This window comes from Channa argus, chromosome 10, assembly GCF_033026475.1.
Source record: "Channa argus isolate prfri chromosome 10, Channa argus male v1.0, whole genome shotgun sequence".
NCBI classification, from domain to species: Eukaryota; Metazoa; Chordata; class Actinopteri; order Anabantiformes; family Channidae; genus Channa; species Channa argus.
The window spans coordinates 2,723,137-3,009,474 of NC_090206.1; the positions used below are offsets into that span (position 1 = coordinate 2,723,137).

A 286,338-nucleotide genomic window follows, 5' to 3' on the forward strand; every position below is an offset into this window, starting at 1 on the left:
GTCTTTAAAGCTGCTATTACTGTCAAATTTATAATACTGATTTTATCTTGTATTGACTGACTGATGTGTCTTATTTGGAAGATTGTAAAGGCCAAATATAAATCAAAAAAATATCGGACAAAAATAATGTGGTACTTTGTGTGTGATTACAATTAATATAAAAATGATTGGTAAAGCTCTTGATCAAGATTAGACTGTTGGTTTAAGTGTTTTCTTTTTTTCTTCAAGAGTCTCTTCATTTGACCTTCTTCTCTGATTACTCTGTCTCTGCTAATGAACCTTTAAGGCTGCAAGTCAGCAAAAGCAATGTCGCGTGGAGCTGTAGCCGTGAAGCGTGTTAACTGAAAGCTTTTGCTTTCAGCATATAAAGCTGCATCATCTGCATAAAAATACACATTAGCTTTTGATAGCTTTTTGAAAAGAGTCAGAAGGATGAATCCCTGTGTTTCAGATAGTAACGTGGCATGTTTCAGCACCAAGTGGTGGGTTTTAATGTTCGGGCAGCCTGCCTCTACACAGCAACAGACACAGCAAGCTGCGATGCACTGGGTGTTGGGGCTGGTTATCAGAGCCAGCATCCCAACATTAAACCACCAGGTGGTATTAATGTTGTGGCAGATCAAGGTAAAAACATTCAATAGTGGGTAAATGTTCGTCTTTTCATCTTAGCTAGTTTTAACAATAGGAGGCACTTCGAAATATTCCAAAAACCTAACACTTAGATTAATGTTCCACTCAGAGAAGAAAATATACTGTAGCTTGATTCACCGACAAAGTCTGAGATCAAACATCTAACAACAAGCACTTAAATGGAGGTTTAAAAAAAGTGGATTGTATATCACAGCAGTTAAGAAAAACAATTTTCTTAACAGGCCAATGTTACCAGATTTTCCTTATGACACTTCTGGTGTTAAATTTGAATTCATAGCTTTATGTTCAGCATACTGTGTTCTTACTGTTGGTTTCCACAACTACATATACCATTTCTGATCTTTTTCGGGATGTTAATAAATAAATTAAGCACAATACACACCGGTGGCATCAAGAGTGTTGCTGTAGCAATGATGAATGTGGATGGATTACTGAGAGGGCCCACTGGGTACAGGCCAAGCTGCTCGAGAGCTCAGGAGGGCCCTGGGCCAGAGCTCAGTTAAAAGATGCAAAATGACCATGAAAAGAGAAAGCTACTAAACACATACACAAACGGACCAAACAGCCTAACAAATTATCAATGATTGACACAAAAATTGACAAGTACCAATATGGCAGCTTCATTTGTAGCTGTTTTGCATTTTTTTCCAGTCTGGGGGTCCTAAGAGAGGCTTTGAGGATGGAATGAATTATATAAAGATCGGGGGCAAATGGAAATGGTTAAAAGTTTGTCTCTAGTTTAGAACATAATAAATTATAATCGTATTATATTTGCAGAGATGTTCTGTGCCAGCAGGAAAGCCAGGCAAGTGCTTGGGGCCCCAGGCCAGCCAACCGTTTTCTTTCAGTTCTAGTTTGGGCAGCACGTGGACCTAAATGCCAATAAGCTCACGTTTAACTTGGCTATATTAAAATATCTCTCTACTTCTAGCTGAACAATGCCTCCAGATGACATCACTTGGAGGAAGCTTCAGTTCAGATTAACTCAACACACTGTTGCTGTAGATTAAAAAAATGGTGGCACAAATGTAACATTTTATTGCGTCAGGTAACACAAAGGTATTGGTGGATCAATGCATTTCAAGTTGGTCTTAATGTTCAGATTTTAGATTTTTTTAACCTACAAATTTTGCACTTATTTTTCGCCTTTTCCAATCTTGATTCCAGTAATGATGGAGCTACATTTACCTAAAAATGGCCAAAAATTATTTTTTCCCCTGTTTTTTTTGTTTGTTTGTTGTTGTTGTTGTTTTTCTTTTCTGTCACACAATAGGAGCAAAAGCACATTGTGTGGCTTGACGTTTTTGTAATTTTCCAGTTGTGTGTCACAAACTAAAAATCAGATTTGCTGGTTTATAGTAAGGAGGGGATGGGAGACAGCAGGAATAAAACAACAGGAACTAACAGCTGTAAAAGCTGTACGAATCCTATTTTGCTCATTTACCGTATGTCAATATAAAAGAATCAACCCAACCCCTGAAAAAATGTACTGCTGATGTCAGAATTTGTTGCAATAGGAAACACAACTGCAAACAGCAAGTTGCACTTCTGATGTTAGATATGACACAGAGGCTCTGAAATGTGTGTTGGATACTGTACATATAGGAGTTTCCGCTGAATCTTGTCTGTTTCCGGAAACAGAACAAATCAGACCTCAGCGTTGGAAACTCTTCAGTTCTCTCAATCAGGCAGGAGAATCTCACTCTGTTTAAAACATATTAAATGAAACTTTAACTAGTTTTCCATCCAATTTTCTCTTGATTTTATCACTGCTTACTTTTTTCAGATGGTACAATGTGAAACGAAACCAAAGTTGTTGTTTTTTTTTTTCATTTTATTTCAATCAAACCTTTAATAAATCACAGTCTTTCTCTAACCTTAACCAAAGTGCTTATGTCGCCTAAACTTAACCACACGAGTGAAGTCAAATCCGGTTCTCTGGTGTGACAGCTTCTTTATGCCCACCATAGACCTCAACCACTTCCTTTCCACTCAGTTTGCAGTGATTAGTGCGGCGCTAAATTCATTCAAAAAATACTAGGTCCATTCATTCACTAACGCTGTGATCACAGCTGCAATTTAACAAGTATAACAAGTACAGCACAAGCTATGTCAGTGTATGATCAGGTCAGTGAAAAGCTTTAAAGCAGTTGGAGTATGGCTGACAGTGTCGGTGTGGTGGTCGACCTCAGACCAGAATATCTAACAGCTACTATCTATCTGGTGCAGTGCCATGTAAACCTTAGTGATCCATGGTGGTAGGTGTAGGCCCCATGGCCTCAGTCCTCTTGAGTAAATAATGCTAGAATGTGTAACAGATGATTGCGAAAACGAGCCAACATACTGGACAAATTGTAGTAATTTTATTGACCAAGTCTTTTACAATGCATAAAAAATACAAAAATAAAAAAACACAGGATGGACATGAATAAACAAATGTGAACAAATACATGAATTGCATTTGATTTAAACATTTAAATTACACTTTTGTTTTTTTTTTTTTATTTAGAGGCATATAGCATTTTCAGTTATTATGTATTTTTGAACACAGTGATAAATAAATAATAAATAATAAAAAAAATAAATAATAGGCAAAAACAATACATTTGCAAACATGCCTTGTGCTGATATTGTCATGTGCAGACTTGAGTGCTTCTGTCTTACATCTGTGTGTCGGACATAATGGTTGAGCTAAGCTTTTTGTTCAGCACGGAAGAAATTCGATGAATTCATATTGATTGGTAAAAAAAAAAAACTATTCAGATAAAACTTCTTCCTCGCCTGGGATGAGAGTTTAGATTTTTGTGGTAAATTTAAAGGCAGTCAACCGTCCAGGAAATGGTTCCAAGAAAATTTCATTTAGCTATAAAAAAAAGCTACGTAAAGCTGTGAAAACCATTTTTCTGATTTAAAATTGAAATCGTCGTCTGCCTTTAATTTGTCAAAAGTCGCACTCCTGTCGCTGAAAAACCTGCTAAACATTTGAGCATTGCCAAGTTGTATCCATAATGTTTTAGACTTCACTTTGAGAACTTTTTTTTAAATGTGGATGTAACCAGCTAAACTGGAAAAAAAAAAAAAAAAGAGAGACAAATATATTGTATAGTATTAAGTTATCACACTGACGGCTGCTGAAGTCACCGAGGCACCGGATCGTTCTTGGCCTATTCCTGAGTATCATTTGTAGATCGTTGTGTGTTTACGTCATCGTTGTGTTATTGAAGAACTTCACAGTCCACTGTTGGTAATGACTGTTGAGCTATGATGTAAGGATCACTGTTCATCTGCTGCTTCAGGAATTCCAGTTTTCTATGGAGGCATTTTGGTGACACGAGGGCTTTGGTCTTCACAGACGATGAACAGAAACTAACACTTTTCTGAGGAGAAAGAAATAGAGGAACTGCGTCAATGGAGCTGCACATTTCCATGAATCATATGTGAAGAGTATGGTCTGTAGCATGTAGCATGTAGCATGTAACATCCGTCATGCTCACTAACCTGAAATGACAGTTCCATTTCCCCAAGCATGAAAATAAGATCATTGATCGTATTCTGCTTTTTCGACTCCAACACTTTGGGGCGCAGGAAGTTCAGGCCGTCGATGAAATAACTGGGAAAACTGCATTTCTTTAAGGAGGACAGAAAATGAAACATTAGTACACACTGGTTACAATAAAGTGTTTGAGGTTGAGACGTTTTAAAATTTGTTGTCAGCATGACTTTTCTGTACGTTGAACTGAAAAGGAGGCTTGTAATAAGCTGGGTTAAACATGCCCAATGACGTGTATCAGTATTGAATGTTGAGAAATCAAAACAAAATCTGACTTTTGGTAGGTTTTTCCAAAGTGTCGAGAAAGTTAACCCTTTGCGGAAAATCTCTAAATCTCTGTGTCGTCAGTAAATTTCCATCCCTGAAATTCTTATTAATGAATACTTCAACTTTCAATATGATACTTTCTCTCGCTACTACTCACACACACAAAAACACACAGCACTTACCTCTTGTGACACGCTGACATTGAAACACTGGCAACGTTGGTTCTGTAGAGATAACATGAAAAGATGATGTGAAAATGTGATATGATATTAAAGTGTGTTTAGTTCCCACCCCACACGTCTGCTTTGTTAAACTCAATCCCTTCCACATTTAAAACTCCAACTGATTTGTTACATACTACAAAACTCTAAAATGAGATGGGACAAATGTTATTGTATTAGCAGTGAAAGCAATGCCAAAAATAAAAATAAAAAATGAAGAAATTGTTGTAGAGGAGATAATAGAAAGAAGGAAGTGGTAAAGATGTCGTGGTGCTGAAGTCTTTTTCTGCATTTGTCAAGTTTCAGCTTGTTAGCTAATTCTTTTATATGGTCCCTCCCTGTGTAAAAACCAACATTTTTTGTGGTTTTATGAGGAAACACGTACATCTGTGAAACTATCTGGGCCTGGTTTCCCCTTCTGTCCCTCCCATTATGTGACATCTACAACATCCTGGCATGGAGCGGAAATTTAAAAGAAGTTTGGAAAAACAGTTGGTCTGATGATCAACTGATGAAATAATGATATATTAACTAAATGTAGCGAATAGAAATGGCTGATGCAGAGCACTGCACAAAGCAAGAGCTGCAGCTGCAGCGGCAGGAGAATGGAAAATGAAGAACAGACTTACAGTCCTGTGATCCGCGCTGCAGTTCTCGGGACAGTTCTGTTAATCAAAACAAGAAACAAAAGTTGAAGACATCACACCAGCAGCTTGTGAAGACCAGCGAAAAGCACTGAAAGCTAACAGGCATTTCATTATCTGTACTACTACACGTGATCCAACAAGCAACAAAGATAGGATATTTGTGCTAGAATTGAAACCGCTTAAACAAGATTAGCCTTCAGATTCACACATCATTTCTGAGAGAAAGATTATTTTTAAATCCTCAATCATCTGAAAAAATGTCTAAAAGAAAAATATCAATTTCAATTTTGGTTTTCAAAGTAGAAATAAAAATGCCTCAGAGCGCACAGAAGTCAGCCTCCTTACCTCCACAATCTCCCCCAACTTGTTGACTTTGATGTTGAACTCATGCAACGGCGGAACTGTGGGAACAGATGATGACTGATGAAAACAGATGAGAAGATGCAGCAGCAGACTCAGCATCCATGCAGAGCAGGAGACACACATCGCAGTCATGGCTACTTGCTACTTTCTCTTTACTACACAAGTCCTAGCTCACACTGAGAATCCAGCAATTGCTTTGCGCAAATGAATCCCTCAAATTTGTATTTAATTTTCTCGTTCACACTAGGTCAGAGTGTACAAGCCCAGTCGATCACTAATGCTTGTGCCTGTATTACTGCAGCTTTCTGAATCTCATAGACAGTTGTCTCTGATATATGTCTGAAGCTTCTCCTACAGCTTGTCAGTGTTTGCTGCTTTTAAAACACCAGGATGTGACATTCTGAACGACTGGGGAATCCCTGCACTTTTATCCATGGTTTGATGTCAAAATGCTCCTACACTGTCCTTACTCACAAGGACCCAAGAGTGGCAAGAGTGATACAGCATGATTCTACTGTTGCTAGCCACATATCAGTGAGATCTGATAACTTATGACTGTCTCGGTATTTCCTCATCTGGCCGTAGCTACACAAAGGAAAGCAACTCAGATCTTCTTATGCAGTTTCTGAGGCTATGGACTGAAGTAGTGCTCCGGTCTGAACAGTGTGTCCTTGGCTGGGCATCAATTTAAGCATCAAAGTTTGCCTCAGTGCTACATGGGCTTGATAGGAATAATCTCAAGCCCCATAGTTGCTACATTTGGGTCCAATGTGTGAAATTCTAATGTTAACTATCATGTCATACACAGACTTTCAGCTTCCTAAAAGTTTCCTGTGGACAGAATGAAATCAGACCATTAGGTCCTTTAAAATCATTACTGGTGTAGGCACCAGCTGAGAGATGCTTTAATTTGAGGAATCAGCTACATAGAGCTACAGTACAGATAGATTATAAGGCAGCAGATATGTGAAAGGACCCCCACAAGCCTGTTTCCGAGTGAAAACATGCAAAAGGTTTTTCTTTTAGTTTATTTTGCATTTCTTCTGGCAATATTATATGTCTCACAATACAGAGGTTACAATTAGATCTTCTGCAGACGTTTGCAACACAGTAAACCATGCAATTTATTGAGATTTAGTTAACATTCAATTTTAGGAACATTCTATAAAGAATGCACAACCACGTGCATGAAATCTGTGTAAATAAAACCGTCCTTTATGTGCAATTAGAGCAACAGAAGATCCGAGCCTCCATCTAGTCATGTGAAGTTAACACACGCTAAAAAAAACCAAATCAAGCACTGTCTCCCACAAAATTCTTTTTGGAAACTATGCCCTTCCTGACGCAACCCTCCCCAATTTCTCCCGGCTCGGACCGGCACCGCGCAGCTGGGGAGGGGAACAACTGTGAACCTGCTTTAATGTCCCATTAAGGCGCATGAAGGGAACAGCACCTTTCATGTCTGCGTACAAATGATTCACTGCTGTGATGCTGCTGTTTGCAGGGATACAGGTGGACTAGATTCAAGGTTCGAATAACGTTGTTGCAAGTTGTCACGTCTGCTTTCGACGTTAAAGGCGAAAAAAGGAAAAAAACGTCAAGTACAAGTACAAACTACTGATCAGTAAGTAAGAAAAAAGGAAGAAGGAGTAAACTTAAATTAAATAATAACAATACCTTCACTACTATAACAATACTACTACTGTCCATTTAGAACATTTAGTCCCTCTCCTTATTACAGAAGGGGGTAAGTTGTACAGTTTAATGTTTCTCCTGTGCTGTTCTGTGACGTATTTGACTGGAATCAGTCTCTGGCTGAAAGTGCTCCTCTGTGCAGCCATCACGAAGTGGAGTTGGTGTCAGGGATTGTCCAGGAACGAGAGGAGTTTGGACAACAGTCTCCTCTGTAGCTGCAGAGCTAAGTCCTAACATAACTAGTCCTTGAACTGTGCAAATGTTCACAGTCAGATTCCCCAAACTCTCTAAACTGTGCACACTTGTAAATTGCTAGTTTCAGACTGATGAACTGTACTGACAACAACTGATGCCTCAGCTCTGAGAGCGACGAAGAGAAAAAAGCCCAGATTAAGTCTCGGGTAGAGTTTGTGAGAATGTGGGACATTCTGAGGTCCACCGGATGAAGGTTTGATGGTCTGATCAGATCACACACGAGCTTTTAGAAACTCTACACATAACAAAAAACACACCATCCCCACCGTGAGGTGGTAGCAGCAGCATGGTGCTGAATGCTGGTCTGCAGCAGGTCCTGGATTTGGAGGTTTAAATGAATGTGACTAAACATGCAAAATCCTGAAAACTGTGAGACTGAAGCTTTGTTTTTGAGCAAGTCAACGAGACCAATTTTACAAGCACAGCTACACAGAAACAAGGTTAATGTTGTGAAGTGGCCAAATCGGTGCGCGGATCTCAATCCCAGCCTCCTCAAACTGAGTCAGTCGCTGGATGTGAGAAGGTCTGATTACTCATAATCCCTGTCCGAAGGGTTCTGAAGTGAAGAATATCTTGAGTTGGTTAACAAATATGACGACTATCATCTAAAACAAAATGTAACTGTGGGTGAAAGTGTAGGTTTGAAGCTCATATTCCACTGATATATAAAATTAGCTACTTTCCACTGGAAACTTTGTGCATCGACACAAAATCGAAAAATGAAATTACAAAACAGATTTTCCTCTCAAGTTGTGCACATTTGCTTTGTGACTAAAAGAACAAGAAGAAAACTCCAAAGGTCACTTCATTTATCACGCAGATAATATTACTGACCAAAACAGCAACACTTACTAGTTTCCAAATCAGACAATATTAATAGAGCTTTCCCCAGACGGTGTTACAGTGGGTAACAAAACCCAGCGTTGATCGCTGGTATCAGTGGGATGCTGAGAAAGTGACGACAGTGATGCAATAGATGAGCGACTGCAGTGGATTTCTTAGAAAGTAAAACCACCTAACCACATGTGAGACTTGTTGCAGTGGCAGTGGACACGGTGGGGAAGAGTTATTTTCAGTATCAAAGCATTTGTTTTAGTGAAACAGCAACTTGCATCTCCAAATGCACACAGTTCTCACGGCTCCGTGTATAAAACGAGCTGTTTGGATTTTAACTAAGTTTAGCAAAGATTGTATAGGACCGTGATAAGAAAATTTCCCTCTTCTTCAGTCAAGTGTTACTAGATCTTGGGAGAATTGTAGACAGAACTCAGCGTGGTGAAGCGTCTCAGTTTCATACAGGGAGAAGAACACGTGGATGTTGGCGTCTTCTGACTTGTGTCCCTCAAACCCCTTTTATTTAAGCTCAAACCCAAGAAAGAAACCACCCTCACAAAACATGAATGAAGAAACCAGGTAATCGTTCTTGTCCCTTTTTATCGCACAATGTCAGTTCTGAAACAATAAAACCCTTTTATTGCACCCTCTTGTAGATCGTGTGACCTCATGACCCACTATCTCCTAACATTGCTTCGGGCCTCGTAACAACAAAGTGCGTCCTGTGATCTTAAGCAGTCCTCCAAACATGGCAGCCTGTGACTTCTTGTCCTCTCTGTGACCTCTTCAATAAGCCCATCTTGTTTGACTGTTTGCTAATTTTTCTAACCCGATGACTAAATTTACTCTATTCCCCCAAACTATGAAAAGTGAAAACTAAGTTGAGCTGATTCCATTCAAACTGTGTCACAGTGCTGTTTGCATTGTCAATTTAATGGCTAGAAGACGTCAGTTGGTCATGTAAAATAAAGGCAGCTGATTTTGCTTTACCTTATACTGTATATTCATTTATGCCCATTTTTCAACAATTTTTTAAAAGCCCTGTTTGTGATATACGAGACCAAGCTGGAGGATTATTCAGCACAGCTGGATTCATTTCTACTCTCTTCTTGTGCAGCACTTCAAGCACTACAAATCCAAATCAGTATGCATTCAAATTTAATGCACTGAGCAACTACAATTGTGGGGTCTCAGGTGGTAAAGGCAGTCGTCCATGAACCACAGGGTCAGTGGTTCGATCCCCGCTCCCGGCTACATGTCGAAGTGTCCTTGGGCAAGACACTGAACCCCAAGTTGCTCCTGGTGGGTCAGGTGAGCACCTTGCATTGCAGCTACCTCCTGTGTGTGTGTGTGTGTGTGTGTGTGTGTGTGTGTGTGTGTGTGTGTGTGTGTGTGTGTGTGTGAATCAACATTGTAAAGCACTTTGGCTAAAAGCGCTATTTAAGTGGCCATTTACCAATTTGTCAATGAGCTTCATGAAAAGTGCCCTGAGTATTTAAAAAATATATAGAGTACGTTGTCACCACCTGTCTGATCTCAGATGGACTCTGATGTGGATCAGAGCTTTAACATGTGAGGTAACGTTATACTTACATTTACATACAGTTTGTGCTGTATATGCACAATGTGCACTGTTTCTGTATCTGTAACAGATGAAACCAGATATGGAAACAGATTACAAATATACAGAAAGTATTGGATTACTGTGGATTATGAAAAGTCACTGAAGATTTGAGGGGTAAGCGTTTACATTTAAGATACTCTAAGTATATTCCTTAATAAGTAAAATGCAGGTATTTCAGGTAAAGAAAGAGCAAATATATTTTTTAGTACTTAAATAACAGTTTAAATAAGGCACTTTAATTCTAACAGAGAATTTCACTTTGCTAGTTTTAGTTTCAGTAGTTTAAACTTTTAGAGAAGTTAATTTTTTTGAGAATTATCAGTAGTGGCATTCAATATTTGTCAACTCATTGAGGTTAACTTCTGGTTCCAGCAAACAACAAAATACTATTACTGAATAAATTCAACAGAATATGAAATGAGTAATTAAGATAAAAGTATTCTCTGTTCTGACACTTGGGGACAAACGCTTTTTTGGCTTGTGGGCCACAGTCAGAAGATAAGATCATAGTCATTCTCATCTCTGTACGTCCAGAAGAGCAGTGTCAGTCCCACGTGTTCTTGGGAAACCAGTTCATGAGGTTACCCCCGTTGGGGATGAACCACACACTGAAGTGAAGTCGCTTTAATCAAAAAACTTTGAGTCAGTAATCCAGGCTTTTGTAACCACGTGGCTGGATTCCTACAAGTCCCTTTATTTTGGTGTCTTTCACTCGTCCCTGTCCCCTCGTCAGCTGCACGTTTGTTAACCCGGGACATGGAAGAGAGAACATTACCCCGTGTTTTAGCCCTCGCTACACTGGCTGCCTGTCCAGGTTTTTTATTCGTTGGTAAATCCTCTCTGAGCTGCTGCATGTTCACTCCCCCCGAGGTCACTCAGGTCAACTGACCAGTGGCTCGTGGACGTGCCGAAGTCCTTTGCAAGTTAGACAGGCCTCTTCACTGTCTTTTTTTAAAGCTCCATTTTTTTTGAGTAGTATGACTAATTAATTGTACCATTTTTATTGTATTTTAATCACTTAATACATTTATACTCTTTATTTCTGGGCATTGTTATTTTAATTGTTAAGTATTTTGGTCCTTCTTTGCTGTTTGGTAAAGTGCTTTATAAATAAAGTTGGCTTGGCTTGAAGATGAACACGTCATTATTTATTTTTTTTAAATGTTTTGGCAACTGTTTAAGACAATACGATTTAGTTATAGCTCACCCCAACCGTGATTACTGTTAATAAAATGTGTTATTATCAATGTATTAATTGAATATTGAATTGAACTGAACAGGTCTGACACTAACTGACGCTAACTTGTGATGAGCAGGTACAGTAGCTGACACTTTCATATTTATCATGAAGTTAAAATAGTGCGTTAATATACATACATACTGTACTGGGAACTTGCACTACGCTGAGGTATCACTCAAAGTTCAGTGTCCTGCTGGGAAACGATGACTCAAGCAGAAATGAGTAATGTTGAAACATTTTTTGTAGGAAGGTTGGAGAAACTCTCCCTACACTTTAGACCTGGCTATGGAATCATCTGTGGCTCATCCCAAACTCGGTGGGACCCTGTTATTTAACACTGTCAAATGTGAACTATGGCTCTGTCAGAGCAATGAGGGGCCCAAAAAGGATTTACACTCTCTGTAAATGTTGGAGCCACTGAGCCACTAATGGTTGACATTCTCCCCAAATACTTGCCTGAAGAGGATGAGGAGGAGACAGGTGTTGACAGGTGGGTCTCCAGGTGCTCCAGTTTCCCCCCCAGTCCAAAAGCCTGCATGTTCACTGGTGACTCTCGATTGCCCGTAGGTGTGAGCGTGTCTGTTTGTCTGTCTGTGCATGTCTCTCTTTGGCCCTGATTTGGACCTGTACTGAACCCCCTGCCCCTCGCCCAGAGGAAGCTGGGATCAGCTCCAGCCCCCCACAGGATAAGTAGCTACAGATAATGGATGAAGGGATGGATCATGTAGAGTCGATTTTTGGAAGGAGGGTTTGAGTGCAATAGGGACGTGTTCCAATTATCTGTTCTACACACAAAGGTGTTGCTTATCAAATTTTTCTTACGAAAAATTAAGACGTATAACACACAAGTGATCACATGCAAAGAAACGGTGAGCTGGCTTAAATCTTACAGAGACAACTGTCAAACAGTAACATTTATAGAGGGATGTTTTTTCTCCAACATCCACTTTTAGAAAAGGAGGAACTCGGGTTATTGTTGATCATTTGAGAAAGGTGGGCCTGAGCCTGCTGCTGGTGCACTTCAGACTTTGGCTTGTGAGTTTCTGTAACCTCCAGCCGTTCAGTTCAAGGGGACTTTGCGTGCACGGTGCAAACATCTGATTTAGCGAAGTGATAATTATGATAATAAGAAAGAAAGAAGATAATTCTTATGGGCTGTTTTAACTTGTGCAGCTGCACAAGTCGAAACCCCCACCCCCCCACCCTCCAACCCCCTCAGCAATCTGCAGAATGAGTGAGGACTCGGTTAATATAGATCACAGAGTGAGATAGTGAGAAAATCTGGTTAAAGCAGCGCTACCCCTCAGTTCAGCAGACGGGCTGTGGTTTATTTTGACAGTTCATTTCTGTAGTGTCTATTAGGGTCAGTGTCTGAGAAGGGTCACAATTTTAAAAATTAAGAGGATCAGAGGAAGCTAGATTCTTAAATAATAAATTATATATTTGATTACACAAAAAGGTTAATATAGTATCATTTTATTATACGCAACAAAACACTACAATAAAGGATTTAGGTTCAATAAGAACTGGAATCAGATTTATTACAATGGAACTAAATCCTGTCCCCAGACTGTCGGACTATATGTTGGGGGAGTAAAAGAAAATAAGCAAAGTAACTGGTAATATAATAGTATAATATACTGTATTACTACTAATATGAATTTAATGTCAATTGTATTTGTCTGCTTTTGGCTGGTCTCTTCTAGGGTCCCCACAGTGGAACGTGTTCGCTGTAGCCCCTTCCTGCCGCAGCCCTCCCATTTTATCCAGGCTCGGGACAGTCACCAGGGTCGCCCTTGATGCCTGGACGGGGCCACACTTGATGTGGAGGGATTCTGTCTTCTGCGTCCCAACCCAATGCTCCAACCCACTGATTCACAAGGCCCCCCACACATGTGCTGTGTAACAAATGTGATTCATAATTATTCATTATAGAGGACTGTGGCAAATGACAATCCCAACTGAGCTGTCGGAGACGGAGTTCTCTTTCTTTTGCCGCCTAGAGTTATTACCAGGGCTTGGCCCTGTTCATCCATGGACCACCTGGAATATTTGAATGGAAGAAGCTAAAGCATTGAAGCCTAATCCCTTCATTTATCACTCTAAGAACTTTTCCACATAAGGTTGCTGCAGCCTGCATTGTTTTCTCTGTAAGAAATCACATTAACTGTGTCATGCAGGAGCAGAACGTCCTTTAATTGCACCATCTGAGAATAGATCCAATAGTGTTTCACAAGGAAGTGGTTTATCCTGACACAGTGCTGATCAGATAACAACACTGTCATGTGCTGCTTTGATTTGATGCCTGGGTGGGGGAGTCCTTAACTTACGCATGGTGATTCATAGAATCAAATGGTTCATCAACTTACCAATAATGCTTTCCAACGAAAAACTGCATAGAATTTGTGGATGTCATCAACTGCTGTATGTAACATTATTAAATAATTTAGGGAATCTGCTGAAATCGCATGTTGAAAGTTTTATACGCTGCTCTTTTGTCCTTTCAGTCAATGGAGAAAAAGCTTTTTGGGCCACAGGAGCGACCACTGGGACAGATCGGCTGATGAACTGAGAGGCACTGACATGTCCAGTTTTTATAATCCAGCCCTGCTTCAGCATAAAGAATCTGTAGATCTAACTGCAACTTTGTACCAAAGTACAGCACAGTACAAAGACAGCATCTGAAACGGTTCCCACAAAGATTGTTAGATAATTTGTCTTGGCAAAAATGACCATATCTGGTCTTAGACACCTCAAGTCTAATCAGCAAAGAAGCTTCAACATCCATTATGAGACAAAGTTTGAACAACATTTCAAAAGTACACTGAGTTCAAGTTGTCATTATAACTAGGTAAAATGCTAAGAGTCAAATTCAACCATTTAATCAGACTTGTTTTTCCATCACATAATGTCAAGGAGTCGGCACATTCTTATTATTCTTGTGAAATGAAACAATGTGAAATGCACTAAAAATACACAAAGTTCCTTTCATGTTTCAAGCTACAGAAACAAGAGTCTGAGGAGCTTTAAGTCTCAAACAATTAATGCTGTGGAATTCTACTAATGCAATTAATAATGGTTGTTAATTTAAAAAAAAAACTAAGTCAAAAGATTTCAAGACAGATCAACTTACATTAATAAATGCTAAAAGTACAGACTAATAATAGTAGCTCAAAACTATAAAATTAAAAATATTTATGATGATAAGAAAATATTAGTTGATTCCACAAAATTCCATCATAATTGTCTTTTCTACTCCACGTTCTACATGCAAATTTCATTCACAAACAGGCCGAAATTTTGGGTCTCCACACCCGTAACGTAACAAAACTGTTTCCAAGTTTGGTCAGTCAGAATAGCGTGGCTTTGGAGGGAGGGGGCCTTATTAACCATTATAATAATAAAAAAAAAGAAATAATCAGTTTCTCGATTTGTAAATTATCTAAAAACTGGATGATTTCAGACCCCTAGAGAAAAAAAAACATAAACCCCAAATTATTTATACCCTAGCTTCTTTAAAAAAGATTCCCAGGGAATAAGGCTTTTTCCCCCAAGAGGCCCAATATCAAAGGAATATTAAATCATTCACACTTCAGCACTTTTTGTACAAGGTTACGCAATCCACAGTGCTTTACAGACAAGTCATTTCTTAATTCAGACAGATGTGATTATGTGTGCATGTCTATGTTCATTCAAGTTTATTCTCTCCATGGCTGCATGACAACTAAACACTGTAGCTTGTTTTATCTTTTATGTTTTTCTCCAGAGAATCATCAATCGCCTAGACAGTCAATCTGAAAATTGAAAAAAGATCTTTATTTCTCCGCTCTGAAAAGCTGAGTAATCTAAAAGGATTCATGTGGTGTGCAACAATATGATGGCTGAGATAGGGAAAGAGAAGCGGCCTGCACGTCTTATCTCTGTGTTGTGAGAAAGAGGTCTTAATATAGCACGGTTTTCCCTTTCACAAACAGTCTCACTGTGAAAGGGAAAATTCACAGCGTTCCTCCAACCTTCCACTGTTCACTCAAATCTATTTATGAGAATGGTTCCTAAAGTAGCGTGATTGTTAAGATCTTGGGTGCATCTTCTAGGAAGATCTCAAACCCTAAACTGACATTTTTCATCCAATTAGTTGTCGATTTATTGGGCAAGAACACGTCGCGCGTGGAGATCGATTCACATTTTTCCTTCGTTGTATCTAAAAGTGCTGAAGAGAGTTAACGTGACTGTGAAGGGATGCGGCTTATCTTACTACTGGTGTTTCTATGAGTGTAATGGGGCAACCACAGTCAGCTCTTTGCTATGCTTTGCAGTAAACCACGTTTATGAAGTGAAACCTGAGGATTCCCCTTTTTTAGTGCTAAAGTAACCCATCTTGGGGAGTTCCAGTGAGGGAGGCTATCGATAAAATAAATATTGCAGCTTCAATTATTGTATCGTTTGAATACATTTCAGTTTTTAGAGATTCTATTTTCTCCAGTTTTGCTTTATCGGCCTCGGACTATGATGGCTACACTACGATAACGCTCTCATGATGCGATGAGTTGACTTGCAAAGACACTTGGAAATATGATACTGTAGTGGTGACTCTTAATTAGCTGAGACACATCAAGCACTGCCTGTAATGTGCAGATCCCTACTTATTGCCAACCAGCTGTGGTTGGATGGTTTACTGCAGAAAAATATATTTAAAACGTGTGTTTTACAATATCTGGCTAATTGGAGTATTTTTTCCCCATTTTTACAGCTGTACAGCACTTTGTTTGATATGTGCTTTAAATAAATCAATCTATTACTTAAAAGGTCCATAATAATAGTAAAACAGAACAGGTGTGAAGATTCTCAGTGATGCAGGTCATGGTTATCCCAAAAGTGCTGTTCAGTGCCAACTGGACTTGTTTGACGTTCTTGAGGATGTTCTCTCATCTGAAAGGTTTCTTGGTGTTACAGGTTTTCACCCTGAGGTGTTGAGACCACCTGGGCTGTTGTTCCACTTGGTCATCAGGTGTGTTGTTGTAAGTGGATGATTAAATGGCATTTGTGGACTCTGTGAAAGGAAAATTATGGCCATTTTCTAAAATAAATCATATTATCCACAATCAGTAAAACCAACACAGAATCCTCTGTACTCACACTTGGTCTGTCTGCAGCCTGGATTAGTTTGCCGCGTCTTTGTGATTCTACTTTACATGTCCCACAAAGGCGGCGGACAGCCGGAGAACAGGACATTGCGGTTCAGAGCACGTGAGGCAATGTTGGGTAAAAAAAAAAAAAATAATTGTAGTGTAAATTTTTAAATATAGAAATATGTCACCCAGTGGAGTGGACTCTGATCTCTCACATCCACTCTGTCCTTTTTGGATTGTTTGCTCGTTCCCTCTCCGTCTCAGCTTCTCGCTATTTCTCTTCCTCGTTTCCCGTCCTGATTTATCTGATTGTTTTCCACCACTCTTACATTCACTTAACTGTTTCTTGTCTATTCATGAAGAACCCAGCTAGATTTATACCTGCCCCTGTATAACTGCATTTGGGTTCCTTGTTTTCTAACATAACTAAATATAATATTCTATGTCATTATTTTTACTGTGTTACTTATTTACACCAACAGCCACAACATTAATTATCTCACTGCAGTGGCACCTGTCAAGGGGTGGAATACAGTTATGTGCAAATGATGGTACACCTCTAATGTTCTTTGGGTGAAAACAAAAAATCATCTGATTGCAGAGGGTATAAGGCAAATACAACCTCAGATGAACATCGTTTTTGTCACTGTGCCATTATCTAACAAAAATGAAGCATAAACCGAAAATAAAAATGTGGATAAACCCCCCTTACTAATTCCATATGAATGAATCTACAACAAAGTGAGACAACGATAAAATCATACAAGAAACAATTACCTGAAGTCATTGCATCTGAGGGACTTTAATAAAGACTGAACTGTGACGGCTAGAATCAGAACAGCTGGTATGTTGTGGTCAGTAGCTGCCAAAAAACAGACAACCGATCAACGAGTGACAGGGTTATGCGTTTCAAAGATAGTCCATCTAGTCTGATCCCATACAGGAGCTACTGTAGCATAAACCGTTTAAAAATATAATGGCGATTGTGATCAACAGCTGTCAGAACTGTGTATGTGGCTGTGTAGCTTTAAACCGGTCAGGGTCCCAATATTGACCCATCCACCACTGAACACACCAACATAAGCATTAATGATCGTGGAGCGACGGATTAATGTGGCTGAAGTTGAATGAATTGCATTTTCTTTCACATCACGTCTGTTGAGTTTATTACTTAACACTGGAAGCCAACAGTGGTGTGTTATGTTGAAAATGAGATGTGCTGCTGCATTTTGAGTCATCTGGAGAGTTTTGATTGTGCACGCTGGTATTTGTGTCAGCAGGATATCGCACTGGATGCTGCATGATGCTGATGGGCTCTGTGGGGTGTGCTGAAACAAATCATCTGCTGCCAGGTACTAGTCTTAGTGGATTTCATGTATCAACATACATCCCACCCTGGCGTTAAGTGCTGCCACATGTGTGATCATTAAACAGTCCCATTACAGTGGTTTAGGGGTCACATGACCCGTGTAGCTCGCGCGATGTGTAACGGTGGTTTGAAAAGCAGTAAGTACGAGCTGTTACCTGTGCTAAATGTGAATGAGTTGAATAGTGAAGTGGTGCTAAATAAATTCATTCGGATGCAGTTGCCATCCATCACCAACTGAATGCTGTGTATTTCCAGTAACAGTGGTGAAAGAAGGGGGACATGGACAATGGTCCACCTTCGTCCTAATTCAGATCAGTTTTCAGATCATTTACTAGAGGGGAGGAGAAAAACCACACTGGCTGGAACTTTAGGTCTTGGTTAACCAAGTAGCTACTTGTTGGTAAACCTGAAGGATGCTCGAAGTCACAGTCTGAGGAAAACCTGCCAGACAGTCCAGACCGGTGCCAGTGTGAACCTCTGACACACTGTGGGTTACACTGTTTCAGACCCCTTAAGGTTTCGATCTAGAGACCCACAATCCCCATTTTGACTGGGAATTTGTGTCTTCATGTCTCCTAGAATGTCTTTCTGTTCCTAACACTGCTCTCCAAGTTTCTCCAAGGAAAATCAAAAGGTCTTTTTAAAACTACGCTGCTTTAGTCCAGTTAACAGAGCAGTCAGAACTGGCTGTGGACCAAAAAAACTGAAGTGAGATGCTTTGCTTAGCATGTTTCAGTCAAACAGATAGTTCACAACTCTTCTTTACATGTGGTGTTGTACTTTTTTCTATTCAGCATTTAGTATCTGCTGCAACATTTTGCTTGGTTCATTGAACAGATAACCACAGTTATGATTATATGTCAGATGTGAAGTTGTTTCAGGTTTAATAAGAATTTATCACTTATTAACAGCATCTACTTTCTGTGTGTACTTTCATACCACATTTTCTTCACCGCAGGTCTATTTAAGTAATGACAAGACAATTCTTGTTTTTACCAGGGACACACTGATAAAAACAGGTAAAAAAAACACAAAAAAAACTTTCAGGTTTTTACACTTTCTTTAAGCTTCTCTTACATACATTTACTGGCACATCCGTCTTCTCCTGCCTAAACCTCCTTGGTTGGTTTTCCCGTCCTTTCATCTAGCCCTGCCTGCTCTCACCTGGAGTTCATTTGGTTCAGTGTTCAATGTTCCTGTCACATTGTGGTGGTGATGGAGAGATGAAGCTGTGCCGATGCACCAAAGCATTCCAGCTATCCAAAGCAAAAAATGGTTGGGTCCACACTCGTCCTAAACCATGACATTATCTTAGGCCACAAGTTGGGACACAGTGGAAATGGAGTGATCAGTGTGTGTAGATCTTTCTTCAGCCTGTTGCTCCCTCAATTTAACTCTTTTTGGCTGGAAAATGATTTTATCAGTCCATATTGTTGTGTAGCCTAATTCCGTGTGAAATCTGAAGCCAGAGATATGTTCAGCATGAGGATTTTATATATGTCTGCTATTGTTGCTAATGGTTGTTAGTGATAAAAAGATAATATATGTTTCAGTGCAAACTGACAGTAAAGTCATATCAAAATAGCTATTTGCTATTGCTGTATTAGTGAGCAGACTCTCAGTTTCTTTTCTTTCTCTGCTCAAACTGATTATTAATGTGGATCTACTCAACCTAAAGCATCCGATTCTGACAGTCGATGTGTAGCCATTTAGTTTTTAAATGCAGGCTGATAGTGTTCTGATCAGTGGTGTATGTTTATTAATATTCTTGTTCAACTATTATGCACATGTAGCACCAGCAGATGAAGATAACCGGGAAGTTTACAATGTACATAGTTTACAAGAATTTTTGTTTTTCCATGAAACTAATTTATAAATACATTATTTACAAATCAATTTCATTTATAAATTACAATTTATTTATTAATCAGAATTTAATCCATCAGAATGAATCTGTTTTCTGGGTTTTTTTCATATCAGTTCAGAATAAGTGCTGCCTGGTCTCTCTGATTCAGTCTCTTTGCTTATTTCCGATTACAGCCGGGTTTAACTTTGACGTGGTCATAGGTCTAATCAGCAGTCTAATCAGTCAATCCGGAGTAAAAACACCTAAACTGATGTACAGGTTCCCTCTCTTTTTAATTAATAACACATTTAGAATGTCATTTGATGGCGTTTTGATATTTTCTCAGCGGCTGTTTGTGAGAAGCTATTATGGTAGAAAACAACTGTGGCGACAACTGAAAGAAATAATCTAACTTCTACATTAGTGCTGCTACTGAACACAGCCTAGATTATCTTAAGTGTTGTGTGTATAACTTTTTTAAAACCACATTTTCATTATAAACGGAAAGATATCTTAGCAGCAACTCAGTGTCTTTTTCATGTTTTCCACATGCGATGACTCCACTAACAATCAGCTGATCAGTTTCTCACGCCGGCTTTCAAACATTGGCTCACGCTTACGTCACAGCTCACGCCTACATCTGGGTCTGACAGTTGACTATCAATTAAACAATCAGGTCACAAACAGGACTGTGACAGTGTGCACGTACGTGCCCGAGCACATGTCCAGGAGGGACACAAATGTGACTCAACATGCCGCTTACGCTACGCTTCCCGTGCAGACACAGTGTAAGAGAAACAGACCTAAAACACAGCTGACACTGAGGACGCTTCCAGCTAATAGCCACTGGTTACGCGAAGGACTGAGGTGAAGACAGTTAATTCTCTGAGACGTTGCCTGCTGGATGTATTAATTGGTGTCATCTGTCATGAGTGGATGATTTCTGATGGGGTGGACATACACTCTGCTGGGCCCAGTGACTTTCATAGGAATGTTCACCCAACTTTTTATTTGTGTACTGATTATTGACAATGGACGTTACATTTTACATGCGTTTTATTTGCAAGCTCAAAGGTCAAACCGCTAAGTCAAAGCACATCTGAATTAGTTATGTAGTTATTATTATAGAGACCATTGGTTATTAACTATAATTGTTCAAAACAATATCAACCTTGAAAAATAGCAAATATTTTGAACGATGTCCTAGACAGGGTGAACATACTCTGAGTGGATGAGTATGTCACAGCACCAACTCCTGACTTTTCTTGCCTTGTAAAGCATTAAACAGCCAACAGTGTCCATGTGCCCAGCAGCAAGGCAGCAGTAAAAGACACTGTCCTGTAACCCTGTGCTCCGTTTTGACAAGTGCACTGTGTCCAAGTGTGGGAATCTCTGTCCTGTTTATTTTGATGGCTGTCCCTTCCATGGCCCCTCATTCTTATTTCTGCTTCCTCCTCCTTCCCCCCCACATTTTTCCATCTCTCCCTGAGCTCCTGCCTCCCTTCAGGCCGAGACAGAGACAAGGAGAGGTCGCCCACACCAGCTGAGGAGGAGGATGAGTCAGGGCAGTCCAGCCAGTCGTCAGCTGAGGACCGTGGGTACCCATTCTCAGGTGAGGAGCCTGGAAACATGAACTTCCAGTAGGAGTCACCTTTGAAGAGAGAGACTGAGCCTGGAGAAGAAAGAGGGACCAACAACATACATGGTTTTAAATACCTCTGTTACTTCACTCCAATCTCCTTCTTAAGTACAGCAGACATTTTGCAGCCTGGTTTATCCAGGACACTTTGTCGCTTTAAAGCATTAATACATCTGCACAGTTTGTGTCCCTACCATCATTGTCTGTGATGATCCCACTGACTCCCTCTCTGAGCAGCTGAGTCCACGTGTCTTCGTGCTTCACTTCCTCTGTGCCCCCAATATTCCCCCATACAGGACCCTCCTCTGGGTCCCAGACCAGGCCCTGGCGTACTGCTGCTGCTGCTGCTGCCTTCTCCTCCTCCCCCTCATCATCTGCTACATCCAAATTCACCCCCATCCTGAGGCTAGAGAGGGGCTGAGGGTAGCCTTCCTGCAGGGACAGGTCCCTGAACAGCCAGAACTGGGAGCCTGCAACAGCACACAAGCTGAAATTAATTCAAATCTATAAACTGTTTCTCCCTTCTGACTCAATTTGGTGAATGATTCATTTATTTATTTATTGCTTTAATTATTAAAGCAATAAAAAAAAAGACAGGTGACTTTAAAATGAGGTTACACTGACATCACATTACTTTAATATACCACTGATAAAGATGATGGCATGATCTGACTGTCTCTCCAGTACAGCATGAAGATAGGGGAGATCAGGAGGCAGACCCCCCCACAGCCTGCCTACTGAAGCGCCACGACCCGACACCAACCCTGCACCATTAACTCGCCACATCGTCAGTCCTGAAGGAACAAGGAATGGGACGGTATGAAATAGAAGCGAGGGAATGGGTTAGAAGATCAGCCAGATAGACTCCATCTTGCTAAACTAGTCATAAATGTTTTCTAATTTCACATCGCAAAGGCTCATGCGCTGTCTAAAACAATCAGTATGTGCATACGGTCACAGTCCTGTTTATGCCCTGATTGTTATTGATAATCAGCTGTCAGACTCGTGGGCGTGGGCTGTGACGTAAGAGTGAGCTAATGTTTGAAAGTCGGCATGAGAAACTGATCAGATGATTGTTAGTGGAGTCATAGCACACGGAAAACATGAAAAAGACACAGAGTTTTTGCAGAGAGACAACAGGAATATTCCGTGCTTAAGTGAAAGAGTTTGAGTTGTATGTATCTGTTCAATTAAAGGAACTGAGTGGCCCTAATGCTGCAGTGATGGTTGCCCTTCTGTCTCATCTCCACTATAGTTCTTTGGAGCTCAGTCACAGTGATCATTGCATTCTTGGTCAGCTTTTTTACTAAAGGCCTACTCCCCCAACTCTTCCCCAGATGCGTGCATTGCAATAATCCTGTCTCTGAGCTCTGCAGGCCGTTTCTTAGACTTCATGGCTTTTGCTCTGAAACTGTCTGCATTGTCAGCTGTGAGGCCTTCTATATAGAGGAATGTGTGTACCCCCCCCCCGCAGTTTTATATGTATTCAAACCTTTAAAGAAAAATGTCTCTCCTCGAATTCTTGCCACCGCATCGAAGCTGGTGTTACAGCGATCTATGAAAGAGCTGACGAAAGAAAAACAAAGGGAGACGTTTTCTTATCATTACATTCTACCATATTTTTGAGATGTAAACAAACCTACATAATGTTCTCGAGCTTTAAACAAATTATAAGTGTGGGGAAAATACTAAAATAAAAGATTTAATAAGTCACAGTCTGTTTATTATTGAGGGCATAGTGAGTGCATTAAATTAAGAGATGCTTCTAATGCTTTGACTCCCCTCATTCAATTTTAATAGGTTGGCCAAAACATTAGAATCCCCGTGCAGTAGAACTCCACCGACCACTTTGGCCCCAATAATAAACAGAAAGTAGAATTATCACCTTTTTGGAAATTTGAACTTAAACACCGAGAAATTGTAACATCGTAAAAGTAGAATTCATGAGAGAGCCACTCTATTGCATTGTATTTGATTGACTAAGTGTACCTAATAAAGTGGCCAGTGAGTGTATAGTCATACTCATACCTTTGGTGGTGGCGGTGGTGGTGGTGATGGGACCTGTGATGTATCTGGGGCTCCGGGGAAAGTTGAGGAGCATCGGTAGCCGGCAGCTGTTTCCTTTTACCTAAATCAAAAGCCAAAAACATTCAAATCTTGACGACAATGAGGAAACTAAAGCTCAGCTTCCTCACAGGCCAGACCTGCAGTTGATGACCAAAAAAAACACCATTTCCTAAATTCTTCATGCTGCACATGATCTCACCGTAAAGTTGTGTGATTTGCTCCTGATCTTGTGGTCCCAGGCGATAATGGAGTGGGTCTCCAGCAGGTCCCTGGTAGTACGGCCTCATCACTGAGTGGCGTGATGAGGAGTGAGGCAGGCCGAGCGCGTGGCCAAACTCGTGTACTAGTACTGTGAACAGGTCAGTACCCTCGGAGGCTGTTGGAGGGGGAGGAAACGGTGCAAAGCTTGTGAAACGTGTGCTTTAAATGTGTACCTGCAGGGATCAGTCTTAAATTTCACTTTTGATAGGAAGTCACTGAGTGGGGGAAACGGCTGGTTTGGCCCAAACACACCCTACACACCAGAGGGTGTAATGTTCATTACACACCACAAGATGAAGCTGTTGTACAGAGAATGGACCAACTTCCCTGACAATGGTGCTGTTCTTAGTTCAGCACACTGCAGCATTTGAGTTGAATTTATATCTGCCACTGAATATCAAAGTGAAATAATCATCAGTCGTTAGTGTTTGGAATTGACTGTGTGATAACATGAGAGGGTGAACACTGTGACACCTGGCTGCCTAAAGGCCCACTGCTCCTCTGCGTCCAAATGGACTCCTCCTGCCCGAGCAGGGTCTGAGGGGAAAAAAGCATGTCCAACTGCGCCGCCTGCCCCATCGAACGGATAGCCATCTCCATGGTAACCATGCAGGAAGTCAACCTGCAAGTCAGCTGCCTCTGGACCGCTCACCTGACGTCGGAGGGGATGAGAGTGGAGTCAGTTAACGTGCAGATATAAAGTACAGTAAGTCTCAGCAGTTTGACGTAGATGGTTCATCTACCATCTTTCCATCAGGCCATTACTGTAGCATCAGTCACACACACTGACCTCATGGAACTCCAGGGGTGTTGGCTCTGACCACACTCTTAAAGCATAGAAGACCAGCGAGCGAACCATCTCCCGGGACAGATGGGAAGAGGAGGGATATGAATGCAGCCTATAAAGAGAAAACAATAAAAAACTAAAAAGTTTGTGTGTGTGTTGGTGTAAAAGATAGAGACAGACGGAGAGATCCATCCTAATTACATGCATCTGTAAAACAGCTGTAAGAACTTTGTTGTTTGGATCATTTACCACATTACCTGATCATAATCTGTAATAAGGAAGCTAAAGCAGCACTTTCTCACCTCCAGTTAATGTTCCTGCGTGTCCACATGGAAATAGCCATCCTCCTCCTCCTCTTCATGTTTCTCCCTCGTTGATTGGCCAGTGATGTGGACGGTTCCTCCTGGTCAGGTAAGGAGCAGCGTGGACTGTTCATCAACGCCACTGTATCCTCGTCTGAACAACGAACAATCAGAGTTTCCACGTGTCACATACACAGCATGAGATTTAGGAGCCTTAAACATCAGCAAAGAAAGCAGATTTGAATCGTCACCTGCAACTCCAGTGTCTTTGAGGCCTGCAAACCTCTGCATGGCCCTGACGGCATTAGTGACGGCTGTCCAGGCCTGCAGCTGTCCAGTGGATGGGTCTGAGGGCGGGAGGTAGCCATATTTCATCAGCCAGTCCTAAGAGGAAGACACATAATCACCAGTGTTCTTCATTCATGAACAGTTCAGTTGATTGTGTCTCCTCCAGGATTTAGGCCAATAGAAAACTACAACTGGTGTCACATGTCAATTCATTTTGTTTAGTTTTGTTTTTGTGCACCACGTTGTGAAGATCCACCTGCCTTTATGTTGGTATCACCACCAAAGTCTAGGTTCCGTCTCCATCTCCATTAAATCTGAATGATTTAGAACAACAATTCTAGCCTTTGTCGCAGGCTGAGTGCTCATCTCACAAGATGGCTCCAAACATTTAAAGCCGAGTGATAAAACTTCACATTGTCTTCACACTGCCTAAATTCAATTAATTCAATTCCTTATTATTCAAATTATTAACATATTAAATTCTCCTCATTTGGGTTGTTTCAATCATTTTATTTGTTTTATATTCTATAATATACAGTAGTATTTGGTTTGTGGTCTTTAATCTGTTTATTTAGCCTGTTTTCTTGTTGTTCTTTCTTTTTGATTTTGTTTTTTATGTCACTGTAGCTTCTTATCTTGACAGTTTTTCTTTTTATCTCATCTTTGTCTTCTTTTTTATTATTAAACTTTTTCTTGAATTTTTACATTTGACTATTTATCTTGACTTTTATTTCATCATCTTACATGTTTTCTTTCAACTTCATCATGTCTTTTCATCTTATCAGTTTGATTTTGACTTTGGCTTCTGTTAATGTGGATTTAGTGCGAGTCAGAACCAGGGTTGTTCATCTATTAACTACAGAGTGGCAGGAAAAATGTAACTTGTAATAATTCTTTTTGAAAACCTTTCTCCACATATAAGGTTTATGTTTTGTATTTTACCACCAGTTGGATGCTCTCATCTTCAGTTGGTGTCACTGGTGCAGAAGAAAGGGTTGGGGTCACACCAGCATTAGATGATGTTTGCATCCATCCATAGCTTAGGCAGAGGAATATAATCCACATCTTCATCTTGGCTGCATGTTTTTGTACGAAGAAGTCAGTTAGGGGAGATCTTCAGCGCCTTCAGTGCAGGAGAGAAATCACTAGAGTTTAAGAAACAGATAAATAGTAATGATAAATTAAATTCATAGCTTAATGATAAATTGGGCATGATAACCTCACTTGGACACCTAACGTCACGCAGCTGGTCAAGAAGGACCAACAGCGGCTGTATTTCCTGAGGAGGCTGAGGAAGTTTGGCATGTCGCCTAAGATCCTCAGCAACTTCTACAGCTGCGTCATCGTGAGTGTCCTGACCAACTGCATCACTGTGTGGTACGGCAGCACTACTGTCATGGACCTCAAACGCCTGCAGAGAGTGGTGAAGACTGCACAGAAGATCACCAGGACTCCACTGTCCATCCTCAAAGACCCCTCCCTCCCCCAGCACGGACTGTTCACACTTCTACCCTCAGGACGGAGGTACAGAAGTGTGAAATGCAGAACCTCAAGACTGAAGAAGTCTTTCTTCCCCACTGCCATCAGAATCCTAAACAGCTGATAGGAGTTTGCAACCATGGACAGAACTGTCTACATTGATTTACATTTTTGCTTTTGCACATTCATTATTTCAGTAATGAAATTAAATTGGGTCTTTATGCAGTATGTCTTCTACAGCTTTGCATGAAATAGTTTGTTTTAGTTCCTGTTTCTTTTAGGTCCTTTAACTTTAAAGACATTCTTGTCAATGATTACTCATGTCCTCTTCCTCTCTTTGACCTTTTGTTAATAAATATGCACCTTTATACAAGCGTCTTATCCCCAGCGTCTTCAGTAACTTTACAAGAGAAGCAAAGCACTAACACGTCTAATAAATCTGCTTTTGGTTTCTGTTCTCACACCATTCGACAGGTACTGAACAGTTCCTCATTTTCTCATTGCAGAATCAGGAAAAACTCCTCGACGTACAGTGTCACGGTACCATGAATGAGTTAAGGCACTCAGTGAAAGCAGTGGATGGTAATTCCCACCAGGGAGACAATCCAGCAGATCCAATCAGAAGATGGAAGGATATTACCATAAAGTGCAGAGGGGAGGGTGTCACAGACGGCTGTACATGACACCGGTGAGTGGGCGGGTTTGTGTCAGCAAGAAGATGCTTCATTTAATTAAGTTAGAGGGTATACCATTTCAGTTAAAGCAGGCGGGCCGGGGGGGGGGGGGGGTGCACGGGGACACAGACGAAGGGATGAAAAGGGAGGGAGGCTGATTGGAGGAAGAGGACAGTGCTAATAAGATGAAAGAGAGGGCAAAAGCACAAGGGACAGACTTTTACAATCAGCAAACAGGCTCCCTAGTATCTGAAATCATGTTAAGCTGTGATATATAAAACCTCCATACTTTGTTGTCCTAATATAAATCATAAATAGATAAATGTCCCCACATGGTCCAACTGTGAGAACTGAACTGTGGAACAGTGCCTTGCACCAAACTGACCTCCAAACAGACCTGAGCTGGTCTGACACTACATGCATTTATTGTTTATTTGTCAGGATACACACACTGGCTGTGATCAGCTGCTGTTGCCAGGCTTTAATATCCTTTAATATTATGTGATTTAAATTAAAAAAAAAAGTTACAGTCTGGTGAGCTTGGGGTGTTTTCAAGGTTTACTGTTAAATCTATGTGCATCTTCTGTCTGTCAATGTCGGGGATTTGCTCTAAGGTTTTAATATCGCTGGGTCTTAAGTTCATCTTGGTATATTTCATGGTCGTATATTTACTTTGTTGTAATTTAATCATGTCTTGACACTTTTGTGAAAGGGATGTTTAATCCCAATGAGGTTTTCCTGGTTTAAAAAATAGGTTAAATATAATAATAATGAAAACAAAAGGTTTTAATGCCCGAATATTTTTTTTGTCTTGTTACAGATGCTCTTTGCTCAGGCAGCACCAAGCATAACTTCGACATCTGTTAGAATAAAAAAGACTAAAAATGAATAAGTGAGATGTAGAATAAGAAACAGAGGTGGTATGTAATGATTCTATGGAATGATGAATATGAGGGTCCAGAGTTTTGAAGTAAGGATGTGGTCATGTTTTTTTACTCAATACATTTAAATTTGACTAGTTTTAGGACAAAACAGAAATTAAGTTTATCTATTTTGCACAAATAAAACACAACAACATGCAGAATGTACAGCTTCCCTCTGTCTTTGAGTTGGAGTCTGTGTTTTGACTTTCTGTGCTACCACAGTGGATCAGAACTGCTGTTTTGCCTTTGACCCATCTCCCTAAAATGTGATCTATTTAAACAACTTTTCAACCAAACAGAGCAGGAGTTATGAAGTTAACCCACTGCAGCCACAGCAGTAGGCTGAACACATCTCTCAGAAGATGGCAACCCCGTCTCCAACACAGGATGAAGTAACTTTACATTCCCTAAACAATCATAAGGATGAAATACATGTGCAGGGAGGGGAGGGAAGCTCTCATTGGCTTATTAGTTACCTCTACCTGATGGGAAAAAATACTTAAATATAAATAAAACAAAGTTACACCGTCAAACAAAATAATCAGTAGTCAAGTACGAAACTCACAATGGTCTTTCTAGAGGATTTTAAAAAGGAACCACTTTGGGAATTGTGTTCTTCTCTTATTGTCTTGATAAAGAGAGAATCTGAGAGTTGGCTTCAACATGTACTGTACCTGTAATGATGCTGGAATTGAAATATGTTTATGAAGAGTAAATAAATCTTTGAGTTTCTGATGAGAATGAAGTTTATGTGAAGGGAAAGTGGAAAAACATTGTTTCAAGGGTTTTGAGGAAATGTTCATCCCTCAGTTTGTTAAAGAAATGAACCGTAGTTAGAACATGTTGTTATCCTTGAGGGAGAACTTCAATTATTTTTTACAATGTTATTTTTTATCATAATCATCATCATCGTCATCATCATCATCATCATTATTATTATTATTATTATTATTGCTGTTATTGATACAAAAATATAAGATTTTGTAATCTCAAGAAATTAGTTTGATCTTGATATTTTAGAGTAAAGATTACAGTCAACAAACCTGTGAAGTACATAATTGAAACACATTTCCAGACTTATTTGTGGTTCATTTGTAGCTTAGGTCGGGGGGACTTCCACTCATCAAAATGTATAAAACCCTGCCAGTGACCCTGCACGAATTCTAAAAGTCCCTTGTGACTAAATAATGTGGCTGTACAGTAACAGTGACTGGTCCTGACATGCAACATTGCAACTGACAGTGTGAGACAGTGAGGACGCACAATGTTTTGTGGCTACAAATGCACATATCAAATGAAATGAAAGCAGAAATGAGACAATCCCCAAACAGCAGCAAACAAGCAGCACTAGTAAGTTAAGAATTGAAGTCCTGCTTACCCTCCTGCTCTCTCTTACGTCCGTCCTTCCTCTCTCTCGCTCACTCCCTTTTTATCTGCCACTATAAGAACAGATGGGTCCTTTCTCCTCTCTTGCATCTTCCCTCAAATCCTCGCTTGTAACCCCCACCCTCTACCCCACCCACTCCCACACTGCCATGACAAATGTAGGCCTTCATGTTTGCAGAAATTCCTGTTTGCCTTCCACTTCTCCAGGTTTTGATCCCTGCATCCAGGTTTACAACAAATGTTCAACATATATGTTTTTTATTCAGATTTATCTGTTCTAAAATGAAAACAATTAGTCCCAGTCCAGCATTTGTTGAACCTGGAATCCCGCGATTGACCCAGGAAGGATTAGCAAGTGAGATGGGTTCAGAGACTGTGTGGAAGTGCATCTTTACATGTGTCCAACATCTGCATGGCCATGAGTATCTTCTCTCATGATGTCATTAACGTTTTACCCACAATCCTCTTAAAGTGAGCATTAAAAAAAACACTAAAATGAAGATGAGCAGATTTGTGCCTCCCATTCTCTGTGTGTGTGTTTCCTTCTTTACTTGTGGTTTCTCTGTTTTAAGCCTTTGAGACAGTTGTTACAGGGTCAACATAGCGGCACATCAACCTCTTTCTCTGAGTGCAGGTTATATCCTTTTACTGAAGTCATGCCAAGAAAATGTACATTAAAAACAAGAGGATATCATTTTAAGCATAAGTTGTGTCATGTAGCTTTAGGCTGATTCATGTCAATACTAATATTATTTCTGTCTTAGCTGCTCCAACGTCTCACTGGGATCATTAAACTCCATCTAATCTGCTCTTTGTCTACTGAAGGACAATGGAGCATAGCACAAACATGTGTAACGCTGATGGGGGTGTTTTTGCAGGAAACCCGAGTCCTCTGATGTGTTTGTGTGGCAGAATAGGCTGCTCCAGTGACTGACTGCTGATCTTTACCAAGCCCCCACTCTGAGCTGCGGTATGTTTACTCATGACATTCATTTCTCATGCTGTGGTCTAACATGATCAATGTGATCTACCATGACATAACCAAATCCAAGAAATTTGGTGGAATTTTCCACATACTTTTCCTGTTCAATGGAATCATTGGGGTCAGTGGGTTTGGTGACAGCAGTGTGGTTTTGTTTCTTTTTTAACCAGATGGTTAAAAGCTGTATTTGTCAGGTAGCGACTGCTGATTACCTGAATCATGTGTGTTCACCAAGTCAGAAGAGGAATGGCAAAGCAACTGGGTAACTACCCAGCTGACCACACAGGTAATCAGAGATGGGTAGGGCACCATTTGGGCAGAGAAGGGGTCTTTAAGGGCCGCAGTTGACGACCACTGGTTTAAACTATCATGAGCAGCAGAGTGGGAAAAGTAACATTTATATCAACCTCCCAGTTGTAATTTTGAGGCACAGATCTTAAAACAATATCTCTTCCACAAAAATCAACTGTGGAAGAGGCAACATAACTAAATAATAGGTTAGTTAATAAATAAATAAGTTACAAAACGGCTTCAAAGCTACTCTCCCTGAAAATGAAAGATGGCAAAAATCTGTTTTATGACCAATAAAATTATTATAAATAAAAACTATATGCATTACTTAAACATATGTGTATATTGCAACAACCAGAGAAATGCAAGTTTATAGCAAACACATCGATCAAAAATTTATTTATACAGCATGCTGCAATGTAATTCCTTACATTAATTTACTCTAACATAAAATTAAATATTTTCTAGGTTAAACAGAGTTTAAATGTTTCCTGTGTCACCGTGACAACAGGTTACTTCCTCACAAATGCAGCTGCAGGGACAGGTCAAAGGTTACCGTTGAGTAATGGGTGATGGATGCTAGCTGGTTAGTGGGGGTGGGGATTTTGGGGGTAAATATGTGAATGGAACTATGTGTCTGGGACTGTGCTCATCTTGCTGTTGCCCATAGCAACAAAAAAATGCTCTTTATGGAGTGCATGGTGCCTCTGTTAACTTGTGAATGGGCCTCTCTGAAGTCCTGCACATATGGGATCCCTCTGCTCAGATATGCATATGATCTGACTGCTAAGGGGCATTTCAGACATGTTCCCAGATGTTGAGGTTCAACATTTTATTCCATGCCAAAGATTTACCAAACCATGTGACCAACCTGATTGGGTAGAGAATAAAAGAGGTCGAGGTCTTAGATCGACAAAGACATCAGTGTAAAACTGTGATTATTACACATTACTATTATGTGGACATCAGGGCTGAGAGACCTGCCCCTGCAATGTAGAGCTATGGTTGCATTTATAATGTGACTCAATCTTTAGATAAGTTGCTGAAGATGGATTCAAAGGAAGAGGTCGCCTCTGCAGTCACAAGTGGAAATAACAGTACTCCAGCACATTAAATTAGTTTGGGCTCTAAATCCGGATGCCGAAGGGAACTGGAGCAGAGCAGATGTCTACATGCAGAAACTGCAGCTGTGACAGAGGATGTGCAGCTGATTGGTCTGATCTTACACTTTATTGCCACTGTTTTCTAACGAGACAAATAATAGATTCAACTCCGAAGTCGTATAATACAGGTGACAGCTTTGGTCTTTTTTCACATTTTAAGTCCAATGAAAACATCGCATCTGGAATAAATATCAGTTGTTATCAGGTAAAGAAAATCTCTGTGTATCAGATAAAACTATTTAAAACGATATCACCCATGAATGTTGCAGTTTCTGGAGTCATTGCTTTCCACCAAATGCATAACCTAAGGGGGAAATGATGCCATGTTAAGGAGCTAATTTGTTTAGATGCAGGCTCAGTTAGATGGTGGTTTAAATGAATTTGTCATTGTTTAAAGGCATCTTGATATTTGTGGTTGATTGTGAAATAGTTCTAGTTTCTTGGACTTAACATGTGAGTGATTCTCTGAAAAGTAAGCAGGGTAAAATGCTGAGTAGGTACAATGGAAGTTGTTTTTAGAAATCCCACAATGCAATGCTTCTCCTTTTAGAGATGAGATAATTACTGGTGTGCGTCTCAACTAGCTGCTATGGTTAAAACAGACACATGTTTTGTAGGCTTGAGCTATTATGATTAAGTTATGGTGTTATATTTTTCACCCCTGCAAAAAAAAAGTAAAGGTAAATTCTGATGTGAATGAAAGAAATACGTTTCTGCCCTGAATTACCCAAACACGACCTGTATATCTTTCGGTTCGTTTGTTCAAGGTCTAAAAGTGTTTTAAAAAACTGATGAGACATTGCGAGTTCTGATAATAGAAAGTCGGTTTGGTCGTTGGTCTAAAAGCAAAATGTGGAGATGCCGGGGATTGAACCCGGGGCCTCATACATGCAAAGCATGCGCTCTACCACTGAGCTACATCCCCAGCTGTTTTTTTATCGGAGCATCTTGATATAAGAAACATCACATGTTAGTTTTTTATATATATATACATATATGTATATATATATATGTGTGTGTGTGTGTGTGTGTGTGTGTGTGTGTGTGTCTGTGTTTGTGTATATTAGCTATAATTTGCAACTTGCCCTACTTAATCTACGGCTTTACAATTTATCAGTGTGTTTGAGACACAAAAGCAGCCTAATACATTTATGGTGAAATCAATGGAATAAAATCTGAGCTCATAACACTTGATTCGTATTTCAGTTTAATTCGAAGAGTCCTTACTGTGTGTAAGTTGTCATTAGTATTTAAGCAATTAAGAGAATGTAAGAGAATTTCATACGAGAATTCCCCGTTTCCAAACTAAAATAATGTTAAATATGCGCCGCTAATTTTTTGTGGGTTATTGTAGCCTGAGCGTGAGAAAAATGACGTAACCATTAAATCAGGATACAGAAGAAGAAGTGTTAGAAGGAGGCGAAGAAGCAGAAGAAAATGGCGCTTGTCATGCTTTGTGTTCAGTTCCAGGTGTCGCTGTCGCTCGCACCTGGACGTAGCCGCCTGCGGTAGGACGCTCAAACGAGCGGTCAGACTGTGACAGCGTTTCCCTTGCACAGGCGGAAACCTGTGACGCCAGGTATGAGTTGCGTAGGGGGGCGGACAATCCTAACTCCTCCCGTGTCTAATAGCGTTTTCTGCGCTTGGTTCGCTCACATCCACCTGCTGACAAGTGGGCAAATAAAGACGGAAGGACCGTCGGTGAGAGATGAGATGAGGTTGTACCCCTTTAGATGTGGATGTCTGCTGGCTGCCGCGTGTTTTCTGTTAATCACTTTGAATAAATCGCTTCCCCGTAATGAAGGTAAGTTGTCTGTGTACCTGTCGCTAGTTAGGACTTAAAGTACACTTGGCGTCAGGTTACTTAGAAGTTGGACATAACTGTGTAATCTGATGAAAGCAGTCAGAAAGTTGGACTTAGTATTTCCAGTGTTTGTGGAACTGTCATTTGAAAGTTTATTTATCCTTATCTGTATTAGCCAACGGGAGTTTTTCTGTGGTTGTTCTACTTTCTTTTGTTTTCTATAGTCACTGGGTCTTGATGACATCATCAGTGACATCAAACGGCGGCCTTTACAGTTAACCCTACCAATTGGCAAGAAAACGATGTTTTTTGGGGGGCATTTGCTAGAGCAACAATTTGAGTGACTCGTTAACCGCTGTACGCGATTATAGCCGGCGCTGTGCACGCGCGCTGCACGCAGCTGGACGTGAACACGCCGCACCTGTTGCGCGCAGCTCAGCACCTGCTGCAGCACCGAGGGCAGTTTTCGCTTTACTGTGAGACTGCGTGTGTGTGTGTGTGTGTGTGTGTGGGGGGGGGGGGGGGGGGGGGGGGGTAGAAAAATTACTTTTATTCATACTGGCTGAAGATGATTCCCTGTGTACATTTACATTTACATCATTTAGCAGACGCTTTTATCCAAAGCGACTTACAAGTGAGGTACAAGGCAGCAGGAATCTAAGTCAAGGAGAAAACATCAAAGCAAAGCAAATGTGTAATTGATGGATGCAAATCTAATTACCTGGAAACAAATAATAAGGCGTCAACCTCCCACATTAAAAGGATGTGTTACAAGGTTTGAGCTATTTGAGTACAACATCCCAACTTTGTTATTTTCTTCCCAATGCAACTAAACGGGGAAACACACACACACACACACACACACACACACACACACACACACACACACACACACACACACACACACTGGACTGTGGATTCTATTGTTAGTGCTTTAGGAAGCACTAACAATAGGAGGAGGAATGATTACAGACCACCAAGGTGAACTGGGATTCCATCGCTCAACAACTTGCCATTGTTGTCTGCATGCTTCCATGGTTGTTATGGAAGCCCTAATGCATTCTCATGCACCCTTGACAAGGACCTTACAGGAACAAATGTCAGTGCAGGATGTAGTTGTCTTGGTGAGAGCGTGTGAGTGCTAAAAGGAAAGAAAAACAGCTGCAATAGACCTTTTTCACAAGAACTGGAAGTACTTAGTGAATGGGAAACTCTATTTCCACTTTACAGCGTGCATCGCAGCGTGTGACTGCAGTAGTGTTCTCAATTTCTTTGCTGTATTTCAACAACATGTCAGAATATTTTCCTGTGATGTGTTTGACAAAAATAATTATGCCTGAATCCATCACTGTAAAGACTACCACCACTTTTATCTCCTGTACACTGATTGCATCTCAGACAGAGATGTTTCAGTGATGTTACTTGGTACCTTGCACATGTAAATCATTATTACTGTTATGAGCAATAGCTTGTGTAGAAGTATGTGAAGCTTACTAGCTTTAACTTACAAGCTAAGTTTGTGTAGCTTTGAACTAGATTTGAAAATGAAAGGGTTAAATTTCCGACATAAAAGCCACTTATATTACATTACAGCTCAACATAACTGTGGTCTAGTCGAGGCGCGTCAGTGGCAGCTTCCGCATTTACACCAGGCAAAGAGCAGACCAGTTCTTCCGCAGCTAAATGTTTACTTTATCCTTCATAGACGAGTTGCTCCAGGAAAAGTGGCTTGCGACAACTCCGCTGCTTTAGTATAATGATCCAGCGTGACGTGCTGACTACAAACACATATGTGCTACCTCTTTGCACCTTAAAGCTTAGTTCGTCTCAACTCGTCACCTGCAACCTGCACCACTCTTTTTTTTTTTTTTTTTTTTTGGCATCAAGTCAGGAACTTTTGGAAACAAGCGAAAGAACAATTTTGCCAGTTTCTTTCAGGTTCAGGTTGAAGTTCTTTTATTTGCACCTGTAGGTAGATGTTTGTTTTAGAGTTTTGAGAGATACACATCCAGCTATACAACCAAAAGATCACACAGTATAAAATACTTTAACAACTAAAACTTACTAAGAATAGAAACAATTTAATTGCCCCAATGTTAAACAAATAAAAAAAAGTATGAAATAAATAAAAGTGTACTGTAGGATAAAAGAAATAAACATCATAACCCAGTAAGCGCAATTTAAGAAGTACTAATTTAAATGAGCAAAACTCTTAAACTTAAAGAAATAAAAGAAAAAAATGAACAGAAATTACCGCTTGTTCAACAATGTAATAGTGGCAGGAACAAAGCTGTTCTTAAAATGTCTGGTTTGACTCCTTGGTACTAAAAACCCGTTGAAGCTCTTGAGTTAAATGGTTCCGTGTATCTTTAAAAATACTCTGTGACATCTGCTGCAACTGTCATACAGGGAGTCTAGGCTGTTCTGAGGTTGACCAAAGAGTTTACTTCCCATTTCCCAATTTCATCAGTCGACTTAGGGAGTTCTTGTTTTTAACAGAAATACCCCCAAACAATGAGACTGAAGAAAAGGATTAAACAGATGAGATCAAAGCATGTGATAAGATTGACATGATTGTCTTGCCAATGTGAAAGAATGAGCAGCGGCACAGTTTTCTTCAAATTGTAGTTTTCAATAGGTGACGGTTCTACTGTGTCTCTTCCTGTGAGTCTGTTTGGTGTCGTTACCTTCCTCGTTTTTGTCCTGATTTGTTTCACCTTGTTTCACCTTTAATACCCTGCTCTCCTGTGGTTTGGTTCTCCTTCGTTACGTTTACCCTCTTACCAGTGTGTTTGTATTAGTTATGGTCTTGTCTGGTCCCTGGTTGTACCCTACTTTGTGTCTGTCTTGTATGTGTGCACCTCGTTTGTTTGAGTAGCTGTACTGTCTGTCGTTTGTTACCTTTTGTTCTGTAAGTTATTACCCTCCTCGTGGATTGTTAACCCCTCCTGTTTCTTTATAAATAAATACCCTTTTCTTTCCTCTTGCCGTCTCCTTACTTGGGTCCTTGCAGAATTACTTATACTAACAGTAACACCCGGTTGACAAGATGAGCTGATCAGAAAGAACTTTTACTCTCTGGCTTCTCTTAGTTAAAAAGTCAAGGATACAAGATAAAGATCAAGGTTAAAATGTTCCCAAAGCCAATTTGCAACACGTTCCAAACTAGTGGAAAGTGTCGTACCTGCAAAGACATGTTAAAAACATCCTGAAATATGGAAGCTGTTTTGCACAATGCTTAAGCAGATGGCCACAAATGTTTTTAGGGCCTTGACTTTTGTTTAATCTTGTTGAAAGAAAAACACTTTCAACATGGTTCTTTTACTTTTAGTTGACGTTCCAGAACCTTATTAGTAAAATCAGCAGTCTCAAAGCGAGTGTAAGAGCAATTCAGAACATTTGCCAACTCCGATTGCCAATGTCCGATTTAAAACCCTTTGAAGAAAGATGCCTATCATAACCTTCAGGATTTCAATTTGTAGCCTCTTGCTTAGCTTTCAGGAGTTCGGATACTGATCCCTGCTTAAAGAAAGGCTTTTTGTGTGTAACTTCACAGACTTGTTCACCCAGGGTTTATTATTTGGAAACAGTTTAACCTGCTTGGATGGGATAATCATTTCCCTGCAGAAAACAACATAAGAACACACGTCAGTCAGTGCTACGGACTGTGCATCCCTGACTGACTCTATTTAATGCAAGTCATCAGAGTAAGGTCATGACAAAAAATGTACAGAGTTGTATTGTGCAATAGGGTTCATGTAGTAATGCAAGTTACACCAACATATATTGTACATACAGAGAATTCTCAATATATCCATAAATAAATATGTTTTGTATTTTTATAGTAGATCATTTTTTATAAGTAGCTCACAAGCCAAAAAAAGTGTGGGCACCCCTGATCTGGATCATTTCCACAGGAGTCTTCAAACATTTCCCAATCGGTGCAATCATAACACTCCTGGAGGCTTAATATTGATTCCTCAGTCCAAGTCTTAATTTCTTTTTTCCTAATTCTTCTGAAGAACAGTCTTGTATGAGGGCAGAATGGGTGAATAAGAAGCAGTGTAAAGTCCTTTGAGGGCCCATAGGAGTCTTGTAGGACAAGTTTTGTGCTGGTAAAAATTCACAAGTCTTTTTAAGGCAAAATCTCCCAGTATGAAGTTTGGTGCATCTGGTGAGATTGACGGTTTTTGCACTACATCAAAATAACTCTTGCAGCGACAGCAGCGTTTGCTTTCGGACGTGAAAAAGAGCTGTGGAAATCGGTTAGTAAAAAGGGCGTTTTGATACGGACAAAAGCTCCATGTCTGGTTTACAGACTGGTTCGTGTTACAGTAGTGTTTATTATAACATAAACAGACCCCGCCCCTTTGTTTCTTCCTGGTCACTTTGGTTTCTCGGTCCAGGCCAAAGCCGTCAATCAAAAGGTCACTGTCCAGGTCGCGGTCGGAAAGCCACGACTCGCAGCAGTGTCTAGAGTCCTTCTGGAAGCAAACACTCCTGACTCCAAATGTATGCACTATTTTACACATGACATTGTCCTGTATGTGAGAACGCAGCCCTTAAAGCGTGATGCTATTAAAATGAGGTCTTATGAGACAAATGAAATGACAGCTTTCAAACACAATGTTTCTGTTTCTGTTGCACTTCTTCATTGTGGCTTCCTAATATGAAGAATGTAATGCTAAGGACACAGATTTCAGATTTCTTTGCAGAAACAATGCAGATCTTCATAACAAAATTGTGGCTCAAATTCAGTAGTAGAGTGAGTTGTTCACTTCCAATACCACTTACCACTCACATTAGTTGTTGTTGCACATGCACCAGAACCTTATGTAGACATTACCAGGAGGAACTGTGTGTGTGCGCGATTGCAAATGTCAGATTTCCCAAACATCACCTGGATGTTTCACTACCAGTTCACTAGTATGGTGCAAACAAAAAAGAGACTTTTTCTCTTCACTATTCTATTGTTACTATTCTACTGTCTTGACTTCATTCTGTAAAGTCCCTTCAGATTACTTTTCTTGCGAATTGGCGCTATGTAATAAAAGTTGAATTCAATTGCTTTACTGAAAGCTGGTTTGAGTTAGATAAAGGACGTAGTCCCTGAGAAAACAAGAGGGAGAGTCACTTCAACATTTTCTGTATTTTTCGCTCAGTGCCTCCAGGTCCCAGAGAGCTACCAGAAATGCAGACCTTGTTTGAGCGTCTGTTGGTGGCTGAGAAGTTGGGAGGCAAGGTCAGCAGGGATCTCATCAGCATCGTAGATCGCCTGAGGAACATGTCCAGAGCTGTCAACTTCACCCATCCCACCAGCAACAACACTGCCACCATCTCCTTCGGTACAGTCAGGTCTATAGGTGTTTAACCAGTCACATAGTTTTTGATTGAACATGTGTATTTAAAAAATAAAATAAAAGAATTGCTAATAATATTATATTTGAAACATACACATTGTAAAACTGTAAAAAACCAAAAGAGTCAACAGCAAAGAGTGACAGTTCAAATAAATGATGAGAATTTTATTCCACATAAAATAATTAATAGTGCCGACATTAATCAATGGGTGTCACTATGACTGTTCTACTGTCCTCTTCTCACTCTCTCATGTGATTTATTTATTTATTTATTTTGATGGGCAGGTAGCTACTCCAGGCAGATAAAGAGGGAAATTGGGGATTATTGGCTGCTGTCATTCAAAGTCTACCGGAATTTGCCCGGCTACAAAGCTTTGTAGTTCTCCTTCTTCTTTTCCTTTGGGCTGTTCCCTTTCAGGGGTCACCACAGCGAATCATGTGCCTCCATCTAACCCTGTCCTCTGCATCGTCTTCTCTCACACCAACTAACTTCATGTCCTCTCTCACTACATCCATCAATCTCACTCAGCCTGTCCATCACCAGAGCAAACAAGAAGGGGCTCAAAGCCGATCCTTGATGCAGACCCACCTCCACCTTGAACTCCTCTGTCACACCTACAGCACCTCACCACTGTCTTACAGCTCTCATACATGTCCTGCACCACTCTAACATACTTCTCTGTCATTCCAGACGTCCTCATACAATACCACAGCTCCTCTCTCGGCACCCTGTCATACGCTTTTTCTAAATCTACGAAGACACAATGCAACTCCCTATGACCCTCTCTGTACTTCTCCATCAGCGTCCTCAAAGCAAATACTGCATCTGTTGTACTCTTTCTAGGCATGAAACCATATTGCTGCTCACAAATGTTCACCTCTGTCCTTAGCTGAGCTTCCACTACTCTTTCCAACAACTTCATTGTTTGGCTCATCAGCTTTATTCCTCTGTAGCTGCCACAGCTCTGCTCATCTCCCTTGTTCTTAAAAATGGGGACCAGTACACTTCTCCTCCAGTCCTCAGCATCCTCTCACTCTCCAAGATCTTGTTAAACAAACTAGTCAAAAACTCTACTGCCACCTCTCCTAGACACTTCCATACCTCCACAGGTTTGTCATCAGGACCAACTGCCTTTCCACTCTTCATCCTCTTCAACGTCCTCCTCACTTCACTCTTTCTAATCTTTGCTACTTCCTGCTCCACACCAGTCACCTCTTCTACTCTTCTTTCATTTTCCTCATTCATCAACTCTTCAAAGTTCTCCTTCCATCTTCGCATCACACTCCTGGCACCTGTCAATTTCCATCCTTATCTTTAATCCCACTAACCTGCTGCACATCCTTCCCATCTCTATCTCTTTGTCTGACCAACCTGTACAAATCCACTTCTCCCTCTTTAGTGTCCAACCTAACATACAAGTCCTCATATGCTCTTTGTTTGGCCTTTGCCACCTCTACCTTCACCTTACGCTGCAATGGGATTTAAAAGAAATATTTAGGTTAGCCAACTACAACTGTTAACCTGTGCAAAAGTTAAGGAATACAAAAAAACAGAGTATGCATGTGTAACTGCAGACTGGTCAGAATGTCCATGCTAAGCCCTGACCGTCACCAAAAGCCCTATAACAGCCATGTGAGCATCAGAACTAGACCATGGAGCAACGGAAGAAGTTGGCTTGGTATGATAGATCATATTTTATTGTGCATCATCATCATCATGGGTATGGCCGGGTGTATGTATGTTGTTTTTCATGTAAACGAGAGGGCAACTGTATGCATTATGGGAGGAAGCTGTTAGAGGAAGTTTGACTCAGCTCGAAGATCTTGGGCGTTGACATTGACTTATGTGGATGTTACTTTGACACATACCACTTACATTACCTAAACATTGTAGCAGAACAACTACAGTAGATACCTTCATGCCAACAGTTTCAAAGAAACTTTTTCTTTGGTGAATACAATGTTTCGCAATACTTTTCACACAGAAAAACCCAAGCATACCAACACGCATCACTTCAACACTCATTGGTGAAACGGATGTTGACTTGTGGAAGTGTTAAAACTCTGTTAAAACTGCCATTGAACTGCTGTGAAACTGTAGACATAAATATCTTTCTAATATTCTAACGTTTGTATATTTATGAGACCCCTAAGTCATAATTACGATCCACATAGCTCGCAGTTCTATAACTAATAAGATCTCAAATGTCTTTTTTTCCTTGGTGACTGCGCTGCACCGCCATAGTAAGGAAACCGATTAAGAAACTGATTCAGACCAGAAAAAATAAACTACAGATTTGAAAATGGTCATAAATTTTTTGTACTATGAGGAGCAGAGAGTCAAATTGAATTAAATTCCTTTATTGTCATTATATGTGATGCAAAGTAAATGACAAATAATAGTAAAACAGAAAAACAAAAGTGTGTGAGCAGTCGAGTACCAGCATAGAGGAAATATCTCTGTAACAGTGCATATGTTTCTGTCTCTTAATCAAGGGGACTGTGTTCTGACTGATCTGTAGCTCATTTTGGAGATAAACAGTTCAAACAAGTGGTGGCCACTTCATCCTATCTCAGTGGCTTGAGATATTACGATAAATTGTGATGTGGCAATTTGTTTCCCTCTGCTATCACCAGTGTTTGCAGCACCTTTTTGTCTGCTGCAGAACAGCCTGTAGACCACACTGAGATATGGGATGTTGGGATGGACTCAACAGCTGCTAAGTAGGAGACAATGAACAGGCTCCTCTATGTTGTTAGCGTCTCTGATTTGTCCTCTTTTACACCAAGGACTTTAAAAGACTGCACTTATTATGTGAAATTCCAAATTTCGGAGACACTCTTTCTTTATGTAGTGCAGTATCATTTCTTTGCTCTTAGTTCTGTTCAAAATCACGTTGTTCATCAAGCAATTTGGTTCTTAACACAACCAAGATCTAACAAAGCACTATCTTTTCATATAATCACCTAAAATAATCAGCAACAATACAATTAATACGCAAACATTAAATACACACTATGTCCTGAATCTAACTGTGGAGTCTGTTATTTGCTATGGACTGTCCTAAAATAACGGACTTTTTGGGGAGACTGTGCACTGCTGCAGTCGAGCTCTTGATCTCTGTGTATCTCTTCGTCATCACCACAATGACGAAAATCTCCTCTCCTCCTCCGGACAGAAACAACAAGGCAGTTGATAGGGGATCGGGGCCCGCAGACAATCCTCCAGCCTAACATTTACCTCTACATGCCCCACCTCATACAACATCCAGATGGCCTCATACCTAATGTAGTTCTGGGCCAGGGACGCCGTGGAGGTATGGGGGCACTCACACATTAACACATCCCTGATAACACCCACCCACCACCTTTACTGTCATTTAAATCCCTTATTGTTGTGTGTTTCAAAGTTCCACATGGCCGTTTAAACCCAAAACAACTAACAATTTAACTTTAGAAGTCTTATTAATGGGACATACAATAATGAAATGTCGGTGTAAAAACAAGCCTTATGTCCTCTGTCCACTGATGACCTGTTGTCTTTCTCATTACGTGTGTGTGTGTGTGTGTGTGCCCTCCTTCAGTATCCATGGTACTTGGCATTCCTACAGTGAAGCGTATGAAGCAGAGCTACCTGGTCAACACTGTCAGCTCTCTGCTCTATGGCCTGACTTCTCCACAAAGCCGAGACCTCCTCATTATCATCTTTGTTGCTGAGGTTGCTGTTTCACTCTTTGTTATCGTATCTTAGTCTGTACAATGCTGATTAGTGAGCTTTAGGGGCTGCGTAGGCCTCGTACCTTAGAATGGGATTTGCCTTTAAAGAGAACACTTCTTAACATTTGCATTTCCCAGCTTTCTATCAAGAAAAGCAGACAACAAGAAGTCAGCACTTATTTTATTTAGCTCCAGCAAAATAACTATTCCTTCACAGAAACACACACACACACACCAGCATATACAAAGACAGCACACATGCTCGTGCACATACGCGTTGAAGACAAAGCTGTTCAAGATGTCAGGTAACTTTACCTGACCTTTCTACTGAGATGGTTTTGAATGCATCTCACATTAGTCTACTTCACTGAGGCAAATGGGGACATAGTTGTTGTGTGATCACGGAATGTGATATAGAGCAAATAACCTAAAACCACTGAGCGTAATCAAACGCAACTCAATCTGTGAACAGTCTGACCACTGTTTTAAAATCAAAATATCCATTCTGTAAGTATGTGTGGGGGAGGGGGGTATAATGCTTGTGAGGCCAACATCCTCAGTTGAGTAAATAGGATGTTAAGGTGAAATGGTTGGAAGCTCCCCCCCCTTTCATAAATCACGTGAAACTTGTTTGTCCCCAGAGGGATGAGGCCAGTCCTCCTATGACACGAACAATGAAGCTGTCTGATTCCATGAGAAAATCAATACCCTGTTCATTGTTGCTAGACCATAGAGGACTGTGTATTTCGGTATTAACTAACCATGTATTACTGACTTTCTCTTTTTCTCTCCTTGTCAGACCGACGCCGCCTATGTGAACAGCACAGCTGAGACCATCAGAAAGAAGTGAGTGCCTCCAGATAACCTTGTTTGGGTCTGTTTTATCACCGTTGCAGCTTCCTTTGATTTCTTATCTTGTGTTGCCTGTGGGAGCTCAGCTTCCTATATCGCTGATTTAAGCAGACACTGTGAAAGCTTTTAAAAAAGAAAAGTACCTTGCTGATTACATTCGCTACAGTTTAAAGCAGCATGTTTGTTCTGTACTTTTTTGTTCTGTCACTTTAAGCGAGATTCACACAGACACTTGCTGTATTGGTTGGGGTGTGTAGTTTTATAATCCAGTAGGACAATGAAATATGACCAAGGAAGTAACAATAGTAATTTATAACACACATAGACATGATTGTACAACTCTGGAAAACTATTCTTGTAGCTGAAGCTGAACCTGTTTAAAGTTTGGCTCTGGTGATCCAAGGTGAACAGCAGAAATATTGTGTTCACCTTACGAAGTAATCCAACCTTATAATGATCACTGGTACGTTTTTGATTGACTAACACAGTGCCTCGCATTATTCCAGAACCAATGTTTTATCCACTTGAGGCTGTGTCAGTTTGGTCACCTGTGCTGATTTTCAGTGCGTCGGTGTTTGAATGCGGCCTTTGTCTAAGAGCAGGTTCAAAGCAGGAAAGCTTTGTGAAAAACAATACTCTCAGTATGGTAAATGACACTAAGGTCTCCCCTCATCTTTATTGCGTGCCGGTCTTTGACCTGGACCACCTTATTAATGTAGACCTCTAAGTACTGTCCAAAAAACTATTAGAAACGCATCAGTTAGACACATTGCCCCAATGGCTGATATTTCATCATTCGAAAAGAGTCTGTGTGGGGTTTGATAAATGGCGAAAATTAGAAAATGACCAATCCCTTATCCTTTATAAGCAAACGTCCAAGCAAGGACTCGGTCCTTTTGAGCTAAAACTGAAAGGCCAATGAAAATGCAGGACACTGAGTCTCCAATCAGACTCCATTGCCACCAGGTAATAGTATGTGATCTGTGTCTGCATATGTTGGAAAATAGATAAGGGCATTAATACACATACACAAATACGCATACTAATGCTAATGCAAGGCAGGTGAACATGGGAGGAAGAGTAGGAAATGATTTGCCTTTATTTAAATGGTGGTAACTGGAAACAATGGGGGAGTTAACAAATGTGCCACAAATATCTTTGGGCAGACTAGTGTGAGCTTTCCCATGAACTCTTTTGCTGGACTCATCGGCAGCATATTAAACGTTAAACTCGTTCCAGGAAGCCACACGGTAGAACTGTTTTGTTTCTTAAGAAGTTTCCCTGTACTGTCTAAATGTACATCATCACAATAGTAGCCAGACCACCTTCACATGTGCTCACACTGATCCCTTTACATTCGGGGGGGCAGGGAACACTCTATGTTCATGTACAGCTTGCACAACTATTAGTTTTTCTGATCTAGAGTATATAAGATATAAGTTTATTCATCTAATGTTGCTTCAAAGTGTGCATATTTTGTCTGTAAGAAATTCCTTTACAATAGTTGGAAAGAGAGGAATGTCTGTTAAGAAGAGGACATTACGTGTAATAATGTTAATTTTGTTTTGCAGATTGCAGAATAATTGTTTTATATCAAAATAATTTGTTTTTGTTGTAAGAACCAGGTGTGCAGATTCAAACAGGTGCCCTTAGCTACAATGTGGCCCAAAATATTTCACTAATGCTTCAGAGCCACGTATTGCATAATCCTATGTGTACTGCAGGCAAAAGCATGTGAAGACTTCTTGTTCCTGATTATGGTGCTTCATGATTTTACCTAAAAGCTGAAATCAGCAGCTTGGAGGTTTTCACATGGTCAGACTTATCTGAAGCAGTCGATATAGCGTGACAAATGTATCAACATGACACGGCAGGAAAAGATAAAAACAATTCATTTTGGCCGTAAACAGAGGATAAACCCTGTATGTAAAGCTGAATTTTAGAGTTAAATCAGGACAGTGATCATAAAAAAAGTAAAGATTTACAAAGATCCCGTTTTGAATGAAATGTTTTTCACGTTTGACTGCGGCTTTTATCTTAAAGTTGTGAGAAGGGGATCTCCAACATCAGTACAATAGGCCTGTGTTATTTAATTAGTTGTCATGGTTACCGCTGTACTTTGGAGTTACATAAGCTTGTTAGTTAAATGGGTGATGGTTTAGGGCATAAGTACACACGACGCCATACATAGTCACAAACTGACTGACAGTGTGTGGTGTCTGGTTCGGTCACCATGCTGCCTTCATGTGGTCCCTTTGGTCTGCTGCTCTGTGTCACCACAGCAGGGAGTCCTTTTTATTCTAGTCCACAGTCCTGCGTTTGGCTTCAGGCCAGCTTCAGTTTTACAGAATTTGATTTAGTTTTACGGAAACACACGACCCAAACCAAAAGTCTTTCACTGGAGGTCGTGTTTCCATCGCATTGCTGCTCAGCACCTGTGATGCCATCACTTGCTGTAACTCTCCTTCCACACCAACGGGATGATCCTTCCAAACAATGGTTAATGCCGTCAGCACAGCTCACAATCATTATTCAAATAATCCGGTCATAGATGCAACCGTGACACGTGTTAAAAGCTGTGTAGAGAGATATGTTCAACAAGAAACATCAATAGAAATGGATAATGGAAAACGTAGTTCTGTGGTTGACAAGTTGTTTCCTCTTAGTTTTCCTAAGGATGTGGAATCGGGATTACTGGAAGTTGTCTCTCCTTCACAGTATTACTACCCCAACTTCACCACTCTCAGAGAGACCTTTGGAGACTCCAAGGAGCGAGTCAAGTACATACTCTTTATTTAAAATATTACCATTGTCTGCTGGGTTAAGTTTAACAAATTGTGTGCTATGATTTTATTTCTTGTATCTACTGAATGCACTGAGAATATTTATATTTAACTATATAATCTTCAATAAAGAAAAGAACTAAAGTTACTATATGCTATACAATATACTATACAAATAGATTATTCAGAAAATGAGCAATGAATATGAATTTTGTTTCAAAAACACAAGTATACATGCATTTATGTGGACACTGTATTTGTTCTTAGATGGCGAACTAAGCAGAATCTGGACTATAGCTTTCTCATGCTGTATGCTCAGGACAAAGGAACCTTTTATGTTCAGGTAGGGTTTTTTTGACACCTTTAGCCATTGACATTAGTATTCTCCCATATCCTGAATGCATAGAATGTACAATTTACATTCACATGACATGTAGAAATACGGGCCAAAGAGCTCTCTGGGTGATGCTTATTCTGCTGACATATCTGGTTGGTCCAGCACTACAAGTATACACACATCATTTAGTTCTGCATGCACATTCAGTTTCAAAGGAAATAACTGAAAGTACTTTAAAGTTTCAGTATGAGCAGGATTATCTCGAGATACAAACAACTATGTTTGAGATTCAGCCCCTTTAACATCTAATTACCAAAGGGTTTCACAAGATATAGAGTATGAAAGGTTTTTGGTTACTTGGCGGCACTTTGTGTTAGTGATCCAGACTAAAGTTCTGGATAATGTGTTGACTGGTGAAACAAAAATCAACTTCTAAAAATGTAGTGGAAAGAGGAATGTTTCTGAGGAATAAACAGCTCCTGAGTCAAAGCATAGTGTCAAACATGGAGCCGTATCGTTATGACGTGGACATAAAGATCAAACTCCTGTTATCTGATGATTTCACTAACTAGAGAAGCACCAGGGAAAATACAGAGGTATAAAGGAACCACTTTGTTCTCAGTGGATGGAAACCCAGCGGATGACATGTTATCATTCAGTAGGACAATGATCTTGATCTACAGCGAAGGTAAAACAATGGGTTTTTTCAAGGTGGAATGTCCTTAACTGTCAGTCAGCCCCGTAAATTCAATCAAACTAAGCTGTGCTCCACCTGTTGAAAAGCAGACTGAAGACAGAGAGCACACAAAAAGTAAGAGCTGAAGATGTCTGAGATATCATCACCACAAAAGTGTCTGCTGACGTCTGTGGGTTAAATACGTCAGGCAGCCACTGACTGCATTTCCACAACTTGTTAAATATGATGATTTTGACTTACTGTTCGTTTGGGGAAACCTTTAATGCAGCAGCGCTAAGCCCAAAACACATTTACGTAAGGGGCCGAGTATTCATATCCATCTTATCTTCTCTTTCAGTATCTACTCCAATGTAACCACAGAGTTCACACTTACACTTCAGTTGGCATATGTTGTATTTCAAATAGAATGTTCTGTACCAGAGAGCTTGAAAAACACGTCACATTCTATTGTTAGTTTCTGTAATCTTTCACCCAAAGAGGCTCTGACCCTCTGGCCAGACTAGTTATTCAGGCTACTCCCACTCTGTGAGAGTAATTTGCCCTGGGGACCAAGTTTTTGTTGTTTAGTAGTAATTTAAACAAATCACATATTTACTTAATCAAATATTAATGAAAATGTGTTTTTGTTGTGTGTGTTCTCCAGTTAGAGGATGATGTTGTTGCAAAGACCAATTACTTTACCGACATGAAGACCTATGCCGTACAGGAAGCTTCGAAGCCATGGTTCTACCTGGAGTTTTCTCAGCTCGGATTTATAGGTGCGTTTCTCTGTGTGTGTACTGTATGTATGCAATCACAAGAACAAATTCCAAAGAACTTTTGGAGTCACCTGCAGTATACCTGTAATATTGCTGTTCACGTGAAGCATTTGCAAGAAGCATGTTTTAATAAATAATACTGCTGTTAGTGGGTTTGTATAGTGAGTTACACAGAAATCATAAAAAAATGAGTCCACAGACACATAGGAATGATTTAAAGGCCATCCAGCTAAAATGACGCCAGAAAAGGTTCAAAACAAGCCTGGAGTAATCGCTAAAGGCTTAACATCGTAGTTTGTGACTTTTCTCTTAGCTGCAAACATTGTGTTCACTTATTTAAGCTTTGAAGAGACAAACTATGCTTCACTATATGCCAGAGAGTAATCAAACCCTAATCAAACAACTATTGACTGAAAATAAGATGAACATGTCTCTGTGCAATCGTCCAGGCAAGATGTTTCGTACTCGTGACCTGCCCATGATCGCTGAGTTCTTCCTGATGTTCCATAGAGACAAACCCATCGACTGGCTGTTAGATCACATTCTGTGGGTGAAAGTTTGCAACCCAGAGAAGGACGAGGTGAGTCTAGTGGTGCAAGTGGGTGAAAAAACACAAGGGCAACTGATTTGTGTGTTGTGGATGATGAATTGAAAAGCAGCAGATAAAATCACATACATGACATTCTTTACGTGTAGTTGTCCAACTCAAGCTATAATATGCAGCATAATAGGAATCAAGGTAGCTGCAGCTTTAGGAATGAGTCAGTTTATCAGATCGGGAAAAACCTGTGGCATTTGTGACACTGTCCTGTGACACACAGGGTTTGATCTTTTAATGAGCGCACAAAAACTTTTCGAAGATCTGTGAACTGCTGTCAACAGCACCTATGCACAATATGATAAGATATGAAGCAAACTCTACATAAAAAAAAAATATTAGAAAAGGAATTACATACTTTAGCTTTAAAGTCACCACCACCTTTTACTAGACATGAATCATGGGGCTTCTTCATGGGCTCTTAGTAAACTCTTCCTTTATTTGTTGCACAATGTGGTGAGTTTGAAAATGTGTGGAAGAGGTTCTTTGCACTTCCCTGTAACCATGACCCAGCTTCCAAAAAAACCTCAGCTGAGACGCTTCAGAAACAAGTACCTACATGGTTTATTTCACCCACAAACAAAGAGGTGATTAGAAATAAACTCGGAAACCATTAGTTCAATTAGTTCTGACATATCCTGCAGAGGTTTTTTTTGTTAACAGAGCTGGAATGTGTTGCCTGTCTTTGAGGAATGTCTAACTGGTTGTTGACTCAGACTTATGTTGTGAGAACACCCTCTAAAAGTCTTTTGTGTGCTGTGTAGTGATCTAGATGCCTATTTGCTGTGTTGTGCAGACAGACTGTAACCATCAAAAGGCATCGCTCAAACAGAGGTACAAGCCGTCCCTCTTCCAGCATGTAGGCCTCCACTCGTCGCTACCCGGAAAACTCCAGCAACTGAAGGTAACTGATTCACAATACTTTTATATGGAAACTCCTTCAGAATTTATGGTCGTCCCTGCTCCCACCTTCACTATGTAATTACCATATACTCACTTGAACGCACTGTTGTTTTGCAAGTCAGAAAGTCCCAATTCCTAATTGTCTTTTTGCATGTCCAGGATAAGGACTTTGGGAAGCAGACTCTGTACCAAGCCCATAATAACCCGGTTGCAGAGCTAAGCAGCAGCATGAAACACTACCAGCAGCACAGTTTGCAGAGAGCTTACAAAGGAGAGGACTTCTTCTGGGCGTTAACACCCATGCAGGGCGACTACGTTCTCTTCAGCTTCCCCAAGCCAATCCACATATCCAGGTCAGTTTGAACACATGAACATCACGGTGACAACACAGATCATTTTCTAAAACTGTGCACAGGGTTTGGATGAGGTTGAATCATTTGGTTTGATTTAGATCCTGTAAGGTCTCTGTCTCCAACTGTGTAAGAAAATGTACAATATACATGGAGGTGACAGATGGGCAAAGCATCTGTTTGTCAGTGTTTCTGTCAGTGTTTCTGTCAGTGCCAAGCTTTTAACTCTTGACTTTTTGTATTGGATGTATCAAATTCTCTTTATTGACAGTGAAAGGTGGCTTCTTGTCGCCCAGAGCCTAAAGAGACGTGTGTTTATTCACACAGATTGACAGTATATCAATCTGTACACACGCACACACACACACACACACATACACATAGTACACACGCAGTGTAAATACCCTGAAATTAACAACATTGCAGTTCTATTGTTATTTCCATTGTGTGTGTGTAAATACTGAACCAGCACTCGTTTTTTAACAACCCGCTTGGCAGCTCACAGAACAGGTGACGTTACAGGCCGACAGAAACTATACTGACATGGATTCATATTTTATTCATGTGAGAAGGAAATTACTAATCAGAAATCTGTATTGTAACGTAAAAACATCACAAACACAGCAAAGTTGTACTTAATTTATTACACTGAAAATCAGTAGGTCTGATGTAAACATTGGAGCCAGTACTATAAAGTTTTGCTTTGTGTTTTGCATCAGCTATCAGCCTGTGAAGGTTTTACTATGAAAATGGAAATGAGAAAAGTGAAGTGGGCAGAGAGACGGATTTTATTGTGGCGCTGACCTCATACTCAAATGTCTTCATGTCTTCAAACACAAATGACCCGGCCTTAGCTGTTTCAGTACTTCTGCAGGAGGTTTTACTTGTTGAAGTGTGTGTGTGAGGAAGCAGCTTTGTGTGCTTCCTGTATAAACCCTGTGTGTACCCCCTGCTGCAGCCCCCTCTGTCCTTTGACAGTCAAGGGTTGTTCTCCCATACTGAGCCTGTGTCTAACATTTACACAGCTTTTTGATCACTTGTCCTTGGATCACTATTCTCCGCTCAGTCCAAGTCTTTGTAGTTTTGTGTTAGCGATGCCACTTAACTATTTATTTATTCATTTTTTTAATTTTTTGTCCTTTCGGCTTATCCCGTGAGTTCAGGCACAGCTGGGCACGGGAAAGGTCTTACTCAGATACACTTCGACATATAGCCGGGACCGGGGATCAAACCCCTGACCCGTTGGTAGTGGACTGCCTTACCAACTGAGCTACAGCCAACACCCAGTACCCCTTGTAGCTAATTTTATGTCTAATTAATGCCACTAAACTATTAATTGGACTTAAAATATGATTGAAACATTGTCACACATACACTCACTGGCCATTTTATTAGGAACACCTGTACAATCTAATGAAATCCAATACAGCAACTGAGCCATGAATCCTACTTTTACAATGTCCTCATTTCTGAGTTGAAACTAGTTCCACATTATAAGAACACGTAGCTGTAATGTTTTGGCCCTATTTAAAATGAATGAGGGGGCCTCTTCTCCCTCTTCGAGCTCAATACTAAACAGAGTAGAACTGTCACTTTTCTGACAGTTTCAACATAAAAACTGAGAAATTATAACATTGTAAAAGTAGAATTCAAGGCAGAGCTGCTGTACTGGATTGTATTAGATTGTACACGTGTACCTAATAAAGTGGCAGGGTGAGGGTCTAAGGGTAGTTTAACATTTAGACAGGACGAAGCACTGAGAATAACTGGATAAATACCAACTGAACCATAACCAATACATTCTACTTTTGATATAGCACAGTATCAATCCTGCCTTTGTCTCATCTCTGTACATTTCTATATACATGTTGACTGTATTGTCTTTAACAGCCAATGTTGTTGCACAGAAAATGAATTAAATATTGTCACATTGCCGTAACATTGGTGATCAGCTGAGTAGTTTAAATCCAAGTTACTGAGATGATCTTTTTGGGGTTTGATGGGCTGAACTTTTAAGGAGCTTCTAGATACAAAGCATATTGCTCTGGGCTGGTTCAGGGTTTACACATACGGGTTTTACAAAAAAATATCCAGCTGATAGCTGATAACCACAGTGCCAACTTACTGGCTTCACAGCTCAGCAGGCAGTGCAGCCTTGCTGTAGTGTGACCTATTGGAATGGATGGATTTTAGTCCAGTTAGTCTTTAAGACAGTGACTTAAATTGCATTCTAAAACATTTGTTGTCCTTTAGGAATAAAAATAACTTTTTAAAACTTTTTAACATAACATTTCTGGTATGTACTTCTGGTATTAATGTGATGCAGTAGGATGTTATCAATCCTGTGCTGTCTTCTTTACTCTAGCTACCTGTTCCGTAGTGGGAATATTGAGATCATTGGAGATAAATTCTACAACACGACAGTTGAAGTGCTGCCCAGCATTGTGAGTAACCTGCGTCTGTGTGTGTGTGTGAGTGTGTTTTGATCTTTTGTTCCATTACGTTCATGCAGTGGGTTTTGGTTTTCATCTCAGGTGTTGATTCCTTAGGAAACGGTGGCACAGCAGCAGGAAACCTCCACTACAACAAGCTATCTGCTGTCAATCAGCTTTGTGTGTGTGTGTGTGTGTGTGTGTGCGTCTGTGAGTTGACACGGGGAAAAGTGGCCAAGCTGTAGACGACCTTTGAGTTGAGTTATAGACGGACATGAAATAGCTGGGTTGAAAATAAGTGAAGGGGCTTCACGTCGCAGGTGAAACAGTAACAGAACAAAGTCGGCCATGAACGACACTCTTTTGATGAGAAAACAGAATAATAATCAGTATCAGCGACAGACTTAAGTGTTAAGTCCTTTCAGATTGTTGATCATCTCTAGATATTCTAAGATCAAACCGAAGGTTTCCGCACCAAATTAAGATTTATTTTTTTTATTTGGTTCAGACTTTCTCACATCAACACAGATGTTTCAGATCTGCCGCCTCCTGTGTGTCACAGTCCTGCAGTTTAGACGCCTTTCAACTTTTTACTATCATTGAGTGTCAACCAGCTTACAAATAGAAGATTCTTTGAATGTGTTGTAGCTGCTCAACAGTAATTTTATATGTTTGTTATCTACAGTATTAGTCAAAGTGTATTGTTCTGGGCAGGGTTCCTGTGCTGATAACATTTCCAGATAAGTGTTGATAAAAAAAGAAATTCCACACCCAGTACAGTAGGGCTTAGTCAAAATGTGTGAGGTGGCCAGATACAGGGTGATCTAGTGTCTAATTAATTATTAATATTTATAATTCTATGATTAATAATTATTAATTCATATTCCAAAGATTTTTAGCTAATGTTGGAAACATTTCTGGTCTAGATGTTTTAACAATCAGCCCCTCCAAGAATTTGCGATGTTGCTAACTCAGCAATAGATAAAACCAATCACCTATGAATTCTGCAGGACATTGCGTTTTAAAACATCATAAAAACATCAGAACATGCATCAATTAAAAAAACACAAAACTGGCGTAAACACTGGCATTTTAGGCCACAGAAAGAAAAAGGAACTACAATGTTTGCTGAATGAATGAGTAATGAAGTGTTTTGATTTTAGAAAGATATGTAACGTTTCTTTCAATGCACCTACAGGCTGAGAACAGTTTAATACTATGCAACATGGGGCTGACGATAACAGTTTCTGTGGAAATTTGCGGTCTTATCTCAACCTAGCCTGCCAGGTTTGATAGCTAAAAGGAGGAGAGACTATAAAGTACCTACTGCTGAAACGTCCTAACCAGTGTCCACACCAGTGTTGCTGTTTCAAACTGAAGCACAACCAGCTAGATTCTCAAATCCCACTGACGCTAGAACCGATTTTCTGTGTGGTGACGAACAATGCTAACTTGCTGGATGTGGCTGCCCGGGTAACCACATGTCTGTGTCAACCCAACCATCCTCAGCCGATAGTATTAGTAGTTCAGACACATAAGCATGGAGAGAGCTGATAAAACAGACAACAGCGTAGAGTTTCATAACTTCAGGGGATAATAAAGAATTAGTGCACGTGCCTCACACCGTACACCTCTTGTTAAGACATTGAACCTCAGTTCAGATGTAAACACTATATTAAATACAGTACATGTTGTTTGTTTACGACTAATTTCACAGGTATGTATTCTATAACAATCATAAATAGACAGTTAGTGCAATTGTAACCTAGTTTAATGAGCTAGTTGGCAGCAACAGTGGGGGAGCAGGCACATAACACCATGAACGCTGCTGAGTTGTTGTTCTCTGGGAACTACTGTATTACAATTCTTCTCTTTCTGCCAACCTGACACGAACACAGCAATAGCAGTGTATTAAACTGGTTTTTCCAGGGAAGTCACAGTGTTGATGAAAATGTCAGCCAAAAGTGATTCTTTGATATGTTTGTGTCTCTTCTTTCAGGCACCAGTTTGGGACAAACTAGTCACTAACTCATCTTCTCACCTCAAGGATTCGGATAACGGCTTTATCGTTATTGGTAAGTACATCAAGCCAAATAATTACCATGTAACAGCACAAATCATCACGTTATCCCTGTGTGACTTTACCGTGAGTCACCAGGTAGAGATATTTTTAGTTGTAACATAACTGTAGAGGCAAGTGATGATGGGTGTTTATGGTAAACACCATAGTTCCAAAACAGTTCAAATTTGTCTGCTCTGTCGCAAGAATTTTTCAGATATTCCCACAAGCGTTTTCTGAATACTCCCAAGATGTAGTTAGGGGCCTCACATCCCATCCACAACATACACAGTCACACCCACCTGCTCATTTATTACACCCATAGCTCACATCTCACATCACAAAAGTGGTTTTGGAATTTTAATTCCAAAAGTATTTCATTTGGATTTTTTTTTTTTTTTTTTTATTAAGTGTGTGCGTGTGTGTGTGTGTACAGAACAAAAGAAGCAAACTTTGAAGGGTACAATTTACATATCATATCTTCATCTACATCTATTTTTACCAGCACATGCCAGCATGAGCACATGCCATACCTACCATACCTAAAACACATGGCCAGGGTTCTGGAGACACACACCAATCCAATACATTTAGTAGTTTTTGTATGTACTTGAACCGAAATGATGATGGCGACCCAAAGGATGCAATCATCAAGCACCCAGCTCACGCACAGTACATTTGTCCCAGGTTTGAGGGGTTATTTATTTGCGTGTGTGCATCACTGTGTTTCAGGTGCATTTGAGAACGGAGTAGCTGAGGGTAAGATTGAAGAAGCCCTGCAGCCCATCACGGCCCTCCGCCTGCTAGTTCACTCCAACTCGGACGTGTGGGCTGCGCTGAGTGAGGTCAGAAAGCTTGTTTGTCTTGTGTGTGTGTAAAAGTGTGTGTGATGTGTGCGTGCAGTTGAACACACCATACAACAAACAGCACCATGATACAAGTTCTTATAAACACCATACTTTTAGAAGCTACATTAGCAGTGTATTCATATTCAAGTGGAATATTTAGACCAAATGTAGCCAAGGCAAAGAGGAGGAAATGAGAAATGCAGTTCCTGTCTGTGATGAGGATCACGTTTATGAACTACAACGCAAGGAAACACTAAGATTTTGTTCAAATCAGGGGTTAAAGGAAAACCTGGGTCATTTTCTACAGCAACTGTATTTTCAACAATCCCCCGTTCAGGCAATAAAAGCAACACTACATTGCCACTACTCAGCGTTTTAGTGTGTGTTGGGGCCTTTTCAGACACGATGTGCTTTACAGTAAGTTTAGATAATACACCGTACTGCCTGTTCACACTGGAAACCCCAAGTCAGGCCGAACACTTTTTAGCTTGGCCTGTAAACTCCGACAGTCTTCTACTGGTGTAGCCACACAATGTATGACATGGAAACAGAGACAGTAGTTTGTCGGGCAGATCTGATCACATTCTGGATCATTGTTTTTGCTGATTAAATGTCTTTTCAGGGCTAAAGTACAATAAAGACGAGGGTTAGACGTTTAGGAGGGGTGATGTTACCCAGGGTAATGGGCTATGGAATGTATTATTTCAAACAAGGTCCTTTTGACTTTGACGTGTGTGTGTGTGTGTGTGTGTGTGTGTGTGTGTTTGCATACCAGGCTTGATTAACATGTCCCTCGCTCTTCTGTTGCTGTTGTTACATGTTACACTAGGACGACTTGCACTTTCATTACTGTCACTGGCTGCTCGCCATCTGGCTGTGCCCCTGTGCCACACTGTGCTTTACATAAGGTGTAGGTGGTACATCAGCCAGGGCTCTTTATCCAATAATCATCAGAAAAAGAATGGTTTTCTTCCAGCGTGACTGAGCCAGTCTGCTGGGCGGGGGATCCGATTTTAGCACAACCCAGACAGGGACTGGGTCAGTCGAGCGGTTGAGGTTTGATAAACTATGTAGCTCGAGCAGATCGTTCTCTGATCCACCTGTATCAAACTATCATGTGGTCCTTTAAATGTGTCAAAGTATCAACAGGCTCTCAAACATCCTTTGTCCTTTGCATAGCTGAGACTGAGTACAGTGGCTACAAGCTAAACTGATCTTGTAGCAGCTGATGTTGGCTTCACTCTCACTCTGTTTCCTTTTGTGACAGATACTCATTAAAGTTTGACAACCTCACCAAAAAGGAAACCTCGGGTTGCCATCCAGTCCAGTGCATCATCACCTGAGCAGTGTGTGAAGTGCTCCCCCTGCTGCACAAGGATGTTTACTGAAAACTGTTTTTTACTTTTTTTTTTTTTTTTTATTTGTCCTTTCGGCTTAACCCGTGAGTTCAGGGTCGCCCGTCCTGACGCACCGGCACTGCACAGCTGGGGACGGGAAAGGGCTGTTTCGAGATGCAGTGTCTTACTCAGAGACACTTCGACATATAGCCAGGACCGGGGATCAAACCCCTGACCCATTGGTAGTGGACTGCCACACTGAGTTCACCTACTTTTACTTTAAACTGCATTTTGGTATTACATTTGGACCCAGGACATTTGAAGGGAACCCAATAACGCTGACTCAGGGTAGCTGTTTAAATGACACTACACTTGTCAGAGTTCATTGTTACTACAGACAATACTCAGTAATTTATTACATTTACATTTTAAGAAATAAAGAAAATATATCCTTTACAATTCTGTCTCTGGGGTATTTTATTTCAGCTAGTTTAAAGCTGCACAAAACAAATAATCCTTGTCATGTGGACTGTACAGGTAAGTTTCAGTGTTCATTGTTCCACCGATGTGAGTAACCACCAAACAAACCAGTTTTAGATTGAGTTTCATTTATTTGAGACCCAAACACACTACAAAGCTGTGAGCTGTTATCCACAGACATGTAAGGCTGCTGACATTGTTTCAATTACAACATCCCATGTAGAGACCCAACGGCAATGTGTATCTGAAACCTATTGTGTCAGGGCTCTTTAATCTGAGTGTTATGATGTGCTAGTTTAAATTCAACTTTTGTTCATTTTAGATTTTTTTTTTTTTTTGTAGGACTAGTGTTTAGACAGGACTTTAACCTCTGGCTTGTTTTGTTACTATTCATTTGCATGTACTCCCTAAACAGGAACCACGCGAAACAAGTTGGTGGAATTGATGAAGCCACTTTACCGTTGAAATATGAACCAGATGATTGGTTCACATCAAAAAGAAATCGCTTTATTAAACAGGTCATTTCAAATGAGCAACAACACAAAGAGTCATATGTTAACAATATACAAATGCAACAGGATTAAAGATATTTTAAGTTTCATTTCTGTATAAAATACATTATGCATATTTGACATAACCAATTGAGAGGCATGACTTGGCATTGCCAGTTCAAAAAACAAGCAAATACACAAATTGACACATCGTGGTCTTGGCTATGAAGTAACAGTGACACTGTTTAAGTAGTGTCATTTAGTCAAAACTTGCACGAAGCAGCAACAAAATGGCAACAGAGTCACATTGTACTGAGATGAGAGACGCTAGCAGTTTGTGAAAAAGCTCTTTACAGAAACATTTAAAGTATATAAAAACACAAGCAATAATTCTGAAATCTACTGTACTAACAGGAACAGCAGCAACACTGAATAATAAATAAGAGGGGGGGGGGGGGGGGGTTAGTCAGGCAGTCGTCAAAGGCTGTGTGTTGTCTGCCTCCATAAAGTCATCCGGACTAACATAAATCTCAGCTGGAATAACAAAGGTATGATCCCTCACTAGCCTCCCACCTGTCACTGAAACACTGAGAACCGTGTTGGACCAAGGAAGGAGAAGTTTAATGTAAACAGTTTACCTCCAACTTTTTAGGATTTTCTGGGCTGAGTTATTCTTGCGACACTAACTGCAAATGACAAAATAACGTGTGGAAAATGTGAAATATTTTAAGAAGGTGCTCCGTAGCCCACGACGCCCTTTGTTATAATTCTGTAAACATGCATCTCATTCCTCACTAACTACAGGACAAACACTGTGTAGCCTGGTTAGCATCTGTAATGCTACTGCTGCACTTCTATGTGTCACAGATGCTGATTTAAAAAAAATTTTACTTTTTACATTTTACTGAAATGACAAAGACTGAGTAGGTCCTGTGACCAGGGTGTCACAGGAGCGTAACTGACGTATTCTGTGTGTACATAAAATATTTGTGTGGCCCTCGTGCATCTACATAACCAGTGTAGAGTATTAAACAACCCTTACACACTCAACATTAGTAATAAGTAATTTCTTACTGTAGGAATAAGAGAGGGATTTTGAACACAAGCACTGTTGCTATCATCCGTCGTTATCACCATTTAATCACCCTTATGTAAGATGCTGAGGAGAAGCAGTAACAAGTACTAGTGGACATTAAGGAAATGGAAGGACAAGTGCAGAGTTCAATTGTACCTTTAAATAGTAATTGTGCTGGTTTTCAAAAACAAAAACTTTGATTTCTAAATCCTGTGAATATCCTTGAATGAGTTTTCTACTTCCTGCTGTGTGTGCATCATTAGCTGTTGTTCCTTTCTTCATTTTTCAACACTGTGCTGTGTTTACCGTATTTAGCTGTGATGACTGTGACAGATCCAATAGCTTGAATGGAGAAGTTCTACGAGCAGCCGTTTGGAGTTGGCCCTGTTTTCAGCCATCACGGTCCTGAATTTCAGCTGACTACAGCTAAAACATCCTGAAAAGCTGCGTATCTTCAGCACTGTTTGCACTGAGTTTTAGTGTTATGACAGTGTTTTTAACCCCATGCATTTCAAAAACTCCTGTATTTCTACTGACTACGCTTCTAAATGATTTGTTTTTCAGGTTCATTTTCCTGAAAAAAAAAAAAAAAAGGTTTTGATTAGAGCTTTTTTTTTTTTGAATTCTTCTGTGCATTTTCATCGGTTAAAACGCTGCACACACTGAGGACACGGGGAATAATCCCATCTAAGAACTTAGACATGTTTAAGCTTAGTTAATGGTTATTAAAGGGCACATGATGTTAAGAATTAGCGTCCGGTCTTTCAGACTGGGACTGTGAGGAGGAGCTTCTCAGACATTCTCCTTACTTTCGTTTGCTCTTGGTGTCTGTGTTCTGGAAGACACTGGAGGCAGACATGAGGTTCTCAATGTACTGACCAAGAACCTGGTTCTCCGATTTCAGTTTCAGGTTCTCCTCTTTGACAGCGTCCACCCGGGCAGACAGGTCTGAGCACACAAACAGGTACATTTCACAACAAGTATGCAACACTTTCCTGCAGCCTTAAACTTCATCTGTAAGCATTGTCACAGATTCGCCTTTTATTCATCACGTGCTTTGAAAACCAGTTCCTGGAAGTCAGTTTCAATGGAACCTGAATGACACTGCAAATAATCCAGATCCTCTATTGTTGATTTATGCTATGAATGTGTTTTGCTGCTTTTTTATATGTGCTTTAAACAGATGTTAGCAAAGTCTTGGGGAGTTTGCTTCAAGTTTAACTGCATTTCCCAGAGACGTTTGGACAACTACACAGAATGTTGCACACAATATGCAAATAAATATATAAATAAATGTTGAAATGAAAGAATAAAATATATACTGAAATAAACATGGCAATACATTTACATTTATTTGTTTCTGCTTTTGAATTTTTTTTTAAACACCTTAAGGTTTATTTATGGCTTTCTGTATCTGTAGTGCATTGCTGTTTACTCACGATTCTCCGCAACAAATGTGTTTGTGGCCTCTGGGATATGAATGCAGAAACTTTTAATGTTAACTCTTTATTTATTATTCGTCTTATTCAGTTGTGATGTGATGGAGGTTTGATCCTTTCAACTATATCAGTGAAGAACAAAATGGCAAAGCATTTCTGCAAAGTTCCAGAAACAGTTATATGCAGAAAGAACTTAACTGAAAAACATCTCTACCACTGAATAGTGACTCCGATAAAATGTGCCCACTGTGCCAGAAGCATTACTGTTTAACTGTCAGAGGACATTTATGGCTGGCAACACAGATAATGAGGAAGCAGTTGTTAACCCGGTGGTCTATAATGCATCTGTGAATGATTTACCAGTTCCCTTTCTGTAACAATTAATATGTATATTGAGTGTATGAATATTCATGACAGAATGAGAAACTGACCGGGTTTAAATGCACTTAAATAACCCAAATACACTAAACGCTTTCCAGTAGGTAATTTCCTATCTGCTATGTAAACGAAACCTGTTTTTTGCAATTTGGGAGGAGGATAAAGAAAGATTTGCTCAGGTAGATTTATCCTGGAGAACACTGATTCCTCTACCATGTATCTTTGTAACCAAGTTTCTAACCAGCTCTTTTAGAAGAGCATGTATGCAGAAAAAAAAACACAGACAAAGTAGTGAAGCGGTGTAACTGAATGAAAGGGGTCAGAGATCATCACACTGATGCCTTTTCATATGTAAACGTGAAACAAATAGAAAGTGGCCTGTAGGAGTCTGCATGTCAGGTAAGACTTGGGTTTAGCCTCGTTATCTTCACTCCTGCTTCAACAACCATCTTAAAGATGGAGCTGCCCAGTGGATGAGGGACAGCTATGTTGTCCTTCCCCCGTCAGTCTTTGGATACAGCCTTAAAGACCCCGGCTGACATCCTCTCACTGTTTAGATTTACTAGATTGACAGTTTGACAGCTCGTCTTTGTAGACTGCAACCCAACATGTGTGTGTGTTTGTGTTCCGTACCCTCTAAAGTGTGTTGGAGCTCCAGCACCTGGTTGATGAGCCTGGTCTTCTCTTCCAGCTCAACCTGGTTCTCCAAGTCACCTGCAGTCAAAACCACCACACGAATTGACTGACTGACTGTCGTGTACGCAGTCTCAAATAAGTGTGAACGTGTCTGATGTCTCACCATCGTCTGAGCTCATGGTGAAATACTCGTCTTCCTTTTTGGAATGCAGGGCTGCGGCTCTCGGGGACACTGGGAAGTTTAGGACATATGTATCAGGCTATGAGCAGGCAGATTCAGAATAATATTTGCAAGTGCGAGTAGGAGCTAATCAGATCGCCAAGAAATAAATAAAGTCATCCACCACTTGTATGTGTGTGTAATAAAAATATAATTTAAGACCGTCCCACGCTTACGACATAGAAGTGATGCATCGTTAACGTTATACCGTCATTCCAATATAAAACACAATGGGACCTAATCAGGAAGAGCAAGGACAACAAGAGCGAGGTCAAAGAGCATAGATATAAAAAGGTTTTTATGTCTTTTACTGGTGAACGAGTACTGGCAGGTTAGAAAAGACCAGCTATCCGTCAAGCCGGGCGAGGCCTGCGGCTAGCGCTAATAAGCTAGCTGTTAGCATGCTAACACAGATACCCAAATCACACGTACAGTCAGGGAACAGACAGTTAGCAAGTTGCGACACGTACCTTCCAACGCGAAAAACTACAGCACTGCACTAAGGTTTAATGTAGGATGTCAACGGGATTTTTTTTGTTGCTTGTATGTTTATGTTCCACAGCTACAACGTTACACCAGCTGTGTTCAGGGCGACGTAACGTTCCAGACGCTGGTGACTGGTGACGTCATCTTCTTCCACGTTATTTGGCCACACAACACGGGTGATGTGTACAAAGACTGAGACGCAGGCTCCTCTGTGTGACATGTGCCAGGATTGTGATGGGAAGACGGGGGGAGGACTATGAAGAGCTGATGAATGAGGTAGATAAAAAAAAAAAGAACGAAGAAGAAGAAGAGGTAACTGGTGTCGAACAGGAAGTAGCAAAGATTAGTGAAGAGTTTAGTGAGAAGGGCATTGAAGAGGATGAAGAGTGGAAAAGCAGTTGGCATAGTAAGAAGATGCTGAGGACTGGAGGAGAAGTGTACTGGTGCTGATTTGTAAGAACAAGGGAGATGTGCAGAGCTGTGGCAACTACAGAGGAATAAAGTTGTGGGAAAGAGTAGTGGAAGCTCAGCTAAGGGCAGAGGTGAACATTTGTGAACAGCAATATGGTTTCATGCCTAGAAAGAGTACAACAGATGCAGTATTTGCTTTGAGGAAGCTGATGACGGTGTCTGTAGATGACATTGTGATTTGTAGTGAGAGCAGGGAGCAGTTGGAGGAAAATCTAGAGAGGTGGAGGTCTGCTCTGGAAAACAGAGGAATGAAGCTTAGCCGCAGTAAGACAGAATACATGTGTGTGAATGAGAGGGACCCAGGTGGAACAGTGAGGTTACAGGGAGCAGAGGTGAAGAAGGTGCAGGACTTTAAGTACTTAGGGTCAACGGTTCAGAGCAACTGAGAGTGTGGAAAAGAGGTGAAGAGGTGAGTGCAGGCAGGTTGGAACGGGTGGAGAAAAGTGTCAGGTGTGTTGTGTGATAAAAGAGTTTCAGCAAGAATGAAAGGAAAGGTGTTCAAGACGTTGATGAGACCAGAGATGTTGTTCGGCTTAGAGACAGTGGCACTGAAGAAAAGACAGGAGGCAGAGCTGGAGGTAGCAGAGCTTGAGATGTTGAGGTTCTCTTTGGGAGAGACGAGGATGGACAGGATCAGGAATGAGGACATCAGAGGAACAGCTCATGTTAGATGTGTTGGAGATAAAGTCAGAGAGGCCAGATTGAGGTGGTTTGGACATGTTCAGAGGAGAAACTGTGAATATATCGGTAGAAGGATGCTGAGGTTGGAGCTGCCAGGCAGGAGGTCTAGAGGAAGAACAAAGAGGAGATTTATGGATGTAGTGAGGGAGGACATGAAGTTAATTGGTGTGAGAGAAGAGGATGGAGAGGACAGAGTTAGATGGAGGCACATGATTCGCTGTGGTGACCCCTGAAAGGGAACAGCCGAAAGGAAAAGAAGAAAAGTAGCCTGTTTCGTTACAGAATCAATAATTTCTTGCAATCTGGTATTTTAAAGGTGGGGGAGATGAGTATTGAGCCAGAAGTTGTTTGTTTTTTTTTAATATCAATATCTTTAACGCCTCCTTCTACCCTCCTCAATTACCTATATGACTAAGTAAAGCATGTTTTCACTAATTGTTTAAAACTGAAATCTCTCAATGACTAAGTGTTAACATATCTCAAGGACACAAACTGAAGTTGTACATCCAAAGGTCTGAATACTTCAGCGCAGCCACTCTGAGCCTCCTGCAGCTACACATTGAACTGTGATACACTGTGTACAGAGGTGGTATAAGTATACAAACACTCAAGTTAATGTTCAAGTATTGTCCTAAATGAATTCTCCACTACGAGGACCATGTTAAATTACTGGGGAGATTACGTACTTTTTACTTTAGGCCACAGCCACCTGGGGCACGAACCTGCAACCTTCTAGCTGTGAGGCGGCAGCGCAAACCAGTATCATGCTACTAATAAATGATTTTGAATTGTTTTTTACACATCCTCTCAAGTTCAGGTGGTTCTGAACTGCACAGTTCATGTGCTGTTCCTTGGACATTTGTCATCATCTGAAACTGTGGATTCATCACAACAGAATACAAAGAAGCATTTCATGACAAAAATGATTCTGATGCAAGGAAACAAGTTGCTCCTTTGTTCCATTGAAAGTCATTGTCAGTGCTCTGACATATGATAACTGATAATATGACTTGGGTCTTACCAACCATAACCACAACCCTCTGACAATGGTCCAACCACATGTTCACCTATCAGCCATAACATTAATACTACCAACTGGTTCTAATATAAAAATGTTTTTATTCAAAAATTAACCAAATTAATAAATGCTGATGTGTCATTATCGATGAATCACCTGTCAGCATATAAAGTGTTTTTTCCCTTCATTTTTAATTCATTACTGTACGTGTTTTACCATAATCTTCACTGTAATTGTCTTAGTCGAGTACTTTTACTTACTGTAGATAATCTGCTTAGTACTTATACCTGAGTTAAAGATTTGAAGTGGTTCTTGTAGTGGAGACATTTTTTACACTAATCCTTGCACATTTCCTTGAGTAGTGAGTTTGTGTACTTGTACCACCTCTGTATGGGGCTGTGTAGCTGCAGACTGCTCAGAGTGACCTTGCTGACCCTGGTCCTCCGTGACTTTATTGAGACCACCAGTACTAATGTTGTAGCTGATCAGTGTAGATGGTTCCTACTGTCCTACTTTTCTAATAGTCAGCTGTTTTCAGTCAGTAATACATGAAGTAATACATGAAGTTTCAGAACCAGTTGATGGAAGATTGTCAGTAGACCCTCCTATAATAGTTAATACTCATCTAAATTTATATAAAGATATAAAAATCTTAAAGCTTAAAAAGAAAATTCTTAAATGATAAAAACAAATTAAAGAGCTTAAACTTATCTACAGTAGTAAAACCTTTAAAATGAAAGTATTCAATCTTATCTATTTATTTAAAAGAATTAAAGAGAAAGACTTATCTAAATAGAAAAATGAATGAATGTTTTTTTTTCTTTTTTGAATAAAGAGAAAAGTATTAAAACTCTATATATTAAGAGAAGTAAAACAACTCAAACTAAAATAGGTACAAGTAGGTAAAACTTTACACCTACACATTTTATATATTTATTTTATGTTTTGGAAAACAAACCAGAAGAAAGAAGAAAGGAAAGTTTTGGAATTTGTGTGTATGTGTGTTGTGTCAGCAGGCAACCACGACATAAAGATCTCCGCCACATCGTCAACTACTGAGCCTGGGAGACCACCAGAATGGGGACTATAGGGTCTGGGCCACAGGGGCAGGGGCATGACATAATCTGCCATGGGCTCATGAAGCTCCCATCTCTGGTCCTCCTGCTGACTCTCTTCTTCCTGGAAGAGGAGGAGAAGAAGAAGGTCAGACAGGCTCAGCTGCAGCCTGTAGACAGATGTGGTTGTACAACAGAAATGTGTGTGTGACCACGGAGCTCGGAGAGAACAGCTGAGGAGCAGCACTGACCTCCTGCTGGACACCATCCAGCCTGGCCTGTGGAGCAGAGGGGTTGGGCTGGGGGCTGGAGCTCCGCTCTAAGAGGATGTCAGCGTCCTCATGGTGACGTCTCTGTGGAGCCTCATCGAGGTCTCTGGTGCTGCTGACCTGCTCCCCCTGTCTCTTCCTGCTCTCAGCTGCCTGTTAGAGACATGGACACAGGGAGAAAGTCAAGGAGCAGCTCACAAATCTCCTTTAACTACAACGTCCACTTGAAGTGATTCTAGATTTAGGAAACTGCTGTATGGTTTTGTTTGGAAATACACAGCACTTGATTGGACAAAGACTGGGGTCTGGTTTTATCCAGCAGCAGGCTTTTGGGTCTTTTGGGTTGTTTCAACTAGTCCTAAACTAGTCCTAAACTAGTCCTAAACTGCATCCTTGTTTGTTCTGGAGGGATTTTTTTAGAGTCCCAGCAGATTTGCTGAGCATCAACACTGTGTCACACTCACATCAAGCAGACGTCATCACAAACAAACATCTCTCTGATAACCTGAGGATTTTCTGCAGCTTCAACGCTGCCACTTGTTAAGTCCTGCTTGTCCCAGGAAGTATTTACAACTAAATAGGTACAATTACCACAGGTGCTAATAACCATGTACCTGCTGTACTAAGTGGAGAGGAGCCTCTTACTTTTTACTCCACTAAATGTACTGTGAAAGTATTTCAGTTACTAGCTACTTGTGCACAGGTGCAGATTGTTGCAAGCAAATTGAATGAACTAATAAATGATGATGGATTATTAGGGAGGAAGAAGCTGTCATTACATGAAGTGATTCAAATCAGCTGTTTGCACATGAATTCATCAATACTGCAGTATGATAGTATCCTTTTACATCATGATTACTTTTTCTTTTGCTTTATTGAAGTATTTGTCTGTGCTAATACTTTGTACTTTTCCTGAACTTAATTTCTGAGCCACATGTGGAACGACTGCTGACCTGACTTCATGTTATTAACATCAATTTTAATAGTTTTTAAAATACTTTGTATAACTGACTCAGTCAGGTGCACAGAGACATGTATTTCTTGGTGGAGTACTTGTACTTTATAACTGAAGTACATTTTAGAGCATGTACTTAGTACTTTAACTCGAGTAAAGAATTTGAAGTTGTACTTCAAACTTCAAAATCACAAACATTAAATGTGACACAAGCTCATGAGGGTTGAGGTTTCTGCCATCCTACATTACATTTGAAGAGTTGGAGTCATTTCAACTGGTCACAAGCTGAACAAATGGAGGAGGAACCAGACTTTGACTGTGTGCATCCCAGACAGCTCCAGAAAGGCTCTGACCTTGTTGCTGCTGGTGACCTCCTGGCTCCTGCTGGACTCCCTCCTCCAGTAGATGTGGTCATGGAGGTGAGACGGCACATCACACATCTGAAAGGATTCACACACACGCACACACCCAGTTCAAGTTGTTGACTGAAGAGCAGCAGTTTAAAAAAAATGTCCACACTCCTCTTTTTCAGATTTCCACCCAAGATTCACAAATTACAGACTTCAATTTTTTTTTCTGTTACTGATTAAAATCTAATGACAATTTCAACTCCTCAAAGCTTCAAGTTAGTTGAAGCTTCGAGTAAAAGGCCTTGACAAACTGTCTTTGTAGGACTTCAACCTGCTTTTATTCTCACATTGTCCATGATGAAACGCTGACTGATGATCTATTGTCGGCGGGGTCTTTGTTCACTTTCAAATACTTCACAACTTTGTCAGAAAGCGTCGAAAGTCTCTCTTAAAAGTCGCACAGTAAAACGGCGAATGTTCATCTGTTTTTCTTCAATTTGTGGGTTCCCATAGCAACCAGAAATGTCTGCCATCCCAACGCAAACAGCGTCGTACGTCAGAACGTCGACAAGCAGCTTGACTGATTGATATCAGATATGATCAATAACATTGGACTTGATTCACCAGGGGATGAATTTACAGTCAGACTTGAACACGTTTACAGTAAGACACAGTTAGAATATAAAGGAAAGTCAATAATAATAATAGTTCTGGATCACAGTCCTGTCTCCATCCTTCTCTCCGTCACTGATGCTCCGGTCACAGTTGAGTCGTCAGGAGACTTTTGCAGGTGACAGAGAGAAGAATCGGAGTTGAGGTCCGACGGTGGACTGGGATGTGGATTTGCTGCACCAGCAGGATCGTCACCAATATGAAGGCGACAGTGGGCAGAATCCAGAAGCAACAAAGAGGAGTGTAGTCAAACCAGACCGACAGGCAAGTTACAGACTTGGGGCTGGAAGAAATCAGGACACTTGAAGCACACGAGCTTTTAAAGCTGAAGTATCACAGCAAGATGTTTCAAAGTCTCACTTCACCGTGGAAATAAAAAATAATCACGTCACCACTTCAATTAAAGCTTCATAACAACCGACTCATATCAGAGGTGTCACATTGATTTTGAAAATCACACTTTCTGCTCATTGAAAGGTGCAGAGTCTATTTCAAAATGATCTGATTTCATAGTACAGACCTTAATGAACAGACTTAATCATAATAATAACAGGTATAGGCAAACAAATAAGACAAATAATCTTGTATTCTGATTACGTGTTTCATCATTTATTTTGCTCATTCACGTTTTACCAATGATGTCACATTTCTAATTGTCAAATGCTTCAAAACACTGAACCATTTTCAAACCAACAGCTTCTAGTTCAGGCTCCCTGGTACATTCAGGTTTTCAGGCTGGTAAACTAGACGTGGCACGGTCTACAGGGCTTATCAGATGTTTTCCCCTCATAGTTTCCTTCGCCTCGATCTGTAGATAGTTCAGAACAACTTCACTTTCTTATATGTCGATCCACTGCAGGCACAAGATATAGATAATCTAATATGACCCAATAAGATGTTACACTTTTGTTTTGTTTTCTCTGACACACTTCAAATAATCTTTTTGACACCTGAGCCACCTCTCACTAAATACACAACCTCCACACTTTTTATTAATGTTATGAAAAATGATGTAACAGACGATTGTACACATTTCGACATTTAACATTACATTGTGTTTTTCTGGCAGCTCCACAAACAGTGATCCTCGGATAGGACTGGACATTTGGCCACGACAGTCTCGTTTTAAGACTCTGGGATTTGAAAAAGAAGAAGTGTTTGATTACAAGTGTTCTTTTTAATTCATAACTGTATCAATTCCTTCATTATTTTCAGCCTTAAATCCCACGAGTCCTCTGCAGGTGCAGTCGCCTGCATATGTTTGATGCCCAACACTACAAAGTCACTGTAAATAGAGTGAAATAGTTAGTCGATTTCCAAAGGAATGGCCAGAAAGAGACGACTGACGGAATTTTATTGTCATTGTCATTCAGTAATTAATTAAAAATATATATTTAAAAGAATGGATTTGTCAGTGTTATGTCAGCTTTTCATTGTCTCAAGATTCAAGACTCTGTGGACATGATCGAATGATTGAAACATTGGGGGGAAACGATATTTGCTGAAAATGCTGGGTTAAAACTGAAAACTGCTGTGCACAAATGGATTTGGGTGAAACAGTGCGCTGTAGATCTTGAACACAGTTATTAGCCACGATATTGACACTACACGCGATAAATTGCGCACTGTCGCCTTCATCTTGGTGACCCAAATACCGATCCTGCTGGTGCAGCAAATCCACATCCCAGTCCACCGTCGGACCTCAACTCCGATTCTTCTCTCTGTCACCTGCAAAAGTCTCCTGACGACTCAACTGTGACCGGAGCATCAGTGACGGAGAGAAGGATGGAGACAGGACTGTGATCCAGAACTATTATTATTATTGACTTTCCTTTATATTCTAACTGTGTCTTACTGTAAACGTGTTCAAGTCTGACTGTAAATTCATCCCCTGGTGAATCAAGTCCAATGTTATTGATCATATCTGATATCAATCAGTCAAGCTGCTTGTCGACGTTCTGACGTACGACGCTGTTTGCGTTGGGATGGCAGACATTTCTGGTTGCTATGGGAACCCACAAATTGAAGAAAAACAGATGAACATTCGCCGTTTTACTGTGCGACTTTTAAGAGAGACTTTCGACGCTTTCTGACAAAGTTGTGAAGTATTTGAAAGTGAACAAAGACCCCGCCGACAATAGATCATCAGTCAGCGTTTCATCATGGACAATGTGAGAATAAAAGCAGGTTGAAGTCCTACAAAGACAGTTTGTCAAGGCCTTTTACTCGAAGCTTCAACTAACTTGAAGCTTTGAGGAGTTGAAATTGTCATTAGATTTTAATCAGTAACAGAAAAAAAAATTGAAGTCTGTAATTTGTGAATCTTGGGTGGAAATCTGAAAAAGAGGAGTGTGGACATTTTTTTTAAACTGCTGCTCTTCAGTCAACAACTTGAACTGGGTGTGTGCGTGTGTGTGAATCCTTTCAGATGTGTGATGTGCCGTCTCACCTCCATGACCACATCTACTGGAGGAGGGAGTCCAGCAGGAGCCAGGAGGTCACCAGCAGCAACAAGGTCAGAGCCTTTCTGGAGCTGTCTGGGATGCACACAGTCAAAGTCTGGTTCCTCCTCCATTTGTTCAGCTTGTGACCAGTTGAAATGACTCCAACTCTTCAAATGTAATGTAGGATGGCAGAAACCTCAACCCTCATGAGCTTGTGTCACATTTAATGTTTGTGATTTTGAAGTTTGAAGTACAACTTCAAATTCTTTACTCGAGTTAAAGTACTAAGTACATGCTCTCAAATGTACTTCAGTTATAAAGTACAAGTACTCCACCAAGAAATACATGTCTCTGTGCACCTGACTGAGTCAGTTATACAAAGTATTTTAAAAACTATTAAAATTGATGTTAATAACATGAAGTCAGGTCAGCAGTCGTTCCACATGTGGCTCAGAAATTAAGTTCAGGAAAAGTACAAAGTATTAGCACAGACAAATACTTCAATAAAGCAAAAGAAAAAGTAATCATGATGTAAAAGGATACTATCATACTGCAGTATTGATGAATTCATGTGCAAACAGCTGATTTGAATCACTTCATGTAATGACAGCTTCTTCCTCCCTAATAATCCATCATCATTTATTAGTTCATTCAATTTGCTTGCAACAATCTGCACCTGTGCACAAGTAGCTAGTAACTGAAATACTTTCACAGTACATTTAGTGGAGTAAAAAGTAAGAGGCTCCTCTCCACTTAGTACAGCAGGTACATGGTTATTAGCACCTGTGGTAATTGTACCTATTTAGTTGTAAATACTTCCTGGGACAAGCAGGACTTAACAAGTGGCAGCGTTGAAGCTGCAGAAAATCCTCAGGTTGTCAGAGAGATGTTTGTTTGTGATGACGTCTGCTTGATGTGAGTGTGACACAGTGTTGATGCTCAGCAAATCTGCTGGGACTCTAAAAAAATCCCTCCAGAACAAACAAGGATGCAGTTTAGGACTAGTTTAGGACTAGTTTAGGACTAGTTGAAACAACCCAAAAGACCCAAAAGCCTGCTGCTGGATAAAACCAGACCCCAGTCTTTGTCCAATCAAGTGCTGTGTATTTCCAAACAAAACCATACAGCAGTTTCCTAAATCTAGAATCACTTCAAGTGGACGTTGTAGTTAAAGGAGATTTGTGAGCTGCTCCTTGACTTTCTCCCTGTGTCCATGTCTCTAACAGGCAGCTGAGAGCAGGAAGAGACAGGGGGAGCAGGTCAGCAGCACCAGAGACCTCGATGAGGCTCCACAGAGACGTCACCATGAGGACGCTGACATCCTCTTAGAGCGGAGCTCCAGCCCCCAGCCCAACCCCTCTGCTCCACAGGCCAGGCTGGATGGTGTCCAGCAGGAGGTCAGTGCTGCTCCTCAGCTGTTCTCTCCGAGCTCCGTGGTCACACACACATTTCTGTTGTACAACCACATCTGTCTACAGGCTGCAGCTGAGCCTGTCTGACCTTCTTCTTCTCCTCCTCTTCCAGGAAGAAGAGAGTCAGCAGGAGGACCAGAGATGGGAGCTTCATGAGCCCATGGCAGATTATGTCATGCCCCTGCCCCTGTGGCCCAGACCCTATAGTCCCCATTCTGGTGCTCTCCCCCACTCAGTCGTTGACACTGTGGTGGAGATCTTTATGTCGTGGATGACTGATACTCCATACAACCCAGAAATGTGAAACTGCTGCAGGACACCACACACATTCACACACACAGGGCGACTGTGGTGCAGGAAGGTAGAGCGGTTGTCCACCAATCTCACAGTTGTTGGTTCAATCCCCGGCTCCTCTGGTCACATGTTGAAGTGTCCTTGAGCAAGACACTGAACCCAGACTTAGTTGCTCCCGGTGAGTGTTGGCCAGCTGCATAGCAGCTCCGTGTGTGTGTCAGTGTGAGTGTGAATAGGTGAATAAGAAGCAGTGTAAAGCGCTTTGAGTCCCAATAGGTAGAAAAGTGCTATATAAGTGCAGGACATTTACCATTTACACAAATTCCCAAACTTTTCTTTCTCCATTTCTTTAGTTTATGTCTTACCCCCGAAAAAAGAAAACTAAATAAAGTAAATATTTTTCTTAAGTGTAAAATTTTACCTACTTGCATCTTCTAAGTTTGATTAGCTTCAGTTGTTTTAATTCTTTCAGTACATAGATATGGTTTAATACTTTGTTTAAAAAAGAAAAAACAAACAATTCCTTTTTCCATTTAGTTTTTTTCTCCTTAATTCTTTTTAGTAGATATATATAGTTTAATACTTTAATTTGTAAGGTTTTACTACTTCAAATCTTTTAAGTATGTCAAAAGGTTTCAGCTCTTGTAGATATATTTTAATACTTTCATGCTTGTAATTCAGTTTAGGTTTTACGAATTTTAGTTGTTTTTTTTTTTGTTTCTAGTAGTTTCTCTTTAAATTAATGGTGAAGAGCTTTAGGAGGGTCTACTGACATCTTCCATGCACTGGCTCTGAAACTTCATGTGTAACTTTAATGACTGAAAACAGCTGACTGTTAGAAAAGTAGGACAGTAGGAACCATCTACACTGATCAGCTACAACATTAGTACTGGTGGTCTCAATAAAGTCACGGAGGACCAGGGTCAGCAAGGTCACTCTGAGCAGTCTGCAGCTACACAGCCCCACACAGATGTGGTACAAGTACACAAACTCACAACTCAAGGAAACGTGCAAGGATTAGTGTAAAAAATGTCTCCACTACAAGAACCACTTCAAATCTTTAACTCAGGTATAAGTACTAAGCAGATTATCTACAGTAAGTAAAAGTACTCCACTAAGACAATTGCAGTAAAACGTGTAATGAATTAAAAATGAAGGGTCAAAGGTCACTGCTGCCAAAGGTGAAGCTGATTTGAACTCTTTCTGTGCTGACAGGTGGTTAACACAATGATACAGCATTTACTAGTTTATCATAGTTGAATAAAAACTGATTATTTTCATATTAGAAGCAGTTGGTAGTATTAATGTTGTAATGTTGTAAGGGTAAGACCCTTCTAAAGACATATTCTACTCTCCAGTGTTGAGGACAGGTGAACTTGTTCCAACACAATCATTTGAGAACTAGATAAGAGTTTTCCTTCTGACACAGTCTGAGCTGTAGATATGTTTAAAGTCCAACAAAGTTGCTGACTTCCTGTGTTTGTATCCAGACTGAAAAAACAGTAGGTACCTTTGCAAACAAACACAGCATCATTTGATAGATAAGTATTATATTTGGCATTGGATGTCTTGAGGTTTGTTGGGTTGTGTCCTGTTGTTACTTTGTCTCTGCAGTCTTCCTCTGCAGTACAATCCGGCAAGAGCTCAAGAAACGCTCCCACCATCTTACCTGCATCACGTCCATCTCCCGTCCTCTGGTCCCGTCCTACCACTGCTTACCTGCAGAGGTCAGCGTCCTTCTTCATAACCACCAGTAAGTCCTGTGCTTTATGTCTTCCAACATTCTTCTCTGTTTTGGTCCAATACTCACCTGTCTTACTGTTTTAGCGCCTCTGTGCTGTCCTCCAGGACGTCCATCACATTAAAGGCAGCCTGGAGCGAGTCCGAACCTTCAAGTCACTTTCTATCCCACGGCCATTGCCAACAACCACAGGTTTAATGCTTCATCTGCACTATGCTAGAATATTTGTGCAATGCCGTGTGTAATTTTGCACTTTATCTTTTAGGGTATTTTAAACTATTGTGTCATGTGTTTAAAACACAATTCATATAAGTTAATTACAGCCCATTTGGAAGAAGAAACACACTGAAGTTGATGTTGCAAAGCTTCAAACGAGTCAGCAGAGAGGTGATAACATTGCATCACAGAGCTTTCAAGACTCTGTAGCCACATAACTGGCTTCCAGGGCAGTAATGGACATATACATTTGGTAGCATGTGTTAGTGTGTGTGTTCACAGCAATAAGTAGATGAAAAGTCCTTTTTTTTCTATTCGTGCCAAGTTAAAAAAAAACTTGTGGGCGACACTACTACATCCAATAGTTTGTAGCAGCAATAACATGAAGTAATCATTTCCTGTATAAGTCTGTCAGTCTCTCACTTTTCCCTAAATTTCATCGGAAAATCGAATATGCTTATGTTTTGTGACTAGTGTATGTTGTTGTGTGTCTGAGGTTGTATTTGCTAAATACTAAAACCCACCACGATCAGATCATTTACTTTCTATACAAACATGGTTTCAAAAAACTGCTGAAAACAGAACTCTTTCACATTTTCGTATGCACTTAAATAAAAAAACGTGCTTTCTGTTCTTATCTTGCACACATCTCCTGAAATGTAAACACTTTTCTGATAGGACTCTGTTTTGATATTTTCTCCTTGATTTAGATTCTTGCTGCCTTGTACCTCAGTTGTAAAAGTCGCTTTGGATAAAAGCATCTGCTAAATGAATAAACTTAAACGGAAACACAAAAAAAAAACTAGAATTAAAAGTGGGGGAACTAACTTTTGCAGATGACTGAACATAGTTAACCCCATTTTAGAACCAGTTTGCAGCAGATTTATCCAAATGCTCATCACTAGTGTTACACTTTGATTTCAGATCCAGTGCGGCCAGTGTCATTGATGATACCATGTTTGCAGCCTGGGTATGATGGAAGAACATTTAAAAAAAAACATGGAATCCTAAGATGAAATATGGTTTTGTGTTAGTAAAAGAACAATTTTGGTTGTTAAAGTTAGAAATTGCCATGTACATTTGCTTTTGCTCAGCTGTTTATGCAAAGGCAACTAAATACCTGTTCAAACTGCAAAATATCTCCAAAAAAGTTGTTGATTGGAACCACAGTGCATGATTTAGTTTAAAGAAATGTCTGTGAGGAGACAAAAACTGAAAACTAAAAAATGTTGAGCAGCTTAAGAGGAGTGATGGGTTTACAGTGAGCATTAAAACGGCCGTCACTCACACTGTGTGGGGGGCAAACAGATGCTGTGAAAGGATGCAGAGGATGAACTCACTGAAAGAAAGGGAAGAAGGAGAAACATGGAAACATGGAAATGACATGTAATTGTGGAAATTTCCACAACTACATGTAAATTCCACAAATTTCCACAAGTACCTTCCAAATCTCCAGTCTCCCATCACTAACTGAATCATAAAGTGATTTCACTGCCTTCTAACATTATCACGAAAACGGATGTTGGAGAAAGTGTGCGACGGAGCGAAAATGGGGTTTTCCGGTTAAAGCGCTGTGGGTTCGTCTCTGGACCCAGACGCTGGCATCTGGTATCGGATGACGCCCCGTGGGTGACAGCAGGAGAAGCGGTGCGAGCTGCATCATGGACAGCGACGATGAAAATGTTGAAGAAGTTGTGGAGGGTGAGCAGCAGACGTTTCCTCTTTCCCAGTCGGTTTTAAACGACCAAAGCTGCGGTGGGTACGACATTTGTCCGCTGCTTGGAGACTCCGGAGTCCGTCCTCCGTCGGTCTGTAGGCCCCGCTTTGTAGCTCGCGGCGCCGCGGGTTTGGTTTCAGCACGAACGCCGCTTGCGAGTCGAGCGAGCACGGCCCGGCTGATTTGCGTGCACCGCTGCCCGGGCGATGATGCTGGAAGCGTGTGATCAGGCAGGAAAAAATGTGGCGCAAACACGAGCAATGACAGCTTGTCTGTCACAGTCTGACACACACGTGCTCGTTTTTTCCCCCCTAATTACTTCCAGCAGCACCGGGGACACGTTTCTTAGCGAGGCGCAGTGTGTTAGTGTAACAACAGGCTACTTCGTACTGTAGCTGCTGCTAAGCTAATGCTTCACCTGGGAAAGTCAAGAACTGAATTAATAAAAGTGACTATAAACGTTTTTGTACATAAGCTCAGACAGTTTCCTGTGTTGTGTGGCTGACTTGGATTTTGAACGGGAGACCTGGAACTGAACTGAGAGCAGCCTGAGACAATTTTGTATTTTTATGTAACTATGGATCAAATGACACATCAAATGTCATTTGTAAACGTACAGAACATTGTTGTCCATCTATTTTGAAATATAGGTTTGATCGATGTTTCCAGTATTACAATCACCCAAATCCTTAATATACGTAGATTTACTATATTAACTTTTTCTCAAAACGTAGTTTCGATGTAGCAAAGGTTCTACCTTTTTCTATAAAGTAAAACTTGTTATTAAAACTTCTTTAACTTTCAATTTTCCCCAAACAAGGACCTAACACTCTTGTAGAAAGAAATACACAATATGTAACATCTATAATATTTTAAGATAATTTTGAACTTAGGATATGAGCTACAGTATGTACTTTTTTTTTTTTTTTTTTTATTTTTTACTTTTTTGTTGAAATATGCCCCATGTGTTATTGTGGAGAAGCTTTTTTTCGTTACAGTCTAAAACATGCATGCATACTTTTTTATTAGCAACACAGGAACACATTTATAGACCAGCTATTATTATTATTATTATTATTATTATTATTATTATTATTATTATTACAAGCTACTATTATTTAGTTTTTGCACAACCCAATGCTCACTGTTTGGTTTAGTGAGATATTTCCTCGGGAGTCGGTGCAGCTCAAACCAGAGTTGAAAACAAAGTGAATATTGCACCGAAATGTTTGGAGGTGTGAAAAACAGCCCTCGAATTCCGAGCCTAGAGATGGGAACTCAATTTAAAGTACACCATCTTCACTGATTCAGTGTTAAATTACTACAACTCTTAAAATGACATATGTTTACTGTGAATATTTTAGTAAATGAGAAATTACCGTGTCTTTAATTCTGACTAAATTGATGTAAGCGATTAGAAAAAATGTTGTTTCACATAATGTACACTCACTGCGAACTCCTGTACAATCTAATGTAAACCAATACAGCAGCTCTGCCATGAATTCTGTTATGTTATAATTTCTCAGTTTTTAATTTGAAACTGTCAGAAAAGTGATGATTCTACTCTTTGTTTAGTATTAAGGTCATAGTGGGTGGTGGAGTTGTGTATATGAGTTCATTATATTAAGAGATGGTTCGAATCTTTTGGCCATAGTATAGTTTATCGTTCTGTATTTGCCTGACGCACAGAAGCTCTGCTGACGTTGCAGGTATTAAATGGTGTTTGTCATGCATCAGCAGAGTTACACACACACACACACACACACACACAATATGTCTGGTATGTGCTCATAACTTTTTTGCTGAAATAAAGTGGCCTAAATCAGTAAAGGCAACTTTCGCTTTTCCAGACTTTTCTCTGTCTTGTCTTGTATATTAATTGACCGATGTTCCACATAATACTGCTTTCATTTAAAAAAACATATGTAATCTCATCAGAGTGTTCTTGTACAAGTGTCACGAGGCAACTGTATGAAACCAAGACTTCAGTCATGTAAAAAAAAAAACAGACTCAGCTCTGCTCTGTGTGTGTGTGTTCAGGTCCACTGGATGATGATGGTCAGCCCCATGGTTCCTGCACAGTGACCTACTCGTCCAGTGATCGCTTTGAAGGACATTTCACCCATGGAGAGAAGAATGGCAAGGGCAAGTTCTTCTTCTTTGATGGCAGGTACTGTAAAGATGCGGATACAAACTGCATTAGAGTAAAAGTCATGTCCACGTTCATATTACATGCGAGCATGTCCTACAAAGTAGTAGCTGCACAGTATACTGCATGGACTTTCGGTTTCAATGATTTCTGCTAGACTTGTTCATTCTGGAGCATTTATAATAATTACACTACTTAAAGTGCTGGCAAAAGCGAGGTGGAGCACATAAGCAGAGTGGATTGACTTCCAGTCTCACGCCGGCTTAAAATGTGCATTGTAGCTTTAGGCACTTAAACGTAGTTAGGGCTCATTAGTGCCAAGTCTGTTTGTAAGACTGAACACTGACTCATGTAATTACGTTTAAACTCATCGAGTTCATTAATTTACTTCGATTTGATTTGTTTGGATCCTTTATGGTTCAGGTACATGACATAAATACCATCGTTCCCAAATGTATTCTCCAATTCTCCAAGTATATAAAACTCAATGAAGAACTAAACTAAATTGAAAGTCTATCACTATATTATCTATAGTGTTTGTGTTGAGGCATCAGCCTCAGGGGCAGTGCCTCCCGGCACCCGCACTGGGGTGGTCAGGATGGGGGCCGGCCCCTTTCGGCACAGTCCCAAGCGCAACGAGTCCGTGCGGGATGGAGCTCAGATGGTTAGGCAGTCATCCACTGTCAAAGTGTCTCTGGGCAAGACACTGAACCCCCAACAGCCCATTCCCCTCCCCAGCTGTGCAGTGCCGGTCCAAGCCCGGTAGAAATTAGTTTGTGTTGAGGCATCACCTTGATATTTGCAGACAGCTGTCGCCCGCATTTAGTTCACACAACAAAGCAGGGTTTTGAAACACAAATGTTAGAAGCTCGTTGTCCCATCCATTGAATTGAAACCAGATTTTGTTCCTTCCCTTCTCCCCAGTACCCTGGAGGGTTTCTATGTCGATGACGCTCTGCAGGGCCAGGGAGTGTATACGTACGAAGATGGCGGTGCCCTCTATGGGACATATGTGGATGGCGAGCTCAATGGCCCCGCCCAGGAGTTCGATGGAGAGGGCCGCCTGGTGTTTAAGGGCCAGTACAAAGATAACAGCCGCTGTGGGGAATGCTGGGTGTACTACCCTGTGAGTCAGCTCAGTGCTCACTACAACACACCCCCTACAGTTACATGGCTTATATAAGTTCTAGTCCTAGGACTTTCTTGTATGGCACTAAATGTCGTTGAAATCTTTGTCTTAGGCAAAAACTCAAATTGGTCTTGGCATCTTTACAGAACACAGCATAAGCAAACAGGGTTTGTTAACCGCGTGTTCTGCATGTTGGTGTGTACTGTGGTGCGTCTAGGATGGGGGCTGTGTGTTTGGGCTGGTGAATGAGGATGGGGAGTTGACTGGTGACTCTGTAGCGTACATCTACCCAGATGGGCGCACAGCACTGTTGGGAAGCTTTGTGGATGGGGAGCTAATTGAGGCTCGCCTCGCCACCCTGGTCTCCGAGAGAGGGAGGCCACGCTTCGAAATCACAGCCAACAGTAAGTATAAGCCTCCAGTCAGTGTTGGTTTCAGGAGATTGTTTTGTTTCCTGCTGACTGCAGATTTTTGTGAGTTTATAGTGTTAATTAAATCATGTAAAAAACATGACTAAATCAGTACATGGTGCCCTCACATACCCCCAACCTGTTTGGAACCTCTTCTATATTTTATTCTGTTTACACAAAACATGTTTAAGATCTCCCCACATTTTCAGGACAGTTCAGGTGCCATTTCCTCTTTAGCTTTAGCTTGTGTTTCTTGAGTGAATCCTAAGCTGTTTAGGATCATTGTACATGCTGATGCTTATGCTTTGTGAGGTTTTAAACATGGTAGTGATCCCACTCACTAATTTTTCTCCAAAAAATGGAATAGAAAATGCCAAGTTGACATCACACTGTGTGAACTGTTCTTCTTCTTCTTCTGGTCTGTTTATGTGACCAGATAGCGTAGTTAGAGAATAACGCTGCCTTTCTGCTTGTGAGTTGAAGGCCATGTTTTGAGTTTCGGTCAAGATTCTGAAAAGCATCACAGAGTAGATCAGTGCTGCTCCCACACGTGCTGCCTTATTTTTGTGAGTACGACTGCACTTGAATCAGTAATCAGCAGATCTTGCAAATTTGCACAATTTTAAAAAACATTTTAGCCAAACAGAAGATATACAGGAAACTCATTCTAACCACTGTGGCAATCAGTTCTCCAACATGACATAATGACATGACTTTACATTCTCTAAATTTCTTGTGTCCATTAAAACTCATTTGCATCATTTTATAAGTAAAGTTTAGCAGAACATCTCTCCGCGGATTTGTGGAAGACTGCTATTACCCATGTCCAGGATCCAAACTGTCATCTAAAATAATAACAAAAAAAGTGTAAAATCGTAAAAAAAAAATATAAAAGTATAGAACCTCATAAATCCAGAGTGCACTTGTTTCAGTTGGTCCTAATTCTTTAGTTACACGTTATTGACATTGGTATTTTTGAAGTCAATTGACTTCAGTCGTCTTGAGCTTTACAGACAAGAATTGGTAGTGAACATTTTAATGCTTTTGACCCATGGTGTTTAATTTTTTTAATAATGCGGCGTACTGTATTTTTAAGGCCCTTTGTACTGCTATGACAAATCCACATCCAGCTGTATTGCCACTCATGCACTGCTTCCCGACCCATATGAGAGCCAGAGGTGAGTCCGCATTACAAATGTCGCTCCTCTCATTTAGCATGGAGATCAGAACAATACCGGAGCCACTGTAGGGTCGTTGTTCATATTGTCACTATATTGTGTGGGCCAGGGTGTTTGTGGCAGACTCTTTGATTAAAGGAGCAGGACAGGGCCTGTTTGCCAGGACAGACGCTGAAAAGGACACAGTGGTGGCTTTTTACAATGGAGTTCGCATCACGCACTCTGAGGTACGGAACAAGAAAGGGATAATCGGATCTTAGAGTAATTCAGGAACTTTGTTACAGCATTTACGAATTTTCACGGTTTACTAATTCATACATTTTGATGTATTTTTTTTTTTACTATGACCACGTGGACCACTCAGGTGGACAGCAGGGACTGGGCACTGAATGGAAACACAATCTCACTGGATGAGGACACTGTGATTGACGTGCCTCAGCCATTTGACCAGCTCGAGAGATACTGTGCCTCTCTGGGTCACAAAGCAAACCACTCCTTCACCCCCAACTGCAAATACGACCCGTGAGTACAAAGTGGCAAGAGGGAAAAAGGTCATACACTTTGACATAGGAGTTCAACTTTGGCATGGAAACTCTTGAATTTCGATGAATAAATTGAATTTTTTTTTTCCAATTGTTTTTTTTTTTTTTTTTGGTCCCAAGCACATGTTGCTATGAAAGTTTGTTTTATTTACAAACAAAAATGGGTTTTAATTTTTATTTCACATTATTTGGATAGTATTTGAATATTTTCTACGGACCATTTTTCCAGCTTTTGTGGAAATAGAGTTTGTGTAATCTGCATTGTGGTTTGTGCAGGTTCGTCCATCCTCGTTTTGGGCCAATCAAGTGCATCCGGACTTTGAGGGCGGTGCAGAGAGACGAGGAATTAACAGTTGCTTATGGCTACGATCACGAGCCGACAGGGGAGAATGCCCCAGAGGCCCCTGACTGGTACAAGCAGGAACTGGAGGTGTTCCAGCAGAGACAGGTGGCTCAGTGAGAGTGCTGACGAATACTAAAGGACAATAAAACACCCCTCTACGTATGCTACCAGCTTACAAGACTACTGCAACCTTATAGCACTTCGTATCCCCCTGCAGCTGCAACCCTCGCCATAGATATTTGACAAGTTGCTATGCTTTGTATGATATTCAAGTGGAATATTGCTTAAGCAATTCAGCGTGATTGAAGGCCTTGCAGACCCAGGGCCAGAGCAACATAGGAACTATGCAAGAAACCAAGTGTTTTTAAAGGAGGGATGTCAGTAGCTGAAGGTGCTGTTCTGTCAGATTTAGCTGATGCCCTCGTCATCATATATTACTCATATGGGAAGGATTTAATACATGCTCATGGTTGGTGCTTATAAATTTACAGTATGAACACAAATTACTGTCCATATCTTCAGTAAGCTGTAGTTAAACACAGTAGTTCTAGTTTTCTTAACTGAGCTCCTCCTGAGGTGTTGAGTCTAACAGCACTCTTTGTACTGTACAGTATTCGTGGTTTAGGTTTAAAACTATTCAACTCGCACCTCATTCAAACTCAGCTGGCCCTATTCATTAGCACCGTGCAAAAAGTGTAAGCGCGTGTTCAAACGGTCCTTCTTCACCAGTACCGTCAAAAAGGTGTCTTGTCAGTCCCATATTCATTCTACAACAATCTTCAGAAACCAGAAGAACAAGAAGTCCTGCAATAGATGGTGTGATCACCATAGAGCCCTGATCTCATTATTACAGTCGGTTGGGGATTACATCAAGAGACAGGAGACATTGGTAGAATCAATCAAAGTGCCTTGAAAATCTGATCAAGTGTATTGTAAGTACTAAGGAGAACCGTCATTGCTTTAATGACAAAGGGTGGTAATAGTGAATATCGATAGAAGGTTCTTGTCTTTACTGTGCTTTGGGTAAAGTCGACTGATGAATTAAAGCCTTTGAAAGCATTCTCACTTTACATTTAGAGCCAAATGACGATTGCACAGTACTTAACGTTAAAAAAGGTAATTTCAGGGTAAATCAATGAGGTTGCATTATATATATTAAGTATTATATTTCCTGGGCTTTATTGATGTGATTCGTAACTTATGGAGAAAATAATGGTGTTTGGATGGTTTACTACTACAAGAAAGACCTGTGAACCTGTTCCACTTTTCTAACTGAAGTACCTGTTCAGATGCTACACAATAAAGACAAAGATAAAGAAAATCCAACCAGATGCCTTGTTTATCATTTAATGAGGTTAGTTTGAGACAAGACCAACTGAAATACTACCACTGTAGTTCTACACTTGGTGTGAATTGGACTTTTTTAGATAGATAGGTGATAATTTATTAATCCCTGGAGGGAAATTTTTGTGTTGCAAAAGCTGTTACATATAATAATAATAATAATAATAATAATAATAATAATAATAATAATACAGTATACATACAAAGTAATATATCAAGTAAAAATAACATTACTATTAATACACTGTACATTGTGCAGTTTAGTGAGGTGAACAGTCTTAAAAGCCAGAGATATGTTCTCTTATTGTCCATTGAAATGCCTTAGTGTAGTACTGTTTGTACTCGTACATGTACTGAAACAGTGGCTGTATGTTACAGTTATTGTAGTTATGATGTGATGAATTGTTGAAGCTCTGTCTCCTGACACCACAGAGAATGAGTCTCTGTGGTGTCAGGAGACAGAGCTGACAACAGACTGTTGGCTGAAATGACCTCCTGTACCGTTCTTGGTCGTTCCTTGTCTTTGATTTGAAGAAGCCTCTTATTGAAGCTGCTCCGCTGTTTGACCAGCAGCTTGTGAAGAGGATGTGAGCTGTTCTCCATGATGTTTAACACCCTCCACTTCACTACCGACTCCAGAGTTTCCTCAGTGGTCCCCAGGACAGAGCCAGCTTTCCTAATAAGTTTATTCAGTTTATTAGTGTCACTGGCTCTGATGCTGCTGCCCAGCAGGTGGCAGTAGAAACAGACTGCACTGGCCACAACAGACTAGTAAAACACCTGCAGCATCTGGTTGAATTCATTAAATCACCTGAGCTTCCTCAGGAAGTAGAGTCTGGTCTGAGCCTTTCTGTATACAGCTGCTTTGTTGCATGTCCAGTCCAGTCTGTTGTTGAGGTGAATATATTTGTACCCCTCCACCGCCACCTCCACAATCAGAAAGGAGATGGTGTCGGCTCTGTTCCTAATCCTCCTGAAGTCCACGACCATCTGTTTTAGCTTTTAGTTTTAGCCACATTCAAGATGAAGTGATTGTTTCCTCACCAGTCCACAGAGCTGTCCACTAAGCCTCTGTACTGTGCCTCCTCAACACCACTGATGGACCCTATTACTGCAGAACTTCTGCCAGTGACAGGAGTACGAGTTGTACTGAAAATCAAAGTTGTAGAGGGTGAAGACGAAGGGTGAGAGGACTGTCCCCTGAGGTGCTCCTATGTTACCCGCTCTGACACACATCCCCGCAGCCACACAAGCTGTGGTCTGCTGTTCAAGAAGTCATCAACCCTTGATGTGATGAAGTAGTTGACCTGCATCTTCAGCAGCTTCTCTCTCTGAGCTGACAAAAAATGCATAATTTATAAAACTAAATCCTTGTGTGTCTTTTAAGAGTTAATTTACTAGAAGGATGTTGCTGTACGAGTACAAGACCTCTGATCGTTTCTACAGGCTAGTAGAAATGTTCAACAGATTAAAGGAACAAGCAACAACATCCTTGGCTTCCAAGACTCTGGGATTATACTGGGGGAGAGTTCTTCCAAAAGATATTCCCTCATTTTGACGGCAGGGCTGGAAGCTGTTGTCCAACACATTGCTCCAAAATCAACTACAGGTTTTCAGTTAGGTTGAGATCTAGTGACTAAGAAGGCCACAGCATGTGATGCACATTTTCTACAGTCATCAAACTATTCAGTGACTTCTTGTGGTGTGAACTATTTTCTATTAAATGTAAGTAGACCTTTATTAAAATTTTTTAACCCCCTTTACAAATGAGTTAATTTAATTACAGTTTATAAGAGAGAGTTGTTTTGAAAGTTCGGCGCTTCCTACAGACTAGTCTAAGCCTGATTCGCTGATGGGGGCGGAGCTTGCATCCTGACAGGTCACACTCTGGGCAGCAGAGTCAACATTACCATCTACCTGCGGCCCCAGGTTAATGGATAAACTTCCCACCTCGCGGAGCAACAGTGAGCAGCCCGGAAGCACTCACACCGCAGCAGAGGCCCATTGTGTGTGTTTTGTGGAGGGAAAACAAGTTTAATTTAGTGAGCTGTTATCAGGGACACATGTCGCGGTTGTCAGTGCAGAGACTGTGATGTTTCTGACCCCGAAAACCCCCCAAACCCGACACCGAGCACTCGGCTAACCTGACAGTTGGCTAGCGGTAACGCACCAGCTACACTTCAACTGTGACCGGTGCGGACTCGGAGCACTGTGGGACTTTGTTGTGGGTTCAGACTCGGAATGGACCGATACAGGTATTTTATTTTTAATCAGAAGACTGTGTTGGTCCTCGGCATCCTCCAAGTGGCTTTTGCCGGTCTCTGCGTGGTCTGTGGCTTTTTGGACGCTGTTTTCCGGAAGGACACCCCGCTGAGTAGCACCCGGACGCCGGTGTGGGGAGGACTGGTGAGATACTTAGGCTCTATCAGAAATACTTTAAGGTCCATGTACTGGACCTGTGAAGGAGACACACACTTATTCCTTATTATTTTCAGTAACCTGAACCACGTGAGTAGAATGTGTAAAAAGAACGTCCACGTTGACGTTTTCCATAATACGAGAACAAGCCTTTATGGGCTGATGACAGATGTGTTATACTCTGACCTCTGACCTCTGACCCGCTGCCCGTTTTCATTTTCATTCTCTTCATTTCTTTTAAGATCATGGCCACTCCAGGTGTTTTGGCGCTGTTTGCCTCCCAAAGGAAAAACTCAGTACTGGTAAGTTTTCACCTACTTGAGTGAGATTGTTATGGAACGTTAATACCCAACACTGATGATGCCACAAAAAAAAAAAAAAAAAAAAAAAAATGTTTGATTTGCTTTCTATAACCATTTTTTTCGATTTTTGTCTTGTTGACTGGCCTTTGTTTTTGGGGTTTTTTGTACACTTATTTGGTCATTTGGCCCTTTATTCAAAGCCACTTACAACTGAGGTAAGCAAAAAATCAGAATCAATAAAGCAAGGTGCTATAAAAGAAAATGTTACAGTTTGAGGAGACTTGAGCAAAATTGGATAGATTGTAATGAAGACAGCTGAACAGCTGTATTGCTTTATAGTCCAGAACAGCTGATCGGGCTGCAGCAGACAGGCACCGTGGATTGAAGTTTCGTTCGGGCTTTAAACGTGGACATAATAAGAAGGAAAACACAGTGAGGTCAAAGAGCTGGTAAAAAGCGAAGGGGTGGAAAAGAAAACAGGCGAGCGAGGGTGAAAAGAGTCAAGCCACATTTCCCATCTCTGATTTTGGGCAACGTGAGGTCTCTGGAGAACAAGGTGGACGGCTGACTGCACTGGTGAGGACGGAGACACGGCTGCAGGACAGTATGCCCGACACATGCATCAGTATTGTAGGCTTGAGCACATCCCGATGCCCTCTTTATGATCTCAGGTGACTTTAGTCATGCCAACCTCCCCAAGACCCCCCCCACCTTCACACAGTATTAGGATTGTCACACCAGGGGGGAGATGACACTGGACCTGATGTACTCAGATGTTACAGAGGCCTACAGCTCCTCTGCCACCTGATCAGTCAAGTGCTCCACAGAACGACACAGGAGATCCTCTCTCCTCATGTCCAAATGGATAATTAGTATTGTTTTCATTTCATTTCTTATTTTTATTTCATTTATTTTTACTGTAGCTGAGTTTTTGTTTGTATTTGTTTAAGGTCTTCTTTTGCTGGATGTTCTTTACCTTTCCTTCTACTTTTAAGTGGAGAGCAGCTGTAACAAGGCAACACAATTTCTCTATGGGATCAATAAAGTCATTGAATCTTGAATAAATATATATAATAATGTGCAGACAATGATCCACTGTGGCGATAATTTGTCTTAATAATATAATTAATAAGACAATTGTCCTATTAATAATAATTAACAATTGACTTTTCATATTTGTTCTGAATCATAGTTTATGACAACAGTAAGATTCACAAAGGAGAATGTAGATCTTATGTCTATATTTGTAAATAAATCTAAAACATACACATTTTAGCATTCTTTAAACTGCATTGAATATTAAGGAATAAAACACACATGCTCTCTTTCGCTCTAACACACACGCGTAGACTCTCGTTACTGTTTCCGTGGCTGAACTTGTTCTCCTGTCACTGCAGGTGAGTGTGATGGTGGCAGCAGCAGTGGTTTCCTGTGCTGCTGTGCTGTTTACATCAGGTTATGCCTGCCTGACGCTCACCTACGGGGAGGAAGATAAGGAAGTCTTCCACCATCATGACAGTCCTCAAGTGGTAAGCAGCCCCTGACACACACACACACACACACAATTAATTGTTTTCATTCCCAAGTCACTGAATAGCTGTTTGAGTACAGTTAAATCCATTATTAAAAAAGTATGAATGTATTGAACATGTATAAATCAGCCTAGACCAGAAGGTCCTCAAAAACCGAATAACTATGCAAGAAGGAAACTAGTAAGGGAAGCCACCGAGACACCTATGACTCCTCTGATAAAACTGCCGAGATAAGAAAGTCTGTCCAGACAACAGCTGGTACAAGTTTGTCAGAAGGTCAAAGCACAACATGCAGTGCAGTGTAATCAGCCTCACACTCTTGACAGAATTTAGTACAATTTGCATTTTACTGTTTGGTTCAGAGACATAATTCGTGTATGAAGGGGTGGAGTGACAATCTTTGTGTCTCTGCTCAGACGTTTGTGCTTCATCGGATGGTGAAGGGGGCCAACGCCACCATACTGCTGACCTGCACCATCAGCCTGGCGCTCTCCTCTCTCATTGCTCACGTGGGCTGTCGCAGTCTGCCCTGCTGTGGCTGCTATGACTCCAGAACCGGGCTGGTAGGAAAGAATCAAGTATAAAACAAATGACACTAAAAACAGTGTATTGACCAGGCTGCACTGTGGTGCACTAACACATAAGGAAAATACATGTGAATCCAATCTAAATGACCCAAATTTCAATAAAATGCAACACCGTTTTATTTTAATCTTGATAAATGTGGATGGAGTTTTGCCAAACTGACCTTTCTCCCTGATTTCTGTATGTTGAAGGAAACACTGGTTCCTCAGTGTGACCCTGGGGACACAGAGATGGTGTGTACCTGGCAAGGTAATTTGGATTTGTCATTTTTGGGATGTGTTGCTTTGCTCGCAGCTGTCAGCCCTGATATAGTTTCCCTCTGTTTCCAGCAGGAGGGGACATCAGGCTTTTTAACTCTCCAGCTCAGTCTACACACCAAGGTGCCCCTGAGGAAGAGGATGGGCCCGGTAAACTGCCTCCGTACAGTAGACTAACCTGAGATACGGCCGCAGCAGAGAGCAAGGTCTTTAACGTTTAAGTTTGTTTGTGCCGACACATTTCTTTCTGTGTGTGGATGGACTGAGTCGAGCCTCAGCTGAAGTCTTTTAAATTGGAACACAAAGAGATCTGTCAGAGACATGTTCCGAGCCAGGAGGTTGCTCTGGATTAGACAAAGCCAAATTTACTGTTGCCAAACTCATTTGAGTGTGTGAATGTGTGTGTGTGTGTGTGTGTCTCGGTCTGTGGGAGAGAGAGAGAGAGAGAGAGAGGGGCTTGGCTTAACTGAAATTTAAATTCATAAATCAAAGATGTTTTAAGTGTATTTAATAAATAAATCCTGACTGAACCGCTCAGGCTTGTTCTTAGAGTAACTTGCTCTTAAGAAATGACTCCGGTGTGAAACATTGAGTTGTTTATTGCAAGGTTACACATGGCAAAACCAATGCAAGCGTCTCTCGTCTTCACTTGTCCCTCATAGATTCATTCATTAGTCACTGAATTAATAGCATTCTTTAACTTCCTTTCGTTTTTTTTTTTTATGCATCTGAGTTAAGAGAAACAGTAGCTGTGTTTGTCATGGCTGTAGTGATCAAAATAAGGCAAAGGAAATAATAGGAGCCAGTGTGAAGGCGGACGGGGAGTTTTCATCAAGTACACGTCTTCCACTGCTGTATTGTTGCTAACAGCCCACAATCCACAGGACCAGCTGTGGCCTGAACTCATTTCCAAAACCACTAAACCCGGATGTAAACTACTGTGACAGCAGACTGTGGTGCATCATGACTGCTTTTACCATACAGCTGTGTTTGGGAGACATACAGAATATACATGTAAATACAAGCTTACATACAATAAAGGTAGTGGGTATAGACAACCATGTATAAGTCAAGGTGCACACTACACAGCCTTCCCCATCATGAGACGTACGTCTTTAACTGTCTCGCCAGTCCTTTTCTTTAACAAAGACTCAAATGTCTTTTTTTCCAAACCTCCTTCTTACGGGTTCTTCTACATTCCCTCCGGTTAACAGGCTGACACAGAGGACATGTTTGGCAGATTTGGGGAGCTTAACTGTTAAGGAGGCAATAGCACATGCTGTCAGTACTATGTAGCGTGCTCACACTCTGTGCATGCTAAACAACAGGACTGTCACAAAACCTCATTATTTAAATCTGCATTAAGTTTTTTTTTCTTCTGTCCACTTAGGGGCAGCAAAAACAGAAAATATCACCTTTCAAGTTTATATATTGACCTAGTGATGAAGTAGCATGTGGCTGTATCTGTCGGGAGCTGATGCTCCGCTCAAGGGGCATTTAGACACTGTACAATATGCAGGTAACCTCTTGTTTCTTAAACAGTGAAGGTTATTTTACACAAAACAATAAGTGTCTGAATACCAAATTTAAAAACCAAATGAGTACAGAATGAATTCATATCAGAATCGTTGAATGTTTGGGTCCAGCCCTTGTGATCAGTTGCTTATTTCCACATCCAGCTGTTATAAAAGCCCCTTTGAGACGTCCACTCCTCCTGACACAGCATCTGAACATGTCTGAATAACCACCCTGATCACTGTTCAGTTGAACGTCCAACAGCAATCTTATTGTACTAGGCAGGATCGACTAACACTTGTCCCTTTTAACGCACCACAGATTGGCCTACATAGGATTAGGACATACTGACATGTAAGGTTAGAACATAGCGGGCCTACCAATCACAACTATTTAGGAAGTGATTTAAAAGCTGCAGCGTAATCTTTGGGAGATGCTCAGTTCATTAAAAATCATACCTATTTTGGGACTTTGCAGTCTTGTTTATATGGCCACAGTCATTCATGTCTAAATGAAGCAATGAGGCACATTAATGGGAAAGACACCAATGTCTGAAAGACAGAGCCATCACTTTAACAGATTGTTGAAGGCAGCGATGTTAAAAAATGGCTATAGTAAATAGTAAATAAGAAATATAACTTCATCCTTTAACCTGTGTTTAAGTTTTCACCAATATTTGTCTCCAATGCTGCTAACTGCTCACCAGCTAGTCTGTGTCTGCGGCTAAGCAGGCAGCTGCTTCCTGCTGCTTCCTGCTGCAGCTGAAAATACTGTAAGACCAACACCAAAATCGTGGGTCATACAACTGCTATAAAGCTCTGGGAAGTTAAGGGCAGTTGCACATTCAGCTGATTATTCAGGGTCATCACCACCACAGATTCCTTTCCCAGTTCTTGAAAATACAGATTGTAACCACTTGAAGCCTGTATTGTGTTCAGCACAATGAACAGTTAACATTTAGACATGCAGTTGTTGTGGCATTAAAGACAGAGTCAGTGACTTGTCAAGCTGATTTCTAAAAACTGGGGATCACTGCAGATGGCTCATCCATTTAAAAAAAAAAAAAAAAAAAAAAAAAAAGCAAATCATTTACCAATCAAACTATGCTCGTCCATTTATCGTCATTATCAAGGTAATTTGTTATCACAGTAAATACTGTGATCATTTTTAATCACCAATCCATATTCTTTCCCAGTCCTGGAAGCCAGAATTACGTTCCACAATGTATCTTATTGTGTAGAGGTGCATTGGAAACCTCAGTTAAGTGTAAAGAGCAAAGCAAAGCTGTGTCAGAGAAGAGAGAGAGAGAGAGAGAGAGCTGGGCAGAGCAGAGACATAGTAGCACTAGGATAAGCTGCAAACTGTAGCTTCAACTAATTTGTCTGAAAGGGCTTTAAGTTAAGGTCAAAATCTGCTTTTGCAACCTAAAGCAACAGAATCCTATAATACATTTGCATTAGTAAGGTGAGACCAAGTCGTGTTTTATTCTACTGCTCTTAGATTTAGAGTATATTACATTGAATACACTGCTTTCTAACCATAGGAAGATGCTAATTTGATCACTTCACTGAATGCTGTATAGTTTTTTCATAAATCACTTGGATGCATTATGCCTTTTTTTTCCCCTCAATCAACTGCAAAATTCAGACTAACTTGATCTTTAACAAACACAACATTCATATGAAACAATTTTTTTTAAAAAGACTATGATGCAGCCAGTTCTACAGTACCACAAATTGATGCCTAAACATGCGACTGTATTATATTAAAATGTGCTGTGTCCTGTTTTCAACATGGAGGTGACACTGTGGTCGGGCTGTTTTGTACCTGGACCTGTAATGCTGATCAATGGCTGGTCACACATTACATGTGAAGGCTGCTGCTAGAGGCCAAAGCTCAGATTAAACATTTAACCAACTGCTGTTAAAGATCCCATTACCGTCTCCAGAACCCGTTTTTATGGACGTCACTGCATTTGCTGTTCCCTGTTGCTACAGAACATGTGACGAGAACTGCCTTGACACTTCAGCGATGTATGGTTGGGGCAGAAATTACGTGAGAACTGATCTGCAACCAGTTTTTTTGACTCTTGTTCAGGATCATCTTCATAAACCAAAGTAAATTTTAAGATTCGACCAATGTCAACAATGACTTGATGCAATGTGTTCTTTCTGGACCTCCAATGTTTCCTCAGCTCTCTGCACCTTCACTCTCCTCGGCCATGTGCAGCCTCAGGCTGATGTTGCCTCCCTCAGTCCCTCCTTTTTCAGCAGCTGCAGCCCCAGCCCCTGCTCCCATCGCCCCCATCATTTATTCCCCTGCTCAGGTTAATGGTGGCCCCTGAGGCACCGGGAGGCTGGCTCAACACCAGAGGCTTTTGAGACTTCAGCTTGTGGGCCACCGTCATAAAAATAGCCTCGACATGGTCACTGTTTCCACCGGCATACCCTCCGTCTACTTGGCTATTTGGGTTTTTCGCCGAGGTCTCAAACAGCGGCATGGAGTGAGCGTCGGCAAACTGTTGTGCCACATCTGTGCCCACTTGGATGGAGTCCTGGAGGTCACACTTGTTTCCAACAAGGATCCTGGGCACCTCAGTGCCCAGAGCGTACTGCTTGCACTCCTCTATCCAGGCAGGGAGGCTGCGGAAGCTAGTGGCATTAGTTACATCATAGACGAAGACAACAGCATGCACATTGCGATAGTAGTGTTGCACCATGGATTTCCTGAAGCGCTCCTGCCCCGCAGTGTCCCACAGCTGGATCTGAGGAAGACACACGCAAACTAGCAAGTTAATAATTCTACAACACACTTGTGGTTTTGGTCTATTTTCTGGGATTTGAGGCCAAGAAGAAAAAAAAACAAAAAAAACAAAACTAAGGAAGGTACAATGTTTATCAGTGTGCAGACATGCATCCCTGATGTTAGCATAGCAAATAGACTCACTTCTTATACTGTTCACTTTATCATGATCAGGATTATTACACACAGCATGTCGAAAGTTGAACAAGGTGTGTGTGTGTGTGTGTGTGTGTGTGTGTGTGTGTGGCACTGGATACACTCTATTAGTTTTAGTTATCTTTGAGAGCACATTAAGACTAAATGTCTGGAGGCTTGAGCTGTGAGGATGGTGTTGAAATGATCCCATGCTCACTGTGTAGTGTGTTTGCTATATTGTAGTAGTGTCCAATATCAAGTGTGTAAATCTATCCACGGTATATTGCACTCAGAGTATCCCACAATGCAACACTAGCTGCTACAACTGGGATGGACACAGCTATGGTGTTTGAAGGATGGCAGCATTTGTTCACATGCAATTTGGAAATGATCAAAGCTTAAAGAAGCCTTCACGGATTTTGAACTTGCTTCTTCTGATTTGAGTACTACATGTAAATGAATGCCGTTAAACTCCAGATGACATCACTTGGAGGAATCTTAAGTCCAAATTATGTGGTCTTGTTGCACACTAGTTTGTAATCATTCTCAACCTGCGTTTCCAGAGCTCCCACAGATGACATCATCTGAACCTCCTCATGACGAAAAACTCCTCCAGGTGATGTCGTCTGGAGGAGTTTTTCAGCTAGCAGCAGAGAAGTATTTTAATATGGGGAAGTCAGAGGGAGGTTTAAAAGCAATGCACATTTGCAATCTAAACCAAAACCATAGAAAGCAAGTTGCTCTTTAACCCATACTAAGTTTGTCCCCCCCCCCTCTAATAAGATGTGGTAGCTCGTTTTTACCCACTGCTATTCTAAAGAATCTTACTGTATGGTTGTGACTGGACCAGAAGGAAAGTATGGAATGGATTTGCCCTTGAGCAAAGCAACTCTACTTATAGGCTCACAGGTTTGTGAAACCACAGCTGGCATTTAAGGGGCAGTTTCACCATTTTTTTTAACTTGCATCCTGTGCGTCCAGTTGGGGAAATGCGTGTATATGAACAGTGCTGCCTCTGTGTTAAAAGGTCCCGATGCTACTTGCTGAAACAATCTGGAGGAGTTTTTCATTTCTGATTATGTCATCTGGTTGCTCATGCTACAGAAGTGGTGCTGTTGATGATGTCATCCAGAGAAAAAAAAAAACTCTTCCAGTAGAGAAATTGTTTAATCTTTCAGATGGATTTTTAATACACCTGTCTTATAGTGAGACCTAACATCTGCTCCTGCACCTTCCCCCTATATGATCTTGTAGCCTGAATGCAGCGTAGCTAAACTGGAATTCTACACGATTACGTCGTCCACATGTGAACAGGTACCACACATCTGCATCTTGACTGGGACGTATTTAACTGCGGTGCACACCTTGATTTTCTCGCCGTCAATCTCGACCAGCCTCTCCCTGAAGTCCACTCCGATCGTGGCCTCGGTCTTCTCTGGGAACTTGCCGGCACAGAAGCGGTAGGTGAGGCACGTCTTTCCGACCCCCGAGTCTCCGATCACGATGATTTTGAAGATGCGGGTCCTCGGCGGTGGAAGAGTCGAGCTCGTCATAGAGCCTGAGAATTCAGATGACAACCCGCTCTCCGCCATAGCAGACCGACGTTGGGCTGGACGATGAGCGGGGGAAGCTTCCTTCAGCCGCGGTTCCTACTGCCGCTGTATGACGTCGGTGGAGCGTCGGCACTGTCCGTTTCCTGCTCCTCGATAAACGTCAGACCCACATGTAAAGAACAGAACATTTATTCTGAAAGTTCCTCTGTGAACAAGTGCATCCCAGTAAACACTCCCAATGATCAGCTGTGAAGCCACGTACAATGTTGTCCAAGGAAGGCACTTCTCGCGAGATGCATTTAATGTGGCGTTCACTATCCCGTGGGAAACAAGGGAAAGTCAAGCTTCAAAAAAGAATGTGTGTGCGACTGTGTCAGAAGTTTAAAAGCATTATTGTATATTTACACCCTAAACTAAAGCCGCAATAGCAATGAACAAATGAAAATATGGTCATTTATATATAGAGAGAATTAACTCCCCCCACTTTTCCCTAAAAGTTGGGATGCTGTGTAAAATGTAAATAAAACATAAAGTATTCCCAAATCATTTAAAATGTGTCAATTGCTGCAACTGAGAACTGTCATTTTCATAATTAGATATTAGCAACACGTTCCCCCCCCAAAAAAACAAAACTCCTCCATAGACCTTTTTGCACAGATATTGAATGAGAAAGCCCCATGAGACTCATGTGCTTAGTTTTTCAGATGCTTTGGACCAAACTGAACTGATGTGTTTGATTTAGGACTATAAACCATAAAAGATTCTCCACATTCTCCAAAAAAAAGATACCTCATATACACCACTATACATCCACCCTGAGATGATTAATACTAAGCTGGACTGCAGAGACAGTTCAACTGGCCTAAAAAAAAAAAAGGACGGAGTCAAATCTACACCTACTGCAGAAGGCTCAGATCTATTGTGCGCGTGCAGGACACTCCTCCTCCTCGTCCTTTCTATGCAGTGGTTGGCTGGGGCACATGCCGCAGACAGGAAAAGACAGGACAAAATCATATGGAATGTCGGCTCTGTCCTGTCGTGCTCTCTGGACTCAGGAAGGAGGAAGGAGGAAGGGGGGAGGGGGGTCAAACACCCGATTCAGGTCCGTACGAGTGCATGTGGGTGGCAGCAACATGCTGCTCCACCCACAGCAACTACACACATGCTTTTTCACATTATTACCTCTCAGCCATCTCTGTCTGGACTTTTATCTTGCACATAGAATATTACACACACACAATCACACACTTTTTTCTATCTGTATAATTAATGTTGTGCACATGTTTATTATTATTCTACTTATGTATTCTGAATTTTATTCTAGGTGTTTATTGCTTTGACTTTGCCCCAATTGCTTATTGTCTGATCCTGCAGCATCTTGTACTTCAGAGTGATTGACAGTATGGAAATTCTGTGTATTAATAACCACACATGGATTCACGTCTTGCAGTGCATTTTAATGACATGTCCCAGAGACATCCCTTATTGTTGTGCTTCTTTGGTTTCCTTGTCATTACTCTTCTCAGGACACAACTCTGCAAAAGAAAAAGAAGAGGTCATCGGTTAACAAGTTAACAAGTTAAAAGCACTACTTTTCTGTAAAATACTAGTTTTCTGTAAGTAAAAAAACTTTGAGTGTGTCAAACGGTCTTAACTGCCTCTCTTTAGGCTGCAAGGAGACAGATTTTAGGAAGGTCACTGTAACTGTGATCTCTATAACCTAACTAGTCACTTATTCCAACAGTGCTCACTGGTGACATAAAATGCTATTCCTCTGTGTTCAGAGATAGACAAACCTGCTTGGTTATAGGTGAAGTCTGGGGGATGCAGGAAGCCCAGACACCTGGCCTGACGCTTGTCCATCTCCTGGCCTGTCTGAGGCAGCATTGCTGCCTTTCCTTCAAAATAGACACAGTGAGGGAAAAGGGACATCCTCTGTCTCAGTCTGTTTAAGCAGTTATTTCAAGCATATTTTTACTAGAATCCCCCCTCTGCCAGAGGGGATGGGGGAAAAACAAGCATTAATGTGTAGAAGTGACGTTAAAACCCTCATCGGTTCTATGATAATACCAGTTTCACAGTTGAATGTTTGTTTCATCATATATAACCCTCCTCTTATGTTAACTTTCTGGTACTTGATTCTTTCTTCTTGGTAATCTTGTAAAGCTTCCTTATCCATGAAAAGATTGGTTGTAAGATTTTTGGTGTGGCCCCCTTTCAACAGCATACCTCTTATTTTCAATCAATTTTTAAAAAAATAAATAAAACTAGAACACACAGGGTTGGCTGTCAGTGTGTTTATGTTTTCAGTGTTGGCACTAATTATTTGTTTTACAATCTGATATTATAACTGGGTTGAACTGACCCTTACAACACAAAGGTCATAAATTTTAACACAGCATTTTATAATTTATTTAAATAGATTTTTGTTTAAGTCAAAAAGCCTTGATGCATTAAACAAATTTATATGGTTCTTTTATGCATTTAAAACTGAAAATGGGTCGGTGCCGAGCCTAACACAAGAGGGAGGTTAAGTCAAAAAGCCTTGATGCAATAAACTAATTTATGTGTGCTTTAAAAAATAAAAACAGGCTTCTGAAAGGCAGAAACTCAGACTCAATGCTACTGATGGTTATTTTAACACTGCACTAAGATTTTTTTTGTTTTGGGACAATTGAACCACTTTGTACTGATTTTATGGCCTAAATGACAAGTTGAGTCTTCGCTTCTTATTCAGCTCCTATTACTGGTCTGTTAAATATGAAATAAATACAGTTCTTTCTCAAGTTCTTTGAAACTTTTAACTATTTAACGATTTTTGAGTTTTATAACATTTTATACATACTGTGGTGTATTTGGGTAAAAAGTTTTGCTCCACATCATATATTCATATATAATGGAAATACCTTAACAATGTGTGTTTAAATATAAGAATTGTTTATTAAAATGTATGTTTAAAAAAAAAAAGAGTATTATCTTTGTTTGAGGTTTAGTTTTTTACAACCCCACTGAAAAAAAAAACAAACGCTCAAAAATAAAAAACGTGAGATGTGTTGCTTCTTACTATAGAAAAGTAGATAAATGTCCTTATTTCCATCACTTCGGTCAAAGGTGTAGTGCATCAACAGACAGCCATCACAGGTCTCCAGGAAGTGAGATTCATATGTGGAATTAACTGAGAAAATCAAACGCAGACAAGACAGCAGGGACAAAGTCAGGTATACTTCATGGAGGCAGTGTATTCTAATACTAATTACTGCTTTTTAGGCTCAAATCACATCGCTGAAGTTTGTGCATCATATTGTAAAATTCCTGACCTCCCAGACCACTGACATAGTACCATCAAGGCCTGGTCAAATCAGGATTTACGCCAGCAGAATTTCAAAAAAAACATCACTGGGACATATGTGATGTTTCAAACGTTTTATGAGCAAAAATCATTGTTTCATTTTCTGATGTGTTTGCCAAACTCAGACACACTGCTACTTGGTGCATCAGCAGTTACCTCATTGGCTGCTGTACAGTGGTGATCCTCGACTTTATTGGGGCCAGAGGCAAACAAGCCCCCTGAGGCCCCTTAGTAGCGTGAAGGGGCCTCACTTACAGGGTCAGTGCACTAGATAGTGTGTTTATGGGAGGTTTAAGGGGGTTAATTAGAATTGTCAGAGCAAAATGTGCGAGTATGAGCGGCCATCAGGTTCCCTGTTCCATCATTTTTTGGGGGGCACCTAAACATCTTCTGGTGGATCGCGTCTGCTAGCTCCTAGAACGTGCTGCTTTGTGAACATGCATTGAGTCCATTTTTTGTGCCACTTTACCGCTGTGACCAGGTCTTTGCTGGACTTCACAGCGATCTTCAGCTTTTGCTTTTCACTTAAGTGAATCTCATACTGTACGAACATCCTGACTGCTACCTGCCGTATCTTCGGCACAAAGTAACACAACGATCTTTGGTCTTTAAAAATGTGATGATTAAATATGCCAACTTCATGTTGTTGGGATTTGATTGACTTACTGGTAGGTGAGTGTTGGATTTTATTTCCAACTACAGTAAAGTTGACTGAATAGCGGGTGCACGTCTCATCCCTAGAAATTAAACATAAAATAAACACAGTTTGTCAGAAACTTTAACCACAGAAATATAATTATAACTCTGACACATCCTCTATGTTAAAGCAGCACTTTTATAGAAAGACTGCAAGATTCAAAATCTACTTTTAAGACAAGAACTGCTGTATACTTATATATCATACTGTCATAATGTGCTATTTTGCAATTGCATATTTTCTATTTAAGTGATTAACACAGGAAACCTATAAGCAAATCATGTTACTTCATCATAAGAGAATCAAAAAGCTACAACAAATCATTATTTTCATTACCAATGCCTGTCAATCATTTTCTTTGATAACTGATTCTGTTTTAAACTGTCAGAAAATATTAAAGCAATATATAACATAACTACATTGCCTGTTTAGGTGAGAATTGTTTTTAATTGTATTTTCAATCAATCACATAATCATTTAAGCGTTCAGTAATTTTGGCTGGATGTCCTGGGAAATAACGAAACAAACAATACTTTACTACCAGACTGACACCCATTACTCTTGGAAGGATTCCATATCTATTTCTCAGGCCTCAGACTCCACCGTTAGAGGCAACATGTACAGATGGAGAAGGCTTGGAACAATACTGAAGCTTCCCAGGAGTGGTCGACCTTCCTAAAGCTCATCAGGGAAGTCACAAATGATCAGAGGAAAACATCCAAGAAACTGAAAGTCCTCTCTTACCTGATTAAAGGTCAATTGTTATGACTCTATCCAAAACCACAGGGTTTAAATTGCACCCCCTGTTCCCACAGGTACACCCAACAAGTCTAAATTCTAAAACAACACATTTAGATGATCATCAAACCCTGAAGGAGAATCTTCTATAAATTGATGAATCAAAAGGTGACAGGGGTCCCGTTAGATCTGGTGGTGGTAGTGTGATGGGGTGGGGATGCTTTGCTGCATCATGGATTAAGTGTTCTGGCAGAGGTTGAATATTTTTTTAAAGCACTTTAAATTGGGGGTGATTAGCCAACAACAGGCTTTTGCCCCACGGCAAAGCTTTAGAAGCTTAATCTTTGTTTGAGATTTAGTTTTTTTAAAACCCCACAAAAAAAAACCAAAAAAAAAAACACAAAAGAACATGAGATGTGTTGCTTCTTACTATAGAAAAGTAGATAAATTCCCTTATTTCCATCACTTCTGTCAAAGGTGTAGTACATCAACAGACAGCCATGAGACGGAAGTAGTTACTGTTGGATTGAAGCGAATGATGAAAAATCATTGCCTCCTTGGCCATAAAGTAAACATTGTACAAAGTTGCACAATTCTATATATTGCAATGAACTTTGTATGAAACTATGGCTCAGATTTACCCACGGATCATAAGTGGAGCACATTATTCAGTGTTTTTGTCCTAAAGTGGAGTCCGGCATGAGTTTCTACATGTTACAGATTGTTGTTTGACCAGTACCTACCTCATGATTGCATGTTTGAAAATGACTGTGTGGTTGTTTTCTGTACGGACAAACTCAATCTGGGAGCTGTTGATCGTTTTCAGGATCTGGCTGGAGATGTCATGACTGCTCAAAGCGTAGGCCTCGTGCAGGATCCACTTCCCAAAGATCTAAAAAGATAAACGACGGAATTTACTTATAACAAAACCCACCTGACATCATGATGGTATTTTTGTTTTGTATTCTTAACATAACCATCACTGGTTTAAAAAGTACTGGAAGCAGTTGTATTCTGCACTTCATCACTGGTGGAGAAGTTAAACAGGTGTAACAGGTTCATGAACCAATGCTTCAGAATGGTTTTTCCCATTGGCCCTCAAACCATCTCGTCTATGATCATCTCCACATCCTTCAAGTTGTATCCCCAGTAAAAATCAAACAGCACCGTTGGACATGAAACATTTGAGAAGTGATCTTGGTCAGAAATCTACCAGTTATTCTGGCAAACATCCTAGTTTGTGGGAGGGGTTTTTCATCAAGTGTCAGAAATTATCAACTGAGCAGTTAGAAGCTGATGTGAATGGCATTTCTCCTCAGTCTTTACACCAGGAAGCAATCAGAGCCAACAAGGGGCCCAAGCTGGATTCTGTACAATGTCCGTTCAACTTAGAAAATCTGTTTTCTCTGCTGTCTTGAAAAAATAGGTTATTAAATGCTAGAGTCTAAACCTCCACCATGCTCTACACAGCCCTTTAGGTAGTGATAGTTTCCAAATGAAGTTACATAAAAATGCCAGAAAACCTAGTAATCAAGAAGAAATTGAGCCTCGCTCAAAAACATCTGGGAGAAAATATCTTTGCACTTCTCCACATTTGGAGACGTTATGGTGCATTTTTCAATTAAAAAGCATTTGATACATTTTGCACAGTGTATCCTTAAGATGTTACGACTTTCCACTGTGTTATAACTTTTTACATGTATTTTATAGAGACCCTGATGAAGGTCATCAAAGTGGTTCAGTGTACTGCAGCTGTTGCTGGAGTTTCCATTCCACCCACCATCACAAGCTGCTCAAACGTTTCTGTGCCCTCAGGTTCGATCTGAGTCTACATCAGGACTCGTTTCTTATGTGGGCGACTGTGGCGCAGGAAGATAAAGCGGTTGTCCACCAATCTCACAGTTGTTGGTTCAATCCCCGGCTCCTCCGGTCACATGTCGAAGTGTCCTTGAGCAAGACACTGAACCCCAACTTAGTTGCTCCCGGTGAGTGTTGACCAGCTGCATAGCAGCTCCCCCATCGGTGTACGAGTGTGTGTGTGATTGTGAGTGTGAATGGGTGAATAAGAAGCAGTGTAAAGCGCTTTGAGTGCCAATAGGTAGAAAAGCGCTATATAAGTGCAGAACATTTTACCATTTATGTAAATAGAAAAACCTATCACATGATACTCTTAGTTCCTATCAGTTGCTATAGACGACATTATGTGTACCTGAACAATTAAAAAGTCATCAGCACATATCTATATTAGTGTGAAATAAAATATAAATATGGAGATGTCATAGACAGGTAGCGTACCACGTGCAGACCCTCAGCAGAGAGGGTTCTGTTGAGGTGAACACAGTCATCAGGCGTCGGCGATGCTGCAGTCAGGCTCAGCAGCAGAGTCACAGCAGACACCAAAGACAGGAAGCACATAGTGGAAGCCTGAAGAAGAAGCAGCACCCTGAGCTGACTGTCCTGTTATCACTGTCTGTTGTGTGATTAGATCCCCCTGCACTTTATAACTGTGTGTGTGTGTGTGTGTGTGTGTGTGTGTGTGTGTGCGTGTGTTAGATCATCAATAGTATCAGCACGTTCAGTTCATCAACCTCAAGTTTATCTTTCTATCCAGCAAACATAAAACACAGAAAGCAAAAGACTGTGCGGATCAGTAATTATTTAGCAAATTAATTTCATTCTTCCTCATTTTCTTCAGCTGCTGTTTTGTGAAAATCCACAAAAATGAACATAAGAGTTTTTTACCTGGCAGTAAATATGAACTCAATATTTACTTCTTAAACATATTCACTTACTAGTTATCAAAAGTGTATTTGGTGAATTTTGACTTCAAAATCATTATATCATTGTAATTTTAGATTTTATCGCTGCTGTGAGTATTTAGTGGCCTGTTGACATGAACTCTCTAATCAAAGGCTCAGCTGGTTTGTTTGCCCTGTAAAAGTCGATGGGAACTGATTGGACAGGACCTGAGGTACAGGGCCAGTATGGTTTTTTTATTTTTATTAAAAGTTTTTTTATTTTTATTAAAAGTTACGTCTAAAAACAATCTCTTCACTTATATACAGAGCACAGAGTACTTTCTTTAATAATTTGAAGACAGCTTATTCACATTTGTCCTTGTTGTACTATACTACATGCTACATTAATACAAAGAGAGACGTGAGGAACTCACATGTCTCCAATGCAGAGAAATCCACACGTGCACAGGAAGAGCATGGAAGCTCAGAAAGGTCACAGCTGGCCGGAGGATTGGAATCAGAACATTTCTAGCTGTGAGGCAGCAGCACTAACATCTCCACCATCGTGCAGAAAAAAAATGCAACATCGTGATGAAAATCAGCCTCAGCAGGTCTGAGCGGCAAATAAATCAATAAATCTTGTTTTTTTTTGTCAGTTTCAGTTTTTTTTTTTATGTTTCTGTACCATGAATGATTTACTAAAAAGGCCCAGTAGTCCAAGAGGCCAGAGCCTACACAAAATGGCCATGAAGAGATGCAAAGAACCCACAAAGGATGCAAAATGATTTGTTAGAGTTTATTTTAAGAATGTAAAACCATGTTACCAAGTTACCAGCAGCAGCTCTGGTGCATCATGCATGCGAGGAATTCAGGGAGGTCAAATGCAAAAGTGGAAACATTGCGATTGGACATGGTTTCAAGATCGCACTCAAATTACAGGCATTGGCTGAATATGAAAAGATTGTTGCAATCACAACATTGCAAGACCATGAAGGGACTGATTGTTTTGTATATGTCTGCAATTGTAAGTCTTTCTATGTTTTTGTCATTATCTAAAAAACGGACAGAAAAGCAGCTGTCTTGACTAAATTGGTCCAAACTGTGGCAAACAAACTTTATGTGGCCTTGCTGAGATACTAATACTGATAATGAGCCATAGGTTCCTCCTGCCGTGAGTATATGGAAGAAGAACGATGCTTTCCAGCCTCACGTCTGTGAACCCAGAGGATCAGGATCTACTGACCCTGTCACACATAGCTTGGGCGAAGCTCTGTTGACGAGGTTTGACGTCAGAACAAGCGTTGGTGGACGGTTACCCACGTCACAGCTACTACAGGGTCTTCCTCCTGGTGGGGTGACTACATGATCTATCGTTGCCTCCCTGTCTCCCATCATCTTTGTGGGCCCTGCATTGAGCCCCACATGAGCAGTGTACTGACGCACCACATGTCACATGATATCAACCTTCCGCGGTTGCTGTGCGATGTGCTGTACTGTGTGAGCAGATAGGCCAACGTTTGCCTGAATGAATCACACTTGTCTGCAATGTGTCACTGTTATTTGGATTCTGCCCTGCAGCTGCAATAATAGTAGAAGCCATTTCCTGGGAAGGTAGTATTATCCTCACTCACCTGCCATTTTGTTAGGTACATCTTGCCAGTAGTGGGTTGGATCCACTTTTGGCCTCAGAACATCCATTAATATTCGCTGGATGGCATTTTTCACCACCTGGGGCCCACGGGCTGTTTGCCAGGTTGCCAGCATGACCTTCTAACACCAGCTTCATGAAGCTGCGTTCGCAGTGGAGGTCCACGTCCATGTCACCAGCCTCCCCAGGGATGCATGAGCAGCACCTCCAGAGGTGAGAGTTGAAAACCTTGAGGACATGGGCCTAAGCCCAGTGTCCCCAGTCCACTCTCATCACATATTTGTGTTTACCAGGTCTATCCGTTATTCTCCCCTGGCATTTAGTCCAACTCACCAACAAAAAAAAAGACATTTAGTTTGTCATTTCTACATGTAATTAGTAAACTACATTTCTACAAAACAATTGTATTCGGTAAAATCACTACTTAAACCATGTCAGTAATTATTACTATACTATTATTATAAAGTTGAGATGAGTTTCATATCAATTCTTAACCAGTCTTAGTATTTATTACTGAGGAGATCACTCACAGCTTAGACCTAAACTAACTGTAATTCTTAAGGGTTTTTTAAACTAGAAGGTCGAGGGTCTGTGACCTTTCTGTGTGGAGTTTGTTTGTCTTTGCGTACATCCTCTCCTAGGATCCTGAGATGGGCTTCAGCTCCCCCCACCACCCAAATGGCATAAGCGGTGACGGAATAAATGAAGTATTGTGGCTAATTGAGCTTTAAAGAGAAGAAATTAGACACTTTGGAGTTTGAAGAAGACATTTTTAGCATATGATAAATTGTCATTTTCACGGTAATAATGAGAATAGTAACCATGATTAAACCACAGGCCAGACACTGTTGGTGGGAGCGACCTTAGGCTTTTTGTAAAATACATGGCAATACATACAACATCTACAGCTCAAAGAAGATTGGACTCTTCAAACTGAGGACAGCAAAGATCAATGGCTTTTTCTCTTGTCTGTTAAGGGGTTGCTCTTCCTGCTGCAAGCCTCCCATTTTATCTGGGCTTTGGGATCATTGGCCCTTGATGGCTGGGCAGGGCCACACCTGGTGGGGTGGGATCTGATCCTGCAGCCTTCCACCAACCTGATGCTCTGCCCATTGAGACACTAACCCCCAAACTGAGAGAAGTGGAAGCGAAGAAAAACTGCTGTTTTTGATTCCACAGGAGATTTCATGGCAATAGGTTTCCAGTTTGGAGTGTTATTTCACTTTGAATATCAAAGCAATATCTAAAGATACTAAAGATTTGTTGAGTAAATTCAAATTTAGTTTACTCCAAAACAGTACGTTATATTGTGGATGAACAACCTACATGTGTTTTTCAAGTTTGCTTGGTAACATTGAGACAATCAGTTTTGTGACTTTTCTAACATGTTTAGATTAACAGGGGGTCTTTTCATCTCTTTCTCTGTTACTTATCTTTTTACAAATCTACTCTAAATAAAAGTTACTCTATGATTCATTGTATGTGCATGTTCCTCTTTGTTTTGCCTGTGTGTTCAATAATACATTTTTCAGTTTGTGACTTTCTTCAGCAGCTGTGACTCACAGACACAAGACAGCAGGTGGTGTGTGATGTAATATGGGCTACATATAAGCGCACGTCAGGACCTACCTGACGTGGAAACACAATTGAGAAAAAGGAGATGCTGACAAACTGGACCATTATGGGTCCATTGACTAGAGATGTTTAACTATGTATCCTGAAACTTCTCTTTGGGCATTTCTCTCAGACTGATGCTGCAAAGACTTTATGACCATTTTTTTTTTTTACTTTAAATGATCATTTAATTGGACATAAAAGTGCACATTAGAGGCAGAGGATGTCATCATCAAGCTCCAAGCTCCTTTCGCTCCTGTATGGGATCCTGCTGTGCAGCTGCTTTGCTCCTCTCCCAGCCACCAGCAGTACAAGACAAACCCTACAGGGTGCTGGGTCACTGGTTCAGACCAGCAGCAGCAGCTCCTGGGATACGAGCGAGGCGGCGGTTACAGAAGGCGAATACCTGCTGGAAATCAAAAGACTGAGACGGCTTTACTGTAATGTTGGAATCGGGTTCCACATTCAGGTTTTGCCCAACGGAAGGATCACAGGTGTGCACAGTGAAAACAGATACAGTAAGTACCTTCCCAATAATTAATCGTTTCACCCTGAACATTGTAATAAGTACTTCAGATTCTCAGAAATGAACCTGAAGCAGATTGATGTCATTGACTATGTTCAGATCAGCCATTGTTCATCTGCTGTAAATATGACTGTGCCATCACGTTTAAAGCAAAACCTTGTTGACTATGTAGCACTGTCATAGTGAAAAACAGGATGTGTGAACTCGATAAAAAGAGCAAAAGTCAAATAATTCTAAACCAAAGGGGGGTTTCTCAGAGTCACACTATGGCTTTCTAACACATTCTGTGGAATATGGATCAGTTCTATTCAAAGCATCAAAAGTGACCATCAGAGGATCAACACATCTATCTGTGATTATTTCACAAAAACTTTCACTAACTGTATCTTCTATCCATCATCAAAGGTAAGTGATTCCAGATTTTTGATGTGTTCTCAGACTTTCTCAGACAGATCAGGTCTTAGTTTCGTACAAGCTTTGGTTTGCAGCACTTTGCAGTAGAAAGAATTTACAGTGAAAGCTGATTTGTCATTTGTGTTCTGGGCTGATAACAGCTACACTAACGACAAAGCAGTTTACACCAGGGGCCACCTACTGTAGAATTTGGTGACATGAAGCAGATGGTGAGCTGCCACCCCACATGTTGCACAGTACACCCTCCACCCCACGACAGTTCGGAGGTGTCTTTGTGATTTTTGCTAAATGATGCATTTCCTCTGATTACACAGCACACAAAGAATCATGGACTTGAGAATTTGGATCAAAAGCTACTGTAAGAATCTACTGTGCCTCCCCCACCTAACCAACTCATTTGTATTTTAAATATTTTAAATATATTAAATATGAAATCCCCTCTAAGCGATCAAGAGATACTGCATTGACACAAATGTGACCTTTGGGTGACTTCCTGTTTAACTGCATAGTGGAAACTGTGTAACTTGCCAACAAATGAATACGTTAAGAGGCCCAAAGCACTTTAACATTATTCAGCTGCCTTTTCATCTGCTGCTGATCCAATCCATGTTTTGTTGCAGCCCTTCTAGAAATTTCTCCCGTGGAAAGAGGGGTGGTGACTCTGTTTGGAGTGAGAAGTGGTCTTTTCATTGCCATGAGCATCAAAGGGAAACTCTACGGCTCGGTAAGAACTGATCAGGGTTTGACCATTTGTGTGAACTAAACTAAAACTGTTTCAACTGGATGAACTAAGCGGCGACACTATTTTGATGGTGGCACATAAGGTAACTGGGGAACTATGTTGAAGGGAGCAATTTAAACATCTGTGGGTCTTTTGTAGTGGGTCACAGCCTCTTTTTCAATTTTTCTTTTTAGCTTATGTTGCATTGTTACTGTGTCACATGATGTATTCAGTTACGGCATAAAATGCAATAAAGTTGTGACTGAAAGTCTAAAACGAAAAAAGTCTTAAGTCTGGTAATAAAGTGGAATTGCAGCAATTATTGCTCTTCTTTCCTCTGGTTGTTAACACTTAGATGTAGAAACAAGTCGGCCAGTGCTGTATGTCCAAAGTCTCGTTCACTTCTCATGCAATCAGATTCTTATCTGAAGTGTTAGGTAATGATTCCATCAAACTTTACCATCTCTGGCCCAGTGGGTCAATCTCCCACACTCATCTTTGACGCTGTGCAGCCCCTGACCAGAGTGAACAGATCTGTGGAAAAGTAACTTAGTCCACCAGAACATGTTCTTTAACCTATCAGGAACTCATGGTGGATTGTAGTTCCACGTTCTATTTCCTAATCTCGGCCCTGCCACAGGACATTTCCCCTAGCGTCCCCTAGTGGATCACTTCTTGACTGAGAGGAAGCAGCATGTGAAGCAGAGACGACATGTCTTGGAGCTCCTCACCATTAGCACTGGCCCTACACATGTCTGCACCATCAATACATCAGTCCATCAATCTCCTCATGAATTCTACTTTTTCAAGCTTATAATTTCACAGTTTTTAGGTTGAAACTGTCAGAAGGGGGATAATTCTACAATGTGTTTATTATTGAGATGATGGTGGGCAGTGGAGTTGTACTGGAGTGATTTTAAGAAGAGGTGGTTCTAATGTTTTGGCCTCCCTATTTAAAATGATTGAGGCATTAAAGTATCATTTTAAGTTTGCTTCACATCATTTGGAGAAGACTGAAGTCAAAAGTGAAGACAAAAGTGTGGTGCGGTCAGACGAGAGAACAATGGAACATTCTGGCAATAATACTTTGTGCCATGTTCGAAGGAGGAATTCTTCCGCATTTAATTCATTGCAGATCATCGTCTTTTGGCCCTAAGCCCCAGCTGTTTGATTTGGTGGCCGCTGTCCAAACACTGGAGCGTTCAGCTCTAAATAAAACTAACTGAGCCATTAGCTAAATACCCGTTAGTCACCCAGTTACTCGTCTAAGAGCAGCCCTTTATGTACACAGGTAGGGGGCTTTGTCCGGGTGGGAGGGTGGGGGTAGGGTTGACCTTTGGCTGGAGCTGCAGACCTCTGAGGGAGCCTGCCAAGCCTGATATTAATCCACAGTACATTTGGGTGGTGAGGGTGACACACGGAGCATTTCTATATAGCAAACTGCAATGAGAGGAGCCACACTGTGCTCATCATCACACTGACTAACAGTCACATTAGCTCAACTATTGTGCTGGATTGCTTCAGTTTTTACATCACCAGCTGAGTCGTGAACCAAGGTGAAAGTCGAAACCCTATTTGCAGACAAGCTGGGACGCTGTGTAAACTGTGTGCTCTGTTGACCCCCCGCTCTCCCCTCTCTCTCCCCAGGGCCACTACAATGACGAATGCAAGTTCAAGGAGAATTTTCTGGCCAACAACTACAATGCCTATGAATCAGCTGCTTATCCTGGCATGTACATTGGCCTCAGCAAGACCGGCAAGGCCAAGAGAGGCAACCGGGTCACACCCACCATGACCATGACCCACTTCCTTCCCAGGATATGAATTTAAGATGGAAACTGTTGTACAGAATAAAGTTGCGGTCAGATTTTACAGTGGGACTGCTCAAGTTATCCAATACTAGATCATAGTGGAGAAATTCAGCTGCGATTTCCTTAAATACAAAGTACAAGTACTGGGGATATTAGTAAGGACTCTACAGGAATGTGTTAATTCATAAAACTAAAATTATACTGCGTACTAATATTTAGTTGCAGCACATAAAAGGGCAACATCAGTGTTTTTCCGCACAGCTCCAAAATCTGCCCTAAAGGTTAATAAAAAAGTACTGTAAAAAATCAGATCCTTCCTCTTTTGCTGATTTCTTCTCTTTTCATGTTTTTTCTCAATTTGAAACTGTTTCAGATCTTTAAACTCAATCTAACACAAAACAAAAGAAACTTGAACAAACACAAAATACAAGTTTAAAAAAAAAAGGTGACGTAACGGGGAAAAACTATTCACACCCTTAGTTATAACATCTAGAAAACTGTCGACTGTTCTTGGCTCAGTGTTTCGACCCCCAAGTTCTCTTGTCCACATGTCAAAGCGTCCTTTGGCAAGACAGTTACACCCGGCAGCTCCCAACATATGCGTGTGAGTGTGTGTGTATGAATGAATGTGAAGCAGCTGTAAAGTGCTCTGGTACCAGAATATTAGAAATGCACTGCACACACATAAAAGGAAAGAGGTGGCCAAAACATTATAACCACCTCTTTTTATAATTCACTCCAGTAAGACACCACCATCCATTTTGTGGCTGTAGCTCAGTTGGTCGTCCACGGACCACAAGGTCCGTGGTTCGATCCCCGGTCCCGGCTATATATCGAAGTGTCTCTGGGCAGGACACTGAACCCCCATTCCCCTCCCCAGCTGTGCAGTGCCGGTCCAAGCCCGGTAGAAATTGGGGAGGGTTGCGTCAGGAAGGACATCTGGTGTAAAAACTGTGCCTCATCAACATGCGGACAATGATCCGCTGTGGCGACTCTGAACTCACTGGATAAGACAAAAGGACAATAAAGAACTATACAGAAAGACTTATCATCTTTCTGACATTAGAAACCCTGTAAAAATAGAATTCCTGGCAGAGCCACTGCATTGGATTGCATTAAATTGTACAGGTGGTCATAATGTTATGGCTGATCAGTGCACAGCATGTGCAACACTTTCAATCAAGGTGAGGTTATGCATCAAGATCCAAAGCAGAAGGAGAAAGAAAAAAAGAGTAGAAATTAGTAGAGGGTGCAACTCTTTTGCACAGCACTGCATCATTGACTCATTCTGTCTTTTCAGTATTTTATTGTGTAACTATTAATCCATACTCTGGTTTCCTCCCACCGTCCAAACACATGCAGGTTGGTTAACTGGTGACTCTAAAATGTCTGTAGGTGTGAATGTGATTGTGAATGGTGGTGTGTACATGTCTCTCCGTGTTGGCCTTGAGACAGATTGTAGACAGATTGTAGACAGACTGTAGACTTGTCCAACATGAACCCCCCCTCTTTTGTGCCGAGGAAGAGGCCGAGAAAAATTAATAACTGATCTAGACTTTCCATTTATTTTTGAATAATTTCATTAAAAAAAAAAGTTCATTTTTTTCAATTAAAATTCTAAATGTTTAATGAACTTAAGAGACTAGTTTCATTAGACAAATTTGACTGTTTCTTTTTTAAATATACTAGACAATGTTCCTAGTTTCTCTGGATGTAAATATCCAGAAGAATAAAGAATCTTTGAGACCTGCAGTGTTCGCCAAACATTAGAACTCAACCAGCTACAAGACTTGAACTGCTAAATGTTAAACACTCGGCTGTCTGGTGGCCTCCAGATGGAGGATGAGCCCCTGCCTGGGCTTTGGGAGACCACCTACAGAGCATTCTTGTCATCATCCATTCGTGCATCACAGACTGCTCCACAGACTCTATCTACACAGTTTTGCAGCATCTTTAAACCATAAACTCTAATTTTGTCATTAGGGAAGCTCATCGGGCATTAACAATATGTGATGGTGCTTCCTTATTTGATTATATACGGTCAGATTTAACGTTGGTTCAGTCAGCGGGTACTTTCTTGTTCTCCCACCTTTTATTAGGGATTTTGATCTTGACTGTGGTTATCTTCACATCCGAAATCAACATTATCAGGTATTCCAGCTTTTATCATCCGACTTGGTTTTATTGTCAGTGACTTGATTTGTATTTTCATAAAATGTGTGTCTCTCTTAATTATACAATGGCTTCAGAAAGTATTCGGAGACCTTCTCTTCATAGACGTTCACACAGCTGGAAAGTCAAATCTGTGTCAGTGCACAAAGAAATTAACGCAACAGTTTGCGTCAAGCTTTTTCAATTATGACAATGTCAAATTAAGTTGAAGCAACAAACTACACTGTGTTGAGGGAAACAGCATTTCTGCTAGAAATAAATGCAATTTTATTTACCACCCACCTAATTGTTGGCATTAAAAACACAAGTTTTTAAGTCAACTACTCATAATATTAAGTTGCTCTAATTAGGTTTTTCCAGTTTTTATAAAAATTAACTTTCAAGTCACATGTACTTAATTATACAAGTACAAGTACATATCTTTTATGTTTACAAGCAGATTTAACTTGAGTTGTCTAAATAGATTTTTGAGATAATTTTTTTTTTTTCAATTATATTGTGCTAGGGAAAAACATTTGCAAAAAAAGGGATCAGGAGAAAGTTGTAAACAATAAATCCAAAGGGAATCCTAAACACCACTACAATACTAATATTCATACCATCTTCTGCAGCAGGTTTTGCAGACATCACAGCAACAATGGAGAAACAAGCTAGAGATTTAGAGGATCTCTGTATCTACAGTATCTCTGTTTGAAATGCTTTTTGGTCAACAGCAACAGTCTAAATTTAGTCTAAAAGTAGGGGAGGGGGGAAAGTAGAGAGAGGGACAAGAGAAAAGTACAAAGTTAACAGAAATCTAAAAAAGTAGATTAGCAGCAGGATTAAATGCAAAAGAGGAAACGGGGGAAAAAAACAGAAAAGCAAAGAGAAAGCAAAAATAGAAAAGAAATAGAAAGAAAAGAGAAAGTTAGAAACAGGGATAAAAGAAAAGAGAAAGCTAAGAGCAGGAGAAAAGAAAAAGAAAGTTAGAAACGGGATAAAAGAAAAGAGAAAGTTAGAAACGGGATAAAAACAAAAGAGAAAGCTAAAAGCGGGAAAAAAGAAAAAGAAAGTTAGAAACGGGATAAAAAGAAAAGAGAAAGTAGCAGAATAACAGACAAAAAAACAAAACAAAAGAGAAAGTAAAGTGTAATATATACCGATGAACCATGATCATCTCACTCAAAGGGCACCTGGAAGTGGGTGGGATATATATTAGGCAGCGAATATTTTGTCCCAGATATTGATGTGTTGGAAGCAGAAAACATGGGCAAGGTGATTTTCACGAGGGCCAAATTGTGATGGCTCGACAACTGCGTCCCCCCTGCAGCTCTTCTGGCAAGTCCTTAGTCTTCAGGGGTCAGGACGAAATCAAATCAAAATATGTCCAAGGAAGGAAAACAGTTGTCAGGCTCATATGATTTGAGGTACCACCTACCTAAACAGTGTTGCTGACCAAGTACACAGCTTCATTCACCATGAAACACTGGGAAAAAATGGTTTAAGAAACAAAACAATGTAAGAATATATAAGTGACTGCAACCTCAACACCTCTGTCATTATTTGAAATGGTTTATCCAGCAATAAAGAGATTCAGCAAACATTTTTCTTCATGATTTATTGGAACATGTGCAGCATTGACAAAAATAAAATGCAGCATTATATATATTCTTGAATTAATGATAGGATTATTTTTTCCATAACACACAACAAAATCATCCAGAAATAAATACCTGGAGCAAAACCTGTGGGCCTTAACTGACTAGACTACACTGAGAGGGTGCTTCAGTTGTACAATTTACAATCATCCACAGCGGCTTAGTGCTTTAAAACTATTTAACTTACGTTGAATCTTAACATCGATAACTTGGTTAACTTCAGTTTAAAGGAAACTCCCAGTGAAAATCTCTATCCAATATTTCCTGTTTCAAATCCAAGCTGACGCCATCGGCTTTTCTGCACAAGGATGCAAGTACCATTCCCCTTGATACAAAAAAATTTGAAAATGATAGTGGACTGTTCCTTTAAGTTTTGCCAGAGATAAGTGAGGAAGCAGCCTATGGAACCTGCGTGGTTCCTAACCCCACAGCATTTGCATAAGCGGACAACAAGCTGACTATCTGTCTGGTTTCCAGTGTGAGTCTGGCTTCAGTCAGCCAGTCCTCTGCCACTCTCCTGGCCTCTCCTCTCAACTGGTTCACCAGCTTAGCTGCTAGCTCCAGATCCCCATGCTCTAAGCAGTAACTAGCATATGAAAGAAGCTTGAATGTGTCTAAATCCTCAGCGCTCAACTGACCGGGTGGAGCTTCCTGTTTAGCCTCAAACAACAGTGCGGCCTGAAGGTAGGACAAGAAATACTGGTACAAGGAGTTGTGAGACTCATCAATGAGCGCGACTCGCCGAGCCAGTGATCTCAGCGAGTTGAAGCGGGTGCGGAGGGAGGCCTCGCTGTACACGCCACGCTGCAGGGATTCTTCTGGAAGAGCTGATGCTAGAGCCAAGGCGAACTCATTGCCCTGGCAACTGACGCGCACAGACTGAGCCGCACTCTCTAGAGGCACGGTGGGAGAATCGGCCTCCGCAGTCTTTAGAGTGTAGCCGAGAGCCTCCACTGAGAGCCAGAGCTGGTGGGCTTTACGGGCCTCCTCCTCCGCCACCACGTGACCTAAAGGTGAACCAGGGTGACAGGTTTAAAGCACCACATCATCTTTGCAAATACTGTTTCTACTCCAAGTCCCTGCTTTTTTTATCTTTTATATCAAACCTACTCATTTCCCCCCTGATCACTGCATATTCCTTTTATGGTTTGTGTGTTTATAATCAGATTCTGTTTCCCTGTTTTCTTAACCGCACCGAGGATAATCAGCTTCTTTGTGCTGCAAACTACTGGTGCTGACAGGCTGACATGCAGCTCAAAGTGTTTGTTTTGGTAATTAGTAACGCAGCTATTTCTCCAAATCATGTCCATGTGTCCATACGTCCATATATGTCCCAGAGGATTTCTACAGGGATTTTTGACTGCAGGAACTCATCTTAACCCTATTGGCTCATGTTCTGCTCGCTTCCCCGCAAAAATGCTGTGACAAAGTTTAACAACAGGCAAAAACCGAAGCAAAAGTGAGCTTACTCCTTTACATTAAGACATTTTCAACAAAACAGAGGAAAATCAGTGTCCTGGTTATTTACGTGTGTGTTTATCATGTTATAAATATCATGTTAATTTCTTGCTGGTATTGTGAATGTAGTATCAATCTGAGTCGGAGACAAGTTTTTGGAGCTAAATTGAGCAACAAGTCAAGTTTAAGGTTCTTGCAGGGGAAGCAGGGAGGTGCATGTTGGATTGGTTACAGATAAATACAGTCTCCTCTCAATCATACACGCATGGGTGTACAGCAACTAAGGGCGGTGACCCACCCAGCCGAGCGTCAGCGGTCGGCCAACATCTGCCTGTCTTACTCTTTGCAGCGTGTTCTGCCCCAGAGCACTAGTCCGACCCCTGTCTTTGGCTTTCCAGATAATTCAACATGTGGAATTGGTGCCGTAAGCAAACACAAACAAGAACCGACCACCGTTACTCTACAAGTTTAGGTTTCTAAACCTAAACCTGTGTTTTCTCTGGTTGTATGCAAAAATGTTAGCAAATCTGTATCTCAAGCTAATGAGGCCAAAACACAGATGGAGAAACCACATCACCTACATAATACGCATCTTTTGAAGGGATCTCCTGTATTAATAGGTGGAATGATTATTGGCCTTAAACCTATTTCAGTGTTTGTATGTTTCAGTGTTAAAAGTGTCGTTTTAAGGCTGATTAAAACATTCTGAACCCAGCTTTAACGTCTGGGCTTTGTCTTTACGTGATATATAAACCAGTTTAGGTCTAATCCACATAGTAGTGATAATTCCAATGGTCTTTCTCTGCTCCTTTACAGCAGAAAGTAGTGTAGTGTGTGTCTCTTACTGTCAATGGCCTCCTCTATCCCCTTCAGTCTTGCATAGGCAGAGTTCATATCCAGAGTGAAGTTATCCAGCTGTTCCTGGCTGAGCTGACGGTAGCGGGTCTCCTGCTCCAGCGTCTTACTGCTCAGGACCTGAACACAACCCACAGCACAGCTTTGTAAGTGTGCGGAACACTTTTCAAAACTACCTTGTTTAGTCTGGGTGAACCTAACTCTGGTTCGAGTTCCCCCTTGGTGCAGTTTAATGAATACAGCAATCACATGTGAATGCAAACCAAGACCCTCACGCCTAGACCCTTTGCTCCATGTGGTTTTGGTCTGGTCCCAAGTTTGCTGTGAGAACATAATTTAACATGGCTCCGGCCCAAAAAAACATGTTTGTGTCATTTGAAGTATTTGCAGAATCTGCTGCAATGTTGTTCAGATAATATCCACAATTAGGAACAAAATCTAAATGTCCAGTTGTTTCAAAGCAACTTTTCACTAATAGGAATATTCACTACTTCTGTGTTTACTTTTGTGTTCCTGACCCAACAACATCTCATGATACATTTTGGTGTACTTCATTTTTTTAAGCTTTAAGCAATAATTTAGACCAGTCAGTACTCAGAAAACAGTCAAAGAACAGATGTGCAGACACAGAATTTACTCATCTGTGTGTGTTATGCTTCGATGTGTGCAGACCTGCTCAGCCTCAGTCCTTAGCTCTTGCTCCTGGACTTTGAGAACATCTCGGACATGGTCTGTGTGAGCAGCAGCCTGACGCCGAAGCTGAGTCCTCATCTCCGCCTCCATCACTTCCCTTAGCTCAGCCAGCTACACACACACACACACACACACACACACACTATTACTGCTTCTTGTCTCAGAAGCCCAAACACAGCTGCCTGTGAAGGTCTGCTCGGTACCTTCTTCTCCTGCTCCAGCCGAGTATCCTCCTTGACATGCTGTATGGTAGAGTTGATTGCTTTGTCCAGGTTTTTCTGGTCCTCCAGCTTCTGCTGCTCCAGTGCTGCATCAATATGGATCTGCTCCCTGACCCTCTGCTCAGCCAGTTCCCGATTGAGCTGGTCAATCCGACGGTGTGCATGGGCGATCAGGGCATTGAGGTCATCCACTGACAGTTTACCAGCTCAAACACACAAAGACACAAAGTTCTAATGCAAAAATGTCTCTGACTTTTTATGTTTAAGAACTTGCCTTTCATGTACTAAATACAAATTGTACCACTCTACAATTGTGTGTGTGTGTGTGTGTGTGTTCTTACTAAGCCCCTTCCAGTTGGCTTGGATATCTGGAGTAAGGCTGCTTACTTCCCTCTGGAACTGTTGCTTGGCTTCGTTTACCAGTTCAGTGTACTGAGAGACAATCTTGGCTTCTGACTCAGCAGACTGCACCTACAACACACAAACACAAACACACTAAGTTACAAACAATAAAAGAACATGCACGGTGTTTCTGTTAAGGAATACATAACCTGATGGAGCCGGCACAGACAACCCTCTCTCACTCTCTGCAATCTTTATTACTGCAACTTCAGATCTACAAGTGGCATCAATATAACAACCACAACAGTTTGGCCCAACACTCACGCAACCTTAAACCTACTACTGCACTGACGACACAGCAAAACACACGCTCGTGTTCTCATTTTACACCCAGACAATATCTTATGTCTTAAATACCTTAGGGACTTTATGGAGGTTATTGAGTTTATTCTAATTATTGCTGTGAAATCATATCAAAAGTGAGATGTGAGCAGCACATTAGCTCTACTGAAGCAACATGTGCGGAGCTTGACAGCGTGAGTGACTGATTCTCAGCATTTTAAATGCACTAACAGACTGCACTCCTTCTATGTGAAGTTACAGTTGTGGTGAACAACTTTTAATGATTTTTCAATGTTTTTATCTAAATGCCGATCTGAGAAAAAAAAACGACAGTAAAAGTAGTTTATTAAAACACCTGAATGTGAAAGAGTAATGTCAGCTCTGCCCGCAGTGACCAGTAATTACTTTGAACACACTGAAACAAAAGCTGTCTGTACGTTATGACAACCACTGAGATTTGTCACATAACTGAGCAAGTTCAGGTGGAGTCTGTCAGGAGCCTCCACACTAAACCAGCGCTGCTCCCTCTTTCAGCTTAATCAGTAAACCACATCAGATGGAGAAAAAAAAAAAGGATCAGTGAACGACTGTGACTGTTTTTATAATCATTTTAAAACCTCACCCAGTGATTAATGACAGGATTAAAGCATTAAAGTATTATAACACACTTATTTGATAATAATACATTTTATTATATATTTTATTATAAACAGAATCATCTCAAAAATGTCCCGTAATCATAAATTCAGTGTAGATAGAACATGCGATTATTCTGCTGGACAATCTGCAATTCACTGTGATTGAAACATTTTCTTTTTTGATGGCCCTGTTGTAATGGATATATTTTAACCGGAACCCTCGCTGATGGATCAGGTAGATGTGTGGTGTGTTGGCTGATGTGTTTTTAATAGTTTTTGGACAACAACAGAGGTATCTGGGGTCAAGCACAGAGTGAATGCAGGCAGCAGACTGCCAGCTAACCCAATTACTTAGAACATGACTGATATCCTTTAAAACTGACTCCCACTGGGGTCAATGTTTTTAAATTAATTAAAAAAAAAAAAAAACGACATCCCTATTGCCAATATTAACTTTAACATAAACTCTGTTTTCAGTTATCTTTTGTTGTACTAAAATAATGTCCTTACCTTAGCGACCACTTTGTCCAAGTCCACTGTCATGTTATGGAGATTCTCCTCTGCTGCTAAAACCAGTGGGCGGACAGTCCTGACCTTCAGCCCTTTAGACTTCTCAATCACCGACCTTAGATTGTCCAAAGCTTCACTGCAAGGACAAAGACAGGAAAAAGATGGTAAATCAATGATACAGACATCGCTAAAACTCTTGGTCTACTTAAAAAAGTTAGACAAAACACCCACGGTTATCTGTTAAATAGGGTGAAATTGAAAAAAGTTGATCGCAACTCATTCAAAAGAACAAGAACAATAAAATTATTTTGATATCTTGTGTGTACTGTATTAACACCATATGGGGGTCTTACTTGGCTTTCAGCAGAGCAGCTCCAGCATCACTCACAGCTGAGGTTCTGTCAGCAAGAGTTGCTTGTAGATCCTTCCACTGGGCAGACTTCTCCAGAGGTGGAACCTGGATTTAATGATACAGCAGCGATGGCACAGGAAGCACTGGTGACTTGTTTGGTTGTCAGGTTGAGGGTCTTTAATTACAGTAGCACCGAACAGAGATGTCTCCAGCTGAGATTACGAATGGGTCATAATTTAAAAACTGTACTGACTAACATAAAGCAGACTCGGGCACTTTCTTTACTGTTAGGTCTCAACTTGCTGGTCCTCTCTCTACATTGCAGCCATTAACTGTGGAGAAAATCGAACGCTATATTAAATACAAAAAAATTATTTGGTCGCACTAGCAAGTTCAGAATGGGGTTGAAAAAAATAGGTAGGTAGTTTCACCTGTCACTAATAAACCTGTGTCTGTTCTTAGCCAGAGACGGTTTGTAATAGAAGACGCTACACTGCTTCTAAGTAGTGTTGATCCAGGAACAGAAATAAATATGGCACATACTTTTTAAGTAGGATTCAGCTGTTATTTCAGTGTATCAGAAACATCCAACGACCTTTACTGCAGGTAAATAAGTCTCGAGTGATGATGATGATGATGATGATGAGACAATGTAGTGTATTAAGACACTCAAACTTCCAGATTAGCACTGTGTCCACCTGCTGGCTCTGGCACTAACACAAAGTCATTTACACAGATCATTACTGTGGCCTGTACCTCTGCTTCCATGGCTTCCTTCAGCTTGTGTGTATGCTGCGTGATCGCCTGCAGGGCTGCTTCTTGAGCTCCGATGGCCTGCAGTGTGGCTTTGGCAGAGCTGGCCAAGGAGTCTTCAAGACTGGCTGATACAGCTGCAAAGCAGACAAAGAGGCAGACATCAAATATACACGCTTGTTTTGGTGGCTGTGTGTGTTTTGCAGTGTGTCCAGCCTACATGCTACAACATTTTGCTCTTCTTGGTCTTGTTGAGCCAGTCTCGCTGCCACTTCTTCCACTGGCCGCTCTTTCAGTGCTTCCGTTGACGCTGGTGACTCTGTAGCAGAGTGAAGAGGGGTCTCCTTGTTGTCATGGCACTCTTTACACTCCTCTACAGAAAATACACAAAGACACAATGCAACCTGTATTTCACTAAATACTTTTAATGCAATCCAGTAATTTTATACACATCGGAAAACATCATTATCAGTCGTCTAGGAATTTTTCTGAGTCTGCACGGAGGCTGTGTGTTTTGTGCTGTGATATATATATAGTGCAGGAATGCACATCTAGTGAACAGAGCCCCTATTCATTTTCTTGTAGTTTTTAAATGAACAGAACTCTTTCAGCACATTCATGCACATCTCAGGCAGTGCAGCTGGTTTCGGTGCACCAAACATAAAAGCAATGAGAGCTGTGACTGCTTTTCTGAAGTAATTTTGGAGGGAAATTATATTGTTTAATGCACTGGCAGATTAACAATTGTCAACAAAGTTCCTGTTTCTGTAAAAGTCATGACATTTATATCTTGGACAATGTAGCAAATATATGAGTGAAGAAAGCGTGAAATGGCCTTTAATGTCAACGTGTGGAGAGGTGTCACCTTTGACTACTGCTGCCCTGGTGTCACATGGAGCAGGGACTGACTGGACCTCACTGATGGCTGAGATGATATGAGTTGCCTCTATCGAAGCCTCTGGATCACACACAAATACAGAAAGGTTAAGTCAGTTAGTTGAATGATGTTAGTCTGTGTGATAACACTCACATGGATCAACTGTAGGATGACTGACTACACAGAAAAATGATCTTGATTTAGGAAGGAAAAGGAGCGGTGACGTTCCTTAGTTGTTGTTATTGGCAACAAATCCTAAAGAGACTAAACCAACAATCAACTGCTTCAACTAACCCGACTGTCTGAATCCAGGACCTGATTTCCTGAGCTGTATTGTCCAAAGACACATCTGCGAGTCACATTGTTAGACTCAGTGACAAAAACATGGACACTGTACATAATCTCCAGCTAATATTTAAATAGAGTACGAAAAGAATAGAACTAAATATCAATTACTAAGCAATAACAGTTAAAGTTAAAAACTGATTAACAAGAAATAAAGAAATGTTGTTGCCACAATGTCCCTCAATGACAGTCTCCTTCTGTGTGTTGTCCTTTATAGTTTCATCACTATGGTGTAGTGAAAAGCACAGGAGCACAGTAATCTACAGGAAATCTAGACTACAACAGGAGTCACCTTACCCTGAGGCATCTCTGTGGGTGCAGAAAAACAACAGAGTGCACATCAAACACTGACATTTTAACACAACTATATCAAACACAAACAACCTCAATGAAGACCAGGATTTAACAACATGGCTCAGTTGTCCTCCCTCTACGAATAGGGGTCATAAAAAAAACCCTGAGGGGAGTCAAACTAGTAGAGAGATAAATAGTTAGATACTTTATTAGTGTGGCTGTGTAATAATCATTACAACATGCTTATTTCAAAGTAATGTTTACACTTTCTTATGATCCCAGTGAAAATGTTACTGGATACATGCTTTTTCTGAGCTGTTCTATTCTTCTCCGTCACATTCTGCGACTTCCAGCCCTTCTACTATCATGCCAGCTTGGACGCTGCTGCTGTAGAAATCTATTAATATTCAAAGAGCATGGCTATATTAGCCATATTTCTCCTGCCTGCCAATAATAGCTATGTTCGTCTATCCACCAACACACTGCACAGCCTTTAGGTTCAAGTCACTGTCAAAACAAATAACAAAACGCTGCAAAAACTGACTAATTAAGCGGAAATAGTTGAAATTATCTGACTGGTCAGTTGAGTGAGCCTTTCCCAAAAGCAGGTACCTGTACTGCTGCCAGTGCTCTTCGATGAGTCTCACTTCACAGGAGGCCCTAACAGCAACTCTCCACAGTAAGATAAGTTTTGAAAAATGTTCTAGAAAGGTGGCAGTGCGACCTATCCAGCTCTGACTGTTTCTCTTTTCTTTTCTAGGTTATTATTTGTCTCAGGGTCTAGGTGGTAAAAGCAATTTGATTCTGCTACACACCTCCTAAGTAAGGATGTGGACCTGGACCTAACCTGAACTACTACAATACAAACAAAGTTACATGATGTAGCTTTAAAGAAATTACCAGAGTCATAATAAACAGGAGTCATAATAAAGAGCAAATGCAGTATAAAAACAAATGTCCTGTCTGAGGTGATCTCACCATCAGGCTAGTGATGCCCCCTCCCAGCCCCCTGCTACTTGCATGCTAGAGCAGCAGTTGCTAATAACCCAATTAACTGCTTTTCAGGAGACCTACCCTCTATACTCTGGGCAGGCTGTGCAGGGATAGAACTTGTCTCTTTGGCTGGACTTCCTGCTTCCTCCAACTTTTTCAAAGACTTGCCTTTGGACACCTTCACCGGTTTTTCCAGCATTGAAGGAGGCTGGACGAACTCCGTCTACATAGTATAAAGATACAACATAGACATCTTGCACACAGTAGATACTACAGTTTTATCCAAGATTAGAAAAAGTACAGCCTTTAAATACATTTTAAACTGTATAACCAAACAAGATACATAAAACACAGTGAAGTAGAAAACAAAAGGACATCACAAGGTTCCTCTCCCTTTTCCATTTTTCTTTTAGCCCATGATGCACACTGTGATGTAAAACATAAGAGCTAGCCTCTGCCTAAGTACACCATAAGCCCACCCTGACCTGTTTCCTTACAGGGGAGCCATAATCTTGAGAAGCAGGACCCAAAGCCAGACCCAGCAGCCAGTCTGAGTATGGAACATTTCTCTCCACAGCTGCTCTAAACTTGTGGTCCCATTTGGCGTAGAGTATTGTTCCACCAATGCCTCCACCTACTGTAAGCAAGCCAGCAGCTACCACTTTCCCAGCACCACTGTGGTGGAAAAGAACACACATGAATCTCATGCCAATATATCATGTCATGATAATATGGAAACGGTTGAATATAATTTGCAAGCACACCATTCGTGTATGACGTGTATTACCTGCTACGTCCTGTTGTGTAGTGCCGGTGGTGTTGCAGATTGATTAAAGGGGTTTTCCCACAGTTCTTCTGGAGAAGAGGAGGCACAAAAACAGTGAGAAAGAGAGATAAATATATATTAACTAACATTAAAACATCAAATCTTCAACATCAGAAACACACATAAATGCATGCCTGTGTCATAACTGATGTGTGTACTTTAGTGTAAACGTTTCCTTCTCTGGCTATGTGCACACCCTTGGCCTAAGGAGAACCACTTTCTTTCTGATCAACTGAGAAACTAAGGACTTTTACAACCTCTTTAAATCTAGTATGACTCATCCTAACCCCAGAAGTGGGAGTTACACTGGCCGAGGGACGAAAAAACCACTGGGGAACAGTTTGACCAGATTTATGTGACTGCGAGTTGCTGTACATTTGAGATCTGATTGGTAACGTCATTCTGTTTATGCTGCACATTGGTGAGTCGCACAGCTATAACTTATCTGGAAGTTATAGTTATAGCCACCAACCACACCAAACAAGTGACTCTATGTGGCACATTCTAAAAAAACAGATTGATATAAAACAATTGTTTTCACTTTTTTCCCCCTCTTTCTAAATTTCATAATAGCTTAGTACTTAATGGCCAAGTCCACTGACAACATAGTGTAATAATTGTGTTTGTTGCACGTGTATATGAAAGATAATAAACATCCTCATGTTAAAATATCTGCATCAAGCGGAAAAGCGCCTCCAGAGATTATATTCAGAAGGAAATTTTCAGTTTAGATGATGAAATCTGGAGGACCAGGTTGGCCAAGCATACAACCGCACTGTGAGCAGAACGTCATCATGTGAACTGAAAACGCCACATGATGCGGTTCGTGTTCGATTCAGCCTTCGGGTTTTAGCTGCAGTGGTAAAATGTTGAGCCATGCTTCTCACACACAGGGGAGAGTGAAGTGCCAGACTCCAAGAGGATTTCAAAGAACGTTAGTTCGTTAATCAGAAATATAGGCAAATCAGCATACTGGACATCATAGCTCATTTAAAAGACTGCAAACATAGAACATTGTGCTACGGTTTGGTTAAAATGCTATACACTTGTATCGATGACTTTTTCCACATCGTAATCTGACCTGACCTCTCCACAGTAGCTCAGCTTGTTAGCTTAGCCATCTGTCAGAGGAAGCTAACTAGCTAGCCTTGACATCATGCACTGTTCTCGCTCGTCATTCTTGGTGGATTAAATAAAGTAAATTAGAGTCGCGTTAAAGATACGATTTGACGTTAGGCATCATTTCAGGGTTCCCTATACGCCCTTCTATACGATAAAATTCGCTGTGACACCTTGAGTCAGTCTGTGGGTCATTGAATGACAACATGCTAATGCCAACATGGTAGCTGACGGTGGGAAAGTGGCGGTTAGCTACGAAGGCACGCGTCTTACCCGGGCTGTGACATTAGCTCCTCTCAGACAAGCCCTCAACATGGTCCTGAGTCACTTTATTCTCAAATCCCAAGCAATTTACCCTGCACACCAAAATTGCAATATTTTCCTCCCTCCTGTCTTCTTCTCGAGTTCTTACTTTCTCTTCTTCTACTTAGAAATTTCAAATAGCTGCGTGTACAACACTGCCCCCTCTGTTAGCAGGCGGAATGAGCGCTGTCTTCTGTAAAGAATCACTGTCGAGTTACAACCGCGCAAAACTAAAACTAAAGCAGGAACTGTCAGTTTAAACTAACCCATTTAATCATATTTCAATGATTTGGTTATTGTTTTAATCGTTTTATCAAAATTAAAAAAATAATTCACCCAAATGTGGTTGTGGGACTAGGGCTCTGTGAACTCAACATTGAAGAAAAATGTTTTCAATTTGAAATTAATAGTACGTCCCCTAGCTTATACCTATAGCACATTGTTAAACGACTAAGAAAAAGAATAAACAAATGTCCAGATATTTTTTCAAACTCTCAAAGATGGAAATTATGGCAAAACTAATTTATAATGAATAAGGGCTGTGTTACTATAGAAACTGTGTGAAACAAAACCATCTGTTGATAAAGGCGGAGCTGATTTTAACAGATTTATGTACAGAGAGCTTGTGAAACCTTAAAACATAGTTTATTATTTTGTATTAAAAACCGGTATCTGTAAAAAGTAAACCATAACTTACTAGTGAGCATTCTCACACCAGAATGTCTTACTTAGGACACTTTAGCACATGAACTGGAGGAGACGGAGATTGAAACACCAAGTGCAGTTAGTGGATGATCTGCTCCAACTGCAGAACCACAGACAATTATGAAAATCTGTGACAGTCTCAGCCCTTTAACAAGTCAGTGGCACAGTATCTGGCTATTTCCAAGTTCTCTCTGTACATTCAGGCAGAAAAGGTTTACTGAATATGCAGATACAGCTTGGCATCCAACTTCAACTGCCAGCTGTTCAAGATCACAAATTAGTCATTGATTTAAAAAAAAAAAATGCCTGCAGAAATCAATCTAGTCAATAAAACATAAATATCAGAGGGCACTTTGAGTCAACGCATCTAAAAACAAATACATATTACATCCATTTAATTTAATAATGTAGCTAGTGCCAATTGAAGCAAGATAGGACATCGAATGCTTCTGCAGGGCAATTAAAAAAAGTACACAAGGGGCAAAGGTGTTTTCACTGTAAACTCACTGATTCAACTCAGCAGCTGCGGCCAAAACACATTTAAAACACAATACATTTAAGCTTGTAAAAGAAAATAAGTCATTCAAGTTGCCTTTTTTATTTCAAAGTCTTTACCAAGAAGGAAACAGCAATATGACAATATGAATCAATTTACATTTGTATTAAAAAACAACCCACATAAAAACAAATCACAACCCAATACAACTGAAGAAATGCTTGCGTATTTAAAACTGTATATCCATGAAAAAAATTCTTATGATGACCCATTACAAAACCAAAAAAAAAGAAAAAAAGAAAAATACTTGGCTTACACCTATTCAGAGCCTTTGGATTCAAATTTTTTATCTTTTTTTTTTTAGCAAGTAAAGCAGGATGTGATTGAAAAATGTTGCACCCAATGGACACCAACATACCAAGATGTTTACCAGACCTGGCCACAGATCAGTGTTTAGGGTTTTTTGTGAACACCACTTCCTAAACAATTCCAACCAAACTAAGGTGGAGTGAACATGCAACTGCAAAATTGTGCCACAAAAGAAGAGTCCCTGAGCAGGTTAGTCATCTTTTAAAAGATTATAACATGTAGATTTAGAAGAGTTAGTATAAAATGGGAAAAGACATTGTCACAGTGTTGAACTAATATCAATCTGCTGAATCACAGCACTGAAACTGTGCAGATGCAGCACTGCGTTGAGCAAATCAAGTAGCTGTAGCATTTACTCTGGGTAAGGCCATATGCTGAGTGGGTGGGCAGCAGCTGAAACAGTTGAGATGTTGGTGCACATGTGTTTTATTGGACGGGGCCCATGATGAGCTATGCCATGCCAGGCTCTGCTGTGGCTTCTGTCTTCTGTATTTTTACTGGAGTACCTGAACAGTCTTCACCCTGAGCAAGAGAGCACAAGCAATCCAGTTCAATTAAAAACAAAAGATTAATAATCGCTACTTCACTTTTAGTAATTAATGAATGTCCCATTTTGCCCACTTACAAGGTACAAAGGTTTGTCCCCACTTCTGATATTTCAGTTAACAAAGGAGGATTTCTGTTTGTTAAATGTAACTTTCTTATAATTACCTCAGAGATTTATTAGAAAAAGGTTTTGGAAAGTATTCAGACTACTACCATCTTCTTTTCCTTTCAGCTGTTCCCTTTCAGGTGTTGCCTCAGTGAATCATGTGCCTCATTCTAACTCTGTCCTCTGCATCCTCGTCTCTCACTACAACTAACTTTATGTCCTCTCTCACTACATCCATAAATGACATTTCAAACTTACCAGTGTATAATAGTGTATACAATCTAGTAAATTTAATTTAATGTGCAAAAATTGCTATTTATTCTCTTACCAGTCTACACAATACATCAAAGGACAAAGTGATAGTACATTCTGTACTATGCTTAAACTGAGCAGAGCATCAAATTCTGATAAGATGCACAGACTACACAGTGTTACTTTCTTGAGGTACAACCTGCTCACAAAAGCACTAGTAGAACCACTACTGACAAGGGAGGAAATCTCTACCCCAACTACAAATAAAAGTTTCAGGCAAAGAAAAATATCCAATTAGCTGTGTGATCAAACACCAATCACACAAACGACTGGAATTTTTTCAGCACAGCAGCGACTTAATCCAACTCACCTCTAGTGAAAGGGTGTGTGCATTGAAAGTGCCTGGGGCATTCTGGGAGTCTGACAGGGTGGGAAAGTCCAGCTCAATGTCCATGACATCATCAAGATCCAACTCCACACTGCAGGAACAGAGGACAACATGAACATGACCGCCGGCTAAGACTCTACACAATATGCTCTTTCAGCAGAATCGTGGACAACAAAAAGAATCATTATCTGGAGCCCTAACCCTCCTACATGTTATCGAGGACTTTGTCTTGGCTATCTTCTATTGGGGGGTCCCAGGCGTGCAGTTTGACCTTCCACAGTTTGATCTGCTGATCCCAGGATCGCCGGCTGTACTTTCTGAACTTGTTGGGAGTCTTTGGATGAACACCGGGCTGACGCATGTGTCTGGAGGCAAAGACAATAATGTGTTGCTTATTTACTGAAAATAGGAACAAGCATTAATAGTTTAGTCATAATTGACATTTTGACAAATGCTTTATCAAGGTTGTAGTTAGTCGTTTATATAAATTTGAATCTTTGTGACTCTTACTTATTAATAATACTATTTATTTTGATTACATTTCTAAATAACACCAGCATTCAGACTTTTATCTAAGCCTGCAGTAACCTGTACTGTGCAATTTCATGACAAATCATCCAGTGATAAGTACAAACCTCTACTCAGAGTCATAAAGAACCGTCTCCAGTGACAAGGAGAATAAGGGATCCAGTAAGAGCACAGAACCCTGTGGGTGTGTGTCGTTTTTTTGTGTATACGTACTTTGGAACTTCCTTGATGTATCGGTCATAAGCCAAGGTGTTCTTGCCATAGTTGATCTGTTTCTGTCGCCGTAGCAACACAGCCTCATCAGTTTCAATGTTTTCTCCCTCCCTGGAGTCACAGCTGCAGTAGACACACAGACACAGGCACAGAATGGAACTTCTATTTAAGACTTTTTGGTTTCTTTGTGCAGTTAAAGTGTCAGTGCAAAATACATTTCGTCTGATATGCAACTTTCCAGTGGCAACTGTCCAGAGGGAATTTAAATTAGCGGCCGAGCTGTTCGCTCAAACTCAACTCTATAAACAAAAGTGTATAAAACAATCACTGAGGTCTACATGTTGAAACTTGTAAATTCCCACTTTTGAGAGTTTTAATTTAGAAAGTGAATTTTGTTTGAATATATATAAATGTACAATAATGCTTTTAAACTTCTCTCTGACTTCCCTATATAAATATATATCTTTTCTACTAGATGAAAAACTTCTCCAGTTGACATCACCTAAACTCCTAATAATGAAAAGATTAATTGCTGAAAAGACCATATGAAAGGAGACGTACCTCTCAGACGAGCCAGAGGAGGTCTTTCTCTCTCTCTGGGTCACCTCTGCACCCAGTATCCTCCTCCTGTAACTGAACACAGCACAGACAGTCAGTGAAGAGTGGCACTTACCAAAGACCACGTGTTGAATGAACAGCAGCTCAAAAATCACTCAAATAGAAACAGAGTGTGGTTACCGCTGCATGTCTCTGTGTACATCCCTCCTCATCTCATCGTCCTCGACCTGGCTGCCCCAATCAGCTTGTCTACCGCAGCGAGACACAGGGCCTGTACTCTCTGGAGTGGTGAAACTACAGGTAAGACACAAGGGGAACATACCAGCATCACCACACTGAGGGGAATAGAAGTTCTTGTTGCCACAGTAGCAGCAGGTGGAGCTGTGGTGACACACTGTCAGTTACACAATGTGTGAGAATGGTTTGAACAACAGCCTACAATACTACATCCAGTTCACTCAGTTCAGACCTTTCATGCAACTGTTTCAACACGTTAAATGGAGTTAAAATAAATAATAGTTGAGAAAAGGCACAGTTAGGAAGTGGGGGTACCTTACATTTATTGCAGCTTGTTTTCTGTAGGATGTAAAAAGATTTGTTCCTAATGGATCTAATATTTAATGCACGATAAGCAATAATGTTCCTTCATGAGAAATTAATAAAGTTAATTTTATTTCACTTATCAACAGGATACAAATTTACACACCAATTTAATTTATATTACTTTTTATTACTGATGATTAAAGAACATTCCATTTATACTGAAACTGCATGTTTATATTCAAACAGTGTGCCAAGTTTTATTTGAAAAAAAAAAGAATAAATAAATAGTTTGTGGGGAATCAAAACTTTGATGTAATACGGTGCCTGTTGGTCTGTTGTATGACAAACACTGAACATTTACTGAATTCCACGTTCTGATAAAGCACAGAAAACGTTGAGATGATAACCAATAAAGTCCACAAACACGCCCCACAAAATAATTCCAAAGAACACATCAAGAAACTGCGTACCATTACAGCTACGCAGTCAACTTTCCACTATTAACATGTTGCACCACTACCTTGTAATACCAATAAACTGTACCATGTAGCTGCAATATCTGTAAAATGAAACATTGTTTCCATGACAACGGACTAGGCAAAATTCAAAGGCAGTTAGGTGATGTTACTCATGGCATACACATTAGAGAGAGAGAGAGAGAGAGAGAGAGAGAGAGAGAGAGAGAGAGAGAGAGAGAGAGAGAGAGAGAGAGAGAGAGAGAGAGAGAGAGAGAGAGAGAGAGAGAGAGAGAGAGAGAGAGAGAGAGAGAGAGAGATTTTTTTTTTTCCTTTCGGCTTATTCCATGAGTTCAGGGTTGACACAGCGGCTCATTTTCCACATGTTGATTTGGCACAGTTTTTACGCCGGATGCCCTTCCTGATGCAACCCTCCCCAATTTCTACCGGGCTTGGACCTGCACTGCACAGCTGGGGATGGGTTCAGTGTCTTGCCCAGAGACACTTCGACATATAGCTGGGACCAGGGATCGAACCCCTGACCCTGTGGTCCGTGGACGACTGCCTTTACCCAACCGCTCAAGACACATTGACAACAGAAAAGAAAAGAAAAAAAAACAAAAAACAAACAAAAAAAAAAGCAAACTCCGTTTGGACTGATCTGGACTGATTTTGGCAGGTGTTTTTTATATTTTTATATATACATCTCGAAATCTAACTGCGGTATTTATACTTTGTTTGCACTTTGTTTACTACATACATGTAATTTCATTGTTTTGTCTATGGTATTTACCTACAAAGTTGAAACAACAAAAAACTACTTTATCAAAAGTTGCATCCAAATGTTGGACGATTACATGCATTTTTTTGGTTGACAGAAATTAAGAAGATCATTAACTTCCAGATAGAAATGTCAATCAATGGCTGTCCCTTCAGGGGTCGTGGCAGCAAAACGTGTTCTGCACATTGATTTGGCATGGATTTTAAGCCAGATGCCCGTCCTGTCGCATCCCTCCCCATTTTATCTCTGTGGATGGGCGGAGCCACACTTAGTGGGGTGGGATTTGAACCCGGGGCCTTCTACATCCCAACCCAATGCTCTACCACTGAGTCACCAAGCTCGCCGCACTTCCACACAGTCTTACCTGGAAGGTCTGTTGTCTGAGTGTCTGTGGCTCCCGCCAGTTTGCCCATTGTTTTCCCTATTATTACCACCAGCCTCCCTCTTGGTCCGCAGGCATCCATCAATCCCTCTCTTCCTGCAGTGGGACCACCGAGATGGGCCAGTGCTACTACAATGAGAAGCACAAGGGAGAACTAGATTATAACATACAAGTATACAGTGCCTTGCGAAAGTATTCGGCCCCCTTGAACTTTGCGACCTTTTGCCACATTTCAGGCTTCAAGCATAAAGATATAAAACTGTATTTTTTTGTGAAGAATCAACAACAAGTGGGACACGATCATGAAGTGGAACAAAATTTATTGGATATTTCAAACTTCTTTAACAAATAAAAAACTGAAAACTTGGGCGTGCAAAATTATTCAGCCCCCTTAAGTTAATACTTTGTAGCGCCACCTTTTGCTGCGATTACAGCTGTCAGCTGTTTTCAGTTCTTTCCACAGATTCTTGATTGGATTCAGGTCTGGACTTTGACTTGGCCATTCTAACACCTGTATGTTCAACCTCATTTGCATACACTAGCTGAATAACACTAAATAATGGATTGAGACCATGATCAGCATTCATTTCATTGGCTGAGTGCTGAATATGTGGGCACATAGGAAAGGTGTGTTAGGAACCCTGCCAGCATGCAATGGGTTAACAGATTTACATACTAGTTTCATTTTCCTGTAATAGCAAAACACCCAGTTAACTCAATCGACTTTTAGAGTTTTCATTTCTACATGAAACAATCTGTGAGCAGAATGTCTCTTTTTTATCACCTGGTCTTTTTCTAATAAGCGAATTTTGCACCTATCATATAATTTTGTTTCCAATTAAATGGTTCAAGATGGTCCACCTTGAACCATCTAACACTTTTGCAGGTCTGACTTGAGGACCTGCTCTGACAGCAGCCCCAGATTAATATTAATCGAGATTCTGAAAGCATTAACCATCACATGTGAGGTATAGATAAACTATGGCACACAAAGGGGGGGTGGTTGCAGTCCTACTTACATCAGCTTTTTCTGGTTAACTGCAGAAGACAGTTTAAACATACATTAACCCGTTTCTCCGAGTTTCTCCCGCCATCTTCAACCTACTTCCTATTGTTCTGACCATCTGGTCCTTCATTCTATATGCGAGTCTGTTTAGGGCATGTATGGTTGGATTGGGGGGGGGGGGTGCTGAGGCCTACCTCAGTTAACCATGCAGTTTTCTTAAGTCTTATGCCGAAAACCAAAAAATCAGTAAAGCGCCAGTCGTGCCGAACTCCCCTCCCTGTTTAGTTACCCTCGTCCTTATCAAAACGTTAGTTAAAGCAGGCTTACGGCTGAATAATGTTAATCTAGCGGAGAACCGGGCGAACAACCTCGGCAGTGTTTACCGCCTGTTTCTCAGCATTTCTTAACAGACCACCACCACAATGGTGTTGACCATTAAAGTAGCTTTAGTGTCTCAGTGACAGCAACGCAGCCCAGAAACAAGCGACTCAACGTTACTACAAAGGTAGCCACGGGACTAATAGCGTTAGCTTAAATAAGAATGTAACAAGTTATGCTAAGCTAACGCTAGAGCAGAACAGATGCAACGTCCGTCTGAGTTATAAAAACAGTTACTAATAAATTAATGTACCATAAACGACAAGTAATCGTTTAAGTAAAACGATTTTAACAAGCTATTCTTTCAGCAAACCTAACAGAGCCTTCAATGCAGACGGGGACACACTAGCAACTCGGTAGTTAAGGTTATGTCAATATTGACACGAGACTTAACGTTAAAGTTACCTTTTGTCATGTTCGCTGTGAACATCACGCCGTCTGTCTCTGGTCCAGTCAGACATTATTATTATTTTTTTAAACAATAAATATGTGAACAGTGAAGTATTTATAAGGTCAGCTGTGGGGCTCTTCAGCGGGCTCACTGACTACAGATACCGCCAACTCAGAAAGACGCGCGGCCCCAAACAATCCAGCAGCTCACGTGACAGGAAGAGGCGGAGATCGGCCCCTCAAGATAAACCGCGCCTCTCTTGCGCTAATTGTTAAATATTGTAATGAGAAAAACAAAAAACAAATCTAATGACAGAACAAAAGGCCTTGACATTTATCAATAAGAATTTATTGATGAGATGAGACGAGTAAATTAGAGAAATTTTACCTTTACTTTATTATTTACAAGATTTTTTTTACTTCTTCTACTAATAAAGTTTGGCTTTGAAATTTAATTTTTTTAATGCAATTAATTGTGGCTCTTAACATAAAATGTGATATTATTCGGAACACAGACAGAAAACATAGGTGTATTTTTGACTAACCAAACAAATTATAAAATAGGGATTTGCTAGGTTAGTCGAACTGCATCTTGATTTTAGACATTTGCTTGCATTAATCTTAATCTGCTTTCCCGTTATTGAACTCCCCGCTCCATTTATGGATTTTGCCATCATCTTCTCCCCCTTGAACTCATGTCTTTTATTTTGGGAGAGAGGGCATATTAGGACTTATGATATGAGCATATATTCTATCCCTAGCTGGTGTGGGGAATTATGTATATTCCTTTGTTTGTCATTAAACTCCCCTGGACAGTTGAGGATGGAGTCTGACAAAGGTTCCAAATAAAATTAAGAGAGGTGGATGTCAGGTATAGAGCAGAACGTAGACCCAGTTCAGGAATTGGAACAGCTCATATTGGCCTCACTTTAATTGAGACATTTGTGGGGACAAAGTTTGGCTGCATTACCAAATACCTTTTTTTGATTAACAAAGTCAAAAAGAGAGAGTTTTAAATACTTTTTTGTTTTTGTCCACTTAAGGAAATGCTAATGTAGGACATTTTAAGGAAAGCTTTGAGAATCACTGGTGGGGGTACACACATACAAACTGAGATGTCACCAAATCACCAAGATTAATTTATAAAAGAAAAAGTCAACTTCAATTTAAGTGTTTTGACAGGAAATCTGTTTCTTTATTAAATTGGCTTATTATTCTTTCAAATATATAAAGTCATAGCCGAAATAACTTTGCATATAGGGCAACATTTTTGAACTGAATATAGCTGGAATATAATAAGAAGAAGAATATCACCTTTTGTGTTTTTGTATCATTCTTCCTATCGGTTGTTCCTTTCTTACAGTCTCGCTGGCTTATTCCTTTCCCTACACAAGGAGTCTTTTTTAACCTGAGCATAACACGTACAAGATGACACATGCAGTATGAGGGGACTGACTGAGCAGGGGCCGCCATGTCCCATCAAACATGTCTCCCTACGTCCTACAGCCGGGGACGCTCCTGATTGGTTGCTGCTACATCCTGTGTTTGCAGGCCTGACTACAACATGCTATTTTAAACCCCACATCCTTCGTGAGCAGTGGATTAACGTTTTAAGAAGACCTCCGCTACGTAAGAGCAGATTTGAGTGGTTGTCTCCGTGAGTTGGAGAAACATGACAGCGGTTCGCAGAGAAAACGCCGTGAGCTGCGGCTCAGTGGGCTCAGAGCGGGGGTTTAACACTCAGCAGCTCCTTTAAGAAGAACAACTTAAACCCAAGTGTGCACACACGTCTTCACTCAGTTGTCAGGAGAGACACCAGCGATGGACGTTTGGACGCGTTTTCGGATGCAAAGTAAGATGAATGTCTTGAGTGTGTCTTTGTGAAGTCAGCGGTAGAAGCGATGTCTCCCCCCACCATCCGTTTTCTCCTGAACAACCAGACGTTTGTGTGTTGTAGGAGCTTGTAACGTGAGCACAAACACACCTTAGGGTCGGTGCTAGCTCTCCGATACAACTCAGAACATTAGCCTGTGCAAAACCGTGAGACGTTCAGGGACCCAAAGATTCCCACCCTCGTCTTTAGTATATTGCAGCAGTGTAAACATAAAAAAAACCATCATAACAAACAGAGTTTTACATTCTTGTTACTTAAAGGGGGATCACACCAATGTTAAACTTGTAGTCTGATGACATGTATAAACCTTCTGCCTTCGTTGCATGTCCCATACATAAAACAGAAGAAATGTAAAATTATTTTCTGTAGTATTGTTCCAATATGAAAACTGTTGACATGTTCAGGAGCGAATCTAGAATGTTTTGGTTGGGTTGGCCACACTGGGGCCCACATTAAAAGAAGGGTGGCACCTTTGGAAATCGAAGTAAAAGTTATTACACACAAAATGTATTTTTAGATACAATAAATGGTACAATAGTGTGTTTTTATATATTAAAGTTTTCTTTTAGTGTAAGAAATGTTAAACATTGAGATTTATGTATTTGGCTGCTGTAGATCAGTTGGTAAGGCAGTCGTCCACGGACCACAGGTCTAGTGGTTCAATCTTGGTCCTGGCTATATGTCGAACTGTCTCTGGGGCAAGACACTGAACCCCTAACAGCCCATTCCCATCCCCAGCTGTGCAGTGCTGGTCCAAGCCCACTAGAAATTGGGGAGGGTGTCAGGAAGGGCATCCTGCATTAAAAACTGTGCCCAAAATAACAAGCCGTCAATGATCCTCTGTGGCGACCCTGAATTCACGGGACAAGCCAAAAGGACAAAAAAAAAAAAAAAAAAAGTATTCAGACAAAAAAAAACTGTATTAAATCTGAAATAATAACTATCATTTTTTACTTCCAGAAGTCATAAACAAATGACAAAAAAAAAAAACAATGAAATCCCCACAAAAATAATTTGCCTGCTTCCCTTGACAGTCAGACTCTGTCGAGGGAAGCACTTGGGTGGCCAATCAGATTTTGGAGCTTGTGTTTGCTTCTTCAACCGGTGCTCACTCACACCCCTCGAGACATATTTCTGTACTGAGTTAGAAATGAGTCCCATCACACAAAGCACCTCCTTAAATCATGAGTTTATCCTTGAAGCAGCCTGAAACACCAACAATGTTCATGGTGCTTGTTCACAGGTTAGCTGCAATGTCTGGGAAGGAGCATCATAACCCAGAGAATCTAAAAGATGCTCGTGGAGAGTTTGGCCTGACAGCAGGTGAGATGTATACATGCCCACATACACAAACCTTGTATATTTCAGAAAGAAAATATTCAAACATAATTTTAGGTTGTATTTAGGTCTTTCAGGTCACTTTAGATGTTGTCACTCTGTTGTTTAGTTGGCACACACTTCCACTAATACAGTGGTTCTCAAAATGCAACAAAACTTCATACTCTGCGAGATGGTAAATCTTATATTTCATGGTGTTTGCAGGGGCACAGAGTTATTGAATCCTCAAGTGCTTTACAACATTCTCTCTGTACGAATCTGAAGAATAAAATAGTACCAAGCCTATAGTCTAAAAACCCTGTTATCCAAGAGAATAAGCCTGAAAACTGTCGTTCTTCACTGTTCAGTCATTGCTAAAAATGCGTACTTTTTGTTTCCCCGGTTGTTTTGGCTTCATACGAAAAGTAAACCCAGCGATGGCCACCACCAACCCACATCTAAGCATCTACAACAACGATTGGTCCTTCACTGAGCTTGTAACCCATCAAAGCCCCCAACAGTCACGCACAACTTAACTGTTTCAGGGAATATATAATTTGCAGGCTCTGTGTAAATGGGAGTTGTGCCTATTTCACTGCTTATATGGGGCAGCAGTACGCACGACATTCCAGATTCCGGATACAGACGTCTTACTTCCTAGTTGCGAAGCGCCAACACACGTTGAGTTAGTCGACGTATGTACATAATCGACCCCTACTTATCTTGTTGCTCCCACTATGGAGTTTGTAATCATTGTAAACCTGCTTTTCCAGAGCACAGATGATATAATCTGAACTCCTCCCATTAAATATTCTAATATAAGGAAGTCAGAGGAAAGTTTAAAAGCAGTAATGTACATTTACACCCTAAAAAATTGGTGAAGTCAGAAGAGCTTTTTAGATGTAATTTGTATTTGTGTCCATCTCATAAATTGGATTTCAACATGGCTAAAAACTCATAAATCACATAAAATGCTTTGAGATGCATTCACAAAACTGACTTTTTGCAGTGAAAAATGGTCACAATGTTTGAGCAGATTTTTACTGTACACATCATTACAGAGGACCAGAGATGTGACATAACACAAGCTATTCAGCATGAACATTCATCTAGTGGCGATCGTGTGAAGGTGACGTTATCGTCAGTTTTACCTTCGAGGTTGTCTAAAGAATTTGGGTTTTGTTTGTCTCTCTCTTTCAGACTTGTGGAATTGTCCAGGAAAAGAGCAGGTACATGTTTAGTTTATCTTTTCACATTTTGAACCTAGCTTACAGTCACCCGAAGTCACCCAAAATGCATACAGCAGTTATATTTGCTCTAGGAATGTACCATGTATGTCAGAAGTAAATCAAATAATTTTTACATTATTGCAAGATATTGCAAGAAACTATTCAACTTGTATAGAGGTCTTTGGAGCTCTTTGTTCAAACGATGGCTACATTTTAGTGAGAAGCAAACCTCTGATAATGGTCTATGGCAGAGAAGAAAAAGTAAACGTCAAGCTTTGGAATCCCAGATGTTAGAGAAGATTACTGGTCTTAACAATAAGGTTCCACGATTTGGTTTGGGTTCGGATCATAACGATGTCAACTTGTGTTGATGATTCTAGTGCTGCTGACTAAATTTGCACATCACTTGCATTCAATGTCAATAAACCTGTCATGAGGTAGAAACAAACTTGGTGTACAATATTGTTTGATGTTCCCTCTTTTTGTTTCAGAGCAGATGCAGTTCCTGCGTGGTGACAGAGGATCTGACCACTACCAGTATGACATTTACATTTGATACCCTCGTATAGGCCAAAACCGTTCTGTGCTCTCTTGTCAGCTAACGTGACTCTTTCCCATATCTAAAGAACAAGTTACCCACAGTACATAAAACATGCAACTCAATCAATTGATGTATGCCTCCACCCCCCCAGCTTCGTGGTCACAGAGATCCATCTCCCGATCCCTGCAACGAGCAGAGAGTTTACTCAGAAGCACCTTTAATCCTGGCCTTAATTGGCTGTTCCATGGCCACAATCAAGACGAGGACTTGGAAGAAGAAAATTTCGTAGTAGCTCCGAACCTTGTGTCCAGATCCTCTGCACGTCTCCAACGTCTGCAACAAGCTCTTCTGACTGTGGCACCCCAGTGGCAGCAGGTCGGTGGGACACAGGTGGGTTCCAGAGATTGTAGCGTTTTTGCAACAGCTGTGAGGTGAACAGGATTTTACAAGTAAATGCTCAGATTTGACATTTCCCCTCCCTTTGCATCAGGTCTGTGTAAAAGGCCTCCCATCAGAGGATGGTGTTCTCCTCCTGCCCTGCTCATCCTTCCTGCAGGGGCACTACAGAGCTCTGTGGAGGCTCATGCAGCAGCGATCCCTGCTACTCTTTATACACGAATACCTCAGGAGGGCTCGTGTTGCAGCAGCATTCATATCCAGGCTGAGCCACCTGCTGGAGGATCAGCAGAAGAGATCTCACCATTACAAGGTAGGTTAATCTGCAGGGAAACACTTTTGAAGTTTCTGTAAGCAGTTGTTGGGATCATTTAATCAGAATATCAGCCGCTGTGGAGTTTGTTGATCAGCTGCTGTCTAACTGTGTCTTGCAGCTGTTTGGTACTGAGCAGTTAGTGGGCAGTGGAGTTATCATAGCTGTTGTTATGGACATGGCTGGAGGTTAATTTCCCTGACTGTGTACATAAAAACAGTTTCTGCACTTGCCTTTACACAGTGATTTGATTGAAAATCTAATTTTTATTCATGCATTTGTCAAATACTGTACATACAGAGGCAGGGCATCCCTTGAAAATCACCTAGTTTTCTGCATCAGTTGATCATAAAATGGTGATTTGATCTATATTGATTTGAGCTATATCGTAAAATGTTGATGATAGCGTTGGAGAAAAGCTCCGGTTTATCAAGGTTATACCATAGTTTCAGGCCATCCAATAGTTTTCAGGTATTTCTTAGAAAATGACAAAAAGTCAGGGGAGCACCACAATCAATATGATTCATGGATGCTCCAATCTATCTGGTAGATGTTTAGATCTTAAAGGAAATGGAAAAATACAGGACTGAAACGACAGAATCGTTTTGGCATCAATATTGACACTGTGGTACCTGATAAGTATTTAGAATAATTTCTGAGGATACGTCTGGTGCAAATTCACAAATGGAAGCAATTTCCTCTCCTTTCTAGAACCTGTCCAGCTGGTCCTCACCTTTGGTCGGTCTTGGATCCTTGAGTCATGAGCTCCGAGTCCATCTCAACCACTGGTCTTGTCTGGTCTCCAAAGTCCAGTCTGACAGCTACTTGCAACCGGCTCTTGTCCCACAGACGCAGCTATTGGTGGAAATCAAAAATACTCTGGACTCACTCGGTCTGCAGGCAATGGTTTTGATGGAGCATTATGTGTATGTCGCTCTGTCTGCTGTAGCCCAGACGGACTTAAACTCTGTCCCAAGAGAAGTTCTGGAGGATATTGTAGCTGGCACAGACCTGTATAACCAGGCAGTGGAGGAGCAGAAAGCACAGTGCATTGCCACCCAGCTGAGAACATCAGTGTTACAGCAGGCACATTATAAGATGATGGGTTCCAGGCTTCCAAACTACAAAGGACCTCACCCTGCTTCATTCTCAATTAAAGAGCTGACAATGATTTTAGCAGTAAATAATGCAGAAAGGGCAGCCAAGCAGTTACACGGGGCATGTGAACAGAGTTACCAAATGTGTCACCTCCACGACAACCTGGAGACCAACGCATCTTCCGATAACTCCATCAGCCTTGAGACCTTGAAACTGACATCTGAGTGGACCTGGGAAAAGTTACAGCGTACCTACCTTAATTCGTCTTCTCTCTTCTCTTTTAATCACCAGCCAGCACCGCATTCATCCTCACACCATACCTGCAACAAAACTCTTTGCATACCTCAGCTCCACTTGGACAGTACTATAGTGGAAAGCCACTGTCCTGTATTAGCCAAGCCCACCTCTGTTCTGCATAGCACAGACAACTGTGACGAAAACCAAACCAGCCAGTGCCAAACATGCACCTCTGAGTCTGGTCTAGCCCAGACCAGTGAGAACACTTTAGACACACTTGCACCAAATCTACAAAGACATGGCAGATTAGAAAATTGCAACTTATTACAGACAATTTTATCCCCTTCAACTATCTCCCACCATCACTCAGTCCTACCTCTATCAGAAGTCTGCAGCCAAGACCATTCCTCAGCAAAGTTGCTTTTTCAGGTTCTGGTTTCCTCCAGTGACTTTCTGGCTCCACTGGTGTCAAATACGCCTACACCAGAGGCACCATCTAAACAACTGCTGCCCAGTATACTAACAGCTAATTCAGTGCAATCAAATAGACTGTGTACGAGACTGAACGAAGATGAAAATGCTGACAAAACTCAGCAGGAATGGGCTGAACTTGAAGTAACAACCAGACAAGAAATCTGTAGCAGGTAATGTACCAGGGTGGGATGAACCAGCCAATATTCAATATTCAAAGCCTTAGTATGATCTGAATCCACTTGTTTGAAGACAGAATTAGTCACTTTAGTGGATAATGGTAAGTGAAATAACAGTTCAAATATTTGTTATGTATATGTTTGTTCTCAGTTTTTTGGGGTTGGGGGTTTAGGGGGAGTGTCTTAACCTGAGAGCTCTAACATTATTTGCAGATCCTATGTCCAAATTAAAGGGACCTGTCAGTACCTGGAGGTTCATGTCGGGCTCTGACAGAAATGTAAAAATTACATTAGGGTCACAGTAGGTCACACAGGTTACAGTGAATACTTGTCATACCTGTAAAGCAGAAACTTGCACAAATCCACATTTCATTTTTATTCTATCGAAAAGTGCTATTAAACACTAAAGACTATAGTAACTATGTTGCGTCCGGTTATTTGTATGTACTAGTAAAAACACTGCAGGTGATGCTCTGCTTTGGGCTCGGGTCAGATTCAGACGTGAAGTAAAATGTGGTTGTGGTTGAAATTCGGAAAACACATTTGGGTCTTGGTTGGGTTCAGTCGTGCAGATTAGGATATAATAGGTGTACTTGTAAATATTTGGGACTTAAAACGGAATGAATATATTATCCATGCTTCTGGCTAAGTGTGTGAATTAGAAATAATGTCGCCCAATCCCACCTGCCTCCAGTTTGTGTCTGGTTGAATTTGGCCACCACACGCTCGAGTCAGGTTCACACTGGAAAAACGCAGCCTGATCCATGTTGTGGTCCAATCCAGTACTTATGTTTATCCATATTACACAAAATTAAACATGTGTCTGACACTGTATTCTATTTTATAAGACAGCTCCAATTTTTTTAGGAGCTATTTGATCCAGATACTATTTTAAGAATATTAATAAACTTCAATCATTAATGCAATATGAATGTAAAAAATAAGTTGTGGGATGGGCTCCTAGGATGACTTCTGATATGACTGGGTTTATAGTGAAGACGTATCAATTCTTTGGATCTTTTGGAACTATAGAAACTCTTCCCTTACATAAAATCTTATCGAGTATAGACACCAGCTACATGTGACTCAGAAATGTAGCAATAGTTAGTGACAGCTGACCTAATACACACTGAGGGGAAAAAAAGAGTAGTGAACCTAGAGGATGATGAAACACTAAATGCACTGGCCATTCTTTAGTTTCACACATTCCTGGTGTATTTAACCATATTTCTGTTTTTTAGCTCGGCTTTGCAGAGAGATGGAGACCCAGAGAAGGCGGAGACTGACTGTGCTCGTAGTCCTCACACGGTGCAGTGGTTGGACCTTGGTCAGTCACTCGTGTTTGATGATCTGTTTGGACAGTACCTCACCCTGCTGTGGACTCTCTGTGGTAAAGCCTTGTGGCTGCAGCTGCATGCACCGCAAAGAGGAGACAGCGCAAATAGCATTAACCTCCAGGACAATCACAGGGTGTTTCAAATCCTGCACCAGATCAGCCAAGCTTCAAAAGCAGGTAGGAAGATAGTGCTCAGTCGGTTTAACAGTGTTATTTATTTATTTGTATTTTATATTGATTTACAGAATTTCCAGTGTTCTCTGGGCTGTAATTTTGTCATCCCTCTAATGATCCTTTTCTTTCTCGTAAGTTTAAGGTCATAATAATGACAAAAACACAAAATTGTTGTGCCAAATGGGAAATGTTTCCTAAATTGAACTGCAATGTTTCAACCTAACAAATTATTAAGTGGAGTGGGAGGATTTGTACGTATTTATGGCGATTGCAAGAATTGTTGATGAGACTGAGAGTAGATGAACCCATCCTGTGTTAGCCAATGTTTCCATGGTGTCTGTCTTGTATCTTTTTCAGATCTTCACGTTTGTTAAACAGTTCATTAGCCTTATAAGAAGATCAGGTTTATTGTGCTACACGGTGTCTTTGTTTTTGTGCTGTTTGTTGTAGATCTAGTTTCAAAGGAGTGCAGAATCATGCTAGAAGACTTCAGTCTGTGTCTGTTAGTCACTACATCACATGCTCAGTGGGACTATGGTTAGTGTACACACACACACACTGGGCAAATAAACAGAATGATCATGATGAGATCAACACACTTTTTTTCAATTAAACCTTAACTGTCTATTTTGTCTTCAGAGATGTGCAGGAGTTTAGGTTCAGCTCTGAAAGATAAGTGTCTCAAAGATGCCAAACAAGGCAGCCACGCTGTGATGTCATCACCCAAGCAAGATGGAAGTGTGATGATGTCAACGACCATGGAGCACTTCCTGCGTCTGTCCCCTCCTCTCCTGTCATCTCTGCGCTGCAGTCACTCAAATACTCAAAGGTCCTCAGGTAAAGAGACATGAGCAGTTATCCAGTCACATCAGTAGCACCATCAGTAGAATATCCTATGATTTGCTTAAAGCTGTAATGAATTTGTAGTGGAAAAACATGGCTCTTGTATCGCATGCGCCGCTTCCTCATGATAAAAATCATTAGGTGTGGCCGAATCAGCTATTTGGTACTTAATGACGTAAGTGGAGATCTTTACGTCAGACTTGCTGCAAAGCAACTTGTCTGGCTTTTCATTTTTGAGCAAAACCAGTTAGATCTTCTTCTTTTTTCTTTTTTTTGTCTTTGATCAAAGACAAAATCCACGATACCTCTCTGGCTCACTGAAACGTATCTCTGCTGTTTTGATGTTGAGGCCTAGCAGAAACACTACGCACAGCAACTGATGGCTGACTTATCCTCTTGCTCTCTCCTCCTCCTCCTCCTCCTCCTCCTCCCCAGGTCCCTGTAGCCTCTTCCGCTCCAGGCTCACTCTCCAGAGACAGACGCTGGGTTTAGAGTTAGCCACAGTGCAGCTGGGCACAGTCTGGGTCATGTCTAAGGCTTACCAGTTCCTCTCCTCATGGAGCCTCAACAGGTTCCTGCTCATCACACAAGGAGACCTCAAAGTAGGTTACTCACTTACATCAGCCACACGTCAATAGAGCTTCACAAATCCTGATACATACAGTATTAACACCATTATTTCTACATGTTGTTGTGGTTCACAGTTCATTTACAGCATACAGCTAGTGCTATTTGATCTATTTCAGCTTTTCTGTACAAAAAAATGAAACATATTAATATACTGTTAACTTAAAATGGGCTTAGGGCTGACATTGGAATTCAAAACCTTCTTGCCCTTTAGCTTGAACCACACAAATCCGCATGACTTGGATAAAGTGTGTTTTTTATATGTGCACTTTCTCTGTCTCTGCAGGTGCTGAAGGAGTCATTAGAGGTGATGATGCATCACACGAAGTCCCTGATGACAAGTGCAGACCGTGACCAACATTCCACCTCTTATGAACACAACAAGCTACAGATGAGGCAACAGCTCGGAGCACTTGACAGGGCTGTGTGTGAGCTGCAGGTGACCTGTGTGTTTTACTCTCCAAGTTTAAAAAGTGTATTAGGAAGCTCACTCGTCAAAATCAATCACATAAACTCATACCAACAAGATGGTTTCCCTTTCTTCCATTTCCATCATGAACTTGGCATAATGCAAACCAGAGAGTGCTGTGGTCATCTGATCCTGATGTCACTGCTCTTTTCATCAGGCCTTTTCTTCTTTGGTGCTGAAGACCTTCTCCAGTGGCTGCAAGAGGATGTCTGGGGAGATCTTTGAACAGACCATGCCTCCTGCCATTCACTGGAGACCCCGACACAGGGCAGGTAATGGGCACATCTGTGACCTAAATACATAGAATAGATACAAATATCTATTCTATGTATTTAAATATGCAATTATGCAGTAAACAAAGAAAGTGAAAACAAAGCAAAATGTTTGCCAGGAAGGTCAGTCAGTCCACTCTCATGAAGTCTGAGGAGTCATCAGCCTCAGAAATCACCTCAGATCAGAGCCCACATCAGTGCTTCCCAGAATTCAAGAAGCAGATACATCCCGACATTAATTATTTTCGGGAGAATGTGCAGGCATTTGGTGTCCAAACAACTGCTGAAGGGGACCAGTGAGAAGAATTGCTTGTGCCAAGAAATGGACATTAGGCCAGTGGAACCCACTGTACTTGAATCTGTTGAGTCCAAAGGACAATATCCCAAAATACAAGCGGGATAAGTTGGAAGCAGGAAGTTCTATCAAAGCAAACCATAGATACTTTGGAAACTTGTTTTGCTTTGATTACGCTGTTTTTATTTACTACATAATTCCTTAAGCTATTGAATAGTTTAGCAGCTAGGGACGTTTTTAGACAAGCTGGGTGAAAGCTTAGAACGAAAGGTGAACTACCACCCACCTTCTGTCATGTGTCACTCTGTGGAAAAAAACTGTGTATACGTCTGGCTTTATATAGGTTTTCCCATCAGCCCCAGTGAGTATGCGTCTCTGGCAGCTCAGAATGTGATTGGCCAAGTTTTGGAGGGCGTGGCACTATTGTCTGATGACGCCCGTGTCCAAGCACTGAGTATAACCACGACGGCCTTCATGGAGGCGTGGATGGAACACATCCTGAAACAGAAGATCAAATTTAGGTACGTTTGTAGCATCACACCTTCTGTCACAGTGTCAGCCCCAGTTTTGGTCTCCGTGGAACGAGTGAAGTTAAATTGAATGATATAGAGCCTTGTGCAAAAGTTATTACCCCACATTCATTTCTGATTAATTTTTCAAGGGGGATCTAAACGTTGGCACTTTTTAAATGTTGATAATTTAGTAAAACTTTTTAATATACATGAATGAAAGACTATGTTTAACACACGCATTTAACACATTGTACTGTCATCACATGATTGCACTTGCAGTATAAAGTATAGTTTCTTAATTAAAATGAGTTTTATGTGAAAAAAAAGGGGTTAGAAGACTATTTGTCAACCTGCATGGATGTGTGTGAGTGTGTGTGCAACAGGCTGCTGAGGTACAGTTGAGTGAGACCTCTGAGCAGTGTTGTGCTGTGGCTCCCCCTCAGTGTGCAGGGAGCTCTCCAGCTGAAGCAGGACTTTGATTCTATCAGAGAGATGATCCAGTCGGACAAATATGGTCTGTCAGCCGAGCTTCATCAGCGACTGCTCAGCCTTCGGTATCAGAATTTTCAGAATATCCAAGTTTCAGTTGATTGACACCAGACTAGGCTCCATCAGACCTGCGTCACTCCTTATTCTGTTCCCAGGGTTTTTCAACAAGTGGACTCAGCAGTGATGTGTCTGCTTCAACAGCCACACAACAAACTGTACCTGCAGCCGAGAGCCTGGGAGCCGTTTACACGCTGCTGTGAGTATCAGTCAGTCACAGTCGGGATGTTCACATGCACATAAATAACCAGCTTACGCAGAGAAATCATCTTTCTGGGGTAATCGGGGCAGAGTTTACATGCACTTAAGAAACCTGGTTACTGGAAAGCCACATATACAGTACTCAGGCTTGTTTTGGAACCACAGCTCACAAATTTCAGCCTTGCCTGATTTACTAATTCTAAGCTGGTGATGAGGCTGTAATCCTCCTTATACTTAATGCTGGTATTTACAGTATTTGGTGTGGTGCTGTAAACTGTCCCTCTGTCTAAAGCTTTGTGGCACATGAAAAATCTCAAACAGCAAGACAATTTCCCCTGATAAGAAAAATATTGATTGGATATTACCTGTCACTTCACTGAAAACTATTGTCCCTTTTGGGATCCTGTAGGTATGACTCAACCTGAGTTAAACCCAAATAAGCTGGATTCATTCCTGAACCTCCCTTTATTAATGATAGTTGCTGATTATTTTCTCAGTTTCTAGTTGTCTCTAAAAAAAAAAAAAAAAAAAAAAAAAAAAAAAAAAGATGATCCTATCCTAGAAAGAAAGACAATCATTTTAAAAGCTGAAAGCAGTTATTTTCTGAAACATTTTGCTTTAAAAACTGTTATTAAACTATCAGAGTGAGCAGTAGGTTTCTACATGGCTCGTGGCACAATATTATTATCTCTGAAGCATTTGACCAGAAACACATTTTGGTGATTGACAAATGTGTTTGTGTGTCGTGTGTCCTGTGAACTCAGGTCCAGCAAACAGTAGCAGAGCGAGCTTAGAGACGGCAGTGGGGAGTAGCATCACCAACCTGCGGAGTGTGGCGGGTGAAGACCTGACTCAGGATGATCCCTCACCTATAACCACTAACCTCTCTTCAGTGGATGGAGAGCACTACCTCGCTCCAAGGTACATTTTTACAACTTCCTACATAGAGACAGTGATGGTTTGAAGTACGTTTTAACCTTAGACTGCCTCGTAATTGTAAATCCAGTTTGGGTATCTTCAATACTAATAGTACTTTGTGTATTTTGTGCTCCCAGTGTAGCTCTGGGTGCTGCTCAGCAGGAGTGGTTGAACCTGAGGATCAACAGTAGCTCACGTCGCTGGAGGCTGCCAGGTCTGCAGTGTCTCTCCAAGTCGGAGCCCTGAACACAAACACACACAGACTCTTTTTTTTTTTTTTTTTTTTTTTTTTTTTTAATTCTTCCTGAACAGAGTTCTGTTGTTGTTGCAAATACAATTGTGATACTTCTGGGGGTTACTTTTGTATGATGGGAAAAACACTTATTTTATGTAAAAAACATATTCTATTTGACAAAATATTTGTCAGCAAACATATTTTTACATTCCTGAATAAAAAAGTTTTTTTTATATCTATTTTGTCGTATTTGTTGTGTATACCAGTACCTTCCATACCATTGCTGTAAGGCACAACTGGACGTTAATGAAATTAAATTTATCATGACAACAAATAGTTATGCAGGTTTATGAGAAGTTGGTGAACAGGGCTTTAGAACTAAACTGCACAAACTCCCTAAAGTTTAGAAGGGGACAATATAAGCAGCAAGTTGGTCTAATTTTTATTTTAGTTTTATTTATTGATTTTTTTTTTTTTTTTTTTTACCTTCTCAGAGCCCCTCTCAGGGCTTTGAGATTTAGGTCAGAATTGTTGAAGAAAAAACTTTAAAAAAAAAAACTTTTAAAAAGTTTTTTAGTGGCCCTAATCCTCTGCTGAAGAGTTTAAGAAGCTGACTTGCTGGTTATTATGAAAGCTTTATTAGGATAGAGCAGGTAGATGCAGACAAGGTCAATTTATTGTATGTCCAGTTTTATAGTCACTCCTGTCATTTTCATCATAAGAGGTATAAAAAAAAAATAGATTTCAAAATGTGCATAGATCAATAACATTTGTGAGTTCATAAGTAAACTAAAGGGAACAAAGTGGCAGAAACATGAGCAACTCAGGTAGATAAAGAGGAAAATATGGAGATTTCATTAATAAAGCAAAAGGAGTAATTATTATTACTCATTATTGTAAGAGAACAGCAATCTAACTGGAATGAGGCCAATAGTTTAAATGAAAGTTGGAGCCTTACGATCACCAGCCATCAGAGCCTTCTAGCAGGTGAACATTAACACCAGGAAACAGCATGTGTCAGTGCCAGGACTCTTCTTCAGAAACAGCAGGACAGCATCTCAGTCCAGGGGCAGGGACTTACTGAGAGAAACTGAATTAATAGATTAACTCGGGGGAAATACTGAGCTGCAGATGATTCTCTATGCTTCTATTCTTCCCATCTAGATACTTTAACTCTCCCTTCACTTGTCTTAGCAAAACATATCTGGACCGTTTACCGATTGTCCAGGATACTGAGCTCTGCTGAACTCTTGAGCAGCTCTTTAAAGAAAGAGCATGTACGTAACTTCACTCCTGATCTTTTTTTTTTTACTCTGCCTCATGCCCCTCCATCCATCCATCCATCCATCATCTTTATCTACTTCTCCCATTAGAGGTTGTGGAGGTGTTGTAGCATATTTAGAATCCAATTCAAGATTCTTGTGATGACTTTCAGAGCCCTACAAGGTCGGACACCTGTCTAACTAACATTATAGATCTGTTGCAACCGTTTGTCCCCAGCAAGTCTCTACGGTCCTCTGATTGAGGTTTTGTTGATCAACTCCAGACCAATGACTTACTGTTTGCAACGCTGAAAAGCATTGGATCTGATACGTCACAGAACCAGGACGACTATGAGATAAATACTAAATTAGCAGATTAGCAACAAGTGAAGCAGTAAATAGAGATGTAGACATCGTGTGGAAAAACTAATCCAAGATGAAAGTGTTATGGGACCGAGAGAAAAAACAGATGTTAGTGATGAGGAAGCCAAAAATACACTTGCGGAGAAACTGTTCAGGCTGTATCTGCACAGTCTGTGCGCTGTAACAGACTAATCCAGGAGGTGGCAGCACGACAACAACGACTCCGGAAAACACGCGAAGAAGACGCGTCACGTTGGTTGGTACGTATGAGGAAGAAGAGGCGCGTAAACGACTGTACAGACAAGTATGGAGAGTCCGGACTTGAGTTTCACTTTCGCCTACTTCGTGTTCTCGCTGTGCTTCGTGTTTACACCGAACGAGTTCCGTTCGGCCGGTTTAACCGTCCAGAACCTGTTTTCGTCATGGCTGGGGAGCGAAGACGTGGGCTTCATCCAGTACCACGTCCGGAGGACCAGCCTCACCGTGCTGCTGCACTCCGCTCTGCCTTTAGGTGAACACGGTTATCCAACACTTCCTCGGTCTACGTGGACAGGTGTTCTGCTGAGTTCCACCTGCCTGCGGAGATCTGCGTTCACAAACAGCGGGAAACCAAATAATGTTTTGTTGGCTTCATCTGTGGTGGCAAATGATAGAAAACATGTGCTGCTGAAACACTGGCTTCCTTTGACGATGAGAAATACATAAATGGACAAATGTTAGTGACTAAAATAACGGGGTCCACGTTCCTCCCCAGCTTTGTATTCAGATACTCTGGGATCCAATGATGTACCAGCTATAACATCATTACAATTCTATAACATTGTAATACGCTGTTTTGTAAGTTTCCCAGATGTGTACATGATGGGCAGATGCATATCTGTGCAGCATCAAAATGAACAATGCACCACCACTTTACATTTCGAGACACACTCATTAGACCCAAATGTTATCTGTGTTATATTGTATAAATCATTTATACGGTGTGAGTGAGATGACACGGGATTCAAACCTCAGCATTAATACAAAATCCACTCGGCTGAATACTGCACCCACCGTCCAAAGCGGGATTGTTATACATCTAAATCTCAGCTGGTCTGAGAAGGGAGGGGATGTAAAGATAAACACCTGCCAAAGATGAAACCCAACTGTAACTACAACAGATCGATAAATCTGACGGTGTCATTAACACTTTGAGACACACGTCATGACTTACCTGCAGTAAGGAGGGTCGGACCAGGTGGCTGTGTGCACTGCAGTGGGTGCTCACAGCTGCTTCTTTATGATGGACTTCTTTGATGCTGTTGCTCATGTAGCTTTTGTTTATATGCTAATTTTTGTTTTTCTTTGTCAGGTTACTACATGGGGAGGTGTATTGCGGCTCCAGAGACACACATTGGATATATTTACCAGGTCAGCCTGTCTGCCTCTTTTTAAACACATTGAAAGTTGCATGCATTATACACCAGCACAGGAATAGTTCAGATTCATTCAGGTCCACTAGACACATCGCATCCTAGCAACAATTTCAAGTTTGGAGTATGTGTTGGACGAAACTCAGTCTCGGCAGCTTATCGGGTTTTCTGTCTTTTGAACACTAAAGTGTTTTTTTGCCTCTGTAAGCGCTGAGATATCAAACGGAGTGAACCACTTATCATATTTCCTTTGGTTTTGTGATTTGGTATCAAGCCTTTATATAGGAATTCAAAACCCAAATTCCTCCTGCAGAGCTCTTGCCAATGAGGCCGGTTTGTGGGCCTCCTTGGAAAAACCCACCTTTTTCGGCTCGTTTTGTGATGGCTACTCCTAAACGACTTTTTTTTGGAACCAGTCCATCTTGTAGCAAAACAAGCCCACATCATGAAGCTGCTACTCCATGGCTTCACACTCTGGATAGTCTTTTGGTTACAAGCCTCACCCTTCTTCCTTTGTGCCATACGTTGATAAAACCAAGACCAAAGAGCTCAATATTGAATCCCATCCCTTCCTGTGATTAGTAGTTAATGAGTGTTGGCATAGATGTCCATGTCTCAGCTGTGCTGTCATGTTGTGTCTCACCAGGTGACTGACGGCTGGAGAGCATTTTTCATCTTCTCTCTTTGCCTCCAGTTGGTAAGCTGGGCGCTAGTCATCTACTGGTCCCGTTGTCACTGGAGCAACCATCCGATCAGCCGCACCCTGCAGGCGCACATCCAACCTCCCCACTCCAACTGGGGCTCTGTGGCAGCCAGTGTCAATGACGAGTTTAGACGCATAGATAAGTTTGCTACAGGGGCCCCTGGAGCCAGACTGATTGTTACTGACAGCTGGGTGTTAAAGGTGAGCATATGGGTTTGCTGGTGGAGTTTGCCTTAGTGTTAAAACATCATAGTGCCATTATTTATTCACCAAAAGTCAAGCCAAATACCTACTAACTGCTTCCATAGGATTTGAGAGGGGAAGTTGCAGCCAAGTGATGCTAATCATCAGCCTTTGATTAATTGACAGCAGGTCGCCAGACATCTCTAAAAGCAGAAGTTTTGGCGGTTTGCTGCTCTGAAGCATTCACACGTGTGTTGGCTAATCACAACAAAGAAGGAAAGCCATGAGCAATATTCTTAGAAAAGGAATTGTTAGGGTTATAAAACCATTTTCAAACAATTTGGACTTGAATGTTGTACGGTGAGGAAGATTATTCACAAGTGGAAAGCATTCAGGGCAGTTGCCAATCCTCCCACGAAGGGACGTCCCAGTGCATTCACCCCAAGGTCAGAGCCATGCAGTGCTCAGAGAAATACAAAAAAAAAAGGAAAAAAAACTGGAGCTCCATCTCAGAGCCTACAGGCCTCACTGAGCATGGTAAATGTTAAAGTCCATGACAGCACAAGTAGAAAAAGACTGAACAATTAGAGTTTGTTTGGAAGGGTTGTCAGGAGAAAGCCTCTTCTGTCTAAAAAGAAAATGAAAGCATGACTGAGCTTCACAAAACTGCATCTGAACAAACCACAGTACACCAGTAAATCTAAAGCACAATGGCTGAAAAATAAAGGATTCCACATCTTGGAATGGACTAGTGAAAGTCCAGACCTCCACCCAATTGAAAGGCTTTGATGGGACTATAAGAGAGCTGTGCCCCAAAACCTCAGATCTAAGGCAACAATGTTGTAAAGAGGAATGAGCCAAAACTCCTCCTCTAACAATGTGAAATCATTTAAGATCATTTAATGACTGTATTGCTAATGAGTTACTTTACAGCTGTGTTGAAGTGCAGTTCCCATTGTGAACATTAGATGTCATGATGATCGTACGTCATGATGATGTGCATGTCAGACAGCATCTTTGTTAATCTGCTGGTGAAGAAAGTGTGTTGAGTTCCAGCCGCTTCAGCAAGGCGACAGGTGAGGGGAGTGGAGGAATGTTATCTTTCAGCACAGCCAGCTGGCTGCTGTCCTGAGCACTGTGCTGAAACTATTTGATCTCATCACATCAAGTGATCATGAAGCAGTGGTCTGGCCCAGTTGCGGAAAGGTTCCATTCACTGAGGTCTTAAGTTGGCCATTTTTGCCTGTGACCAAAAGCTCTTTCAGAGCCAGCTTTTATTTACCCCTTTTCTCTACCTCAGTCTAAACAGCAGCTCTAAGTCAAGTATGAACCAGTATCCAGTTACTTCTGTACCCCTCAAGGTTGAGCACCACGTGTTAAAAAAGTTGTATCTCCCCCCACACAGTTCTTTACGCATTTATATAAATTTGTTAAAAAGAAACCTGAGACTGGACACTTTTGATATATCATCATTTATATAATTTTAAATTGATTGTGTTGAAGAAGAAAAACTGTACCTTCAGTTTCCAAGAGTTTAAAAATGAGGAAACACGCTAAAAACATCTAGCAAACAATGTAGATTAATCATGATAGCGTGTTAGGGCGTATGATGTGTCAGATGGGGTTTCGTATGAAAAAAAATGTCAGTGTAAAAGAATCTTATATCCACATTTTATGAAACCTTTCAAATCAAACAAGGAAATGTGGACAACCAGAAAACCGAGAGGTGAAAGGAGCTGTGAAGATCTCCAGGTACATAACGTCCAAAAGAGAAGAGTCACGTGTCACATAAAGAGAAAGTGAGGAGGTTTCCAGTAAGCTGACACCATCTTCTTGGTAGCTGGTACAATAGCAGACAGCATCCTCAGTTGCATAGATAAGATAAGTGACAGCTTAGTGGGTAAAAGCTTTTTGATACTGATACCTTGATTGATTCAGAATTCTGAGTGCTACTTTTTTTCACGGCAAGTTGTATTAAAAAAAGAGAAAATTACATTTAGCTACATACTTTTTCAGCTCCTCTGCCTTCATTACACATGGTTTAATGTGCTGCTTAATGTACCTAATAAACTGGTTGAAATTTTTTTTCTACAACTGCAAAGTCATGGAGACTTAATATTTCTCTTGATTTACATGTAAAATCTTTAAAATGAAAATATTCCTGTTGTTAATCACTGGGTGAAGTTTAAAAAGAGGGAAGATTAGAGCATCATTGGGATGGTGTTGTTTTGTTTGTTTGTTTGTTTGTTTGTTTGTTTGTTTGTTTGTTTTGCTGGCTTCAATACAATCACCAGAAGTAGCTAGTTTTAGGTTATAAATGGGAAATGGCTGCGGGAAATGGGAAATTTTACTTTACACACACACACACACTTGCATCCTGTCATCGTATAGTGAAGGTTAGTGATTATGAGGCTGTAAAGACGGATTAGTGAGTGGCTGAGTCTCTGTCTCTGGTCTGATCTTCTTGATGTTCCCAGCTAACTCAGTGCCTCCATCATATTCTTTTTTTCATCAGTTATCTTGGGATAAGCTGGGCGGCAATGAATTCACCCACGGGAGCCTTTGTTGCCCAAAAGGTCACAATTCTTGAAGTACTTTGAAATGTGCGCCAAAATGCTGCGATGCAACGTGTCCAACTTCACAGCTTTGTTGTGTTTATACTCACAAATGCTAAATGGATGAGGGGACGTTAGGAGGAAAAGTGCATTTAGAACACAAACAAATGCTAAATTGAATCACACATTGGAAGTTCAGTGATCCTGGCATTGAAGTTACGACTGTAGTATAGTCCGTTTACAACCTGACAACTGCTTTTTACTTCTGCCAATTGTATTTTTGCTTAACCGATTGTATTACTATCACAAACTTATTTTCTGCACTAATCCTTATGCCCTGGCTCTCTGTCGAGGGAACTGGGAAGACACAAACTTTCAGGTTGGTCTACATTAACATTATCCCTGTGACATTCCTTTGTCCCAACAGTCAGAGGATTTGACCCTTACTGCAAGCTGCAGTTTGGAGGTGGGGCTACATGTTGAATGTGGTCCCCCCCAAATCCTTTATCGTACTGTATGTCAAAAAGTGTTTTGACAATAACAATTTAGTTTGAAAGAAGACTAAGTAAGTGTCTTAAATAAATCCAAAATGAAAAGAAACCAATTGCTGACATTGATGCACATCCCTGACTGTGTTTGGCTGTCTCCAGGTCACCACCTATCATGTCTACATGGCCTTACAGAGTGACTGTCATGTGACGGTGACAGAGTCCAGGCAGCACCAGCTGAGTCCAGACACGGCCTCCCCCACACAGATTTTAACCTTGAGAGTGCACAGCATCAACCCTGCCATCAGGCCCTTTGATATCTGGTGTGTTTGTGTGTGTGTGTGTGTGTGTTTAAAAGCTCAACAATAAAAGTCGTCTCGAGCTGGATAATTCTCAGCCATGTCAGAAAGAAGTGACGACAATGTTTTTCAGGCTCAACTCTATGGAGTATGCAGAGCTCAGGGAGAAGCTCCACGCTCCCATCAGAACTTCAGCCAATGTCGTGATCCACCAAACACTCAGTGACCTCTTTCTGGAAACATTCAGAGCTCAGGTGGAGCTCAATCCGCCGTACACACTCCCCAGTGGACAGGTATGTCTCCGCTGATGCAGACCCGTGTCCATATGATCACATCATCGATTTTCCTTTTTAGTAAAAGTGATCTGAAAGCGTATCTCTCTCCATACACAGGAGCTCGAGCCTTGTATTGGCTGTATGCAGGTTCCTGCGAGCACTAAGCTGATCAGACTGTGCCACACAGAGGGTAAGAGAGACTGTGTGTGTGCATGTGTGTGCGTGCGCGCGCGCACGTGTGTTTTCCCAAGACTGACTGCTGTGTGTTACAGGAGCTGACACGGAGTGTCAGCAGTGTTTCTGTCGACCCATGTGGTGTCTGTCCTGTCTGGGTCGATGGTTCGCCAGCCGCCAAGACCAGCAAAGACCTGAGACTTGGTTGTCCAGCAGAGTCCCCTGTCCCACCTGTCGAGCCAGATTCTGTATACTGGACATCTGCATGGTCCATTGAGAAGATTCCACATTGACCTTTTCCTCTTGTGTTTGTACACGACATCCAGCAGCCGAGCTCTGGAACGAGGGGTCTTCATGTACAGTAAAAATATAACACTGATCAGCTTTGATGCTCAGTGTGGTCTGAAGTGCAATAATCTGTGTAAACCTCTTGGGAGATATTCGTGTCTTTATGTTTTCTATTGAATACTTTCATAACAATCCTACAAACATTGTGGTTTAAATAGCTGGATTTTGTGCTATAACAAACCAAATCTTCTGCTTTGGAATTGGAATTGGGTAACTAAGAACCTACAGGGCACTTTAATATTAATACAGCCCTGAGGATGGTGGAACTAACGCAGGATGAAAAGTGCATCTGGACATAAGTGCTTGCAAAACTACTACTCTCCTTTCGGCTTATCCCGTTAGTTCAGGGTCGCCACAGCAGATCATTGTCCGCATGTTGATTTGGCACAGTTTTTACACCGGATGCCCTTCCTGACGCAACCATCCCCAATTTCTACCGGGCTTGGACCAGCACTGCATCGCTGGGGAGGGGGAATGAGCTGTTAGGGGTTCAGTGTCTTGCCCAGGGACACTTCGACATATAGCCACCGCCGGGGAATCGAACCACTCACCCTGTGGTCCGTAAGCAACTGCCTTTACCAACTGAGCTATAGCCGCCCCCAAGTGCTTGCAAAAAGCAGCTGTAAATATTTGGCTGAAAAGTCTTTTTCTCTGAATGATACATAATAAAAATACAAAACCCGGTTCCACAAAAGTTGGGACATTGTATAAAATGTAAACAAAAAGTGCAGTGATTTGCATATCGTGAAATGTATTTTTAGTTCAAGGACAACATCAAATATTGAAACATGCTGACATCAGCAACATACTGCATAACAAGTTGTGACAGGCCACTAAAGACTGCAAAAGTGTGATGCTAGACGGAAACCACACCTGGTGGAACATCTCACAATGAGCGTTGTTTGTGGAATTGCAATGAATTGTGTGCGTGTGTTTCATCGCACGCTTCATTCAGAGAATCCGGAGAGAAAAGGAGCCAGTGTAGCACGGTTGTGATCTTTGGGGCTTAAGGCTGTGCTGCATTCAAAACAAGAATCGTTGCAGTAGCTTATGGACACATCTAAGAAAACATTGCAAAAGGTTTGTCTTTGCATTAAAACAGTGTCAAAATTACTATATAGAGAAACAATCATATATGAATGCAGATCCAGGATTAACCATCCTCTCTGAATCTGAGTTTATTTAAAATAGACTAAGGTGAAGTCAAAAAGTTATGTGGTGTGAGGAACCAAAATGTTAAATTCTTAGAAATTGTGTTTGCTGTGTCCTCCATGATTAGAACCAGCAATCTGTGATGGACTGGAGCTGTGTTAATGCACATAGTGTGGGGAGTCACAAATCTGAAGACTTCATTTATACTGAATAATAAATACAGGTTTAATACATATGAAGGAGAAAGTCAGATAATGCTTCTGTTGCATGTATATGCTGATTTCCAGTAACCTGGTTACTGAAGTGCCTGTAAACACATTCTGCACATTTTACAACAACACGCTTCAGTAGTAGTAACGTAGTCCAGGTGCTAAACCGACTTCCCTGCAGTTCAGACCTGTCACCTACTGGAAATCATTGGGTGTCTGAAGAGAAAAAATGAACGTTTTGATTCCGTTAAACATCTGAAATCGACAATCAACAAAGGGGACGTGTTGTCAAAGTAAATTATTAGTCTTAATGAGCAATATGTTACCATGACCAGTGATAGTAGCTATAGTCAAATGTGCGGAAAGAAGCCAGTTTAGCCAGTCCAGGCTAAACCAGGCTGGTATCTGGGGGTTTGCTCTGCAAATATGCAGCAGTGCAGAGATACTCACTTTAAAAACTGTTTGGAGTGAGACAGACGTGTCCTGCAGGTCCTGTGCATTGCCTGATCTCCACGCCCCCACACTCAGCCAAAGGAAATGTAATCACTTGTGTGGGTTTTCTCTGGATGCACAAGCTGTTCATTTGTGAAACGTAGAACAGAGGTTCCTCATAATTCCAGACTGTGCAAAGCTCTGCAAAGAGATCACACCTACAGTATCTCTGTGCAACACTCACACACAGATGAGGCATCACTGCACTAAATGGTAAGTGCTCTGCACTTATGTAGCGCTTTCTACCTACTGGCACTCAACACACTCATAATCACACGCACACACACTCACACACCGTTCAGTGTCTTGCTCAAGGACACTTCGACATGTGACCGGAGGAGCCGGTCCTACCTTCCTGTGCCACAGTCGCTCCTGGTCACTACTGTACATAAGATGACTAAGAATGTGACTGATTTCCTTTAAAACGGACTCACTAAGATAATCCACCTCTGCTTCCTGCTTTGTTTACAATTTTCCAGCAGCCCAGCAGAATAACTGGGACATCTGACATGTACAGTAGCTTCACAGCACAGATGTTATGATGTACATGTGCATCTTTCTCACACAGAGGAGCCTGTTTTCCCGGACTGAAGTCACTACTGTCAGGCAGCTTGTGCTTTGAGCGTTCTGCTGGTCGTCACCTTTAGAAGCTGGATGCACATGGTCAACAGTGCTGCTGGGACATGCTGTGGCATTTAAAGGATCCTGGGTGGTTCCTATGTCCGGTGTGAACAGCTAAATGCCGTCACCATATCTGCAGAATACCTGCACAAGATTGGCTGATTACGTAGTGAGCGGGTTAACAGGTGTACTTAATAAAGTGGCAGCTGCATGCGATTGCTGGAGGTGTCTGATAACAGCTGTTAAAAAGGTTTCTTTAATGTTTCCAGGGCTGTGGGCTGATCATCCAGTGCTCAGTCGCTTCTGGTAAAAGTCCTGTAAAGGGTCAGAGCAACATGTATGTTGTTGTGTGGACATGAAATGGTTTGTAAAAGTCCAAACACTAACATGAAATATATAAAAACATTGGTCTAAAGACTACTTCTACTACTACTTTACTACTACAACTACAACAAGTACTCATCACAGGGTTCTTTTAGATGTTACCATGCCATGATAACATGAGCAGGCTCCCTTTCTTAAAGAAAGCCGAATCCTTGTGGTATTGTATTTTATTTCTGGCTCAGTGCTTCTACAGGAAAGTTATGTTATATTGAATTGATGTTTTTAGTGTAGATAAATGTTGCTTGATCTGAGCAGTGACAGATAAAAACCAAAACTCACGAAAAGAAATGTGCTGAATAACATTTAAATGAAAACTTTGCTCAAAGTACTTTTATTTCATTTTATGTACTGTACAGTTCTTATCTCTTCACAGCCTTTACCAGGTGTTTGATAAGAATCCTCGTGATCCTCGCAGGTTTGTGAATGTGGATTTGATTCCAAACACATTCGTTGTTTAGATTTGAAAGCTTTATGACCGTTCTGGCCTTCCATTAGACGACATCACTCAGCCACAGCCATAAAGTGCAACAAGTGAGAGGGGACAGAGGTGGTTTGTTCCTCTCCACTGGGTGTGTTCAGCCTGAAGTCTACACCCATTTGAAAAACTGCCTGGTTGTCTAGAGTGATGTGAATTAAGGCAAAAAAAAATGTATAATGCAGGTCCAATGACCATCACATACTGTGTGTAGAGAAGAAAAAGAGAAGAGATATATTGTACATAGGACACGTGTGTAGGAAAAGGCTGGTAAGTAAAAAACATACAGAACTTCACAGTTGCTGTTTGTATAACCATTAGCACTCGCTATGTATTGTCCCTATTTATTCACTCGGTCATCTGCGAATCATGTCCGAAAATAATCACTAAACTTAATTTTCGCAACTACAAGTTAGAAACAATTCAGAAGCTCAATGTGAAAACTGCGTGAGGCCACAGAGACGAGAGAACAGGCTGCGGCTTTATGTGAACACTGTCAACTCTAATGTAGTTTTTAAATGGGAAAATAATTCTATATAGATCATGTTAGATACTGTAAGTCAGAATGTCAGAACTCAAAATACAAGCACCACTAGTTCTCATCATCATCATCATCATTAGTTGTCGGAACATCAATACACGTGGTAAAACAAAATTATCATTAACCGTGTTTTTCAACTGACATTTACACAATGCGGCTGTTTTATGTCGTATCACTTGCTGTAGTGAACATCACCGAATTAAATCTCATTCCTTGCTGAAACCATCCAAGAGTTGAGTACAGCCTGACGCTGGCTGTGTGATCGTGTAGAGGAGCACAGTCGTCTGTCGTCACACGTCCTCTGGCATCCTCCCAACCTGTCACAATGACATAAGAGGAGGAAGACGGTCACGTCACATGTTTACAGAGCAGAACTGGTGCCATCACAGCCAATACTGATTTGAGTTGGAGTTTTAAACATAAACCATAGATTATTTGTGTATCTCCTATGCAACACCTTAAAAAAAAACTGAGATGAGAAGTTCCTCATCTTATTGGTCACCATTGGTCTAAAGGTTGTCAGAAATGGCTTATTATATTATATTATATTATATTATATTATATTATATTATATTATGTGATATTATATTATGTCTGTGATTTGTTAATTCGTTTAAACCTAAAATCTGACAATAGTACAAAGAAAAGATTTTTGGTGTTTTCACCCAAAGTGTGCAGTTTGATGCGCACACTCATAAAGTTTTATTTTATTTTTTTTATGTCGAGCATTTACCAACTGTGCTATTACAGTTAATGTAGCTTCGTTTATTTATCAGGGACTATGCACAAGAAGATTAATGTTAAACAATGAGAAGCGCTGGCTTGTACCACATTCAGCTGTAATAGCTCATTTCCACGTGCAGTCCCCGAGCATACAGACACGATCAAATACGATTTCACAGATGTAAATTCCGATTGCACAACACTGAGTAGCTAATAAAATCCTGCAGTCCAGTGGGACACGATCTACCTGCCACATGCACGAAAAGATCCCCGTCTTAAAAGTTTTAGTCACCAACATTTTGTTCATCCCTACACGGACACAGCTCCTTCCTGAGAAAACATGTTTAAAAATCAACCCATTTTTTAAATCAACAGGGAGATTGTTCCACTTCTTAAAGGCCTAAAATGAAAAAGGTTTTGTTTTACACATTCTACACTGTGCACTAAAAGTTGACCTCGTGTTTCGGCTCATCGGTCCCGAGCAGAGTTTTTTTCAGTGGCAGAGCTGCAATATTACTTTGTCGTTTTGAACGCCACACAAACATTTGAGTACAAGACTGAATTCTCAAACTTCAACATTATTATTACCTTTACTTTTACTGGCACTTCTCGGATTCAACAGGTTCAAGTGAACGGAGACATACTGTTTCTACACGTACTGTGTTCTCTCTTTGTGCCCATTAAGAAATCAAACGCACTCTTCATTCTTCCAAAGCATTTGCAGTGTAAAAAGGAAGAAAACAACACTCCAGGTAGAAACTACGAGGCTTTAAAAGTCTTAGCGGGTTTCAATCATATATTTAAAACGTGGTGTCAGTATGAAATTGCTTTTGTTGTGTTAGTATTCCTCCACACTACTGCTGAAAGAGTCGTGTAGGTGTGGTGATCAGGCTTCCCCGGGGAGGGAAACTACATCTCCTGAACTTGAATCTCTGAGATGCACAGACCTCTTTAAAAGTAAACTACTATCTACTACTATCTACTACTACAGTGTGAGCAGTAGTGGCATGATGAGCAGACTGTTCAGATAAAAGCTTCTCAGTTTTAAGGAAACTCAGAAAGACACAGAAAACACAAAAAAACATCCCACGTGTGATATTTGTGCTGTTGTCAGTGTGACCTCGGAGCAAGATCACAATGAAGCAAAAAAAATTATTTTTCCTGCGTAACTGTGAGCACAGACTCTGTGGCTCTAAGAAAATGTAAAAAAAAAGGATTTCAATCTTGCCAACCCCCTCCTCCCCACTCATCTGCGCACACACACACACACACACCCTCGCTCTCTGTCTTTCCACCAGCTGCTGCTGTCTGACAGCCTGATGATGACTGTGTTTTTTCCCCTTCTTGTTTCAAAGTATGTTGGAGCAGATGGCCTGGAGAGGCAGAGTGGGGGAATGTGTTGGAGAGACTGGGGAATGTGCCAAGTGTGTGTGTGTGTGTGTGTGTGTTTGTGTGTGTGTGTGTGTGTGGTTTCAGTTCGCGTGCCTTCCCGCTGCCCTCTGCCCTTCGTGGCGCCAGCTCCACTTCCCTTCCACTCTAAACATCTGGTGTCTGGGACTTTGAGAACACACACACACACACACACACACACACACACACACACACAAACACCGGCATGCACACAGAGAGAAGCAGGGAGCCAACAGGGAAAAAGCTCTCAGCTAGTTTACATCTAAAAGAGCAACATGAGTTAGTGTGGAGCTGGATGTGAGAGCTGAACACTGTGACTGTGTCTCATTAATGAATCCAAGCTTTCAAATACATCTACGTGTGTTCGCTGCTCCTCTATGTTCAATATACGTAGTCTGTTTCTGTGTTTATTCATATTCTGGAAGTTTGCAAAGGAACTCATTGGTATAAACATAACAGCTTTGAGGTATTTCTACTTAATTTGAGTACTTTTTTCTCTGCTGCTTCAACTTCACTACATTTTGGAAACAAATATTAAATTACTAGAAAAGGACGACGATGTACACAAATCTAATATTAAAAGGAAAAGTGCAAGTACTTCTTATGATGAGTACTCCCGTACAAGTATTTGAAAAACTGCTGAACTTGTTGATAACATGAATATACAAGTCCAGATTTGTTCCACATGTGCCACATGATTTGGGTTTCTGCAGAAAATCCAGACTGTTCAGTTTTTGTCGAGTTTTATTCAACAAAGGAGGGAAACACTTAAAAACCTGATATCTGATCACGTATTGTGAAAAAGTATCAACAATTATTTTATTTCTTGTATTCACTACTTAACCGTTTAGTTAATAGCAAAAAAGAAAATATATTTCTTGTAAATTTCTAGTAATTAATGAAAAATACAAAGACGTGGAATCAATCGACGGGTTCTGGCGTGTCCCATCAGGGGTCGCGGCAGCGCATCGTGTTCCGCACGTGGATTTTAAAAAATCCAGTTCCACTTTTACTTGCAGCAGAGTATTTCTGCACTGCGGTATTGCTACTTTTACTTAAATAAATAATGTGAGAATGACGGCTCCCATGCTTATTTTCAACTGAAAGGCATAAACCACCCGCATTCATCTTGGTTTAACAGTGAATTAACATACCCAAGTGGCTAAAACATTTTCGAAGGGGCTTTCGAAATGTGAAAGCCTTGTTGCAAGGCATTTACACAATGTGGCCGCGATCCCAGCGAGCTATGGTTTTCAAGTGGAGTCTTTGAAGGATGTGGCTGCCGAACTGAGACACAGCTTGTAATGTCTAGTGCTGTGATACTCACTGCCCTGCTGAGGATACCTTCTCTCTGTAGCAGCGTCCAGTCGAACTTTTCGTTCGGTCGGTGCATGTGTTTCACATTAAAAGCCTAAAAGGATGAGCTAAGATTATTTCCCTACGAGCAGCTGGATGCTTTTAATGTGATGCATCTGTAGAGGAAGAGCTGAGCTTCACTGACAGTTGCCTGATGGCTAAGTTCAAAATGTTTGGGATAATCAGCGAGTAGAAGCAGTAAATGTGTTCGGCAGCGGGATGGTAAGTAGGTGTAGTGATGGAGCTGGTGCCGCCTCACCTTCCTCTTCTTGCTCCTGCCCTCAGCCTGCAGGGTCTTGGTGCACTGCTCCACACACTGGGAGAAGTTCAGGCTGCTGTGGTCTGAGCTGTAGTCCAGCTCAGCTAACTGAGCCAGAGACAGGATGTAGTTGCATGCGATGCGTAATATGGCCAGCTTGGACAGCTTCTGCCCATAGGAATAACACGGCACCTGGAGAGGGACGGAGACGAGCACAGGAAGTTGTTTACAGGTTTGGAAAATGGAGGCCGTGAAGAGTACGACCACAGCTTCTCTTCCTGATCTCAGACTCACTCTCATGTATTAAAACATTCTGCTAACAGGTACAATAATCTCAGACAAAGGACAGCTGCGGTATTATATTGCGTTATGAAGTAGAATGGTGGGACGTTCCTGCAGGGCAGACGCAGCGTCTGTCTCTTCTACAGTGTGCAGTGTGTGTGTGTTTGTACTTGGACACGCTTTCTCAGTGTGGACTGTGAGTCTGACCTGCTTCCTCAGGGCCTCGAACGCCGCGCTGATGGTGTGGACGCGGGTCCTCTCCCTAGCGTTGGCCAGCAGCCTCCTGGTTTGCTGGATAGCTTTGACCTCTGGAAGACGCCCAGGCCCATCAGCGCTCACCCCGACCCGCTTCCTGGGGGACTCCTGAGAGCAGAGACAGTGCAGTTGTGTTCTTTTCACCTACATGTCAGTTTATTTTCTTGAATGTCCCAGTGTTACATCACTGGGATCGTTTTTGGACTTGAAACTGCAATAAATTTAAAATGGGAACCAAGAAACACATTTTTCATTTACAATGTCAAATTGATCCCAGTTCACTGGAACGAGGTTTCTAGACATAACTACAGAGGCTCCAGTGACTGTGGAGTCTGGGTTCTCCAACAAACATACTGGCTCACTGAGGATGGGTAAAGTAGATCCCTACTGTAGTTGTGGTGACTGGCTTTTTTTGTTTTCTTTCTTTTGTCTTATCCTGTGAGTTCAGTGTCGCCACAGCGGATCATTGTCCGCATGTTGATTTGGCACAGTTTTTACGCTGGATGCCCTTCCTGACGCATCCCTCCCCAATTTCTTCCGGGCTTGGACCGGCACTGCACAGCTGGGGAGGGGATCGAACCCCTGAACCAGTGGACGACTGCCTTTACCAACTGAGCTACAGCCGGCTACTGGCTTTAAATTCCCAAATAAAAAGTGCTGCTTACTAATGGTTGATACTTCTTTTTTCAGACGTTCTGCATATTCACCTTAGGTGAATGGACCTCGGGCTCCATGTGCTCGTGACACTGGGATGCATGGGAGGTTCTGGGGTCCGGCAGAGCTTGGCCTGACAGAGAGGGGTCCAGGGAGAAGGCCTGGTGTCGGGGCGAGTGGCTGCTGCTACTGCTGCTGCTGCTGCTGCTGGATGCAGACAGAGGGAAGTTGGAGCGCAGGCCCAGTTTGAGTCTGTGGGACAGGGGCTGGGAGATGGCCGTGGGCCAGTGGGAGATCTCCGGGTTAGAGAATGGAGAGGCAGGTAGCTGGGACAGCTTGGAGGTGATGGCAGGCACGTTAATGCCGATTCTCATGTCTATGGCAGTGCTCTGAGCTGGAGCCATGTGGCCTTCTGGTAGTGCTGACAGAATCCCCGAGGAGCCGAACGTGGCCTCCTGTGACACCACCAGCTGCCTCTGCAGAGAAGCCGACCTGCTGACCCCAAACTCCTCCACCTGGGCATCATCCGCCAAGTCCACATCTGACATGTCTGCTGGGTAGGTCTTCACCCTCTCCGGCTCCGGGCTGCTGAACAGCCTCTTGGGCTCGCGGGACTTTCTCTTGAACCTCTTGTTAGTCCCTGGCACAGAAAGCACCACTGGCTCCTTGCTGATGGACGTGTTCCACGGTTTGCTCAGTGGATTTAGATTCTTCATTTTCCAACACTTAGTGTAAGTCACAGGCCAAAGCGAAATAAACTTTTAACAAGCAAATTCGATTTTAACAGTGAAAGAATGGCAGCGAAACTGAGCTACAGTATCAACTGCAAAGTCCAACAAAATGTTCAAGTCCACAAAGTTTCACTCACTATATCACAGTAGCACTGTTCCAAAGCTTCACCTGCTGGAAGCATTGTGGAAAAATAGCACTTTCTAACCTACGCGCACTTCGCCAGGCTGAGTTCTGATCACTAAAACACAGAAAATCTCCCTGACAGACACGCACAGCCGTGTGCTACTTGAAATGTCCCAGCAGCTCTTCTGTGGCTCCGCTCTGTCTGCATAGCAGCATCCTGAATAATCCACGTTAGTCCAACAAAGCTGTGGAACATCTGCTATTCCGCACAACTTGTCCCGATGGATGAAGGACCTGCAGACAGCTCTTCCCCAGCACTGAAGCCTTTGCTTTCTGCGTGAGCAGCTCCGAGCTCCGAGCGGCTCAGCGTCGCTTACAGTGGAGCTGTCTGAGCTGGCTCCAGTCAGTCTGCATAGCAGCACTGTGAATAACCCACACTGATCCACACGCACCGTGCGCGCAGACAGGCTGCAGTGGAGCCGCAGCTGCTGGGCTGAATAATGGCACAGGAGGGTAGGTCTTCACGAGCCAGAGACCACTTCCTAATGCGGTCGCTGCGACGAGTCATGTCACACAGAGGACACTGTTGGACAGCGGCACCGGGGGGGGGGGGGGACACAGTGTGAAACCGGTGATGTGGAAAGTGAACAGACTCCAGACGCACTTACAGTGAAGCTCACAGTTGTCAAAGTTCGCCAGAGCTCTGTGACACACGGTGCCTGCCTCACAGTGTCCTGTCCACGCTGCCCCGGTAACGGTCCATCCGTCAGTGACGCGCCAACAAACCTCCGGGGTCGCGCTGCTTCTCCGGGACTCGGTGGCTCCAGCAGCTTTCTGCTTGTCTCTATACTTTCATAGTAGTTCGTGAGTTCACCAACTGTGTCTGTCTCCTGCGCTGGCACCGGGAGATCCTCCGGGTCCCGGTCCTCCGCCTTCTGTCCGGTCACTGCTGGACTAACAAGTGCGCGTGCGAGAGTTGGTTACAAAGCAAAAGGGGGCTCGCGCTCCCCTCCAAGTCTACTGGCGTCTGACTGGCTAGACCCCCCCCCACCCCCCTCCCCTCGCTTTCGCCCACTCCCGCTTTCGCCCACTCCTCCTCCTCCTCCTCCTCTACAGACACACACACACACACACGCACACACACACTTGGTACTGTCCTCTTGAAGCTACAGCTGCGCCGCTTACTGGCGTCAAGTGGCGCTGCTTTGGTTGAATATTACAGTTTTCTTGGAGATGCAAAAATGCACTGATAAAAACCTGAACACATATCTGAGGATCCTTATTGCAAACATCACGGAAATGAAACACAAACGATGCCTAGTAAAACAATGAAGTTTGTAATACTCATCATACTGTCCATTAATGCAGCAGTTTGTATTTCTCTTGTGCTGCTCTTCAACATCATTCCAAATGAGCACAATGCTCCGTAAGGTCAAAAACAAACCCAGCTAAAGAGTTGGGTGGGTTAATATCACTGTTCATAAGTAAAAAGACAGGACACCACAAAGGAAGCCATTACTCTCCACATACACTTCTGCAACGCTTGCAAGTTTTCCAAAGACCATCATGACACTGTGAAAACGTCGTGCGCACCGAGGAGATGAAGGAAGAACTGTTTGGGAAGAATGTCAAGCAAAACGTATGAGTCACCATCACTTCGTATGTTTAGTGGATGTGTTCAATAAAAACGTGAAAGCATGTAGTAGTTTTATCAGCCTAGAAATATATATGGTACATGAATATACATTTATATTTGAATAAATCAAATCAAATTTTATGACCAATTTATTAGGGAGCTGCAGTAGATAACGTTTTATTGCCACTGTACCATAGTTAAACACAAATCTCTTGAGTGCGGTGCATGTATTTAAAGGACTGTAGTATAAACACACCTCTACTTTGAAGGTACAATTACTAGTGAAGCAGTACACTTCTGAAAAATACTTATTGTACGAGGATCTTTGTACAAAGGTTACTGAAAAGAATGTCGCACAGAGCAGGTCGTTCGCAGACACTATACAAGGAGACTGACTGTTCTTTGCCTTCCATTGAATTCCTTGCAGGGTGGAGGAGAAAAACCTACACCCACCTGAGACGAACTCCAAACACATCATATTGTCCCGCACTGCGCTCTCTCCATATTTGGCGCAGAGGCCTTCAAGAAATGAAAACAGGCATCTGTTTTATTTATTTATTAATATTTTTGCCCAATCAGGAGTTTGTGCCACATTAGCCTAATTTACAGTGACTTTGTACATTATTTATAATAGTTGAGTTAGAAAGCAGTTAAGAAAATGTGAAAGATGTGGTCACTGATTTTTGTGCTAAACGCACTGAGAAGAAATCCCATTCTACTCCCATTAAATGTTGGCACTAGCACGCTCACCAGCCACTGTCCTTATCATGTGGGATGAGCTTTAAAGCAGATTCAAAGACATTTATCATGCTTCCCATGACTCTACAGTAGTTTGAGGAGTTAGAACAGTGTAATTCTTCTCTCTGCCTTCCCTATACTACAGTACCTTTTTGCTTCTAGCTGGAAAAATAACCCTCTTGATGACATCTTGGGAATCTCTTGAGTTTTACAGTCCAAATTATGGTAATGTACGTTTGGAGGAATTCTGAAAGGGGCAGCTGGAAGAACACTACAACCTCCTTAGCATGAGAGCAATCATTACATCTTAACTTAAATTAAAAAAACAGAGGATGATCTGGATGATGAGGACATCATCTAGTACAGATACACAGGTAGCATGTACCTGGGTGTAAAATAATCTACATTCAGATATATATATGGTAAAAATAAGCACAATTTCCACAACTCAGTGGAGATGAGTCCTGGTTTACTAGGGAGGTTGGTCATTCTGGGTGAGGCCTCCTCATAGTTTGCATGTGTTTACATGTGTGTTTACATGTGTGTTTGCATATGTGTTTAGGTGGTGACTATTCAGCATTTCCATGTGTCTTCTGAGAGGCATCTGTTTGGAGACCAAGATCACACATTGATTAGAACATAATTAACATTTTGAGAAAGGTCATCTGTTTATGTTTCTAGGGTTCATTGCCTTGACCAGAGACTTTCCCAAACCCTGACCATCTTCTTCTGAGGTTAATCTTATGCTTAATATTTACTGCATCCTGCAACCAGGTTCACCCGTTCCCCCCCTTGACTGCCTTAGGGTCGTTTAAGCAGTTTTTGCTTTATCAACTGAACACACCTAGCTCCTACTTCTCTTTAGGCAACTTTTACTGTTCTTACATGGTGTCATTTTAAGAATATTACAATCAACTGATTTGAAAGGACTCATTACATAATGGCAAAAAAAAACCTGGCAGTTTTGCTGAGGGGTAAATCTCGGCTAATGGATGTTACCATCTGCCTTGAGTCCTCACGTTGCCAAATCTGATGTCAAATGAAGGAGTTTCTCCTGGGTCTATCAAAAGTACACCAGAACAATTGCCAAAGGGTAGAGGTCTATGTAGAGCTATAGTCTACAGTCCCCCCCACCCTTAATGCAGATCATTCTAAAATAATCTGCATTTATTCAGTGAATTGCTGTAGATGGACTCTGGGGGTGTAGGGATCAATACTGTCTCCACTCTGTCACAAACCCAGGGGGGAGTAAAATTTCTTTTTTTTATGGACCTTAAAATACATCAAGTTCGACCGATATAAAAACCACTGAAATCAAAGTGAGTGCATGGCTTTGCCCGTACTCTTCTTTACGGACGACAGAACGACTCCAACACTCTGAAACACTTCTTTTATTTTGAATAAATGTTACTGCTCTACATAGAATTTTTCTTCTCTTGCCTTTCACACACAGACAGAGGACAGGGATGAGCTGAAAGACTAAGGTAAAGCACCCTTAACATTAATAAATTAAGTTTTGGACATTTTAGACCAGGGTTTCATTTTGAAAACAATGCAGGTAAAGTAAAAGTCTGCAAGCAGCTCCACAGGCAGGACATAGACATGATGAAATCATTAGCAAAGCACGTGTGGGTATCAGGGGTGAACTGTATCCTAAACCTCAGGCAATACTACAAAGCACACACACCCTTAGTTGTGTTTGCCACTGGGCATCATTAATGGCACTGCCCAAGATATTCTAATGTCAGCACGTCATTACTGCGCTGAAGGTGTAAAACTGCATAAACTCCAATTTTAATCTCAAAACAGTCCTTCACTATGTTTAATACACTAGGGAAACAAATGTTAGCAGCAGCTACTCAATCTGAGTGAGCCAAAGCTCAAAGGAAAGTGAACTGTTTAAAAGTCAGACAGTCATTTAACAAGGTGGTTGTTTTCTTCAGACTTGTAGAGTTCAAACGATTGAATCCAGTGAAAAGACAGTTGGTCTCTGTTCTACTCTGTCCTGCGGAGCGTCAGTGTGGGGGCCCTGATCAGAGCTATGACACATGATGTGAACTCACTAAGGCTCTTTGTGTACTGCAACACGCTGCTCATGAGCAAGGCATTGACCTCCAGTGAACTTGTACAGGACCAGGAGCTTGTATGTGCAGCTCCTGGCAGTTAAAATGGAGATTCGTGGAGGAAAAACAAAAGTTTCCCTCAAATATGTTTGTTGTCCAGATGAGCAAGAAAGACACTGATACCCACAATGTAAAATTGACAACAGGGTGTTACACGCACACACACGCACACAGACTTTCACTCTTGGTAACGGCAAGTGTCAGGCAAGGACACCCGCCATGACATTCATCACCTGGTGAATGCCAAGCCAGTATTTACTGTTCTGATCTTCACATCTTGAGGAAAAATATCTGGCTCTTAACATTTGACTTCATGCTAATATAAAGTTTCTGCAGCTTTAACTGTGCTACGTTCTGAGTTAGTGTCTGACACTTCTAGCTATGGTCACAGTAACATACCACTCACTTACATATTAGTACTCGTCGATACGGAGTACTGTTACAAGTACTCCGTATCGACGAGTACTAAGTACTGTTTTGCTTTTGCAATGAGTTGCTGGACAGTAAAATGCCCATCGACCCATTGTGCTTAAGCAAATTCCTTAAGAATGGAAATTCTTGTGCATTCTTCTACCAAAACAAATATGGCGGTGACTGGTGTATGGCGCCAAAAAGAAACAAAAAAAGGATGAACAAATCACAGATTAAGGTGAGAACCTGGATAGAGAAGTGCAGAAAACATGGACTGTAGAGTCTAAAGAGAAATATAAAATGGTAAAACAAAAGTGAACTTCGGGTAACGTTGTTGCCCCATTTCGATGAAATATTAAGCGTTTTTAAATCATTCTCGAGAAATGAGTATGACTGTTAGACCTAAGCAAGCAGAACCTGTATTCAGCTTTACTTTTGTTGCCATCAGTTATCTTAAAACACCTCTAGACCACAGACATTTTTCCACCTCCGAGTACCTGTGGAGACTAACGTGGTATTAGGTGCGGTATCAGAGAATTTTTACCAGTAAGTGTACAAATACTTTGGGACATCAATAGCTGTTACCAGGATTACTAGTCTGCATAAGCATTACATGAGTAAAATCCCAGCAGCAGTCTGACGGCAGCAGATTATAAGGACTTTATATCTGTTTCCAAGAGCAAAATAGTTAGTTAAAGGTGGAGTTTACCAATATTCAACCTGCTAGTTTTTTTTTTTTTTTTTTTTTTTTGAAGAGTACATATATATCAATGGTTTAAAACTTCTCTCTGCCTTCACTGTAAAATATCTGTTTGGACCTACTAAATTTTTCAGTTCACATGATGTCATCTGCTTCCTCATGCTACGCATTACCACCCAAATTGTTCAGACGTGCGGGAAAAAATTTTAAACCAACTTATCGTGTCATCCAAACATCTTGTCCTAAACACAAGCACAGAGGAAATAAGCACATTTTGCACATGCATGGAAAAAGTGGGTGTCCAGTATGGGTTGGGTAGTCACAGTCTTGGTGGTCCTAGTCCCCCAGGACTCCTCCACATGACACTGTGCAAACGTCAAAAGTCCTCTAGATGTAAAATATGGCGTAAATTAAAAAACGTCCTATAAACATCATGTGAACTCATCATCTCCTTCAGATTATGTCATGTAACCTGTGAGGCATTTTAATACAGTGAAGGCAGGGAGAGAAGTATAATACCATTTGTATACATGTAGTCGCAAAAACAGAACCACTGCGGTTAAACTTTTACTCTATTCTTGGTTTGTTTTGCTTGACCAGTGAGGGGTTTCAATGGAGAGACTATCCAGTTCTCTCCCATTCTTAATAAAATAATGATTACAATTCAAACGCATACAGACTGGAGCTTTTTGATATAGAAGTCAGTGAAAGTACAGGATGGAGCGGACAGTTTGTTAGCTTCTTAGAATACAAAGTTCACTGTGATTACACCAGTGGTTACGGCGTGACTTGATGGCCGGCCTTTCATAGTGTGTTCTGTCTGCCATGAGGGCCAGCACATTGCCTTCAACAGGTATATCAGCTGCACCGAACACATCCACTGACAGTGTCTGACTCCTCATTCCCAATTTCACACCGAGCAAGCTATGATGATGACAGACACAATGAGAGGAGAGGGGAGACACGAAGGGCTCAGTCAGACTGTGTGTTTCTTCTTGTAGCTGGGCCAGCGACAGACCGGGCAGCAGTGTCTGCCTCCTGCCAGCCACACCACAATGCACTGCTGGTGGAAGGCGTGGCCACAGGGCAGAGCCATCAGCAGCTCCTCGCTCGCAAAGTTCTCCAGACACACCACACACTCGGAACACTGTAGCACGTTGCAAGGCCACGCCGACCAATCACAGCGTTGCTGGTTAGGGACTGCTTTGGTTGTGACGTGCTCGTCCTCTGGTGCTCCATCAGCTGACGATCTTCTGTTCCCGTGACAACAACAGAGCGTTAATGCAGCAGCACACTGACAGCTGCTGCTGGGGTCCATGTCGCTGTATGGACACAGCTGTGTGGTGCTGTCCCAACACACTGATTTCTTGTGCCCTTTGCTGCTGTGTGGAGGTCTGCTGAGACCTGCAGGAGGAGGTTCCGCGCTTTCTGTGGCTGAATGTGAACTTTCTGTCTCTTCATGCAAGGGGCCGCAAGGGCCGTTACCCTTCTGTTGCCCCACAGCTCTGAACTTCCAGGTGGGCAGAGCTTTAATGTAGTCCATATTTACTAACGGGCGCAGCCATAGATCGGGGAAAGCCAAGCGCTCGAATAGGAAGTTAGGATCGTCCTCCCAGTCGGAGTGGTCAGACGGGACTTGCTGCAGCGAGGCAATTGGGTGGAGCAGATAGGAAGTGTACCAGTCCCACAGACTGGCCAGCCACTCAAGGTTGGTGGTGCTGTCCTCTTGGCTCCTGTTTCCACAGCGTCGTTTCTTCTCAAAGTAGTCAACCAGCAGGCCATGGGCCAGGTAGGTGGAAAGGAAGAGAGCAGGGTGGGATGAATAGAAAGTCCAGTCCGCTCTCACCAGGCTGGCCAGTGTGGTAGTGTCAGCGTAACGAAGCAGCTTCAAGCTGTAACCATACAGTGTGTCCAGATAGGGCAGCTGGAGTAGAGCCTGGAGAAGTGATCAGCGATTAGTGATCGACCGTCAACATTTAAATGTTCAGCTAAGGCAGTCATTCATTTATTCATTACATATGTAGTGAATAAATAATTAAAGAGACTACGGAAGTGACACTACTGCCAACCATTTCCCAATTAATGCAAGTAGTGCTGCCATTTCTAAATGTGTTTTACTACTTTCAGTTTATTGAGTGGTGTGTAAAAAGGATCCAATCTGATATGCTAATGTGCATGTTAAAATGTGGGACTGTCATGCACAAATCCTCTTTAGATCAATCATGATGTTAGTAAATGTGAGCTTGCTGGCTTATAGACATAGGGTGAACTGATGATATCATTTCTGGTAACGAAAATGTACATAGTAAACAGCGAGAACACAAGATATTCTTGTTATTAACCTTTTATGACCCACTTTAAAAAGAAAGAAAAACACCTTTATGGAGCCCCCCTCAGTTTAGATCTGCTCTTGAAAACCCTCAGTTTGATGAGCTCTTAGATCTAACACTTTGTCCAACCCATTGCTGCTAAAGTACAGTTCTACTGCTAGAAATGAATGTGCAAAATAGAATATTGTATGAAAAGTGCTGTGTAAATAAACTTGACTTGACTGTTCATAGTCAACTGAACTCACTGTTATCACCTGTAGCTTAAACAAATTGGACATTTAATTAAAGACGACACGTAGAATTTGCTTGTTTCTACTCGTTGCTTTTCAAAACTGAGTGTTCGTATCCTGCAGAAGTTTTAATTCATTCTTTACTGTTTATGTTGGTGTTCTGTTTTGGGTGGAAAGGTATCAACCAAATCATTAAATTCTGTATATACTGTGTCACATGTCCACGTGGATCTTTTTGTGTGCATATATGGCAAAGATGAAACACTCTTCAAAAAGGTAGCTCCATAGCACTACTAGTGGTCAAAAACTCCGCAGACAACCTTTAACTAAGAGCTCAGGTTAAGGTTCAGGGTCTGTTATAGCAACCTTGTGGAAACAGGTCCCACAGAACTCCTGTTGTTACACTGCCAAAACACAGAGACAGATGTGGCTAATAAGTTTACTCAACACCAGAAGAATTTGTTGTTGAAGTCAGCTGTAGAACTGTATGGTTTAGACTATATCCTACCAGAACAGGAAGCCAGGACACCAGCAGTATGGAGTTGTAGGTTCCAAGCGTTCGAATCAGAACTACAAATCGTTTCACTGTTGCTCCCTGTTCATAAAAATGACAACATGTTAAAAATATATTGGACAATTAATACAGAACTAACTGAACGTTTCTGGTCTATTTCTCTAGTTCTTGTGTAAAACTATGTTAAATATCGTGATCATAGTGGGTTTTAGCATTAGGCAAATACGACCTCAGACAAGCAACTTTTTTCACCGTTCCAATATCTATGCAACAGAAATGAAGCCAAAAAGAAATAAAATGTGGGCAATAGTAAGTACCCCTGTATGGCTCCCATTAGATTTAAGAGGGGAGGCTTCAGCCAGGTGTTGCTGATCATCAACCCCTGATAATCTGATCATCAGCAGGTCTGTACATATCTATTAAAATATAACCTTTGGCAGTGGACAGCATTCAGCACAGTCACTAATCTTCGCAGGACTGTGTGTCCCAGCAAATTCACTAAAAAGTCACACATAAAGTGATTTATTTTTTGTCCTTTTGGTTTATCCTGTGTGTTCAGGGTCGCCACAGCGGATCACTTGTCCGCATGTTGATTTAATGCTTCAGTTGATTTGGTGATTCAGTGTCTCGCCCGGGGACACTTTGACATGGGGTTGGGAAGTTGTTTTGCCTCATAAGACCTGTTCACCCATGTAGGTAGACTATGTTCCAATTTGTTGACTTCATAGGGTTAAAGGGTTGAATTTACTCAACAAAGAAATCTTCATTTTTGTGGGCGAAAACATACTGGATGCAGTGAGAGCATGTATCAAAAATATCACTAAATAGGAATCTTGTGAGGGAATTTTTAATTTATGATGCTATGGTTATAAAAGAATAATGAAGTGCAGCAATGAGTCACACGGTGTTCATGATGAGAAAATGAGCAGTGTGTTGCAAATTGCAGTTTGTACCAACTTGATTTTATACAATTACATTTCAATGCGTGGCGTTTAACTTTTTATCAATATATTTACTCAGTTGGTAGATTGGCCGCCTAACGACCATAGGGGTTGGAGGTTAATGCCCCACTCTTCCCGACAACATGTCAAAGTATCTGTGGGCAAGATATTGAACGGCCCATCCCCTTCCCCAGCCTTGCAGTGCTTGTCCCAAAGCCTGGTAGAAATTGGGGAGGGTTGCGTCAAAAAGGGCACCCGGTGTAAAAACTGTTTTTGTGAAAAAAATGATCTGCTCACCCTTATCCAGCTTTTTTGCACCGTTTACTGTTGCAACTTCACAAACTAAACTAGTAAAACACCCCCAGTCTACAGTTCCTAAATGGAAATACCCAAATAAAGATCCCCTCAAAATTGTATTGATTGCATTTTCAACATTCTTTCTAATGGGAGGAAAAACTTAAAAAAATAAAACAAAAATTTAAAAAATACGGGTAGTAACCTGCGTAATGAAGAGGTCCATCCAGGCGAGCAAGTTGATGAGGACCAAGCTGAGGACAAACAGATCATTGACTTCCGGCTGGACTGAACGCAGGAAAGTATCCATGGCAGCCAGAGACAGAAATTCCCCCATACTATAGAGGAGGAGAAGAAAAAAACAAAAAACAAACAAAAAGACTTTTCAAAATGACAGAAAATACCAATAATCCAACATCTTCCCAATATCCGTTATCAATCTTTACCTGTTGCCATAGCGATAGATGCCCTCAGGCATCTTGAGGATGTATGCTGGGCTTTGTGTCACACCGATTTCTGATAGGCTGCTCTGGTTGTCCCAGTTACGCATGTCCACAAAGATGAACTCAATCCTCCCTGTGAATTTGACTGACAGTGAGGAAAAGAACGTGGGTGGCTGGGAAAGACGGGCGAAGAGAAACATCTTGATTGGGTGGGCTGGGTCAGAACGCCATTCCTCCACCAGCTGCTCAGACTGACGCAAGGTTTTAATTCGATGAGCCACATGTGAGGTCATCCAGCGGAAGATGTGTTCGGTTTCAATGCGACGGCCGTTGTACTCTTTCAGCATGACTTTGCCCTTTGACGCAGACGTCTGAGGAACAGACATGATGAGGGTGGAGCGCTGCCAGCCACGCCTGATACAAGACCTGAAGAACAGAACACAGAGCCACACTATCAGCATCACTGCCACACTTTGAAAACCAAGGTACTCAGTGCAGTGTTCACTACATTAATGTAATCCAGTGCAGATCAATCTGTGTCACATTAACAATGGTCCAAGAATGACACAAATTAAACATTGAGGCCTACAATTTTATATTTAAATACATCAGTACATACATTGTACTGACGTACAAGCCTGTGCTAAAGTGCCAAATGTTTTTTTTTCAAACTTCTCATCTCTCCATCTCCTCCATCTTTAGACTTAAAACAACTAGAGACCATCACATAGACATAAAACAACCACAGAGACTCAAAAAACCACAAGCACCAAGACTGATACAATCACAAAGGGAAAAATTAGAGGGAAAGGGAGACAAAAGCCCCCCCTTTGGCCAAAATCAAATATGTACTGCCAGACCACTTAAAGCCTTTTGCATTTATGATGCTGCTGTGTAGTCAGGAGTTTTTGGCAATACTTTTAAAAGTAAATATGGTAAATTTGATTTTTGCTTGAAGCTCAAAGACCTCAGATATATCTACTCTCCTTTCGGCTTATCCCGTGAGTTCGGGGTCGCCATTGTCCGCATGTTGATTTGGCACAGTTTTTACGCCGGATGCCCTTCCTGACGCAACCCTCCCCAATTTCTACCGGGCTTGGACCGGCACTGCTCAGCTGGGGAGGGGAATGGGCTGTTAGGGGTTCAGTGTCCTGCCCAGGGACACTTAGACATATAGCCAGGGCCGGCGATCGAACCACTCACCCTGTGGTCCGTAAGCAACTGCCTTTACCAACTGAGCTATAGCCGCCCCCTAAAGACCTCACATATATACTGATAAAAAAAACCCAAACAGAAATATAGGAAATAAAGAGCAAAATATGTTAAACAGAAAAAAAAAAAAAAAAAATGGAGGCCCTGCTGCTGACCTGTAGTCATTAGAACAGTTGAAGGTTCCAGTTCTGATGCCAAACTGAGACACTTTCTGCACCATCTTCCCCCAGTTAGACTTACTGAGGAGAGCTTCCCGGTCCTGGGCAATGACCTGCATGTACACACAAGGATGTGACAGGGTCAGGCAGGGAGGACATAAAACATGAGAGTAAAAGAGAAAGATCAGAAAGGGCCTTGTTTGACTAAAAACAAGACAGCAGAGTTTGATTGGAGAATAATTACAGGGCTCAGTAAAGAAAGGTTCAATGAAGAAACATCTGGTAGACGAGTAGTTAAAATGTGTAACACTAAGGTCCACTGTTTGAGTCCAAACTGCCGGACCTTTGTTGCATTCCCTGCCCAATTTTCCTGTCTCTCTGTACTGTCTGTTGTCTGATAAAGGCATAACAAGACCAAGAAATGGAAAAAAAAACAGAAAGGTGGTTCTTTACAACAATCTTGTCAAGAAAGGTCTTTCTCAGTGAGCATGTTAATCCAATTTTGGTATAGAAAGTATTCACAACTTGATCAGATTTATTTCAACCAAATAGGCCCGGAGTTGATTAGCTCAGCTTCTGTGCAATAGTTGCTCCATTTTTTTTGTACAAATAAATACAGTCTGTGATCTGCTCACAGCTCATGTCGGTGAAATAGGCTCCTGGATGACATCCAATCTCGATGCGAGACCGACTGCTCCCAGATGTGGAGGTGGTCTGTTCACAGCATTGTGGTGGTGAGAGGGCTCTACATTTATACCAGCAATAAAGAGTATTTTGGGGGATTTACAGGTGCACCTCCTTTATGTTTGGGGACCTTTTACAGATTTAAACAGACCAATAACAGTATGATAAAAAAAAAAACTCCAAAGAAGTTGGGATGATGTGTAAAAACTAGATAAAACCAAATGCAAAGATTTGCAAAGCTCATCAACCCATATAATATTCACAATACAACATTAACAACAATCAGATGTGAAAAATTGAGACATTTTACCATTTCATGGAAAATATTAGCTCGATCATGTGGGGGAATTGGGGTTGTACAACAAAACAGGACAGAGTGGAGTGAGATGTCCATAGTAAAAGATATCATGGGCTATATTGAAACATAATTTTTAATCAGAGACTGATCTTCCCGCTGACACCCCTTCTACAGGTCTGGAAACATGGTTAATAAGTGGTTTTACCTGAACAAGCCAAATCCCATCTTTAGTGTCCTCCACTAATTCATAGAAGTGCATCTCTCCACTGAAGTGTGTGGTACTGGCGTCTCCCACTTCCGTCTGCTCCTTCTCCTTCTTGATGGCTGAATACAGCTCCCCCTGTGTTAACTCACCTGTGGGGAAAAGAGCGTAAGCCGTATCTATTCAGGTGGAGGTACCTGCAAGTGGATTCATGGCAACTGGACCTCTCTCGTGTTACTTTGAGACATTTCACTACTCTCAGTGAAAAGTCAAGTGTAAAACCCCTCCGTCAACAAAGGTGGAGGTCTGTCACAATCTATCCCTAGGAACACTAAGACCATCACACAAAGATCATACACACAACAGGGATTTCACACCTAATAAGACACTAAGGAAGCTTCTTGGATGAGCATCAAAGTTTTCAAACAATGTTTCCTAAACTTCCAAATTTGTTCAAAATAAAATCGTGATACACAATTGTGACCTGTCGACCTCTAAGCTTCTTGATCCTCTCATTTGAAGTCATAAAAGGTAAACAATATTGTTTTGTTTTTTTGTTTGTTTTTACAATAAATAAAAAATTACAAATGAGAATTCCAATTTCTGCTGCTGATTTCACACATTTAGCAGATTCCACCCCATGATCTTTAGGAACCACCAGCATTGGAATCACTGCAAATCTCCACGTGTAAATTTGGAACTTAAGAATAATTCACATTTTTGAAAAAGTAAATTACATATACGGCTATTGGCTATTTGTTCCGTTGACTGACTAATCGTTCTGGCTTTAATTGTACTAACTTCCACTGCAACAGCCGCAGCCTGGATCTGACTCTCACCTGATTTCTCCACCAGCTCGCTGACGTCCTTCTTCTCCGCCAGCCCGGAGTACCCCAGCCCCCGGCACTCTAGGATGGTCTTCAGCTTCTTATAGCTGAGAGTAACTGGATCCACCAGCTGAGTGGCAAACATACCGGTCTCATACCAGACCACCGCCTCGAAGATCCTTGCTAGCATGAACAGCACTATGAAATACAGGAGCAAGAAGAAGAGCTTGAGCCACATCTTACAGCTGGACTGAGCGCTGCCGGGACAGTAGAGGCCTGTGAACTCTACGCGTTCAGAGCAGAAACCAGCTTCATATTCAGCGTCTCTTCGTCCGTCAGACCTCGGGGTTAAAAGGTTGTTTGCTGAGCAGTTTACGCTCAGGTCGCCTACTAACAGTGACAGCTAGCGTAATAGCTTAGCGCCGCAGGTAGGCCCGGTGATGTCAGGAACCAAAACAAAAGGGCCTCGTGACGCTCGAGTGTCGGCAGCACGCGCGGCGGTTTTCCCGATCAAGGTGAGCAGCCGATGGACAATAGGTGCGCGGCAGCTGAGTGAAGGCGCTGCCGAGCTCCGGATAGTCTTCACAACAGCTGAAAATAACAAGGATGTCGGGTGTTCTCTGCTCCGATCAGCTGCTGCGCAGAGGGGCGACGTCACATCCGGCTCCACCTCGCACATGTAAACAAGCTACAAAATAAAGGTCCATTTAAATAGGTATAATGCTGTAATAAAACGGTACAATCTATGTATAACGTCGGTAAATGACAGTTATAACGATGTTATATTGCAATGTGTCATTAAAATCAGAAAGGGCTCCTTTTTAAATTTGGTTTTGCGTCTTAAAACAAGAGAAACACGGTCGGTGACGCATCCTTTTGGTCCACTGCAACACACACTGTCGTGTACAGTCTCTTTACAAATCATTCAGACCACTTCACCTTTTGCACGTTATTGCGTTCTAAAGTTAATATTTGCACTGGATCAAATTGCCATTTCCCCCCAAACAGTCTACACCCAGTAAACCATAATGACAAAGTGAAGATTTCTTTTAATTTAACCACACACACTAAAATCAAAAATAAGAATCTACCTTTTACAAAAGGATTCGGGGCACTTGCTTCAAATTGAGGTCAGGTGCATCCTGTTTTTCGCATCCATGTGTATCTTGAGATATATCTAAAACTGAAGCTTTGAGGTTTCCCAGAAACACAGTGACTGCATAGTAGCCACCAGGATTCTAGTTAGTCATCCAGCAAACCTGAGACAACAATTGAGTGTGTGCAGGACCAATATGTGACTGTCCTTGGGAGGCCCAGCCCAGATTTAAACATCACATAACATCTTTCATTATGTGTTAAAGTGTATATTGAAAAGAAAAAAAAAAAAACATTTATTCAATGTACAATAAATATTAACAACCCAAGTAAATGTGCAAAACATAACTGGGTTTTAAAGTTTCTGATGTATTTTTTGGGTCATTCTGTTTGTCTGCCAAACTTTTAGTAGTTTTATGTTGTTTGTATTTTAGTCATTTTGTGTAATTTAGCTAAGCTGTAAAATGTTGTACAAAATAAATCTGAACATTTACTTTGATGAGACTGTAAGTCAAAAGCCACTAAGTCCGTGCACAAATCATCTATGCTCAGGTCCATAAAACTGTCTGTGGCTTTCAGCATTAAGTCCACTGTTCCTGCTGAAGACATTAAACTTCCACTCACTCATATGTTTCATTTCTTTTAAAAGGCCCCTAAACAGTTTCATATAAAACAACAGGAACAAGTGCATTTGTTGGAGACCATTTTGATCCACATTTGGAGCTCTAGTTATCATTTGCAGCAGCAGTGTGGTGACTGTGGAATTGAGAATAAAATAAAGCACAATGTCTGTTCAGCATGATGAAGAAACAGTGCGTCTCACTGATGTGTTTTAGTCGTTCATAACCAACAATGGAATTCAGTGGCACAGAAGAACGAGACATACCAGTGTGACCTTACTCATCTTTTTATTCAGAAGTAACAGTATTTGCTGGGTCTGTAGCACCATCTTGTAGTTAGAATTATAAAATCCACTGAAAACTCTGAGAAAATATTTGGTCTAACAAGCAGAAGCTTTCTAAACCATTAGAGGTCACAAAGTGTACAAATGTAGAGTTAACAACATACTTTTTGTTAAAATTGTTGTGACAAACATCATGGTGAGGACAAAGGTTTGTTGTGTCACTGGTACAAATACCACATTATGCAAACAGAACATGGCACAGTAAACTAGATGACAGTAGTTGATAAAGAAATGGTCATCAAAAAACTGACGGATTACTTGTGTGAAAATGTTCTGTAGGATAGTTTCCATTGGCAAATGTTATCAGCAGGTTCTAAAAGGATCTTTCATGTTTTAGCTGATTTTACTTTAAATCAATGACGTGTTCCATCAAGGCCATATTTTTTCTATTCCAATATACTGTGTTTTAGAATTTCATTTGTTTTTCTAGCTGTTCCAGGTAGCTTTGTAGAGCCCCTTTGTGGTCTTGGGACAGGTAAATCTCCTACATTTTGTTTTTATTAACCAGATGATCCCTAGGAGGTTTCACAGGTCAGTTAAAGTAAACTTGCTTGAGTGAGATTCACTGTAAATACGAGGCGATTTAGTGCTTAACTTTCATATCAGTGTAAAGTAAATTTTGTCTTTCCAGCTTTACAATACTAACCTTCTATGCTGATTACACAAATTAAAAGTGAGACTTTCATACTGTGTGGTAACTGCTGCCTGGACAGGAAAATTACATAAACTGTAAAATATATAAAAATGTGTCACAAAGATTTGATGTTTACATGTTTTGATCAATATGCAGACTCAACATCAATGAAGGTAGGTACAGCACTCATAGATGATGCAAAGTTATTTAAATTAAAAACGCTTGTCTAGTAGATAATCAAAAATTATTTCCTGCTTCGAGGTTTGCAGCTTATTATACATGCACATTTGTGTTGTTCCTGATAACGTAAGAGCTTCCGATCGCCAGTCATACAAATACAACTCACTTCTCTAGACTCTGGGAAAGTTTTACAGATATGAAACTGCCATAACTTAAAAGTCATAATAGAAAGAGTTTACCTTGTTTGTAGTCTGAGGTGTCTCTAATCATTGCAATTTATTGACAAAATGTTTTTAAGGCCACAGTGGGATTTCTTAGCTGCAGTACGGTGAACTGAGTAGCAGTGTTACACCACATGCAGCTCTAATGATACACACGTGGCTTTTCTGGCCACATCATGTCTGTTTTCACAGCAGCTGCCACTGAGTCATCACATGATCACATGTGTTTAATAAATAAAATTCTCTTTTTCCAGTCTATTGTCTTTTTGAAGCAAGTGTCTCTGCATTGCTGCCAGTGCGGTTCAATGAGTCTGGATCACAGGAGGCTTCAATAGCCCTCTCTTCATTAAAATACGTTTTGAAATACATTTCTAGAAAAAGCTTTAATCACAAGCAGTGTTTAAAATACACCGTATAAAAACTCTGTGTCTGGTCTGCCATCATTGCGTCTGACCAGAGACACTGTTGTTCTGCTTCTGAGCTTTATTTATTGTAGGTGACTCCCTGCTCACACATTTTACAACAGGAAGGAATTATTTCGAAAATAATTGATATAGCAAGAAACACAAGATTTACTAAGTGGTACATACAGCAAATGGTACGAAGACAAGCAATGTTTGATAGCAATTTGAATTTCTTCTTGCTATTTAATTTAAAATGTATTGAAAGGGTACAATAATTATTAGTTGGCTACTTTACTGATCTATTATATTTCACGATTGAAGGGAGGAGAATACTGATTGTATTTAAGTCTAAAATTTTAATGGTGAGAAGACCCAGGGACTGTGGTATGTATGTGAACAACACTGACTATTTGCTATGGTGAAAGTCATTTTATGACATTTAAGAAAAAAGTAATAACATTGTCACTGATCATTTGATAATTGAATGAGCTGCAGCTGGTCTCAGCACAGGCAGATCAGTTTTAAATAATTCTTTGTTTTTCAGACATGTTCATGTTTTTTCTTATCACAAGTTTCATACACTGGTCATTTAACTTATGTGAATAAAGGATCTGTAACAATATTAGAATTCTATGTACAGCATTTCATAAACTTGGTTAAAATATCTTAAAATGCAATATGTATCAGATAAAACCCATTAAGCCAGACGTTAGCGTTCCTGCATCCCCAAAGCATTATGTCCTCTTTTGTGATGCTCCCGTGTGCAAGGAATGAAAAGCTAGAGCTGATTCACCACAATTTCAAAAGACTGGTGCTGTTTCATCAACTTTGTTTGTAGCAGTAGCACGTAGCTGTTTGCTGGAGACAACAGTCCGTCTGCCATAGCTTTCATGGTGAGAACATCAAAGATGATAACTTTCCATGACACCAGGTTGTGACTAATACAATAAGAACAGCTGTCTACTAAAGATGTACCAATCCACCAAAATAAAGTGGACCCACTTCTCTTCAATATTTAGTTGTACTGTCCAGTATTTAAACAGCTTTCTTAAACACACTAACAGACTGATCACACTACATTCTTAATGTCAAATCAACACGCAAAGTGAGAGGTCCACTTCCAACAAGAGGCGACAAAACACCAAATTTCTGGTAAGTTTTTATAACGTGCAGATGTCAGAGATGGAATCAATTTACAGGATATTCACAGAACTTCAACTGAGTTTATCATATTTTGGATAAATAATTTAATTCGTTTCCTGTGATCCAGAGCTTGATCGATGTAGGAAGTGCAAATGTCAATATTAAGCATATAATAATCTGATAACAATTTACACCAATTAGCCACAACATTATTACCACCCGATGGTTTTATTATAAACATATGATATGGTTTTTATAAAAATATTCATCAGTTAACCACCTGTCAGCATATAAAGTGGTTAGAATCAGCTCAACCTTTACCAACAGTGATCTTTGACCCTTATTGTTTATTAATTACTGTACATGTTTTGCCATAATTATTCAGTATTGTCTAAAATACACTGTTTGCTTAGTGGAGTACTTTTACTTTTGTACTACTGTAAAAGTTTGTTAATCTGCTTGGTACTTTTACTTGAGTAAAAGATTTAAAGTGGTGTCTGTTTGTGGAGATTTCTTTAGGCCAATATTTTGCACTTTTACTCAACTATTTGTGAACTTCTGTCACATGTGTATCACATTTTGTTGTATATGGGGCTGTGTAGCTGCAGACAGCTCAGAGTGGCCATGCTGACCCCTTGTCCTCCATGACATTAATAAGACCACCAGCAGAAATGTTGTGGATGATCAGTGTACTAAAAAAAATAATAAACAAAGACATTTGATAACTTTTTCGTTGTTGTTATAGTTTTTTGTTTTTTTACATTTACTAATGACATATTCTGACCAACTTCATGGTTAATGTAGAGTCAAGAGATCAGATTAGGCCTTTTTCATATCATTAGTTGTAACTTAACTATTGTGATAATAGGTGTCTGTACTAAACAATGCCAAAGTTCCAAAATGTGAGCTCAGTGCATTCAGAAGAAATCTCACACACACACACACACACACACACACAAAAGGTTTCTGCCTGTCCTCTCTGTTGCCTGACTTTCCATCAGCCCTAGAAACTTTCTCTGGACCCTCCCAAAAGGTTGCTGACAGTACGAAGGTCGTCAGTACATAAACAAGCCTCTATTTTGGGTCGACACACCCACTTTTGTTTTACTTCCACGACTCGTCGCATTGCTCGGTCCACTGCCAGGCTCCCTTAAGCTGGCCAATAAGAACAGACTGGACACGAGGTGAGAGAGACAAGAGCTACAACAAAACTTTTCAAAAAGATTTTAAGAAGAAATACCGCATTAAGGCCCATCATAAATATTGGAATTTTAAATCATCTATTCTATCATCTAAAACTATTTCAGTAGAACCCCAGTATAAAACTATAACCGGAAGCTCTGTAGAATATGGTTACTTAAAAAAAAGCAGGCACTTATCTTTGTCTTGAATGAGGTGAATGGACCTGCTAATATATAAACCAGGCTCTACTATCTGACAACAATCTTTAGCAATATTACAGTATTATACCTTGTACTTTCTTCCCATTATCAGTGAGTGAATATTTTTCTCATATGATATCAGTGTCATACAGGTGCATTGTTTGTATCAGTGTGTGTGTGTGTGTGAGAGAGAGAGCAGGGTAACACATTTTTAACACAGCCACACTAACTGTGGACCAGTGAAAAACACAGGGTTATTGTTCTTTACCGCTATTGTACTAAAATGAAACTAGAGGGCTGAGTGTTCCGTTAAAAATAAAATACTGGCATGAATCTATCTCAATAGTTTTGATACTGCAAAAGTGTTAGTAGTTTGGAAAAACCAAGGCACACGCCAGTACCTACACAGAAGTAGGACATGGGAAGAATTAGACTCAGGTAGTCTTTATCTGAGGATTGATGAATCTCAGACACATGGTGCCTCAGTGAAAAAGATATTAGCCATACTTCATGCTGGGGCCTTACGCCTACAGATACGCAAAGCTGCTTCCAAAGTCCAGCTGCTGGTCCTATTGCTGCTGCAGGGAGGAACGGAGTTCAGCTCGTCACAGCTAGTGCAGGTTGGGATATTTCAGGCAGAATCTGTCAAATGCATCATATATGGCCTGTCTGGAAATAAAATGCACAAGAGATATACATTAATATACTACAAGCAATATCACAACAAAGGGTGGCATGACGTAGAAATTATTATGGGCAAAAATAACTGCAGTTGTGGGACATCAACAGCTGTGACACAGCTGGTTTCTGTAGCGGAGTGTGAAGCAGCTGGTAGAGAGCATATATACAGCACATTTTTTTTTTTTACTGTTTGGCACCTGTCCTACAACAATTATGTTAAATGTCTGGTGGTGTCTCCTGTTGCTGCACACATTCGCTAGCTGCGAAACCCGACACCACACACATTTTGCTCTTTCTTAAGTCGGTGGTTTACCTGAAGACATTCTGTTTAAACAGATATGCACTTATGTGTCCTCCATTCAGATATCTGACTTCACATCCAGGCCAGATCTCCTGCAAACTCAGGACTCCTGTACGAGGAATGTATGCATCCTCTTTGGCCTGGACCACGATGATGAGGTTGGTGTCTACAGGAACTAGGACAGAGGGAAGAAAAGAGGCCATGTATCTGTAAATACATGCTGCCATCAGGATATATAATATTCATTAGCACTTACGTGGATAACATTCAAAAGTCATTCTGTCATATCAAGCAGCAGAAAAACGACTTCTCTCCTATTTAAATAGGCTAAATGACTGATTTCAAAATTAACGACATCTGATGGTAATGACAGGAACAATTTTGAAATATCACTGTAATACAATTATTTTAAGCTCTGCTCCAACAAATCTGTGTAGGCAACTTTCATTTGTTGCACTATTTAAAATATACAGTTTAATCAAAATAAAACAAACAAACAGAAATTGAATTTATTTCCCACTCTTATTGTTTAAATTAAAATGACTTTTATTGGAGCGGCCTGATAGCTGGATAGTTTAGCCAAATCTTACAAAACTGTAGAATCTTTTCTGCATCTAATACCCTCTCTGTGATGCACCGTCTCCGCTCCCTATTGGTTTGTCTAATAAGGGCATAAACATCCCCCACAAAATGTAAACAAAATAAGAATGAATTTGACTATGGAACTAGGGTAAATACATGCCCTGTAGATATAAAGCCTGCCACATACAAGAATGATTGGCTTAATGATGCCCTTTGTGTAATAAACATAAACTTAATCTACTGTTGCTTTATGAGGTAAAGAATTCATTTCCCTACAGCTGAGCATTTGTATTGTACATTTTATATTAAAAGGAAACATTTGCAAATTTCCAAACTACACACAATATCCCATAATGACAAAGTGAAACATTTTCAAGGTCCATTTAAAATCTAAAATGTCTCTTTTATGAAAGTATTAAGACCCTTTGCCATGGCTCCAAATTTTGAGGAGCATCCTTTTTTTGAGATGTTTCTTGAGATGAGTAGAACTTGAGTGGTGTCACCCTGTAGCAAATTAAACTGATCGGACATTATTTAGACAGATTTAGACCTGTGTGTATAAGATCCCATAATTTACACTGAACACATGACACAAAAATAAAACAAAACATAAAGTCCCCAAAAAACCCTCAGTAGACCTCCACAATAACATTTTACAGTAAGGTACGGATTAGGACAAGTGTATTTCTGAAGGGACAAAAGTAATCAGACAAGAACAACTAAGATCAGGGAGGTGACCAAGAACCTAATGGTCACTCTAAGATGGTCAGAAGTTCTCTGCAGAGAAGGGAGAACATGAAAGACGGACAAAGGATTCAGTAACTCTTCTTTAATGTGGTCTTTAAGGTAGAGTGGCATTTAAAGCACATTCACAGGTTGAGGAATAAGATTCTCTGATCTAATGTCTAGTGATCACTGCTCATTACCTGTCAGTCCCTATGGTAAAGCATGGTGGTGGCAGCCTTTTACTCTAGCGACAAGGAGAATATTGCCTTGAACTTACCAGAGAAGTTAGCCATGTGTGTACATTCATCCATTACTCCTTTCATGAAGCTTATTGACTCTCTATGTAATGATGGCCGACAGCATCTAGGTGAATCTGTCTTTTTCCCACGCAGTGTGTTGTTGTCTCCGTCAAGGCTACGAAGAAAAGAAAACAAAAGAACTGTCAAAATTGTCAGCAGGATCCTGAAAACTACAACTAATCAGTTAAAGTTATGTTATTGATCCAAAGTTGGCAGTCTGGTAGATAACAGGCGTCATTACTGACAAGCAATAATACATTATGTAGATCAAGCCAGACAATACAACATATACATATAAGAGCAAAGAAAAATTTTACAATTGTGTCAGTGATGTTTAATAAAACTCCAAGCTTCTATTCACAGTAACCTTATTTATTTTTACTTTTTTGGGGTGTCCAAGCTTGTCCCATAGCTGTTCACTGATGATGATAATAAATGGTCCATTCTGTCTCCAGCTCTGTCCCCTTCAGGTCCTCCACCAATCAGCAGACCTCGTCCAGCCTCTGCTTGCCCACCAGAGAGACCCAGGAGATGCTCTATAGAGTCTACATTCTTGACGAGTTCTGGGCTCATCTTGAAGGAATCAGCCTAACAGGAATAAATTCTTAAAATTTAACTTAAATTAATAGTTTAACCTTACAGCCAATTGTACTGCTCCATTCTGATGGTTGATGGGTAACATACCCCACAGTACTCCAACATGTTAATGATCTCCTCTTCATACACTGAGTTAATGGCATACTGCTTCTCCAGCTCTGTCCAGTTCACTGCTTTACTCAGCACCCCCTACACACACACACACACACACACACACACACACACACAGAGGAAAAACCCGGTAGAAGTTTAAAGCTGTATTCTTTACATACATCCAAAACAAATTCCATTAATAATCTTTTTAAAGGATGCCTTCACTGATTTTGAACTAACTACTTATGATTCTTGTTTGGATAGTACCTGTACATAAATGCAATAAAACTAACCACTGACTTCCCTATATTAAAATATCTCTCTACTTCTAGCTGCAAACTGCCTCCAGATAACGACTTGGAAGAACCTTCATTTCAGATTATGTTATCTTGTTGCTTACACTATGGAGTTTGTAATCATGGTCAACCTGCTTTTTCAGAGCTAGTTCAGATGACATCATCTGAACACCTAATGATGAAAAACTCCTCCAGGTGTCATCTGGAGGAGAGAATTGGAGATATATATTTAATATCTTCTTTTCTTTTCAGCTGTTCCCTTTCAGGGGTCACAACAGCGAATCATGTAAATGGTCTGCACTTATATAGCGCTTTTCTACCTATTGGCACTCAAAGCGCTTTACACTGCTTCTTATTTACCCATTCACACTCACAATCACACACACACACTCATACACCGATGGGGGAGCTGCTATGCAGCTGGCCAACACTCACTGGGAGCAACTAAGTTGGGGTTCAGTGTCTTGCTCAAGGACACTTCAACGCCGGGGATTGCTGGGGATTGAACCAACAACTGTGAGATTGGTGGACAACCGCTCTACCTTCCTGCACCACAGTCGCCCCATGTGCCTCCATCTAACTCTGTCCTCTGCATCCTCTTCACTCACACCAACTAACTTCATGTCCTCTCTCACTACATCCATAAATCTCCTCTTTGCTCTTCCTCTAGACCTCCTGCCTGGCAGCTCCAACCTCAGCATCCTTCTACTGATATTCACAGTTTCTCCTCTGAACATGTCCAAACCACCTCAATCTGGCCTCTCTGACTTTATCTCCTTAACATCTAACATGAGCTGTCCCTCTGATTTCCTCAATCCTGATCCTGTCCATCCTCGTCACTCCCAAAGAGAACCTCAACGTCTTAAGCTCTGCTACCTCCAGTTCTGCCTTCTGTCTTTTCTTCAGTGGCACTGTCTCTAAGCCGAACAACATCTCTGGTCTCACCACCATCTTGAACACCTTTCCTTTCATTCTCGCTGATACTCTTTTATCACACAACACACCTGACACTTTTCTCCACCTGTTCCAACCTGCCTGCACTCGCCTCTTCACCTCTTTTCCACACTCTCCGTTGCTCTGAACCGTTGACCCTAAGTACTTAAAGTCCTGCACCTTCTTCACCTCTGCTCCCTGTAACCTCACTGTTCCCCCTGGGTCCCTCTCATTGACACACATGTATTCTGTCTTGCTGCGGCTAAGCTTCATTCCTCTGTTTTCCAGAGCAGACCTCCACCTCTCTCCACTGGAGGCAGTGGACCAGTACTGCCACCTCTCCTAGACACTTCCATACCTCCACAGGTTTGTCATCAGGACCAACTGCCTTTCCACTCTTCATCCTCTTCAACGTCCTCCTCACTTCACTCTTTCTAATCTTTGCTACTTCCTGCTCCACACCAGTCACCTCTTCTACTCTTCGTTCCCTTTCATTTTCCTCATTCATCAACTCTTCAAAGTACTCCTTCAGTCTTTCCATCACACTCCTGGCACCTGTCAATACATTTCCATCCTTATCTTTAATCACACTAACCTGCTGCACATCCTTCCCATCTCTATCTCTGTCTCACCAACCTGTACAAATACTCTGCTAGTACTCTAGCCTTCCCTGTCATAGTCCCAACATTCACAGTCCCTATAATAAGTCCTACATCTTAGCTTCCCTCTTCTCTCTCTGCCGACGAACCCATTTCCCTCTTCTCCTTGTTCGACAGGATATAGGGGAGTTTATAATCGTTTATGTACATTTGCGCCCAAAACTAAGGCCAATTTGAAATTTGGCTGAAGTCGCCCCATTAAGAGTACAATTAATATAAAAATGGAAGAGAACGGCCCTGATCAGAAGTAATTTATCCATATGAGAGGGGTGGTTTATCCCTTTGGTCATATGATTAATAGGAATATTGAATCCTAGTCAACATTTGATCTGATCATTTCTGTCTCTCTCTCAAACACATACACAAAAAAAACATTTACATCTTTTCTTACACACAGTTAAAAACAAACAAACACATTGCTAGTTAATGTGATGCCAGTATATTTGGCTCATCTCTGGAGAACTAAAAACTTTGGTGTTTATTAAAAGTACATTGCTCAGGCAAGTCGTGGTACTGGGCTCTGGTACAGTAGGTGCATTTATTAAAGGGAAAAGTGCGTTACCGTAGTGAAGACACTGGAGGCAGTGGACCAGGACAAACAGGGAATCAGAGGGATGGGCTTCGGCCAGTTAGTCACTGCCAAGGACGCCATCTGAACAAAGACAAAAAAGGACTGTATGAAATCTGATAATTGGTTAGGACTTGGTTTTAGATTGGAATAAGTGGTACTTGCTTGTATACAAGCCTGCATGTAACATATTTTGTTTCAAACTTCAAATAAGGCGTCAATGGTGTTTTGGCGACTCACATATCCTCCCATGGAGATGCCAGTGATTCCCAATGGCCAGTATCCTTCTCTCTCCAGCCAACGGAGAAGCACAGTGGACTCCAGGATCAAAGCCCCTCCCATCACAAACAAGTCGGACACATTCTTTAAACTGGAGCGTCTATAGTCAAAAATAACATTTGTTTACATTACACAGATTTAAATCCCCAAATCCTTTTATCCACATTAAGGATTTACATTTTTTATTCTCCCATCTAATCTCACTACACTTCAACTAACATGAATTTGTAGCACTGAGTATGGAAAAAGTAAAGACATATTTTGAAGACTGTTTTGCAAATATTAACTGATAAACCAGTTAGCAATTAATTGCTAATTTAATTTAATTAGTTAGTTAATTGCTACACCTTTAAAAAGTAATGGCACTTCCAATTTGGTCATGAAGAGTGGCCTGAATTCTACCAAAGTTAGAAAAACAATATTTCTAAGATGGTAAAACTGTAATGATCTTTCATGTCTTTACTAAACACAGCATTTAAACATGCAAAGCAATGGCGGAAAAAGTTATGACAACAGTATTTTAATAATCAGTTGAACCACTGTTGGCAGCAATATTCTCAAACAAGTGTATCTGTAGATTAGAATCGCAAAATATCCAAGAGGAATTTTGAACTGTTCTTCTCTACAGATCTGCTTCAGCTCACCCATATTCTTAGGACCTCGAGTGTGAATAATTTGCTTGAAGTCATGGCACAGCATCTCCAATGTTTTGAGATCTGGTCTCTGCCTGGCCCACAACAAATTGTGGATTTTGTCTCTATAGCTATTCTGTAGTAGATATAACTCAGTGTTTAGGGTCATTGCCCTGCTGCATCACCCAGCTTCTTTTGAACTTCAGCTTGCAGACAGCCATGCTAACATTATCCTGTAGAAAGCTTTGATAAACTTGGGAATTTGTTTTCCCGTCCTGCCATCGGCAAGTGGTCCAGCTCCTGAGGCAGCTCTCTCTTTTCTTCTTGGTACGCTGCCCTCTTTTAATGCCATGTGTAGTGCTGTGTGTTCTTCCCAAACTATTCAATCTTTGATTTATCAGTTAACAAGACATTTTCCCAGTAGTTTTGCGGAGTTTCACTTCAACAAACTTCAGCCATGCTGCAGTGTTTTCTTTGGAGAGTAATGGCTTCCTCCGTGGTTTCTGGCCATGGATACTGCCTGTTCAATTATTTGTCTATGGTTAACTTATCAACAGAGATATTAACCAACTTCAATTAATCATTCAAATCTTTACTCTAGGATTTTTTTTTTTTACCTTATTGAGCATTCTGCAATGTGCTTTTGGATTGATCTTGCCTGGGTGTCCACTTCTATGAAGATTTGACACAGTAACAAATTGTCTCTATGACTAAAATGAATGACATTAAAATTAAATATGATGTCCAACCATATCGTTACTCTAGATGGCATAAGTCTGAGCTCCAGTACTACTGCAAGGAACCTTGGAGTTATTTTTGACCAGGATTTGTCTTTTACCTCACATATAAGACAAATCTCTAGAACAGCCTTCTGCAGAGCCTTTAGCTATCAAGCTCCTCTCCTGTGGAACCAGCTCCCAGTTCAGATTCGGGAAGCAGACACCCTCTCTACTTTTAAGTCTAGGCTTAAAACCTTCCTGTTTGATAAAGCTTATACTTAGTTATAGTTATGCTGCTATAGGCTTAGACTGCTGGGGGACCCCCCCCAATGCACTGAGCTCCTTTCCTCCTCTTCTCCCTCTCCTCTCACCCCGCAATTGTCACCACTGTATGATGTTAACTCTATGTGTTTTCTTCCGTAGTTGTCTTTGTCCTTCTCTGTTTCCCTCTCTCTGTCCCCGACTTTTGAGCTGAGTGTTTTCCAGTGCACAGCTACTGGTCCTACCAACCTGCTCGATGTTTTGTTGTTCTTTTCTTTTCTCTCTTCACTTTCCACTTTTCCACCCTGAGCCTGGTTCTGCTGGAGGTTACTTCTGTTAAAGGGAGTTTTTCCTCTCCACTGTTGCCTAGTTCTTGTTCAAGGGGGAATAGTTGGGTTCTCTCTATACATCTTTATAATCTGGACTTTATTCTGTAAAGTGCTTTGAGATGACTTTGTTGTGAATTGATGCTATATAAATAAAGTAGAATTGAATTGTATTAGACAATATGTTGGACATATTGTCTATTTGAGATTACTCTGTAAGACTTCTGAGCTATATGCAAATGATTCCCTTCTCTGCATCTCTATTTACATGTATCCTGATATTAGTATAATTCTTCCTTAACTCCTGACTCCGGTTGATATTTAGTGAAATCAGAACCCTAGTGTTGCGCTCTCTTTTTCTGCCATCACTTCATATGTTTAATGGGTGCGTTCAATAAAGACATCAAAGATCATGCTTGTTAGTATTTTATGAGCTTAGACGTATTGTGTTTGTTAATATTTGTGAGTTTGGTGAAGATCAGATCATATTTCATGACCAATTTATGCAGAATACCAAGAAAGTTCAGACTATGTCACTGCTTTTTCTTGTAATTGTATCTGTTGCCATTAAATATAAACCAAACATCCAAGGAATTCTAAACTTGGGTATTTTCTGTATCTGCAATTACCTTTCAGTTTAAAAACCTAGAGTCGTATCTTTATTTAATTCTACCTTAAACTAAAACAAAACAAGTCGCTTTAGCGAGAAGGGAAGTTAACTTACAGTTGGTCTTTGGGTTTACGATAGCCATGTAATGTGAGTCAAGGAATAAATAGATGTTAATTAATGAAAGGCAACAGGTAACGAAATACAAAGATAATATCAGAGGATGGAAGTCAGTTCTGTGTGTACTACTTCAAATGAAAAAAATGTCACTTAAAATAATTTTGATGGAAGTACAACACTGTTTCATTGGAGTGTTCAAAACAAGAATAATAAGAAATGCAACAAAAGGATATAATAAGGATTCTCTAGGAGCAGTGAAGCCATTCCTGCCTCTTTGATCATGGGCCTGGCCATCAATGTCCGCCGACGCCAGAAAAACTACACACACGCAAAACAAAATGAATAAATGTTTAGGAGGAAAAACAGAGAAAAGGGATCGAGTGAATAGCATTTTCTGCTTAGTGGAAGCTGCCTGGGGATGAGTTCTATTGAGGTAAAATATTAAGAGCCGTACATGGTCTCCAGTCCCAGCCAAGTGGATACATACTGGTCTGTTCTTCTTCCACCTCTTAGGAACTATAAACTGGAACCTGAAATGAGACACATAAAGTGAGGACTCAATTGAAAACCACATAACTGCAACATAGTGGTCACTATGTGAAACTCAATACACAGACAGTAGATTTATGTTCTTACTGATCATTCATTAATTGTCAATAAACTTATTTTAACAATACTTACTGTCAATAAATTAGCATTAGGCCCATCATCATGCTACTTTTAATGGCTTTTAATGTTAATGTGTATTTTAGTAACTGTTACAGGTTCAGTTTTTTTTACAAGTAAGTAAAAGTGCTCATATCAGGTTCTGTGACACCGTAGATAAGTACATGTTATGGTATGTACCTAGCTTTGATGGCCTCTGGTGGCAGGATTCCAGAAACCAAGTGCTCCAGAGGAGATATAAAGTAGCCATCGTGGATCTGACAGTCAGTGTGATCCTCTGTCTGGACACAAACAAACAACTATGAGTCTGTGACAATACAACGAAGTCATGAACAGTGAGGAGCCATGGAGAGGGAACACACAGAGTACCTTGGTAATGTAAACTGGATAGTGCTCAGACACCAGCGACTTGCACTTTTCTCTATTTCCAATGACCTTACGAAACTCAAAGATTCTGCAAAACACACAACAAAGAGAACACACAAGTTCAACATCACTACAGATACTTCAGTTTCATCACTGATTGCAGAGTTAACTGGCTTGACATCAGAAACATGACATTTTTAATCCATTTCAAATTACTTCTACAACATAACTAAATTTGCAAAGTTGAAAGGGTCCAATTACTTTCTAAAACTGCTGTAAACATGGATAATGTGTCCTTTATATTGTGACCAATTCTTTGCCACACTGGTGATATTTAGCTGTATCTATGCTAACAGGATCCCTTCTAGTTGTATTTTGTTGTGTACTCCGTTTCCATACCTCTTAAGGTCTTCGGGCTTCCCCCACCCCCCAATGAAGAGTTTGGTGAGAAGCAGCCTTCTGTAAAATTTATCTAATCTGCTCACACCCATGGACCAGCATCAAGCATCTATACAGAGACACACACACGTGCACGTCACAAACTGGAAATACTTTCTCCAGCATTATCACAAGAGTTTATTGACGCTCGTGGAGTGAGGTCAAACAGTCTGACACTACATAGATAAGCTGTTACAAATGGGAGGATTTAAAAACATTTGAAGCTCTGACTTGGAAACTGAACAGGAAATATTTAAGATTCTGCACTATGTCTACTATTTGATTAAATCTGTGGCACGTTTTCTTCCTTTTGGCTCTTTTACTTGCCACTCAACACGGTACTGCTTCTCAGCACTGTTGCTCTAAGCAGCCATGTTTTCCGTATCTCTGTGAGAATGGAGGCTTTCTCCTTCTGTTACTTGATACGATAATTTTTTATCTGGTCTCATACTCTATAGGGTGATGTCAAAAGGTGGTGCCAAAAGATAGTTGGCACACTGCTTAAATTAAACAAGATCCATAAAGTGACATTATTAACCCCCATGTGCAGAATATCACCTACACAGCTCTATAACATTTGCCATGCATTTCATGACTGGTTGACAATTTAAAATTCATTAACTCTACTGCTTGCACACAGACTACTCTTTTGTATGTTCTACTCAGACCATGAAGCTAAGCCGCCTTGAATACAACATGAAATAAGCTGTGCCTGACCAGGTAGCAGTTAAAACCTCCCCCTTCATGCTTCAACAAAATCTATTTTGTCAGAATATGGCTAATGAGCAAACACCTGGAATTCTTTCTTGTTCAATAATCTACAAGTGTTGCGGGAAGTTCATCCTTGCACCTTGACAGTAATTGAAGTTATTTCAGAAGTTCCTGCTTTGGTAACTCGTTATTCTTTTCTTTTTTTTTTTTAAATACCTCTCTGATAGCTGGGCTTTTTTTTTGTGGCTTAAGCACCAGGCTGCCAAAATGTTTTTGCACTTCGGACCGTGAGATGAAACCAGAGTAACTGGAGAAAACACACAAGAACGTGCAAACTTCACATAGAAAAGCTTTCGCCAGCCGACCTTTATTTGAAATGAGACCTTCTTACTGTGAGGAACCAGTGCTAATCACTCCACTCACCCTGCCCAATATTAAATCATTAAAATGAAATAATATATATATTTATAAGCCTAAATACATGACTATAAGATAAAAGCTAGAGAAGAGGTGTGTATTATTATGCATATCTGGGTCAATTGTGCAGCCACTGTTAATATGAGGAAGAAGTTGAAAAAGATAAACATGGAGTCAGATAAACACAAAGTTAACCCGATAAATAAACCCGATGAGCCAAGTTAACTACGCTACAAGCACTTGAGAGACGGTCCCTAAATTCATCTCGTCTATGTACCTGTTAACTGTCACGGTTTCCACCCCACCGTTCGTTCAATGCATGGGGCAAAAATATCCCACGGGCAGCATCAGTTAAGCTTTAGCCTGTATTTAACAGCTGTCAGACGGTTTCCACCGTAATAACACAGAAATAATCTAGTCAAATGTCCGATTATCCAAAGTTAAACTGTCAAACTAACAGCACGGCTTGAGTTTGTGACGGCATTCAAACTCAACAAAAATATAATAATACGACTGCTCACATTATATAGCATTAGCTAAGTAACATCTGAACATCTGAAATAACCTTAACAGCAAACACCTGAAAGAAAATCAGTCATAAAACTATAATATACTATTCAAAACCGGAACTTTCACACACTTCTATTCTCCACATATTTCAGCCAGGTGTGTAGGAATATGAAAACCAACACAGCACACACACACACACACACACACACACATCCAACGACATTTACCTGTTGTCCAAAGTTCAACTTCTAACGTTAGCTAGTGTTCAGTTAGCTAAGTTAGCTGTGTTCATTCATTACTGACGCTTCCACACAACGGGCGGAGGGGGAGTGAGACACACACAGAGTAGACAGAGACAGTTACACTAAGGTTAACTTTACCTCACAGACTACAGGGACAATCGGTATCCTCGTTGAGGACAATTCCACACAGTTAGCTTACACCTACTGTCATCAAGAGGACACGGCTCTGATTCTCCACTGCTGTCCAGCTGCTGGTTGGTTTCCTTCTTCCTCGTTGACTAAGTTGAGTGTACGGAGAGGAAGCATGTTGCTGCCCTCTTCAGGTTGGAACTGTTATGACCTTCCTTATTATCCCATCTGGGTTATAAATGCGTATGTTTTTTATTTTTCCACACTTTATTAATTTTAGATCTGGATGTACGTTGCAACTTCATACTGTACATTCAACCATACTATCAAAACTGGCTCCTCTAGAGCTTTTTCCAATTTAACCCTTTGTATGGAGGAGTAGTTATGAGTAGTAAAACCTGGCTATATTTTATGTTCAATGCCCAAATATATGAAATTTGGTATTTGGTACTTTATTGTATCTTCCTTAGGGATTGCTTTGGCTTGACCTTTACCAACAGTGGTTATTGAATTACCATAATAAGTATTATTTTAAAAAACATTGTTTACATAGAATAATTTAACTTTTAACTCTTCCTGCTGATTCAACAACGCACGATGTAGGTGTGTGGGAGGTTTCTAGTTAGCTTCCATCTCTTCAAGAGAAGTGTCAAGCAAAATTCACTGTACCTCAACTGTGACCACAGAGACCAGGTGACTTTTCTAAGACACATCCTGTATGAAAACATTCAATGTTGAACCTCCCTCTCACAGGGAAACTAATAATTTTTACTGAGCAGCCATTTTAAAATACATTTTAAGTATTTCAGATTCAACATTTGATTTGCATCATTTACCATTAAAAAAGTGATTTCAGATGATCTGGAAAAAAGTATTGTAAATGCTGATAATGTTTACCTAACATCCATTCTGTGTCCATGAGGGTATATGGGAGGTAATTTCTGTCACTAAGCTCAATGATCGAGGGTCAGCACTGCCAATGGAATCAGCTTGGTACCACAATAGAAAAATGAATGCTGGTTTCATGGACTGTAGGTCCGTACTGTTTATTTTAAACATATTTAAGCCTGTTCATGATAAGCAGTTATACATATGGCTGGTTTTACTTGTTCGTGTTATTTAGCAAAATACAACAAAGACGTTATTCCCTTCTTGTCACCCTTATATTTTTTAGACTGCCAGAGGGCAAAAAGACATTATGAATTGGCCTCGTGTTATACCTGCCAAAGAATAGCTATTCTTACTGTGCTTTCATCAGTCTCTTTATTTTCCAGTGACAGTGGGTAGGGAAATACACACAACGAAGACACTCGCATCATGGCCGAGCTCATCTGATTTTAGCCAAATTGCAGATTTCTATTAAGACTCAATGGAAAACATGACACCACAGATAACTGCTGTTCTGCAAAAGACTGGCAATGTCAAATGTAACAGTTGATATTGCATCATCCAATTTAGCAGTTATGTTAGGACAGTTATGTTATCCATTTCCTTCTTATTAACTCAGTTTTAAAAGTTAACTGCAAAGAGCATCCACTTCCTGAACTTCAGCAGAAATGCAGAAATATACCGTGCTGCAGTCAGTTAGCCCATGTTCTGGCGGTTTCCATAACCTCTGCGATGATCATCTTTCCAGTCATCCCAGTTTCTGGCTTTCTGCAGCGACTCCTCATCATCATTTTCAGCCTGTCTCTCCTTTTCTTCTTCTTCCCTCTCCTTTTCATCAGAGTCTTCCTCCACGGCAATTCTCCTGGGCATCCCTTGGTCAGGCAGGACTCCATGTTTACTGTGCTGTTCATACCAGTCATCTACAGTCATGGTGGGAAGGCTTGGGTAACCAGCTCCAAACACCTTAGCCTGTGAAGGAAACAAACACCATCACACACTGCTGAAAAGCACAGAAACTAGAGCCTGAGCTACAACCATGGCTGCTACCTGCCAGGTCTGATTGGACTATTTTAATAAACCCCTGGCTCCTAATTATTTGGGTCTGGTCTCACCTGTACAGCATCCTTGGTAAGGATGAAGGGCTTCATGGGAGGCCTGCCTGGTCGAGGCGGCTGTTTAGTTTCATTTTGTTTAAGAAAATCCATCTTCTTGAGAATTTCCATCTCCTGATCGATGCTCTCAATTTCTTCCAGAGACACCGTAATCCATCGCCGAATGTTCAGGAGGTAAAAATCTCTGGTCACTTCATCATCAGCCTGCCCACTGTCCACAGCTTTCTGTACATCTGACAGTCTGGCTTCAAGCTCCTTCTTTTGACGGTACCTCTCGATCTTAGATTGTCTCTGTGCTGCCATGGCAAACAGGTCTGATGCACCGGGAACAGACTGAAGGAAGAAGCACACATAACAGTTAAGAATTAGCTCTAAGGTAAACAAATAAACTTACGGTTAGAAGTTGTTTCTTTTGCACTTGAATTATTACAATTTCCAGTCATTATTCTTTCCCTAATATTGATCTTTCATAGTCATTTTTCCACAATTGAAAATCAGGTCCCCTCACCCCAAAGTCTATATGTTTTGGGTAAATTAAAACAAGACATGCAAGCATCATCACACTTCTGTGTCACCTAGCTTTTTTCTGCAATAACTCAAAAGTCAATGTAAAAATCCAACTAACATTTTACGTGAGGGAACCAGAGCGAGATGTGAATGCAAACTACACTGATACTACTCAGCATGGGCCAAAGCTCAGTGTACAAAAGGTTTATCTAGCAGCCTCTCATGTTTACCCATTGCTGACGCTGCATTTACTGAATAAAATGACCAATGTGGTTTAAACTTCACTAATGAACATTAACTCTGCGAGGAACATGTTGATTAGCATCTCTGTAGGTGGCGTGTGTACTCCGTCTAAGATTGTTTGTGAAAGAAGATGCTCCACTCTACAACACTGCAAGAAAATAAAGCGAGCATTTACAGGTGCTGGTCAAATAATTAGAATATCTTCACAAAGTTGATGTATTTCACCAATTCCGTTCAAGAAGTGAAACATGTATAATGTATACATTCATTCCACACAGACTTGTATAATACTTCCAGTCTGTGTGGAATGAATGTATACATTATACATGTTTCACTTCTTGAATGGAATTAGTGAAATACATCAACTTTGTGAAGATATTCTAATTATTTGACCAGTACCTGTATATTAGAAAAATGTGTATTATTATTATTATTATTATTATTATTATTAGGTTATGTTTAGGGTTACATTTGGATCCACTTCCACTGAAAGGGCATTTAGGGAATGCAAACTTAGCCCAAAACCTAACATAGTAATAAGTACATTTTCAGCTGGTACAAATACTCCATAATTGTCTGAAGTAAAAACAAAAATGGTAAACATTTTTATAGTTAAATATCGACAATTGCATTAGTGCAAACATTTGTATCCCATTATTTATTATTATTATTATTATTATTATTTTTATTATTATTATTATTATTATTATTATTATTATTATTATTATTATTATTATACATTTCCCATTATTTTTTGATCAAATAAAAAAAAAAATTACAATTTTTTGTTAACATTGGAAAAAAAACGTATCAGATGTAGTCTGGTGTCTGTACATACCCAATATTAAAATAATTTGACTGAAAATGGGACCAAACAAACTTGATCAGGATCCTTATGTAGTGGGTCTTCAACACAAGCAGCAGCAAACAGCATCTATTATGAGACAGGTATAGCTGCATAACCTTGTGCCCTGTGCGTACATTGAGTTTTCATGGACCACACTGCGAGTGTCCATTTGTGTGACCAGTTGTTTGTCTGTCAAAACAGCTTCTTCCCCACTGGATTGTGGAAGCCTTCCCCCTGGCTTATGGCAGCAAAGGTGTCCCCCCTTGCTCCCCCCTTGGGGTAAGGGCACATGTTTAAACGAGTATCTGGAGGTGATATTTGTGTGGCAGCTAGTTGGTCTTCTCCACACTCTTTTATCCAGTTCTGCTGTCTGGATGTAACGGCACCTTCATTCTGTTCTTTCTGCTTGGTCTATGATGCACTAGAGCAGCTATTTGGGGTCTTGTCCATGGGTTTGAGGCCTGCTCAGAGGGGCATGAATATATGTCCCCATACATGTGTTGGGACATATATAGGACACACCTGGGCAACAAAACAAACCTGACAGTCAAATTGTTCCAATACTTTAGTCTCACATAAAAAAAAAAAAAGGTTGGTTTCAAACAAATAGTGAAATATTCTAAATTGTCTATCAAATACCAATGTAAATACTTGGAAATAAAAACTGAAATTTTGATCTCTTGTCTCATGTTCATCTTTTGATATCAAACCTAAATGTTTAAAAAAAAAAAACTGCTGTCACTGTGTGAATCTTCGCATGGTGATGTTAAGCATTTCAACTGAAACCCAACTGTTAACTGCTACCCAGTTCAATTCTTTTACTACATCTGCAAATTTTGGTTGCAGCCGTTTTACCTGTTAGTCCTTGAGTCAACACAGTGTGTTTCAGACTGTTACACTGACTACACTGTACAAGTCATCAGCACTGACAAAGCACCATCTGGTAATTAAACAGTGGAAAAAAACTTGTAAAGCGACCTGTGAATTTATTTGAAGTATTTGAACTAATAAAAAAGGAGGCCTGGTGACTGACAGAAAACCTGTGGTGAAATTCTCACATTCATACATACATTAACAATTGCTTATGCACAAAATCTGTTAATTGCTCGTGCAACAGTAATACTGTAAATAAAATACTATTTTTGCAGTATTTGGCATTTTTTTAAATTATGGGACTTGTTGTTTCTGGGCAATTGCACCTAAAATGTTTTGTTTTGCCAAAGATGTTGTTGTTCAGTTGCTGGGTGCTGAAACCTTGAATGCAACTTTTAAATAATTTGTGTGTGGACCCTCCTCATTTGCCCTTAGAAATAAGAGAAGTATTTTAAGCTCATGAAAACTCTTTTGTACCATGCTGTATTATTGTGTAATATGCTGGGAGCCCATTAGTGGTTAAAACAGCTGGTCACACTTACGCACATCGTGACAACAGTAACAAGTTCTCACTAGACGTAAGCCACCGCAAGAGCGGCGCACACTCATCCACTGGATGAGCACTGCCTGGAACTGATGGTGATGTTGTTGGTAACTTTCCTGCATGGCATCCACTGGCTCAGGAGATATAGCAGGTTCTATTAAGTGTGTGATGCACATCAGTGCATATTAGTAGATAATAATTCTAACAGGGGGCTTGGTGGCAGAGCACCAGGTGTGGCCACACCCAGCCACCAAGGGCAGCCTTGGTGCCGGTCCCGAGACCGGAAAAAAAAATAAATAGAATGGGAGGGTTGCTGGAGGAAGGGTAAATAATCTTCAAGCCGAATCAATGTGCGGAACGTGCGGTGGCGACCCCTGAAGGGACAAGCATAAAGCCTGTGATTTTTTAATAGATCATAATTCTCCAAACAGGAAAGATAAAAACCTTTGTAACCAACGCTTGTAGCAGCAATTGTGTTACCACGAAAACTGGTCAATTCAATATCCAGCTTTAACGTTACATGACAAAAAGTGCTTTCAGGCAAGACACTGAACGGCAGTTTATAGATTGTGTCTGTTCCTTACCACTTTGGATAAAAGCGTCTGCTAAATGTGGAAGTAATAATTCAAATTAAACAGACATCTTCCATAATAGTCCATTCTAATGTTGACTGTTACACATTTGCTGTGTCTTCATTTTCCATTTAGGAGACGCTTTTATCCAAAGCAACTTACAAGTGAGGTACAAGGCAGCAAGAATCTAAGTCAAGGAGAAAACATCAAAGCAAAGTCGTATCAGAAAAGTGTTTAAGTTTCATGAGATGCAAGTGCAAGAAAGAGCAGAAATAAGGTTTTTATTGTAAACACTTCATCACTTTCTTTCAAAACTATTTTCTGTCTCCCATGCAGCGTCTGAACCAATGAGTGAAACACTCACCTTGGATTTTGGGATTTCATTTTCTGATGTGTCATCAGGACTTGTGTCTTCATTGACAGTCTTTGGCAGCTCAAACTGTGAGACGCTATATTCTTTACTTCTCCTCAGGAAGTCTATGTAGTAAGCCCGAGCTGTCTGGACGGTGTCCAGTCGTTTGTCTCGGCTGGTCTGCTTCATGGTCAGGGCTCCTAGCAGAGCTGGCAGCAGCAGGTACTTCAGGTCGGCCGTTGCAACCTCCTCCAGCTCCTCATTGCGGCTGAACAGGTCGATCTGCGCCACCATTCTGGACGCTTCTTCTAACATATTGACACCGCGTTTTACTTTCACCTGAATACTAGTAGAGGCCAGAGGTTCGTTTGTGCGGTCTACCTCTTCAAAAATCTTCCATCCGCGATCTAGCAGGTCAGATAACTTGGTCGGTTCTGTGCCTACATTTGAAGCCTGTCTAACACCGTCACTATCTGCACATTCCGCCATCTTGTCATGTTTTCCGGAATCGTCCTTCTTCGTCCTGTGTTCACTTTTTCCGACACGGTGTTTATCGAGGCACTACTGTCCCCCACAGGTCAATCGTTACAACTGCGCGTGATTGTTATTAAACAGAAGTTGAAAAAGCATTTTCCAAAAAGAAAAGGCTCTGTGAATGATTCGGCGCTGGAAGGATTTTTCCAAGTAAAGCTGAAAAAAAAAAGCTGAAATAGCCTGAAACGAAATGTCGCTTCCTCGTATACTGGTCAGACAAACTTCAAAGCCAGTTAGCCTTAAAATATTCAAAGGCAAAAACTTCACAGGCAATTATGTGACGTCAGCGCTGGTGCCGTCGATTTTTAAAAGTATAAAAATCTCCTCCAAAGTAGAAATTTTGACAATTGAAATAAACTATAATCAATTCTTTGACTGACAGAAAACAAATTCATATTTTGTTTTTAGAAAAGTGTGTGTTTTCAAGCAAAAACAGTACATTTTAAACAAGTTCACCTTTCATTATGCTTTAGTAATCAGGCTACATCTGCATTCAAACAAAGGGCTGCTGTATTGGATTGCATCAGATCCGTACAGGTGTACCTAATAAAGTGAGTAATGGGTAGTTGACGAATTTGTTTGGTAGATGCAAGAAAGTATATTTATATTTTAAATTGTTTATTATATAAATAGATAGATTGTCTCTTCTAAATCTCTGAACTATTTAGTATGAAACGCTTAGCAATCTTTCTATTAGTACAGTCTATCTCCCCACGTCTAATATAATCCACTGAGGGATGCTAGCTAGTTGCTGTTCTAGTTGCACTTGTATAAGATGAGTTTTATTATGTCGTAGGAAACTTGATTGAAATGCAGGCATCACAAGACACGTCACAGAGATACTATTCAGGTATGTTCAATAAGCATCCCTGATGCAACACACGTGAAAGCCCTGCGTAACCCTCGTTGCAGCGTGACCTTCAGCATGCACACTACGTGAGTCTGTCCTATTAAGTGCCTGACAACAAAAAGATGGAATAAATAGCTTACATCTGTTATATTTTTATGCTAACATAACAAATGCTCTTTTTTTCATACACCAGCAATGGATTAGCATGTAATCATCTTATTCCCAAATTCCATATTTATTTAAATGTTAAAACCTTTTCAGGCAGTAAATGGGAAACCCAATTTGGGGTCCTTCAGCGCTAACTGGTGCAACATGTGTTGGATAATTCCAGAAGAAGCTTCGCAGTTGTAGCTGGAGGGAAGGCAAGCGGTTCTTCTGTATATATTGTGTGGAAATCTGAAGACACTGGGAATTTACAGCCATTCGCTCCTCAAACTACGCTTTGACATCCAACCTGCAGACTCGTTATTCATTTTAGACAGGCCGTTATTGGAGTTGTTAAAAATGTTGAACGTCGCCAGAAGCGTTTCAAGGACTCTCTCGACAAGGACTTGCACAAGAAATGTGTCGTCGCTGGTTAAGAAGGTAGGTTACATATATATTTATGTAAGAAATTTAGCATACGACTAATATTGACCATTCTTATAAGACCTCAGAAAGCCGGGACATGTGTAAGAAGTCCAGCTACCTAGCATGCTAACAAAGTTAGCTGGAGGCCGGCTTAATTAATTATGAATAATTAAAATACAACCTGCTGGTTCTGTTAGATGTGTTCGTTAGGTAATGTGATAAACTCATACAGTGTATGAGTATCTGTATCATTGTGTCTGGTCATTGTTCCTTTGCTGGACAGGAGAAAATTGAGTTGTTAGCTGCCAAGCTAGCATCTGTCAGTTTTTATATGACTTCTTATCCGTCACCTTTTGAGTATGTAACTGTCACTGTCTTATGTGTGTTCTACATTATAGTAGCTTTGTTTGTCTTTGGTTTAAATAAACAATAGTTCGGTGGTTCCAAGATACTAAACTTGGCCCATCAGTCACTCGGTGACCTTCAGTGTGATGTTCAGCCCCCAACACATCTCTCACATAACCTAGAGTTAAATCAACACATTCATAACCTGATCGTTATCATGATTAGGGTTTGCAGCATCATCATGTTAACTGATAATTTGTGATCATATGATCTGATAAACCTCGATGTGCCAGTTGCCTCAACAGTATTACCAGCACTAGATTTAAGTTTCTGGTATTTATTATTATTCAGCTACTTTTGTTTGCATAATTCACGAGCCACTTATAAAAGTTGAATTTCTTTTGCAATGCCATGTAAATAGAATTGTTCCTGCGGCAATAAAATAAATAAATGTAAATGGCTGCTTATAGAGCAGTTTGGCATTTGTTGTCTTGAATATGTCTGACTGTTCTGTGATGTATTCATAGGCATGCTGGAGTGGCTTTCAACCAGGTGTTGTCAGATCTCTTTCCAGGAGAGACTATGCGTAAGTATCTGCAAAAAAAAAAAAAAGAAAAATACAGAAAATAACTAAAAGACGATAACTTGAGAATTCTATCATGAGTACTCTGTTAATGTAGTAGTAAAGGGAAGGATTTAGGTACAGTAAAAGCAATATTTCATTTTTTTAGTATTATAATTATATTCAATAATGTTTATTGTGTTACAGGTCTGAGGCCATCAAGGGTGCCGTCATTGGCATTGACCTGGGTACTACCAACTCATGTGTTGCAGTCATGGAGGGTAAACAGGCCAAGGTGAGGATAAGCAGACACTCCCCACGTCTGTAATGTAGAGTAGAGTATGACTGCAGTTTCAGGGTTAAATAGGGAAGGGGCGACACAGCCACATAATCAATTACGTAAATAAGGTGACGAACATACCTTGCGCAGATGGTTTATACATAGGAAGTAACATGGCTGTATCTGGCATGTTGTGCATACTGCGTTCGCCCGGTGAGTGTCCCGCCCCAGATACGCAGTGACACTTGCAAAACTCCCATTTACAGAGAGCCTGCATACTATACATCTCTAAAAACGTTACTTCATTGGCCACAAGGAACACACACATTTAGTTGGCTGTAACAGGCTCAGTGAAGGCCCAATCCTTGTCATAGATGCTCAGATGTATGCTTGTTTGGATTCAGAATGCTGGCTGGTTTCAAAATGGTGGTCTTCACTATTTACTTTTCATATGCAGCCAAAAGAGCCGGGGAAACAAAGAAAAGTACGCATTTTTAGCAATGACTGAACAGTGGGGAACAACTGTTTTAAAGCTTTTTCTCTTTGATAGCATGGGTTTTTAGAATAAAGGCTTTGTACTATTTTATTCTTGGGTTTCGTACATAGAGAATGGTGTGAAGCACTTGAGGGTTCAATAACTCTGTGCCCCTGCAAACATCCTAAAAGATAAGAATTATAGTCTCGCTTAGTATGACCTCATTACATTTTGAGAAACTAACGTTGCTGGATTCCATCAATTTTAAATTTGTTAATATCATGGGAATCAAGGTTTTCTGCTTTCTAACAAGGTATAGTCTGTCGCATTTTGCTTGGGATTGACTGGTTCAATTGTGAAATATTTCAGGTGATTATGTCTTTGTCCCGCAGACCAGCAGACCCAGTGAAGAATAATGGGTCCGGAAAATAATGTATAGATCCATTGATTAATTTAAAAAAACAATTTATAGATTAATCGACAAAAAATAGTTTGTTGCAGCCCCAGTTTTAAGTAGTTCTCTGGAAGTTCAACTGATCAAGACATGAGCTTTTTGTTCTCAGCTGTTAGATTTGACAAAATTTAAATTAAATATAAACCTATGCATGCGTGTTATTGGACGTTTCCCACTTAAATAAGATTTAAATTTATCTCATGTTACTTAATGGTCGATATCAAACAGTACGTTAATCATGCTTTGATCCTACAGAATTATTAAAAAATGCCTTGTCATTCACTGCCAAAGTTTGAGCGTTTAACATGTGCAACTGAAAAGTAGAGTGCGAGAATGTTAATATAAACAAAAAAAATTAGGGTGACTGGCTCTACAATGACAGTGAAACTAAAGGTTTGTACCATAATGTCATTTTCTTTTTATTTGAATAGATTTTATAAAAATGGTCTTTAAAGTATTGTTTATGTATATGTGATTAATAAACAGAGCCAGACACACGCTTTACACCATCTTTCTGTTTTTAGGTAAAAGTTCTGTGTTTGCTAAAGAAGTTAAGATAGCTATATAATAGTCTTATTCATACTTCTCGTTAGCCGTCTACTGCCTTAGCACGAGGATGAAGGGGATGCGTACTCTTTAATTTGTACGACAGTTAGGAGTCCATACCCAGGCATGTTCTACACTCACTACAGTTAAAGATATTAACACTGAAAAGTAGCTACACCCAGGAGAGGCGTTTTTTTTTTTCTTTCTAATTTATTGTATTCTACTAAAAATTAAATACTGCAAGAAACGGTGTGTAACTGTTTTGCATGAACCGTTATCAGTGATACTGAATATCTGTGCACAGGCACTTCAGCTAACAAATACTTTGGCTGAATGCAGATGTCTGTATGTTAGAGTCCGGGACAAAATCGTCATAACTGGTCCTGTAGCAGACCCTAAATTTCCCCACACATGCTCCAAACAGGGACTAGGAAACCAGAGGGTTTAGTTTGGTGTAGACTGAAACACAGTGTAGACACGTATTCCACTTGAATTGGGGCAGTAAACAGTCAGTGGGTAACTGAAGGATTTGTTTATCTCTCAGGTGTTGGAAAATGCAGAGGGGGCCAGAACAACTCCCTCAGTCATTGCCTTCACTGCAGATGGTGAGCGTCTAGTGGGCATGCCCGCTAAACGCCAGGCCGTCACCAATCCTCAGAACACCCTGTATGCCACCAAGAGGCTGATCGGACGTCGCTATGATGACCCAGAGGTCCAGAAAGACCTGTGAGTGCAGTTTTGCCTTATTTAGAATATTCAGCTTTTTTTTGCATGTACTATTTCTAGACTAATCAAATTCTTCAACTTCTCTTTTCATTAATAGGAAGAATGTGCCGTACAAAATTGTGCGTGCCTCTAATGGCGATGCTTGGGTAGAGGCTCATGGGAAAATGTATTCCCCCAGCCAGGCCGGAGCTTTTGTTCTCATGAAGATGAAGGAGACTGCAGGTATGAATGAAAAGTGTTTGCTAGTGTTTGTTTGACACCGACGTGTTACACTTGAAAGCATCAGTTTTACTAATAGTGTAATATGTGCTTTAGAAAACTACCTGGGAACCAAAGTGAAGAATGCCGTCATCACTGTACCAGCGTACTTCAACGATTCTCAGAGACAGGTACGCACACAACCGTTCTTTTAGCTTGGTAGAAGTGTTCATCTAAGCACTGGAACATTTACAGAATGACTCAGCAAGAATGGGTCTAAGGTGTCAGTACTCTCCGAAATAGCTTTTTTCCCTCTTTATTCTCCTCAAAATAAATGGGGATAAGGTATAATTGAACTGGTTAGGATTAATTTGTCTGTGTCTACTGTTAAGAAGGGAGACAAGCAGCTCAGAGGCCACTTGTTAAAACAGATTTCCATTTGAACATCCAGTCGTCTGAGCCATGCAATCCTTTCCCTTCCTCCTCCGCTCTGATTGTTCTAGACATTTTATTATGTTTGGTGTGCTTCAGAGAAAACGTCTTATAGGTGGAATTCTTGAGTTGGATATTTGCAAGCTCAAAGTTAAGTTCTTCAAAAAATGCTTTAGAAAGTTTTAGTCTTAAGAGACAATCATCTGGTTTAGCGTGAACACTTCCTATGATTTTGACATATTAGTGACATCCATTTGATGCTGAATATCTTTGGGCAGGCTACTAAAGATGCTGGTCAGATTTCTGGTCTGAATGTCCTGCGTGTGATCAATGAGCCAACTGCTGCAGCTCTGGCCTATGGCTTGGACAAAACCCAAGACAAGATGTGAGTAGAGAAGAACAAACTCATTGCTGAAATATGAATCAACAGTTTAATGAATGGATTTTGATGGTGGGCCTCTGTTCTGAAACTGCTTCCAGTATTGCTGTGTATGATCTTGGTGGAGGAACATTTGATATCTCAGTCCTGGAAATCCAGAAAGGAGTGTTTGAGGTGAAGTCAACCAATGGTGACACCTTTCTGGGAGGAGAGGACTTTGACCAGCACCTCCTCAGACACATCGTCAAGGAGTTTAAGAGAGAGGTAGGCAGATAAACTCAGTTTAGTAACCGTCTCATCTGATGCTCAGCCCATGTCTTTACTCAGCTCTTCACAACTTTTTTTTTTTTTTGTTTTTTTTATTACAGTCTGGAGTCGATCTGACCAAAGACAACATGGCTCTTCAGAGAGTCAGAGAGGCTGCTGAGAAGGCCAAATGTGAACTGTCCTCCTCATTGCAGGTAAAAAGATTACAGAAATGACATACAAGGCTATATTAAACCGCTGTTGAGCGGTTGGGCATATGTATGTACAGCCAATGCAGAACACTTCAGATGAGGCAGATGAGAACACTGCCCAAATTCACATCATAGCTTCATGTAGCTGCAGCAGTTTGTTTCATAGTGGTAAAGCTGTATGTGATCACAATATGTTTGTTTTTCCTTTCTACTCCAGACTGACATCAACCTTCCCTACCTGACCATGGATGCCTCAGGCCCAAAACATCTGAACATGAAGCTGACTCGCGCACAGTTTGAGAGCATTGTGGCCGACCTGATCCGCCGTACCGTGGCCCCCTGTCAGAAGGCCCTGCAGGATGCTGAGGTGTCCAAGGGAGACATTGGAGAGGTGTTGCTGGTTGGAGGAATGACCCGCATGCCCAAGGTACATAACAGCCAAACGGAGTCAGAAATGTCATGGGAGAAACTTTGTACATGGACACAACATGATGGGAAAAGGTGTTAGTTTAACTGCACATCAGCGCCGTTCATTTTTTTGATCACTTTATATCTTCCCCACTTTTTGGGACAAAGCAGTGTTGCTGCATGCCAAGGCTCACGCACATAATCTGCATTTTGTACTAGGGGGGCCTGTAGAATAGTCAGAACTATTTCATTAGCATGAAATTTTTGTTCTCGCATACAAAGCCTCAAAATAAAGTCCCAAGAATTCCAGGATTCTAGTGCATATGTGAGAGGCTTATCACGCCGTACTGCAGTCAGTGGCGTGAAAATTGCGACATCGGCAGGCCAAAGGTGGAACTAAAAGGCAAGATATACACATGCATAGCTCCCTAGTAAATGAATTTCTGGTTAATTTTCGCTTTCAGCCGTGAGACACATTTGGTGAGTGCACTTGTCAAACGAAAATTGTTTGTTTTCTGCAGGTCCAGCAGACAGTTCAGGACCTGTTTGGTCGTGCTCCCAGCAAGTCTGTCAACCCTGATGAAGCCGTTGCAATAGGAGCAGCCATCCAGGGTGGCGTCCTGGCTGGTGATGTCACTGACGTGCTGCTGTTAGATGTCACACCCCTGTCGTTGGGTATTGAGACTCTGGGTGGAGTCTTCACCAAACTCATCAATAGAAACACCACAATCCCCACCAAGAAGAGCCAGGTACTTGCGTACTGCTGCACGAACACTGCATTGCTATGACTGATGGTTGAAAATGTAAATACAACAAGACAAAATGCTTTGTTCTAACTCCTGCTGTTCCTCTCCAGGTCTTTTCCACAGCAGCTGATGGACAGACTCAGGTGGAGATCAAGGTGTGTCAGGGTGAGCGAGAGATGGCAACGGACAACAAGGTGCTGGGTCAGTTCACTCTCGTTGGAATTCCCCCCGCCCCCCGTGGAGTTCCTCAGATTGAGGTTACCTTCGACATTGATGCCAATGGCATAGTCCATGTCTCTGCCAAGGACAAGGGCACAGGCCGCGAGCAGCAGAGTAAGTGTTAGCCAGCAGCATGCCTGTGTTCTGTCAATCATCATTCAGTCGTCGGCAGATAGAAATGAGACTGCTGCTTGTTGTGAAAACCTCTGGTCTTCTCTCTTCTTCAGTTGTGATCCAATCATCAGGAGGCCTCAGTAAAGATGACATTGAGAACATGATTAAGAATGCTGAGAGGTATGCCGAAGAGGACAGGAGGAGAAAGGTAAAGGCTATTGACAGTGTGGTGGATCGAACTGACGGATCACTGCATCCGATTCAAAAAATGAGTGTATTAGTCAAATCTGCTGTTTGTGAAGAGTTCAAAGTTCTTGGTTTAACATACTTGTATTGTTTTTAACTAGTCCTGGAATTATCATTAGTGCAGTGTAGATGTACTCTGCTACAAGTCCTGCATTCAAATTGTTAAAGTATGTTATGAGCAAATACTTGTGAATTTAAGTATCAAAAGCAAAAGTACTTTTTGTCTAATTTCATATCAGTCAATAGGACATTATTGGATTATAATTTTTGATGCATTGGGCTGGTTTTTATCTTTTTTCCATGTTCCAAATTCTTTACACACTGTTGGGTAGTTTGAGAATTGCTCCTCAATAACGTCAGACAAAATATTTTGTTAAGCAGAATTTGAAAAGACGATAGTCATCAAATGTACTGCAGTAAAAGTACCATATTTGCTGTGAAATGAAGCATGAAGTTGCAGAAAGTACTATAGTAGCAATATCTTAGAACTTAAATAAGTGAACATTTCACCACCTTTTTAAAAGTCACCTTTTCTTCTCTGTATTGTGTAGGACCGTGTGGAAGCTGTCAACATGGCTGAGGGCATCGTCCATGACACAGAATCTAAGATGGAGGAGTTTAAAGACCAGCTTCCTGCTGATGAGGTAAGAGATGATGTAACTTGGCCAACGCATTATGTACACGTTGTATATTAGAGAGAAAAAAAACATTGGGGGGGCTGAGTTTATACTGATCATTACCTTTTGTTTCCTCTGATCTGTTCTCTCACAGTGCACCAAGCTGAAAGAGGAGATTTCAAATGTCAGAAATCTTCTGGCCAACAAGGACTCTGAAACAGGGGAGAACATCAAACAGGCAGCCACCAACCTGCAGCAGGCATCACTTAAACTCTTTGAAATGGCCTACAAGAAGGTACCTTCATAGTCTGAACATTGTGAGGGTGAAGAGGATTTTCACCATCAAGTTATAATACAGATATAACTGAAATGCAAACTAATGCTGGTGTCAGATTATCTGATGGACAATATCGCTTCAGTGTCACTGAGATGTGCACATGCACAATACTTCACACAAAATGTGATACCAAGTGAGGCAAATGACTACATGCAACTATTTCTTAAACAAAAAAAAGACAACATTGATTTAAAAAAAGTTACTTGTTTACAGTACTTTTTGCTTTTTAAAATATTTAAGAAGTTACTTAATTTCCCCTCAAAAATCCCTTCAAAAGAGCCATCACAGCTCTCACCTGCTTGTTTGCTGCAATGAGTTCAGTTGCCAGGTATGCACATAGACACTACTACATAAACACTGTTCATTAAACTGTTCAGTCAATCGATTGTATCCATCTGCAACTAAAAGTGACCGTGAATGTTGTTAACACACATTCCGAATATGAGCGGAAAATACTTTGTTGCACAAAAACACAGTAACCAATGTATCACAGTAAGAAAATGGCACAATGTAACTTTGTGTGTATTCTATGTAGTTAAGCTAGAACGCAAGGAAATGTAAAAATTAAGCCAAAGTCACCGTCTTTGTGGCAGCACTATATTTTACCCATTTCTCTGCTTCAGAATCTGAAGCTGTCAGATCCCCACAGATTTTCCCACAGCTGTCTGAGTGGGCAGTTGCCAGATTGCTGATGTTTAAGAATAAAAACCTGAGAGGATCAGGAAAGTAAAACGACGCATAAAAAGTTTTAATTCAACAAATCTTTATCCTTCCTGCAGATGGCAGCAGAGCGCGACGGCAGCAGCGGCAGCAGCACAGGCTCATCAGAGGGAGAGAAGAAAGAAGGGCAGCAGTAAATGTTTGCACCTGCATTGTCGAACGGTTTGTGTGACCGTGGAGGACTGTTGGGCTCGGGGTGGGAAGGGGAGCATTCTTCAGTGACACACTGAATCTTAGTCGTATTCTACCATAATATATTATTCTACTGTGTTTTGGCAGTAAAATATTCTAGTGAATACATAAATGTCAATGTATGATCTTCCATGTTCTGTGCGTACTTTGTGTCAAAACAATGTTTCTTTTTACATAGCTGTTGATTTCAGAGTTGGTGAAAGTTCTGTTTTTTTTGTCAAGACATCATGCAGATCGGCATCAGCTTGGTAACACAGGCTCAGTTGGATACAAGCTTGTACACTGAGCTTTAATACAGAGCACGACCCTTCGTTACTCTATCGAAAACTTCATACTGTACAGTGCAGCACTTAACTTGTTTTCGTAGTGTTTATAACTCGGAGGTGGGAAATTGCTGTTTTTAAAAACTGTCAGCAACTTGGCGCTTCGTTAGGCTAAATGCACTGTAAGGATTTGCAAACAAATGAAGTAATGAGGTTTTATCACTTTTCTGCTTGAAGTCTGTACAAACAAATTTCTTCAGCCAGGTTTGACTAAATTCTCTTTAGCAGTATGTTAATTACAGCTGAGCTCTGACTAAACAAATGACCTGAGGCAGCACGGAGTTAGACTATAAATGTCTGCTAAAATCGCACAGCAGTTAATGAAGCATTCTCCTGTCTGGTAACACAGTGAACCTTAGTATCAAGCTGTACACGTCTCCCTCCCACCACCAGCATAAAAAAAAAAGTGGTATTGCTCCCATTGCTCTGTTCAGTGTGATCGATGCTGCCAGTGAGTTGGATTGAGAGGAACTGAGTTGTTTTTTGTTTTTTTTTTTCTTGTGATTAGATAAATTACTGAAAACATTGATGGTCGATAAATTGCTTTTTTTTTTTCTAATAAAAGGATGAAATGTGTCAAATTGGCTTGAGCACAAATGTTGTTGGGGGGTTGGCGGTTTACACCAAGTCATCCCACTGATTCAGATCAGTGTGCTGGCTACAAGGAGCAGGACCCCCAGGGCCTTTTGTAGGTTGGTCAGGAGTGAAGTGGTACTACATGTAAATTCTTGTTGTTCCCTGCCAACAAGACATGATGAGACTTTGTTTCGAGGAGAATTTAATGAATCAAGGTTGAGACTGAGCAGAGCCAAGCCAACAGCTCGCAGGTGGAAAAGCTCAGTGACTCAATGTGAAGGAAAGTGTTCCGCCCATATTTTATTCACTAATAGAACATAGCATCAGATATTGAAACTGACATTTACATGGAAAATATAAGCTCACTTTGAATTTGATGGCAGTAACACGTCAAGGTTCTAACTGGGTGGTGTTGATCATTCTGTGTAATTTCCTCTTCTTCTAAAAACCGAAAAAATAAGTCTGAGGGCCTGAAGATCACATGCATCCAGATTTGATCTTGTGCACAGAGATTCTTCCTGATTCTCTGAATCTTTTGATATTATATACTGGAGATGGTGGGATCTTCAAAGTCTTGGCAATTTTTATCTAAGCATTTTTCTGAAATTGTTCCAGGATTGTTAAACACAATTTGTCTGAGTTTGATGAACCTCTGCCCATCTGTGGGTTCAAGAGGCTCTGCCTCTCTGAAATGCTCCTTTTATATCCAGTTATGTTACTGACCTGTTGCCAATAAACTTAACTAGTTGTTAAATTCTCCTCCATTTGTTTTTTGAATTACTTTTCCAGCCTTTTTTTTTTGCCCCTGTTTTTAACTTTTTTTAAGATGTGTTGGTGCCATCAAATTTAAAATAAGCTAATATTTTCAATGAAATGGTAAAATGTTATGTTCTATTGTGAATAAAATGCGGGTCGCAAATTATTGCATTCTGTTTGTTTCTTGTAGGTTTTACACATCATCTCAACTTTTTTTTTTTGAATAATGGTTGTAAATAAATTGTCTTTTTATCTGTGGTGGTGACAGAGCCATGGCTGGACTCATATTTCCAGGTCTTCTGTCTAAAAAAAAAATTGTGTGATATTTGGAGGAAAACTTAAGGAAGTTTCTTTCAAATTGGCAGAGTTGACTCAAAAGTTTGACTTTGGTCTGTTACCACCAAAACACCTATAATAATGTGTGGTGAAAGGTGCAGTCAGCAAAACGCAGACAAAGCCTCACAGAAGCTGGGATCCTTTGCATGCGATGCTATAACTATGTAGAAGTGAATGAAGCAAATTGAACTTTTGAAAAACATTTTTAGATATTGCTTTTTTTTTTTCTTGCTAAGCCCCATCATAAAAAAAAAAGTTCACATTTTTCTTCCACTTCTGGTTATGCTAAGTCTCGGTGACATGATGGTATGATGAGCAGAGACCCTGCTTTTAGAAGATTGTAACCCTTAAATTAATATTGAAGCTCATGTAACTCCAGTAGTCACAAATCCATATTCCTAAACAGTGAGGGGAGCTGCTAGAAAATGTTAGTGTGGACAAAATAAATACACTTTGACATTAAATAATTATAAATTTGCTTAATTATGATTATTTTATCACAAATTCATTGCGCTCTCCTTGTGCTGAAGGTTGTACAGTCAACTATAATCAAAGCACCTACTCTCTTCTGACTGGGGGCTGCACCACCCCTGGCCCTTCGTTTTTACCTGTGTTCGAGTTCAGCTTGATGAAAGAGTTAGTGTATCATCACTACATCAGCAAAATATTGCACAGTGCAAGAGGAAGTTCTTTTTGAAAGCATCCTTCAGTTCTGCCTCCTAACACTTTTTCATTCTGTAGCTTTTTAACTTTCGCCTTTGCTCCGGTCATAATTACTACTTCGAATAAAGGTCAACTAATATCACTTTACTCTTAGTCGCAATACACTTTTTGCACGCTACTCAAACACACGATGTACTAAAGTAACGTTTTTGCACAACAGTTTGCTACACAGGCCACAAAGTGTAAACAACTCATACACTAGTGTCAATGTACACTAGTGTACACAAGTACACGGAGTACAAGCCGGTTCAAATGCAAAGTGGCTTGAGTGACTCGGTTTGTGATGTCAGCAATGGAGGGAAACAGCAGAAGAGGAAGAGGAGGAAGACTTAGCGCAATAATCACACATCCTTTTTTGGACTCGTTCTCAGTGTCCCTCATGATCCAAGACATTTGAACACCTGAAGGTTTCAAGACACTACAGTAAAAAGTATTAGCGGAAAAATCAATAGAGGATTATCACAAAAATCTCCAATACTGTAAAATCACCTGTTTGTAGAATTGTTCTCGGTCTTGACCCAAGTCAGAGACATGATGCTGATCCAGAAAGACTGACACCAAGTACTGTAAATACGTCCTAGTCACATTCATTTGTTTAGTATCGCTGGCTTTCTAGTAGCATAATGATACGTTTGTGATTAGTTTGTTTGGAGTTGAGTGTTAAGTTTCAAAAGTTTGGTGAAGAGACGATCAAGTCAATATATCAGGAAATGAGTTTGATCTAGCATGTGAAGACCAATGTGACGGAGTAGAGAGTTCACCCGGGTGGGAGTGTCCAGGCCTAAGCCCAAATCCAGCACCTTTCACAGCAGCTCCTGGCAGTGAATAAGAGGCAAATTGTGTTAAGGTAGAAAAGCTCCACAGAAGTGCTGTCCATTCCCTTTTCTTCTCTCTCCATTCATTTCCCTCATCTTCCTGACAAGTTAATATTCTCCTTCCTTGTTCTTTTAGCAGCCATAATAATTGGATTCTTTTTCTCCATTTTGCCTCTTAATAAAGAAAACTGGAAAACGTCCTCCTGCTGTATTCAACATTTAATCATGCGTTGCCATTTATCAAACCTTAGCAGTCGCACATCCTCTGCTCACTTTATGGCCCGAATCCCAAATGAAGATGGCTGCAAATTGAACTTTTGAAAAACAGCGTTCAGGGGAAACATTTTTGGATATTGCTTTTTTTTTTTTCTTGCTAAGCCCCATCATAAAAACATATTTCACATTTTTCTTCCACTTCTGGTTATGCTCAGTGTCGGTGACATGACGAGAGAGAACAGCACAGGGAAATCGGGAACATGTAACAACTTCCTGCTTATCAGATCAAAGCCCTGAGACCAAGAGCTGGAGAAGACAATCTTTCATTGCTTCTTCTCCCATGTGCTCCTGCACTTTCTTTTTCAAACTTAAGAACAAATGGTCAATGGTCTGCAGTTATAAAGCACTTTACACTGCTTCTCATTCACACACACACACACACACACACACACACACTCACACACTGATGGGGGAGCTGCTATGCAGCTGGCCAACACTCACCAGGAGCAACTAAGTTGGGGTTCAGTGTCTTGCTCAAGGACATTTTGACATGTGACCAGAGGAGCCGGGGATCAAACCAACAACTGTGAGAGTGGTGGACAACCGCTCTACCTTCCTGCACCACAGTCGCCCAAGATATTGTACATGTGGTATACATACTTTTACTGACTACAGAATATGTTTCATGTCAGCAGATGACTTGTGATATATTTGACTCTATTTTCTACACCATTTTAAGATACTGAGACTTAATTTTAGTGAAAATGAAACAGCAGAATCCTCCATCAGCAGCTTTTTTCCAACTAGCTTTTTTAAAGACGTGGTTTCAAAGGAACTTAATACGGTAAGGTGAGAAAAATATCTAAAAAAAAAACAGCTACGTACTTGAGATACTTGAAGAAAAACAACTTTTTCACACAAATGCCCTAAAATATTAAGCCACTCTACACACACACACACACACACACACACACACCTGCTGCATGGCTAACCCACTCTTATAGAGGCATCATTATAACATATCCCTGGGATAGATGTGTGCTGGCTGTTACATATATGTGTGATTGACAGCTCTGTTCTGCTGCTTTGCTCAGCTCTCCTGTGACGTTGCCTGCGAATTAACTGTCAGAAAGTTGAAAAGCAGACAGGGTCCCACGGCAAACACCAGCTGGAGGGATTCCAGCCGACAAATCGGTTTGATGACTATTATATTTCATCATCGGCCTTTTTTATTATTACAATTGTTTTCCGCTTGCCCCCCAAAAGTATTGTGTAATGGTTCCGGTTGTTCCTGCAGTTGCCTGTCACCAGTGGGTGGCAACAAGCTCTCATCACTTCTAGCTTTCTCTCATTAACTTCTCTTAAGAGATTCAGCAAATGTTTGGAGGCATTACACTGGCTGATGAATCGTCATATTTTAGTTTATTGTTTGATAGAGCACAGATGGAATGATAGAAAACATCTTAGAAAAATGAAGCTCAGGTGTTGAAATTGATTCCTCACTTTTGATGGATAGGCATGGATGCATTAGTAAAGGAACCTACCATGTACATGCAGACAGGGACCCTGGACCAGAGCCTCTGTCTAACTACATGGAGACACAAAAGTGAGTTTTAGATTATTTAAAAAATAATCTAAAAGAAAGAAAACAAGAAAAAATAAATCAATATTACCTCAAGAAATCAAAGACACAAATAACTATTAGAAAGAGATGCAAAACTACTTTTTCAAAAGTGCAAGAAAAACTGTGATTTGTCAGTTCACTTGAATCTGTGTTTACAAAGATTGTCCGTGTTTCCACTCACCAACCTAACTGTATTTTGTAAAAAAAAGATCAAATAAAAGAATAAAAGATTGCAGTTTGATGCCTGCAGCACATTCAAAAACAGTGTTCTGGAAGATTCTAAAATGAACAGGTGAGGGGATCATGATTGGGTATAAAAGAGCGTCCAGGCTCAGTCTTTGCAAACAGATGGGTTGTGAAAAACTTGCCAGGTCCAAAAAAACTTCTGCAAAGAATTTAGGTCTACAGAACGTAATACTGCAAAAAGATTCCGGGACTGAAAAGCACCGTTGGATGTGTGTGACCTTTAAGCCTCAGGCCTCTTTGCATCAGAAAGCTGAAACTGTGTTACACAAGGAGGAAACATCTTTTCAGCAAGACAATGTCAGACCTCCACTACAACAGCGTGGTTCCATAGACACAGTGTGTGCTTGACCTGCCTGCCATTCAAATCTCCTACTGAAAATGTATGAAGAATCACAAAGAGGAGAATCAGACAACAAAACTTTTAATTGTTTTTTAAATTGCTTTCAGGCAAAATGCATTCAGTGACCAAATCTTCTGAAATCCATGAATTCTTCTCATTCATACTCCACCAAGTGCAAAACACAGATATCTGCAGCCCATTTGTCAAACGCACTGGTGTCACACACAAAATGGTGACAAATATTGGAAGCAATATGGAATATTAACTATTTAAAACTGCGGTATTATCAGAACACCGGATCGGGGGTTTGTTGGAAACATGGATCAAGGAAGACAGAAAAGAAGAGAGAAGGAGAGAAGGAAGATATAAAATGTGATGTTTGTGCAGATGCAGGACAGACTGAACATACAGGATGATACTACAGATGTTTTTAGGACTTTGCATCCCTGTAATTTATAAATTAGAAATTTTGTCACAATTGTTCTCACAAGACTAAGACTGTAAAAAATAAAAAAATGTAGAAAAGTTAATCAGGTATGTAATGGTCCCTGTTATCAGTGTGTTTTAGCTCAGTGTGGTATGAACAACAACATTTCTTGTTGCCAGTGTTTTGGTGGTGTTGGAGGTGAGATTAAGTGTTGCTTATACAGTATTTGGCGTATTTATTAACTTGTGCTTGTTAGCATCTGAAAGTCATTAAGTCATTAAAAGGAAAGGCGATGTAACACACTGGTGCCCCTGTCCCGACTAACTTTACTCAAAGTTGGGCTTGTTAAAGAAAGAAACCTGAAATGTTTAAACAGACAAAGTACTACAGAGAGATGCTAAAAAAAAACTAAAATGAGATACAGAAAGTCTACAGAGATACAAAATAAGCTCTCTCTTTCAGTCTACACTCACTGGCCACTTTATTAGGTACACTTGTACAATTTAATGCAATCCAATACAGCCGCTCTGCCATGAATTCTACTTTTACAATGTTATAATTTCTCAGTTTCTAAGTTGAGGTGATAATTCTACTCTGTGTATTATTAAAGTCAAAGTGGGTGGAGGAGTCGTATTGGAGTGCATTATAAAAAGTGGTGGTTCTAATGTTTTGGCTGCCTCGTTTATTTTAAATAGAGTGGCCAAAACGTCAGAACCCCCTTTCTTATAGGAGCTGCTGTATTGGATTGCATTAGATTATACAGGTGAACCTAATAAAGTGTCCACTTACTGTATATATACGGTATAAGAGGCCCAGGGTCTGTCTGTGGGTTGTCTGTGCCCAGAGCCGTGTTGTGTCCACGTGGACAGATGGGAGGAAAAGAAACATAGGCAGAGAAGATGTGCAGGTTGAAGGACGCTCACTGACATTGAACTTCTTTTGGTTCTACTTTGAATGATACATGTAAATGAATGAATTCTCTCTGACTTCCCTGTATTAAATATTTCTCTACTTGTAGCTGAAAAATGCCTCCAGATGACATCACTTGGAGGAACCTTCATTTCAGAGTATGTTATCTTGTTCCTTATATTATAGAGTTTGTAATCACGGTTAATTTGCTTTTCCAGAGCTCCTCCAGATGACATCATCTGAACTCCTAATGATGTAAAACACCCCCCCAAGTGATGTCATCTGGAGGAGTTTTTCAGCTAGAAGCAGAGAAATATTTTGATACAACCATTTTTTGGGACAACCATTACTGTTCTATTTTCTATCATGTCACGTGGACACATTTAGCACTAACAGTGGTTTTTATGACAATCAGTGCTGCTGAGCCTAGAAACTTTATCTCGAAGGCCATCCATCATCACTCTGCCTCATTAACATAAAATGTTTTAAATAATGCAAGAAGCAGTCACTTAATTAGCTCCACTGGCAGCAGCCCACATCCCCGTCTAAACACACAGAGGTCTCAGTCTCAATCTATCACTACACAAGTTCCCTTCATTAGGTTCTCATCATTGTGGCTTGATGGGTACAGGTACTGTGAGAGCATGTTGATGGCTCCGCACCTTTATGTGCCTAAGTAGCGAATGAGATATTCATGCATAGACCAGCTTGTCTGCGAAATAACCCCAAAGAGCGGCAGAATGAGTAAATAAAGACACAATATCAAAAAGAGTGAAAAATTATGAACATGGAACTAAAATAATCCAAAAGAGACACAAAAAGCAGCACAAAACAACACTACATGGTCTAAAGAAGACAGAAAAATGACGAAAAGATGGAAAAGGACCAAAAGCAGAAACAAAACAACAAGGAACCGATAAAAATTGACCACTCTTCTACAACCAGTTTTACAGTTACTTTAACTGAGTCTTCAGTCTCTGAGTGCACTAAGCTTCGTTCAGCTTCAGCTGAGGCAGACGACCAATGAAACTCTAACAAGCATCTCAGCCTCATTGAATAAGCCCCTTACCACACTCTGCATTCCTCTTAGCTTGACTTAAAGGTATTCTTCAAGCGAAACATTGACCTTTGACCTCCCTGAGGCTTTGTCCAGTCCTCTTTGCTATTTGCAATGAAGTAGAATATAAATGGTCTGCATATAGCATTTTTCTACCTATTGGCACTCAAAGCGCTTTACACTGCTTCTTATTCACCCATTTAAAACTCACAATCAGACACACACTCATACACCGATGGGGAAGCTGTTATGCAGCAACTAAGTTTGGGTTCAGCGTCTTACTCAAGGACACTTCAACATGTGACCAGAGGGGCCAGGGATTGAACCAACAACTGTGAGATTGGTGGACAACCGCTCTACCTTCCTGCACCACTGATGCCATGATATATCTAACCATTTAATGGTTACTCCTGCTGGTAATGTGACCGTTAACATACAGATATCAGAGGACAGGGTTGACACTAACATCGTTAACCAGCATGCGTTGACTTTATTTTCCATAGTTAGCCTTTTTTTTGAGCAATTCATTGTGAAAAAAATGGGGGCTCTTCTCTTTCGTGGTGGAATATCTACAAAGGAAATGGAGGGATCTGTCCTGTGGAGAAGAGGCAATAAAGCAAAGAGAACAAGTCGTCTGACAGATTCAATGTTTGCTCATGTCTGAGGGATGGAGCTACAGTCCTGATAACTTACTTTAGTCAGCACACTGACCAGCAGCTATCACCTCCTCTGTGTCTAAATACAATACTCGACCCTAACATGAGCCCTCAGACAGCCCCCTCCCTTTCAGCCAATCAAACCTGTCGTACTTTTAGCCGAATCTTTAGCCGCTCCTGCTCAGCTCTGTTCAGAATCTAAGCAGACAACCATGGGACTGAATTTTGCTGGGCACATATGCGGCCAATCACTTGCAAGGACAGACTAGGATTATAACTATGTGAAAGAAGGAATGGGGGCATGTCATAATATTAAGGCCTATTTAAATTGTTTCCTGTGGTTCTGTGTTCAGTTGTTCACTTAAACGTTTGATTGAAATGTTAAACAATAGTAACTGTGTATTTTTTGTAATGAAAAAAAGGCAAAACAATAAGACATTTCTTACCAACACACAAACCATTCAGAATTTGTTTAGCAAACTGTGTGCATGCATATCTACAGTTTTACTGTTTTTTTCAAGGTGTGTGTGTCATTTTTCAGCTTTTTAAAAAATTTTTTTTATTCCTTTACATTCAGGTGAATACAGCAATGCATTGTATTCTATAAGATCGCTAACAACCGTGTTCCAGGTTTTGGTCAACACAATTAGTCCAAGTGAGAGTGAAATGGTTCTTACCCTCTAAAGGAAAAATTCCTAAAATCAACCAATCATCACGAATGGAGTCTACTATAGGTGTAAAGTTGCATAAAATCGAAGTTGTCTCCAGTTGGTGCTTGAGTACATTTTAAAAGGTCCATAGAAGCATCTCACACCACTGCTGCAGCTTTATCCTTCTTACCAAGCACCATCTGTATCTGTTGTATAATTTATGCCCACCAGTGACTGTTTTATGTCAAACTGGCTCCGTGCACAATGAGTGGGACCACCTTTCACCCCCCGACACCAATATTCAGAATATTTATTTTGGGTTGAACATCACTTTCAGGCTCATACTGTGGTGTCTGCAGTGTGATTAAATGCCTTCTGTCTGGGACATTTCCTCTTCTCTCAGCTCAGTCATATCTGTCCGTCTGCCCCCTTGTCTGCTCTCCTGCTCTGTCCAGCTTTTTCTGGCCTCTCTTAAAGACAGACTGACAACAAATTGTTGTCCATTAGACACCTCCGTCAGTTAGACAGGTAGGACATGCACACACGTCCTTTGAGAACAGTCCATGAATATATTAAATGAATGATTTTAAAGAAAACAAAGCTGTTAAGCAAAATGATATTAAAGGTCTTAACATCCCTGCTTCCGGTTTGTGTGAGTGTATCTGTTTGTTTTTATGGAAACGTTGACAATCCCCACCTGAAATCTTGTTTCCAATGACAGGCTTTCACCTGTGAGGGTCTCTCCCTGTAGACAGCACAGGGGTTGGACAGGACTATAGAAGAAGAGGAAGGAGCTACTCCGTAAATCAATGTGACTCAGCAAAAGGAACATGTGTATTTGTGTGTGTGTGTGTGTGAGAAATGAAAACATCTCTTAGTTAAAACTTAGGTAATGCATGCTGACATTTCTGATGGCTTATACACCGATCAGGCATAGAAAGGTGATAATTCTACTTTCTGTTTATTACTGAGGTTGAAGTGGGTAGTGGAGTCAGACTGCAGTGCATTAGAAGAAGAGGTGGTTCTAATGTTTTGGCGACCCAGACTTGATGGCCTTTGTCAAGATGAGTTGGCCAAGAACAAGAACATCAACTCAAAATGCCTCAAAATTGACTGTGGTGTAGGAGATACCACCATTCCCTGGCTTCTCCAGTCACTTGTTCAAGTGTCCTTGTGCAAGACACTGCAGACCAACTTCATTGCTCCTGGTGAGCGTTGGCCAATGAGGCCATGCACCCATTGCTGAGTGTTTGTGTGAGTGTGAATGAGAAGCAGTGTAAAGCGAGTACCAATAGGTATAAGTGCAGACCATTTACCATTTACTAAAGATGTGCCAATGGAGGTCCGACTGATCATCGGCCTGGGGGTCATAGCCTTTAGGACCAGCCAGAAGGGAACTGCCTTTTGGCTTGTAGGGGAGCAGTAACTCAGTGTAGCTGGGACCACAAAGTGCTAAGGTCGACAGTAAAATCTAAAACTGTCCAGAAACCAGGGAAGAGAATCTGGGACAGGGGTTATGACATCTTGTCTTCTGGTATTTGCCCTGGTCTCACAGGACAGCACCAGCCACAGGATCACTCCAATATGAATACAGTGATAATCTAATCAAGCTGATATAAAAGCATGTATGATCTTCTCAAGATCAAGGTTTTAAGAGAAAGTACCTCATCTTTTAGATGTTCCTGAGGTGATAAAAATATGACTTTATCATGGCTTTACATCTGCAGACTGGGAGCCAAGATGTCTTTGTAAAGTCTGTGGGGATTGATGATTTATGATTTTTTTCTTATTTCATTTAGATGGAAAATGTTCAGACAGACAGAATAATAAATAACGAGTTTCATTGGTCATTAATGAGACATAAAGTTGTGTCTCATCTGCATAAAAGAGGTGTTGAATATTGTGTGCGTATGACTGATGTGTCTCAGAATAAATCGGACACATCAGGTATGATTAGTTCCTTCTAGATTCTTCAACATGTAAACTGCAGCTTAGTGTGCACTGGAAAGGTGGAGAATCAGTATGAGAGCATGTGTCAATTACACTGAAGCAACGTCAGCATTAAAGTCTGATTATCTGCTCTGCAAAGACACATAACGTCTGTGACGTGTGTCTAGCTAAACTAAAGAGAGAGGCCGTGATCAGATTAATAAAGAGCAAATGGGATGGAAAGGAACTACAAGAGAACAAGTAGAGAGGGAAAAAACATTTACGGCCTTTTTCTTGTGTTCTGATTGTTATTCTTCTCACGCACATACACAGCTAGAAAAATAAAATGTCTTCCTCTAGTGTCTGCAGGTCATCATACATCCAGTTGATGTGTTGTTATGTTCGAGTGTGACAGAGTGAGACAGCCACAAAACAGCGGCTTTATGGGCCATGCAATCGCCCTGCTATCAGCATTAACGTGTGCTGCTTTTTGCTTTTTGGCACATGCGGCCTGTGGATGTAACACGTAGCAAGAGTGTTTCTAGCACGGCTGATGGACAAATGACAGCGGTGGGAATTCAGGAGCAAGGCAATTGCTCCAGCTGAGCTAAAGTGGCCACTAGTACCAAACTGGGTTTTATGGACATCTCCCAGAAAGTCTGAATGAACTGAATGATGTAAACCAGATCGTGGCTACAAGGGGGAGATACGTGCTGCTTTCTGCCCACGTCAGCTGTGTTCACATTGTCGTGGAGCATTTTCATCTCTCAAATGCCATTGTTGTGTGAGGTGTGCTGTGCCGGCTCTGTGCCGATGTCTGCAGAGTTCCAATTTGTTGAGTTTCCCAAAGTCTACAATGTAAGCACCATATAAGACTAACTGCCTATGTATTTAGTCAAATATCATCATGCAGGTACAAGATTGCTGAAGAAAACCCAGCTTCAGTGTCTGAAACAGTGATTTAATACTGTAGCATTGTGGCTTAGGTGACTTCCACAAAGTGCAGAGCTCGGCTTCCTCTCGCTCCCTCCCTCTCTCTCTCAGCTCTGTATGTGCTGAACTTTGCCTGCGGGATCACTCAAGTTGGCACAGTGTTGAAAATGTGTCACCATTCCAGCCAATCAGTGACTGGGAAAGGTTAATTGTGATTGGCTGTTTTTTTGGAACCATAACGCACAGATTCTAACTGTATAGTGACAGAAGTGCTGCTTTCTGACTTTTTGTCTGTGTGTGTCTGTGTGTGTGTTTGTGTGTGTGTGTGTGTGCACTCACGTGTGCTATAACAGTTGTCTACAACGGTTCCGGGGGGGACACTAAAAGACATTTAGTTTTGTCAATGTATTTTTAGTTGCTATAAAATAATAAAAATAACAATGGTGCAAAAGTTTATTGACCCTTGATAATTAATTACTAATTGACTTTAAATATTTCTCATGAAAGAAGAAAAACTATAAGAATAATACAAATAAGAAATAAATACTATGATGATGATGATGGAAAACATTTTCTTTGCTTATTTTGACATTTCAGAATAAGGGAATACAAATTTTTGCACCCAACTGTAATTGAACTCACTGCAGATGTGCACACCAACAAACTTCAGTCCAAAGTCAGTCTTCCTGTGAATTAAAGACAAGGCCTACTATTTTTAATGCAACAACAGATGCACGGTATTCAGCTTAGGGCACACAGACTCTGTGGACATCTCCAATTACATCTGCTAATTTAAATCATATTAGTGCAGCAGCAGCAGCTAAGTCAAAACGAGCCGGGTGAAGGTGAAACTAGATGGGAGTGTGTGGTGATTAGCCAGTCACATCAGTGGACTCACAGCTGAGCCTCTGACACTAATACACAATGACAGCAGCTCAGCAAACAAACAATAGATTCCTCCAGAAAATCATTTCACGTTATATTATGCAGCATTTCCTTTATAATGCATTTCAAAATTGAGACACGACTCGCTGACTTTATTTATAAAAACCTTGGAAAGGGTGCTGTGACACATAGGATTAATGAGCTCCCATAATCTGATATCTCGCGCATAAACAGGCACAATACTAAGTCATAACAGACCTGTGTGATGTGTGAGCAGGTGTGTGGTTATTTCACATTTGAAGCTAAACGGCTGCAAAGTCTTGATAGTTTTGCTTGAGAAAAATGTGTTGTGTTGACAAAAATGTGATGCATCATCAGCTATTTAGCTGTATTTCTATTTATGTATCTTTTGTTGTGCTATTTTGAAAAAAAAAACATTATGCAGAAAACACCCATCACTATGAGTTACAAGAAAGGATATTTAAATAGCAAGTGATGGCAACTTTATCACAGTCAATTCCTGTTTCAACATGTACATATTACTTATTAATACCATGTTAATATATGGAACTCACTCTGAAATGATACACCAAAGATACACCCCTCATAAATCAATTTGTTTATGGTTTAGTTCATATTTCAGAATCTGGCAACACTTGAAATGCGAAAGAAGCTCTATTGCAGTAGAAAGAGTAAAAATGTTAAAGCGGGAAAAGCAAGAAATGAAAGAGGATTAGGAATGAGGAGGAGCAACAGATCGATGGAAAACCATTTCCCATGGAAGGAGCCCAATGACAATAAATACTCGCAAACGTCTGAGCTCTCTCTGCTGCTCCGTCTCTCTTTCTCGTGCTCTCTTGGCTGTAAGGACGGCGTTGTGGATTTGACTGGATGTAAATTCCTTTGTGATGAATAGCAGCATTGATTCAAAGCATCGTTACCATTCGTCTTTATGGTTCCAATCATTTACCGTTATGCGCTGTGAGGGAAAGGTTGCCTCCACTAAATGCCACGATCCTTCTACATTTCCCGCATCAGACATGGGACACACAACCACTCATTTAACTTCTGTCTACGACATCCTGTTGTTATAATCAGTAATGAAAAGTAGGACTGTGTCAAGGAGAGGTGAGCAATACGGGATAATAAAGGTTTCCAACAAGATTGTTATTAATAATAATAATAATAATATTAATCACCACCACCAAAAAAACCTTCCTTCGAATAAACAGCATTAAAGTAACTCCAATAATTTTTCCTTTGTGGTAACTTTTGTTTCCTAATAAAATATTTATCTTCACAAAATCCAGTAAAAAAAATTTTTTTAAATTATATTTTGCACCTATGGTCTATATCTTGTGATGTCTTGGTGGTACAAATCATCCTAAGAGCCAATTTTCCCTGCACATACAGTCCTCTCCAAAAGTGGTACGGTTAGTTGATTTGTGCATATTGCAATATAAAAATTGAAAGTTCAACTTTCATTTCCAGGCATGTAGATATCGTAAACAAGAAGATGTGACTGACAGATGTGTTTTGTCAGTTCTACATCCACATGAAGACAAGCGAGGTGTCTGTGGGAGGAAAGTAAACCAATTTTTAATCTGAGAAAGACATTTAGAGATAAAAGAACCACTGGTTTACTGAGCAACATACAATCACATCATCAACAACTTGTACAGAGCAGAGGTGAAGGTTTCATCAAGGCCACACCACACAATGGAAAGCTCTCATCAGCAGGAAGAATCAGAAAGTTCAGGTTGGAATTTGCGAAACGTTCAGACATGATCCGCAAATGTTCTGAAACAACATTTTATGAACTGATGCGAACAAGATGAACCTCTTCCAAAAACAATCTGCTCACGATCCAAACCAGACAAGCTCACCTGTGAAGCACAGTGGAGGTAGTGTCCTGAATGAATCACTGACCTTTACTGATAATATAACTCATGATGGAAGCAGCAGCACAATGATTGTGGAGATCAAACTAAAACACTTAGGACATTTATATGGAAGGTTTCAGACTGACCCTAACCCAACTGAAAGAAAATTAAAGGGAGAACCCCCCAAAACAAGCAGGGAAAAAAAAAGAACAAACCAAACGTGTAAACAAGGCATATGCCACCAAATATTACGTTTTATTTAATTTACTTTTAAATTTATCAGTTTTTTGATGATCCAATACAAACGATGCTATTTTCTATATTTATTATGTAAAGTGTAGATGTAAATAACAGCAAATTAAACCTGAAACATTTATCTCATATTCACTTTTGATCTAAAATAATGTCGCTCACTGTCCTTATCGATTTGTTATTAGACATATTATATATCACCTCTGCTTTGCCAGCCCAGCTTTAATCACAGCGTGGTCTTAATTTGCAACACACCTAACAATGAACAAAGGAGGAACAGCAGCAATGTTTTTCACTTTGGGGTTTTACACCAACAAGCTTACAAGCTGCCTGCAGAGCTCAGAGCTGTGTCTGCTGGGTAAGTGACCGGCCAGCTGTGTTCCCTTTGTCTCATACATACAGAACCACCTGTTTAGCCTGAGGTCGTTTAGGGAAGCACGTGTCACTAATGAGTCACATAAACAGGCACGGAGGTCGACTGTCAACTCACGAAGACATGCAAACACACTTAACACACAGATGCATGAAGCTTATAGTGCAGCCATATTTAAATGATCCACCTAAAGGTCTCACACCCAGGCCTGTTACATAAGCACAGATCTGTGCAGCATTACTAAATATGCAAACCATATTCTCATGCTTGAACTGATGATCGGGGGGAAATTAAAGTGTTCATTCGTCATGAATTCAGACAGAATCAGTAGAAAAAACAACGTTTGGTTTGGATCACGACTGCATCAAAATCCAGACATAAGTACTTCAAACTCCATCTGGATTTAGATCTACAATAGATGAGGGGATTTAACAATTTTGTTTCTTTTTCAAATATTCTTTCGAGGGGTTAAATTTACAACAACCACGAGGAGGCAGTGATACATCAGCTATCTTCAGGGTCAGTCTGTGGTTGTGTTTGTGCAGGTTTCGCCTTCATGGTGTGTGTGTGTGTGTGTGTCTAAGAGAGAGGAAATATCAGGAGGGACTCAATTAAAGACAATGAACTCTTTGCTTCCTTTGAGTGTTAACTTTAATAAATAATCATTAAAAGATCTTCCACCTTCTGGACTAAACAAGTATTATAATTGAATAAAATACCTATATTCTAATATGATACAATATATTGCAGCATAATCTAATACAGTATTATATAATGTATTACAAAGCTGTATTAAAAACCAAAGTGTGGTATTAACCATGTGATTTACATAGTCTCATCAGAACCTTTAGAGCTTTATCTCACTGAGCACTAATTAAATCTGCGTTCTATTTGCATGGACAAAGGCTTCAGTTGATGCCACTGTTTATTTAGCTGCTTCTTTCAGTGATCCGTTGATAAGCATGGAGCTGCACAAGAGACTAAAAAATAAATGAAAAAGCCATTTCCCCAAAGCTGTTTGTACTCGCTAGAGAGTCTTCCGAGTGTATCATGTCTGCATCACAAGGACCTTTTTGTCGTTGCAGATATCATTCATGTCATTTCAGGGGCTCATTGCATAATGAGGGAGTCAGAATGGAAAAATGGAGAAGCAAAAACCAAAGGAAAACAAATACAAAAGCCAAATGAGTGAACGAGTGTTTTGGATAGAAAATTCTTGCTTATGATTCAAACTGTGGCCACTGAAATGGCAGCAGGAAGCTGTAGTAGCATCTGAGGTAGTTGTACTAATAGTAGAACCCAGAAAGTGGTAGTGATAGTACTACAATAGTAATAAAAATAATAGTACTAGCAGCAGCTGTTCCAAACAGTTGACAGCCACATTCAGAAGCAGCACACTTCTGTACTCACTTAGCAGAGCCAGTTCCCGACTGCCCTGTGTGTCTCAGGCCACAAAGATGCTTGTACCTGCAGCCAGTGGACATGTCTACACAGGAAGCATTTTAGCTGTTTTTTTAAATTTTTTTTTATTAAGCCGCCTCATGTGGCACCGATGGAAGAGTGAGGTACATGTAGTACTTCAGAGTATTTCACTGAAGTCAAAGGGAAATGTAATTGTAGGCAGCAGCCACTTACCATACATCACAAAAACACAGAGGACACAATGCAATTATAGGGTGAATTACATACAAATCAAAATAACCAAGATTTACATAACACTGAGGATACTAACATAATTTTCACTGAATATACCATAATACTGTACTAATTGTACTAACACTCCTACTACTCTGGTTTACATTTTCAGCCAAGGACTCTGACAGCCTGGTTTCCTGGTATTAGATCTTAAATGAAAATAACAAACATACCACTTCCTTGAATCAGAAGTGAACATTACTGATGGACAGAGTCAAATTATTCAGTCAACACCTTGTTTCTTTACGTAGCTTTGATTCCTGATTAAAAAGTCTTTCTGGCTCGTTGTTCTCGTCTGTCCACGTTTGGCCCTGGACAGCTTTCGAGCAGCCTTCTCAGCAGCTGTTGAAACAAAGACGGTTCCCTTTCAAGTAGCTGTTTTACTTAGCAGATTTCTACATCATTATTTTTGTTCAGCTAACAATCAGGATTTATTTTTGCACTCACCCTCTTCACCTTCACTGTGCAAGGGTTCATACTTCAGCAGGATGATGACCCCAAACACGTCAAAGCTTTCTAGGAAGTACTTTCAGGGACTTTTCTCTACAGTCACCTGACCTCATCCTGGATCACCACAGTGACCAAATGAACAGATCCCACCCAGCCTCAAGAGGCTGGGCAGGAGAGGGGGGAAAAGTGGAAATCTCTGACCTTTCCAAGTCACAATAGGAAAAAAAAAAAATCTGGAAATCCAGGATGTGTATGTGATGTGACAAAATGTAATGTTGTGTGAGGAATTATTTGTGTAGCTTATCTCTCCCAGTTTGTCTCTCTCATTGACATTTGTCTCCGTCTCCTCCCCTCCCTGCATTCTGTAGGGGTCTGGATGACTTTGTCCTATATTGGCCGTGTGTCACCATGTATCACAGAGGTTGATGTACAAATGCACTCTAACATTTGTCAGTTGTTTCACCAGCAGCATCTGGCCATTTTTAAATGTCAAAATGTTCTCCAGAATTTAGGCCGTAGAAATGGAACAAGTTAGCACAGCAGAAAGAGGAACGTTAATGTTGTTACTCATGCTGAGGAAAAAGGCTATAAACACTAATGTCTGAGTGATATTTCGGTGAGACCATGACAAAGGAAAAAGATACAAGCAACCTTATTAGCATCTGTTAGCACCAATGCCAGATGCCCTTCCTGAAGCAACCCCCTTCCATTTTCAGCCAGGCTTGACCGGCACTGCAGAGCTGGGGATGGGAATGGGCTGTTAGGGGTTCAGTGTCTTGCCCAGACACTTATAGCTGGGACTGGGGATCAAACCACTGTCCCTGTGGTCCGTGGATGACTGCCTTTCCAAATGAGCTGCAGCCGCCCCCTACAATAATCAGACCTTTTTACATTAAGCTCTCTTAAGGACAGACAACTCATTCTGCCCTGTTTGTATTACCCATAGATGGGTTAAATTTTAGGGTCTGTCATAGCACAAACTCATATGACTCACCACTCATTTTGAGTTTACCTTCAATGTTCCTACATTTCGGTCACTGGCACCACCATCTAGTGGCATCAAGCAAGTTGTGAAAGACCGTGTTCAGCAGGTACCAACATATAGTGTGTATTGCCTGTTTAGAATTTCTAACCAATTTGACACAGTGACCATTTTAAAAGACAAATATATGTATAGACTGGAGCTGATATCCATACACAGAGCAATGCACCAAAAGCTGGCGTGTATTAATCATCCGGATGCATAGTGGATCTAAGGCCATGCCTGTGATTGTGTATTAGAGAGGACCCGAATCAGGTGACCGCGAGGAGGATTAACGATTTAAAAAAAATAAAATAAAAAAAGATTCATTAACAAAAGGCAAACAAACAGAAAATTAAAGATTCAAAGTGTTTATTGTCATATGCACAGACAGAAAACATGTTTCCCTGCACAATCCACAAAAAATGTCATACAGTAAGTAAAATGAGAATAGAAAAGAAATAAGAGCAGAAGAATAAGAGCCATAAAGGCAATCAAAGTGAGATAGCGCAGTTCTGAAATAATATATGTGCAAAAGCACATTATTAAAGGAGACGTGAACTGGGTGAACAAAACAGACAAACTGGAAGTGAATAGTTGGCACAGTTGGGTTTAAATTAACAGGGGAACAGGTGAACAAAATCTGAATTAACAAGGTGAATAGCGCACTAAGTCCCAAAGTGCACTAAGATACTTTGCTATCCAAACACACCACAGACATCTCAATAACCTGAAGCATCCCTGGCATCAGGTGCCTTGGTGGTCGCCCTCATCATTTAAGAACATCCCTGTTCTCTTGAAATGTTTGTGTGTAAAAATCCCATTTGTGTATCTGTACGTGGGCGACTGTGGCGCAGGAAGGTAGAGCGGTTGTCTACCAATCTCACAGTTGTTGGTTCAATCCCCGGCTCCTCTGGTCACATGTCAAAGTGTCCTTGAGCAAGACACTGAAGTTAGTTGCTCCCAGTGAGTGTTGGCCAGCTGCATAGCAGCTCCCCCATCGGTGTACGTGTGTGTGTGTGATTGTGTGTGTGAATGGGTGAATAAGAAGCAGTGTAAAGTGCTTTGAGTGCCAATAGGTAGAAAAGCACTATATAAGTGCAGACCATTTACCATTTACGTCTGTGTGTGGAGGTGGGTACTGCGTGAGCGTGTGGCGCAGCCTTGCCAAAGGGCAGGGTAAACAGGATCTGACTAGACTTCTGAAAACAGCAAAACCCACTTGCAGTGTGCGTCTGCAGCTAAGCAAAGTTTGGTTTTTAAGGGCGGTGAAACAGGGATGTTGTCATCTTCCCTGTAAAATGAATTCAAAAAATGTAAAAATAATAATTTCGATAACTCACCTAAATCATCACTGGTGCAGTTAGTTGGTTCCCAGAGTCACACAATTGTCACAGTGTTCTTCTTGTCTTCGTGCTGTAGTTGTTGTCCACTGATTCCCCGGTAACTGGACCGTCCTGGTACAGGTGTCTTTATACACATTTTAAACCCTGCACTCAGGGACCATGTGAAAACAGCTAGACTTCCAGTATCCCCCGTTACTGCAACCGTTGGGGGAGTGGGTGGCAGTTTGGCAAATGCCAAAACAAGTTCAACAAGTTTGACTGACTCAGATTTGGCTGGCAAATACTGTAAAATACTGTATTTTTAAAATAAACCTATGAAAAGACCACAAAGTAATAATAATGAGAAAATGTCCCTTTAGGATGAAGTGATTCTGCTGCAGTAACTGGAGAGGGAAGGTCAAAAACCACTGAACTAGAAAGAAGAGATTACCAGGGTGGTGCAGTCAGGGTGTGTGTGTGTGTGTGTGTGTTTGCATGCATATATGAATGTGTGTTTTTGTATATCCCCCTGTTGGACCATATGTGCTGTGAGCCCCTGCAGCCTCTGCCTCTGTTGGAGCCCACCTTCAGCAGCCTGTGTGTGTGTGTGTGTGTGTGTGTGTGTGTGTGTGTGTGTGTTTGTGTGTGTGTGTGTGTGTGTGTGTGTCATTAGCAGTCACATATGATACTTTACGTCAGCTATATCTTCATTAGATGCCTTTCACTCTCTTGCTCTCTCTGCCTCCCTCTCCCTCTCTCTCTCACACACACACACATACACACACACACACACAGACACAAACACACACAAACTCGATAGAGTGAATGTCAGAAGGAGTAGAAACAGGGAGAACATGCACTTCCCAGTTTCTGTCATTTGTCTTCTCTCTCTGTATCCCACTGTTTGTCACGTAACCACACACACACACACACACACACACACACAGACACACACTTACACACTATGCTTTAAATTCTTCCAACAGAATTTTTCTGTTCAAAAGAGGGACAATGAGTTAGAGGCAGGGTGGCTATGGGTAATATACTGCTACACACACTTATAAAACACACAGTGACCATTGTGCACTCTTGTGCTGAGCTGATTCAAAGAGACAACTACTGGTGTAGTCAGAGATGGCACCCCCTCCCACACCCCCACCCCAAAGACCCAAACAAACACAGTGCGAGTGCCCTCTAATGGGCCCCCACAGTGACACAAATATGTCCTCTAAGGGAAAAAGCTAAAGCTAAACAGATCACATGACACGTCGACATCGGCCATATAAATCTGTAATTAACACAACGTGTGTTTTATTCTTTCATATGAAATGTATCAATTGTACATGTCTTCAAGAAGGCTGCTGCCAACAAGTGTTTAAATGTGACCACAGACATTGCCAGGCCAGAGATGGAGACTCATCTATTCACCAATCCTCCTTTACAGCCTCATTGGGTTAATGACTTGCCATCACTAACTGGATCAGGTCAGGAACAGGCCTCACACCTTGAGGGTTTGTGTACCTGAACAATCGTAACCTTGCTGTGTGGAGTTTGCATGCTCCCTGTGTGCTCGCGTGGATTCACTCCACCTTCTCATAGTCCACAGACATGCATGTTATGTGACTGAATGTGACTGTGAATGGTTGTCTGTCTCTGTATGTCTCTCTGTGTTTGCCCGGAGATCTGTCCACTTCTCACCCTATGACAGCTGGAATGGGGTTCAGACCCCAGCTGACCCTAAACAGGGTAAGCTATAACACATAATGTTAGAGAATTTGGTTTTTGTTTGTGCTGCTTTTGACAACTGTCGCTTACCCCCGGACCATCAGCACTGGTAAACGCTAGGACTCTAGCGAGCAAAACGTTTGTCCTCAAGGATTTCTTTACCTTACAGTTTGGATTTGCTTTGTCTGAAAGAGATGTGGCTGAATGCCGGTGAGTCCAGCGCTGTCTCTGAACTTTTACCGCCAGATTGTGGTTATTGCAAGTCCCTGTGCACGTCGGGTCGAGGGGGGGAAGAGCCACCCACCCATCATTTTTTAAAGCCTTACTGACGCTTTTAATTTTCTTCAGCACGTTTTGAAACCCATTCAAGGACGTATGCTTGACCTGGTTTTAACTCGGTCTGTCTGTTTCTTAGCCTTTCACCCCCAAACTGGAAAACTCAAAAACCACTATTATTTGTTATCGTGTACCGTCTTCCAGTCCCTTACTCAGAGTTTCTGATTGAATTTTCTGATTTTCTATCTGATTTAGTGCTTAGTACAGATAAAGTCATTATAGTGGGTGACTTTAACATTCATGTAGATGCTGACAGTAACTGCCTGAGCACTGCGTTTAATTCATTATTAGATTCAATTGGTTTTTCCCAAAGTGTAAATAAACCCATTCATTGTTTTAATGACACATTAGACCTTGTCCTTACATATGACATTGAAACCGATAATTTAACAATATTTCCTCATAAATCTCTCCTGTCTGACCATTTTCTAATAATATTTGAATTTACAATAATAGACTATACAGCAGTTAGGGAAAAAATCCACTATAGCAGATGCTTATGTGAAAAAGCTGGAAGCTTTACCCTTAATAGATATGTTCATATTAGATATCATCAATCTATCTTTAGAAACAGGCTATGTACCACAGGCCTATAAGGTAGCTGTAATTAAACCATTACTTAAAAAACCCTGTCTTGACCCAGGTGTTTTAGCCAATTACAGATCAATATCTAATCTCCCCTTCATTTCTAAAATCATTGAAAAAGTAATCGCAAAACAATTATGTGATCACCGTCATAGGAATAATTTGTATAAATACTTTCAGTCAGGATTTAGAGTTCATCATAGTACAGAAACAGCACTGGTAAAAGTCACCAACGATCTTCTCATGGCCTCAGATACTGGACTCATCTCTATACTTGTTCTGTTAGATCTTAGTGCTGCATTTGATACCATTGATCATAACATTTTATTACAGAGACTAGAACATGAAATTGGGATTAAAGGAACTGAACTAGGTTGGTTTAAATCTTATCTATCTGATAAATTTCAATTTGTTCATGTTACTGATGAATCCTCCATGCACACAAAGGTTAGCTATGGAGTTCCACAAGGCCCTGTGTTAGGACCAATACTTTTTACTTTATATATGTCTCCTTTAGGCAACATTATTAGAAAACACTCCATACATTTCCACTGCTATGCTGATGACACCCAGCTAAAATCTCAGAGATGTGATGTCCAACCATATCGTTACTCTAGATGGCATAAGTCTGGCCTTCAGAGCTACTGCAGGGAACCTTAGAGTTATTTTTGTCCTTTACCCCACATATAAAACAAATCTCTAGAACAGCCTTCTTCCACCTACAGAACATTGTCAAAATACGGGGCATCCTGTCTCAAAGTGATGCTAAAAAATGCATTTTACGTTACTTCTAGGTTGCAATACTGTAATTCCCTACTTTCAGGATGCCCCAGTAACTCCCTAAAAAGCCTGCAATTAATTTCCAAAGGTAGAATGGGAGGCAGAGCCTTTGGCTATCAAGCTCCTCTTTTGTGGAACCAGCTCCCAGTTCAGATTCGGGAAGCAGACACCCTCTCTACTTTTAATTTAGGCTTAAAACCTTCCTCTTTGATAAAGCTAATAGTTATACTTATGCTGTTATAGGCTTAGACTACTGGGGGACCCACCCCCCCAATGCACTGGGCTCCTTTATTCCTCTTCTCCTGTAGTTGTCTTTCTCCTCCCTATCTCTGTCCCTTTCTGCAGGTGTCCCCCCGGTAAAAGTTACAGCAAATTACAGTATTTTCGTGTCCCAGTCCCATCTTCAGCTGTTACAAAATGCAGCCGCATGTTTGTCAACCAGAACACCGGAGAGAGATTACCCTGTTGCACTGGCTGCCTGTCCATGTTAGAGTTCATTTTAAAATTATTTTATTTGTTGTTAAATCCTTAAATGGTCTTGCCCCACACTACCACAATGAGCCCCCTCTAGGTCGCTCAGGTCAAACTGACCAGCTGCTTCTGGACGTGCACATAGCTCAGGGCAGAATAGGGCAATTTCTGTTGCAGAAACTAATTGTGGAATGCTCTGCCTTTACAAGTTAGACAGACCTCTTCACTGTCTATTTTTGATTAAAAGCTGAAAAAGTTCTTTTTCTCCCTCGTTTTTGCTTTACTATTTTAATTGTTAAGCACTTTGGTCATTCTTTGCTTTATAAACCAAGTTGGCTTATTGCTTCACACCAGCATATATTACCTGTCCTCAACCCTGCTTTGTAATACTTTAAGACATCAAGGCTGTTAAATGCTTTAAATTCCCGACTTTAAATGCAGAGCACTAGGGCAGAGAGATATATAAAATAGATAATATTTAAAAATGCTAAGTCAAAGTTATTGTTCATAAATGCCAACAAGTGGTCACACAGAGCTCTTCAGATCCACTGATACATCAGTTGTAATTACTAGTTTTTCTAACGTTAGAAAAATTGTGCCAAGGACCATCTGCCATGTGCTGAGCTCCATAGAGGTAGGTTTGTAATTTAGTGTACTGTATATATAAAAAGCTAACTTCTTTTTATTAATTATATGTTTCACATAAGAAATAAAGTTAATAACATAATTTAAACAGGCCCTTAGTTTAATAGTTGGTTTGAATAATATAATTAATGAATAGAAATAAATAAACAAATACATGCATTTCACATAAAAGTCTGAATTGGTCAGAAAACTTCCAGAGTCCTGGAATATCTCTGAGATGAAAGAGGAGTGAATGATATTTCCTGAAACATAATTTCACATGGTCCAGCGGGAAGCCACAAGCCACCAGTCTGCTCAGGGCCTCAAGCTTCAACAAGCACAGCATGACCACCGTTTTTAAATAACCTGACCCGACCAGTGCATATGATAAGACTCCTTGTTCTCCGTGTGAGAAGGCATCTGACTCAGACAAGCTCCAGCTGTGTGCTACATGTGTGAAATGACAACAACTTTGTCCAGAGTTGAAGACGGGTCTTGTCTTTGAATGATGGAAGCTTAATCATCCCTTCACCTACATCATCCTGCAGGTCAAGAAAACTGGGTTTTTTATTGTAGTTAATCAAGGCAACACTAGAGGCACAATTTCAATGCTTTTTCTCCTACTTTCAAAAAACAGAGTTATGCCTCGTGATACTTTTAATAACGCATGGGCTCAATGGTGGACAGAAATTATTTACATCCCCTACAGGTTACTTTTTTTTTCAATGAGGTCGGGTCAGATATTAAATTTGTTTATGTAGATCAATGGAAAAAATTGCTTTTCAAATGTTTGAGTGCAATGAATTCAACTCGACACAATAATTTGCACATTACAAAATTATTCAGTTGCTTTATCGTTTAAATTATTAAGGCACTAATTGGCCTCCATACAAAACCTCTTTTCTGTGGATAAATAATCTCTGTCATTGGAGCAGGGGCATTATTGAGATTTAAGTGACTTAAAGTGTGTAGTTTTACAAAGAAAGTCATAATATGGCCTCTCAATAAAATGCAGGAGAAAATTTTACCATATGCTTTAGAATTCTAACAGGAATATATTATTTCCTCAGCAGTGAGACTTTCAGATACTATTGTACTGTTACAGAAGCTTTTGCTACAGCATGTCAGTGTTTTCAGCCTTTTGTAATGCTGCACTTGGATTTTTTAATGCATACTGTAGGCGATTTATCATGTAAATCAAATGTATACAGTATGGTTTATCATGGCTTTTCTTCATGTCCCTGATTTCCCTCTTTCGCCATCTTGCACCAATTTTTCATCATTATATTTGTGTCTACTTCCTCCCATGCCTTCCTTTACTTTCCTCTGTGACTCCACTGTTCCCTCTTCCTCCGTGTCGCTTCCCCCCCGACAGCTTGTTTAAAGCGTACTTCAAACCAGACCGAGCCTTTTGACCATGGCAGTTTGCGCTTACATGTGTGTGAGCAAAGGGAACAGCTCTTTTCATCTTTAAAAAGCCAGGCCAATTTTCGGTCTTGCTTTCCAATTGGGTTTGTGCGTCAAACTTTCTCTCAAACTATCTCTCCCCATCTCTGACTAACATCCCTCCTCTTCATCGCTCTTTTTAATCTTTTTTGATTTTCATTTGCTATTTTTCCCCCAACTCCTCGTTCTCTGCTCTGTGTATCCTGTTAATTCAAACTGGCTCCCTCATTTCACCCTTTTCTTGTGTTATGTCTCTTACTCATCCCTTTTTTCTTAATCTAATTCTGTTGAGTGCCAATAAGCATTATTGGCACATATGTCTGCTATGCCCTCATATTACTTTTTTCTCTAATTCCCACTGCTCTTCAGATCAAGTATTCAGCAAATGCAGCGGAGCCAGATCCTTTGCATATTAACAGGGATACTTGGTACAATTACACAACATCTGGTTGGTTATGCTTCCCAGTCTTCTTTCTTTGATGGGCTCAATGTTCCGTCGCTGTTTCATACTTTCGCACTACAGCATTTCAAGTCGTAAATATCAGACGTCGGCGATGAGGGAGACTGTAAGGCATTTGAAAACATTTACTCCGCAGACTAGACACTACAGGATCATTTGGGCCGTTAATCGGTTCCAACCAGCCTTGATGCAGGATCGCACCCGATTTTTGCAAGGTGCAAATCATCTGGCTTGGGTCCAACCTAAGCCTTCCGAGACTTTGTTTAGTGTGATTAGTCACTGCTAGTGAACATGTGGACTTGAAACCAAACCATCGTGGCTTGTTTGAAACCTCAGACTCAGCACGGCCAGTAGGGGGCCCCTGAGACCGACAAAGGTGAAACTATGTACAGCACTGCCTGTGTGCAAAGTTTGCAGTGATACTACAAGTCTCAGACCTTCATAAGAGGACCCCGACTCTCACTCTGCTGCAAATAGCACACGACTCAGTGGAAGCCAAAATAGCATTAGCTAAATGCTGCTAGTGTAGCTGTAATTGTGGTGAAGAGACAGTTGAATAACAGAACTTCACTGGTATCTCACTGTTTTTTTTGTTTACTTTGAGATTTAACATGAGCTAACTTAGCTAAATAAGTTAGCAGAGCGGCCTAATGTGTCCAAGTCACAAGTCAACATGTTAGCTTGGCTAGCAGGCTGCTAATAATCAGCTAACTTTTTCAGGAGTAAACTGATGGAAGCTGTATCCAAATAACTAACTGCAGATTGGTTTGTTTTTTTATTGTATATTCCATATATTAAGCATAGCGAATGTGAATGTACACTGATGATTTGCTAAATAATGTCAAAACCTAACCATTTTTCTTATTGACCATTACTGATGAAACAGGGAAAGGTGTTGTTTTATACAGCAGGGAATTGTGGTAGCCACCTTTTTAGATCGGCATAGTGTGACCCTCCACAGAAGTGTAGGTTTGCAAGGCCCAGGTCACAAGTGGTACCCATGCGTCTGTGACCCCCAAACTGGGAGAGCAGCTCCAGCAGATTCCAGGAACAACTTCTGAGATCTTTGTCCTGTGCAGGAGCCTCAAGCTCCTAGGCCTCTGGTATAGGATCTGAGCTTGAAGGAAGGAATGAGACAGGCCTCCAAAAAGAAGGGAGAATAGGGATTGTATATTATTATGTGTATTATTATTATTTTTTTTTTAATCTGAAATGAATTTTCTGTAAAGGGTCATTTTTCAGGTTTTAAAACTCTTTTCATTTCTACAACTCAGTGAGAGAAGAGTCAGCAAAAATACTCCTGGCAACCAGTGGGTAAAAGAAAGAAGACTACAGATATCAGTCACTTTAAGTCACCAATGCTTTTGTCTGCTGTCTCTGAAGTGGTTCACTAATGAGGTACAGCTTCAGGTGTGCTGCAGTGGTTTTTGGTGAAGCTTCTCCGTGGTGTCCTGTCATCATACCATGTCTGCTCAATGATTTGTGTATAGCTGAATTAATGAATTAATGAACAGGGATTATAACCAACTTCAGCGAACCCATCAAGTGTTTAGCTCTTACTCTAATGTTCTTTTTTTTTTTGGTTTTTACCTCATTGAGCATTCTTTGTTATGCCTTTGGAGTGATCTTTGCTGGGCATCCACTTGTCATTGTACCAAATCCTATCCATTTATACACAATATATCTAACAGTAGAACGATGAATATCTTCGACATTACTCTTCATCCATTTCCAGCTACATGCAAATCAATGACTCGTGATTGTAGGTCTTCTCAGATGTCTTTTTTTACGAGCCAGCGCTCACATTAACTGATGCTGCTTGTGAACCGTATGCTGAAATTGTATAAGTGGTTTCATACAGTGCCTGGCAAAAGTATTCCTCCCCCTTGAAATGTTCCACATTTTGTCACGTTACAACCACAAACATAAATGTATTTTATGTGATAGAATAACATAAAGTGTTAAGTGGGTTTCAAAATGTTTTACAAATAAATATTTTAAAAGTGTGGTGTGCGTTTGTATTCAGCCCCCCTGAGTCAATACTTTGTAAAACCACCTTTTGCTGCAATTACAGTCTCTGGGGTTTGTCTCTACCAGCTTTGCACATCTAGAGAATAAATCTTTTGCACATTCTTCTTTACGAAACAACTCAAGCTCAGTCAGATTGGATGGAGAGCATCTGTGAACAGCAATTTTCAAGTCTTGCCATAAATAGATTAAGGTCTGGACTTTGACTGGGTCATACTGGAACAACTTGCCCTCCCACCAATGCAAAACAGTTTTCCCCAGTGTTCACTATTTTCAGTGCAGTACCTTCAATCATTTTCTTTCTTTTTTGGGGTCACACAGCAGTGTGTTAATGCTTTGAACAGAATCTGATCAGATTAAACATGCCTCTGTTTTACAGTGATTTTATTTAATTTTTTAAAATAAATGATTGTATAGTTTTGAATGTGTTCATTTTACAACAATATGAGGTGATTTGGGATTTGTGTGTGTGTGTGTGTGTGTGTATTTGTGTGAATTATGTGCAGTCTTTTAATAAAAGGAGTGTCCAAAATTGTGCTTAAGCAATTGTTAAAAAAGAGTCTGCAACATATGGAGCCATTTGTAATCAGGGCCAGCTGTAGCTCCAGAGCAGTCGTCCATGAACCACAGGGTCAGTTGTTCGATTCCAGGTCCTCCTGGTTACATGTTTAAATGTTCCTGCTGTCTGGTTATTGCTTTGGATAAAACCTTCTGCTAAATGACTATAATTGTAATTGTAATCCCCTCGTTCAAAAGTACGGCACATGGCCTGTATTCAATGAGACTCCCAGAATCACTTTGTGCCAAATATTACAGAGTAAAAATACTTCAAGGTCAGTGTGGGATATAAAAGTTACTTATGAAGCCTCCCACTAACAATCTCAGTAAGTATAACTACTCCTAGGAAAAGTATGATGTCACTATTTTATAACATCCAGAGACCAAAAGTACAGACTGGAGTGAGTAATCATAGTTATTTTTTCCTCAAGTTCAGGTTTGTGGTTTTGGAAAGTGGGAAATTAAAATGCTGAAATCAGTCTCTTTTCAAGTGGACTTTTATGCTTACAGGCAAAATGTAGATAACAGATGTATAAAAAGTTTTTGCCTTATGATTTTTACCATTTCGGTAGCAGGGTTCATTTAAAGCTACTGTTGAATCCACTGTGTGAATCAACTATGTGAAAGTCTCCTCATCAGCCCAATCCACTGCTATTTTCCCTGCATCCCATGCTTGGAGGCATAATTACAACGTGATCTAAATAAGAGTTTTAGTTCCCCTCTCATTTATGATCATTGAGGTGTGTGTGCAACCGTGTTAATGCTACGATTACAGTTTGATCCACGTGCCCACTTCGTGCTGGGTACAGTGATTTTAATGGAAGTGGTTTTGGATGAAGTGCAGCTTGTTTTTGAAAAAAATCTCCTGTGTGTTGGAGAACTGAATGAATCCCCACATTTTCAGTGCTGAAGCAAGAGTGACTGAAGTTAGATTTTTCTGGCACTAAGTGTCAGTTGTGACTGGCTCCAATCAGCAACACAATCAGAAACATGTAAAGTTACAAGTATGTATTTCTTTCAAAAGGCAAGAACTTTTGGGGAGTTATGACTAATTTCCTACTCAAGGATGCTCAGTAAAAATCAGTCCTCATACAGATCCACCCTGTTACACCTGGGGTCATGTTTTGGTTCCAAAAGGCTTCTCCTTATAATGAAATTTAAAAAGAAAGTCTTAGAATTATGACATTTTCTAAGATATTCCCCTTAAGATTTACTGTTTAGATCCCAGGAAAGATAAAAATCACTCTTAAAGCATCTTAGCCATTAAAAAACCTCTTAACCTAAACCGTTAAGTGAGAAGGCCAAAATGTTTCTTAAACACAGAGCAGAGATGTGTTTGTTCCTCCCACCTAACGCAGTAATGAAAGAGTGATCCCAATATTAAAATGCATTACACACTGCAACCGTGCAGCAGTGATGACTTGTTTCGGTCCCAAACTTCCATAAGCTGAGTGATTAGCACAAATTGCTGTAATAATTAGACCATGTTTAAGTTTGTTTCCTTTACGGGCAACTACTCCACCCTGTGTGCTGCTGCATTTTTAAGAATTTCCAATCAAATCTTTGTTTGGTCTCTGAGCTTGGAAAAATGGGGCATTCATTCAGCCAGGTGACAAACCAGACCTTACGTCAAAAACCAGAAGAAACAGAAAAATACAACTTTGTTCTACAATAAAGCAGTTCATGCATACAGGAATTAAAAACGTCTTCAATAGAGTTTAGATTTAATAACACCCACACACACATTTGTACAGAAACATATTTAAAATCTCCAACCTGATGTGTTGCTAGAAAGATATAACGTAGATATGCGTAAAGGTGAACAGTAACTGGCACAACATTTCTGACATTTGAACATCTGTGAGACGGGTTCCCTGCATTTTAAGTGAGCTATTCTCACTACATCGTGTAGTGTTTTCTCACAATAATGTTAATGTTTGTCTGTGTGATTTCTGTATATGAAATTGCAATTTGTGAACTGATTGAACTTGGAATGTGCAGTTTGGTTTGCATGTTGTGTGTCACCACTTGCTCAGCAGCAGAAATACATTTATATGGAAATGAATTGTATACAGTAATCAGTCTGGCATTTATGTAATTGTGTCTTGACTGGCAAAACATTTTTACTTTCACTTGATGTCACTTCTATTATACAACTATGCATTTATTTTCCAACATCAATTTTGTGCCCATTTTGTATCAAGCTTTATGTGCTTGGATTCTCCATATGAAACCATATGAGAAAACAGTTTAAAGCCTATATGGTGTCTTACTCTGAAAGACAGACGGACTTCAAGTCTCCAGGCAAAAGAAATGAACAGTGAATGAAGGTGACAACGTGTCCTGGTTTACAGTGCTGGTTTTAATTGGAGCATCCCACTGTCCTGAGAAATCACTGAAATAGCTCAATATGTCCCGGTTTAAACTCTCCGTCTACAAAACATACGTTTTTAGAGAGTAAAGTATGTGCGATTTTCCTCACACTGCCAGCCCCCAACTCAACACAGACACATAAATACAATGATATTTGTGTATTTCATGCTGTGTTGCAATCACCTAATGAAGAATCTTTGTGTTTCAGAATTGTGACTGAAGTGAGGATCTCCACTTATCTTTGCTAGTTCCTCTTTTACTTCCTTTTTTACAAATCTTTCTTGTATATTACTAATACAGCTGAAACTATTATCTTTCTTATTGTTTTAGTATTTTTTTTTTTTTTTCGTGTGGCATCAGTTTCCTTGTGGCTTTGACATTTTCATATCATGTCTATAATATTTTACATATATTGTACATTTTAAATTTTTTATTCTATTTAATTTAATTTAATTTCTTTAATATTTATAGTGCTAAATTGGGCAGAGGGGTTAGGGCTACTGTGGTCATGGTTCAAATCTACCTGCCGGCTGCAGCCTTTCTGTGTGGAGTTTGCATGTTCTCCCTGATCTTATGTGGGTTTCCTCCAGGTACTCTGGTTTCCTCCCACAGTCCAAAGAACTGCATGTTAGCTTAAGTTTCAACGAAATTTCAACAAATGACCAGCATGCATCAGGCCTGGCTCAAAGACAGGGTGTGGCATGAACTACGATGATGATCTGACAGAGCACCAAGCAGAGAGCTGGGTCTTAAACAATGTCTTGAGGCAGAATGATGTTCAGATTTTAAGTTCAAACTATTGTAAATAAATACAAGTTAATAGGAGATGTAGCCACTTTCCAATACATTGAATAAACATAATTCAAAAGTTCAAATAATTTTCTAAAAACAATCACATAAATATCTTGTCTTTGTACTATTTACAACCATGGGATACAAAGAGCAGAAGAGGAAGAATGCAAATGATATGATTCTTTTTTTCTGTATGTGAAAATTGTACATGTGTGCTGGGTTCTACTTTATATTGTCTTGGGTCTTTAGAAACTTATTAAGTATCTTATTATCCATGCATGTTGGATGGAGGCAGAGAAGGGAATTGTGGGGTCACTCTGTAACCTCTAGACAAACAGAGTAGATTAAGTGTCCCAAAAGAGATAAGTAGTCTCCAAAACTATCAAAACAGAGTGAGACCTCTTCCTTAGAACAACCATCAGCGGATATGACAACAGTTTCAGAATCTCTGAGCTCAAATGTTCATATAAATCAATAAATTAAATTGTTGTTTGATTTAGGATCTTCAGTAGCTGTTGGAAAAGTTGGTCAGGTGTTCTCTTATATATATGTGTTATATATAAAAACACAGTATACATTTATCATTTTTTGTGATACAAACTGTAGAGTACTGTATATTTCTAGTATTTACACCCAATGGACATTGGCGCCCTTGAAAAATTCTTTAACGATTCATGTTCCCTTTATACAAACCATACAAATCATCTTCATCCAAGACATAAATGCAAAAAACATTGAATAAATAAATAAATCATGAGTAAAATAAATAGACACCAACAATTTCAACTGAATGAGCTGCTGGCTGAATGAGGAACCTGTGGGGGCGGTAATGTGCCTAAGGGTGTGTAGTCTGCCAAAAAGTCAGCGGAGAAGCAGAAGAAGAAACAGTGCAGCCTTAAGCTTAATAAAATTGAAAAGACGACACGTTTTGTAAACTTTAATCATTAACTCTCCTCAAAAAAAGAGCAAAGAGCACAAATGATTTTATGGAGGTTTTTGCCAAAAGACACAGCAACAGGCAAATTAAGCTGTTCTAAGAAGAGTTCTGTTAATTTATTTTGAAGGAGTTTGAGTCTTTTGTTTTGAAAACACCCCGTTATTTGATTTTTATGAATGGATTATTAATGAATGTTTTTCAATTAGTTTTGTTCTGCCAAGATGTGGAAACAGCTAAATCAAGCTGTATTGAAAACAATTTGAACAGTTGAGTGTTTTTATGAAATGTTTAAGTGTTTCTCAAAATCGAGGTAAATGTGCTGGATTCATATTGTCTTTTTAATGAAGAAGAGTCGAGGGACATGCAATGCACAGCCACGGGCTGAACGGAATCTGAGTTACCACAAGGACGACCGATTCGGTGTTTACACCGATCATTTTGTATCAAATTTAACAGTGTCTTGAAGACAAATGTACAAAATATAATTATTTTGGATACATAAAGTTGAGTTTACAGCACCTTACCCACAAATGCAAACCGTATGTAGGACAACCTAATTAGCTGTAAATCATTTAATAGCACGCTTCTATAAATTACTCATTTTCGTTCAGCTTCCTTGTCCTTGTGAAGGCATATTTAACTTTTTACACAATAAAAAGCTACAGCTAGTTTTAAATAACATTATTTAATTGTTATTCATTGAGTGTTGTTGAAGAACTCTAGTCCAATTATATTAAGTAGATTTTAAGGGAGGAAACCCAAGACACAAACATCTGACAAACTTCACCTAAGGGACACTCTTTAGTTTTATTAACTTCTGCTTCTACCTGCTTCAATGACACATGGATGTTATATGAGCCGGAGCTTTTAGGTTTTGACCACACTGGATTTTGCCTTCACGAATGAGTTCATTCAGTGATGAGAAAACCGTTCTCAATATGGACTCTTGGTTGTTCCTGAACGTCCCCTCACTAACAGAGAATAGCTTGCTTACAGTAACATTTACAGAGTAAAAAACTTGACATATTACTTGGTCTAATAAATAAAAGTCCTATGTAAATGTATTTTTAGTACATTCATTTTACCCACATATTCAGTAAAACAACTAAATTTTAGACTTTGTTTGTTAAGTGAATGTATATTTACTGAAATTGTTGATTTCAGTTAATACTTAAAATCTATTCAATGGTATTATGTGTCACTTTGTTGCACTGTTTTTTTTTTAAGTAATCAGGATTTAGAGTGCGTGGCACTTACACAATCATGAAGCATTGGGAATTTCCCAGGGAACATAAACTCCATTTCTAGCATATGCATGAAATTCCGATTTCATTTAGTCTGATCAGCCACAACAGTTGAACAATTCCATTAAAAATAAAGTTAATCAAAACATCTGTTTCAGATATCTACCACTGAATTTCGACTGATCAGATCATAGGCTGACACATCCAAAAAGGCAATTAAGATATATTTAAAAGTTGCAAGATTATAGAAATCTTTAACTGAACTTATGACTTCAAATCAATGACTTTCAATTGTGACCAGTCAGAATGTCCAATATGTTGAATCAACATTTTGGATAGGTGATACTGAACTGTTAGTTAATAAGTTATTATTAATAAGTAAAATGTAACTACCGTTATCTCAGTGCAGATAGATTGCAGTTTTGATTAGTCGTGAATGTATCAAATGTATGTTAGACTGGGGGGAACTCAGGGCCCAGAGGAGTAAGAGAAATGTCACTAAATCTAAACAACTTTTTTTATTAATAAAATGTCACAGGTCTGTTTAGAAATTCAAAATGAGGTCATTAAAGCACTTTTTAAAATGTGTGAGCCTCCAATAACAAACACTGGTAACCCAGCCTTATCAATAATGCAGAGCTCTGCTGTTTATGGAGCCATGGTTCATTTTGGACAAACTAAGCTCGGTGGGCCTGTTGAAAGCCAGAACATGTCACTCGGAATTGTTTATCCACCAGTAAGTACTTGAAGTGCTCCTACTATTCTGACAGTAAACACACCTTGTCAGACATTCGAGTGCTTTATAGTGGAAATCATAGAGAACTCTGTGTTGTTTTGTTTCTCAGACCTGTTTTGATCTGCAGTGACAGAAAGATGAAGAGAAAATACTGATGAGAAGAAAATATGTACGTGAGGAATCAAGTTACGGCTGAAATAAAAATGTGTGGCAACTGTACTGCTGCTCCCTGGTTGGGATCTGCCCGGTCCATCACCTTCATCTCTTGGAAATTATTTGCTGTTCATGTTTTACCTGTAAATGTGGTCCAGTTATGCTTTTATTGCACCAAACTATAGATCTAACGGTTCCATATGTGCAGAATCATTCCAACATCCCCCAGGGTCTAATTCCACGAATGTGGTGGCAAGTATTCCTGTCCACCAAAGTGCTTTTTTATACTAGTAGTTGTTAAAATGTCAGAGAAATTACTTCATCTTTTGTAATTCATGTAGTGTGACTCCTGTCAGCCCCCTATTATTTCCATATCTGCTGATTTCAGCCCTGATGCCTTTCAGTACAGGAAGTGTGTTGCTGCCCCGGTCAACAGGACACTACATCAGAAAATGACGTCCATTAATTCCAAACAAAGTTGCTCAGTGGAAAAAAACCCTTATTCGTCTTAAGATATTCTTACAGCACCTTCTTTACTTTCAAATTGATTTTGGGCAAAATGGATCAAATTCTGCTAATAAAATTAATCAATTTAGTGTCTTTGAGGACTAGTTTGAGAAGAGTGAGTTTTTGAATTTTTACAAAGTGAAGACAGTTTTCATGTGATGACTTTCTCTGAGAGGGAAGGTTTAGATGTGGTTAGGGGGGAGGGAATGCATCATATACTATAAGCTCCTTTTCTACCCTTTACATTTTTACAAATTCCTGTGTGATAAGTTAACACACCGCATATAATATAGATCTGCTTTTAGTTATAACTATCATACTAACAAATGAAACTAACGTTTTGTCATTTTTCTAAACACAAAAACGACTCTTCTTTGCAGTGAGTTGAGAATCTTTTTCATCAGACTTTCTTAGAGCATGGCAACAGAACGGTCCCAGCTACGAAAGTATAACCCACAGATTGTTAAATGATGCTGTGCAAATTATTATTTGCTGTCAAACATCACAAACCCTAAAATACAGTGCATTGAGAAAGTATTCAGACCCCCTTCACTGTTTTTGTAATTTTGTTATGTTTGGATAAATGTATATATAATTTATGCATAATTTATATTTATATATAATTTATAGTTTAAATACTTTTTTCTCAATCTACAATCTGTACCCTATTAATGACATTGTGAAAACAGAATTTTACAAATGTCTGTAAAGTTATTAAAGAGAAAGAATTGAAATATCACATGATGCCTCCAACACCACGTAGGCTTGGTGTTGGTCAGGTGATGCGGTGCCTGGTTTCCTCCAGAATGAGGCCCAACAGTTAAATCTTGCCTTTATCAGACCAGAGAATTTTGTTCCTCGCAGTCTAAGAGTCCTTCAGGTGAGAGGTGACCAACTCTTGAAAGACTGACTTGTCGTGCAAAGATTTGAGAATTATGAAGACAACTGTGCCCTTGGGAACCTGCAGTGCAGCAAAATAATTTGGTAGCCTTCCCCAGGTTTGTGCCTTGCAGAAATCCTAGTTCCTTTGACCTCATGCCTTTTACTCTGATACAATATGTATTAACAGCTGTGAGGCCTTCTATAGACAAGTGTGTGTTTCCAAATCATGTCCAGGTGGACTCCAGTCAAGGTTTAGAATCATCTCAGCGGTGATCAAGAGCAATGGGTGGCACCTGAGCTAAATTGAATAAAGGGTCTGAATACTAATTTACATGTGCTATTTCAGTTAAAAAAAACAAAAACAAATTTAAAGCATTCGAAAACTCTGTTTTCACTTTGTCATTATGGGATACTGAGTGCAGAATAATTAGAAAAAAAAAAAAAAACGAAACAACTATAGCACCAGGCTACAAAATTACAACACTGAAAAAAGTGAAGGGGGTTTAAAAACTTTCGTTTTATGCCCTCATGTCTCCAGGATCTGCTGCATGTCAAAATACTGCCCATAAGCAGCAGTGTTTGACATATTTGTATGACACATTTAGTTAATGGATAATGTAGTGAAGGCTCAAAGAAAAAAAGAGAACAAAAAAACATTTTTTGCCATCTGCCATCGACACTGCTGCTGCACTGACCTCAGTAAAATCTCCTTCGGAAGGAAATATATTGTAGGTTTTACTTCACTTCATCTATGTGATGACTTTATTTAGTGTGCAGATTTTACATAAATAATGAGTATTTCAGGTTAAGCCCCCATAGGTGCAGGAAGCAGTTAAATTGGTTTCACCTTTACTAGGTGAGACATTAGTGATATTTGCACAGGACTGCAATAAATATTCTAATCTTATAGTATATATGCCCCTCACAAACACAACCAAATAAGAAACAAAGCTCTAGGAATAAAAGCACATACAGGTGCAGAACAATACACGTAGGTGATTCTAACTGGAGTCAATCTACTCTCTGAGGGGAGCAGGAGTAAACAGTCTCATAGTCTCAACAGTACAAGCTCCACTATGGTGGGAGCAAAGAAAGAAAAAGAGAAACACATTAGAAAGTTATAGAAATATATTAGGTCTAACACATGACCAATTCAATTGAGGATACGGTGAATCACCAGGCAAACCACATCAATGTGACCAAGTCTGACTTTCTCCTGCGACAGCTCCAGCACCAGCTGACACAACTTCAATATAGAAGAATAGAGGATATTTAATATAAGACCTCTTGAAATGAAAAATATACACTTTAAAATGACTTTAATATGTCACCTTTGGCCTGTCAGTGGACACAGATTTGTCGAACTCTCTGGAAGTTTGTTGCAAACACAACAACAGCAACAGGGGGTAATGGAATTTCAGACCTCTCCAGAGAAGGATTTGAGTTGTGCTTGAGTTTAGTGATAAACAAATATGTTGAGATTCTACATAACTCATCACAACCTAAATCCCAACAAGGCTGTCTGTCACCAGCTCAGTCCAAACCAAGGACACGCTTTGTGAGCTTCCTCTCCAGACACAGCAGCCAGAACCCTGACTGCTCAAAGAGCTTAACATTTGAAGACATTATGATGAAGATTAATGTCTACAATGTGTGTGATACGATGCAGAAGCATTCATTAAATGCAATTTAAAGTGTCGGCAACAATATTATAATTTTTTTAAAGGGGAAAAAAAAATCTCCTTCTGTAAAATAGCTTTTCATTATTCAGCGGACTTGCAAAGTGAGAGGCATTAAAATTTCAGTGTTGATAAGCTTTCATTGTTCCGTCATGCGTTTTAGGATTATAATAATGACCATAATTACTGTGACAGATATAAACACTAATGCACACTAACTGGCAGAAAAGTCAAAAGACATTAGACATGCACTTTAAACCAATTTCGGTCAGCTAAAAAATAGAAATACCAAATGGGAATCTAATTGTGTCATTAAAGAATCCATATGCTTCTCTGGTCAGGACATAGTTGATATACATTTGATTTTACACGTAATCTGCACAAAGAAGCTTTAATTTTGAATATGGCCACTGGATGTGCAACAAGCAGCACATTTAAATTATGTCACAGTACATCACAGGAAGAGTCCTATTGTGCTGACCCCCAGATGGAGACAGTGCAGAGCTTTTCTAATTTTTTATCATGGCCCGTTCTGGGGCTACATGGACTGAATTACATCCATAACCACTTATACGGTTCAGGATCATGTGGGGCTGGAGCCTATCCCACCTTTCATTGGGCAAGAGGCGGGGTCCACCCTAGACAGGTCCCCCAGTCTATCTCAGGGCCAACACAGAAAGACATACAGAGACAGACAAACATTCACACTCACATTTACATGTTTGGGCAATTTAGAGTCACCAATGAAGGAAACCCACACGAGCCGGGAACCACATGCAAACTCCACAAAGAAAAGCTCTGGTGGTTAACTTCTAATTGGGAGGCAGAAGGACATTATCATGTCTGATGCGTTGGTGTAAGCAGCATAGGTTGGGCAATTTTAGCAGCTCACATCCTGATGGCGGGTGTTGTGTAAGTGACCTATGGTTATAATGAATGTAGTGAGCTTAAAAGTACCACATTCCTCTCAGATTATTTAGTCAATTTCCTGGCTGTTTCATCAGAGCCCACAAAACAACGCAAGAAATTTCCAAATCAACAACCGTAGCATGTTTTGCATTGAATGCACACATTACCATATTGGGCCACTGCGAACAAATCCAAAGTCATCCCATTAAAAATGTCAGCAGAAAAATACTTAAGGTGTTTAATCGAGCATACTTTTAGGACATGACATGACCCAAATGCTAAAGAAACCATGGGAGCAGTTGATAACAAGGAATAGCCTAAAGACTAAATACAAAATAAAAGATTATAATTAACGGTAAACATTTATCCAAAGCTCTTTACAATGTTACTTCTTAGTCACACATTTACACACACCCATAATGGTCACTGCCATGCAAGGTGCTCACCTGACCCATCGGGAGCACCTTGGGGTTCAGTGTCTTGCCCAATGTCTTTTTCACTTGGACATGAAGGAGGGACCAGGAATTGAACCACTGACCCTTTGGTCTGTGGGTGACAGCCTTAACCATTGAGCTCCAGCCACCCCAATCAGGTCAATAATACAACACTGAAACATGGTTTCATAGTAAGCTGAAGATTTCTAACATTGCCTTTTGTCTTTGTCGTCATTAAAAGATGAGAGAATAAATTATAAAAGAAAATAAAAGAAGAAAGCTTATTACATGTATTACATTACATTAGACCATACATACTTTTATTTTTCAGAGATCCTTAGGCAGACTGTTAAATCCAACATCTGACACTAAGACGTGACTTCAGAACAAAACAAATATGGAAGCACCCTGTTGGGGTCAGCTGGTAGCATAAAGTAGCTTGTTTGTGCTGCTGTATACTAGGTAACAAAAGTGGAAAATAGAAACTGTAAATGACGTCCGGGCTGAGAACATGAAACAAAGATATGAGAACGAACTGTAGGATTTGGGCACTTGTGATCCAGATACAGCACCCAGCACAGGATTTCATTTGCTACAAACAGTCCTTGCCAGAGCTCCACTGATGACTGCTTGCAGAACTACAAACAGCTACTGTATATGCTATATGTATTTTTGATGTGGATGGGTCAAAATTGCTGTTTGGGAGGTGAAGGACAAGAAATTTACAATTTACTCTCTGCACTGTCACTACACAACCTTTTGGTTATAATTGGAAGGAGGGCATATCCCCGCACAGGCCCCATCGCTTATTTCAGCAACCAAAGAAAACCATAGCTTTACGGTGTAAACAATGATAGGTTTGGTGTACACCATGAAAACAAACGAGTCAGATGGACCAAACCATGTAGATTATAAAGAGTTTGTTGTGTACTTTACAAAAGTACATGGGACATACCAATACCTGAACAGAGTAACATAAAATTACTGTACATACTTGTGTCTAGAAAGATATAATTTCTGCTATGTTTGCAGTTAGTTGGACATTAAGTGGGTTCACATGGTCCTCAGAGCAAAGTTGGTAAAATGTGCATTGTGCATTGCTAAATATATTTAGGCACATTTGTCAGAACCATGGCAATAAATGTGGTTCTTTGTATTTCCAACAAAGGAACTGGCTGGTGTGTCACAAGTGACTGTGTCCAGCTGGAACATTTTTCCCCGTTTAAATAAAATCATTTTTTAAGCAGTTATAACTCAGTAACAATCTCCAAGGAACTCATTTGCTGTGCCGGCTTTCTTTGGTTGACAGAACAAGCCTATTCCAATACTGGATCTTTCATGGGAAGACTTAGTTGCAGACCAAGGATGGGAAACAGCTGCAAAGTAGAGCTTTTGAACAAAGGAAATCCATCTATGTGAGTTTGCAACTTCAAAATAAAATTGCCAGTGTAGGTGCTGTAGTCAGATATGTTTCTAATGATTAGAGAACACAAACATAGCCGTACTAACTCTTAGCCCTTTCCAGAATCCATTTCTAAGGAGGGTTTATCAAGAAAAAAAGGATAGCAAACTATTTTTGCTGCTAGTGCTGTTCAATGAGTCCGTATCACAGGATGTGACACCTCTCGCTGTTATGGAACATATCTTTACTAAAATCCATCCATTCCTTTTATTATCTGTAACTCTGTATGCTGTGTGGGATCATGGGAGCTGGATCCTAGAATACTGGAGACTACCTGAGGTCTCAGTTGGTGTCAGGAAGCAACAAGAGGCACCACTGGACAATAGTAGCCACACTCAGCAGTATCATATGGGGAAATCCAGTACATTGTAGTTCCAGTTGCTGAACTCATCCATTAATGATCTAATCCTCTTATCCTGGATGAGGCCACACTACTGTGTAAATGGGCTGATTTTGTGCCTGATTTGCCTCTTGTGGGAGGGTGGGTTCCAGCATGATCCCAATGCTCCCAACAGGAAATCATGCTCACCTGACACAATCCAGCTCCGTCTCAGGTGAGTTTTGAAGACCACCTAATGTTTACTAGTAGCAGTAGCAGTAGTAGTAACTTTATTTCCAACTCATCACCAGCATGAGCTGCCTCTCTAGTTGTTATGTGAACTAGATATTTGTTACATGGACGGACGAAAAATTACCAGACCAGAGCTGCAGTGTCCAGTGTTAAACAGCGTGTTTGAGAAAATGTTTTTGGTTTTACATTTACATTTACATGTAGTCATTTAGCAGACGCTTCTAACCAAAGCGACTTACACGTGAGGTACAAGGCAGCAAAAATCTAAGTCAAGGAGAAAACATCAAAGCAAAGTCCTATCAGAAAAGTCTTTACATTTCATGAGATGTCTCCTTATCGAGACTAACGTCTATGTGGAAGTATAAAAGAAACACCTGTGCGAACGTATCCAAGCATGGGTCCGCATTGACGTTTATGTGTATTTATGGATAAATATAATTCAACCTTCATTATTAAATATTCAAGTATACTTGTCACAATGTTCGGACCTCTCAATAAACTCTGGCATACTATCTTCTTCTTCCACATGTATAAAAAACATAGCAGCATGCAGAAAAGGCAGCTAACACGGAGGAAAAATCAGTCAGCTCTACTCTCCATAGTCATCATCCATGTCTTTGCTTGGAAAGTAGAATCACCTTTCAAACAGACAACATCAACAGGCAAACTGTCTTTCTATGGAGATGAGCATGTGGACTCAAGTGCAGGACTCAGGTGTTCAAACTCAAATGAACACTAATTTAATGTCAGCTCAGAGATTTATCGCCTCAGGTAAATATGTCTTATGGATATCTGTTAACTACCCAACACACAAGTTGCAGGTCAGATACTTGACTCTATTCAGATTGCTGTTACTTACTTAATTTTTAAATGCCACTAGCCCCAAGTCATAGACCCATTGTTTGAGCCTTGGAGTGCTGGGGACACGGAACTTGCTATCTTAATCTTTTGGAGTTGCAGTACTAGACACGAAGATTTAAAGACAGTCCTTAAATACTGTATAGCATCAATAGACCATCTTCAATTTCTCCACAACCAGTAGTTCTTATGAATTGTTCTAACTTTCAAAAAGGAGTAGCACCTTCTCTCCCTTGGTGCTGAGAAATTCCATTATTCTGATGGAAACATTAGTCCCAATTATTGTGTTTTAATGTGCACACAGGAATCTTGTCATTGAAAAGAAATTATCACTGTTCTTTGGGTTCATCGATGCAGTGTAACACTGAGAGGCATATGTGATCTTCATTGTACCTTCCACCCACCTATGTTCTGCTGGTTGGGGTAGTGATTAAAGATCAACCATTTTCTTTTTATTCTCTTCTTTTGTGGCTGGACCGTCATCTTTAGGGAGCTCTAATGGATGCCAGTTAGTGCAGCCATAACTGCCAGTCTTGCCACATTTGGATGCTCTGGTCTCATTAGTTGATCCATACTGGTGGTGGTGATCAGCATCACCATCAAAGGTTTAGATTCTGAGCTCTCACCAGCTTATTGTCGTGATTGACATGTTCCACTTGTTCTTATTTGATTTAACCAGAAGCCAAAACCACGTTTCTTATGTTATGTCTGCAAAACGTGTTGGGTACCTTTGAGTTACTCCTCTGGAAATTTGTGAAATCTTGGATTTAAACATGTAACTTGCATTAGATCAACAATGATTCTGACCATGGCTAAATGATACTCCTTTCTTGATCAGTGTCCTTGAGCAATGCACAGTTGCAAACTAAGTGACATCTTTTTGCATCTGCTGGTATACTGCTTAATTGGCCCAAAGTCAACTAATGGCTTTTTCTAAGGGTGTATCGATGACTTCCGATTGATGACTACATTAATTATTGGTATTTCACACCCTAGTAACAGTTGGTGTCAATGCAGTCAAATTTACAGCTTCCTGTAACTCAGGTTTTGTATAATCAAATTCATGGGCTTGCTGCTTTTAAAATGTTGCTGGGAAAAGAATATCTCCCTAAAGATAAGCTTGCATAAAGCTGGAATTTCTCTCCCAAATTACTGCTCAAGTTATTCAGTACACAATCGAATTCTTGGATCAAAATTGAGCACGAGTCCTGAATAGTGCAGCAAGAAAAGATGCTTTGGTTTCATTGGTGTAGCTGGAAACTGAGATGTTCTGGAATCTCCAACTATTGCAAGCACGGCTCCTTAAATTATTTCACCACTGTCAGGCAAGAACCCCCAATGTCTTATGTCTCTCACAAGACAATTAAACACTGTTTCCTGTCCAAAAAACCTTCTTCACAGAGCATAACAAGTTGTCTGGGGTCTATTGACAACCTATTATGACGGGACATTTCTGACAGGGTCCACCGGGTTTACCTCTTTCCTTGTACAACCGCAGAAGATTACTCTGGCTCAGATCGGCTCACTGACATATTCGGCTATAATTATTCATTTCTCAGCTTTGAAAAGACATGTTCTGTGCTACTGTCATTTGTTACCTGGATTCTATCATGGACCACAACAAGCAGACCCAAATGCAGGGGCTGACATATGTTCAGAGTGCAATTAACGAGGAAATTTATTAAACAACAGGTCTCTATACAAAGACAACAGAAAACAAAACAGTAATGAACATAAATATCCTCACTACAAAAGGCAGGAGGGGAAGAAGAAGAAACAAAAATCACACACAATGAGGATTGTTAAAGCCTATTAAGCAGTGATGTGACCAGAGCCGCCTCTTGGCCATATAGACAGTCGCCTAGGGCACCATCTGCTGAAGGGGGCACTGCTGCAAGCCCCCAATTTAAAAATGAATTATAATTTGCAGCCCCAACTGGCACCTTTTCCTCGTCCTCGGTCTTGAAAATAAATAAACGAATACATAAAAAAAATAAACAACTATGGGAAGAGTTATCGGTGTAGATATCAGGAAGCTGTTCCTACATCAACAAGTCAAATTGATATTGTCATCATGAATAGGCTGTCCAAGCCCTAAGGTAGGATTTGATGACACCATGGATGCCTTTGCCGGAAGGAAGTCCAGACATGTACAATTTTAAATTAATGTTTGCACATTCTGCCCATTGTTACCAAATGCAAAGCATCCATCCAGTTTGTTATTTTTGGTGAATAGACACAATGACAGGAGGGAGTCATTAAAGTAATTATAGTGGTCTATTCAAAAGTACTAGGGCAGGAAAGATCAACTAAAATTCTCGAGGAGGGAGGACAAAACTATGAAAAGAGACAAAAACTGTCTGTGGTCTGCAGTAAACTAGAAAGGCTACTTACAAGCAGGGGTGAATGAATACATGAAAAATATTAACAAGGTGTGTACATAAGTTGGGAGACAAACAAAAGCTGTGGTAATGAACAGAAATCTAATGCAAGTAAACAAAACCTTGAAAACTAGAATTAAGCAGAGATGAGATCGGGAAGCTAAAAATGGGTGTACTGCTGGGAAAGCTAGGAAAGATGTTCGAACACACGGGATTGGAAACGGATACTAACAAATAACCAAAATGTGCGCACATACAGAACAGATCAGGAATCGGTGTGTGGAATTTGCGTACAGCAATGAAGAACACAATGAATCTAACTACAGACGAAATATTGAAGCCAAATAAAGACAGTCAGTCATAGCCAGAAGGCTGTGTGTGTCCATCAGGAAAAAAAATGGCAAGTTTCTGGCAATGAATGAAGCTATAACTTGGGGTTTAAATAGACTGGGGCACAGGTGAAAACAATTAGGATATATGAGGTGTGTGAAGTGGCTGAACTGAGTATAGGACAGGAAGTGGAAACGGGGGAATTACAAGATAAGAGTTGGGAAACAGGACTTTCTAAATATTTACACAAAACCCTTAAAAGAAACTCTGGTTTTATTTATGTTATTTCATTTAATTGTTTTTTATTGTTATGTCTGTTATTTTAGTGCATGTTTGCTTGTGTGCTTGAGCGTTTGATCAACATGAACCTTCAAACCTTCAAGATCTGTCCGTACGCTGTTATCCATTGATGTTTGGTGGTGTAGCGGGTGGGGGGCAAACCATAACCTGGACTATGGCAGAGATTGTGTCGGATAACCCAGGAAACATTTTGCAAAGCGCATATCGAGGGCTCTCTCTTGATGACTTCTGCGATGATGTCTGAAGCCTCGCTGACGGGGCGAACCACCTGACTGGGTCAGTAAATGGCCCGTGATTTGACACGCCATTCGATGTAGGGGAAATCCGCTACGTTCCACAACTGTTAAAAACAGTTTTATTTCTGAACGAAAATTAATGAAAGAGTTTCCCCTTGTTACAAAAGCACATTCACTGTCCTCACCTCCTATTTTACAATTTCCACTTTCCCTTGCGGCCATTGTAATTTCATTAAGGTATAAGATTTAAATCTCAGAAGAATAAACATTAATATTAATATAGGTGCATATTCACTGACATCATTGAATATAGATTTATTTAATTCAGTTAAAAAACAAACCATATTACAATGGCCATGAATGTTATCTTAATAGCTTGACCTGCTTAATTCATTTTGTCCATTACATGGCTTATTAGAGCAAATGATGCCTCATGAAGATTTGTCCTTGAATAAACCAATTTGATGAAAAGCTTCAATGCTTCATGAAGCTTCATCACCATCACTATTAAGCTAACAATACAAACTAGACAAAAATGCTACGGACAAAGTCACGAGTGGTTATAAGGCTGGTGGTCAGGGAAGGAACGAACAACACGACAGACCGTGAGGGAACGTAGGTGACACACCAGCAACTACAGATTCTAGAACAAGTCCTTAAATACACAGAAAGAGAAGGTAATGATGAATAATCTGGGGCACCGAACCGGTAGCCAGCTTAGGGACCAAGAGGGACCAGAGACAGACAGGTGAAGTGGAATGATGAGGGAGCCTCAGCTCACGAGGGGGACACATACAGAGAACAAAATGAATGCACATATAGACACAAAAAAATACTACTAAGTCAAAAACAAAGACATCTAACTTATAACAGATGTATGAAATGATTTTGCATAAAGTTTGTCTAAAGAGCTAACTAGAGGATATTAGTACAATTAGTAAAATTAATTATTGATAGATGGAGGCACATGATTCGCTGCGGTGCCCCCTGAAAGGGAACTGCCGAAAGGAAAAGAAGAAGACTGAATTAATTGTGATCTGAACAGCATTTCAACCACCTGGACTCAGTCGAGCCTCTGAATAAACTGCAACTTTGATTTGCTAACTCATGAGAAGTAATTAGTTGTAACTTTAGTTACAGTACAAAGAGTAGAAAAAGCAAGTTAACTTGGTTATTTAATAAATATGTTATTTTAAATATGATCCTATAAAGGTTTGTCCGTTCTCAAGCTTGTTTCATAATGTTTGAGAACCTATACAATATCTTGCAGTTATTACTTGTTGCATGTTACTGCATGTTCTGTGCTGTAATTATGTACTAATTAGAATTATTTTAAAAACTGTTAGTGTAGTAAGTAAGTGATTCAAACACCACATCCCATAAGATTGTGTGTTGTATCTAACCCGCGCTCATAGGCTCAGCATTTTTAACATGAGGTCACTGTTCATCGTTGTCTTTTGCGTCGCAGATCACACAGGAGTAAAAGGCTTTGTTCTTGATGTCAGGGTTCAGGTCTAAGAGGGGAACCGTAAATCAGATCAGTGCAGGTAAAAAACATTTGCAGCATGACAATATAACCCCTGATAATGTCGAGTTGTCAAGGACAACCAGGTCCTGCCTGGTGAAAAAAAGGTCACTGACAAAGTCCTTTATTTCATCAGGAAGCCTGGGTGATTTGGATGTTGAAGAGGGGGCCTTCATTAATCTGTCCGATGTCTATTTTCCATTTTACATCTACTTTATCTTGCTGCAATGCTCTGCCTCTTATTTGCCGTACTATGTTTCTTTGACACCGCGTCTTTGTGTAAACCATCTTTCTGTCCCTCTACAGGACCATTCGAATAAACAAATAGGAGGACACTTTTATCCCCTTTATCCCTCTCTTGTGTTGTTGGAATTAAGAGACACTCCCCCATCCACGGGTTTTTAGTTCTTTAAGCAATTCTTTGTTTGGGAATTGAAGTCAAGAACACAGAGTCTAGAGAGCTGAGTTCGAGAATGGAGTGACCGTGTCCAGTCATATGACTTGAATCTAGTCTAGCTTGTCTGAGCTGGTATTTTCCTACATTGTTTTTGAGGTTTTTGAGTAGCAGGAATGAGAAAAAAATAAAGAGGCACCTGATATCATCAGTGTCGCCACAGCGGATCATTGTCCGCATGTTGATTTGGCACAGTTTTTACAGCGGATGCCCTTCCTGATGCAACCCTCCCCAATTTCTACAGGCTTGGACGGGTACTGCACAGCTGGGGATGGGAATGGGCTGTTAGGGGTTCAGTGTCCTGCCCAGAGACACTTTGATATATAGCCAGGGATTGAACCACAGACCCTGGGGTCCATGGACAACTGCCTTTACCAACTGAGCTATAGCCGCCCCCATATCATAAAGACAAATAAAAGGTTAAAAGACTACATAATTTGATGGTGTTCACTCTATGGTGAGGGCATCTTTTATGGCACTTTATAGCATTTGATCCACTATGGGGAACAATACATGGCAACAACAAAGGGGCATTTTAGAGGAAACTACAATATTTGCCATTGTGTCCATAATGAGGGCAGTTGCCCTCCTGCTTCCCTGTCCTGTTCTCATGCTAGGCGACTCTGCATATGGGTATAGTACACTTACAACTATGTGGCAACATTTCTTTGAAAATATAATAAGTGGATTATGTTTGCCATTGATAATAATATAGATATGTTTAAAACAAAAATTTAGTCACAATTTATTCACAATAGAATGTGTGACTACAGCAGTGTCAGACATATTTGACAATTGGATTTGTTGCTAAGTCATTGCCTGTGACTCGGGGCCAATGATGACACAGAATTCTGATCTAACCAGTCTGCCAGCAGCTTGTCAGTCAGATTAGATATGAATCAGATCTAGGACCACAAATGAAAGTGGCCTAGATCTCATTTGGTTTGTTCACACATAGCAAGGCATGAAGTCACCCACACGTTTTAGGGTCTTTAACTACAGCTGCAGTTCAACTGATTGTGTGGAAAGAGTGCTGTTAGTTTTAAAGCTATACAGAAAGCTCCAAAAGCTTTAGTGTGAGCCAAGAAGTTGGAGAGCGACTGGCAAAGTGTTAAGTGTCGGTCAGTCGCACACAAGGCGAACATCACAAGTCTTCTCTAGGAACTAAAATCTCACTAACTTCTGCATTTACTACCAGTAGAGTTTTCAAAGGGCTAGAATTAAGTGACGAATAGATGTGGATAAAGAATACAGGGATATGTTCCATAATTAGCAGCTTTGTCTATTGCAAAGCATCTAATAGGGCACAGTGTCTCATGTTCGTCACAGGAAGGGAACTTTGTGATGTTTATATTATACAAAGTTCTTCTATCACACTTAAACGTGTTTGGGCCTTTTTGTTACTTGACAGTTTTTTGATAGGAAACCCATGAGGGCTATTCATCCTGATTTACACATCACTGAGACATATTGTTCAATGTTGGTATGTTAATGGGCATCTTCACTGCGTTCGCCTGTGCTCTGACTCTTGCAGTGTTAAACAGCACGGGGTCTAGTTTGGGCCCAGATGTCTTTAAAATATTATTTTAAAAAAACACATTGGCTTTACAGTATCCAGTTTGTAAGTATGATGATTTCCTGCCTTCAGCAGTATCAGCACCATACATACAGTTAGTATGAGCCGGTGGTGAGTGTGAGACAGAAGCACCTATAGTCAGAAAAGCTACACAGAGTGATGACAAACTGACAAAGAGAGAATATAAAAATGTCGAGCTTCCTTTCAAAGTTAGAATTTTGATACAAATCGACTGCTTCCTGTTTATTCCCCGGGCTTCCTCGTCCCTTTGATGTCTGTCCTTGAGTGTTTTTGAGTGTCTGCCAGGGACCTGAGTGTGTTCATGTATGTGTTTCCGAAGGTGAGTGGGTCTTTGAGCCCTTGTGTGCTGTTGTGCAGAGCAGGTAAATTGGCTTGTAGCTTCATGCTCACCGTGCCTGTCACAGTGATGCCTGTTCGTTAATGAGCCAGCATGGCGCATCAACTATTAATTAACATTAGCTTTCTCTGCATCTGCAACATAATAACCAGCAGCTTTTGTTTCCATTCGCTTGATTTCTGCTAATTTTCTCGTCTTTCTTGCATTATTTTGTTACCCAAACTCGCCCAGAGCATTTCTCTACTGCCTGACTTCCACTTCTGTGAGATATTTCTGGACTAAAGCGGTAGACATACACTATTGCTGCGTGATTTCAGAGTTCAAAAGTTGAGCACGTCTAAGATACTGATAGGCTTCCTTGGGTTATTCAGCCAGCCTCTGCATCACGCTGTTGTGTTTTGGCATCGTGCAGAGTGAGACGTTCACTGTGTTCTCTTCCCAGCCATGCTAATTATGTGGCCCACTGTGAAATGAGAAAATGAAATATTCTCCCATTCTCTTTTTGGCCAATTGTGCTCACTTGCAAAAATGCCCTGTTTTAAAAATGAAAATATGCTCCATTTGTTTTTTATAGATTAGGCAAATGGAATTTTCTGCTTTGGCTATTTTCTACACAAACATTAACTAAACTTTAGGATCTCGGGTTAAATGTTGTGACAAGGCCAGCGATGCAAATAACTGAATCATCAGTGAGATGCTCTTCTAATCCATCAATTGCTTTGCTTTTTGGAAGTTTTGGCTACTGTTGGTACAAATGAGCACATGATCATAAACCTGACCTGGGTCAGACTGTATGGTTAGTGTGTGATCCTTTCTATGCTGCCAACAATGGCAGGGAACAATCAGACAACGTTGTAACTCTGACAAATTTTTAAACACATTCAAATCTTAGATTTTAACCTGTTATGATTCAATATTTATGTATTGCACTCCAACTCATCCAGTAAACTCATAAACAGAATTGATCAAAGTGTGTAGGTAAAAAAAATAGCAAGTGTAGATATCGGCTGCCACTGTTGGTGTTCAGTGTTCACTCAATTCTAATTATCGTTTAGTCTAGTTTGGAATGGGTCTGAATTGCCTTCAAGACTCTTTCAAATAAATTTTAATTTATATGTAAACATCAGTTTGTTTTTTTTTACTATCAAAGAGAAATTTTTTAAAAAAGACCATAAGTTAGTCTTTAATTTACCCCTGAAGGCAAAAACACCCTAATTCTAAGCTTTAAAAAAACTAAATTTCCTATTCATTTAAAAATACTCCTTCATGAAAATTCTGTATATCCACAGTAGCTCTGTCCAGAACTATGGGTAGACTGGAAAAGTAAAATATGTGGTGCAAATCCAACTCAACAGAACATTACACCAACAGCCCACTGATGAAAATGGCAGCGTTACATTCAAACCAACTAAATCTTTATCAAATCTGCAACACTGTGATCTTATCTCTGGCTGCATAAGCGTGTGAGCACACTACTACGTAAAACTCAAAGCACTTTGGCTCAAAGTGTGGAGATTGTATGCTGGATGCTCATGGGGGCATGAGTTGGACTGGTTTAAGTACTTTTTACTGTGTTCTTTTACTCTAAATCGCTTTCCTCTGGTTCCCAGTGGTTCCAGAACCTTAATACTAATTGTGTGGTTCTAAGCTCTGCTGTTCCTGATCCAGATCCACACTGGTGGTGCTGCCAGTTTTACACTTTCAAATGTTCTATGCTTGGTGGTTCCTGTACACTCTCTTTGTCTGTGCTATTAAAGATATGTGACATTTTATTCTATGAATAAAAGATTCTGCTGGTCCCAAGCCAGACAGAGCGACGCATGGTGAAAGGTCAAAAATGTTTCAACATTCTTCTTCTAGAAGTCAGATTGTTTGTCAGTGTATCCAGACACAAGGCCTGATTCTCAGCCATGTCACATTCTGTGATGGCAGTTTTCAGCAACATTTCAAAACACCTACATTTTAAAAGCTAGCATGGGTATTAATTTATGTGTGGGGCATAGGTACCATCAGAACTCAATATAGAAAGTCTTAATATAGAGGCACCATCAAAGAGCTTTTATTATTATGTTCATTATTATTATAAATATGTCAAAATTGCAAGGTCTGGCCTAAGGACTGTGCTACAGTTTGCAGTGTGGCTGAGCTCACTGTGTGCCATTATGCATAAGTGGGTTTAATGCTGCAGTACTTCGGAGACCACGCAGAGAAGCGAATCCCACTGTGTTCCTCTTAGGCCATTTTAATGATACATCATGTTGAGAGAGAGGGACAATTACCTTCCATCCTATTTAGCCGTATACAATGTTGCAATACAGATGGCTGGACTTAATGATAGTCGCATTCTGCTGTCCAATTGAACAAGATGAAATAGTTGGATAGAAAGGCAAAGCTGCAGTCATTTTAGAAATAACACAAGTAGAGATGTTTCAAATTTCATATGGAAAACCTGTTATAGGTTATATGGCACATCAAGTCAAAGGCGTTGTCTGACTGCTTTGAGATGATTTATTGGACAAAGATTATTTGGTCTGACTCTGTGAGCAATAATTCAATTCATACAATTCTTTTTTATCCTTTTTTATTTTTAAGTGTTTTATATATATATATATATATATATATATATATATATATATATATATATATATATATATATATATATATATATATATATATAAATAACCATTTAATGATACAGAAGAAAGCTGGGTTGTAAAATTTAAATGTGAGTGAGGATTGCATTTAATATGATCTTCTTGCTTAAACTTGTTATTTTCATTGCAGCAGCTTTTCCCTTTCAGGAGTCGCCACAGAGAATCATGTGCCTCCATCTAACTGTCCTCTGCATCCTCTTCTCTCACACCAACTAACTTCATGTCCTCTCTCACTACATCCATAAATCTCCTCTTTGGTCTTCCTCTAGACCTCCTGCCTGGCAGCTCCAACCTCAGCATCCTTCTACCGATATATTCACAGTTTCTCCTCTGAACATGTCCAAACCACCTCAATCTGTCCTCTCTGACTTTATCTCCAACACATCTAACATGAGCTGTCCCTCTGACGTCCTCATTCCTGATCCTGTCCATCCTCGTCACTCCCAAAGAGAACCTCAACATCTTAAGCTCTGCTACCTCCAGTTCTGCCTTCTGTCTTTTCTTCAGTGCCACTGTCTCTAAACCGAACAACATCGCTGGTCTCACCACCGTCTTGAACACCTTTCCTTTCATTCTCGCTGATACTCTTTTATCACACAACACACCTGACACTTTTCTCCACCCGTTCCAACCTGCTTGCACTCGCCTCTTCACCTCTTTTCCACACTCTCAGTTGCTATGAACCGTTGACCCTAAGTACTTAAAGTCCTGCACCTTCTTCACCTCTGCTCCCTGTAACTTCACTGTTCCACCTGGGTCCCTCTCATTGACACACATGTATTCTGTCTTACTGCGCCTAAGCTTCATTCCTCTGTTTTCCAGAGCAGACCTCCACCTCTCTAGATTTTCCTCCACCTGCTCCCTGCTCTCACTACAAATAACAATGTCATCTGCAAACATCATAGTCCAGGGAGATTCTTGTCTATCCTCATCTGTCAGTCTGTCCATCACCAGAGCAAACAAGAAGGGGCTCAAAGCCGATCCTTGATGCAGACCCACCTCCACCTTGAACTCCTCTGTCTTGTACCTCACTTGTAAGTCGCTTTGGATAAAAGCGTCTGCTAAATGACTAAATGTAAATGTAAATGTAAAGATCTTGTTAAACAAACTAGTCAAAAACTCTACTGCCACCTCTCCTAGACACTTCCATACCTCCACAGGTTTGTCACTCTTCATCCTCTTCAACGTCCTCCTCACTTCACTCTTACTAATCTTTGCTACTTCCTGCTCCACACCAGTCACCTCTTCTACTCTTTGTTCCCTTCCATTTTCCTCGTTCATCAACTCTTCAAAGTTCTCCTTCCATCTTCCATCACACTTCTGGCACCTGCCAATAAATTTCCATCCTTATCTTTAATCACACTAACCTGCTGCACATCCTTCTCATCTCTATCTCTTTGTCTGGCCAACCTGTACAAATCCACCTCTCCCTTTTTAGTGTCCAACCTAACATACAAGTCCTCATATGCTCTTTGTTTGGCCTTTGCCACCTCTACCTTCACCTTAGGAACATGAGGACATGTTCCATTTTAAAGGTCAGGTTAGAGTTAGGTTTAGGTTATGGTGAGGGTTGGAGTTATGTATTTAGTTTAGATAATCAATTTTAGGGCAAGGGGTTATTGGCTAGGTACTAAGAATTGTCTTAAGTCAATAAGAGTCCTCACAACTACAGAAATACACTTACCAGTAGGATTTGTAGAGAATCAGATCCAGACATTGATTCATTTATTTACTCAAGACCTTGATTTCATAGTATTTAGTATAAACACACTACATTACAAAACAAAACATAGTTGTACAGCAGGAATAAAGTACAAGATATAACTCATTACAGTAGTTGATTCTTCAAGAAGACAACCAGCTTACCACTAATCATTGGCTTATTACCCTGTAAAAACTAAATAGGTTTAAACAAAGACATACAGTTTAAATAATAATTGCAGGATAATATCCAGGTAATGTCTGGATTGTCTGACTCTGACATTTACTTTGTCACATGCAGCTCCTCTGTGTGTGTCCGTAACGTCTAGAGAAGTTCAGGGTTGCAGTGCATGTGTGAAGGTACATAAACACGACTGAAGCCATAAGCTGCTTAACATTCAAGGGCTGCTGCTGGAAAGCTAATTTGCAAGTATGCTATCTGTTATTAGAGATGGCACAGCTTTAGATATGTGAGTACAGATCCTCTGGTTCTGACTATTTTGTGGGGTTAATCAGGGGTTGAGTTTGGCCTAATTTTATTGGTAACCTCTTGATTACAGTTTATAAAGAAAACAATTAATAAATGGATGCTTTACTTGGTATTAATGAAAACTACAAAAGAAAAAAAATCCTTATAATTCGTGCAGAAAACTTTCAACATTCAAACTTATCAAGATCTCTTCTGTTATGTTACGATCTTACTACGTGTCTTTGTCCTATGTCTTCATTTAGTCCTCATGGTGAATGCTATTGTTTATCTGCTTGACCTGTCCTCCCTACTCCTTATGTGCTCTATAAATAAAGTGTTACAAGTATTACTATTATTATTATAATTTACAATGTGGTGACTTTTTCTTTCTAATTAGAATTAGAAATAGTCTTGATTGTCCTACAATGAGAGAAAATCGATGAAAGCAGCGAGTGAACACCAAACTGAAATAGAGATACTAAAAGATTCATTAGAGCTTCACAGAATTGAAGATTTATCTGTAGGTGTTCCTTTACAAGCTTGACATAGTATAATTACAACCAAGTGTTCATATAAAAATCGTGACTGGCAGCTCTACACAAGAAACCACTGTTACCCTTTCCCTCCATTTACAGTGCCTAAATTAAAAATCGCAAGTGCAGCTTACATCTTGTTGAAATCTGTTTTCTTTGTTGTCTAATGCTTTGAATATTCATTATCAACCATGTAATTGGCTCATGTATTATCTCCACTAATGTGGCTAACACATAAAAAGGGTTGAGGATGAATGGGAACAGGCTACATTCTTTTCATTCAGCTTTGTTGAAGTGTTCAATTTCCTTTCAGGGAAAAACTGGCAGCTGTTTGCATCGTCTGCCTCTATCTGTCAATCTTCACTCCTCCACTTCAACTTTGTCAAATGTCAGCGAGCAGAGAGCAGGCCCTGGGCTATTACTGGCATTCACCACTGACATGAGGAACACAGACACATTTACGCACAAACAGAGACACACACACTTAACAGCCGTACTTCTGAACCCACGTGGACAAATGTCGTGGCATATATGCAGGCAGGATGATGGTTAATTTTCTGATTAATGCTGACAGTCTAATCTAGTTTCATACAGTTCAAAGAAAAAACAGCAGTACATACAGTTGTGCATCAGGCTTTGATGTCACAGAGGGGGGCTAGAAAATGCACCATGCCGCTGAGTGTCTTTACAGCCATTGCCTCCAAACCCCTGACCCCACGCCTAGTTCTATCCCTAACCCTTAAACCCAGTCAAACAGCCTTTTGAAGAGGTGTGAAATAGTGATGTCTTTACTCCTATGATCTAAAATTCAATCAGGTTGTCACACAGATAATACCGCACAGAGACACACACACACACACATTATTAGCTGTCAAAGCAGAAGCATGTTTCATATTGAGTGTGATTAATCTCAAACATATGCAAAAAGCTGTGTGTGTGTTTGTGTGTTTGTGTGTTTTATTGCTGCCGTGGCTGTCAAAATACCTCCATGTGCCCTTTGTGCCTTTCAGACCAGCTCTAAACTCCCCCACAGCAAAGCACTGACAAAGTTTCAGAGAGGACTGACACTTAACAGCACGTGAACTCACTATCAGTTACTCATTTATCTGAACCTAAAAGAACACATTCATTAACAGCAATTAGAAACAGGGGCTAAAAACATCAAACCAAAGAAAAATATAATTGCTCACCATTCTCATCATCATTACCACCATCATCATTAATATAAAAAAGAGAGAAAGCAAGACCTTAATGTATTGTCCATTGTGTCAATCACCATCACCTGTCATCGCATTGTTGATCTCCAGAAACAAAATGTTCCAAACAGCATTTATAAAGCTCATTTTATTCTAAACAACAGAGTTAGGTACAAAGCTTTTCCTTTCAGTCTGTTCATCTTCCCCACAAACTTGTTTGAGGTTGTAAAGCCCTCTGGGTAACTGTTCCACATGTATAGTTTAGAAATAACTGGCACATTTGCATTATCTGAAAGCATATCCACCTATTGGTGATTACTAGCATGAGACAACACTTCAGGTAACTGTCATCAAATAATCGCAAGCAAAGAGAATAGTCCAAAATTGTATATATATCGGCACTGCTGCAAGTGTTGTTTAATGAGACCTTATGGAAGGAGTCAGCAGCCCCTCTCAAAAATAAGATACAAGGTTAACACCTGCACGGCTGGTTATAAATGGGATTTGGTTGTGAAGACTTGTCGGACCTCGTTGGTCCTGGTCAGCGCTGATAGTCGGCAGAGAAAATCGTATACATCGTCGTTATCATATCAGAAAGTGTGTGCAGTAAGTTTACTCAGTTGTCAGGTGTGTCCACCTGGTTAAATTAATAAATAAAAGAATAAGTAAAAATAAGTGAAATAAGTAAATAAGTAAAATAAAAAAACTGAGGCATTCACTCACAGCCAATCCTAAAGTTAATCTTCAAATATTTCAATGAAGAAAATGCATATTGCAGATGGAACTGGGTGCAGAGAGAGAAGAGCAACAAGTGAAATGTCAGCTAACAGCAGATGCTAAAATACTGTGTGAAAGGATCAGTGAAGTGGTTTCACAGCTACAAGTTTATAAAATCGTACAATTCAGTGGTCTGTTATTTGCTATGTATGTCCAACACAAGCTTTCAGAGATTTTTAATGGAGGACTTTTTAAATTAAATAATGCATACGTGTGTTATTAGATTGCACTAAAAATGTAAAAAAAAAGGTGGAACTGTTATTAACACTGTTAGTTAAAATATACTGTGGATGATATAGAAACTGTTTTGTATTGTTAGTTAATTGGTATTAAATTTTATTTTTGATATTTTTGTGCTGTGTGGTCAGTAGATTATTTTTCACATTACTCTGGTCTTTGACAAATTTTATCCTTATCTAGAATAACTAAAACAATGTAGAAATGAATCCATGAAATTAATATAGAGTAGGTAGAGTCCGGAATTTGCAATAGGGAGGAGAATATTAATATATTAATCAAACTATGCTGTACAGCAGTTGTGTTTAATGTCAATGTAAATCAATTTGTAGCTGCTATCATAGTTTGCATTAAGACTTGAAGACTTTCTCAGTATGAATTCTGAAAGCAGTAAAAGACAGAATGAACCGTAGAACCCGAATGATGTCTGATTTGTCTGAATGTCTGATTTCACATGCGTCTCTTTAGGCATTTATAACTTTTCACTTCTAATTGAAGTGACCCTCTAACTTAACTCCTTTTCACAACTCGAACATGAAAAATGAAAAACTACATAAATAACAAAAAACACTAATAAGTTTTCTTTTATATTTTCAGTGCAAGCAATTGCAAAAGTACAATCATAATTAAAGTAGTACTTTCTCAATACTCTCAATAGTCGATACTACAGACGATGATGGTTACAAATACACAGCGTGGCCTATGATATGATCTCATTTAAGAATTTAAGCATCTCTGTTTTCTGGCAGCAGTTCAGAACCTTTGGGCAATAACTATGTTTCCTGCAGTTGAGCAGACGTGCTCACTGTTGACAGACATGGCAGGGATAGAAAGGTACTGTCTGCTTTGGCAGGTGGAGACTGCAAATGATATTGAGAGCGGTTTTCTCTCCAACTCTTTAGAGGGCAGCCACTGAGTGGGATAGAGGCCTCTCTTCTGTAGAGTTCGATTTCCCTCTGGTCTCCTCTGTTAGACTGTTTCTGGCTCAGTAGCCTCAGTAGCAGAGTCCCCTAGGAGATCCTCAAACTCCATCTTCTTGGAAGCAGGCTCTGTTACGTCCTGCTCAGCACACACACACACACACACACACACACACACACACACACACACACACACACACACACACACACACACACACGCGCACAGATTTAGTCTGATTCTGTCATGTTTCTAACAGACATGCACACACTCCATGAATCCCTTGAAAAAATTTTAGTTGGTCCTGGAAAAAAATCTGTCACAACAGCAAGTGTGGGCAAGTCAGGATTTGACCATTTCCCAGTTACTGTTGACTGTGTGGGCTGTAGCTGTGATAAAGCTCTGTGTAGCCCCTAGAGATCCAAACATTGGTTGCTATGGCAATGCTTTCTGCCTCTTTCAGGGTGTATGCAACCTGGCATTGGACTATTTGTAGAGGTTCTGCCATGCAGGTAAAATACAAACGTGACTGGATGTAGTGCTTTGGATCCAGTGTTTAAGAACTGTCCCACACCTCCACAGACCAAATTGTCAGCCGTAAGTAAAGTCTAAATTCTTAAAATAAAAATGCATTCACAAGTGTTCTAAACAACTAATAAAATACTGAACTAAATTTAGTAATAGTGAAAGCCAGTTTACTATAAGCCTGACTGATCCTGTCTGCACCCTTAACTCACAAACACACTCTTCAGCTGTCACACACACACACACAGCCCCAGAGTCTGAAAGGTTTGTGGTAGAAATGATTGATGTCTACACGTCAGTGTTTTATCATTTGGGATTACGTTATAGATGAGATGCATACTTTGCTGTGCACGGATGCTGTTCTCACAGATGGGCAAACATGTTGATTCGTTCCTCCTTTAAAAACCGCTTTGCCTGCAAAAACTGGATATTCCTCATCAAGTAAAGCCCGAGGTTCCTTTTTTTGGATATCTAAAGTAATCTCATGCTGCTGATTTTACTTTCTGTTGCAGGGCACCGAGATTAGTGAGATCAGCCTCAGTCCTCTGCGTTCTCCTCCTCAGCTGCATGTCTGCGTGCAGTTTAAGTTACCTAGTCTCACAGGTAATATGCATCCATTTTCTTAATGTGTGATAAAATTGAGATTGTCCTGGGGTCCTAAATTTCAAGTCTGTGTTGAGTCTCAAGTCTTTTGAGGATGAATCTCAAGTCAAGTGTCTGTGTGTGTGACTTCAGTGTGACTTGAGTCTCTATCTCAGGTATAATTGTATTTGCCAGGTATATGGTTGAGGTAAAAGTTTGCATCCCCTTACATCGAAATGGCAAAACAGAAATCAAAGGATGCTTTTAAAAAAAAACAAACAAAAAAAAAATTACATTTTAAACTTTTTAAAGTTTTTTTTATTTAAAAAAAACTTATTTAAGTGCATAGGAAGGTGCGAAACAGTTCTGTTTTCAGCAGTTTCTGCTGAGCGTGCAGAGTTTGTGGGGTCACTTAAGCCAAGAGTTTTGCTTGATGTCTATCGGCAGTGCTGGGACCACAAGACATTACAGCGGACGGGATGGACTGTAGACTTGAATCAGGGAGTTGAGGTAAGCAGGAGCTGTTGAGTTGATCATCCTGTACGCAAGAGATCAAACTTTAAACCTGATGCAGCTACAGGAAGCCAGTGTAGAGGTCTTAAGAGTGGTGTGACATTAGTCCTTTTTGGCTCATTAAAAATGAGGCGAGCTGCTGCATTTTGGATCATCTGCAAGGGTTTGATTGGTAACAACATTAACAGGACATTGCAGTAATCAAGACGAGATCTGAGCAGCTCCTGCACAATGAGCTGGGTTGTATATTCCGTGAGGTAGGGTCTGATCTACCTCACGATCAGAACCCAAATAATAAAGTGGAACCTCATCTCTCTCTAGACATCTCTACAAAAATCTAATGAGCTCAAAGAAAAATCTAAATGAGTTGTGTTACTTGTTTGTTTTCACTCTTTTGTCTTGTGGCTAATTTTTTTCCGTAACTTAGGGTTGTTACCGCAGATCATGTGGTCCCCACTTTGATTCGGCATAGGTTTTGATTTCTTTCTTTCGTATTTCTTTCCTGGTTCAAATCCACCATTTGTTTTCAGCAAGCTTGGCACTGGCGCTAAGATGTGTGCTTGCTTTTTGCAAACTCAAAGGCTGTGTTTGGGCAGTTTGGGGGGTTCAGTGTCTTGTCTAGGGACACTTTGACATATGGCCAGGGAACTGCTGACCCCACAGTCAAAAGGTGGCCCCTCTACTAACTGAGCCCTGTTAGTAAAATGATTCATTTGTGTTGTGTGTTATAATTATACATTAATGCTGGACTCCATCCGTCCATGCCATGTAAAAGGGGACATCTGTCATAATCTGACAGTCAAGTGTGGACCTCTGTTCTAGACATAGAAGGTGGAGAAAATTTGGTTGATCTCAATCTCACATCCTGCCACGGAAAATAGCATCATCACCACACGACTGTGTAAACGAACACCCCTAAACTTAAGAAAGGGTGATGTGGTCAAACAACTTGCCAGCCGTACTGATCCTTTGAAATATGCCCAGATCAGTCTCTATATTGATTCAGCAGCTTGGGACAAACACTCCTGTTTCTCTCGGGATGAGCTGTCATCACGTTTTTACCTCACTTTATATCGACGCTTTCTTTTTAAATCTGTTTAATACTTATAATAGTGGTTGTGGGCAACTAACAAAACACAAAACTAAAATTCCCATTGCGAACGAATACGCTTTCATTTCAGTTGGGTTTCAGTTTCTTTCATTCGCCATTTGCATCTGAAGTTTGTTGTTATCCTGTATCTCCTAACTAACACTGTGGAATCTTATTGGAGAGAATAAACCAGCAAGTAATCTTAACTTTCAGACATTTCCTCCATGTCCTTTAATGCTCCCTGCTTGCAGCAGCCCACTGTGGCTGCTCTTGTATTATTCAGCACGCCAGTCATCCTTTTGCCTCCCTCTCTTCACAGAGTGACATGTCTTTTAACAGGGGGCCTTATTAGGCAGCTCAGGGACGGATTCCTCTGCACAATTATATACATTTCCTACACACTGGAGGGCATCTGCAAGTCTGCCTTCCTCATTTTTTCATTTCATTCTCTCTTGCTCTTTTCTTCTTCTTCTGACCCTCTATGGTCTCTAGCTTTTATCCGCAGTCCATTTTCCCCTTCCTTTGCACTTTTCTTTCTCCTTTCCCTCTCAGCCTCTCTTTGTCCATGGCTACTGTATGTTGTCAACACATTTTGAGCAAAACTGTGCCCAAAATAAAGGCCACATATTGTAGCTTTTGTAGATTTGTGTCCTGCAAACTAAAAAACATGCAAAAATAATGGCTCCTTGACTTTTCACAGAATACTGGGATTCACTGTTTTTACAATCACAAGCAAGAGATTCCAATAGATTTTCGGTCGGCATCATTTAGGGGGTGGTCTCATAATTGCAGTTCTTAAGAATGTTATTTAACTAGATTCAAAGACATTGTCTTTATCCGCTTGGGACTTTGGATAACGTCATTCATTTTCTGAATTAACCGTACATATACAGTTCTAATGCCAACAATGAATTACGTCTACACATGTTTACAGTTTCAGTCTGGAACCTGAATTAACAGTGTATCTTTGCTGTAGATCTAAAAAAACAAAACAAAAAAAGATTAAAACACATTGATGCACTGGGTGACATGTTTCTTAGGGTTAGGGTTTTTAATGAATTTGCAAACATTTCAAACTTCTTTCACATTGTCATTATGGGGTATTGTTTGTAGAACTGTGAGGAAAATAATGAATTTGATTCATCTTTGAGTAAGACTGTGACATAACATAAGAATATTACCTGCTGTGAATACTTTCTGAATGCACTGTACATATGCATCCTTGTTTATGAACAAGACAAGCAACAGTGTAATAAAACCTGCCAAGAGTGAAATAGTGAAACAGTGTCTCTTTCTGTCCTTAATGTACAGAAGCAGAATACACTTGTTTAATATTGATTAAAGTCTGTTTTCAGTGCGTTCCCAATGTGAACTCATCTTAGTGTCTTTACCAGTGTGTGTGTGTGTGTGTGTGTGTGTGTGCATCTGAAATTTCACCTGAATGCTTAAAGTGCTGGGAATAATTCCAGCCACAGAATTCCATCCTCATCAACTTTTTAAATTGGATTTTCTCCTCTGCTTCGCTTTATTGTTTTTGTAGCAACATTTAAGTTAAGAGCGATGTAGACAAAAATAGATGGTGCTCAGAGCCCAGAGGACTTGCATTCCTCCACGTGTGCTTGAACACAAAGGCCTCAAAGAGCTACGGTAGCCAGTTTGGACGCAGACTAATGGATTTTTCTTTTTCGCTGACAACGAAGCTGGCATACCTATATCCAGCATATAGAAACACGTTTGTTGGTTAGAATCACACACAAAGAAAATACAAAAATATCAAATAAGGTAGTTTTTTTATAGAGAAATAAATTGGTGATTTTTGATGATCACCGTGGTGCAAAGGGTCCAAATGGGAATGTAAGTAACTTGAAACTTCATGAGGATGCATTTCACTTGCCGGAGGCAAAACACCACAAAAACAAGCATGAAGTGAAGACAGCTGCACCGAAGTTCTGGCACAGCATCACCAGGGCAGAATGCCAACACAGACATCACATGGTGATGTATATTTTGCAGAATTCAGGCAACAGTGACATGTGATACCCCTTTTTGTCCTCACTTGTTCAATACTTGGTACAAAAATGACAAGGGAAAAGAAATGTTTTCAGGCAACACAAAGATAAAAGATTAGGAAATATAAGTGCTTGCTACCCTGGTCATGTTATCATCACACCACTCAAAAGACTTACCTCCATCAGTCTGTTATTTAAATGACACTAAGGTTACAACTTATCATGCCTCTTTAGTCTAATCCATGTGGATTCTTTCAGCACTTGCAACAGATCTGGAAACAACCGTTTCTGAAACACAACATACAAAACAACCCTCTGTGGCAACCTGTGTCATTCTTCAGGTGCATTGTGTGGTGGAAACACATTTGGCAGTTTTGGGTTCAGAAATTGTACGTAAAAATTGCTTTTGTGCCGAACTTCGGTTGTATCATTCAAATCCACCTGCCTGCTGCAGCCTTTCTGTGTGGAGTTTGCATGTTCTTCCTATTTTTGCATGGGTTGTATGCAATTGGATACACTAAGATGCCCCTAGGTGTGAATGTGAGTTTGGCCTGAAGACTTGTCCAGTGTGTGCCGCACCCTGAACAAGATAAGTGCTTACAGATAATTGGATGGATGTATAAAGATTATGCAAAAAGAGTTGCAGGTGATGGCAGCATTGCATCAGCTCCTGCTTTAATTGTTTAAGTTCAGCTTTATTGTCATGTCATACATATACATGACAGTGCGGTTTATGAACAGGGAATGTGAAATATGATGGAGTAACTCAACAGGAAAAGGACAGTAGAAAAGTAACAATATTAAAATCCCATCAACTTCTTCTCAGAGATGTAAATATATGTGCATGTTCCCTCGCTCGGTGAGGTATTCGTCAGGAAAATTGCCTGTCGCCTCCTTCAGGGACTGTAGGGACACATTGTGTACTTCGCTCTGTGTCAGATGCTCGTTGATTAGCTAGTTCCTAAAAACTCAGATTTCAAACTACAGCTGTGACACCTTTTCTGTCTTTCCCTGCAGACTCGTGTAAAGTACATTTAAATGCCCAGTCGTTTGGTCAGAAAAGCCTGATGTGGCAGCCAGGCAGATGGAGTCAGTGCTCTCTCAGCGGACATCCCTTCACTGAGGACAGCTACTCCATCTCTGCTCTCTTTCTGAGAGACAAAAGAAGCACAGACTGCTGGCTGAGCCACCAGACACAATCTGCAGACAGTATACTTTCACACTGATACAATTACCTTGCTTATTGACAGCAGTCATTAAAGGCCATGCATTATGGATCCGTGATGAATTATGCAGGAGGGTTTAATCAGACTTCCCACCTTTTTTGCAAACTTCCTCAGTGTCTCTCAATGTCAACCACCAAATGAATAAACCCAAACCTGATGAAATAACAAGATAATGGCCTTTGCCACACCGAAGCTCCCCGTGACGTAAAGTCATCATAAACCTGTTTATGATGGTGGAACAATCATAATTTAGAAACATCTTGGGTATGTTGAGGCACAAAAACTAGGTTTTTGGGTTTAGTGAAATAAAAGGGGTTCGAACATTATTACTAGTCTTTGTCCTTCCACATCCTCCCAAAACCTCCGTCTCCTCCCAGTTCACTGTCACTGTGCACTCAGGAATAACAGGTTTGTCTTTGGAGCTAAGTGCATGTATGGAAAAGGGACCTGTTACCAAATACTCAAAGGCGCTTTATCACTCTTGTTCTTTTCTGCCTGCATCACATCTCTTTCCATCTCACACACACAAACACACCCACAAAGTGTCTTGCTTCGCCTTCTTTCTTATATAATATTAACAAAAGAAATCATCATTTTGAACTAAGGATGTTGGGGAAGGGCTTGGCCTGCCTGAGTTGGAAAAGAACCTCGTTTGGCTGCCTGCGGGTCTCCGTGATGAGGGCAGGCATCTGGATTTGATCTTCCTCTCCTGTACTGCAATGTCTGAAAATTAAGAGATTTAGTATCTGCCAGCTTGTTTCCACCCTAACTGAACATTGGAGATGTCCAACCTGAAACCTGGATCAACCTGGAGCAAAGCATGACCTGCAAGAAGTACTTCAAGAGTTACATAAAAGAAGGCAACAAAAAATAACAGTCAGCCAATCCCAACTCCAAGGTAACAAGTTTTTTGTTCTGCAAAGATTATGAAGAGCAGGCAACACACAGGGACTCAAAGGTTGATGAAAAGCTCATGGTTAAGGTCTTTACACATCAGAGCAGCGGTGGATGAAGTACTCAAAACTGTACTTGGGTGAAAATACAAATAAACCAATAATATAATACTCTAGTAAAAAGCACCCACTGAAACTTCTACTAAATAAAAGTAAGTACATGATTTATATGTGATTTATATACAAGTAAAATTATTTGACTATTGTTTTCTTTGTCCTTTTTTCTGGAGCAGTGCTACAACATGTTTGGCAGACATTAAGCTTTTTAACTATATAATCTAATGCTTTATTCAGTTTTATTTCCAAACTATGCATATTGAGAGAAAAATAAAAGTAGGCATTGCCAAGTTCAAAATGAGGAAGCCAAAAAGTAAATTTACTGCATACGCACTCAGTCTGAATACTGCTAATATGTCAAGACCATAGAAGGTGAACATGAAAAAAAGGGGTTTATTATGAAATGTGATAAGTGACGTGATTGTAACATGTGATGCAACTTTAATTAGAAATGTAGAAAGAGTACAGATATTTGCTCTTAGATGTAATGGAGTAAAAGTCAAAGTAGCCATAATTAAATCTACCTATGTAAAGTACAGACACTTGACAATGATGATTAATAAACCAACAGCCTTTAAATGAGCATTTCAATAAATACAGAAAAGAGGCATTTGTTTTTATTTGTAATTTTTGTCCCCAGGCTCTAGAACTTTTTGCTGACAACAGAAACTTGCTGCAACATCACTAGAAAACATTCAACAATGACTGTGATGACATGCACGTGTATACATGCAGTAACCTGATTTCTCCTCCATCTCTGACTTCTTTTGGAAGCCAGGTGCACAGATTTTAACTGTATAGAGACAGAAAATGCTTTCTGGTTTGTGTTTGTGTGTGTGTGTGTGTTTGTGTCACAGCAGAGTGGCAGCAGAGGGGAGACAAAGTGAAAAAAGGGGAGACATGCACAGCTGATCCACAAGGGGAACTGTCTGAATTTAAATAATCTGTGGGGGAAAGTGACCTGTTCAGACTTTGTGCATTTCTGTTGGACGTTGTTTTAAAACAGATGGCATCGCCCCGTAAATAATGTCTCATTTCATTCATTCTTTTACTCAGCTGTGTGTTGCTGTCTTCAGAGTTTTGTTCTGAACATGTGCAGTTGAAGAAAGCAGATTAGAAACCTATAGTCACGCACATACATGGCAGAAGAAATTGATGTTCTCTGACAGAAATCTGCCTGTCGAAACCACGTTTCCTTAATCCCCTACCCTGATTTCAGAAACCAGCTTCCCCGTATACATCCAGAGAAAGACGACAGTAACCTGGTTACTTAAGTGTTTGTAAAAACACTGTCTGTCTAAGGTTTGGAGGAAGAACTACTTCCTCAGCAGCCCGTGGACAGCAGTTGAAATATGTTGTATATTGGATGAGATTAGTAATGTGTCAAAGTATCATGTAAGTGATTACATCTTTGTTAACTTCATTGTTTTAATCAAGTTGCAACATTGTTCTCAAATGTGCACTTTTATTTATCAAAGTAGCCTTCAGTCAGGACATTGTCTGAACAAGTTAGTCAAACTCTCCATGTCCCAAATGTTTTTTAGAAACTACTCACGGATTGATGTTGTTTTTCAGGTGAATTTTGTGGAGCATTTAATTTGGCTCTGACAATTTAGCTTTTTCGTTTTGCATTATTTGGATATTTGCTTCATTTCTCACGTTTTTTTTTTTGACCCTCTAAAGACTTTTAGAGCTAGAATATGGAAGATTTTAGGGCAGTAGGGCAGTAAAACGATAATCCACGAATACATTAATACTAGTTTGGTTTAATATAATATATACCACATTATCTTCATGATGGGAGTGACCTGCAGGTTGTTCAGAGTAGCTAACATTAGTCCGGATGGTGGAAAAAGCTGCTCAACAACAGAGATGTGCAAATACAGAAACATTCATAGTAAATAATTGACAGTTATTGCCACCATTAAAATGGAACTGATAGTCGTGTCGTAGATACAGTTCTTGTGATAGTTTAAACAATTACAAATATATATAATATAATATAAAATAGAAATAACAAAAATTAGAAATATGAAAATAATGTGGAGTCAATAGGGACGTACAATTGATTCCCTACCTAATACTGCAATATATTACAGGTTATTAGGCTAAAGTTAAGGTTAGTGAATAATAAACCATGAAAAATAAATCATAACAATGAGGCTAAAAGGAAAAAGCATCAATCAAGTCTCAGGGTCAGATGTGTGCATCTAATAAGCTTCGCACTCCTTAGGCTAAGCTATAATATCTCCTCCTCTAGGGAAACTGTGACATGTTCACCAGCTGTGAAACCTAATTCCATTCTTCAGGCATTGCGGCTGGAGTTAAACTGATCCATGATTACCTTTCAAGGAATGAGGAGCTATAGCATCGTCTTCAGTGTTATGTCGAATTGCTGCCTTGAGTTCTGCATTGTGCAGGTTTAAGGCTCCTTTTGTTTGGTCTACATGAACTGTAACCACAGTTAACCATTACTGCTTTTATTCTACAGTAAGGTTACAAAAAGAACAATTCTGTGAAATGTTCCTTTAACAAGCAATAGGAGAAAGCAAACACCTGAATACTTGCTTTCCGCACCAGCTCAGATTCTTTTCCAGTTTGTGCAGGGATAGACACTATCTGCAGCTTTCAATATCCTCATCATGACAGCATAAATTAAAACTAGCACTGGATACAGGAAAATATTTGCCTGAACGGTGATATTGATGTAACGCTGTAATTCAGCTGAGGGTTTGCTGCAGAGGCGTGATGTAGACTAAAGTCTGCAAGCTTTGCATTGTATTCCACAGGGAACATAAAAAAGTCACAAAGCACCCAATTCTTACAGCAGCACTTCCCCTTAAAGCCAATAAGCATCCGATTTGCACATGTCAGCGTGGTATAATTAGCATATCCGAGTCTGAAACGTGTTTTGGAAATCACTGTTTTTTGTTTTTGACTCCATGCTTTAAGGGTTTGGCTGTACAATGCTGAAATTATGGACCGATTCTGCCTGGATGGCCCTGCCATGTTTAGGCAGAGACACGGGATCACCTTGCAGCTGAGGCACTGAGGTCAATGTGGAATTGGGTATCTTATAGTGTGCCTTTTTATGGCATGGAATTCCTGAGGCTGTTAGTCATTGCAGAGTTTTTAGCCATCGGTGGTGTTGTTTCACAGGATTTAAACAGTACACCACATCCTGAACCAAAGAGGCCACAACTAAGAAATGTGTTGTCATTACGAAACTGTGTGTAGCATAAACTGATAAAACGTCCATGCACACAGACATCAGAGTGTAATCTGTTGTCTTTGACCACAATGAAAAGTCACTGCATGAAACATCAAAATTTTACTACTATTTTACTACTATTACTATATTACAATTAGCAAAGCCAGTGGACTTTGAAAATAACCTACAGTCTGGTACAAAGACATTGTTTCATCCAGCAATCTAGATAACAGTTTACTATTTATGGCTATTTTTTGTAAGATCAATGCCTTAAACTGGTTCTTTAAAGGTTGTGAATGTCTTCAGAAGTTTTTGTTTTTCTGCATAACTAAGGACCTAATGATATGCGGAAACCAATCAAACAAATGAGTCAAAGCAATGTTGAACATTTGTGTGGCAAAAGTATATGAGCCCAAGCTTTCAGTAACTGGTGTTATCTTTTCCTGCCAATGCCCCAAAATATTATACAAGACATTACAGTTCTAAAAAAGTGACTCGCTGTTGACGCTGTATTCTGTCTGTATTTTTTTTTTTGTCTAGATTCTGACTGAGCCATTTTTAAGATGATCTTTTCAGCTAAGATTGTGTTGGAGGGCTCAGCAGGCATGTTCCGGTCTGCTTCGATGTTACTGTAAACAAAACATGTGAATGCCAGTGTTCATATATATCCAAACTATAAATAACAAAGACGTTGAGGCATTACAGATGTAAGAATACTGAAGAGCCATCAGACGTGGTCAAACTAACAATCTTACAGTGGCTCTGAAAAACAAGCGTGTGCCTATTAAGGTGAACACAATACTGTAGCTTTATCAAACCAACCCAATCCTCTGGGGGTGCACCTTACTGTAAGTCCTGAAAATATGGTAAAAGGTCCCGATAATCATGTAAATCAGTTCATTAGTTTTTTTTTATTTTAAACAATGTGAATAATGTCTGACTTGCAAACTCTATTAGGTCTTTTCTCTTGTAACTAAAACAGCACCACAACAGTTCCTTAGACTTTTGACAATGATGTCAACTGCCTCTGTTTCCTTGGAAACGCTTGAACGTGTGTCAGCCTTGCCGGAGTAATGGCGACTGCAGTAGCTGAAGACGACACAATAATACTAAAGAAATATAGTGATGTTTTGTTGGTGACACGGAAATGTCAGCCATCTCAGCTCCTCATCTTCTCATCTCACATCATGTCATCATTAAGCCCCTAGGATCTGCGATTGGCAGTGATGCAATTCTGGCAAAATGGCCAACAGCAGTACTGCAACCTCCACATTGCTCACATGAGGCACATTGGCCTAGAATGATTTTTTCTCAAAGGAAATCATTACAAAGAGAATATAAAATGGTGAATATTTTTTTTTTGTTTTTATTGTAAGAATTTGATTAGTTGGGGCCCTTTTTATGCAAAAAGTCTAAAAAGAGCGTTTAAATTATTCTTGTTTTATTCCCTCATGTGTCCAAATTTACATTTAGTCACTTAGGAGACGCTTTTATCCAAAGAAACTTAAAAGTGAGTTACAAGGCAAGAAAAAATTTAAGTCAAGGGTAAAAACATCAAAGCAAAGTCTTATCAGAAAAATGTTTCCATTTCATGAGATCCAAGTGCAAGAAAGAGCAGAAAGGAAGTTTTAAAAAAAATGATTTAAGTGCATAGCAAGAGTTCTGTTTTCAGCAGGTTTTTGAATATTGGGAGTGAGGTTGCTGAGCGTGCAGAGCGTGGTAGCTCATTCAACCATCGTGGGATCATGTCGTTCATTGGCAGACCACAGCGCACACGAGGGATTGTAGACCTGAATGAGGGAGTTGAGGAGGAGCTGAGTTGATCACCCTGTAGGCGAGAGACAGAGCTTTGAACCTGATGTGAGCAGCTACAGGAAGCCAGTGTAGTTATCTGAAGAGTGGTGTGACATGAGTCTTTTTTGGCTGATGCAAACCTGCATGCCCTTGAAACTGAGGTCCTTTGGTCCTTAAAGTGCAGTTGGTTGTCAATGATGACCCCCAGATTTCTGCCCGACTTAGTGGGGACAATCACTGTAAATCCAATGCTGATGATGATGTTGTGTTGCGTCAAAGGTCTGGCTGGGAAGAGAAGGACTTCCCTCTTGGAGAGTTTGAGCTGAAGTTCTCACTCTCTCATCCAAGCAGAGACATCAGAGAGATAGGCAGAAATGCGTGATGAGACAGTGGAGTCATCAGGTTTTTTAATCATGGTCACAGGGTCACAGGAAAGACCATGTGAGCAGATGATGGAACTTAGGGATGTAGTATAGATGGAAAAAAGTAGAGGACCAAGAACGGAACCCTTCGGCACACCAGTAGGGAGGCTATGAAAGTGAGAAACATGACCCAGCAAGGATACCTTGAAGGTTTATCCCAATAGGTAAAACCGAAGCCAGGTTAGAGCTGATCCAGAGTCAGAGTCAGAGAGTGTGGACAAGAGGATCTGATGGTTCACAGTGTCAAAGGCTGCAGATAGGTCGAATAGGATTGAGACAGAAGACAGACCTGCAGCTTTTGTATCTCAAAGAGATTCCATTACAGTCAGGAGTGCCGTTTCTGTGGAGTGACCCCTCTTGAAGCAAGACTGGTTGACATCGAGGAGGTTGTTCTTGGAAAGGAAGTCTGAGAGTTGATTGAAGACTACTGGTTCCATTGTCTTGGCCAGAAATGGAAGAAGAGAGACGGGTCTGTAATTTTCCACAACGGAGGGATCAAGAGAAGGCTTCTTAAGCAGTGGGATAATCTGGGCCTGCTTGAATGAGGTCGGAAAAGTGCCTGCTGTGATGATTCGTGTAATAACTGACATTAGTGTGGTGCAACTGCTTGAAGGCGAGTGGAAGGGATTGGATCAAAAGATCCAGTTCATAGGATTGATTTTACTGGGGCACATGCCCCAGTATTGATGTGTAGTGCTGCAAAACAATGTCACAGTTTTAGCAAGTTTCAATATTGGGCATTTGATTCAGATTTATAATATTAGTAGAATAACGTATACTTTAATCTGTCAACGCAAAGCAGTTTAACTTTTATTTCTGTCCACATAATCTGTGCCATGGGTCTGTCACCATACGGCACAGTGCAGCTCACATGCAGCATTTAATGTTGAGGCATGAAACAAGAAAAAGTATTAAGGTATGATAATATGATGAATATGAATATGATTAAAACCTGATCTTGTTTTGGCTCTAACAGGAATTGCTGACTGGACGCCAGAAAATTGTTCGGGCGAGGCAATAAGAGGTAGGCAGAAGAAATAAGAGTGAGGAGGAACTTTAGCAGAATTTAAAGCTCTGGCAAATGTAAATGCTTCAGTGATTATGTGAATTTGTGGAGGCTAAAGTAGTTGAGGTTCAGTATGTTTGACCTTGCTGTAGGAAAAGAGCATCAGAAAGCAGGAGGAGGAGAAGGAGAGACTGTCAGCTCTGTCTCCACTTCCTCCTGCACTTTGCTGTCTATGACCGAACTTTCTTCCTACTATTTCACAGAGAAGAAACATGTTCTAACAGCATAAAATCCATGTGGCCACACCTGGAGATAATGCAGCAGAGCAGTCTTCACCATGCTATGGATTTATGTTGTGTAGCAAACCTACAAACGTTGAGGGGCCTGTAATTTTTACATTTTGCCTCTCAGACAGCAGGAAAACGGCAGCAAAATTTCACCTGCCCAGGTCGATTAATCCAAGCAAACCCACATTCATAACATGGTGGTACAACGTTAGGAGGAATATACAGGTTCACCTTTCACATTTTACCACACAAGTATGTAGAGTATCCTACTGACTCACCTTTCCTTGACTCAAATGCCACTAGATCTTCACAATGAAATTTCCTGCTCATGAGAAATAGACAAAATTTGCTTTACCTTCACAATTAGCCCCAGTACTAAACCCAAAGACATTTGTTCCTTTTTTCTCCTCTGCTACACAGCTTTCAACCCGGCTCTGTCTACTTCTTTTTCTTTCCTCTCCTCTGAAGTGTTCTGAGTGTGAGCTGTATATTAACTATGCTTGCAACAAGACCCACCAGTAAAAGAGATGGTATGAGCAATTTATCAGTGTAGAAGTGCACATTCAATATGGTTCCTTACTGTGTATTCGTGTGTGTTTGTGTGTATCCATACGCTTAATGCATGTGTTGACTTTTTGTGTGTGCTTGTGTATCTGCATCACAAACTGCATTTGTCTCAGAGACCAACACAAACTCAGTGTGTGTGTTAGCAAGCATGGTAATGTGTGTATGTGCGTGTTTATTTACGTGTGTGTATGTATTAGTCATTTCTAATAGGGTCCCAGTGGATGATCTACAGGAATAAACAGCAAACACCGAGGGCTGAGATTAACAGCTGTGGAGGAACTACCACCAGCAGCACTACTGCAGCTTGATTTCCAAAAAACGGATTCTCTGTAGCACAGTAGAAAACATTTCTGAGTCAGTGTAAAGAGAACACATGCACAATACTGTCAAAAGTATTTGACAGCAACAATATTTTCATCATTTTAGCTCCACCACAGTGGATTTATGACAGCATTAAGGGCAGGACATGTGTGTTGTTGTTTTTTTCTGATTGAATGTTGGGAGTAGTGAAATTACAGAATACTGCACATACTGTGGCTCCATACTGGTTTAATCATTGCACATACCTATAATAACCACAACAGTAATACTACTTTTACCTAAAAAATACAATGGATTCTTTAAAGTATAATTCCCAGAGGCAGGTCATTAAAATTGCATTGGAGCACAGCTTCTAAAGGTTATGTAAAGAAATAATAAACACATATACACTGGGAATACATCTGTAATTAGGTATAATGTGACAGTAATATTGACAATAAGTTCACTCCAGATTTCAGAAATATTTGGAAGCCACAGTTTTTGTGTCCTAAATAACTGATGACATAAGTATTTAGCTCCTTTGCAGGTAATTGGTTTTAAAAGACACAAGGTCAGTTAAATGACCTGAGTGCAGTTAATGTGTTGAACTTTCCAGATACACATGCACTGCATCTGGAAAGTCCAGTCACTGGTGAATCAGTATACTGGTCAACCACACCTTTAATACTAAAGAACACTCTAATCAATACTGTGAAACTAATGGTAAAAAACAGAAGTCCGGGAATGAATACAGGGACATTCTTGGAGTACAGTAAAATCATTCTTATGAAATGGAAGAAACATGTCACAGTTACAAATTTGCCTAGAGCACACTGTCCTCAAAAACTGACTCTGCAAAAACGAGAATAATGAGGGTCCAACTTTGTCACACCTCTATCTCTATGGTGGCCAAAAACAACAGAGGCTTCCCGAATTCAGGACAATGAAGTAAAGTTTGGACCTGTGGTGATACGTCATTACTGAGTGCATGCCTCAGTTGGAAAATGCTGATTAGTTGAAAGTGCTCGCAGCTAGGTTCAGGTCCCTGGTCGACCGTGTGGACACAGATTTATAATTAGCAAAGCAGTATTTCTTTGCTTGAAAATCACATAATTCAAAACAATGCAGGAGAAGTTTTTTAACCAGTCATCTCCTGCATCCCTGGCTGCCTGCGGTGTTTCAGTATGGAGTTTGCAGGTCCTTCATGTGCTTGCATGGTTTTCCTTTGGGTACTCCAGCTTCCTCCCACAGTCCAAAGACATGCATGTTAGGTTAACTGGTGCCCATAGGCGTGAATGGTTGTCTCTCTGAGACAGAATGGAGACCTGTCCAGGGTGGACCTCACCTCTCGCCCTCCGCCAGCTCCGTGACCCTATGATGGATAAGTGAGTAAAGATAACTGATGGATGGAAGTGCTGATTTTTTTCTGCTTTAAAATCTAAAAAGGAAAATTAGCTCACTCCCATATAGACAGATAATTAGATATAGTGTCTCTGAACTGGGGACTTGATTCATTTTTTGTACCATCTCATTACAGGTAGATTTAATCGCGCAATGCATAATCAGCATTGGGGTCAACTGTCAGCAGACGTGTTCACACATCCTGTACATACACATGGAACTGACATTTACTGGTGATTTCACTCCTCACTGAGGCAACAGGAGGACCACAAAGGTACAGGAACTTTCTGGGAGCTCAGATTTAAATGCGCCAAAACTTGAAACTATTTGGCAACTCACTTGAACTTAGTCTGACTGAAGCAGGAGCTAATAATTTCTGCAATATGAAGGTCTGACAGATCCTGCAATTGAAGTCTAGGCATTCAGTATGACTTACTTTGACTTGTAGTATCTGTCCCAATACTTATAGATGCCTAAAGATTGGGCTCTATGTATTAAAAGGGCAGTATCTCCCATATATTTCTTTCTAAACCAGTGTAAACATAATTGTGCCTCTGTTTTTAATATCTTACCATATAGTTTGTCTCCTGAGGTTTAGACAGAACAGTTGTCACACAGCCCACTAGAAAAACTGCAAAAGCTTTTTGTCGTAAAACCTTTGAGACAGTGTGAAATCCATTGATACTTTCAGTGAAACATTTAAAGCAGCCAGCAGTGAACTGAAGGGGGATTGAAGTGTATACTGTGAGTAATGAGAACACTTGTGTGTTGGCTCAGTCTACTGTTGTATTCTATGGTAATTAAGTTCAGTACACTCGTCAGTCGTTATGTGTAATATTTATTTACTAGCCGTGCAAAACATTAGAGAAGGAACTGTACTGAAATGTCATGTTACAGCAGGCTGCTGGGTCACATACCCAACAGAGTAAAGACATCTGGATAAGAAAAGTTGCTGTTAGTTGCTGTTGGTTAAAAAACATGACATTAAAACATTACACTTTTTCCGCTCTGATGAAGACACGTCTGAATCCATTTGGCTGCTACCACCACGAGTTATATCATCAGTAAAGAACAGTGAGTCTGTGTCAGACGCCAGGACAATATACATCCAACTTTGTTAGTCTGGATCATGAACAGATCCTTTCTTCCTCCTCA

General features: G+C 40.4%; 16 protein-coding genes and 1 non-coding gene across 30 annotated transcripts; 7 read left to right on the forward strand and 10 right to left on the reverse strand.

The window, feature by feature from the left end:
* Positions 1-18,918: 18,918 nt before the first annotated feature.
* mmp17b (matrix metallopeptidase 17b) lies at positions 18,919-29,561 on the reverse strand. The gene is made up of 12 exons (XM_067519637.1): positions 29,490-29,561; positions 25,978-26,180; positions 24,999-25,131; positions 24,748-24,901; positions 24,449-24,557; positions 24,133-24,310; positions 23,597-23,773; positions 23,359-23,458; positions 22,823-22,896; positions 21,975-22,124; positions 21,525-21,800; positions 18,919-21,363 (listed from the first exon to the last, which is right to left on the reverse strand). Exons 2-12 carry the CDS (start codon positions 26,104-26,106, stop codon positions 20,972-20,974), a joined length of 1,872 nt encoding a protein of 623 aa, XP_067375738.1. The 5' UTR covers positions 26,107-26,180; positions 29,490-29,561; the 3' UTR covers positions 18,919-20,971.
* Positions 29,562-32,786: 3,225 nt separating this feature from the next.
* trnaa-ugc (transfer RNA alanine (anticodon UGC)) lies at positions 32,787-32,858 on the reverse strand. Its single transcript has one exon. It is a non-coding gene; the product is annotated as a tRNA-Ala (tRNA).
* A 656-nt stretch (positions 32,859-33,514) lies between these two features.
* On the forward strand, positions 33,515-57,227 carry zgc:154054 (Alpha-1,3-mannosyl-glycoprotein 4-beta-N-acetylglucosaminyltransferase B-like). 2 transcript variants are annotated; one of them, XM_067518414.1, is made up of 15 exons: positions 33,527-33,737; positions 38,900-39,082; positions 42,277-42,414; positions 42,682-42,815; positions 43,614-43,660; positions 46,333-46,446; positions 46,717-46,792; positions 48,127-48,241; positions 48,691-48,821; positions 49,636-49,743; positions 49,902-50,095; positions 52,458-52,536; positions 54,524-54,599; positions 55,316-55,428; positions 56,699-57,227. In XM_067518414.1, exons 1-15 carry the CDS (start codon positions 33,647-33,649, stop codon positions 56,714-56,716), a joined length of 1,617 nt encoding a protein of 538 aa, XP_067374515.1. In that variant the 5' UTR covers positions 33,527-33,646; the 3' UTR covers positions 56,717-57,227. The 2 variants fall into 2 exon arrangements, with proteins under 2 accessions (XP_067374516.1, XP_067374515.1); XM_067518415.1 differs by lacking the exon at positions 38,900-39,082 and having other exon boundaries at positions 33,515-33,737.
* A 132-nt stretch (positions 57,228-57,359) lies between these two features.
* scocb (short coiled-coil protein b) lies at positions 57,360-62,202 on the reverse strand. Of its 2 annotated transcripts, XM_067518417.1 has the most exons (5): positions 61,958-62,202; positions 61,431-61,499; positions 61,265-61,345; positions 59,624-59,762; positions 57,360-59,388 (listed from the first exon to the last, which is right to left on the reverse strand). In XM_067518417.1, the coding sequence occupies exons 2-5, from the start codon at positions 61,444-61,446 to the stop codon at positions 59,241-59,243; spliced, it is 384 nt and encodes a 127-aa protein (XP_067374518.1). In that variant the 5' UTR covers positions 61,447-61,499; positions 61,958-62,202; the 3' UTR covers positions 57,360-59,240. The 2 variants fall into 2 exon arrangements, with proteins under 2 accessions (XP_067374518.1, XP_067374519.1); XM_067518418.1 differs by having other exon boundaries at positions 57,360-59,762; positions 61,958-62,195.
* Positions 62,203-75,093: 12,891 nt separating this feature from the next.
* Positions 75,094-82,345, forward strand: setd7 (SET domain containing 7, histone lysine methyltransferase). 2 transcript variants are annotated; one of them, XM_067518964.1, is made up of 8 exons: positions 75,094-75,252; positions 77,309-77,438; positions 78,342-78,543; positions 78,764-78,950; positions 80,053-80,134; positions 80,244-80,361; positions 80,499-80,656; positions 80,953-82,345. In XM_067518964.1, the coding sequence occupies exons 1-8, from the start codon at positions 75,213-75,215 to the stop codon at positions 81,134-81,136; spliced, it is 1,101 nt and encodes a 366-aa protein (XP_067375065.1). In that variant the 5' UTR covers positions 75,094-75,212; the 3' UTR covers positions 81,137-82,345. The 2 variants fall into 2 exon arrangements, with proteins under 2 accessions (XP_067375065.1, XP_067375064.1); XM_067518963.1 differs by having other exon boundaries at positions 75,096-75,306.
* A 1,911-nt stretch (positions 82,346-84,256) lies between these two features.
* Positions 84,257-87,987, forward strand: zgc:113425 (uncharacterized protein LOC541425 homolog). 2 transcript variants are annotated; one of them, XM_067518846.1, is made up of 6 exons: positions 84,257-84,769; positions 85,024-85,083; positions 86,481-86,612; positions 87,032-87,178; positions 87,392-87,449; positions 87,530-87,987. In XM_067518846.1, exons 1-6 carry the CDS (start codon positions 84,605-84,607, stop codon positions 87,637-87,639), a joined length of 672 nt encoding a protein of 223 aa, XP_067374947.1. In that variant the 5' UTR covers positions 84,257-84,604; the 3' UTR covers positions 87,640-87,987. The 2 variants fall into 2 exon arrangements, with proteins under 2 accessions (XP_067374947.1, XP_067374948.1); XM_067518847.1 differs by having other exon boundaries at positions 84,261-84,769; positions 87,533-87,987.
* A 51-nt stretch (positions 87,988-88,038) lies between these two features.
* rab33ba (RAB33B, member RAS oncogene family a) lies at positions 88,039-93,864 on the reverse strand. The gene is made up of 2 exons (XM_067518844.1): positions 93,274-93,864; positions 88,039-91,736 (listed from the first exon to the last, which is right to left on the reverse strand). The coding sequence occupies exons 1-2, from the start codon at positions 93,499-93,501 to the stop codon at positions 91,239-91,241; spliced, it is 726 nt and encodes a 241-aa protein (XP_067374945.1). The 5' UTR covers positions 93,502-93,864; the 3' UTR covers positions 88,039-91,238.
* A 1,034-nt stretch (positions 93,865-94,898) lies between these two features.
* On the reverse strand, positions 94,899-101,549 carry LOC137134236 (saxitoxin and tetrodotoxin-binding protein 1-like). 3 transcript variants are annotated; one of them, XM_067518849.1, is made up of 7 exons: positions 101,419-101,549; positions 100,542-100,670; positions 98,990-99,138; positions 97,478-97,548; positions 96,527-96,637; positions 95,259-95,360; positions 94,899-94,997 (listed from the first exon to the last, which is right to left on the reverse strand). In XM_067518849.1, the coding sequence occupies exons 2-7, from the start codon at positions 100,659-100,661 to the stop codon at positions 94,945-94,947; spliced, it is 606 nt and encodes a 201-aa protein (XP_067374950.1). In that variant the 5' UTR covers positions 100,662-100,670; positions 101,419-101,549; the 3' UTR covers positions 94,899-94,944. The 3 variants fall into 3 exon arrangements, with proteins under 3 accessions (XP_067374950.1, XP_067374949.1, XP_067374951.1); XM_067518848.1 differs by lacking the exon at positions 101,419-101,549 and having other exon boundaries at positions 100,542-100,733; XM_067518850.1 differs by lacking the exons at positions 96,527-96,637; positions 101,419-101,549 and having other exon boundaries at positions 100,542-100,733.
* A 2,920-nt stretch (positions 101,550-104,469) lies between these two features.
* LOC137134237 (fibroblast growth factor 4-like) lies at positions 104,470-107,978 on the forward strand. The gene is made up of 3 exons (XM_067518851.1): positions 104,470-104,764; positions 105,807-105,910; positions 107,555-107,978. Exons 1-3 carry the CDS (start codon positions 104,470-104,472, stop codon positions 107,729-107,731), a joined length of 576 nt encoding a protein of 191 aa, XP_067374952.1. The 3' UTR covers positions 107,732-107,978.
* A 3,492-nt stretch (positions 107,979-111,470) lies between these two features.
* On the reverse strand, positions 111,471-122,578 carry immt (inner membrane protein, mitochondrial (mitofilin)). Of its 2 annotated transcripts, none has more exons than XM_067519019.1 (14): positions 122,419-122,578; positions 120,988-121,055; positions 120,698-120,875; positions 120,282-120,423; positions 118,557-118,649; positions 117,912-118,064; positions 117,695-117,828; positions 116,940-117,043; positions 116,587-116,722; positions 115,096-115,225; positions 114,737-114,960; positions 114,513-114,644; positions 113,831-113,960; positions 111,471-112,534 (listed from the first exon to the last, which is right to left on the reverse strand). In XM_067519019.1, the coding sequence occupies exons 1-14, from the start codon at positions 122,458-122,460 to the stop codon at positions 111,927-111,929; spliced, it is 2,274 nt and encodes a 757-aa protein (XP_067375120.1). In that variant the 5' UTR covers positions 122,461-122,578; the 3' UTR covers positions 111,471-111,926. The 2 variants fall into 2 exon arrangements, with proteins under 2 accessions (XP_067375120.1, XP_067375119.1); XM_067519018.1 differs by having other exon boundaries at positions 120,686-120,875.
* Positions 122,579-123,735: 1,157 nt separating this feature from the next.
* On the reverse strand, positions 123,736-130,739 carry slbp (stem-loop histone mRNA binding protein). Of its 2 annotated transcripts, none has more exons than XM_067518855.1 (8): positions 130,560-130,739; positions 128,753-128,899; positions 126,790-126,903; positions 126,613-126,678; positions 126,052-126,174; positions 125,520-125,675; positions 125,293-125,401; positions 123,736-124,540 (listed from the first exon to the last, which is right to left on the reverse strand). In XM_067518855.1, exons 1-8 carry the CDS (start codon positions 130,613-130,615, stop codon positions 124,469-124,471), a joined length of 843 nt encoding a protein of 280 aa, XP_067374956.1. In that variant the 5' UTR covers positions 130,616-130,739; the 3' UTR covers positions 123,736-124,468. The 2 variants fall into 2 exon arrangements, with proteins under 2 accessions (XP_067374956.1, XP_067374955.1); XM_067518854.1 differs by having other exon boundaries at positions 126,613-126,684; positions 130,560-130,738.
* A 1,112-nt stretch (positions 130,740-131,851) lies between these two features.
* ccdc142 (coiled-coil domain containing 142) lies at positions 131,852-144,886 on the forward strand. Its single transcript, XM_067518856.1, has 18 exons — positions 131,852-132,396; positions 133,682-133,761; positions 134,956-134,984; positions 135,476-135,521; positions 135,677-135,915; positions 136,016-136,234; positions 136,946-138,213; positions 139,461-139,732; positions 140,180-140,266; positions 140,369-140,566; positions 141,008-141,174; positions 141,486-141,638; positions 141,826-141,940; positions 142,579-142,756; positions 143,191-143,301; positions 143,392-143,492; positions 144,259-144,415; positions 144,550-144,886. Exons 2-18 carry the CDS (start codon positions 133,692-133,694, stop codon positions 144,656-144,658), a joined length of 3,519 nt encoding a protein of 1,172 aa, XP_067374957.1. The 5' UTR covers positions 131,852-132,396; positions 133,682-133,691; the 3' UTR covers positions 144,659-144,886.
* A 1,642-nt stretch (positions 144,887-146,528) lies between these two features.
* tmem129 (transmembrane protein 129, E3 ubiquitin protein ligase) lies at positions 146,529-153,299 on the forward strand. 2 transcript variants are annotated; one of them, XM_067519329.1, is made up of 7 exons: positions 146,529-146,783; positions 147,624-147,682; positions 148,331-148,588; positions 151,776-151,936; positions 152,046-152,205; positions 152,305-152,377; positions 152,460-153,299. In XM_067519329.1, the coding sequence occupies exons 1-7, from the start codon at positions 146,579-146,581 to the stop codon at positions 152,636-152,638; spliced, it is 1,095 nt and encodes a 364-aa protein (XP_067375430.1). In that variant the 5' UTR covers positions 146,529-146,578; the 3' UTR covers positions 152,639-153,299. The 2 variants fall into 2 exon arrangements, with proteins under 2 accessions (XP_067375430.1, XP_067375432.1); XM_067519331.1 differs by lacking the exon at positions 146,529-146,783 and adding an exon at positions 147,090-147,109.
* Positions 153,300-155,882: 2,583 nt separating this feature from the next.
* On the reverse strand, positions 155,883-177,027 carry LOC137134457 (E3 ubiquitin-protein ligase RNF103-like). 4 transcript variants are annotated; one of them, XM_067519326.1, is made up of 9 exons: positions 176,131-177,021; positions 175,295-175,443; positions 174,105-174,220; positions 172,741-173,163; positions 172,500-172,632; positions 171,054-171,140; positions 160,821-160,976; positions 160,332-160,523; positions 155,883-156,900 (listed from the first exon to the last, which is right to left on the reverse strand). In XM_067519326.1, exons 1-9 carry the CDS (start codon positions 176,354-176,356, stop codon positions 156,874-156,876), a joined length of 1,509 nt encoding a protein of 502 aa, XP_067375427.1. In that variant the 5' UTR covers positions 176,357-177,021; the 3' UTR covers positions 155,883-156,873. The 4 variants fall into 4 exon arrangements, with proteins under 4 accessions (XP_067375427.1, XP_067375424.1, XP_067375426.1 ...); XM_067519323.1 differs by lacking the exons at positions 155,883-156,900; positions 160,332-160,523; positions 160,821-160,976 and adding an exon at positions 166,125-169,921 and having other exon boundaries at positions 176,131-177,017; XM_067519325.1 differs by lacking the exons at positions 155,883-156,900; positions 160,332-160,523; positions 160,821-160,976; positions 176,131-177,021 and adding exons at positions 166,125-169,921; positions 175,877-176,062.
* A 1,077-nt stretch (positions 177,028-178,104) lies between these two features.
* Positions 178,105-194,463, reverse strand: abhd18 (abhydrolase domain containing 18). 2 transcript variants are annotated; one of them, XM_067519327.1, is made up of 14 exons: positions 194,309-194,463; positions 192,252-192,360; positions 191,856-191,940; positions 191,667-191,767; positions 191,275-191,350; positions 191,052-191,138; positions 190,818-190,843; positions 188,117-188,255; positions 187,871-187,960; positions 185,415-185,516; positions 185,113-185,318; positions 184,709-184,845; positions 183,136-183,298; positions 178,105-182,810 (listed from the first exon to the last, which is right to left on the reverse strand). In XM_067519327.1, the coding sequence occupies exons 2-14, from the start codon at positions 192,341-192,343 to the stop codon at positions 182,753-182,755; spliced, it is 1,362 nt and encodes a 453-aa protein (XP_067375428.1). In that variant the 5' UTR covers positions 192,344-192,360; positions 194,309-194,463; the 3' UTR covers positions 178,105-182,752. The 2 variants fall into 2 exon arrangements, with proteins under 2 accessions (XP_067375428.1, XP_067375429.1); XM_067519328.1 differs by having other exon boundaries at positions 194,376-194,441.
* An 852-nt stretch (positions 194,464-195,315) lies between these two features.
* On the reverse strand, positions 195,316-200,766 carry igbp1 (immunoglobulin (CD79A) binding protein 1). Its single transcript, XM_067518374.1, has 3 exons — positions 200,250-200,766; positions 196,300-196,632; positions 195,316-196,156 (listed from the first exon to the last, which is right to left on the reverse strand). The coding sequence occupies exons 1-3, from the start codon at positions 200,724-200,726 to the stop codon at positions 195,884-195,886; spliced, it is 1,083 nt and encodes a 360-aa protein (XP_067374475.1). The 5' UTR covers positions 200,727-200,766; the 3' UTR covers positions 195,316-195,883.
* Positions 200,767-201,928: 1,162 nt separating this feature from the next.
* On the forward strand, positions 201,929-211,549 carry hspa9 (heat shock protein 9). Its single transcript, XM_067518373.1, has 16 exons — positions 201,929-202,206; positions 203,064-203,122; positions 203,306-203,393; positions 205,398-205,579; positions 205,677-205,801; positions 205,895-205,968; positions 206,488-206,594; positions 206,690-206,852; positions 206,957-207,049; positions 207,264-207,473; positions 207,976-208,203; positions 208,311-208,533; positions 208,647-208,741; positions 209,331-209,423; positions 209,551-209,691; positions 210,513-211,549. Exons 1-16 carry the CDS (start codon positions 202,126-202,128, stop codon positions 210,588-210,590), a joined length of 2,040 nt encoding a protein of 679 aa, XP_067374474.1. The 5' UTR covers positions 201,929-202,125; the 3' UTR covers positions 210,591-211,549.
* The last annotated feature ends 74,789 nt before the right edge of the window (positions 211,550-286,338 follow it).

Excerpts from the sequence above, each read along its gene's own strand:
- mmp17b (XM_067519637.1), bottom strand. The coding sequence starts at position 26,106 with ATGAAGATGTGGATTATATTCCTCTGCCTAAGCTATGGATGGATGCAA. Across the intron at positions 24,311-24,448 it reads CACCCCTGGAGTTCCATGAG|GTGAGCGGTCCAGAGGCAGC; the intron begins GTCAGTGTGTGT and ends CTCCGACGTCAG. Across the intron at positions 23,459-23,596 it reads GCAAATCACACAACTTTACG|GTAAAAGGAAACAGCTGCCG; the intron begins GTGAGATCATGT and ends CTTTTGATTTAG.
- zgc:154054 (XM_067518414.1), top strand. The coding sequence starts at position 33,647 with ATGAGGTTGTACCCCTTTAGATGTGGATGTCTGCTGGCTGCCGCGTGT. Across the intron at positions 42,816-43,613 it reads TTATCATCTTTGTTGCTGAG|ACCGACGCCGCCTATGTGAA; the intron begins GTTGCTGTTTCA and ends TCTCCTTGTCAG. Across the intron at positions 50,096-52,457 it reads AAGCCAATCCACATATCCAG|CTACCTGTTCCGTAGTGGGA; the intron begins GTCAGTTTGAAC and ends TCTTTACTCTAG.
- scocb (XM_067518417.1), bottom strand. Across the intron at positions 59,763-61,264 it reads GCTCCAACACACTTTAGAGG|ACCTGTCTGCCCGGGTGGAC; the intron begins GTACGGAACACA and ends TTGTGTGCTCAG. Across the intron at positions 59,389-59,623 it reads GACACCAAGAGCAAACGAAA|GAAAATGAACCTGAAAAACA; the intron begins GTAAGGAGAATG and ends TTTTTTTTTCAG.
- setd7 (XM_067518963.1), top strand. The coding sequence starts at position 75,213 with ATGGACAGCGACGATGAAAATGTTGAAGAAGTTGTGGAGGGTGAGCAG. Across the intron at positions 77,439-78,341 it reads TTCTTCTTCTTTGATGGCAG|TACCCTGGAGGGTTTCTATG; the intron begins GTACTGTAAAGA and ends CCTTCTCCCCAG. Across the intron at positions 80,362-80,498 it reads TTCGCATCACGCACTCTGAG|GTGGACAGCAGGGACTGGGC; the intron begins GTACGGAACAAG and ends TGGACCACTCAG.
- zgc:113425 (XM_067518846.1), top strand. The coding sequence starts at position 84,605 with ATGGACCGATACAGGTATTTTATTTTTAATCAGAAGACTGTGTTGGTC. Across the intron at positions 84,770-85,023 it reads CGCCGGTGTGGGGAGGACTG|ATCATGGCCACTCCAGGTGT; the intron begins GTGAGATACTTA and ends ATTTCTTTTAAG. Across the intron at positions 87,450-87,529 it reads GATGGTGTGTACCTGGCAAG|CAGGAGGGGACATCAGGCTT; the intron begins GTAATTTGGATT and ends CTCTGTTTCCAG.
- rab33ba (XM_067518844.1), bottom strand. The coding sequence starts at position 93,501 with ATGGCGGAGAGCGGGTTGTCATCTGAATTCTCAGGCTCTATGACGAGC. Across the intron at positions 91,737-93,273 it reads TTGACGGCGAGAAAATCAAG|ATCCAGCTGTGGGACACTGC; the intron begins GTGTGCACCGCA and ends TGTCTTCCTCAG.
- LOC137134236 (XM_067518849.1), bottom strand. The coding sequence starts at position 100,661 with ATGTGCTTCCTGTCTTTGGTGTCTGCTGTGACTCTGCTGCTGAGCCTG. Across the intron at positions 99,139-100,541 it reads CTGCTGAGGGTCTGCACGTG|ATCTTTGGGAAGTGGATCCT; the intron begins GTACGCTACCTG and ends TTATCTTTTTAG. Across the intron at positions 96,638-97,477 it reads AATCCAACACTCACCTACCA|TTAATTCCACATATGAATCT; the intron begins GTAAGTCAATCA and ends TGATTTTCTCAG.
- LOC137134237 (XM_067518851.1), top strand. The coding sequence starts at position 104,470 with ATGTCATCATCAAGCTCCAAGCTCCTTTCGCTCCTGTATGGGATCCTG. Across the intron at positions 104,765-105,806 it reads GCACAGTGAAAACAGATACA|CCCTTCTAGAAATTTCTCCC; the intron begins GTAAGTACCTTC and ends GTTTTGTTGCAG. Across the intron at positions 105,911-107,554 it reads AAGGGAAACTCTACGGCTCG|GGCCACTACAATGACGAATG; the intron begins GTAAGAACTGAT and ends CTCTCTCCCCAG.
- immt (XM_067519018.1), bottom strand. The coding sequence starts at position 122,460 with ATGTTGAGGGCTTGTCTGAGAGGAGCTAATGTCACAGCCCGG. Across the intron at positions 117,044-117,694 it reads AGGAAGCCATGGAAGCAGAG|GTTCCACCTCTGGAGAAGTC; the intron begins GTACAGGCCACA and ends CATTAAATCCAG. Across the intron at positions 116,723-116,939 it reads GCTGCTCTGCTGAAAGCCAA|TGAAGCTTTGGACAATCTAA; the intron begins GTAAGACCCCCA and ends TTGTCCTTGCAG.
- slbp (XM_067518854.1), bottom strand. The coding sequence starts at position 130,615 with ATGTCTGACTGGACCAGAGACAGACGGCGTGATGTTCACAGCGAACAT. Across the intron at positions 126,685-126,789 it reads GTACACAGAGACATGCAGCG|TTACAGGAGGAGGATACTGG; the intron begins GTAACCACACTC and ends TGCTGTGTTCAG. Across the intron at positions 125,402-125,519 it reads GACAAAGTCCTCGATAACAT|TGTGGAGTTGGATCTTGATG; the intron begins GTAGGAGGGTTA and ends CTGTTCCTGCAG.
- ccdc142 (XM_067518856.1), top strand. The coding sequence starts at position 133,692 with ATGTCTGGGAAGGAGCATCATAACCCAGAGAATCTAAAAGATGCTCGT. Across the intron at positions 141,175-141,485 it reads TCACACAAGGAGACCTCAAA|GTGCTGAAGGAGTCATTAGA; the intron begins GTAGGTTACTCA and ends CTGTCTCTGCAG. Across the intron at positions 144,416-144,549 it reads GAGCACTACCTCGCTCCAAG|TGTAGCTCTGGGTGCTGCTC; the intron begins GTACATTTTTAC and ends TTGTGCTCCCAG.
- tmem129 (XM_067519329.1), top strand. The coding sequence starts at position 146,579 with ATGGAGAGTCCGGACTTGAGTTTCACTTTCGCCTACTTCGTGTTCTCG. Across the intron at positions 146,784-147,623 it reads GCACTCCGCTCTGCCTTTAG|GTTACTACATGGGGAGGTGT; the intron begins GTGAACACGGTT and ends TTTCTTTGTCAG. Across the intron at positions 148,589-151,775 it reads CTGACAGCTGGGTGTTAAAG|GTCACCACCTATCATGTCTA; the intron begins GTGAGCATATGG and ends GGCTGTCTCCAG.
- LOC137134457 (XM_067519323.1), bottom strand. The coding sequence starts at position 176,356 with ATGTGGCTCAAGCTCTTCTTCTTGCTCCTGTATTTCATAGTGCTGTTC. Across the intron at positions 173,164-174,104 it reads AACTGTTCTAATGACTACAG|GTCTTGTATCAGGCGTGGCT; the intron begins GTCAGCAGCAGG and ends TCTGTTCTTCAG. Across the intron at positions 171,141-172,499 it reads TGGACCTCTTCATTACGCAG|GGAGCAACAGTGAAACGATT; the intron begins GTTACTACCCGT and ends TTTTATGAACAG.
- abhd18 (XM_067519327.1), bottom strand. The coding sequence starts at position 192,343 with ATGGGTGTGAGCAGATTAGATAAATTTTACAGAAGGCTGCTTCTCACC. Across the intron at positions 191,941-192,251 it reads AAGCCCGAAGACCTTAAGAG|AATCTTTGAGTTTCGTAAGG; the intron begins GTATGGAAACGG and ends TGTGTTTTGCAG. Across the intron at positions 191,351-191,666 it reads CCAGAGGCCATCAAAGCTAG|GTTCCAGTTTATAGTTCCTA; the intron begins GTACATACCATA and ends GTCTCATTTCAG.
- igbp1 (XM_067518374.1), bottom strand. The coding sequence starts at position 200,726 with ATGGCGGAATGTGCAGATAGTGACGGTGTTAGACAGGCTTCAAATGTA. Across the intron at positions 196,633-200,249 it reads ATGAAATCCCAAAATCCAAG|TCTGTTCCCGGTGCATCAGA; the intron begins GTGAGTGTTTCA and ends TTCTTCCTTCAG. Across the intron at positions 196,157-196,299 it reads TTACCAAGGATGCTGTACAG|GCTAAGGTGTTTGGAGCTGG; the intron begins GTGAGACCAGAC and ends TTTCCTTCACAG.
- hspa9 (XM_067518373.1), top strand. The coding sequence starts at position 202,126 with ATGTTGAACGTCGCCAGAAGCGTTTCAAGGACTCTCTCGACAAGGACT. Across the intron at positions 206,595-206,689 it reads GACAAAACCCAAGACAAGAT|TATTGCTGTGTATGATCTTG; the intron begins GTGAGTAGAGAA and ends AACTGCTTCCAG. Across the intron at positions 209,424-209,550 it reads ACCAGCTTCCTGCTGATGAG|TGCACCAAGCTGAAAGAGGA; the intron begins GTAAGAGATGAT and ends GTTCTCTCACAG.